The sequence below is a fragment of the Chlamydotis macqueenii genome, chromosome 15 (genome assembly GCF_036417535.1).
Source record: "Chlamydotis macqueenii isolate bChlMac1 chromosome 15, bChlMac1.mat, whole genome shotgun sequence".
Classification (NCBI taxonomy): domain Eukaryota; kingdom Metazoa; phylum Chordata; class Aves; order Otidiformes; family Otididae; genus Chlamydotis; species Chlamydotis macqueenii.
In genome coordinates this window covers 12,555,759-12,833,397 of record NC_141570.1, presented here as the reverse complement: position 1 = coordinate 12,833,397, position 277,639 = coordinate 12,555,759, and the positions used below count along the sequence as shown (strand labels likewise).

General features: G+C 56.5%; 2 protein-coding genes across 17 annotated transcripts; one reads left to right on the top strand and one right to left on the bottom strand.

Moving 5' to 3' along the window:
* Nucleotides 1-10,428: 10,428 nt before the first annotated feature.
* On the bottom strand, nucleotides 10,429-21,334 carry TEDC2 (tubulin epsilon and delta complex 2). 3 transcript variants are annotated; one of them, XM_086759478.1, is made up of 11 exons: nucleotides 21,264-21,330; nucleotides 21,091-21,189; nucleotides 20,778-20,833; nucleotides 19,610-20,291; nucleotides 18,095-18,148; nucleotides 16,084-16,168; nucleotides 15,601-15,709; nucleotides 15,252-15,353; nucleotides 14,620-14,834; nucleotides 12,237-12,387; nucleotides 10,429-10,620 (listed from the first exon to the last, which is right to left on the bottom strand). In XM_086759478.1, exons 1-10 carry the CDS (start codon nucleotides 21,287-21,289, stop codon nucleotides 12,241-12,243), a joined length of 1,575 nt encoding a protein of 524 aa, XP_086615604.1. In that variant the 5' UTR covers nucleotides 21,290-21,330; the 3' UTR covers nucleotides 10,429-10,620; nucleotides 12,237-12,240. The 3 variants fall into 3 exon arrangements, with proteins under 3 accessions (XP_086615604.1, XP_086615603.1, XP_086615605.1); XM_086759477.1 differs by lacking the exon at nucleotides 10,429-10,620 and having other exon boundaries at nucleotides 12,162-12,387; nucleotides 21,264-21,328; XM_086759479.1 differs by lacking the exons at nucleotides 10,429-10,620; nucleotides 16,084-16,168 and having other exon boundaries at nucleotides 12,162-12,387; nucleotides 15,601-15,683; nucleotides 21,264-21,334.
* A 13,180-nt stretch (nucleotides 21,335-34,514) lies between these two features.
* On the top strand, nucleotides 34,515-267,710 carry LOC104474960 (ankyrin repeat and fibronectin type-III domain-containing protein 1). 14 transcript variants are annotated; one of them, XM_086759441.1, is made up of 25 exons: nucleotides 35,004-35,141; nucleotides 40,359-40,481; nucleotides 68,306-68,434; nucleotides 106,729-106,922; nucleotides 112,017-112,234; nucleotides 196,336-196,376; nucleotides 229,415-229,543; nucleotides 252,194-252,395; nucleotides 252,699-252,906; nucleotides 253,214-253,408; nucleotides 253,678-253,791; nucleotides 254,390-254,487; nucleotides 255,835-255,925; nucleotides 257,562-257,669; nucleotides 257,923-258,022; nucleotides 258,647-258,779; nucleotides 259,859-259,978; nucleotides 260,360-260,575; nucleotides 260,945-261,111; nucleotides 261,260-261,410; nucleotides 262,229-262,397; nucleotides 262,642-262,808; nucleotides 263,338-263,548; nucleotides 263,863-264,527; nucleotides 266,520-267,710. In XM_086759441.1, exons 3-25 carry the CDS (start codon nucleotides 68,418-68,420, stop codon nucleotides 266,805-266,807), a joined length of 4,002 nt encoding a protein of 1,333 aa, XP_086615567.1. In that variant the 5' UTR covers nucleotides 35,004-35,141; nucleotides 40,359-40,481; nucleotides 68,306-68,417; the 3' UTR covers nucleotides 266,808-267,710. The 14 variants fall into 14 exon arrangements, with proteins under 14 accessions (XP_086615575.1, XP_086615567.1, XP_086615569.1 ...); XM_086759449.1 differs by lacking the exons at nucleotides 35,004-35,141; nucleotides 68,306-68,434 and adding an exon at nucleotides 34,515-34,546; XM_086759443.1 differs by lacking the exon at nucleotides 68,306-68,434.
* Nucleotides 267,711-277,639: the final 9,929 nt, after the last annotated feature.

The following is a 277,639-nucleotide window of genomic DNA, read 5'->3' as shown; positions in this document are numbered from 1 at the left end:
TCGGGTGCGACAAAGCCGGAGCTGTCACCCCTCTACCGCGGGGCGGCAGGCGGAGGGGGGTGTGTACGCAGGGAGCTCCGGGCGGAGCTGAGCCTCTGCCCCCAGCCCGGGTCATAGGGCTCCCTGCTCTAAGGAGATGGGCTCCTGCCGCTGCCGCTCCCGCTGCTTCTCCCGCTTGGCCCGCCAGCACATGTAGGCGGCCACCAGCAGGCCCACCCCGAAGATCAAGGTGGCCACCGAGACCACCTTGGCGATGTCCATTTGCGGGCCATTGATGGTGAAGGTGATGCACGTCGCTGCGACACCGATGACCACGGAGACGATGCCGAAGGGGAAGATGCAGCGGTACCAGGATTTCTCAGTCCCACCCGTGGCCAGGGCCAGCTTGTTGAGCGTAGCGGTGGAGTCGGTGGCTGTGGCCAGGGGCAGCCCTGCTTTTCCTCCCTGCAGGCAAGTGAGTGAGTTGGACTTGCAGCCCATCATCTCGGCGAGAAAACCCAGGAACGACCGGCGCAAAGCCCAGGCGAGTCGGATGTGGGTCGCTGTCCCGCCACGTGCTGCCGCCGTGCCGGCAATGGAGGGAAGAGGCCAGATCCTACATGGTCGGCTTTGTCCAACGGCTCGGGGTGCCTCAGCACAGCCCGGGATCGCGGCTGCTCTCACTCCCAGCTTTGGCTCCCAGCTCTTTTGCTGCCAGAGGCAGCAAGGATTGGATGGAGCACTGGCGGCGGCGGCGGTGATCTCATGCTGGTGGGAGGACCAGCTCAGCCTCGCTGCCTGTTAACTGTTTCGCACTCCGAGCAGGAGCTGCCTGCAGCCCAGCTGGGATCGCTCCTGGGATGCGTTTTTGCAGTTTGCAGCTCTTTTGGCCAGCCTGCTCCCCAGCCAGGCAGCGGTAGGGCGGGGGAGCCGGCCCGCCTGCCTACAGCCCCCGGCTCCCCCGGGCCATGCGGCTGCAAATATCACTTCAGGCAGCCCCACGGGCGGCAAAACCCCAAAGGAAGGGGCAACGGGACTTCCAGTCATTCCGCAGAGCCCTTTCACCTCCTCCTCGCGCAGTGCCAGCGCCATCGCCTCCTTCCAAGTTGCCGTTTCTCCCCGTGTCACCCTCTGCCACCTTTGTCCCCTGGCACTGGCTTGGGAGACCCTTGCTGGGAGCCCATGAACCAGGGATGCTGGTGGGACTGGAGAAGGGTCAAGGCTGGGCCCAGCGAGGTGGAGGGACGCTGCCGGGGGTGGCACCGGGGGTGGCACTGGGGGAAGGCAGGGTGACCAGCCAGGGAACCTGGAAGGAAAGGACTGGGGGTCTCGGCGGGGACGAGGAGGAAGGGATAGAGATACAAAGAGCTTGCAGAGGGTTCAGCGCAAATGCCTCCTGTCCAGCTCTGACCACCAGCAGAAACTTATTTTTGTGGGCAAAATCTTTTTGTCCCACCTTTCCACAAGTGGATCAGAGAGTCACTATGACCGGAGCCAGCACCGGCAGTTCCCCTCTCCACTCGCTTCTCCTGCCCTGCTTTTGGTTAACTGGTTTTCCTGAAGGAGGGAGGAAAGGAACGAGCTATCGCAGCAAACGTAAGAGACCTGGAGCCTTTCCCAGGTCACAGCTTCCCCCCAGCTGGAGGGGCCCAGCTGCATTTCTGCATCAACTGAGAAGCAGCCAAAAAATAAGGGAGAAAATCCCCGCTGCAGCAGAGCCGTGCAGCGAGAGGGCGGCTCTGCAGGAAGGCGAGAAGACGGCGAGGCAGAGGAGCTGATGGGACTGACTGGGGAAAGGGAAGGGTTGGGCTTTAGTCCAGACACAGGGCATGTCATCCTCCCTTTTTTGTGGGCGCTGCTCTTGCCTGCGCCATCCCCAGGGGAATTATCCCACACTGGGGAAGCGGGGAATAAAGCTGGTTGGAGTCAGCCTTTGCCCCTCTCCAGGCGTGGTCTGGAAAGCTGCGCGAGACCTGTCCACACGAAAAGGGAGGTGGCGGGTCTGCAAGAGCCCTGGGCTGTCTCCTTGCCTCTGGTTCCTTAAATGACATCCCTAAGTAACAAAAGTGGAGGCTGATCAGGTATCAGATGAATTCCCAAATTTCAGGGAGGCTTTGTGCTCCCGCAGCACTGCCACAGAGGCTCTGGCTGTGCGAACAAAGAGCACTGGGAAAACAACTACGGAGCAGTCAGAGGGGCAGCACATGGAGCTCTGCAAAAGGAGAAGTTCTGTAATTTATTCTCCTGATTGCTCATTACAGGGGAAGAGGAGCAGCACAACCCCAGCAGCCCATGACCTTTGAGAAGCGAGGGCCCAACCCTGCCTGCTTAAGGCTGATACTTCCCCTCACCAGCTCCATCTTCAGTTTCAGGAAGCTTTGTCAAACTTGAAACTGTTCAGGCTTAAGTCTCCTGCGCTGAGTACGTACCCTAAGCTGAACCCTCGAAGGAAATTTCACCTAAAATAATTCAGCTGCTGCTGAAAGCAGGGGCTGGAAAAAAAAACTGTGCCAGTGCTGGTGCTGTGATGACACCCCTGAACACAGCGCCAGCCCCCTGAGGATGCTGCTGCCAGCTCAGCCTGCCCTGGCTGGTCCCATCTTCCCGTGGCCTCCCCACGGCCCCAGCCTCCACTCAGCGGGCTGGGAAGGACTCGACTTCCGCGGAAGCACGACGGCGTTAGCGAACTGCCAGCTGTACACGTTTCTGAAGTGGTGCTGAAGAGCAGTGACTGGCCTTGAAAACACTGGAGGTGGCAAAAACAAGCTCCAGTGGCTGGAAAACCGTAACGTTTTAATACACCAAGTCCTGATCTGTGATGAATTTGAGTATTTGACTCAGCAACACCGATATGATCCTGCTGTAACAGCCCTGTGTGTCTCCTGCGTTGGTACAAACCGCTGCACTCGCTACGGTGTTAGCAGCTACTTAAAATTACACAGGAGTAAAACATACATGTACAGATACACATGCATGTCCACACGCACATATCAAACACCAGGACGTAGCTCCCCCGACAGCGTTTCCAAAGCAGCAGCGGGCAGCACTTCTTGCGCGTCCGACCAAGGACCCTCTAAAACTCAGAGATGGTTTAGAATAAATTTGTTCTTTAAGGAGGAAAGAGCAGAGCTGCACACCACCAAGCCAGGCTGACTCCGCCTCGGGTCTGAAAGGAACAGCAAAAAGCCTTCACAGGACCAGCACAGCCCCGCACAGGGCTCAGGCTGGGACAGGGGCACCCCAGGAAACTTCTCCCACTCACGCGTAGGGAACAGCGGAATGAACTTGCCCTTCTCCATTCCAAAAGGCCAAATTTGGGCAAATCACTGATTTTGCAGTGGATTTCTATAAAACCCACAAGCATGCTCAGGGAGAAAGGAAGAGGCTTCAGGTTGGGCTGCATGGTGTCAGCCCATTTTTTTTGAGCACTGAATTTCCCCTCCTTGGTGGGGCTGACGGGCTCCTCTGCCTGGGCCCTCAGCTCCTTCCCTCCGCACTCCTCCTTCTGCGACGAACGTAAGGGTGTAATTTTCATGGCAGAAATAGAGACTCGCCTGCATCCTCCTCCCTCTTCCCACAGGAGAGAAAAGCGCAGCTGGGACTGGATGAGTCACATCGCAGGAGCGGAGACGGACGACACCCCGCTACGGACACCACGACTGCGCTGACCCGTCCGGGAGACGGGAGCTCCGGAGCGGGGATGCTGCCCTCGGACTGGGGAGAGGCTCCGGAGCCTGTCTCTCCGGATCACAGCAAAGAGCTGTGGGAAGGAAAGGAAAACAACCTGGAGACAGAAACTTCGGTTGAAGAGGAACAGAAAAAGAACAGAGAGGGTTAACGGCTTTGGTGAGCTGCTGTTCTGGGCACGAAATTCAGGTTCCCAGGAGGGAAAACAGAGTTGAAGTGAGAAAGCACGAGGAACCCAGGATCCCTCTAAAACAGACTAATTGTTCTGGGTTTGAAGTGTAGCCCAGAATCAAATACGATGCTGACCACCACTGGGAAAGCCCAGGAGGCGATTGATGTCCCCTGGCACTCAGTGCCCAGCGCATGGGCAGGGGGAAGGAGTTTTATAGTGGGGGCCGTAATTACACGGGTAACCAGAGACACTAACACCAACTTCTCGAAGCGGATGTTAGAAAGCCAAGATAATTTGAAGACCACATGGAAAGGCTAAAATAAAGAACGCAGGGCCAGGATGCAGACACCCACACCCCGCTTGCTCTGCTTACGGCTTCACCCCGCGCAGCCCATCACCCCTGCACGCGCCAGCTGCTCAGCACGCGTCCCGCCGCACGCAGGATGTGCGCCTACGTCCTGGAGATCATACCACTGCGTAGAAGAAAGGGTTTGTAGATGAAGGAATTATACCTTACTTTTTGCAGAAACTAGAAGGAAATGGGCCTGGAAACAAGAACAGGAAACATCGTATCTTAGGGCAAACAACGCCTTTGGGCAAAGGTAATCAAATTTAATCTCTGTTCTACAACTCACATACACCCCTGCACTGGGCACAGAAATAATACTCCCACGTGCCCACTCTGTTCCTCATTTTTGGGACATACAGCTCGATGTCCTGGGGTCCAACTTGCAGAAATACGGCAGCCCTGATGTCCGTGAGAAGCGTGCTCTCAACAAGCGACCCTCGCTCTTTTAAAAACTGAATACCAACAGACCACAGGCATTGACCTACCACTCAGAGGAGCTGTAAAAAATGAAACCCACGTTAGTTTCTAAGCACTAAGACACCCCCACAAGGCTTTTTTGCCCTGTGGCTCTGTGAGGAAATTAATAATCCGGCCTTTATTTGGCTGGTATGGTACAGTTCACGCAAGAGCCACACACCAGACTAAGACTAGGACAAGAAATACTGAGTAACTATTTATCGCACAACTATCCCCCAGGATAAACAAAGTTTGACTGCCATAAGGAACCGCGGTGAAATGAGAGCAGGTGAATATGGCATCAACAACCATTGCCCATTGCCACAGATGCTCCACATCGCAGCTGCAACCCGGGACTGCAGCTTTTTCTGAGCTCTCAACCGCAACTTCAACAGGTTTAACGCAGCCATTAAATACAGGCATTGGATATACTCCACGGACTGACACAAGCTGCCTAAAATACGGCAGGGCAGCTCTTAAGCGCTGCAAACTTAAGATGGAGGGAGGAATTAGATGGGAGAGGAAGTGGTGACATCTGGATTTACCGGAGGCAGTGGCGGTGCCGGGGGAACGCGTCCCTGTCCCAGCACTGGTGGTGCGAGGTGTGTGCTCCGAGATACCCCACGCCGCAGCGCCTGCAAAACCATTCAGCACTCGCCATCACACCGGCTGCATCCGGCCGCAGAAACAACCCCCAGCAAAGCCAGCACTTGGTTTTGAGTGGCTCCATTAATCTTAAGATAAAGAGCAGGGAAGAAACTCCTCCTGCAGCAGGAAAGCTTCATTAAGGAAGCACAGGTGGCCTCTCATGGACCATTTTAAGTTGCTGTGTTCCACAGAAAACTGGAAAATAGGCAGCAAAATAAATCAGGAGGCACAATCTTGGATTCCGGTGACCTAAGAAGTATTTTCCAGGTCTATGATTCAGCAAAAGTAAAATAAGTAAATAAAGTGGGGGAATAAAGCGGCAACAGCCATCAGGAAGTGAGGGTCTGAAAATAGCAGCCAAGTGTCACCTTGATCCACTCCAACAAAGACTTCTGCAACAGTCACAAGTTGCTATGTGACATGGCCCTGCTATTTTGGGTGGGTGTCATTACTCTGCGTGGTGGGCCCCACTGGAGCATCTCCCAGCGCTGACGGCTCAGCACAGGCAGGGAAAGCAGCACCAGCCTGCCAAAGGAACTTCCGAAAGAGAGATGGCTTTTGAAATTGGAGTCACGCGTCTCACAAGAAGGACGCTTTCCTGTGGATTCAAATATAGATAAGAGCAGATGGAAAAGAATTATTATATCATCTGCCCGGCGGTAGCTGCTGTGCAATACTGGTGAAGGCTGAGCACGTACAGCGCTCCCTTCCTGCCTTCCGCTGCTCCCCTCCCATCACCCATCAGCTGATCATCCCACACGAGACCACAGCAGATCTCAACACAAACAACATGGGGAACGAGGTACAATGCAGAAACAGGAAAAAAACCGCTAACTAGGAGAAAAGCTGATCCGCAGCAAACTTTGCTGGTGTCCTCTGCCCGCACCGAAGATGCTCCAGACGCGCGTGGCCAGCCCCGGGCAGGTGCTGCCAAGAGACCCGGGCCCGGCGCCAGCGGGGCTGGGTCTGACTCATAGGGCACCCACGCTCGTTCTAAGGCTATCAGATAAGAAATCCACCTAGGACATTAATTACAGTAAAATAGCTTCTTCTGATGTTAAAAAAAAAACGCAAACACCACAAAATAAGGCTATCTGCATGGTCACAAGCAAAACTCTGCATTACTCTCTGTAAACAGAGCCCACGGCACTCGCGCTGCTAGGAGGGAGGGAGACGCAGTCACAGACGAGTCAAATAATTAACGGTTTGTTCATTCAAACAGCTCCACTACATCTGGTGGGTTTGCTTTTGCAAGGACTACATGATCACTGCTGAGAGCTCTGTGACCCTGGAGCAGCGCAGTGACGGGCCCTGACAAACACCAGTTCATACCAGACAAAACCAGCTAGTTAAGACTGAGAAGAGTTGCAAGGGCTTTGCGAAACACCCCGTGTTTTCTAACGACACTAAAAGCGAGCCTTGCAGGTTCACAGAAACACCTAGTTAAGTTTAAATTTATATGCCCAAACTTGTTAAAACATAAAAAATACTATGCCAGATTCATCCCCGCGTCCAGTGATCCGAATTCTGTCCCGTTAGGCAGCCAGCACACAATCTCAATTAAAGCACTGCAGACTATTTATGGTTTCATTACGGTAAAGTTCTGGTTTTTTTTTTTTAAATTATCATTCTTGTGCTCTCTCCTTCTGTGTGTCCATGTGTCTGGTTGGTACCGCATACTCACGTATTTGGACCTGCAGTGAAGACTGCAGATGTCCATCACCTCGCATGACAGCACTGAGCTGCCCAACAATTTCAAAAGTAAGATTTACTGCCGCCACATCCTGCCAGAGAAACATGTTGTAGTGCACCCTGAAGCAAAGAAAAGAGTCAGATCCTCAGGTAATGCATTTTTCCAAATTCCAAACTTACAGGGAAGTGCCAGCTGCACCAAGGGATGTGGTGCAACAGTTTTAACAGGGGAAAAGCATGAGGAGGTGCTACAGAGGTGCAGTGCAACATCATTTACCACGAAACTCAATTTGCAGTGCATAAAGCAACCCCACTTTGAAGTCTTACCGACTTGAATGTATGCATTAAGTCTCCCTTGTTTTCTTCTTCTTAAACTGGAGATAAAAATGAGACTAATAAATCATTTCCCACTATAACATGCAAGGGCTGACAAAAGCCTAACCAGCAAGCGTGAGCACAGCTGGGAGTCTCTGTTCTCAGAATCCAGGAGGGAAGGTTTCAGACAGGCTTTTCTCCAGGGTCAGTCTCCTCCACTGACTCAGAGCTTGTTTCTATTTGTTTTTTCCTATCCAAACTCCAGATCCACTGATTATCTTTCTCGTTCTGTCTAAAAATAAGTCAAACATCTCCATTTGCGTGCCTAAATAGCCCACTGCTGTAATCTCTCGCCTTCTGAAATTACAGTTCAATACTTGCTTTTAAGTTTTTTTTTCCCCTCCCATTACCAGCTCTTTATAACGGGACATATGTGGCACACCGCTTCCTTCCCTGTTCTTTCTAGCTGGGCTCAGATTCATTAACAAGCAATAGATTTTTCTTGATTACAATGCTAAAGCCCTTCTTTCTTCTCAAATTAAAAACAAAATTATATATCTTTTCTTCTGGGTGGTGGTTTTGATGTTACCGAAGTAGTATTTGATTTGCATGGTGGATAATAGAAATTTTAATACCTATTTAATGAATTGTTTTCATGTTGGACTGAGTCATGATTGGGGTTTTTGTTTTGTGAGGTTGTTTTTAAATGCAAGTGAAGGAGGACGAGGAAGCTTCCAGTAAAACCAGATGTCAACTGTGCCAGTCCCAGTGTATAAGCTTAAAAAAAATAAAAAAAAAACCCAAACACCAACAAAAAACCCAAGAGGCCTTGCTCTAGAGAGCATAGATGTGGCAAAATCAAGGTAATGAGCAAGTGAAATAGTATCAGGCTCCATTTTACAGATGAAAAGTGAAGAGCCCCTGGTGTCAGATCCATCATCCGCTGCAGCGTCTCGGTGACCCCACCTGGCGATACGGCTCAGGACTGGAAATGCGCAGCAGTGAACTGGCTGCCTGCCTGCAAAAAAACGCGTGTTGGCCCCTTCTCCTGGCTTTCACAGGGCTAGTAAAGCATTTCAAACTCCTTGCTTACAGTATACTGAGAATTAGACACCCTGGGACAGTCTGGAGGCGCGCTACGCATCCTGCATTACGCATGTGCAGCATCCTCGGCGTGGTCTGCATTCGCGTGTAACATCACTTTCAGATTTATCGCAAGCAGACAAAATTTCTCAGCAAAGCTCCAGCTGGAAATCCCAAGCTCACGCTGAATTCTGTAACTCAGGGAGGGACTGATCTGAATTTAAACAAAAAAAACGAAGTATGGGTGTGGAGGACATATAGCTTCCCCCAGTACTTCTACTACAAATACAATTTGTCTCAGCATTTTACAGCACCATTGCTCTTTCCAGAAACCCTCGACTGGCACAACAGTGCACGCTCCCGTACAAGTTGCTGATTCAAGTGTTAATGCTTCAGCCTTGCCTGCGTATAGTGTTTTAATTAAATAACCTGCTCTCTGGAGCTCACAGAAAGCTCATTTGGAGAACAACACCAGCAGCAAATTTGTCAGCTCCAGGGAGAGCTGGGAGTTTTCTCCCCAGTTCAACACTTACTATCTTCAACTGTGCATGGACAAAATGCCCTTATCTCTCACAGAGTTCAGCTGGTTTTGCCTCTCCAAACCATACCCTGGCCCAGGTGGCTGGAGAGTCCTTCCTGCCCTTGCCCCAGGGGTGGGACCCTGCGGCTCCTGCACACACGCAGTCATTTCGGCAGGGCACAGGCAGTCACCCTCCATCACTGCTCACACACTGCTAGGTCCCCTGAGAAAGGCTGGAAGAGGTAGGACGTTCCTCCACACCACTCTTGGTGAGATTTGCCCTCTTTCTTACCAAGACTCAAATTATTTCTGGTTTAGATGGAGAATATCCCTAAAGCCACACCGTTTAGTCCCAAGGAAGAAGTTGTAGCAAGCACTTGGTGGCATATCTGAGAACATCTGCAGGATAAACTCCTTGAGGGTTTCAACATAATGAACATCCAGAACTAACCAAAGATGACCAGTGCGCATGAAATCCTGTTAGAGGGTCTACTGATTGCGCAGTGTGCACTAACAGCAGCACTGCCTACATCTTCCCAGTGGTCAATCGTATTTGCAAAAACAAAAACAGTAAGTGGAAAAGTTGTAGAGGGGAAGGAAAGAAGGAAGCCGGTGGAAAAGACAAAGCAGTGCAGTTGGAAGTGCTCAAAGTCAGATTCTGGAAAGAAAATTAAAAAAAACAAACCTGTCTCCTTCCAAGGATGCAGCTTCATATCCTTCAGCAGCAAAAAAATAAAAATCTTTTATCTCTACTGTTGGGGACAAAGAAGGAATAAGAGCTGTTAATCCTCCTTGACCCTCACCATGCTCTGTCTCAGCCCATGTCTGCACAACACTGCTATCATCTATCACTTTCCAAATATACCGCCCATTTCCTGTGTTTTTGTAACGTTATACCCTGGCATCACAAACACTACCTTTTGTCTTTCTTTCCTCCTCATCGCAATTTGATGTACAACACAACTTCTTTCTATAGCAATGGCACATTTCATAACAGAAAAAGATCCTCCCAACCACTGAGTTAAGTTGCTATTGAATCTTTCTCTCTGCTACAGCACAAGATTCATTTGAAAAAGTGAGTCATTCCAGTGATTTAAAGTCTTACACTTTTATGAAAATGACAAGATGTCTCTCGCATGGTGTAGGAAGAGAAATACAACCACGTTGCACCCAGAGGCACAGAACGGCCCAGCTACCTGCCAGTCAATTCGCCAGGAGCTGCGCTCCCCTTCTGCACCCCTCCTACAGCGTCAGCTTGCCACAAGCCCCGCGAACACCTTTTCGTGGGCTCGATCTCTTTTGCAGAGTCCTTTCCCACCTATGCAGAATTTGCTGTGGCAGCGAAGCCACTGCCAATTTCCATTGGCCTGCTCTGCGCAAAGAAGCAGATGCTCCGTGACTCATGCAGTGCTTGCAGACACAAGTTAGGGATAACAGCTCGATAATTAACAATACCAAATGTCATCTCCACGATACAAACAGGCAGATGTTAATGCCCACGGCAGATGACCACGTTAATTCAGGAGGCAGAGTTTGCTCCCATGAGCAGCTCTTTAATTGATACCTTGCAATCCTGCAGTGCTGCTGACCACAGCACGGTTTCCCCCGTAGACTGCGCAGGTGTAAACCACGCAGGACTCCTCTGCATGCTGCAGCAGAGAAGGCAACAAACTCCTGCTGTGCAGGCTCCGTGGGAAATCAAATACCATCTGTAAAGAACTAAATGCAATGCAATTAAAAAAATATTAATCATTGAGAGATGTTGATTTTCACCTATGGTTTGGATGATTGTCAGTCAATTTTATGTGTCAGAAAGGGTCAAAAATTCAGAAAAGACAGACAACTAACTCTGGCCTTGGAAACAAACAGAAGGAAAAAAATAATGACCACAGTCAGCACTGCTAACAGCTAATTTCCCCCAGGCAAACAGTCCTGGTCCAGCTAAGAGATACAGTGCGAGTCAAACGGTAATAAGCAGTAAAAACACTGCAGTGGTCTTCCCTAAAAGGACTCCAAAGTGCTCACCAGCAGAGGTATTCCACATGACACTAAAGCGCTGCTTTAACTGCCACATAAAAATGCCAGGGGATTTGGGAATTACAAGCAAAAACCTCAGATGCAGGAGGAACCGAAGCTGGAATTTTCCCATGGTGACAAGGTCAGAATTGGCACAGAATCTGCGTTTCCCACAGCCAGGCAGGACATGGCATCATTCCCTCTGGAAGGCTGCTCCTCCAGCAGCTACCGGTGCAGGTTAAGCAGCAACGCAAAGGGCCGAGTGCCATCTACTGGGCTGCTTTATCACAGAACCACAGAAGGGTTTGGGTGGGAAGGGAGCGTTAAAGCCCATCCAGTCCAACCCCCTGCCAGGAGCAAGGACATCTCCAACCAGATCAGGTTGCTCAGAGCCCCGGCCAACCTGGCCTGGAATGTTTCCAGGGATGGGGCATCCACCGCCTCTCTGGGCAACCTGGGACAGTGCCCCGCCACCCTCAGCGTAAAAAAAATGTATATTGGCTCCCTCCTGCCACAGCTGCATTCCCTGACATCTCTCAAGTGCGGATAGCCCAGCTCATCTTAGAATGCTGCCTCGCGCACAATCACCAACTAAGATGACATAGCAAAAACATTGCAGTTGTAAGCTAGGTGTAAGGCCTTACGGAAGAGCCTGGCAAGTCTTGAAGCAGCGTGAAGGGGCTCTGAACTGAGCAGCAATGCGACTGACAGGCTGGTGAGAAGGGACTGCTCCGGTGGCACAGCAGTCCAGGCACCAGCCCAGCTCAGAGCGGGTACCAGCAGACCACAGGAGTCCCACAAGAGGCTGTACTGCACGTGGCCTGGCCGCTGTGGATGAAGACACCGAAAATGCTGTCAGTCAGTGGATATCAGACAGTGACCACTATAATGCCAGTTATATCCAACTGGTGAGCAGAGTAATAGGAGCTCAGGTTCTCTGGATTTTCAGGCGCCGGAAGGCGGCGCCCCACCGTACTGTGGCTATCTGATCAGTGTAAGCCAGGTTTTATTGCCTGCTACACCGTCTGCATATATAACAGCCCAGTGTCACCACTGAGGCAGTCAAGGATCTACAGCTAGCCAGAGAGACAGATCTTGGAAGAAAAGCCCAAACTAGTGCCCACAAAGCCCCAAAGGGGCTTCACAAACCTCAGTTACTCAGTAAGAGTGATGTAAAAGAAAACAAAACAACAAAGCAACACACACCAAGCACACTTGAAATTTAGTTGGACAAGCAGGCAGAGTAAGGAAGTGAATAGAAAACATTTATTGCTTCAAACTGTCTCTGGTTATGTGAATGACAAGTAGGAGGTTCCCACCGGATCAGTCTGCCAGTTCATCCTTCACCAGCACAGGGAATCGCTTGCCTCCTTCACAGAGCTGCGTGTAAATCGCCCGATACAGCTGAGCTGCAGAGGCCTCCGGGTAGAGCCTTGACTCCAGGACAGGCAGCAGCTCTGCCATCATGACCTGTGCAGAAGCAAGAGAGACACATCACCAGAACTTGCACTTTTAGGATTCCATGGAGTGAAGTGGCTGCATAACAAGTGAAATTTAATCAGAGCAGTATGACTAATAACATGCTAACTGACAGACAGATGCTTTCTTTTGTCATGTTTAACAAAGGCAGATTGTTCCTCCTCTGCTCATGAAGTACACCAGCAGCCACCCAGCGTTCCTAGAGCAGCGAGACAAACGGTGCTTTTCCTCTGCTGCAGAGGTGGCCCAGAGCTGGGATGAGATCAGCATCGTGCGAGAAGCTGAAGCTGATGTTGATTCAGGAGCTCCACAACCACACAGTGAAGCGCTTACTCACCCAATGGCGAGCTCAACCCTTCACTTACGACTGTTCCGGTCACCTCCCAGTTGGGTCACATTAATCCAAGACAGATAGGCAAGTGGCCAACTCCATCCACCCCAAACAGAACAGAGCTGCACACCTCCCCAGCAGCACAGCTACAGGGGATGCTAAAGCTGTCCAGCATTCCCCAGTCTGGCCTCCGGTTCATCAAGCCTCGCTCGTGATCTCTGTAGCACTCTCTCAGACAACCCATTGGCCTGCTGCAGCATAATGAACACCACCAGACTCTGGGATTGTGACTGTGACTGACATCTCCAGCACAGGTGAGCTTCCAATCAAAGGACAAAAGTCACCCTTTAGTACCCCACTCTTGAATTAATGCTCAGAAATTTTGCCTGGTTGCTCTTTTTTTTTTTTTTCAGCTGCCACCAGCCAATGAGGCCTGAGCAGTGTGCACATTAAAACCCACAAAGCCTACTGTACACGCTGCCTTCCCAGGAGAAGAGTGGGCATGTGTTAGTCACCTCCTGCAAAGCATTTGTCAGCAGTGGAAGCAAAGGAAACAGAACAGAGTACAGGGCATCGGCAGGGGGTTCCCTTTCCTGTTCTGTCTCCATAATTCTCTGCACAGGGACAGGGCAATAGGACACAGCCGCTAGTCTCTGGGAAGAGTTATGAGCTGCAGACATGAAAGCTACCTATGGGGAAAGATGGCACATGAAGAAGCACTGCACTTCTCCACTTCCTAGGAGAAAGTCCCATCTCTTTTCCATCTGCCTGGTCTGCTCCTGATGTATAAGAATAGAGGAAACAGGCCTTCGCCATCAAAGACAGGCTAAGGGCTACCAGGACTTTCTATGATTCTTTGTTTTCCTCCATGGAAAGGCAACGGACAGGCTTGGCCCAGAGATACGTACACCCTTTCTCAGGGTATTTATCTTGTACAAAGCCCATCCACTTCACCTGTCCCAAGAATTTCACCTGTCCTGCACACAGCTGCTTCAGATACTTAGAGTTCACCTAGTACAAAGCACCTACTTAGATACACGTGAGAGGAAATTGAGTCAGTCGATGAAACATCAGGCAGCAGGCTTTGGGCACTACTTCATTTTGGGCAGATAAAAATCAAAACCCCCATAAGCCATAATTCAGAATTATAGTGCTGAAGCCCCACTTGAAGACAGGCAGCCAGAGGGAGAAGCGCAGCCAGTTATTAATAATTCTTCCCTGGCTTACAAAAAATGGCATTTCCAAAGCCTCCATCATTCAGATCAACAACAAAGGTTAGGTCAAAGGAGCAGATGTGATTTCACAGATCTTCTCTGCCCATTGCTGATGTCGGTTGAGAAGAACAAATGATCCCTGTGCAGCAAGCACTCTGCTCAGGCTGGTGGAGAGGCTGACCTCCTGCAGTGTTCTTACAGGCAATCTCAAAACCGCAAAGTCAAGATCAGCAGCACAGTGGTTTGAGATTTAAAAGGAAAGGAACAGACAGCAGAGGAGCTCACTAGCAGGAAGTGACACAGGAGAGAATGACAGAGTGGGTGCCCTAATGGACTGTAAAGGGCTGCCAAAAGGGGTCTTCAGGCATTACCCACAATATCTTCCACTGTCAAACTCAAAGAGTAGCTAAAAAAAAAAAGTCTTACCAGGGGAGGGTCAGACATTTAAAGGCCTCTACTCCGGCCTTAACAAAAAAAAAAGTAAGTCCATTAATCTACAAAGTAAGCAAGGCACTGACAGGACTTGGACACAAGGCATAAACATAGAAACACCACTGGGAGAGCTTGCTGTGCTGCTGCTCCCCGTCAAGACCCTGTACGTCAGCTGTTGCCCCCCCAAGTGCCCTTTCCTTGCCCTGCCCCAAGAGCACTAACCCTATTACATGATTAAAGACTCACCTTCTGCAAGGCAACTTCTTGGTGCAGCATTGACACTTGCAGCTTCAAGGCAAACAGGTCCCTCAGCTCCTGGAGACTGGAGTAACAAAGGAGAGGTGCAGCCAGCACAGCAGCAGCACTGTCACACATCTGTCCCCTGCAAGGAACACAGGCTGGAGAGCAGCCTCCCACGTCCGCAGTGCAGTCTGGGCGCAGCTTCATCTGGGACTTCACAGCTTCCAGGGTGGAAGAATTGGCAAGAGGCAGAAATACACAAGTTAAATCTGTACTTGCAGAATCTGTGATCTACTTACTGTTCCCCGAAATGAATGGCTAATAACATCGTGTTAGTCAGGGTAAGCTCCTCACACATGGCACAATCAGGACATCCTTAGCTATGGCACGCATTTTCCCTCACCTCCTCACCAGCTCCCTCACCAGCCCTTCTGAATGGCAGCAGTTAAGTCCCAAGCTTCTCCTGAACACAGATGCATGGCAGATACCACTGCTTTGTTTGCCACCAGAGAATTTTACATGCTATGTGACCATAAAAGATAACCAGGAGAAAAATTATGTTGGTCCACAGTGTTCTGCGCGCAGGTGGCACAGCTGGTCACATTCACACCCGAGTACCAAACCCAGGACTGGCTCACCTGCTTGCAGAAGCTGCAGCTTCTGCAGGCACTGGGAAACTGTGGTTTGCAAACCCTCCAAGGTTAGGAGGCTTTCATACTCTCTTTGCAGAGTGGGATGGTCTAGAAAAGAAGCAGAAAAAAAACCAGCAGGCATGAGCATACTGAAATCTTTGCCCCTGAATACCAGCTTCTAGAGTGGCCTTGGGTTAACCAGCCCTCATTTTAGGCAGAGAAGGCTCCTGCCCCTCATGTCCAGTACAGGCCAAGAGCACAAGACACACGGAACTGGTGCCCACTGAAATCATTCTTATTTCACCTTCTGCCCCTTCTGCCCCCTCTGCCCCCTGTTTTTTTTTCCCCTCCTTACCTGCAGGCTCAGCTTCCACATACTGGCTCAGAAGGGAGGGGACATCCTGCAGGGTCTTTAATTCCTCCTCTATCTCTGCAGGACTGAAGGCTGGCATCGATGAACAGAACTCAAACAGCAGCAGCTTAAGGAAGGTTTCACAGCACCAGCTCTGCACGCGACCCCGAGCCCTGGGCCAGGCTAGCTGGAATCTGGGGCAGAGCGCGAGCAGCCCCTGAAGTGGCATCGCAGGGGGAAGGTGAGGACAGCACAGCTGTGTATGGCATGTTTGCCTTGTGGCCTTGTTTGTCTGTATCAAAAATTTTAAGACTGCTCAAAGCTCTACTACGGAAAAAAAACACTTCCTAGAGACCCAGCTTGAACTCCTGTTATTGGAGACATAACTCTCTCCAGATGGGAGCACGCTGCAGCGCGATGGCACCCAGGGCCTGCTGTACCGCACCACGTGCTCGTGGAAGGGGGCAGTGAGCTGAGAAAGGATACAGTCGTCTGGATCCTCTCTATGAAACGGTTCCTTGCAGCTGCTGCATCTGCACTTGTTTGGCAGAGACGACATCTCTCCCACGCTCTGGAAATTCAAAGGGGCAGGAGGTGGAGGAGCTATGCTCCGCAGTACCAGACAGCGCGCACGCTGAGCAGTGACGTACCAGTATGGCATATCAGCGCTGCAGATACAAGCACCTTCCTCACCTGTCTCTCTACAGGTTATTTACTAGCCATTCCCCCGCATTTTTGACAGCTGGTATTAGACCAACAAGGACACCCTGCAGAAAGCATTAGACACTGCAAAACACCTCCATTATTTCTCTCAACTTGTTTTGAGGGGAAGGATTTACAGCCATCAGAAGAGACAACACATTTCTCTAAGCAGCATGTGAACTTGTAGCACATGGCTAATTGTTGTACCACCCTACCTGCTTTTTATCCCACAGGAAACACAACAAATCTTCCCTTTTCTCGAGGGGTAAAGTCGTCAGCATTTCTGCACACTGACTCTGTTAGTAAGCCTGTACAGAAAGGAGTTACTGTGGAGGAGCAGACAGGACAAATTCTCACCCCAGTGTTCAGCACAGTGATTCCTTCACAGGCCAAACTTCAAGACTGTCCTTTCATCTGTTTTTTAGGACAAAGTGGTATGTTTGGCAAGAAGCATGCCAGCACTGCACCAGTATCCGGGACACAACACAGAGGTTTGAGGACAGTATCATGAGTAAGCTGGCCAGGACCCCATATCCGGTCAGTTTTTAAAAGAAAGCATTACACAAATAGCACTAGCAGAGAGGTGTGTTTCACTTAGAGTCCAGCATCACCACTGATGCACAGTCCTCGTAAGATCCTTTAAGTAAAGGATTGCTTTAAGGAGCCAGCGCATCTCAGCCAGTCTCCTAAAACCTGCCGCAGCAAGTGAGAGCCATCAGGAGGAAGCTTAAAATAGTTACACAGTGCACGATTATCTAACCTGAGTGTGCACGTGTCTTCTCTCTGTCCAAATGGATCTTTTAAATCATGATAGAAAATGCAGTTCTCAAAAACACATTATGCAAAGTTCCCAAGCAAGATGCATTCCCTCTACACGGGATCTTCAGAACAAAAGCTATTTTCAGTCTGTCACCGAGTTGAAAGTAACAGTGAGGAGTGTAAAATTATACCAGAGTGATTTGGATGCCAAAAGGCTCAATTTACAAGTGAAAATTAAGGGAACCAAGTCTTTACAACTTGCTGAAGGGCAGCTAACTAAATTGGTGTCTGACAAATGACAGCTCCCAAGAGGAGGAGGAATTCTTGAGGGCAACACAAGGAGGTACAAGCTAGATTTAAGCTACGGTTTAAACTTAATATCTGGACAAACCACATAATGAGAAATATATTGAATTATGGCAAGATCGCCCAAAGGAAATGGTGGGAGATCCCTTCCAGAGGGCTGAAGAATGGACTAGAGCACAGAGCTCGCCAGACACCCATCCGCCCGCATCATTGCTGCAGTAATACTGTAATTGACTCTGTTTAAGACAGAGAAATCGGCCTCAAACACAGCCGTGGTGCTTCCAGGCTAGAGAGGCGCCCCAGGAGAGCAGTTCAGGTCAGCAACCTGTTGGGAAAACTCTTTCATCACATAAGATACAGAGGCACCCACCCCACAGGGCTTCCTGCCTTCGACTGCTAGTACACAGTACCAGCAGGGACTTTGGCAGCACTGTTAATCCCATGATTAACGCACTCCAGCACCTTCACAACGTGCGGATTAACAGGGATTAGCACTCTGAAAACAGATGTACGCTAGTGGCTAGAATAACATGAAACACACACCCTCAGAAACAGCCTTGCAGAGACGTTGTATCGGACCACTCCTCCTGCTCTGAGCTCAGACCCCACACACTGTGGGATCAGCGCCTCCCCGTGACCCCCAAACCAGCCAGGTCTCCCCCATCTGACCCCCCCTCACAGCCCTAAAGCAGAGGGCAGCTGTGGACTGGACTGATCAGGCTGAGCTTACTTGGAGTTCCTGGAATGGGCTTTCCTGTAGGGAAGGGGTAGCTTCAGCTGGCATCTGCAAAAAAAGAGAAACATCAAACCTGACTGGCAGAGAGCAGTGGAGCCTTGTCTTCAAATTGAGAAAATTACATTTTGTCTAAATTTGAAATTAATTTAGCTGTAATGAAAGATGTCAGCAACCCGGGAGATCGAATCCACCACTGCCTTCAGCCTGTCCTCAAGGAAGGAGGAAAGGTCTGCTCATTCATTTCCACAAACGTCACTGAGCCGACTTGGGAGAGCTCCTGCATCCTACCGCCAGCCATCAGGGGTTCATCCAAGGTGAGACGCTGGGAGGAAAGCCCTGACAAGGCAGAGTACTGACAGGGAAACGTCTTCAGGGAAGCGGACCGCTACAGACAGGAGCACAAGCAAACCTCCCTATGTTGCCACACCTGCGCACAACAAGGGAACCTGCTTAGCACTGTTATCGCACTCAAAGAAAGGGGAAAGGGACGTTGCAGCTTCCACTGGGAACACGCGCCTCAGCCCCGAAGCAGAATAAACCCTAACTTGTTATTGCAAAAACATGCGGGCTGGCAGTTACTGCTAGTCACATGCAAACTACGAACACAAGACCAAGGCTGGGATTTTAAGTAAATAAACATTTGAATCCAGATCCCTGTTCCCCCAGCAACTGTCACTCAGTGTCCTGCGTCCGCTCCAACACCACAGAACAGCGATGATTTCCTCCCTACCCAAACACAAGAGTTGCTTGTGGCAGCTGCGAACTATTTCTCAAAGTTTTCCAGGGACAGGCACATATCAGATCGGAATGTCCGTGCTTCTTTAAAGCAAAGGACACACAGAAAAGAACACAGAAGTTACTGAAACAAGACAGACTGGTCGGAATGCAAAGCCAACCTTCTAATTATGATCTTGCCAGTTTTCTATAGAGAATTTCATAACACTCACTTCATAATCCTTCCTACAACAAACACTTCAAACAACTGCGTTCGAGTCAAGACTGGTTTGTGCAGTTGCCGGGGCAGTATCTGACAGGTTAAAGGGGACAGTATTTAACCCAGATGCCATCTTTCCAAACAGCACTGCATGTATGACAGAGAATGAGAGACAGAATTCACACATTACATATTATTATTGTATAAAAAGAAAAAAAAAGTTAAAAAAAAAAAAATCAATAAGCTATAATAGAAAGTGGACTCAGAGGAAAACTAAGGCTCAAGAAAGCTCTAGAGACAGCTTTCCAAAATAGTCACAGGGAGATACGAAACATCAAAAGTCTTAATTAAAGACTTTCAGAGTCCCAGCCATTCAAGAAGTGAGCCCTTTAAACAAAAACACTCCATCACAATAAAGGCTTTTAAACCATAAAGAATCCTTTCTCTTGAGGAGGATCTGAGGAGCGGTGAAACCCAGCGGGGCCCCGCAGAGCAGCTGGAGAGTTCGTGTTTGGCAGATGTGCTAGTCAGCGTCAAGCAGGACAAGACAGAGGTGCCCATCCCTCAGCACTTACCCCTTGTCCTGGAGGGTGACTGCCCGAGGTGAGGTGCTCCTTCCCAACACACCTTCAGTCGCAGGGTCCTCCTTTCTGCTGGACTCTCCCAGGGAACCACAACTTTTCTTCCCTGCATCACACAGCTGCCTGCCAGCAGCTACAGAGTTCTTTCCCCCAGCTGAATCCCCTGCGGAAAAGCTTTGCTGCTCATTCAGGGCAGATCTGGACAAGCCAGGTGTCTTTTGGGGTTCAGCTGCAGCACAGGTCTGTCTGTCACCAGCATCGACTGCTGTCCTGTGACTCCTTCCTTGTTTGCAAGCCACCCTTTTTGAGAGGCTCTTCCCAGCTGTCCTGGGACCTTGAGGAACACATCTGGCTGCGGCTTTCTTCTGTGGCTTTTTCACATCTGGGTCAGTCCTATATGGGGCTGTCAGCTTGTATGAAGAGAGCTTCTTCAAAGAGGCAGGCTTTTTGCTTACAGTTCTCACCTTTGTGGCCACAGGAACATCCTCAACAGATGCAAGCACTTGCTGCTCTTCAGTGCTCTCGGGAGCAGGTCCTTCATCTGCAGATTTCTCTCCTGCAGCTCCCTTGGCCTCTAATGGAGTTTTCAAGACGCTGTTCCTGACTTTCAGTGCCTTCTCTAAGGCCCTGTTCAGCAGTTCCAGTTCCTCCAGCTCCTTGGGTGAAGGTCTGTTCTCTGCAAGAGGAGAAGACATATCTGAAGTTCCAAACCTGGATGCTCCCCATTTGTCACTATACTGACTCTTCCAGGTGCCCCAGAAGGAAACCGAGCCCACCGAACGGTGTAGCGGATATTTTGGCCGCACTGCCACAGCGACTACACGGAGGATGCATGCAGGCTTGCCAAAGGCCATGAAGACTCAGGATGGATGGGAGTCACAGGAGGGGACAGTTCTCCTCAGTCAACCCCCCGTTCGCCAACCAGTGACAATCACCATGTCTCAGTCAGGCCTGCAGATGCTTCATCGCTGGCCTCAGTTACCTCGGCGTGACTCTAACCGAACTCCAAGAAGGGACGTGGGAGGAAAAAGGTAGGGGGGGGGCTTCAAGTCGATGCAGAGCACTGGAAGGACTCTTAACTCTGAAGCCAGCTCAACCCCGCTCCGGCCCAGGGCCTGCGTGACGCGGGGAGGCACGAGGCTGGAGGGAAGCACTCGCTCACCGTGTCCATTGCTGGAGCTGGCCTCTGGCTGCGGCTGCTCGTCTTCCTCTCTGTCCCTGGGAGGGAAGAAACACAGCGCCAAGGGCCGGTATCGCCGTGCACCGACCGGCTCGGCTTCCCCACGGCCCGCGGGGCCTCCGACGCGGCGGCGGGGACAGGAGCGCCCGCCCTGCCGCCACCAGAGACCCCGGACTGGCCCGCCGAGGCAGCCCGGGCCCCACCGCCTCCCTCCCGGCCCAGGTTCGGGGCAGGGCCGCCCGGGGGAGCCCGCGGGGCGGGGGTCGGGCCCGGCCCGGCGCGGGGCCTCACTCACCAGCGCCCCAGCAGAGCCCGGCTCCGCGCCGCCCGCTGCTCCAGCTCCCGCCGCCGCTCCGCGCCTTCGCCCAGCGCCGCCGCCAGCGCCGCCGCCACCCTGCAAGGCCCAGCGCCGTCAGCGGCCCGCCGGGGCCCGCCCGCCCCCCGCCCCCGGTGCGGCCCCCCTCTCACCGCCGGCCGCAGCCCGCAGGCAGCATGGGCCCGGTCCGGCCCGGCTGGGTCCTGGCCGCTACAGCGGATCACTCTGAGCGCCGCCGCAGCGAAACGCGCCAAACCCAAGCGCCGGCACTCGCGCTGTTTATCGCTCTGCCAGGACCTGCGGGGCGGGCGCTGCGGGGCAGGGCGGGAGCGGCCCCCCCACCGCGGGCTCTGCGGGCTCGGGGGCGGGCTCGGGCCGGGGTCCCGGCGGAGCCTTGTGTCCGGGGGGTCAGGGCGTAGGTGGCATTTTATTTCTCTCAGCCATCGCCGTGGCTGGCCGCGGGTGGATGCACCCGCGAGCACGCCCACCCGTGGCCGTGGGGGCTGGAGGCCCGCGGCTCAGGGCCCAGGGAGGCTGGGGGTGACGGCTGGGCCCTCGCAGGGCCTGTGCCGCGGCCTGCGGCCTGTCGTGCCCGCGGACCAGGGCTCTTGCGAGGATCCCCTGCCGGCGCAGCGAGAGCAGAAGTCCAGCACCCCAGCAGAGACTCTGCGCCTTGGGATGGTGTCAGCAAAGATGCAGATTTGTGGGGTTTTTTTTGATGGAGAGAGGAATCTGCCAGTGGAAGCTGCCTGGTTCATAGCACAGGCTCTGCTGACGGATGAATGCTGCCGGGATCCTCTCAGGAGTACAGCCGCTGCTGTGGAGCGATGCATGTGGGGTGCAGTTCTCCAAAAGTGCCCAGAGCTGGCACTCGGCGGTGCCTGTTCCAGGCAGCGAAGGAGCAGGAATCCAGTCCTTCCCCTTGTGCTGCAGAATGAAAAATAACAAAAAACTTAGAAAGTAGGGAAGAAGTGGTCCTTTGCCTATGAGGGCTGAATCTTCAGGTTGAGATGTTCATGATTTCTCTGTGGCCACGTAACCACAGACTCTTCTGAAGAGGAAAAGATGAGAATCCCACGTGACTCGTGGAGACAGGACTTTAAAACCCCTTATAAAACATTATGAATGCATCAATAAAATCATAGAATCGCTCACACAGCGCATTGTGGGCTTCCACAGTTGCCATCACAACATCGTTCCAGGTGTAATTAGTGCATTTGGCATATGCAAAGAATGGTTTTTCTTTCTACAGACTGTGCAACATAATCAGAAGGTCGGCTGGCCCGTTCCTGCCGCGTATCTTGCAAATAAGTGTGAGTTCACTGTCCAAACACTGTTAGCAATTCTGCTCCTGAGTGACAGAGTCCAGCCTGCTCTTCTGCGGCTAAGTGGGCTCAGCAGGGCTAGCAGGACTGTCAAACACTCGGAAAATACTTTGATCAGCAAAATCAACCGCTGTAATGCTGTGAGCAACCCCGGGGAGCGCAGCAGCAGGACAAGAAGGGCTCGCTGTCGGACAGCTGCTTCTCTGTCAACTGACTTCCACTGGATGTGCTTGCTGGACAAGCAGGAGCCTGACTCAGAATATCCACATTTGCTGTATTTTGTGCTTTGGAGCAAGCAGCAAATGGTCCCTCAGATGGTTTTGGCTGAATAGGTTGCTTCATCTCGACTCCAAGTGCAGGAAGCTTCTCCTGTTCTTTTGGGCAGAACTATTGCCGTAGTTTTCTCCTGGTAAGGTTTAAAAGTCCGTTTGAGCTGGGGCGCCTGGGAGGGGCGCGCCCGGTGCTGCACGGTGCCCCTCTCGCAGGGCGGTTTGCTGCTGGGGGGGTGGCCAGGGAGGTGCAGTTTTACTTCAGCTCAGCAGAGGGCCGAGTGCTGCCGTAGCTGCCAGCATCTCCCGCTGCTCGGGCGGGAGCACAGCCTGGGCGGGGGGAGTTCTCGCTCTCGTTGGGCGCCTGGCTGCTCTTGACATGGAAGCAGCTAAAAACAACCACAAAGGGTTGTTCACAGACTGCTGTGATCCTGGAGAGTCACCTGAGGGCTGGAGCCCGCTGGAGCAGCGCTAGCCTCTAACTCTTGCCTCAAGTCTCTGGGGATTAGAAGTGCTGAAAAAGGAAGGCTCCCAAAACCCAAGAAACCCTTTCTATTTGAGACAAAGCAGGCATGCGAGCCCTCCAGAACCTCTGGCTTTTGCAGGCTGTAAGGTTCCTATGAACGGCTAAGAACGCTTTAAAGCAGGACTGAATCTACGCCTCACTGGGGAGGACAGGTGGCTATTGGCATGTCACTAGTGCTGTGGCCTGTCCCTTGCCACTGAGTCCAGATCAAGGCTAGGAGGGTGCTGCTGCCACCACAAAATTAGGAGGGGCAGCACGCAGGGAGGTGGAGAGGGCAAGACTGTAACTGCCTCTTCCACCGGTTAAGATCTGGAGTGAAACCATGGTGCAAGAGTTGGGGTGAGGTGCTCATTAGCAAACGGAGAACAGAGATGAAAGCACTCCGCTGCTGATGCTTGGGGCCCAAAGCATGCTGCGTCTGACGTAACAACCTCGCTGCTGCACTGGAAGGCCCTTCTCCCACTCCCATCCACACCTCCGCTACGGCTCCTGCTGCCTCGCCTTCTGCTGGGTCTTGCAACAGGGCAGCTGCTGGGTAAATCCATCCCAGCCTTCCCTTGCGGATGGTTGCCTTCCAGTGGATCATCTCGCAAACCCAGCTGAGGAAAAATCCAAGGTATTTGTATCTGATTCTTTCCACTGACCGCAGCTCCTGCTAGAAGGGGTAAATGCAGCAGGGACATATTCTGTTCACGTAGCAATGAGCCCTGACCCAGTACAGACCTGGTCTACTGGCACGGTTGGCACAGGAGACATTTGTGCCAGGACTGAGGGACTGGGTTTTAGACCAACAGAGTCTGAACTATGGTTCAAATTCATGAAAATAGGGAAATGCTGGGTACTGTGACACGGCACACGTACTAAATAACGTTTACACTGGTGCAAACTGCTACTGGAAGATTTGAGGTGAAAATGCCTGTGCAGTGTCCAGGTGGCAGCTGCTGGTCGTCACAGCTCTGCCACCAGTTATTTCTGATACCTGCAGCGACGAGGCATTTTGCAGAGGTGAAATGTAGGGAAATTACACTGTCAGCACTCATTGCTTAGGTTGACAGGTGCCAGCTGATGTTCTGCAATCCGTATTTTGTCTTTACCGACAGCCCCGCTGTCAAATGCCCGCAGGCCAACAGAAATAGCTGTCCAAGCGCTTGGATCTCCTGCTGGGTGCCTAACGCTCTCTGAAAACCCAGCCCGAGTCCATCATGGCGGGACTCCCGAGGGTCAAATTCAAGTAGGCGTCGCACTTGGATGAACACCAAGGGAAAAAAAAAAAAAAAAGAAGCAGGAGATAAACTTCATCACTAATAAACCTACCAAACTTTCTTTATTGTATCACATGAGCTGTGCTCCTCCTGGGTGCTGTCCCACGGGAATTAGTGCTATCTGCTGTGCTGATACAGGAAAATCCTCCCAGTATATTCCAGGGAATGTTCTGTACAAACTCTTCGGGGTCTGGGAGGTATCTCAAAGACTCAGGAACAGATACACATTCTCCTCTGGTCCCAAACCACTGTTTGAGCCAAGGAGGGGGAAAACCTCCCAGTATTTCCAGTGTACGCCTGAGGATGTTGCTATGCTGCTGGAAAAATGCATAAATATCCAAAGATCCTTCTTCAGCTCTTGTTGTCATTTCTTTGGAGCAAAGACTCCAGGAAGTGAATCTGTGGGAAATACAGGTTATAAATAGATTCCCAGACCCCGTGTCTTGCTGCAGCCAAAACCTCTGCAGAATTCACATGGCTATCAGCAAGATGGAGTGGGAAGGGCATGTGGCGTGTCCTGGGGAGATAGGATGAGACGTTGCAGCTGGAAGTGAAGGATGTCGGTGTGTCAGCGTGCAGTGATCTTGCTGGGGCACGCAGTGGGTGCTGCGTCCAGCCAGCCGTCGGGCAGATTCTCAAGCTGCAGGCTACATGAGGCTGTAAAATCAGGACAAGCATCAGGTTTGTAACATGGGCTAGGTGAAAAATGCTGACAGCAGGGTCACTCTGTTAGGGGAGTACTCTGCTCTGCATCCTCATCCTCTTCCCGTCCTGAAGGGAACATTTTGTCAGGCCTCAGGAAAACTGAACAAGGAGGATGAAAGTCTTGTGTGTGTGAAACTGAAACAGTTGGGGCTATAGTATGTACCCACGTTGGAAAAACATGCAGCTGAGGTGGCAAGATCCAGAAAGAAAAGGGAATGTCTTTGCAGACTCCTGAGGCATGAGTGACCTTTCACCAGCTTGGAGTCTGGGATAGGGGAAAACCCACCATGGGGAATCCAGGGCTCCGGCAGCTGCATTCTCTTTGTGTTTCTCTCTTTGTGTTATCTTGGGCTCCAGATGCACTTGCACTGAATGCAGCCGTGAAGCGGGCTGCAGCTCCCGCGCTGGGACCGCACTCACGTGAGCTGGTGGGATGAGCCGTGCTCCAGAGGCTCTGTCTTCAGCGCTGGAGCACAGAGCAGGCAGCGGGCAGGGAGGGGAGGATCTGCTGTCCCGCGAGACTTCCCACCAACGGCAGAGGCCGAAGCTCTGGCCCACGGAGTGGGTGATCTCTGCCCAGTCTGTGCAATCTGGTACGGCTCTCAAGAGACCCTGTTTGTGGGTGGAAGGAAGTGAGGTACTGTGGTTTGGGGGGAAAGCAGTGTTTCAGCAAGGAGAGCTCTGGAGTGAGACTCAGGGACAAGGAAAGCTACAAATCTGGAGATTTGGCCAGGGCGTTTGGAAAACATCTGCAGCAATTCATCACACGGCCCCTGTGAACACCATGTGCAGGACCGTCCTGCCTCTGGCTGCTGTGTTACTCTGCTAGTGGCTTTTTTTTTGACAAGTGGCAGTAACAATAGAGTCTAACCTCCCATGTCCTGGTGGAAAATGGTGCATTTAACACATGCGGGTCCCCATAAAGCCAGGCCGGTAGTTTGTATGCCACATGGTGAGCAGTGGATTAATCCCCCGCCTGGGGCGTGGATGTGTTAAGGATCATCACATTAACACATCTTCAAAATCCTGAACCCAAGCTGAGCTCTTGGTTCACACCAAAGGAGAGCAACGTCCCTCGGAGCTGCCAGTGGAGGAAAGGGCCCTGTCCAGTTGTTCGCAGAGTTCCCGAATTGCTAAGGTATTTATGGGGCTGTTTTGCCCTCGAGGCTTCTCACTGCCTGATTTACAGTCTGGGAAAATGCAGCCAAATGGAAACCTGAGGGGTCCTTTCTTTCCCCCGCAGCCTTCTCACGGTATGGGCTCTTGTGGAAAGGAGGAGATGAGGTTTCTGTGGGATGAGGAGCACCCACCCGTGGACCAGGGCTTCTCCTTGCTGAGGGTGCGTGCATTGGGGCCCACGGTGGTGTTGCGCAGACTTCTGAAACGCCTGCAGTAATTCACCAGAGTTCTCACAGGTGCCATGCTCATCCACATCTCCCCAGACATTGTTGCCTCTGGGCTGCTTCACTTCTGCTGGCAGGAGAGAGACCCCCCCGCACCAGCACTGCCTCTTGCAAGGAGACTCGCTGCAGCTCTGCTCTGGGGGGGCATCAGCAGACCAGGCTCCCTCAAAGGGAGCCGCTTCTTCACCCAGTGCTTGGTTCTGTGCTGGAAAGCCTTAAACAGTCCTGCTAGTGCGTGCTGCCTTGAGATTTGCACGAGCACTTGATGCTCTGGTGTTCGCACGCTAGCAGTTGATTCCCTGGGAAGCGCAGGTCCCGGGGCGGGGAGTGAACGCTGGGCCTGTCACCACTGGAAGCTGCGGATGCCAAAGGTTGCATGGGTTAAAAGGAAAAAAAAAAAGAAGCTCTTAGCAAAACTCATGGGAAAAAAACACCAATAGGAATTAAATGCAAAGATCTGAGCTCTGGGAAAGGAGGTCTCTCATCCATAGTTTGCGGGGAAATAACAGTGTATGTTGTCTGGTTGCGTACTGCGTCCTGTGCTTCTGCCGTTCGCTGCAGGTAGAAACAGGGCACAGGGCTCGGTGTAACCCTACGGCTTGTGACCCTGAACTCGCTGTCCACCACGGAGCACGCAGCGAGCAGCCTCTGGCCCGTGGAGCTGTTCATGCGTCCACGAAGCTCAAGTGGGAACAAGAAGGCGAGGGGTGGTGGGTACACTGGCCGCGCTGGCGACCCCCAGCCTCTGACCCCAGCGAGCTCAGGCTCTGGCTGACGGTAAGATTGAGTCTGAGCCCCGTGGAGGAGGGAGAGGAGCAAGGGCCAAAGACAAATCTTTTCTGATTTCTCTCAGAGTTGCTGATAAATTGTAGAACAAATTTATTTTCTCCTCTGCTGTTCTAATACTCACAGATAAAGGCTAAAATGCTGCTGACTGTTTTCAAATACAGGACATACGTACCTCGGAGAGAGAGGCAAGGCTTCTCAGTCAAACACATTTATGTTTATTCCCAAATGTCTTCCTCCCAGCTGAAGAAAGGGACACCAAACCCTTAACTTTGACAGGGCTATCTTTTCCCACCTCAGCAGACTTTTGGCCAGGCAGCGTGGGTTATTTCGCTGTCCTTGTTTGGGAAGTGTCTGTGCAGTGGGATGGAGGAGAGCACAGCTGAGCTCAGCCTGGCCACCCCGCTGTCCCACTGCAGGCATCAAGCTGTGGTGCATGTGAGTAAAGAGCTTAGCATGGCCCCATGCCCCTCCTCTGCCCAGAGCCAGCAACTGGTCAAACTGGGTGCTGCCACAGCTCTTTGTGGCTGTTGCCCAGGCACCAGGCTGGCTGCTGAAGGAGGCAATGCCTGCTGTAACCATGCGTGCTCTGGCTGGGTGGTCCATGCTCCTGTAGCACAGAAGATTAAAACTGGTGAAAGTCCAAAGCTTTGGAAAACAAAGTGATGCCAGGTACAAAAGAGAAGAGATCTGGCAGTTGCTGTACAAAGAAATCTGTTCAGCGCTTACCGAAATGGAACATTCACTGGGGAAGAGCAGCCTCCAGACTCTCCTACAGCCACGTAAACAGGAGCCCACACAGCCAGAGTCCACTGGGTGTTCTGGCAGTGAAGAAAAGACAATAAGCCATGCCTTTATGAGTTGCTTTTCCTAATTGCTCTTTTATTATTTTCCCTCTTTAGTTAATAATTAAGAGTTGGAGGAGAAGGGAAATGCCAGTTCTGAGCCCGTGGGGTGGTGACTGACGCTGGAGGAGGGTGCAGTAGTATACTGAGATTTTAATAGAGCGTGTGACACGCAGCTCAAAGTCTTCTGCGCAAAACTGATTAAGACAGGCTGTATGTGAAAGCTAATGATGGAAAAGACTGCACCAGGTGAAGGAAGGTATCTAATTTTTACAAACATCACTGCCAGATTGAGATCTGATTAATCAGTTCAGACTAACATCAGGTTAACATCATCTTCGTCCTTGCTGCCGTTCTCAGACAAGCCCTTTCAGCTCCAGCCATCACATCATCTATTGCATCCGTAAGAGCATCTGACGAGCTCCATCCCGTTCCCCGTGAGCAGCAATCGTGCTCAGAATCAAGCTTGTTGATTTCCTTTATTCAGTTTCATCTTCCTCTTCTAAAATTCAGAAATTACTGCAAGTCCCCATGTGCTGGAAATCTCCTTTTCATTACTCCAGAAGTTGATTTAAGGCCTAGGACAAGAGGTTTTTGAGGCACTTTCAGCTAGAAAAACTTACAAGCTGTCCCTTTTTTATCTCCCTGAGTTCATTCAGATGAAACCAAGTAAGAATCTTTCATATCAAGCAATTTTGAAATGTTCCAGATGTGCAGACACATGCATATCATCTCTGGAAGGACTTCTGATTTCTACTCGTATCTCGCACTAGGTTTCTCGCTCACACGTCTGCTAGGAGCGCATCCTTGCATTCACTGGTGATATCTGCACGGGAATAAGCTTCCACTTCTCACCCTTGTCACCAAGATCGGCATTATCAGGCAGCTCCAGCTCTCAGTTTTATTCACAAAAGTTCCCATCTGCTGGTTTTGGACGTCAAAGGAATGGAAATTCCTTTCTTGTATCATCATTTTAATGCCTCATCTCTGGAAAAAATACTAGTGGGGGGCACCAGGAAGGGTCATTGTTTCTATACTGTGTCATCTGCCCAAAGCGGTAATTCTCCATCTCCTGAACACCCTCACACTCCTTTATTATCTCACGGAGTGCACGAGAGACGGAAACCCCAGTCATCAGGAGAGGTGGTTATTAGGCCTTAGCAGGGAGTCGTATCAGCCTGCAGATGAAAAAGTTGCTTCGGTTCTCCTTTGTACTTTGAAGCAAGTGCTGATTAAGAGCCGTTAGAGGCTCTTGCAATCAGCGGCTATAGCTTTTTCCAGGAAGCATTTTTAAGATGGGTCAGCCTGTCTTTCACAGCCAGGCAATGTGATTGTGTCTAACACTTGAGAAGACCACAGCAACTTTGAACAGTTCTTGTTTTGATTGTATTAAACCAGATACGTCTTTCCAGCAGGCATCACCAGATCTGTATCACCTGTGGCTGTGAAAACACAAGATGAATTCCCTGTAAATTTGGTATTTATCTTTATTAGGGGTGGGTCTAGCCTTGACCTGAAGGAGGAAGGGCCTGGCCCAGCTGCCGTGAGAGGAGCCCAGGCATCAGTGCAGGGCTTCTCATGGGGTGGCTGAGAAGATCTCCAAGCCCCTGCTGCCCCTCAGTAAATCAGCTTGTACTTTACTAGCTCCTAGCTCTGTTCTCAGTGTTGTCTTTTTATCTCTAGGTTGAGCTGACAAGGTAGTGCTGGGCTTACAACAAGGAGTCGGCGGCCACGGCGGCCACGGCCTCCATTCAAATTGAAAAGCCCCAGATAAGGGGCTAATTCTGACTGTGGTGATGTGGTTTGTCTGGGAAGGGGTTTTCCTGGCAATTAAATCACCTGGGAAAAGACTGCGCTCTCCTGCAAGCTGGGACAGACTGTGGAAGGATGGGATGAGAGGCATTAGAAGGTGGGAACCCTCTTTTTGTTTTCTGTATGTCAGGTGAAGTCTGCTTTAGCAGGTGCTGAAGGCAAGAGAGAACCAGCCCAAAGCCATGGCTCTTTTCGCGAAGCGGGAGGACAGATCCATGGAGTGCTGCGTTCGGGTGCCTGCTACGTTCTCCTGAAGCTGCCTCTCCCTGCTGTGAGAGGTGTCTGCGGTGTGTTCAGAAGCACTGCACAGCCTGTGGTTGGGATCTGTTTGCTCATATGGGGTCTGTTTGCTCGTTCTAGTCCTCACATGGCTAAATGAAGAGTTAATTTAGTCCGAAGAGTTAAGCAAGAGGGCTCAAGGCAAAGTGAGAGTCCAGAAAGGGGGGATTACGCATCTGGGTGTTGGGGGGGGTCATAAGTGTACCCAGGGGGCAGGAGCAAAGGACTGCCTGGACTTTTTGTATTCAAGACTTCCAGGGGATTCAGCAACTCTCATTCCTCCATTCCTCCTTCCTCTGCGGCAGGAATCCCCCAAATCATTATCAGCAGTTCCTCCTTTCTTGGAGCGGACTCTCCATCTTGCTGCTGTTGACACAAAACCCCTCCATGCCCACCGGCCGTGTGCCAGACCTCTCCGCGAGCGGGGCCAAGGCTGAGCCGTCTCTGCCAGCATGAGAACCTCAAATCCCCTCTGCAGTGGACGAGCTCCACAGGGGGACGGTCCCACAGCCCTGCGAGCCCGCCTGGGCAGACCCATGGCACCCACAGCCCTGCGAGCCCGCCTGGGCAGACCCATAGCCCTCCAAGCCAACGTGCCATGCTCGGTTGGGCAACGGGTTGCAGGCTGCTGGGAAATAAAGAAAAGCACTTCTCCTGCTTGGGAAGACTCAACTGTGTTGAGTTTATGCTGCATCTGTGTTGCAGATCATGAGACAGCTTAACTTGAGCTGTCAGACCTGGCATTTTTCATCAACCTGAACTTGATTAACTTATTGTTAATGATGCTCTCCAACCAGAACGCGCATTTCTTTGATCAGTGCTTTGCAGGGCAAGTACCATCCATTGCTGCATCCTGTGCCAGCTCATTAGGAGTTGCCTTCGTTACAAACTGCACTTGTCAGCTGTGTCTGAAGCCCTGGAGCTGGAAGCCTGCAGAGTAAAACAAGGAGTAAGACGAGGCTTTTGTTCAAACCATGGACAGCCAGTTTAGACGAAGGAGGCCTTGTAATGGAGGTGCAGTCACCGATGAGCAGAAGATGAAGCACAGCAGCTGCCCCAGAAGTGACCAAACCGGATGATGTGTTTGTCATCGTCTCATCTGTAACCGCAGGCAGGGATTGATGGTCCCTGTGTTTGAAGCACGATAAACAGGAGCGCATGCACACCAAGCTTCTCGGAGCTGTAGCGCCAGGGCAGGAATTGGCCTCGCGGGTGCAAAATGCCGGTGTTGAAGTTGGTGTTAGTCTTCTTCACATGCTGCCTGGTGACTTAAAGCGTCGCTGGTGCCTGCCCTGAAAAAGCCACACACTCTGGAAGACTGTTGTCCAGGGGGCTGCCTGCCCTCACAGAATCCTTGCTCTTCATAAGCTCATAGAGAACTGGAAAGTGAGAGACTTTCAGCATTAATTGCAGCTGATTTTTCTGGTACCCCACTGTTCCACGGCTGATTTACAACTGCCTGGAGAGAGGTTAAGAGTCCTTTTGTCCGACTGTGTGGAGAAGTGATCTGAAATAGGAATAGTGCGATAGGGGAGGATGCTCATGGCACCGTGACGTGCCTTCGCAGCAGCCTCTGCTCCTTGCTAAGGCAGAGTGGCCAATGCCAACATTTGATGCAAGAAAGTCATCACTGCCAGAAATCAATGAAGCCAAAAAGCCCACCGGCATTCTCTGGTTTCCCTCTGCTTGTCCTGAGACCTCTGCATCTCTTGGCTTTCAGGACATCCTGGTTTTGGACCCCCAGGCTGGGCAGCCGTGCCTGGAGCCGTTCCCGTCGTGGCCTCCTCCTCGCAGCAGCCCTACAGCTGCAGAAAAGCTGCGGCAGGCTGTGGCCGGAGTCGGTGCGGAAAGGAACGGCACCTGAGGTTTGCTCCCCTCCAAGTCAGCCGTAGCACGCCCCAAGAAGCTGTGAAATGCAAGCAGTGTTTCAGATCCCCTTCTCTTCGCACGCTGTGACTATTAACTGCGCAAACGCCAGTGGGTCAGGAGCTGCGCTCCGTGCTGCGTTTGCAGGCTCGGGCTCAGCCCCAGCCCTCCCGAGGAGCCGCTCTGCCCCACAGGTCCTCTCTTGGCGCTGGAGCTTTGCATCGAGGGCGCTCCCGATTGAGCAGGGAAAGCGCTTTTCCTTCCTTAGTCAGAGCATGCCTCGAGCGTTTTGGCTTGGGAGCCCAGCTCATACCACAGCTCCTCTGCCAGACGTGGGCCTATCATGAGTTTTTTTCTGTTTAATCATACAAAGAAAAATGTATTTGCCTTTCTCAGCAGACATTTTCACTGCAGTATCTCCCCCTTAGACTCAGAGTATATTTCCCCCCTACTGAATTGTATGGTTTGCTTTGTGCGCTCATGCTTTGCCGAATGTGAAGCGTGAGGATGGTGCTGGTTTGGAGATGGACTGATGAGGCCCTGCTGTTCCCAGCCCAAAGGTTAATGCTAACGCAGGGTTTCACGGGACGTTTATCTCTGAGTGCTTCTGGGCAGCTCGGCTGGTAAATCACAGGAGCCTTTAACCTCCAGATCACCAGGCAAAGCCTGATGTTAGGGGCACTGCTAATGAAAGGCGGTCGCTTAAACCTCTCGGGCTGGCAGCAGAGGCTGCTTACACAAATACACGTCGCTGTTTGTGCGTTCTTAGCATCTTTAAACTTGAATTAAATGTTCTGTGGTGCCGCAGCGTGGCAGGTGGATGTGCACAAAACACCGATGGGAAGGACATGGCAGACTGAGGCAGTTCCCTGCCTGAACGGAACGGAGCAGAGGTGTGTATAGCACGTTCCGGATGTAACACCGTCTGCTTTGTCGAGGAGGGCACTGTGTCGATACTCTCTTGTGGTCCCCCCCAACCCTGCAGTGCCTGCGTTGTGACAGCCCTGCCTGCAGCAGCTGATCCTCTGCAGGGACAGAGGGCAGTGACTGGACAGAGCCCATTTTTGGGCTGCCTGAAGAGCGGGGCCTGACCCTGCTTCCATTTGCATCTCTGAAGATTGATGCAGCGTGGCAGCGGCTGAGAGCAAGCTGCAGGGATGTGGTGGTGACGGGGGTCTGCCACCGAGACAGGTGAAAGCCGCTCCACGCGGGGCTGGCGTATGAGGGACGTGCAGCCCCTCAGCACCCAGAGGTGCACAAAAGTGCTCCCCCTGAACCCAACAGAGCTGTTTGCCCCTCGTCCTCCCCTGTGCCTCGGTGCATGCAGGTGCCCACCCACAGTGTGGCAGATTGTGGGTGGGCTGTGTCTGTGGGTGGCTGCAGGCAGCAGCCAAGGGTGCAGGGAGGCTGGGCGGCTGCAGTCGGCAGCGGGGAAGCATGATCAGCTGCGGGTGCATCACCTGTGAGAAGCAGGGCAAGCGGTGAGGAGAAGCGATCAGCGGGGCCTGAGGAACGCGGGGAAGGGCAGCAGTCCCCCAAAAAGGGTTTGCAGCGATGGCAAAGCACCGTAGCAGTTTAGTCCTCGGGCTTCTCTGAGGGCAGCGGGATTCCCCACGCCCGCAGAGCTGTGGGGCTGCAGCGCTGCTTTGGTGCATGCGAGACCTCGCCTCTGAGCTGGCGAAGCAGCGCGTGTCCTGCCTGCAGCCCGCAGTGTCCTGCGCCCGAGCTCTCCGCAGCGCGGGGGCTTTGCGTGATTTCAAGGGAACACCCAGCCTAGCACCGCGTTTCGCTTCTTCCAGCCGCCCCGCTCTAGCAGACTCTCCTGGCTTTGAGGTTATAAGCGTAACCACTTTGAACTTAAATAAATAAATAAATAAATAAAAACAGCCTCGGGAGGATTTTCGCGGGGCAGCCTGCCCGGTGCGTGGGCAGCCGGCGGCGCGGGTGGGTGCGGTTGTCCCGCGGCTGCACCTGCCCGGCGGGGAGGGAGCGCCCGGGGCTACCGGTGCTGCCAGCGCTTCCTGGGGCAGTTTCAAACTGGTTTGGTTAAACTGAGAACGTGAACTGCAACGGAGCAGCCGGTTCCCCACTCGGCTGAGCCACGCTAAACGCCGCTGCCGCGCCCCCCCACGCCCCGTGGGACCCCCGCGGCGGGCGAGCCAGGCGGCTCCGTGTCCCCCCCCCGGGCCCTCCCGGCGGCCGAGCATCCCGGGGCGGGGCGGGTGGCTGCCGGTGCCGCCCCTTCTCCCGCTTCCTCCTCCTCCTCCCCCGCCCCCCCCCCCGGCCCCGGCCGGAGCCCCGCCGCTCCCCGGCTGCATCCCCGGCGTGCGGGAGGGGCCCGAGGGACGGCGGAGCAAGTGAGCGGGCTGGGGACCCTTCTTCCCCCATCTCCTCCCCCCCCTTATCCCCTTTCTCCCCCATCTCCTGCCCCCTTTCTCCCCCCCATCTTCTTCCTTTCTCCCCTTTCTCCCCCATCTCCTCCCCCCGTATCCCCCCCCGCGAGTTCCCTCCGCCTCGCCCGCGGCTGGTGCAGCGCAGGGCTGTGCTGCGGGAGCCCGGGAGTTGCAAAACATCTCCTTGGCTATGCAGCACGCTCCCCCCCCGACCCCCCTTCCCTTTTCCCCTCACACTTGGAGTGGCTAATTGGGTAGGAACACGCTCGCTGCAGGGTGGGATTACTTCATGCTCTTGCAATGCTGTTTTGCTGTTCGCTTTCAGTGCTTTTGCGTGAAAAGAGCCTGCCGGGCGGTCAGGGGCGGGCGCAGGCCCTTGCTGTGTTGCCAGCGCCTTTTTTTTTTTTTTTCCTACCAGATCTTCACTTTTTCAGGGAGGTTTCGTTGTCTCTGTGCCTGCGTTGGCTGCAGAGGAGGTTTGCTCTTTGGAACGGGCTCAGCTGCTCCTGCAGTAATCCCGGCACATCGCTGTGTGCCCTGATGCGTCCTCATCTGGCAGGTGAATTCCGTCGTGAGGGCTTTTTTTCTTGGGCTCCAAGGAGATTTCTATAGAAGATGTGAGCTCCAGTGAGATGATGATGGGCTGTTTTCTTCCCAGCCTGCCCGCTGGTGGCCTGGCTCCCGCAGCCACGGCCCGTCACGGTGTGGAGCAGCTCTGAGCTCTGCCCAGTCCCCCCTCACAGGTTATTTTCCTTTTCTGTTGCTGAAAGTTGGATTTTCTCAGGTTTGTCCGAGAATGGGCGAACAAGGGAAGTTCTCGTATAGGCGGCGTTGAAGTTCAGCCAGCCAAACCAGCAGAAACGGCTCTCCTCAGAACACCGTACATCTGGATGTGCTTCTTGAACCCGAGTATGAAGTTACGTGTCTTTTTAAAGAAAAAAGACTGAGGTGGCGAGTCCTGGCTGTTGGTTCCTTTAGGCCGGGAGTCAGCAGGATGCTTAAACGTGGGGATGAGCAGCCCGGGGCTGGTCCTCGGCTGGGCTGGATGCGTGTTTGCCTTTCTGAAAAGGGTGCAAGCAAAGGACTGGTGTGTGTGTGTCCCACGCTCAGCTTTCCTGCGTGGTCCCCTTCCAAAGGGGATGCAGAGCGTGGTGCTGGGGAGCAGCTCACTTATCCTCGCTGTCTTTCCCCTGCAGGTACCTTTTCTTGACAATTACAGCAGTAAAATAGGGAGGGAGCTATTTGTCTTCCTTCTTTATTGTAAATATTTTATCTGTCAAACAGTAACCCTAGAAATAATTAAAACCAGGGAAAGCTGCTTTGTACATCTTAAGCCTGGGCTTCCCCTGATGGTATCATCCTCCGGGGTGCGGCCGTTCTGCTTGACTTCCCTGAATTAATTTCATTGTGGTGCTGAGAACTCCCATGTGGTCCCTGGAAGTCATCCTGCATTTTGAGGAGTTTTGTACTTGCTGGGTAGCTGCTTTTCCTCCCCAAAAGGCAGTGCTGTTATGTGGGAAATTTCCCATCCTGTCCCTGGGACCTGAAACTTGACCTTTGCAGCTTTCGCCCCCCCAAAGGTGATCTTGGTTGATACATGTATTTTTTTTTAAAGTTACTTGTCTCATCTACAGTTACGAAAACTTGTTATTTCTCATAATAGTTGCATGAATTAGTTTATGTCCTTCCTCCTCCCCTTCTGCTAAGCAAAAATCCACATCTGCTTTGATGCTGACAAGACTTGTCCAAGTGCTTCCCAGAGCCAGGGCACCTACGGTCCATTTGTGTTTGCACACTGGAGCCGTGTCAGGCCGGGCTGCTGGAGGTGTAGGGAAGGCAAATCCTTTTGGTGAGGATGCCGCGGAAGAGCCAGAGCCTCTGCAAGGAAGGGGGTGCTGTCTTGGTGTCTCTTCCTGGAGAAGAGCTTTTTTTGGGATGAGGCATCCCCTGCCCTCTGCGGTGCAAGGAGCCGTCAGAAGGGTCTCAGTGACATCTGCTGTGATGTTAGTGGGGAGCAGGTTGCACTTTTGGTGTTCGTCTGGGTGAGAACTTGAGTGCTGACGTGTACCCTGTGCTCCTACAAGATAATTAAATCAGTGGTCAGAAAGGGTGAGGTGTTCTCCTCAGAGTGGCAGTCATTACAGCAGTGGGTCTTAATTATCAGGTCTTTACCTCCAGTGACTTGCAACTTGAGAGCAAACACTCTTCTTGTTAGCTTTAGGGATTTAAATTTTTCAAGAGGGCAAATGATTGTCATTTGCTCCGAGCTCAGCGACAGTAATTCTCGTTTCTTGCCTTCCACGTCTCGGCTTCGCAGGGGTTGGGAACTGCAGGGGAGCCGTGCGGGGCGGGGGCTGGCAGCCCACGCTGCTCCGCTCCCCTCCGAGCGCTGGAAGTCCCTGTGTCTGCAGCCAGCAGCAGCGTGGCTGGGGAAGCCTGGGCAGCGCTTGGAGTACAACTGCAGGGGACGTCGCTTGTGGTGGGGAGCCGAGCCAAAGGGTAAGCGAGAGCCCCGTCTGCCCTGGCTCCCGGCCGCGGGAGCTGGCGAGGGCACGGGGATGCCCTTTGGTGCCCGGCTTCTCTCCAGCTGCCGTGGCGCTGGGGGCACGGCCGCAGCCGCTGTTTGCGGGGGGCCTGTCTGGCTCCCAGAAGCAGAAATGTGCGTTGGCTGCTTCACCAGCCCTGGGCTGAGCTCAGTGTGGCGGCGAGGGCTGGGGGGGCTGAGCTCAGCTCAGAGTGGAGTTTCTCCTTGCAGCCTGCATCCTCTCCAGGCTGTTCTTGCCCTTTCCTCCTGACTTGTTTCGAGTCTCTCCCTGCTTGTCGAGATGGTAAGTGACATCTTTGTGGTCAGCTGTGGCAGGCGAGGGATGCTGTGTGAAATGCCACAGCCTGTTTGCTGAGGGCTGCGGGCCCTTAAGCAGGCAGGGACAAGTCTCAGCCCCCGCGGCTCCTCACCCCGGGCAGCCCCGCGACCCTGCTGCTTTCCTGCACCCCCGTGCCTGTCTGCCCAGCAAATGCTGCTGGAGCCTCCTGCTATTTTATGCGGTTGTCTCAAAGCCCCACACAGGGATCTCTGTGTTCTTAGGTCAGAATGAGAGTGTGTGGGCCAAATCGTGCCCTCCCACTGAGAGCTAGGGCACGCTTGCTTTTTTTGGGGATGCCAAAAGGTACGAGGAAAGGCCGTGCAGCTGGAGGCTGCGCAGAGCTGGGGACAGCAGTGCCTTTCCAGTGGCGCTGAATTGTCCAGGCAGAGTTACAGGGTGGGCTGGGTGCTGCTGCTCAGGTGGAACCAGTTCCTTGGTCTCTCCTCGCCTTTGGCTGCTGGGCAGGGTGGGAGAGGGACCCCTGCGGCTGGGGCCATCCGACTGCCTTGCTGCTCCTCTTCCTCCCTGAAGGAAGGGCTGGCAGCGCGCCTGGGTGCTGCGATGCTGGTCAAGCAACGCTTTGCTCAGCCACATGTTGTCACCAAGGGCAGGGGATAGGATGCGGCTGGCTGGGATCACCCCGTGGGTGACCTTGCTCCGGGACGGTGCCTGTAGGAAGGCAGCGCAAGAGCACAGGCCCCCTCTCTGGGGAGCGAGGGTCCGCTCTGCCAGGCTGACCCGCAGGCACAGGGAGGGACTGTACCACCGATGATCTCATGCTTGGGTCCCCTTCGGAGCGACGGTGGCCGTTCAGTGGTACCGGATGTGTGCAGCCCGACCGGGCGATGCTGAGAGTCGCCCGCTGGCGCTCGCAGCCCTGGGCGAGCGGGTCTGGCCCAGCTTGCTGTAGGTGGAGCGTTTGCGCTTGAGAGCCCAGGCTTTCAGAGCTTTAGTAGGAAGTTATTTCTTGTGATAAATTGATGGCTTCATTTTTTTGACCTTTGAAAGCTTTCCACGTGTTAGCTACATGTAGGAAATGTAATTTTCCATGCTGAGAAATGATGAGTGCTAGCTCTGAAGCAGAATGACCGACGTGATCTTTTTTTGGCTGTCTGGCAGAGCTCATTCAGTGTGAAGCAAGGTCTGGGTCCCGGGCTGAGATCCTCTCCTTCAGAGCGTCGGTATCTGCGCGACAGCGGAGTTGGAAAGGGGAACCGGGTGGATTTAGTAGAATTGTTTTCTTTTGACGGCTGTGAAGCTCACGGAGAGACGTGAAGGCAGAAGGGCTTCCAGACTTACAGGAGGATTTCAGTGACTGAAAAGTGGCTTGAGGGCAAGAATGAAATGCTAAAATGGTGGCGACTGAGGACTGGTTGGTGAGGAGCCCCTTGGTCCCTGGGCCGCTCTGATGCCGTCCGTTCCCGCTGGCCGCTGGGGTCTGGTCCTGCCGGGCTGACCAGTGTGCTGGCAGACGCAGCATTGCACTGCGCGCATCGATGTCGCTGTCACCGAGCTGTCGTCTCTTCCCTTACTGTTCCCCTGGCTTCCAGGGGGCGTAGTGCCTGTGCTGGCCCTGTTCGGGGTGCTTTGGGGCTGGCCCTCTCCCAAGTGAGAGGCAGCGAGCTGCCTGTCCTAAGGCCTTGTCCCTGTTCCCCCTGCAGCTGCCGTGGGTCGCAGAGCACCCGGACAAACACCTGGTGCGTGCCTGTAAGTCACTGCCATGCCAGTACCCAGCCCGGATCTGGGCACAGGCAGTATAAAACCCCGTGCTTGCTCTGTTTTAATTTACAGGAGGTGTCCGGGGTTGACATCGCCCCGTACAGTGCTGCAGGCTCTGCCGTGGTAGAGGACGGCTCTGCCTCTCGGAGCTGCCTGCAAGGGGTAAGAGCCGGGCGGGTCGGCTGCCTGTCACGTACTCAGTGTTCGGTAGAGTGCTAGGAGCGTACGCATATGGACAGAGACCCTAGAAATCCAACTGAGGTATTTGTTCTTCTTTCACTTGCAAGCTTCCCTCCTTACCGTTTATTGGTGTGTCATTAAACTAGGAAGAGTACAGTTGCCCTCTGGCTGTGCTTGAGCTTCTTAGATTTGGCCTCCTCTTTTCCCTGCTATTTTGTTTCAAAACCATCCCTTTTTGACAGTGCAGAGGGGAAATGGGACCAATGTCTTCCTTAAATGCATGTTTGCCTCCTAAGCTGAATATACCAGTACTGTTGTTGACCTGTGCTTCAGATGTGGCTGGGAACTGCGCGGCGCGTGCACGCGACACGTCCCCGTAACTTCACAGCAGCTGCGGACGTTCGGGCTGCCCTACTGCGTGCAGCCCTGCAATGCCACGCGTGTTTGCTTGGAGTCGCTGGGCCCCAGACGTGCCTGTAGCCTGTGGGGACCAGAGTCATCTCCTTTTGTGCAGGCTCTTCCTCATCTGTGAGATGGAGAGAGCTGTTTTTTCCCAGATCCCCAAGAGCAGAGCTCTAAGACCTTGTTAATTAGTGATTAGCAAGTGCTGGGAGGCTTTTGGCTGCAGGGCAGAGGGAAGGGTGGGAAGGGGTTATGTGGCAGCAGAATCTTGAGCTCTTTTTGTCCCTGTTGTTGTAAGCAGGGAGGAAACCCTCAGCTTGGCCTTCAGGGGTGACCCATGCTGTGACTGTGCCACAGTGGTGGTCGGCTCGCCTCGGCAGTGCCGGGTGGGTTAAATGGAGCACTGGCTGCAGGTGGTGCTGCCTGAGGAGTGTTTTACCCTCCCTGTGCCGCGGCCTGCTTCCCAATCTGCCGGCTGCTGCCCGCTGGGATCCCAGCCCCTCTCCCTCCTGAGCAGCAGGAGCTGTGTTCCAGCCCTTGGGGTGTCACTCGGGGAGTCTTCCCTCTGCTTTGTCCCTGAAACCTGACAGACCCTACCTTCTCCTTCCCAGGCGCGAGCAGAGACGCTTTTGCTGGGGCAGCTCGTTCCCCGGGCTCTGGAGCTGGTACGTGCTGAGCGAACACGAGTGTACTCCTGTTTGGGACTCCCGGCGGCATCTGCGTGTTACGCTGAGGTGAGATTACCATGTTAAGTACACTAATGATTACCATGGTAGGTGCACTAATCCTCCCAAAGGGGAAGACGTAACCCGGGAAGGCGGCTCTTCGTGGAAGTAATCAGGAAGGATCCTTGCCGGCGTGATCCCTCGTGCAGGAGGTTGGGACTGGCTCGGGGGCAGCTGGTAGCTCTGTTTCATGGCTGATGTCTGTTGAGAGGGGAGGTGTGAGGGAGCTTTAGGGAGCTGCTGGTTGGCTCCACAGGGTTTTTCTGGGGGTTAATAACTACGATGTGAAATGTCACAGGATAGCGAAACCTCTAACTGCTACGAGGCTTCACAGTGAGTCTGGATGCCCAAAGCTCTTCATTCAAAAGGAGGAGATGAGCTGTGGGCTTGTGATTAGGGAGGAAACCTGCTGTGCAGGTCTGGCAGGGACCTGCCTTGGCTGGGGCATACCTGCTTGTTGTCCTGGTGCCTGCTTTGAAGAGGCAGGGGGAAGGCTGCCCCGCACCCCCGGCACCTCAGGCTATTGTTTCTGGCTGGGCCGGTGGCGTTTCTCCATGCTCACAGCATGGGATGCAGATTGCTTCCCAGGGAGCAGCGCTCTGGATACACGGACGCTGCCTTGGGTTTCCTCCCGTGCCGAATGGGTTTGTAGGAATGTACTGAGCTTCTTTGTCAAACAGCTTGAGACCTAATGAAAGACATCATTGCGTAAGAGAAAAATATTGTTAGCGAGTTACTCACATCGTTAACGAGGTCAGATCATTGCCTTGTAACAAAATTAGTTTGTTTTGCTTTAATCAGTTTTAGTAGCTAGAGTGCTCAGTAATTACTCATGTCCTTGTGAAAGAGATGGGACAGCGTGAGCATAGCCGCTGGCAGACTTCTCTGACTGAAATTAATTGTGCAGATTATTTTGGGAAGGCATCTTTCCAGATACACGGTGCCCCTGGAGTGATGATGGCAGAACCCAGCCTCAGCCAGGAACAGTGGTGGTCCGTAGCACGGCTCCGCTGTGAAGAGCTGTCCTTAGGGGTGTTCAGAGAAGCATTAGCAGTGGAAATGTCTTTGGATTCTGCTGCTGCTTTCTTCATTTTTGTGATCCCGTTTGAGATGCACCATGCTAGGTGTCTCTCCAAACTCTTCCTTTCTTCAATCTCTGTAAATTGTTAAGACCCCAGGGGCTGTCAAATACATCTGCTCTCCGAAACAGAAAACATCCTCTACTATCTTTTTTTTTTTTGTTTGTTTGTTGTTTTTTTTTCTGTTGTCAGTGGTGTATTCTCTGAGAAGGCAGCCTGTTGTGGCCAGGACAGACGAGCAGAGCTGAGTGCAGCTGGACAGGACAGAGTGCTGAGTGCCGCTGCCCTCCTTGCGCTGTGGTGGTGACTTGACCCAGGAGAAATGACTGTCAGCGGGCCGTGCTTTTCCTTAGGGATGCGATGCAGGTGGCTGCCTGGTGTGCTAGGCGGGAGAGGCTCATGCATGTGCCGTTGCACATCCAGTTGCTGCGTGGCAAGAGGAGAGCTGCGATGATGGGCAGCAGCAGGCGGCACCTTCTCGTGTGCCTTGCTCAGGGGAGCGAGGAGAGGGCTGCAGGAACGCAGGAGCTACGTGCTCTTGGTGTCTCTTGGTAGACCCGTACCTGTAAATTGAGTCAGTGTAGCGTCTAATCAGAAGTCAGGCTGAACTCCACCATCCCACACGTGCTGGAGATGAGTGGTGGTTGCTCAGTGTCTGCCTGGCAGCTCCCCTGCAGCGGGGCGGAGGGAGAGCAGAGCTGCGGCACCGCGGAGCCAGTGCGGGAATCAGCTCTTGCCGGCGCTGTGGCCTCCACTTCCTTGTGCTCTCCCGTGAAAGAACCTGGGTCGGGCTCTTAGAGTGCACGCAGCTCAGCAGCTTATGTTGAAGTTTTCCTTTTCTGTGAGATGTTTTCTGCAAAAGGCCAAGTCCATGCTGGAGCCACTTAATCCACTTGCTGACTTCAGCTAAAACATTACTAATTCTATACTTTCCAGTTCCTTCCTGGTGTTCCCTTCTGGCTCTGTTCAGATGTATTTTTTCCCCCTGAAGTTGAGCGATGGTGGGTAGTGTCTCTCTCTTGGAGGGGTGGCAGGTGTGTTGGAATGGAGGCAGTCTGCGGGCTGCTGGGTTTGCCTGTCTAACTGGCCATAAACGGTGAAGTTTCATTTGTCTAGAGTACACAGGGAACCTGCTGGGTCTACTGCCCCATCAGTGCTCCCCCACCACCTGCGTGGGGTGTTGGAGGTGACGGTCTGATGGACTCTGCCCTAAATAAGAACGACTGGGAGGAAATACTTGAGTATAAGTGTGTCAGGAGCTTTCACAACACAGACAAGCAGCAGAGGAGCAGGTCCATGCAGCAGTCAAATTTCCAAAGCTGGATTTACAAGCTCCTGGCAAACAGACTGGGTCTGTGATTACGGAGTTGTCATCTGTCGTAGCCCTCCTGCTCCTTCCCATACCCTTGGTCTGATTCTCCTCCTGTGGGGAGTCAATTCAAGAAACCGAACAGACAAAAAGCTGTGTGCTGGTGTTGTAACGTGGTGGTTTGGGTCCCTGGGCTCAGGAGCACTGGTGTGGGTGCAGGGAAGGGGCAGTGGCAGGACTTGATGTTTCTCCTTGATGAACTTTGTGAGATTCCTGTGGGCCCATTTCTGCAGCCTGTCAAGGTTCTTCTGACTGGCAGCACAACCCTTGACAGACTCAATGTCTTGATATTCCTCCTGGGTCACCTGCCCTTGCTCCCACCTTTTGTGTAGTTCCTTTTAACGTCTGAATTCAGTCAGGAGCTCCTTGCTCATCCATGCGGAGTTCCTGCCACCGCTGCTTGGTTTCCAGGAGATGAATCATTCTTGAGCTTGGAGGACGTCATACATGACAATCAACTGAGTATCCTGGACCACTGTTCTTCCCTCTTCCCATGGGATTCCTCCAAGCAGGTCTCTGAACAGGCCACTCTCTGCTCTCCTGGAGCCCAGGGCTGTGGTCTGCAGGCCAGTTGTCTTGTTCACCCCTCTTGGGATCCTGAACTCCACCATCTCATGGCCACTGCAGCCAAGGCTGCTCATGACCTTCCCATCCTTGACCAGTTCTTCCTCATGTGTAAGTACTAGGCCCAGCAGAATGTGTCCTCTCATTGGCCTCTTGCTATCCAGTGCCAGGAAGCTGTCACCAGTGCTCTCCAGAAACCACCCACCTTGCTTGAGCCCTGCTGTGATGTTCCTCCAGCAGATACTGAGTTTGCTCGTGTCCCCTGTGAGGACTGGGATCTGCAAACATGAGGCTTCTTCCAGTTCTCTGAGGATCTCATCCACATTGTCCTGATCAAGTGGTCTGTTCCAGACACTCACCGCAGCGTTGCCCGCGTTGATCTGTCCCTCAGCCCTGAGACTCAAGCTCTCGACGGGCTTGTTGGCTTGTCCAACTACTCTTTCTCCTCGGTGTCCCACAGAGCCCTTGTCCATCCATCGCAGCGCTTGGTCACCTTGGCTGCGTCACCGTGCCCTAGTGAGGCTGTAGACCCAGCCGGGCCCTGCACGGGGCTCACGCCGTGCTCCGGCTGTGCCGTGGGCCTCTCCTTTAATCGCTTTTGAATTTCCCACGTTTTAATTCCATTGAATGCCCTTAATTCCCGCCTCACGGAACAAGGAGAGCTTTGTGTGGAAAAGCTCTGTGAGAGATGTGTATTTTGGCAATTCTAAAAATACACCTCGCTGGCTGAGGCTTCTGCGGGGTAACCATGGCAACGCAGCTCCGGGAGCAGGGTTAAAAACAATTGTGCCAATTAAGGGGAAAATTGAGCCATTAAAAAAAAAACTAGATAAACCCCTAAAAATAAAAAAAAATCCAGCAACAAACAGCGTGCATGATGCTGTGGTCTGTGGGCTCTCTTGTGCTGGGTTGGTTGGAACTGTCCCCACTTCCGCTCTTCAGGAGCACGCCAAGCGCGTGTCGATAACCTCGCTGTTCCCGCGGCACAGCCGGTGCTCGTCGCGCTCGGCCCTGCCCGTTGGTGCGCGCGACGCAGCTGCCCCGGGCGTCCGGCTCCCGAACCCACGGCCGCAAAGCGAGAGTGAACAGCGGGCAGGTGGGGGATGCATCTTCTGGAGAGTGAAATGTGCTCGGAGAGCAGGCTGGCTGCGGCTCGGGCGGTGCTGGAGGATCAGGCTCTGTCTGAGGCACGGTTCTGGCCCGCGGTGCTGCCCCGTGCGAGGGGGCAGGTGTCTGTTAGAATTCACGCGCTGAGCCAAAGCCCCTCCAGATCAGCGGCGATGCCTTCACTGATGAGTTAGCTCTGGGCTGGGAACGCAGACGAGCTACCAGGAGAGCCTGAAGCCAAGGGCTGATTTTATTCAAAATGTGTTTGCTTTCCTTGTCCTTGCTGAGCCCTGGCCAGGGTCAGCGGGAGCTTCGGGAGCGTGCTGCCAGCCTGCTTGCTGGGGACGGCGCTGGAAAGCATCTCTCTGGCTAGAAACTTCTACTGGAGAAGGCTGGGCAATCTGGTCCCTCAGAAAGCTTGAAATAAAATTATTATTTCCAACGCCTTTTTGCTGTGCTTCACAGGAATATATAATGGAAGGATTCAAAATATCTCTTTCCAAAATATTCCGGAGGTTTTGCAGATGTTGCAGGTGTTTTCCCTCCCCGGCTGGCCGTGCTTTGCCACCCCAGCCTGCTAATACCGTCCCATGTTGGTCGGGTGCTGGGGACAAGGGGGCTCGGGTGCCAGCATGCCTCTGCCTCGTGCTCTGGGAAGTTTCTGATCCCGGAGCAGAGTGGTGGTGGTGCTGCCCGCCCCTGGGCTTCACTGTGGGCTGGTGATGGCTCCTGCCCTGCTTGTTCTCCTGAGGGCGGCTCTGCTCTGGACTTGATCAGTCCCACCAACCCTGAAGAGCCACTGGAAGCTTCTTACTGTGAGTGGGAGCACTGGAGAGGAGGGTCTCTGGGAGACGGAGTGGTTGCCTGCTGGTTTTGCTGGTCCCAAAGCGCATGGGCGTTGCGGTGGAGCCAGTGTCGGCAGAGGTGAGTTTGAGGTTAAAACTTCCCTGGGCTTGGAGCAGTGGATGCGAACCAGAGGTCTGCGGAGAGGAAGGAAGTGGGGGCCGTGCAGCTGTGCTCGGAGAATGCTGTGCCTGCTGGAAAGCAGCAGCGGGGTCTCCCGAGACAATTTAGGTGAAGGAAGCCGCGATGAAGTCACCGGTTTACTTGGCTTGGTGGTGGCAGGAGATGTTAGTGGTGCTGACGGGGATGGGACAAGGATTTCAGATTAAAGGTAGCATGAAGGGAAATGAGCACGTCTGTCTCATGTGCGCAGGACACCGTCCCAAGGCTGGCAGCCTCGTCCTCCACGCGAGGCGGTCAGTGTTGGACACAGCCGTGGCCAGAGAGGGATCTCGCTGTCTCTGAGAACTGGTCCTTCCCCTCCCCTGGGTGCGAGCGGAACCTCGGCTGTGCCCTGTGGACGCAGAGCTGGTGCTTTGGGCTGGGCACGATTTCAGGTGGGCCAGCTGGGCTGGCCCAAAGGGGAGAAGCAGGGTGGGAGTCCCCGTGGCTCCTGGGGATGCTGGCTTTGCTGGACCGGGGGCTCCAGGGGCTGGCGTTGGCCCAGGGGGGTGGAAGTGCGGCCCTCTGTGACCCTGCAGCAGAGCCTGCCACTTGCAGAGGAGCCCTGGACAGGATGGGGATTGAAGTGTTTAAACCGGCTTAGGCAAATTTACAAAAAAATCAGGGTGGAAGTCTTTGACTCGCTTTGAATTATGGTTTGCATTGATTTGGGTTAATTGCGCTGCAGGCCTCTCTGCAGTACGCCTTTGTTTGCATAGATTAAACCAAAAGCGTGCGTGAAACTGTTTTGGAAACTGGGCCAGGCTGGGCAGAGGCAGAGCTGAAGGCAGGACGTGGGGGGAGGCTCAGCCATGCCCAGTGGCAAAGCTGGCGGCGTGTCAGGGTGCCGGGAGCCTTCCCAGGCTCCAGCTCCGGGTCCTTGACTCCCGGCCCGGGCTGGTTTGGTGGGGGAGGACTCGGCGGGGCAGCTGGCGTGGTGGAGGTTGAACAGGGCCCGGGCGGCTGCTGCTGAAAGGCTGGATGGCTGGTGTGGAAGGCCGCAGGTGTAAATAGCCCAGGAGTCGCGCTGTGGCCAGACCTGGCCGCCCTCAGAGCCACGCGAGCTCCAGCAGATGCGGGTTTGGCTCGAAGCCTGGTCGGGTGGGAGGGGAGAGAGCAGTGGGGTTTCACCCAGCTCCGCAGGCCGCTTGGGAAGGGCTATCCCAAGGCTGGGCCTCTCCACGTTGCCTCCTCTCCAGCTGTCCCATCTTGCACGCGTGGTGCAGCTCCAGCGCGGTTCGGCACTGATTTTCCTGCGTTACTTCGCAGGCAAACCGGGGCACAACGTGCATCTGGTCCATGGGCTCTCTGCGACCCTTTCTCCGGTAGCTCTGCCGTTTGTTTGGTATCCGTGTGCGTCTCCGTTCCCCTTAGCAGAAATGAAATCATACGATTTTTTTTTTTCTTTCCCTTGCCACCGCTTCCTCGGCAGCCGTGGTCCCCTGAGAAACGCCTCTGCCCCTCCAGCTGAGGGGCTGCAGGGGGGTGGTGCGTGCGCAGGGAGAGGGGAAGAGGCAGCGTAAAGAGCTCCTCTTCCCTTCCCGCGAGCTTTCATGTCAAGAGGATTTCTTATGAAGTGTGCTGGCCCTCTTCCTGCAAAATTAAAATTAGCGCTAATTAAGTGGAGGTTAACCTCCGCTGTGCATGCCGCAAATGAATGGAATGTGCGATTACCTTATCTTGCAGCGGTAGAGGTTCTTGAGAATTACTTGGACAGAAAAGCAGCCCTGTATGTGGTTTGAATTTTTAATTTATGTTAATAGTTCAGGTTTGAATTAATTAATTTTAAACGGTAGACCTTTGATCTTTTCTTTTTTTTAACCACTCCTGCTTCTGCAGCTCAAGTGTATCTTTCCAGCCCTTCTCCCTTTGCAGTGAAATGAATTGGACAGAATACGGTAAAAACGTGCTACGTACTCCCTGCGCCGCAGCCGAGGTGCAGCTCGTCTGGGCGCTGCGGCGCGGGCGTGCGCTCCGGAGCTGCCGCCGGTGTCCCCTCCGAGGAGAGGGCTGCAGCAGGACCCAGAGGTTTAGGGGAAGGCAGTCTCTTATGTCATCTCGGCGTGGGTTTTGGGGGTAAAACCCAGCTTGTGGCTTTCTGCTTTCTTTTGGGAGTGGCAGTTTGAGTTTGCAGTGGTGTGTTTTGAACACAGCGTTGTCTTTTCTGCCCAGGCATCTACTGCTCTGTGACTCCCTGCTGCGCTGCTCAGGTGAGCACAGGCAGGTCAGGCTCCTGCTTGCTTTACTGAGCTGGAGAGCACTGAAACTCCTTGGGGAAAATTGGTGTGACCTTTGCGCGAAAGCTTGCACTTCCACAGCAGCTCCTGCTGCCTGTGTGCCAAATCAGGGAGTGAGGGTCTGGTTTAGGACCGATGTGGGGTGCAGCGTGCTCACTGTCCTCTGCCAGGGACAGTGTTGGACTAGCCATCTGAACCTTTTAAAGTTAAAGTAGCAGACATAATCTCAGAAGATGGAGGTCCAGAGGAGGCCACGCAGATGATGGGCGGGCTGGAGCAGCTCTGCTGTGAGGCCAGGCTGAGAGAGCTGGGGCTGTTCAGCCTGGAGAAGAGGAGGCTCCGGGGAGACCTGAGAGCGGCTCCCAGTGCCCAAAGTGGGCTGGTGGGAAAGGTGGGGAGAGACTCTTCAGCAGGGCCTGGTGTGACGGGACGAGGGGTCAGGGTTTTAAACTAAAAGAGGGGAGATTCAGACTGGACATAAGGAAGATATTTTTCCAGTGAGGGTGGTGGCACACTGGCCCAGGTTGCCCAGCGAGGCGGTGGATGCCCCATCCCTGGAAACATTCCAGGCCAGGTTGGCCGGGGCTCTGAGTAACCTGATCTGGTTGGAGATGTCCTTGCTCCTTGCGGGGGGGTTGGACTGGATGGGCTTTGAAGGTCCCTTCCCACCCAAACTGTTCTATGATTCTATGATTCTAAGATTCCCAGTCCCTGCCAGAGCATTGACCTTGTGAGGCTGGCTTCAGCTGAAGCCAGATCCTCTGAGAATGGCTGTTTTCTGTCCCCCAGCTTCCTTCTCCCGCATGCTCCCAAGCTGTGGGGACCCGCGGTTGTCTCTGGATCCAGATCCCATCTTGCCCTCCCGGGTCTGTGTCGATGGCCCTGCTTCCAGTGGCCTCCTGCTCTGGGTGCTGGGAAGCTTTGCTGGTGGAAGCTTCTTATCTCGCAGCTCAGGGGCTGGCTGGGACTTCACCATGGTTGCCGTCCAGCAGACCGGTGTTTCTGGAGGAGCAGGAGTGAGGTCTGGCTTTTCTGTCCCCTGCCCGAGCCCCTCTGTGAGCCTGCTTTGGTTTGCAGCTCCTCAGAGCTGCTCCTTGGGCGCAGACTGTGGCATCTCCAGCTCGGGGAGGATATCGCTTGTCCTGAAACTCAGCGTGTCAGAGGCCCTGGGCTCAAACTTTCGACTTTGAAGAAGGAGTCTCATGCTGTTTGCATTGGCTTGAGGTTGCTCTGTTTTCCACACGTATCTGGCGGCTGGGTTGCCCAGGCTGGTGGGTTTCTATCTGGGCAGAATGAGTTTACTGGGGGGAAGAGCAGGGCTTAAGGCTGAGCTTGTTATTTTCTCAAACCAAGCGAGTGGGATTTGGAGGAGGAAGCAAAAGGGTGGGCAGCAGTTCCTAGCGGTGGCCTCGCTCTTTATTTTTGTGGTGACTTAATTGGCAGTCGTGGCTGCTGCCCAAGTGGCAGGGGGGATCTTGCAGGAGCGGGGAAGAGGTGCTGAGCGGGGCTGCCATGGCAGCCTCCTCTTCAGCAGAGTGGATAGCGTGGATTGGGCACGCTATCCAACCCTGGTGTGATGCAGTTTTGGGGGCCCCAGCGTGTTCAGAAGGATGGAGAGGCAGTTTGCAGCTCTGTACAGGTGATGCTTTGGAGCGATGGCCATCTCCCGGTGTGGGCTCCCCCACGGGGCGGTGGCATGCGATTCCCAGCTGTGGCTCAGCTGGCGTTGGCCTCTCCTGCCGGTTTTGGGGCTGAAGCGGGCGGCTGTCGGAGCAGGGGGGCGAGGTGGCTGGGGCTGGAGAAGGGACGCTGCTGTGCTGAGCCTTCTCCAGCAAACTGGAGGGGCTTTCCTTCAGCCTTGCGGGGTGGGGGAAGCTGCCTGGCCTTTAGTGCCGGTTTGTTTCTGCATCACTTGCCCTTTTAACACATGACTGAAAACAGCCTGTAGGGGAGAGGGAGCAAAGCTGGAACTGAGCTACTGGGACCAGTCAGGAGCGTTTTCTGGAGGAAAAGCATGTAGAGGGAGGAGATTTTGCTGGTGGTGATGCAGTGTTGGTGTGGCAACACTGCCTCGCCGGTGTTTTGGCTGAAATCTTATGAAATCTTTATATCGTAAGTGTACAAGACCTGTTCAGGACCTGTCTTTCGGCACTGGGCAAATTCGGAGGCATATTGGATAAAACGCTACAAATATTTGTAGTTCCCTGAGAAGAGAGCTCTGTGAAACTAGAGGTTTCGCATTACGTGTGGTCCTTTCTGGCTCTGCTTCTCAGGTTCAGATCCTGAAGTGCTTGGCAGAGAGACAAGGCTGGCCGTTCACAGCCGGAGAGTTGAAGGGCTTTGTCACCTCTGCCAGTCCTGTGCCCCACGCTTGTGACCGTCTCGCTGTCTGCGTGATGCTGGTATCTGCCCGTGGTGCAGGCGGGTGCTGGCAGACGGCTGTGTGTGATGGGCTTTAAATCCCTTGTCCAGAGGACCGATCCTGCAGCCACGTGTGGAGTCTGGTAAAGTCCTGGCAGCCTGGCCAAGTGCTTTGGGACCTGATACAGGGAGTTCTGTCCTTCTGAAGCATCCCTTGGGGCAGGACAGCTGGTAGGAGTGTATACAGTAATGGTATGCAGGAGTGCTGAGCAGTGAAGCATGCTCTCAGCGTAAAGAGATGGTGTGACGAGGTGGAGGAGCATGCTTTTCTCAAGGGTGAGGATGGTGTAGGGTACTTGGAAGCCAAGTTTGCTTCTTGGTGATGGAGAGTATTAGAGAAAGCCCCGTGCCCAACAGCAGTCTGTTGGCTGGAAGGGACGGTGAGGTGCTGGTATGCGGTGGGTGCGAGGGTGCTGCTTCCACCTCCTTTGCAGCACCACAAGTTGAAACCCAAGGATGTTTGGTTTCAGCTGCTGTTCATTGACTGACGTGTCTACTGCTGTGAATTCAGTGGTCTTTCCATTCCACTCCTTTGAAATATGGAAGAAATTTTTCAGTGCATCTACACCAAGCAGATGGGGCGAGATGGGAAATTTCCAAGAGCTGAGGCAGGCTGTGAGGGCTGCTGCGGGATGGCGGTGTGGGGTGCAGTTGCATGCGGCACCGTTTGTAAACCCTAGACGTGTAAAGCAGGGAAGTGTACGGTTTAAGGACATTGTAAAATTTGCCTCCACCCATATTGCAAATGTGAAGTGTCCTTCATATGCAATGCAGGGAAGATTACAGCTTTAAAGGATCATAAATTCCTCTTTTTATTGGGACATTACAATTCCAGCACAACTAGAAATCCTCCTGCAGAAGTGACAATTGCAGCAGATCTGATCCTGGGAAAAGGGCTTAAGTGTGAGTAAGTTGGCTTGGCGTGATCGGAGGGATTACCTGGGGCCAGATCCAGTCACAGCGAGGCTGGAGGACGTCTTGCCATAGACTTTGGTGGGTTTGTGAGTCAAGTGGGAGTACGTGCCACTGTGTGTTCACAGACGACCTCGTTAAACCAGTGGTCCGTGTTCAGCTGGGTGTATCTGGGGGTATTCCCGCTTTCCCTTCCCTTCTCCTCTTTGAGCGCTCAAGGCCTGAGCTGTCATTTGTTCCTAGCTCACTGTAAGCGATGCAAGATGGATTTGCTGTAACCTCTGAGTCAGAGCCCAAGTGTAACGAGGTTTTCCAGCTAAGCCATGCTTACAGAAATGTTCCCAAGAAATCTTTTCTGGGAAAGCTTCAAAATTCAGTTGTAAACAGAGCTATCAGAAATATGTATTTATATTATTCCTCTGTTTTCCTTGAAACAATGATGTTTCCAAGTGACAAAGCTCTGTGGTCCTCCAAAGCTGGGGACCGAGGGTCAGCCCTGCAGGGTGGCCCTGGTGGGGTGGCTGTGGCCCTGCCGCAGGAGGCTTTGCTGAGCTTATGGGTCCAGCACCATCTGGGGGTGCCCTGGGCAGGGTTATGTCAGCATTTGCCAGTGGATTTGGGAAGAAAACAGGTCCTGTGCGTGCATCTCCAAGGATCCTGCTCATCCTGTTCGGTTAGCGTCGTCTCCTGCTGAGGCTCCTCTGCGCTGCTCCCGTGGCCTCTGGGCTCGTGCGGGGAAGGTGTGACTCTGTTCAGGAAAATTTCAAGTCAACATTCATGAAATTTCCTGAAATAAGGTTCAGTAGAAGTTTATACCTGTGCTTCCTCAGCGTGTTTTCAGACATGGCCCTCAGCAGGCACATGTTACGCCTAGGCCCCTGTAGCGGATACCTGTACGGTATTTATATCCTTGCCTTCGCACGCTGCTGCCTCTTCCTCGCTGGAGGGTGCTGATCATTGTGCCAAAATTGATACAAGACTGCCGTATCGAGGGCTGCTCTTTTCTGGGTTTAAAAAGCAAGATACCTGTTGAGTGGGACCCTCGTAAACTGCAGGGTCTCACGAGCTCTCAACAATCATGTTTGAAAAATGTCGATCCTTCTTTTTTTTTTCTTTTTATTTCTTTCTTTTTCCTTTGGATTTCTTCCAAGCTGAGCGCATTGGGGTTTTGCAAATGTCGAGAAGCAAAGACATAGCTTACACTGGGATCACAGGGTGTTTGAGCAAAGCCTTCTGGTGAAGCCGCTGCTGCAGCGATGCTCCAGGACAATCCGTGGCAGAAGCGTTGGTTTTCCTTTGCCACGCTGATGTCGTGTTCACGTGGGTAGCGGCTGTTTACCCGAAATGCGTTTGTGCCGTCGGTCACAGCAGCAGAAGCCCGAACTGGGAGCTTTGCACTGAAGGACGCTGCGCTCTTTGCACAGAAAAACTGAGAGCCTTCGAGCCTGATCCGGCCGGCAGCTGGCCACATGGGAGGTACACGTGTGTGCATCGCTCCCTCGACCTCTCTCGTGGAGACCTGGGCTTACAAAGCCAGGAAGGTGGTAAGTCAGATGAAGGTGCAGCTGTTGCTCACCACATCTCTCGATACTACGCCTCGAAGATGGCAGTGAAAGCGGGTAGGAAATTGAAAAAAGATGAAAGGAGGTGCCGCCTAGCTGAGCGGGCGGGGAACACCCCGAGCGTGGTGCTGCAGTAGGTTGTGGAGGCAGATGGCTCATTTGAAAGGCATTGGACAGATTCTTGGTCTCTAGATGGATCCAGAAAGGATTTCTCTGAGACGAATACCTTATCCTGTAGCTGTGGGTATTGGGAGAGCCCAAGGGGATGGACCGTGGGGTGCCCAGGCTCCTGGGCTGTCCCTGAGGAGCCACTTTGGAGGGGGTCAGGGCAGAACAGCAAAGCTGGGCATTTCGTGTGGTCTGCCTGGGGTGAAGTCTGAGACCCCAATGGTCAGAACAAACGTGTCCAGAGCAAGAACTCGCACAGTCTTCCTCAAACTCTACCCCACCGTAAGATGTACGTGCGGGCGCTGCCAGGCTAAACTTCCTGTACTCAGACTGGGTTTTGCCTCCTGGTTGTGGGCTGTAAATGGGATGTCTCTGCTGAGCAAACGAGCCCCTGCTGGGCTGCAGTAGGTTTCACTCGAGGTGTGCAATGGTGCTTTGAGAGCCCAGACCCTCCAGAGAACATGACTTCCCTTCCCAAAGGCAAGGAGGGCTGTGCGGGGGGCTGCTGGTGGTCCCCACCACATAAGTCCTTACCCCACGGCGGGACCAGGGTTGGTGGAGCATCTCAGTACAGCGGAGGGAGGAGGTCTGGAGAACAGGAGATCTTCTGGCCCAGGAGGAGCGATGCTGTTTACACTGGTTTTGTTGCAAGCCAATGATTCACTGCCAGCTTTAATGGTAGAGCAAAGCATATTTACTCAGCTTGTCTGGATGGATAACAACCGCTGGATAAGAAACTGTCAGATGGGAATCAGTTAGAGGCTTCAGCTCTTGGGTGAAAGATCTTATTTGACATCTGACGCCCTGTGAAACTGAATAAGGACAATGCTGCTATTTATGTTGTTCTCTTCTGGTCCCTTCCCTTCTTCCCCATCACCATCTTTTCTCTAATATTAGAGCTGTGACCCTCTGTGTTTGCTTCCAAAGCCAGCGCTGACACCGGCCCTTTCACGTAGTTCCTGTGAAGAGACCTTTGTGTTCGCAAGGGGGATGTGTGTGGGGGTGGGACAGCGGCGCTGGCACAGTGCTGCATCCCTCTTCCCCTCTTCCCTCGGGATGAGGCAGTGACTGCAGAAGGCTGACTTTCTGCGGGTAAGAGCCCAGCACAGGTACTGGTATGTGCCCTGCAAGCGGCTGTAGATGGGGTTTGCGTGGCAGCGGGGTCAAAGGGGGCTGGCTGCTGTTTCGGCTCTGAGTTGGCGGCTCTGGGTGGTGTTGTGGCCTTTTGCTCCTCTCCATTTGACTCCTTGCTATGTCGGGTGGTGATGCGACTTCACCCGCGTCTGCTGGGAGCCGTCTTGTCACAAGAGCAGATGAAGTCGCCTTCCCGGCCCCCGGCAGTGTGTGTAGCGTGGGGAGGTGGGAGAGGGCGCGGGAGAACAGAGCGGGGTGATGGGTTGTGAGCAAAGAGCCCCTGCTGTCCTGGAGATCCCGCAAGAGTCCTCTGTGTGGGGAGAGCCGTTGTGAGCCCGTGTCACCATGACATCTCCTTGCCTACGACTCAGCCAGCGCTGCCCAAGTTGCCGGTGAATGAGTCAGCGGGCAGTGACTCAGGAAGGTCACCGGACCGTGTTTACCTTCCAGGCAGAGAGATTCTGCCTGCGTTTATGATACAACTTGCTTAAAATCCTCGTTACGAAGCAATGACGCTTACACCCTTGCCTGAGACCTCGGGTTCAGGTACTGGCAGGCTGCAGCCGTGTTCCGTGGGTCCCAGGGACGGTAGCTCTTGGAAAGAAATGCATGTGTGAGCCCGCTCTCCATCCTGGAGAAATGTCCCATCTGAAACTACGAGCATCCACACAGAAACGGGATGCTGTGGAGGAAAGGTTTGTAGTGGGCTTGCCTCTTCTTTTTTTTTTTTTTTTTTTTTTTTCTTGACCCCCTTGGTACCACACTACCTGCATTAAAGAGCATTTCCCTTGAACACACCCAGTCCTGAACACAAATGCTCTTGTTATGAGTAAAGGAGTGAGGTAAAATAATTAATTTGCTGCTCTTACCTCAGGACCTAATTTTGAGGCTGGCTTGAACAGCACATGCACTTAATCTTATCTTGGCTTCTTTATCTCCTTTTCCTCCCTTTAATGATGACGCAGAAAAGATTTTCAACTTCTTTTGACAGCTGGCTTTCTAGGTATGCTTCAGTAGTAGTGTGAAACCCAGCAGGAACTTCTCAGATAGGTGAGTTGTTCTGTAACGCGTACGGAGCTGTGGTGGTGTGCCTTGTACATCCCTCAGAAATAGCTTTTAGATTTGAAGGTCTTTGGTCTGTGAGCTGAAACCTACTTTTCCAGCAGGGGTGTGCTGTTAGGTTTGGCAGAACTGGGGCGGTCAAAGCCAGCCCAGCCCTCTCCGTGTCTGCCTTGCTGGGTGCTTCCTCCATCCTTACCTGCGAGCCAGCGAGGTCTCTGCTCCTGGAGCTGTCTGCCCTCCAGCTGGCACATCGCCGGGCAGCGTGTCCTCCGGGCTGAGGTGCGGGTTGGCCTCGGTGCTCAGCACGAGCACTCGTGCAGCTTGGCTCTGCAGCACAGTGAAGTGGACGTGAAAGAAAGAGGAGCAGGTGAGCGTGCTTCGGAAAAGGTCCTGTGCTGGTAGAAACGAGTTTCTGGTGCAGACAAAGAGTGAGAGGAAGTACTGGGGCTCAGAACCAGCAAAGCTCTCCTGCTTTTCAGTGGTCCAGTGCCTCCACAGTACGGCTGGAGCTGGTGAACCTCAATGGAGAGGGCACCTGGGAGAGGCAGCGCGACCCTGCTTGGCTGGGTTCGCCCCACTTCCCCTGGGGACAGGAGACCTGCCCTGCCCTCAGCGTGTGGGGAGAGGGGCCAGGGGTGAGCTGGGTACGTTGGCCTGGGGGTCAGCAAGCACAAAAGTGCTCGTACTGTTCTTTACCTCCTTCCCTGAATATGCACAAGGCTGTCTTTGCACGGAAGTTTAGGTAGCTGGCCAGGTGATAGCTAAGCAGGACAGGTATCCTGGTAATTGCCCCTCCTGGGTGCTACCGCTCTGCCTGCCATAGCTGAAGGTGGGGCAGGAGGGGCGAGGGCTGGGTTTAGCCATTCTCTCTGTTTTCCAGGGAATGCCAAATGTGTCCTGGCAGGGAAGGCTGCGTGCGCGCTGCCTTTGGGGACGGTGGTTCGTTAGGCAGTTTGTTAGGCTCTGCTCCCCTTGGTCAGCAGAGAGCAGCTCGGAGGGGACATCTGCCACGGGGTGCGGATGTCTCGCGGGAGCGCTGGCTGTTCTCAGTCTCTTGGCTCGCCCTGGGGAGCTGGGTGAGGAGTGGGACGGGAAGGTGGCTAAGGTGGGACACGGCCTCGTTGCGTGGTGTGGTTGTGAGGCTTTCCCGCTCCAGACGTGTGCGTGCACCCCAAAGTGGAGCAGTGCCTGTCCGTGCCTGGGGGGTTTTGGAGGTTAGACCTTTCTTGGACCAGTGCTGGAGGCTGGTGGGATGCGAGGAGCCTTGGCAGCACCCCAGCACCCTGCCCTGCCCTGGCTGCTCCCCCTGCCTGCCCACGGCTGCTGGCAGCTGCTGGGAGCCGCGGCGGTGCCGGTAGCTTTGGCAAGGCTATGCTGTTGATTTTACCTCTAATGCCAACATCAGGAAGCACGCTGAAATAAATTAATACGACGACTGGAGGAAAGCCAAAGCCTTTCCGTGGCTCCTGCCGGAGTCGCTCCTGCCGGAGCGAGGTGTCCCTGTGTGCCTCCGTCGGCTCCGGGCTGCCAGTCGGACAGAGACGGGCACGGACAGGCATCCCCTGGGTTCCCAGAGGATGTGCCGTGAGTAAATCAATCCATACACTTGTAAAAATGTGATTGCAAGACTTAACAGCGCATTGCAGCTTATCCTGGTGCAACTGCGAGATAAGGGCGCTGTAAAAGTTTACAGCCGTAATAAACAGCTCCTCCCGTAGGGACAGTGTTGGTCTTTCACACCGCTGCTGGCCAGATTTTAACTGGGATGTTTAAAAATTGCGAGTTTTCTTTAGCAAAGGTTAGAGTCTGCTGTAAAGCTCCTGCTTAACGTCTCTGCTCCCGCCACCTCTTAGCCTGGCCTGGGCTGCCAGCGTGTCCCGTCCAGGCTGGCGGCGTTCCCAGCAGCGCAGGCACGGCCAGGGCACGTCCCAGCGTCGCTCCCCCGGTGCCACGGCTGCTGTTTGGTTTGGCCCCGGCTCCGTGCCCGGCATCGCTTCCCAGGCTCTGGGATTTCTGTAGCGAGCGCGCACTGCGCCGGGACCATGCGGGGTCGTACGCCACGGAGGAGCAAAGGCGAAAGCCGGCTGGGCACCTCTGCGCACGCCGGGCTTGTGGCTTCCCTGGCTTTCAGCCCTGGCTGGGGCCTGGGGCTCTCCCTGCTGCTGGGGAGGACACAGGATGCTCGTTAGTCAAACAGCCTGCTGTCTCTTGCCCACAGATGTAATTGGTGTGGCTTGGCTTTCTGGTTCACAGGTGAACTAATATGCAGCAAAGCTCTTCTCTCTCTGTTTATTTTTTTTTTGGTATGCGTAGAGCTGCTTCATGGATTTGCTTGCAGGTTTTTGTGCAGTGCGAAACAGAGCTGAACGTGTGCCTCTGAGAGCTACTGAAAGAGGCACTGGTTGGATGTTGAGTTGCTGGAGCACGTCCAGAGACGGGCAACAAAGCTGGTGAGGGGTCTGGAGCACAAGTCCTGTGAGGAGCGGCTGAGGGAACTGGGGTTGTTCAGTCTGGAGAAGAGGAGGCTGAGGGGAGACCTCATCGCTCTCTACAGCTGCCTGAGAGGAGGCTGGAGCGAGGTGAGGGTTGATCTCCCAAGTAACAAGTGATAGGATGAAACGGCCTCAAGTTGCAGCAGGGGAGGTTTAGGTTGGATATCAGGAAACATTTCTTTACTGGAAGAGTGGTCAGGCCCTGGAACAGGCTGCCCAGGGCAGCGGTGGAGTCACCATCCCTGCAGGCGTTCAGGGAACGTGTAGACGTGGCACTCGGGTACGTGGTTTAGTGGGCATGGGTGTTGGGTTGATGGTTGGACTTGATGATCTTGGAGGTCTCTTCCAACCTTAAGATTCTATGATTCTGTGATGTCTGAGGAAAATGAGACCCAGCTGTTAGGGAAGGAAAGTGCTGAAGGAGACTGAGGGCAGGCTGCCCGCTGCCCCCGCGTGCCAGAGCAGGATGTGTGAAGCAGGAGGGGTGGCGATGGAGGGGAGCCAGCGGCTCGCTCCCCGTGGAGCCCACAAAGTCACTGCCTGACACCTGCACGCATGTATGCAGCGTTGTTTAACCGTTATTTTTTTCACGCTCCAGTCTTCGTTAACTGCTGTCTTGCAGTTGTCGGCTCCTGCTGGGCCGTCGGGGGCTGAGCTGTGTTCGGAGAGGAAGGCCCCCCTTCCCCAGCCGTGCTGAGCCGCAGGAGCGCTGTGCAGGGCTGTGTTTGCCGACTGCATCCAGTCTCAGGTCACTGTCATTGCTCTGGGGGAAAAAAAACAAACCCAAGCAAACAGGTTGTGTGTAACCTGGTAGCCAGGAAGGGAAGGGTTTGGGAGTTAATGGCGCTTTATCAGCAGCTCTGCCGTCTGCGGTCGCAGGCTGGCTTATTGCAGGGGCTGTGTTGATTCACTTCTCCGGTTCTGGTTATTGCACTTCGTTACTCTCCGGGGTAATTGGGCCCTGGGGAGGATGTTTGCACTGACAAGCCCTTTTCCTTTCCTCCCCCCCCCCCCCCCCCCCCCCCTCCTTGGAGCTGCTGTCAAGGAGCTGGGGCTCATCACGCCTGTTACCTTTCAACGTGCTCGACCCCGTGCAAGGTGAGGGCAGAGGCCCATCCCGTGCGCTGGAGCACAGAGCTGAGGGGATCTCGGTTGCCGAAGGAGGCTGGCAGCCGTGGCCCCAGTCTCCTCCTGTCCCCCCGAGCTGCCCCTTGCCTTCGGGATGGATAATTACTGGCTCCCAGGAGCCCGGCTGCTCCTTCCACCTGCCCGTCCCGAGCAGCGAGGTGTCCTCAGCAGCCCGATGAAATGTCCCGCGGTGCTTTCCTCGGGAATGGGTTAGGAGCACTCAGATGGGGAAAACAAATGTCTCCCATTTTTTTTTTTTTTAATTTATTTTTAAATTTTAACAATGATTTTTGGAGCTGCCAGATTAAAGAAACTGTTAACGAAGGCGTAGGGGAAGAGCTAGTGAGGCTGATCCCTGAGGGTTTTGCTTAGGTAACAACTTCATAAAATCGGGGCGGACACCTGAAGCTTTGGGCTGCTAATGCTGGAATTATTCCTAGTGCAGGTAAAAAAAAAAAGAAATAAATAAAAGATATAGTGTGTGTGTCTCATGACCCTGCAGTTTTGTACGGCAGCTCCACGGTAAAGGAAGAGCCTGAACAAACACAGGCGGAGCGGTGAGATGCTTAGATTGTGGCAGCAGCCTGCGGAGGAAGTTTGTGCTGGCGTTTGATCAGCGGTGCTGGTTGTGTGGGGCCATTCGGGGCTCGGGTTTGGCCTCGTCAGCCGGCTAACGCTGCCTGCCGCTGGGCTTGTCAGGGAGCGAGTTCTGGAACCAAAAGAAGTGAGAGATAATATGTATCTCAATCTTACTTTTTAAATATGTATTTTATGTGTTTAAAAGGCCGCTGCCCTGGCTTTCCTCATGTTTTGGTGCTTTTTCAAGGGGAGCGACGAGGTTTCCAGTGCTTTGGGCAGTGGCGCTCTGAGCTGCAGCAAGTGGGGAGAGGATGTCAGCCCGGCCCAGGCGAGAACCCAGCACGGGTCATCCTCACCATCCTCACCATCAGCCTCCACGGGCTGGAGGGACCAGCGGGCAGAGCCCTCCGTGCCTGCCGGCCCCTGCGACACCAGCCGCTGCTTTGGTCTCAGGGGAAGCTCCCAGAGCTTTGGGAAGAGGTCCCACAACTTGTTCCTGCCGGAGAGATCTCTCTGACACAGCAGAAATGAAAGCAAAGAGCTCTTCTTCAGTGTTTATTTTTATTTTTAGAAGACAATAAGGGAGCGGATCGCGCTGCAGGCGGAAATGGTGGCTCTGGAGCTCAGGCTCCCCCTCTGCCCTCGTCAGGAAGCACATGCTGCACGTGCGCCCGGCTGGGATGTTTGTAGACAAAGAGTTTCTTGATGCTTTTTTTTCTCCCTCCTACAGTTCCCTTGCCCATAGGCAAAGAGGATTTGCTTGCTGACATGCTGGAGTCTCGCAGAGAGCAGGGCTCTGAGTGCGGGGGGAATACAGCTGCGCCGGGCCGCTGCTGCTAGCAGCCATTTGCCTTGGGTGGGGGAGAGCTTCCCGATTTTTCTGTTTTCTTGGATCAGGGAATTCAATCGTTGCCAACGTGGTGCCGGTGGCAATGAGAACGGGAGGCTGAGGTGGCTTGCGGGTCCCTCTGTCGGGCCATCCTTCCTTCACGTGACCAACCTGGACGGAGCTTGCACTTCCCGCTCGGCAGCAGCCTGGCTCTGTGGCCTGCAGATTCCCCGCTGCAGGATGAGTACGTAGCCCTGTTTCCTTTGTTGCTTTGCTTTGTGCCCCGTGGGGTGCTGGGGTGTCCCTGGTGAGGCGCGGGGCTGTGCCGCAGCGATGGGTATGCGTGCGTGGCTCATTTGTGCCTGCTGTGGCCAGAAATCGCTGCCTACCACTGAGAGGCCCCTTTTCTCCCTTCATCAGAAGAGATGCTGTGAGACACCAGACTGAAAACCAAGGTGCGTTCTTCTCCTGGCGAGTGGGGATGTGGTTGGACTCAGGTCTGTGCTTGTCGGGCAGATCGCCCAGCTGGCTCCGCCAGGCCCGCGTACTCCGTGGGTGAGCTGTGCTCCACCCCGGGACATACGGCTTGTTCGGGGCTGTGGGAGTTAGGGTGCTTGCTTTCCTTGGGGGAACTGCAACCTTTGGGGTTGCAGTTTTCTCCATGTCTGGGGTGTCTCTTCTGTCGTTGTGGCAAAGGAACCCGATTGCAAACAACCCCAGGCCAGGCCGCGGGCAGGCCTGCGGTGCCGGATGCCGTAATGCTGGGCAGATGCCCCTTGCAGCCAAGCGCAGGGGCCGTGTCCTGCCGCGGCACTGGAGGCAGGGCTGTTGCTAGGGAGCAGACAGAGAGAATTCTTGTTTGTGCACAGCGCAGCATGCAAAGGCTCTCTCACACGGTCCGTGACTGCCGTAGCGTGGCACAGTCCCCGCTCGTCCGTGCTCCGGCCTCCCTGCAGAGCTCCAGCGCCCGGAGCCAGCGGTCGCAGCAAAGGGCTGGCTGCCATTGTGAGGGGAGGTGGGCACGGCTGCAGACTGGGATGGAATGGAAGAGCTGCTGCTGTTTTGGGGAGGCTGTGGTACAGCCCAGCCTGCCTGCGTCTGCCCGGGGTGCATCCGCACAGCTGCCCATCCCCAGGCTGCTGGGTGTCTGGGATGGCCGCTCTGTCCCTGCGCTGCCTGGGGAGTGACCGTGTCTGGCTGTTAACCAGTTTCCTCCCATCCCCTCGAGTTGGCTGGGAAGGGAGTAGCTTGTTCCTGAGCATTTGCCAATCCTAAGAGTGAGTGTTGTGCATGGACTTTGTGGCAATCCCAGTTCCTACTGGGAGACTGGAGAAGAGCAGGGCTGTGTCCTCCCAAGGCGGCAGGGCTGGAGAGCGGCGGGTGGCCTTTGCCTGCTCAGACCCGGGCTATCAGCTCCCGTCTCTGGGCTCCCACAGATGATCTTGCCTCTGAGGGACGAGGGGTTAATTGCCCACCCGGGACTCTGGCTCGGGATGCCCTGTGCTGGGTCCGGACCGCTCCTGGGGAGCATAACCCAGAGCGGACCAGCAGCTTTCTCAAACCAAAGCGCCCTTTGGTCTTACTGTGGGGAGCAAAGCCCAGCCTACGGGGGAAAGCGCTTTAAAGGGTGCAGTACCTCGCTGCCTGGCTGGTGTCTGGCCTTTCTGCTGTGGCTGTTAAGGGAGACATTGTGTTGTACGGTCCCGTTAGTAGCTGTCTGTGTCCCTCCCCGTGGACAAGCGCATCTCTGCTCTTCTCTGAGCTGGGGAGACGTCATCCCTGGCAGCAGTCCTCGTCTGCCAGATCCCTGCCTTCAGCTGGCCTGTGGCTATGGTGAGCGTTTACAGCCTTGCTCTTAATCCACACGAGGTGTTCACCTGAACGTTTCTCCTTATTTTGCTTTCATCCTTGTCTTTCCCAGCTGCCTGCTCATGGAGAGGGTGAGGGGATTTGGCAGCTTGGGCAGCCCTTTCAGGGGCCACAGGGCTGTGCAGCACGTGGGACATCAGTGCTGACCCTGCCCAGGGATGCAGGGCTGCTCCCCTGGCTCCTCGTGTGAGGGATGGGGTTTCTTTCCCTTCTTAGATGGCATCCATGTGCTTGCTCCAGCCGAGCGAGAGCGGGCAGAGCTTGGCCGGCATGCCGCCGGGATGGAAAGCCCTGTCCTGCGCCAGCTCCTGCCAGCTGGTCGGGGCAGGCTGGCTGCAGGGGCTGGCAGGGCTGTTCCTTCCTCCTCCCGGCTGTGCCTTGGCATGCAAATGCCCCAGCAGTGAATGCGTAACTCTCACTTCCTTCTCATTAAGGTGCTGATTTTGTAGAAATTCAATAGTTAAGGGCACAACACTCTTTCAGTGACTATGAATTGAAAGCAAGAACGGACAAACAAAACTAACTTAAGCTCCCAGGAATTCCTGAATGGTCTGTATTTGTTTTTGCAGAAAGGGGATTTTCTCTCCTTCTCGTTGAAGGAACCTCCTGTTTATTTCCACACTCTTCTTGGCTGTGAACCATTTTATGCAAAAAAGTCAAAATCATTAGTGTAAAAATCGGCGGTTGCCAGGCCAATGATCCTCACTCTGCAAATATTGCACAAGATTTGGCTAAAAACGTAATGGCTTGGAGCTGGACGAGCTAAACTCTCTTTTGAGAAGAGTGTGAATGTTTCTGTCAGGGTCCTGTGTGGGCTGCTGGGCAGGTTTGCATCTCTCTCCGTTGGTGCTGGTGTCCTGGTGTATGAAATAAATCCGCTTCTGGGAAGCAGCTGCTGCAAGATCACAGCACCAAACCCATAACAAGGATCCTTTTGGTCCTGTGTGCATCTAGAGTGTTCTACCTGGGCTGACCGAATGACTCCGTGGGTCCTGCGGCAGCGCTGGGGAAGTGGGAACAGTAAACCAGGTTTGTTGGACTGGAGTTTCCCTGCTGTCTGGCTCCTTCCCGCAGTGGCAGCATGCTGGCAGCAACAGGGAGCCTTTTCCAAGGCCTGTCTGTGCTCACACACCCTCTCTGCGGAGGGGAAAAGCCAGCTGGCTCTCAGGAGTCAGAAGTGTGAGGGCTCATAGCTCCCTGGATGCAGCCTTCTCCAGCTTGTGGAGGAAGAGGAGGGTTGTCTCTTGACCCAGGGACTGTGACTGCTCACCAGGATCATAGAATCACAGAAGGGTTTGGGTGGGAAGGGAGCGTTAAAGCCCACCCAGTCCAACCCCCTGCCAGGAGCAGGGGCATCTCCAACCAGATCAGGTTGCTCAGAGCCCCGGCCAACCTGGCCTGGAATGTTTCCAGGGATGGGGCTTCCACCGCCTCTCTGGGCACTCTGGGCCAGTGCTCCACCACCCTCAGCATGAAAAATTTCTTCCTTATGTCCAGTCATTAGACAGGATTAGACAGGATGTGCCTGGATGAGTTCCTGAGAGCAAACCCACACAGCTGGAGGTGCTGAAATATGCTCTTAGCAAAGTGAGAAGCAGCATCCCACCACAAGCGCTTCTGCGTTTGGCCACAAAGGGCAAAAGAGCATTTTCCTTCTGTTCGGTGAGGATTTCAATTGCATTGTCCTGCTGGTGGAGGAGATATGTTGCTGCAGTAAAACCTGCCTTTGTGTGGACTGAGGAGAGGGACTGGGAACTTCTCCTTCCAGCCCCTAGGTGCTACAGTCCCCTATCCACAGCCACACATGGATTTTGACGTGTTCAGTACTCGCAGAAGCCTGATACGTGGATGTGGTGTCAGCTCCTCGCACCGCAGCTGTGAGTCCTATACGGCTGTACTCCCAGGTGTGCGACAGTAAGGAGGGATTTGCCCTCAGATGGGCTCTTCTCAGCATGCAGTTGTGATAAATGATTTTAGTCCCAAACAGGATTCCAATTACAGTTTCCAATTTATTGAACAGAGGCAAGCAAACAGCGCTGGGTGCGCCGGGAGTCTCCGCTCCCCCAAGACGCGCACCCCTTAGTTCACAGTTACAGTATTTATAACCTCTCCCGGTCCCCCACTGTGCCTGTCTCTTTTTTTTTTTGGGAGCTCACAATCTACACTCCGTTGGTTACTCACACCGTTCGTGACAGGTGCTGACTGGCTAAGAGCGTGTCTTCGGCCACTATACAGGTGTTAATTAGCTAAAAGTACCGAAGCGGCTGGTCCCATATTTGGGGTTGTTCACGTGCCTGTGGCCATGAGCTCCCAGCCCAGTGTTCCCCCCTTTTGCTCGCTCCACTGTTCAGTGTCCTTCGTATAACCCTGCAGCAGGTAAAACCTCTCATTATGTCAAACTGCCACAGCGGGAGTGAATCCCGCCAAACACATCTCAATAACTCAGATACATTTACAACAAAACTTATGCACAGTTTACAAAAAAATGGGCTTAGAACTATGTACATATCTTCCTGTTTCCCCTAAGCCTGTGGCTGTATAAGAACAAACAGGATAATCAAAGATTCCATGTACAGAGAGGGTCACATTTCACCATGCAACCCTAGTATTGCCTCACATGAACACGAATGAGGTCAACATATCTCACACAGTGACAGGACAGAGGTGATGGGCACAGACTGAAATGCAGGGAATTGCACTTAAACACCAAAAATGCTCTTTTACTGGACTGGTGTTCTGGTTTTGTTAGTGAGGGGGGGCCTAAGGTGGTAGCTTCTGTAGGAAACTGCTAGGAACACAAATACAGTATAATAGCTCACAACAGATCTCTACATCCAGTCTCTTCCAACTAGGAGGGCCTCCCTTCAGCACCCTCCTCACTTATATACTGAGCATGATGGCAGATGGGATGGAATAGCCCTTTGGCTAATTTGGGTAAATTAACCCCAGCTGTTAGCTAATTAGTTAACTATCCCAGCCATAGGGGCTACCAGCTTCAGTTCTCCACCCAGCTCAGGTAAATATTAACTCTATCCTGGCCAGAACCAGGACAACTGGGCTGCCCAGGGAGGTTGTGGAGGCTCCAGTTGTGGCGATGTCGACACCATCACTGAGTGATCTCCGGAGGGCCCTGCCGCCCTCAGCCGTATTGTGATCTTCATTCCAAAGCACGAGGTGAAGCTGGTTCCTCTGGCTGCCGTGTTTAAGGAACATCTCCAGCTGCATCGGTTTGTGAGGTTTGCTCCTCACTCATTGCCTGAGGTGGGGAGTGTCAGGGGCTGAAAGAGTTAATGTCTCATTGTTGTGGCTGTGGGCCCCGTGCAGTCTGCATGGGGGGGATGGGGGATGTGCAGCTCCCCAGGCCCCTGGTAAAGACTGGCCAAATACGGCCAGGGGTCACACAGCGGCCACCTGAGAGGGGATTCCAACCACTCCTCACATTAGCACCCACTTCGTGCCTGCACAGAGGACTCGGAACTCTCTGGAACCAGACACTTCAAGGGGCAGAGCCGGAGGGGGGGATTGGACGGTAACAGACCCTGCCTGAGGGAGCCGTGGGCGAGCCCCCCACCAGAAGACCATCACGGCCATCCGCCACCGTGGCCCTGCCACCAGAAGCCATGCGCTCGCTACCCCACTGGAGGATCCGCGCGCCTGCCCGTCATCGTCGTTGCTGGATCCAAGGGTGGTGAGAGCTCTTTCCCTCTTTTCCTCTCTTTTCTATTTTCCTTTTCCTTCTTAGAAATATCCTGATAAGAGCCCTGGCTACCAACCCCTTTATGCTTTCCGAGTTTCCAAAGTTAAGTCGTTCCTTTAAACGTTAAATAAAATCCTAAATCGATCGTTTGGTGTCGGTTCACCTTAATTTAGTCTGAGGGAATCACAAACCTGCTAACAGCTCGGAGCCGTAACAGGGAGGAGGTGGCGTGGGGCTGTGACGGCTCAGGAGCCCGCGTCCCGTGTGTCTGCTGGAGCTGGTGCGTAGGGCAGAGGCAGAGGTAACGTGGAGGGAAATTCCCTCTTTGTGGTGAGGTGATGGCTGGAGGAAGCACTGTCTGGAGGAGCCTGGGGAGGGAAGGGGCTGTCACAGGGTGCCCGGTTCCCTTCCCTGTGTCCTCTGCCTACAGCAAACCTCGCTCGCCGCTGTGCGAGCAGCACAGATAGAGGAGCAGAGCAGCTGGGAGGGAAGCGATGAACAATCTTCTCTCTGGCTCTGGTCAGGGTGCCCTCAGTGGCACTGGGAGTTATGTGCTTGCTCTCATCCCATTTGCTGGACTCTTTTTCCCTACAATTTCCCCTTTAGATTCTCTTCGCCATGTGCTCAACTTGAGTATGTAGAAAGTTTTCTTCCAGGCTTTCCTCTTTGTCAAAAACGTAGCTGCTTCCTCTGCATCTCTCGAGCCCGAAGGTGCCCCAGCTTTGGCTTTCCGGGCAAACTGAGGAGGAACGTCCCCTGGCTGCGAGGTGGTAGTTTGGAGAGTGAGGGCAGAGAACAGCTTTGTAATCAAATGCCCAACCCTGTCCTGCGTTCTGGGTGATACCCGTGCTGCTGTGGTGGGAGCAGGACCAGGAGCAGCACGTGTGGCATTTCCTTTTGCAGGTCATTTTAAGGTAAATCACAGCGTTGCTCTGCAGGCTGGACTTTCCAACACCTAATTTGTCAGAGTGATCCTTAACGCTGGGTAATGAGCTGGAAGATTTGTCCAGTGCTTAAGGGCAAACTCCATTAGCTGCGCCATAAATAAAATTTCCCTGGCATCTTTCTCTGTATCAGACACGGCGATTAGAGCCTTAACTACTTGGCTGAGGCTGCAATCTCTGATTTACAAGCAGAAAAATATTTCTAGCTGAAACTGAGGTTTCCAGGCTTCCACCTGACAATTGCCCTGGATTTTACAAGTTTTTCTGAGGGTAAATAATTTCTGGCCAGATGCTTTCTGCTGCTTTGGCAGCCGCAGCTGGAAGGGAAGTGAGGGAAAGCTGCGCCCTCGGTCTTGTGCATGGGTACAAATTGGGAGATGCTGTCCTGGCTGGGGGAGAGCAGGTTTCCCCATTAGCAGCTGTGACTGAGGATGCTTTTGCATCAGAGTCCAGCTCCATCGAAGCAAAATAAGGATTTGCAAATAATGGTTTTAGTTGTGGTTTTTCCCCCAACAAATTCGCCTTGCGTGTGAGCGCGGAGCGGGCAGCAGTTAGACAGCGGAGGCTGAGTCCGGGCGGATATTTGTGCGTGTCAGCAGTGCTGGGACGGCAGCCGCCTTTTTCTGTTGGTCACGGGTTAATCCGCAGCAGGCGGCTTCGTGAGAGGCGTGCTGGGGTTTGGGGGCTGAAAGCAAAGGTGCTGTGAGCTGCAGTAGGTGGAAATGGAGCCGTGCTGTGATACGGCAGAAAAAGCGCCGAGATGCCTCGTCTTAGCGGGGCAGTTTTTCCTGTTATCCCGAATGGAGGAAGGCTTCATGATAAAGCTGGAGGGGTGGGGGTGGTTTTGTTCCCCAGTACCAGTTCCCCCCTGGCAGAGGGTTTCTTTTCCCCAGCAGTTCATACTTCTACCTTTGCTTCTGAATGGGGCATCCCCTCACTCTCACCATAGCTGGTTGCAGGCTAACAAGGATATGTCTGTGTCACAACAAACGAACGCCGGCGTGCAGCGAGCCAATGCGTTGGGCGTTCTTGCCAAGCCATGCGTGTTTACCCAGGTCAGTGGGAAGCACTGGTATATTTTGGCCGCTAGTGCCAAGTAGAGGGGAGATACTCACACATCTACTTTTTACTGACAAATAATAAACTAATGTCATCCATTAGCTAACGTAATCCCTTATTCATTGAATCACAGAAGGGTTTGGGTGGGAAGGAGGCATTAAAGCCCACCCAGTCCAACCCCCTGCCAGGAGCAGGGACATCTCCACCCAGATCAGGTTCCTCAGAGCCAACCTGGCCTGGAATGTTTCCAGGGATGGGGCATCCACCACCTCTCTGGGCAACCTGATAATCTGGTAACTGATAACATCTAGGAAGAAGACAGCACATCCTGGTTTCATGTTGGAGGCACCGTGCAAGGGAGGAAAGGTTTGCAGCCTCACCATGAGCGTGTGCTTCCACCAGCTTGCCCAGGCTCATGGCTGCCGAGATCCCTTAAGCTGAGCTCATTCTCAGGCCTGAGGGCTGGACTGAGCCAAGGCTACTGGGGGGCTGTGCTGGAGCGGATCACTCAGTGGTTCTCGGCCCTGTTTGGGTGGGAAGTGCGTCTCCTCTGCAACGTGCTGGGCTCCGTCTGTCTTGCTAACAGCCAGGGTCTCCCTCTCTCTCTCCCTTCCAGCGGCGCGGGGCGGCTAGCCATGGTGGAGCGCGGAGGTTTGCATCGCGCTGCGGGATCTCTAGGCCGCCGGGAGCCCGGGAGGAGCTGCTGTGGAGCCTGAGGCGAGGGCGGGATGGACCTTGTCAAGGGGTGAGTCGGGGCTGTGCCGCGCTCCCTTCGCTCGCTAAGGGTTGGTGGGGGAAGGAGTGTGCTGGTGAAGCCCCGCCGCTGCCTGGCCCTCCGCTGTACGCAATGCCGTTGTTTCATTCTCATGCTGCAAAGCAAGGCCCTGCCTGCAGGGAGAGGCTGTGTCACCACGTGGATGAGCAGTAATGCCAGGACTGAGGGTTTGTGGCCTTTCCCACCTTTCACCGTTGTCACACAGCCCAACAAATGTCCGCTGGTACCGCAAGCCGGGCGCTGCGCTCACGTGTAGCGGTGGGAGCTGTGCGGAGCGCTGGGCAGGTGTTTGATGTTTTGATTGGAGTGATGCAAGGTGAGCTAGCTGTGACTAAGGAAGGCGTGAGTGGCAGGGTTTGTACCAGCACAGACTGGTACGTACGGTCAAACCTGACGGTTTCACTGCGGCGGCAGTTAAATACACGTATTTAATCTCAGTCCATTATGCTGGCTTTCCAGAGCGAGTGCTGCGTAAAGAAAAAAATTCTTCCTGGTTCCCTTTATATCTGGTCTTGTTTTTCCCATTAAGTTGCAGGGAGGATTTGCCTTTTCAGGGACGTTCCCCTGGGAAGCGTGTCCTGGGCTGGGCCATCCTGGCTGTGCAGAAGCTGTTAGTGACAACTGTAAAATGCTTCCCCCTTTTAAAATCCATGCTGAGGTCACCTGAGAGTGATCGCACGGTGTGGAGGTGAGCACAGCGCACGTGCTGGTCTGCGCCGAGGGCATGAGCGAGGACAGGCAGCCGCTGGCTCACTGCGGGCAGGAGGGCTGCTCTCGTCGCAGAGCTGGGGAAGGGAGGAAGTGGGAGAAAACCTGTTGTCCTTGGAGGCTTGCTCTTCTGCATCTGGAAATCATTGCTGGCGTGGATGTGAAATTCAAGCGCTGGGAAGGGACAGGATGGGCCAGGTCTGAGGGCAGCAGCGCAGACCCCCTTGGCTTGCCCCTGGGGAGGGACGCTCCAGAGCCTCCCGCTCTCTGCTCGTCTGGCGGCAAAAGGAAAACACGGGTGATGACTGGGTTTAAGCTGGGATGGGTCAAATCCCTCTTGGCTCAGTCTTCCTGTTGCTGTGAGTGTGCGTTTGGGGACAGTGCTGTGTGCTGGAGACCCTTGTGCAAGGGAGAATCTGCAGTGGGACCCCTGGCTCATCTCACATGTAGGGCGGGTGAGAGAAAGGGGACGCTGGAGACTTCTGCTGTCGTCTGCGTGTGGATTAGAAGCCTCCAAGTGAAAAGCAGCCAAAGCGCAGATTCCAGTTGTTGAGCTGTCTCATCTGTTCCCCAAAGCTAACTTTGCCTTTGCGGATACAAAGGCCAACTTGTCTCCCCCGCCTTGGCAGGGCTCGCCATCAGCTAACGTTGGCTTTGTCCGCCACAGGCCCATGGAGCTGCAGATGGGCTGGGGCGAGCGGCCTCTCAATGCTGGGATTGTCTGTGGCCGCCCCCACCTCGCCTGGGGGACAGGCAGGGTGTGCTTGCCATGGCCCCCCCACCTCGCTGCTGCTCAGTCTGCTCCGGATCGCCAGCACTCCCCCCAGCGCCGGCGCGGTGCGGAGCTGTTGTGTCGGGTCTGGTCCTGCTGCCCGTCTGTCCCTGATGGTCTCCTCGCTCCCACAGGGAGCTGTCTCCTGGGCATCCACCTTCGCAGAGAGGGGAGGTTGGTTCATCCAAAGTGCACATGGTCCTGGCTGGATGGAGATGCACGAACCTCAGCACTTTAGCCGTGTGGTTGAGGGAAAGGGGTCCTGGATATCCCCCCTCCAGCAAGGCTTTGGGACTCTTGCCCTGGGACGGAGGGATGCAGCCCCTTGGAGGAGTGTGTAGCCCACCAAGTAGAGGGACTGACCCTCTGCACCACCGCTCTCTAACTCCTTGCTCTCCTCTGGACTCCGTTTGCCCATGCCTGTCTTAAAGCGCAGAAGGAGAAGGTGCGAAAAACAACCAGTGAGCAGTGAAGAGAGGAGCTGGAGATGCTGGAGCTGGGACGGGAGCTTGGTGGTTGGATGCAGTAACCGTGTGCCATCTGTTCTCCGAGTGCAAGTACGGCCTGCGGGGGTCTAGCAGGCTAAACTGAAGGAAGAAATAGGGTGGTGCAGTGTCAGGGAGAGCTGCTGAGCAGGCCGGCTGTGGAGGACACGGCCTCGTTACTGGTGCGAGAACAGGTCTCGCAAAGCCACCAAGCTGGAGGTAGGTGCAGCGTGGGCTGTCGCCCTTGCCTGGTGCTTGCCACCCTCCCTCTTTGGGTCTGCGCGTGAACACCTCCTCAGGGCTGGACCAGCTGCCCCGCGGTTGCAGTAGTGGTGGTCAGGGTTTTAACCAGTGTGACCAAAGGGGAGAGCAGGTTTCTGCGGGGTCCCTCCACCCCAGGCTCTTGCAGGAGTCTGGTCCCTCTGTGTTTCCTTCCTGCGCGTCGCAGCTGCGAGGGGATGGCTGGGGGGTCCCGCAGCCAACGCTAGGCTCCTCTGCCCCCTCTTCCATGCCTCCACGCTGGAATTTCTGCCTCCCCCTGTGCTGTTGGACACGGCGATGGGCAGATGTGCTGAGGGGGGGCTTCACGGAGCACTGGGCTGGCTCTCTGGTGCTGTGAAATGTGGCGCTCCTGGGGCTTTTCCTGTGTGCCTCATCCCTGGGATCCGGCTTTGGAAAACGGGGAGAAAACCCTCTGCAGCAGGTGGAGGTTAAGAGATCAGAGACACTGGAACGGGAGGGGCATAACAAATACCGTTGTTGCACGGTGCTGCTGTGGAAGATGAACTGTGTGAGATGGAGAGAGATGCTTTGCACAGAAGTGCTCTTTGGCGATGTCACGAGGCAGCTGCAGTGTCAGCTCCTGTCAGGGTGACAAGGTGTGATTTCCAGCTGAGCTCTTGCTTCGGAGGTGCTGGCCCTGTCTGGGCAAGGCAGAGGAGGGTGCGAACGTTGTCCCCAATCCGGGTTCTTTACCCGGGGTGCAGTACGCCCGTCTCACACGCAGAGCAGAGGCATTTATTAATTTAATTTCCGCGCAGAGATGGGTGCTGGGGGTAAATCCACCCAGCTGGCACCCCGGTCACAGTCACATTCCGTATTTGTACAGCTCAGAATAACAGCTCTGCCTTTGGTCACACCTACCTAACGGCAATGGGTTCGTTCTTACGTTCGGTTATGGGTACAAGACTTAAATTTACCCCGGGTGCTGGGTGAGTGGGGGTCTCTGTCTGAGGAGGGCTGATTTGAGCGCTGGAGGGGTGGTTTTCCTGTTACAGTGAGAGCTCACTCTGAGGACACTGGTGAGTGGGATTTGGTTGACCGTTCGCATGGATGTTACGCACCTCCAAGGACGCACATCCCCTTGGTTCCATGAATGCTTCCGTGCTCGGGATGCCCCCTCACCTGTCTGGGCCTCTCCAGCAGCTCTGCTCTCCTCGAGCCTCTCCTGGAGCGCCTTTGTCCGGCGGATTTACGGCATCGTCCTGCTCCGTCAGGGCCCTGTCTGCCGCGTTGCTCTGTGTCGTTCTCGGCTCTCCCTTTCCGTGCCGACCCGTGCTGACCTGCTGCTCCTTTGCCGATCCTCCGGCTCTCGGCACCTCTGGGGCGAGGTGTTTCCTTTGTGCCAGTCGCTCGGTTTCTCTGCCAGGGGACATCGCTAGCAGGGCATGCGCTGTTCATACAGGGTAACTTGGTTTGCTCCAGCCAGATTCTGTTTCACAGAATATTCATTGTCCTTGCCTAATGGAAAATTTCATAAAAACTAATTCCTGCAAATTTCATAAAAATTTCACCCATGTGTGTCACTGATCCCTTGGAAATGAGCAGGAGACAGAGCCCTAAGGTTCTTTTTTTTTTTTTATTTCAAGCCCTCCTTGTAGTTCTGACCTAGAAATTCCTCATTCCATTTGCTGAGCTGGCTTAGTTAAAGACTTGACTAATTTCTGGGGGATTAATTATTCAGCGTGCATGAGGAGGGAGGGTGCTGTCTACTCCGCACTCCGCAGGCGGGGCCCTTCCCTGCGAGCCCTGCTGCCGCGCTCGCCCAGGGCCGGGCACGTCTCGCAGGTGGGTATCGGGGTGCACGTTGGGATGCATTTCTTTGTGTCGCTCTCATCCTTTGCTTGTTTTCCCTCCGTTTAAGCAGGAAATTAAATTCTGGCCTCGTGGTCTTCAGTGACACGTTTCCAGCTTGTGCTGCCATTCTGCCTCCCTGGAAGACCCTGTGATGTCCCCACGGCCCTGTGTCACCTGCGCCGCTGCTGAGCCTCCCTGCTCGGGGCGAGCACCTGTGCCTGGGCCAGGGCTTGCAGAGGGGCTTGGCCCCAGGGGTCTTGAGTCCCCCGGAGAAGGGCCGTCAGTGGTAGATCTGCAGAGATCTGGTGACAGTGCTGAGGCTTGGGGACCCTCGACCGCTGTCGCTGTGGGTGGGATGCTGCTGGCCCTCCCTGCAGCTGTCCCTGCGTCCTGGTCCAAGACTGCTTTGGGGGGAGCGTGCAGCAAACTGCAGTTTGGGGGAGTACTCGTGCCTTCAAAGCCGTGCTGCTGCGCTCGGGATAAATCCTCAGAGGTGCAGTGACAGCAACTGGTTTTCACGTCGCAAAGAGCCGAGGTGCCCTGGAAAGCGCACAGAGGAATGTGTTTCCTTCATTTCCACAGGCTCTGGATGTGCTGGGGAAAGCGGTTTCCCTGTTTAACAGCGCAGTAAGGGCAGGCTGGCAGCTTCCTTCCTTTACGTGCTGCTCAGCTTCCCCTGTGGTGTTCTGTGAGGAAACGCGGTTCAGAGGCTGTCAGCAGCGGCAGCTCTGGTGTCAGGCAGTGCAGTGGGTGCTTTTGGGCCCCGGCTGCACCCAGGTGTGGGAAGATGGGGTCCAGCCTCGCTGGCCCGGCTGCAGCTCTGCCATGGAGCGCCCGGAGTGAACCTCAGGAGAGTGCTTACGCAGTGATTTGGCTGCTGTATGTTCCTCTGCGTGAGGGGTGTTTGTTGGCAGAAGGCGGCGTTTGTCCTGGACACCTTCGTGCCTGGGCCAGCGACAGGGCCCTGTAAATCCCTGTTGTAGAAGGCAATACCCGAAACGCCTGTTTCTCCGACCCGCTGCGAGCTGGCAGGCTTGCTGGTGGTGACTGTAAAGCTTTTTGCTTGTGTTTTGGCAGAATCGTAGCAATAACCAGTAAATGAGTTCATTAATAACCTGCAAATCGCTGCTCACCAGCTGAGCCGCGGGATCTGTCTGTGCGCTCGCCCCCAGGCTGGAGGGAGCTGCCAAACAGCGGCAGTGTTCAAGCCGACGTGTTTAGCTAATAAACGCGGTGGGCAGAGCGGGAGCGGGCAGCTGCGGGCGCTGCCTTGCTGGGCTGTGGCGACCCGGCTGCTGAGGCTCACCCCCAGAACGGACCGTTTGCACAGGGTGCGCGGCGCGGGCGCCGTGGCTTTGAGGAGGGCGTTTCTTTGCTGGAGCCGGCGGCAGAACGCCGCCAAAGCTAAGGAGTGCTCTCCCACTGAGGTGCCGGCTGGAGAAACCAGGGCGTGTTGGTAAGAAACTGCTGTCACGCTGCTCCAGCGCGGTGCTGAGCCATCTGTGCGGCTCCCGCATGCAGCGCAAGAGTTGGTGTTTCAGACCAAATCATCTTCTCAGGCAGTCCACTGGCAGCTCTGTTTTCCAGCTTTTCCTGCCATCAGAGTTTGGCAGTCTGTGGGCACCCTTGCTTTGATCAACGCAACTGTGAATTTTAGCTTTTATGTCCTTCTCTAAGTCCACCTTCAGCTGGGACCTGCAGGAGCTTCTCCACAAACTCCTGAGCCGTAAGAGATTAAAGGGAGCGAGGAAGGGCTGGGAGAATATGTGAGGGGCTCAGCTTCACCCTGCAGTGGGAAGCCTCTGAAGAGGCTGGGGGAAAGTGAGTGAAGGATGGTCCACAAAGCAGGGCGCTGCTGGTGTGACACCTCTGTCGCAGGCCAGCACGCGGGACTGTCATGGAAACTTGTGATTCAATGCACGTCGTGTGTACCTTACACAGTGCTGCGCTGCTGGGCTGCGTTCATGGAACGGAGCCCGGCGCTGTGGCAGACCGCGGGGACTGGCGCCGCAGAGCAGCGCCGGGCTGCACGGGATGCTCCCAGAGCCAGGCGGAGGCTGTGAACGGCCTTTCCAGGGAGCAAAGCCCCGCGGCAGCGAGGGCGCCGGGAGGAGTTGCTTCGAGCAGCTTTCCTCGAGGTGTGCGCAGCGCGTGGGGAAGCCAGCCCCACCAAAGAGGTTCCCCGCAGCGGGGTGTTACCCCACGTGTGTCCGTGCTTCTGGTGGGAGGGTGGGGAGCTCTGCAGGGACGTGCTGGTCGCCCACCCTGCGTGTTTGTGAAGGCGCTTGGATCACCGTGGTGTGGAGCCAGGCGCAGCATGCGAACCAGTGGCTTCCCTCGGAAAGGAGCGGGAATTGGCAGCTGCGAGCCCGGAGAGCAGTGCGGCAGTGCCAGGCGTGCAGGTGGCTCCCTTCCTGGCTAACACTTTGGGTCACGCTCGAGGTCTGGGAACTCCCCACGTGCCTGTGGTCCACGCGGAATGAGTTCAGAGGTCTCAGCTTGGGTTCCCTGGGAGTATTATCTCCAGGCACACCTTGCTGCGTGGATGTGTTTACTACACAGAAGGGCTCTGTGGGTACTGGTCCAAGCTCTGCTGCACACGCTGTTTCTCTGCATCTGCTTCCTTGGGTCCAGTCTGATGTTCTGCTGATTGGGCTCTGTCGTGGCGAAGCTGCTGGACGCTCCACTGCAGCTTAGAATGAGGCACTTGCTATGCCCTGAATAATGCTGTACTAAACTGTAGCTATCCCCCGAAAGTGATAAGATGCTTCAGCATATGGTGTTCTGCTGCTGCAACAGCCTGTGCTCCTCCAGTCCCGCCGGCCCGGGGTGAGGGAGCCGGGTTAATTCCTGCCTGCGCACCAGGAGAAGCACAAGCTCGTGCCTAGTAGTTCAGATTCTGAAAGTGCCAAGGCGCTGCCGCCTGGGAAGGGACTGCCGTGTCCCTCGCTCTTTTCCAGAAAGCAAGTCCCTGTGAGGTGTCCAAGGTCTCCTGCTGCTCCTGGCCCGGGGCAGCCTCGGGAGCCCCTGGGTGCTGGCGGGAAGCAGTGATGAGTGCTGCCGAGCATTGTTTTACTTCTTCCCTTGGAAGCAGGATGGTCTGGCTCTCCGCAGGCACAGTGCGGCTGTGTCTGCACGTTTGCTTTGCTGCTAATAGAGCTGCTGCTTTACCCATTGGCTCCTCCACCCAGAAAGGGCTCACGAGAGCCACTGCAGCTTCCCTTTGCTCCACAGAGCCTTTCAGGTTGCGCGGATTGCTGCAATGATTGCTGGGTTTCATCAGACGAGAGGCGCATCTTTCCTAATAGCCTGTGTAATTTCTTCCAGAGGGACGCATCGCATTAAATCTTTAATCCAGCAAGCTGCTCCGGGAGCGCGCTCAGCCTCCGTGCGTTCGCTATTGATCTCTTACACAACCCCAACGCTACCCCGGAGGCTTCGCCCTTCGGAGCGGCGCAGTCGGAGCCTCTGGAGGGGAGCCAGGGTGGGAAGGGGCTGCGGTGCTCCCCTGCTTTCTCCCTGCCTGTCGCTGTGACGCCACAGCCGTGGTGTGCCAGGGAAGGCAGGTTGCTCTCCGTGCTGCACGTGCTCGGGTCACGGCAGCTGGGGTCTGTGCAGGGTGAAACAAACTGCGTAGGAATGGGAATGTGGCGTTGCAGGACTGCTACCCGCTGCCCTGTTCCAGCAGGCCACTTCTGCCTTTGATTTCTTTTCTTCCCAGCCTCAAAAATCCCTGCTTGCCCCATTTTCTCAAGAGTTTCAGGGTTGCTGGCTGGCGTTTTGGATAGCTTTTCTTACACAAGGCGTTTTGCAAATGAGCTGGAGCGTTGCTGAGCCTGGTGCAGAGCCCAGCCGCGCTGGGGCAGGGGGATGCGGCTGCGCTGGTCCCGCTCTTGCTGCCCCATCCTGCTTCTGCTGAATGGACTTTTATGTTGCTTTCTGCTGCGTGCCCTTGCTCGCTCTGACCTTTTCTTCCTTCATCTCTCCTGCTTTCTGTCCTCACAGCCCTCTCTGCAAGGCGGGAGTAATTTGGGAGGAGAGCTGCTCTCATTTGGCACGCTCGCCCACCAGCACGGCTGCTGACTGTGCTGGCGATCGCCTTTGATGTGCATTTACAGAGACAGCGACCTGGAAAAGAGTAAATCAAAGACTTGAGGGCAGTGCCTGAGGTGCACCTTAATACCGTGTAATCTCCCCTTCTGCTCCCCTGCAAACAGTGGGCAGGTAAGACAGACACATCTGCAAATCGGAGCGCAGCCACGGGACGCGGCTCACCTGAGACGAGGGGCTGAGGGTGGCTGGGACATCGTCAGGCCTGAGAGCCTGGGAGAAGGTACATTAGGCCTGGACTTGCAGAGCTTCTCTCCTGTAGCCGAGTTCTGCATGAGGCCTGTCTGTTGATGAGGAAGACGGTTTGCCTCTTTGTTTTATTTATTTTTTATTTATTTTCATGTTATCTACCTTTATTTGCATCTTGGTGCCTCAAAGAGCTCTTAGTTCTCAGCATCGCTGTGTGCTCGTGCGGCTGGGCTCTTGGGGTGTGAGGACCTAGTCCAAGGCCAGAAGAGCCCATCCCCAGGACTGCCCACTTCTCCAGGTGATCTGGAGAGCTTTGGGCCATGACCATGTCTCCCAGGCAGTGGTACCTGCTGCGGCAGATTGACCTCGCCGGTGATGCTTGGTACGGCCATGGTCGCTCCAGCGCTCTGGGCTGATGAAGTGACTGCAACGTGGAAGCTCCTCGAACTGCCGGAGCTGCCCTGTGTCGGTGAATCTTATTCCTGTGCCCTGTGGGGCTGTTTGTGCTGCTACAAGCGCGTCCGTCCATCAGGCTTTCACAGCTCTGGTGCTCTGATCACAGCTCACATCTCCGTGTGTCGTGGCCAGTGCTGGCCTGCCAGCGGACGCGTGCAGTGAGAACCTGGCCTATTTGATGCCCTCTGGTACTGCCCACTTCACTGCTTGTTTTAAAGTTTCCTGCTCCATGCACTAGATGCAGAATGACCTTTTAAAGTCTGTTTTCCTGGGTGTAAGTATGTTACCTGATTATTATTCTTTTCCTCTCCTTCCCAAAAGCGCATGTGGAGTGCCTGCTCCGCATCCCTGGGGGTGGCAGGAGAGACCCCAGGCCATTTGCGCCGCGCTGGGGATGACGTGGGTCGTGCTGGCTCAGTGAGGGGATCCTTCCCCAGTGCATCATCCCTCCTTCACCTGCTGGTGTGGGGACCGAGGGGACAGCCCTGCTCAGCGGCATTGCTGCCTGGTCACCCCGCAGGCTGTGTGCAGCACCCCCGAAATCAGCTCAGCCGGGCAGGGAGATCTGTCACAGCAGCAGCTGGTAGGACACCCTGCTACAAGCACCAAGCAAAAAACCATCCCTTGACGTCTCCAGTTCTGTCCCATGCTGTTTGTGGCCAAATCCCTTGGCAGCAAGGAGGCCCAGGGCATGGCTTGCCGCATGCCACTGCAGTGCCTGGTCCTGCCGTGGACCCCGTGGCAGAGGGGAACACGTGTTTCACTGCAGATGGAGGAAAAACTTGGCTTTGTTTGGAAAATGAATGGCTGGAAAGACACGGCTGAGTTGGAAACATCACCCAGCTTGGGCAGAGCCTGGGGCTATTGGAGTGAAAAAGTTCCAGGTTGTTTCTTGCAGGTTGAATGCTGCAGAGCAACACGGGGTGGCACGTGGCCACCACAGGTGCTGGTCAGCCACGCCGCGTGGCCCTGCTCTGACCGTGCTCTGCAGCAGCTGGTGCAAAGAAACCCCAGGGGTCTGAGGATCCTGAAACTGCTGCGCTGGGCATCCTGTGGGGATGCTGCCTGGACCCAAGCTGGGACTGGTGGGGATGGGCCACATGAGGCCGCACGGCGCTAGGGAAACCCATCAGCTTTAGCTCTGAACTGCGTCTAACCAGTTTGGTTTTGGTTTGGTTTTGGTTTTTTGGTGTTGGCGCAGGGCTGCCAACCCTGGTCAGACTCCGGGTGCTTTAGGGAGACTGAAGAGAATGATGAGGGCTCCTGGTTTCGGGGGAGTTGTGCCTTCTTTTTCCAGAATTTCTTTTGGGGGTTTGGGGAGTGAGAGCTTTTCCCAGAGGCTCCCAGAGGCACTGGAAGTGGGGGCTGAGGCCAGTTGAGGGTCTGACCGCGGGTGCGGCCGTGGTGCGACAAAAGGGTTGGTTCAGAGCGCGGAGAGCTGCTGCTGGTGAGCTGAGGACCACCGCAGAGGCATCCAGCACAGGGACAGCACAGAGTAAGATGCAATGTTCCTTTTTCCCTTCTTTTTCTTGTTTTCCCTCTTTTCCTGATGAGGTGTTGCAGCTGGGGAGCCCTCTCGTGTGCCCCCAAAGCAGGGGCAGGCTGTCACGCAGACGGGGCGGGGGGAGCCCCTGCGTGAGTGTGAGGGGAGCTGTCGGGGCCTCGTGTATCCGTGCAGCAGAGAAGCAGCCCGAGACCTTCTTGGGCCCCTCCTGGGGGGGCAAGCAGCACCTTGAGTTTTGCCTGCAGGCCTGCGGGAGAGGGCATACTGGATTTTAATCATTCGGGGGTTGCACAACGCCGAGCTGCACCGCTGCGCTCTGCCTGCCTCCAGCAGCCTAGCGATGACGATGTCCGAGGCAGTGCCCCGAGACTCGCGCCCGAAGGGACTGGTCTTTGCCCCAGATGGTTCTTCTGCAGTTCTGCCATGTCAGGTCAGTGGGCTTGGACCTGAGAAAGCAGCAGGGAGCCCGGGTTTGCTGTTGCGCTGCCGTGATGCTCCCTGTGACTCCCACCCACAAGCATCGGGTGGTGGGAGATCCTGCAGTGCAGCGCAGGGGGAAGCAGACGCGTCGGTTGGGTCTCCCCAGCGTTTGGGAGTCCGTGGTGCAGCTTGCGGACCTGCCGGAGGTGCCGGCGGAGGCTCCCTGGCTGCTGCCTGTCGCTGGATGGGAAAGTGAGCTGCTGGGCCCCACACGTAACGTGCTGCTGGGTCCTGCCCCACGCAGAAGCGTGGCTGAGGGACAGCCCCTGCTCGTCCAGAGGTGCGCGTCGTGGCTGAGGTGACGTTCACAGAAATGTGATAAGCAAACCTCTCTGCGGTGTATTTCGAGCTTTTTGCCCGCTTTGGGATGTTAAGGGCTCTGGGGGCTGCTTGACCCTTCAGCGTAAGACAGCCTGCGTGTGCGTACGTCGGTGCGCAGCGTTGGTACCAGCGGGAGATGAACCGAGCGGCCTGTTCTGTCGCATGCCTGTGTGATGCCGGTTTTTAGGTATTTGATGTAAAGATCCATTGACCTCAGTGCCTTGTGCTCCACTCCATCTCCTCTCCCGCAGTGGCTGGTAACTGGTGAAGAGGTTTCCTGGGCTGACTCAGCTCGCCCTGTTACTGGGCAGTGTGGGTGGACTGGGTTGTTGTTTGGTTCGTACCAGGCCAGCTCAGCTGACTCATCCCAGAGCCGCACAGCACGTTTCTGCTGGTTGGTGTTTTGCCTTTGCTGTTCCTGTTTCCAGGTGAGCAGCTGCCCAGAAAGTTCCTCAGGGTTTCCTTGTCCTCTGCCGGTAGCATGGCAGCGAGGCAGCGGCGGGAGCAGGGCATCGGCTGGGAGGAGCTGGTGTGGGCAGAGGTGCGGGATGCTGACGGGGTCTCCCGCCCCCTTCCCTCGTTTTTCCCCAGCAGCAGAAACCTTGGTTGCACCGTGCAAGGCTGCAGGGTCGGGCTTGGACCGTGTGCTCGCAGCGCGAGCTCGCAATGTGGGTGTGCGGAAGAGAGGTCTGGAGCAGCGAGGTTCCTCGGGGCTCGTGCGGACTGAGCCGCAGAGGAAGAAGTCCTCTCCTGGGAGCCCGACATGCGGCTGCTCCGCGAGGCCACGGCAACCCCACCAGCCTCCCTGCTGTGCCGGGGACTGCCGGCATCGCTGACGTCCCGGCGCTTGAGGAGCTGGTGCCTGTCCCCCGTCAGCCGTGTGATCAGAGGCCTCTCACCGCCAGCCGTGTGGAGAGGGGCTGAGCAGGGTGAGCAGAGACCCGCAGGCGTGTGGCAGCGGAGATCACCTCAGGCGAAGTCTCCGTGTGCAACTTCGCATTTTGGTGGCGCTGACCGTCTCTGTAATCGTCTTTGTTCTGCCCGATGGGGGCTTTAAATATTTTGGCTGATATTGTGAAGGGTGCGATGTGATCTGGTTTGTCTTTTCATTTTCCTGAAATAAGCCTTGCTTTTCCCTGGGGTGTTATTTGGGTTCTGTACTCTGGTTGGCAGTCCTCAAGGTTTTAATTTTCCAACTAGCATTTGGAAGTTTTAGAGGTTTTTTTTTTTTTTTACTTTGTTTTAATTAAATTGCTATAACCTGGGGGAAATCTTTCGGCTTAATTTAAACGGAAAGCCTTATGCTGAGTAAATCCAACATCCCGTCTATCTGACGGTTGTGTTGGTCGGAGTTTTGACATGGAAAGTTAAAATTTGACTCTAGGCTGGAAAGTTTGCAATCTCTGACTGCAGCAGGCACAGCCAGCTCTGTGTCGTAAGAGGATTACATTAATCTATTGTTTGGGAAAGAAGCTGGGATTTAATAGATGCTATTTTGATGCAGAAATGGGATAATTACTGGGTGAGTGGAGAGAAGAAAGAGGTTGGAAGCAGAAATGTCCTTCCCTGGCGCGTGAGAGTGTCTGTGGTCGGACCCTTGGGCCACGGGTGCTGAGGACTGTGCCCCGCTGGGACGAGGGTCTGGCCCCGCGTGGCCCCGTACTCCCCTGAGGGGTGCAGCGTGTATTTGGGGAGTGGGGAGGATGAGGGTTCTCGTGGGATCTGAGCACCGTCTCCTCCCGGGCAGTGCCGTACTGGGGCTGGGCTGGGTCTGTGCTGGTTCAGACGGGCCAGGCGGTTTGGGTCACGAAGCCCGGGGAGGGGAGCTGCTCGGGAGCGCGCTGCAGTGTCTGTGGGATCGGCGGGAGGACCCCACACCGGTCGGGGGTAGCTCCAGCTCACGGGTGAGCGATTTCCCAGAGGGGCCAGTGCTTGGCTGTAGTTCACCTCGCAGCAGGCTGTGCAGGGCGCTTGGAGGGAGCCGGTCGGGGGCTCATCCTGCTCTTTCTGGCACATCTGAAGGTGTCCTGCCTCGCCTGGCAGCTAAATGCAATTTTGCCCTAATTAACTGCCCCACAGCCACTGCCTGCTGCCTCCTTGCCCCGGTGAGCCCCTGGGAGCGGTCACCCTGCAGCCCGGCTTTGGCTCGGGCACCATCCATCACTCACAGGCGTTTTAGGAAGCAGCAAGCAAAGCGGCTGGGGGAAGGAAGCGGCAGAAGCATGGTGAGCAGCCACCGCAGCAGGTACAGGATCGGGAGGAGCAGGGAGAGCACAACACCAAGTGAGAACCACGCAGCCGGGATGTCTTCGCACCCTGGGCTGGCAGCTGGCACAACCTTCCCATCCCTTTCTGCGTCTCCTGGGCGCCCTGACCAGAGCACTGCAAATCCTTGGGAGGGAGATGTCCGTGAGCACCCTGGGGTGCCGTAGGGACTGCGTGCTGCTGAGGAAACCCTTGCAACAACACCCCGAGGTCTGACGGGGAGACAGGCTGCTTGTGGAGAGCCAGGCGCAGGAGGGGCTGCTCCTCGCCGGAGGTGGGACCGGCGGGAGCAGCTCGCTGTGAGCGCGGGCAGCCGTATCGATCCTAGTCCCGCGACTCTCCCAGCCTGGAGACTGCTCGCTCCGTATTGATCATTGCTTCTTCTAAAGACTGACGAAGTTTGCTGGGCTGTAATTGCAAGAATTATTCTTCTTTTCCATTTTCTGAAATTCTTCATCGTGTTACTGAGTTTTCCAATTTTTGCTTGGGGTTTTGCTGGGGCTGGTTTTTAGGTGAAAAAGAGGAACGGCTGAGTGCTGAGCGGTTGAGGCTGAGGACCTCAGGCTGGTTGAGGACGTGGGGATGGGATGTGCCCTTTTTGCCCCACTTGGGAAGACTCTGCGGGTTTTGCCTGGAAGGGCTGAGTGGGTTTTGGGTGGATCTCCAGCAGCAGTGCAGGGCGGAGCCACGCCGATCAGGTGTGGGCATGGCGTGGCAGTGGCAGCACCGCTCGCCTGTGAGACAGCCCTGCCAGCTCCAAACGTCCGCAAATTACGCTGCTTTTGTTTCTCCTCTTGCTGTGTTTCCTCCCATCGTATCACTGCTGATGCTTTGTACTTCCTTCAGTCCTTTTGAACCCAACAAACTCTTTGCTAGAAGGGACCAACCGATTTTCTCTCTTTTTTTCCCCTCTTAGCAAGCCTGCAAAAGCCGCTATGACTCCTTCAGCTGGCGCTGCTGCTGTCTGCTTTTTCCTGCCCTTATCTTTCCCCTGCAAGCCTGAGCCAGGTTTTTGTGCTGCCGTCAAGGCGCGAGCACCGGGGGTGTCCCTGCTTTGGGAGGTAATTGTCCCTGCGTGCGCTGTCATTTAACCGCCCGGTGTTGCATGTGGGGAGAAGCTTTTGAAGTGGGATGAAATAACTTGGCAGCTCCCGTGGGGTTAAAAAGGGAATTGGATTTCACAAGTGTGCACATCCCATGCTGCTCTGACAAGTGACAGAGTCGCTGCAGGTGACCGCATCAGCACGGGCGTCTCTGCGGCGCGGGCTGCGGCTGCCTCCCCACTGCCGAACTGACGGGCTCTTGGTGGTGATCGCACCTCTGCATCCTCAGAGCTTCTCTGTGAAGGCAAACGGTGAGCGAAACTCTAGTGAACACTCACCCTTCACCCTGTGGGGCGAGGAGTTGGGTGCTGCGGTCCCCGCTTTTCCAGAGGGAGGGATTTTGCCGGGCTGGAAGCCCGTTGCCGACACCCAGGGCTGTGTTTAGAGGTCGGATGCTACAGTGCATCCCAGCTCTTTGATGTGGCTGATGCCTGCCCTTCTCTGCGTTGGCCCAAATGACAGAAAGGTGTCTTTGAAGCCTCTCCCTGTGTAACTCAGTGCTGCTGCCAAGAATGAGGATGTTTTAACGGTAACTCGGGCTGCACATCTGGATTTGCTGCTGGAATGAGAGTAATTGCGCCAAATGAGTTCTAATGCAGCGATCCGCCAGGCAAATTAGTAAATTGATGCGGCTGGTTTACGCTGGGTATCAGCACGGAAATCTGTATGTAACGCAGTACAGCTGACAATTAACACAGAGTGCCTAGTTAGACGGAAATTATGGTGCCTCTCGTATGCTCTGCTTTTCATTACAGCTGCACTAACGGGGGGCGCTTCCGTAGGGCCTCACAGCCCGCCAGCGAGCGTTCGTCCCCGGGCCGCGCCGTTTGGAGGAGCTGGCCTGCAGAAGTCGCAGGGCTGCGGGCAACGGCGAGGACCTGCGGTTTGCTGTGCCGCCGTGGCCTCACGTTTGCAGGCGTGTTGGCTTGACTTAGGCCACAGGGATGGTGCAAAAGCCAAAAAAAAAAAAAAAAAAAAAATCTTGTATTTGTCCTCTGAGTAGTTTTCTGACCCAGAACTGGTTTTAGCAGAGAGGTGTGTGTGTCTCATTTCGTGCCCTTCTGTCCCCGAGGCTCACTGGTGTTGCTGCGGACGAGCGCTGTGACCGGCTGCGAGGATGCTCAGGAGGCCGAGCTCAGGGGGAGCTGAGGGGCTGGCGGCGTGCCCCGGCGGGGGTCCCTGCAAGCAGGGGAGAGGTGGGCTCGCTGGCTCTCCTGCGGGGAGGCAGACCTCCAGCCTGGCCCGCTGCACCCCGTTGTCCAGCTGTGACGGGTTTAGGGCTTCACCAGCACCCAAGAAGCCAAGTGCCAGCGCTGCACAGGCAGCGTGCGGGGCGAGGGAGGGAGCGCGGTGCCACGCGTTTGGGCGCTGGCCGCCTGAGCTGTCACAGCGTGCTTTGCTCAAAGGCTGCCTGCGCCGAGGGACCACCAAAATGCTTGTAGCCATGCTTGGCCAGCTTCCTGGGGGGTGACTCCAGGCTGAAGCTTGGTTTTTGGTAAGCCTAGCAGCTCTGTTGCTGCATCTTGACCCGACGGCTGGGGTTTTATTTTTTTTTTTTTCATGTTTTTATTTTGCATGATGCACTGTGTTACACTGATAACTGTCTTCTGCTCCAGCCACAAATAGGATGCAGAATTATTTTAACCTTATAAAGACCTGAATGACTGGGGACCTTGGAGCTCTGGTGTAACTTTGTAATGTTCTAACAGAGGGATGTGTGTGCTTTTTGGCCTTTTGGGGACATTTGAAAGTTGCTAGTGGTCTCTTGTGTATCTGTTTCTTAGATCACGTTCTACTTGAATGTAACGTTTCTTTGTGTGCGTGTGGTGATAATTGGTTTTGTTCATCTTCTGAAATAATGCATTCCCCTTTTATTTTTATAACTGTCCCGCAGCGTGTGATGGCACCCTGGAACGCTGCGTTAGCTGGGTGTGAGAAATGGAGGCTCAGTCTCTGGGTATACTTAAAAACAGGGTGGAAGAATTTTGTTTCGTAAGCCCCAAGTGTTACCAGAGCTTACCTTGCTCTCTTAAAAATGGTGATCATCACAATTCTTCATTGCTGGCTTCATTCATTCACCTGAGGCTTGATAGGGAGCTGATGCCTGACATCAGTGGCCAAGTTTCAGCAGTTTAGAAAATTCCTGCCCAAAAAACCTGTGAAGACCCCATGGTGCTTTCAGCTGAGTTCCCAGGTGACTCGGAGCAGCTGGTTCCCCCAGGTGGCACTCAAAGGCGGCTGATGAGGAATCCTCTCCAACCTGACCTGAACACACAGCTCTTCCCTGGTGATCAGGAAGCTTCCCCTCTCTGGTTTTGGGGTCTCAGTGATCTTTTTCCCTCTGGGGGAGAGAGGCTCTTCCCAGTGTGTCTTACCTGCTTCCCCCAGACTCTGGGAGGTCTGGTGCTTGTGAGCACCATCTGTGCCATCCTGGGGAGAGCGATGAGCCGCTAACAGCAAAGCTGAAGGACAGCAGTGATGGGCGCTGCATGGGCTGATGGGCTCTCAGGGATGCAGCTCCCCGGAGATCGGTGTGTTTAACTGGTGTTGAGTGGCCTTGGCATGGAGGAGTGAAACTGAAGCCCTGGAGAAACAGGGCTGGAGTCCTCCGGCACCGCAGGAGCAGAGGGAGAAGCTGTCAGCTCTGAAAAATGCCCTTTTCCTGCTTCCCTGCTTCCCAAGCCATGCTTGAGATGTGTAATCGGAATAAAAGCTGCCTGGGAAAGCCACGAAGATGCAACAAGATACGGTTTGCTCACCCAGAGCTCGGGAGCATGGTGACTGGGGCTGCGAGGAGTCTCCTGTGTCACCGTCCAGTGTGGCCAGCTTGTGTCACCGCGCTGGCTGGGCAGGGGCCCTGGCAGAGATGCTCTCCAGTCCACTGCTCCTGGGCAGCCCTAGGGCTTGTGATGTGGGGTTGCTGTGAGGTGGCTGTTACGGCTTCTGCCTGAAAAAGCGTTGCTGTTGTTTGCAAGCTGGGACTGGTGCCGGTCCCGTGTCTGCGATGGCTTCGCTGTGGAGTTTTGAAATGGGAAATGCTGGTTTCTGCGGCCCAACGCACCTATGTGCCGGAATGTGTGAGGCAGACCCAGACAGCCACGTGGCTGTCTTTATGACTTGGGTTTTTTTTTATTTTTCCTCCAAAATGTCTGCAGACAGAGGTGTGAGATGCCTGTACACATGTCTTGTGATGGCTGCGCGGGGGTGGCGGTGTGTATGGCAGGGCTCGACGTTACCCCGACACAGAAAGAGGTCCCAGCGCTGTATGGATGTTGGTTTCTGCTTTTGCAGTCTCCTCCGCAGCTCCTCGTAAAAATCAGTTTGTGTCTCCTGCAAATTAAACTGCTGTTTCACTCATAAAGCGTTTCATTCTGCTGTTAAGTGGCAGTGGGAAGCTGACTTTCGCATCACTGAGTGCCTGGCTGCCAACCCCAGCGCGGCAGATTGTTAATGTGAAATTAGGGAGGTTTCAGCAGCATCTCAGCAGATTGCCCTGCTGCTTAACAAAAGGCACGGAGCTCCTCTGGGAGACGCTGGTGTGACAGCTGACCACGTCGTTCCCTGAGCAGGGAAGGGTGCGAGGGCTGATCCTTGGCCTCGGAGGAAGGGACGCAGCCTTTCCCTTGGCCCAGGTCACCAGAGGAGAACGGGAGACAAAGCACAGAGGAGAGATGTGGGAGCTGGTGCTGCTTCTGCCCCAGCGCTGGTTGGGCTGTCAGCCAGGCGGGTCCCTGGTGAGCCTCTGGTCCAGGGGACTGGGATGCACTGGGGCAGCAATCCCCTCCGGAGTACCACTTTTTGATCATGGATGGAGGTGTTTATGGAGTTGTCTGAGCTTTCAGGCGTTGGTACCTTGAGTCCCACTGCCCCCAACTACTCAGACAGGAGGCTGCACGAAGGCAGCAGCTCCTCCTGGTTGTCTTCCCAGTGCTGATGCTGCTGTTCTCACTCAGTAAGCTTCGCAGCCGTGCAGGAGGCCTGGCTGTCCTGCAAAAAGCTGTGACTCCTGCCTTCCCTCAGGAAATGCTGAAATGTGGGGTGTCCCTGGCCGTAGGGGTGTCCCCCACGAAGCTGGGCTGCTGGGGAGGACTGGTTTGCCCCTTGGAGCGTGTCCATCAGTCTGTCTGCCTGCCTAATCCTCCTGCTGCTTTTTCTACAGTCTTCCAAATTGCCCTTTTGTCCCCGAACAATTCCGCTTTACAAATGCCAAAGGAGGATCCCCGGGGCGGCATTGCTGCTCGATGCCCTCCCATCAGGTGGCGGGGAGGAAGAGGAGAGAGGGATTCCGGTTAACCTCCCTCATCCTCTCCTGTTGTCTCTGCACAGCTCGGGAGCAGACAACATGGTCTCTGCCGGTCCCGCTGCTGCCCTCCTCCCGAGGTGTCCGTGTGCCTTAACCTCTGCAAGGGCCGCCGTTCCGCCCTGCCCCATGGCAGGGAATCAGGCGTTGTCCCCCTCCCGCTCGGCCGCTTTTCCGCCGCCTCTGCAGAGCGCCCATCGCTCCCCTCCGGCTCCTCTGACCTCCTTTGGCGGGTTGCGTTTCACGGCGAGCGGTAACGGGGAGCCGAGGGGCGATAAGCGGGGTGGCAGAGTTACCGGCTGGCGCTGCGCCCGACGCAGCCAGCCAGCGGATGCTCGCACAGCCCTCTCTGCGCTAACGCGTTGGTTTTTAGGAAGCGACCCGGACCCCTCCCCGGCAGCGGTGGAGCCCAGCGGAGCGAGAAGGTGGGAGGCAAGGGGGTGGCTGTGCGGAGCAGCAGGTACGCAGCTTTGTTTTCCCCAGCTGCGAGAGGGGACCGAGCCCAAGCTCCCCCCTCCCGATGTGCGAGCGAGCGGGAGGCGGAAGGCGCTGGGGGAGCGCGTACCCGCCCGGCGGAGGGGCTGGCGGGGTCCCCCGTGGCCGTGGGTCCCCCGCCGGCGCATCACCAGCCCCTCGCTTTGTGCGCAGGATTTCGCTGTTTTCCTGGGATGAGTGTCAGCACCCGGAGCGGGGAGGCAGGGAGCAGAGATGCTTCAAACAAATTAAAACCGCCCCCCCTCCAAGAACCCCAGGCGGGGACGGTGACGGTTGGTGACGGTCGCTCTGAGGGCGATGGGGGCGGGTGGCCGCCCGGGTGGCCGTGGGCTGCGGGGCGTACCCGGCTGCTCCACACATTTAATTCGGAGCGGGAAGCTGAACCAGAGCTGGAGGAAAAGGAAGAAAATAAGGGAGGAGGGAAGCGGGGCTCGGCGAGGCGCACAGCGGCTTTTCGGCGGCGGATGGTCGTCCCTGGTTGTGAGCAGGCTGCTTGCGGCTGCTGGCTCTAAGCGGGGAAATAGCGATGGATGCTTTTTTGTTTATTTTTGAACATGGCATCCACACCGGAGGGACCGAGAGGACGTGCAGGTAGCTTGCTGCTCTGCCAGTTGCTGCTGGTTTTCACTGCTGTCTCCTCGAGGGTCTCTCGGCACGGCTGAGTCGCCGTCAGACCCCCCTTCCCCTGGACGTGCTTCACTGGCTTAATCTGCCTTTGCTCCGTGGGGCTGGAGCACGATTATTTTTTTGAAGCCCTTGTTTTTCCTCCTCCCAGTTGGCGTCAGGCACTGAGGACGCAGAGACGAGTGCTCCCGACCAGGGGAGGCTTGGCAGTCGGGTTTCCTTTCGGGCTGGCCGCACCCCTGTAACCTCTGCGTGCTGGGGAAGGGCTCCGCTGGCGCTCGGGGAGCGGAGCCCGCCGGGTGACCGCTAACCGCATCAGGCTCGCGCGCTTGCAACGTCTGTCCCTCTCCTTACGCTCAGGTGTTTGGTGACAGCTGGAAAATCGCGTTAGGTAGGTGCTGCTGGAGACTAAGGGATGCCTTCTGCGTTGGAAAACAGGGCGGGAGGAACGCTGGTGAACTCTGAATAGCTGCGAGAGCAAGCGAGGATCCTCTCCACCGATTGCGCTGGTCTCCGTGTGCTGTAAGAACGGACTCTTTGGAAATTCATCTGAACAGCGGATTTCTCGGGGTTTCTCATCTCCTTCTGATCCAGACAGCATCCCCTCGCCCGGCTGAGGGCTACCACAGCCACCCTGGGCCAGCTCGCTCACCTGCCAAGGGGCCGCTTGCCGCGGGGGCTTGCAGACCTGTGCCGTCGCTGCTGAGGGATCCTTTCCAGCGGGCGTTATTTTTATTTTTTTCCCCTCTTAATTCAGCCCTGCAGCATCGCAATAAGTGTGCAGATGCCAGCTGCTCTCGTGCAGCCCAGCGCCTACGGCTGGCTCAGGGAGACAGGGCTTCCTACCCTCCAAACCTGAGGGATCGATGTGGAGCGCGCTGTGGACTGTCCAACGAGTAATTCCTGGCAAAACTTCTCCTCTCTTGCGCTGTCTCCGACCTCCAGTGCTCCCTTCTCAGTCCAGCGGGCCGACGGAACGCGCGGGGCAGCGGGGACAGCCAGGGTGTAGCATGCGTGAGCGTGCGGTGGGACCGGTGCCCAGGGACGCAGGCGGGCGCGCAGTCGGACGCTGCGGGGGCCATGGCTTCGTTTGGGAAGCTGACGGAGTACTTCAGCCTGAGGAAATCGAGGACGGAGCTGCGCTCCAGGTGGCGGGGCCGGCGGAGCGGGAGCTGTTGCTGTAGCGTCACCGAGTGCAGGTATGGGGTGGCAGTGGCCTGTCTGTCCTGGTGCCTCTGTGTGTGCCTGGGGGGCTGTGGGGTAGGAGATGCAGTCCTTGGTGCTTTGCTTTGCCTTGACCTCTCCTGGGGCTGGGAGCAAGCCAAGGGCTCTGGGAGCATCACCTCCGTCCTTTCTGGGGCTCCTGAGCAGCCCATTGCTGTGGGACATCTCCAGCAGGCTCCGTGTCCCGGCTTCCGCCCTCCTGCCCAGGGCACACCGCAGATGTCAGCGGTACGTCTCGGACATCTGCTAGGTGACAGGGGGCACGTGTGCCTGCTTGCCTCCGTCCTCTGCTTGCTGTGTTGTGCCGCTGCGCTGTCTCTCTGTTCTGGTAGTGAGGTTGTCGTACTGCAGCTGTCCTTCCCTCCCTCTGCCCCTCGTGCTGCCGCCTGCAAAGTCCCCGACGGCACAGGCAGCCAGCAGTGGCTTCACGGGTGGAGCTGAAAGCCCGTGTGTGCTTGGTGCTGATGGAGCCTCCTGGTACCCAGCGGCCGGGCAGGGAGGAGCTGTGTCTGTCGTGCGTGGGGACAGGGTGCAATGGCGAGGGGGCTCCTCTGGGCAGATGGGCAACGGGGTTCATCCTCAGCTCGTTTGGGGTGCGGATTGATAAGGGGAATGCGCTGGGGATGGGGAGGGGTGGCGTTGGGCTGACTGGGAATCCCCTGGAAGCGTGCCGCCGTTTGGGTGCTCAGGGTCACGGCGGGAGGCGGCAAGGCCAGCCCCAGCTGTAGGGTGCACACATCCTTGCTGTGCAGTGTAAACACAGTTCATAGAGTGACAGAAGGGTTTGAGTGGGAAGGGAGCGCCAGTCCAACCCCCCTGCAAGGAGCAGGGACATCTCCAACCAGATCAGGTTGCTCAGAGCCCCGGCCAACCTGGCCTGGAGCGTTTCCAGGGATGGGGCACCCACCACCTCTCTGGGCAGATGCCCCATCCCTGGAAATGTTCCAGTTACTGCAGTTCAGTTATTGCAATTAAGAAAACTGGTCTGTGCCTGAGTGACTTCTCTCTCTCCTTGGATGTTAGGAGCAGCTCGTAGGACGTGGTGGCACTTGGTGCTGCTCTGGGCTTTTCCCCTCTCTGAGGGCTCGTGGCAGGGCAGAGGGTTACCAGCCTGGGCCGCGTGTGTCCCCACACCCTCCTGCTGACCTGCACACGGAGCCTCCCTGCTTCTGGAGGGGCGCAGGTCCATGTGGGAGCACGTGGAAGGGAAAAAGTGGCACCGAGATATCCACTCAGCTCCTTCCCTGGTTCTTGGGCATCTCTTACTCTGTGGGGTCACTGAAGTATCTGCAGGCTAAAAAGAAGTTGGAGGTCTGTTGCTGGGGCCCCCTCCCACTGCTCCCAGCATTGCTGCTGAGATGGTGAGATGTGACGTGCTGTTGTTGTCTCCTCTCTGTGCTCAGTGGCTACAGGAGATGGTTGCCTCTTCCCTGGTCGCTTAAAGCACGGCACGGTTTCTCCAGAAACGCAGAAACATAATGTGGCTGAGCCTGGGACTTTGCTCTGCTCTTTCTGGGCATTGCGGACAGAAGCCCTGGTGTCTGTGCTCAGGTTTTTGCTGTGCCAGCGCGGAGCTGGGCGTGAGGAAGGCCGGCTCTCCGGGCGCTGCTGAACGTGGCACGTCCCTGGGGCTTGCTGGCGTGCAGGCGAGCGCCGCGTGGGGAGCGTGCAGGTGCCACGTCTCAGGCACGAGGGAGATGAGGAGATGTCCCTGGGGCTCCACAGCCTTTCGATCCCCTGTGCACAGGGTGCTGCGGTCCTGGACCTTGTGTTTTGGGGCGAGTTGATGGTTTCCCATGTAATGAGAGATGTCACAGTACCTTCCTGGCTCTGGGGCATCAGTCACAGAAGTGGCGTTGCTGGCGTGTAGCTCACGTACCAAGTTTCCTGGGGGGATGCTGGCTATGGACATGTTTGAGCGCTTCCCTCGCGCAGGAGTGGGGCTCACTGTGTGTCAGCCCCGGCCGTCGGCTGCCGCACGCTGAAGCTCTGCTCCGTGTGGGGCTGGTGGAGGTGGTTCCCCTGAGCAGAGGTTTCTCCACGCGCCTGGAAGGCACCAGCCTGGCCAAGCTCAAGGTGCTGAGAGCCGCGCTCTCCCTGCCCCTTAACGTGTTTTTCCCCCTGCACCGGGCGGCTCCTCCCAGCGCATTGCCGGTGTTCCCAGTGCCCCTGACCACAGCACAGAGCTCCCGGGCACCTGCAGATGCTGAGCCTGTTCCCTTGATTGCACGTGGCTGATTATGGAAGTAAAAATAAGTGTTGATTGAAGCATGGGATGCTGCTGAAATCAGTGTCGCTTTTCATCCCAGCTACTTGAGGGATTGCCTGGTCTCCCCGCACCGCGATGCCTGTACACCGGGAAGCCCCAGCTGAGACCACTGACCCGAGCTGAACTGGCTGCTGGCACCCAGAAAGCTGAACACTTCGTGGCTGGGATCTGAAAGCAAGCGAAAAGCAGCTGCTGCCCTGTCTGACCCTGTCCTTTCTCTACACAGTGCTTTTTCTAGCTCTGCTGACCAGCTTTCTGGTTTTATTTCATTTCTTCATGCTCATGTGAGCAAACAAAGCGAGGAAATAAGGTGCTGAGACCCCACGTGTCCGTGTGCGTGGAGGTACTGGAGGTCCTGCATCCCCAGCTCAGCAGTGTGGTGTCTGACAGACCCTGGCTGCAGCCCTGGCCTTCGCACGGCTCAGGGCGACTGGGCTCCCGCTGCGCTCGCCAGAGCCCTGTTGTCCCCTGGGACGGCAGCGAACACGCGTGGGCAGGTCCTCAGTGAGGAGGATGCTCTGACTGGAATTATTAAATTCTAAAAATAGCGGTCCCATGCGTTCTCACAGCACCTAATGGGTATTAGAAGGTGTGTTCTGGTTTTAAGTAAAGTGCCTGCATTTTCAAACGACTCCCCCAGATAAAGCAGCGCGTACGAGGGGGGTTCAGTGTGTCTGCTGGGTTTGGAACTTGTGGGCTCAAATTGTGTGGAGAAGAGAAGCCCAGCAGTGGCATCATCTCTCCTCACCTTCAGGTGCTGTTGTTTGCCGAGTGGTGTTCGCAGGAGCTCTTCGGCCTCCGACGCGCCCCGTGCCCTCCTGCTCAGCCGTGCCCTGTGGCACAGGGCTGCGTCGTGGCTGCCCCACGTTATTAAACCGGTGGGACAGGCAGATCTCCGGGGGTGGAGGTGCTCCATCTGTGACAAGCTGGGGGTCGGCGTCCCCAACCTGCGGCTGCTGCTGGTGGTAGTGATCGAGCGTAAACGTCCCGGCCGGAGCCCATCAGGAGAAGTGTGGAAGTGATTGATTTGCAGTAACTTTTTTCTGATCTAGCAGAAGCGTTGATGGGTGAACCAAAGGCTCAGCCTGACTGGCGCAGAGCCGCACTGCTTTGCGCGGGACGAAGGCCTGGATCACTGCGGGGGTTGGTTTCCCTGCAGCGCTGGGTGCGGGTGCCCGTCCGTGAGCAGCGTGCCGGAGGGGCCGGAGGTGCTCGCTGAGGGTTGGGGGTTTTGTTCTGTGTTTTATCTCACGGTGCCAGCCTCGAGGTGCTCACCCCCAGCGCTCCGCGTGTTGGCAGGAGAGACAGAGAGGATCTGCTTCCGGCACAGAGGAGTGGTGAAGGGAAAGGGCAGGTTGTAGGGAATAACTTCTCTCTTTAGTGAGCTATTTTTAAACTGAAGGGTCTGGACAACTAATTTTGGGTTCCTGCAGCTTTTGAAAGAGGATCAGAAAATAGAGGAAGGCTGTTGTCTTGTAACTGGGCTGAGCAAACGGCCCGGCTCTGCTGTGACCATGCCGGGGAAGGGTCCAGGGCGAGGTGGACTTTTCAGAAGCAGGCTGGCACCTTTCCTGGCTGCTGCTTTCAGCCAAGGCTGCTCAGCGGCGACCTGGCCTGGCAGGGTCCGGGGCTGAGATCCCGGGCGCTTGCAGCGATACTGGGAGGATGGGAATCCTGTTCTGGGAGGATGGGGATCTGGTGAGAGGTTCGGACGTTCCTCGCTGTGTGGTTTGATGGCTCCGAGGTGGGTGAGCAGGGAGGGGTAGTGGGCAATGTTTTCCTGGCAGGGTTGTGCTTGGTTGTTTTTGGGTGCTTAAAAATATCTCGTCAGCTCTGGCAGCACGTCTGTGTTCATGCACGTGGTCGTGATGGGGAAGAGGAGGAACTGGCAAGTTTTGGGGCTGGAAAACCGCACTGAAGGAACAAATCCTGCGTTAGCTGCACGCAGCGTGAGGCAGATAAAAATGGCAGCAGGCCTTCCACCTCCAGAGCCTTGCAAGAGTTCCCATTGCTGGAGCGTGACTGCCTCGGGCACCGTCCTGAGGTGATCGCAGCGGCACCGAGTTACAGACATCACGTCTGACACGGTGCTGGGGACTGGGCTCGCTGGAGTCCCAGCCCAGGGGTTTTTAGTTGATGCTGGCTGTTTTAAAGACCTCTAGGAGCTGCGAGGTGGAAGGACGGAGCGAGAAGGCGGTTGGGGTGCGCAGAAAGGCGACGCAGTGCCTGCAGCTCCGGGGAGCCTCCGCTTGTCTGCCGGCCTCGCTGGGTGCTCGGGGCTGTCTTGTGCACCCACCCGCAGCATTTCGTCTCACAAAGGTGCACGGACCATTTTTCCCACGTACTGCATCCAGCAGTTTGAGCCGGTGAGCGGTTTTTAACATGTGGTAAAACTTGCTCCCAAAGGGGCAGCTCTGAGGGGCTCTGTGGAGCTCTCAAATGTGTGAAAAAACATTTGTAAAAAAATAAAATTTTTTTTACGCTGAGGGTGTAAACACTGGCCCAGGTTGCCCAGCGAGGCGGTGGATGCCCCATCCCTGGAAACATTCCAGGCCAGGTTGGCCGGGGCTGTGAGCAACCTGATCAGGTTGGTGATGTCCCTGCTCCTGGCAGGGGGTTGGACTGGGTGGGCTTTAATGATTCCTTCCGACCCAATTCTGTGATTCTATGGCTGATAGCTTGACTGACTTTTCCTGCTTTATTTTTGACATGTTTTGAGCAAAACCTTTCTGCTTCCAAATGGCGCGTCAATATGGCAAGATAGCGGCATTTTAAAAGAGAAAACAAGTAAGAAGTGGAAGTGTTTTGGGTCAAGTGAGAAGTTTCCACCTGAAATTCGTCAGTAAGGAGATTGCAGTACTTGTGTTTCAAACTTCCCAGCACTGACAGCTTCCTTGCCTGCTGGGAGTCCAGCAGGAAAATGCATATAGGTGCGTGGATTTGCAGTTTTGTTGCAACAGATCATTGTAACCTATTAAAAAAAATTAGTGTCCGTTGCTACCGCGTGGAAGTGCTCTGTGCTGGTGCCCAACCAGGCTGAGCTGGAAATAGAGTCCTAAATCCAGTGTTAGTGACTCAGACCGCGGCGTGCGATGCAGAAGTGCTGAGTGCCCGTTAATCCTGTTAACTGGAACAGGCAGCAGATGCTCGGCATCTTCCCAGTTTAACTGGTACTGTTTGCATGGCCGCGCAGGGAGAGAGGGCGTTAGGAACCGGAGCTGGAAAGTTCACCCTCTCTCAGCTGGAGAGATGCTTGGCCAGGGAGCTCGGCGGTCGCAGGGCGCTCTCGAGTCCCGCAGCTGGATGGCTGGTGGCCGTCCTCGAGTGCAGCTCGTGTGCTTTTGGGTGAAGCCGCTTTGAAATCCCGAGCGCTGCTGCTGCTCTTTCCCTCCCGCTCCGGCACGGCGTTGCGCGGTTGTGGCTGTTGGGGCGACCGGTGCCGTGCGGCTCTCGCCCGTCGCAGCTATGCTGGTGGCACGCGGGGAGGTGAAGGACCGGGTCTGCCTCCCCTCTCCTCTGCGTCAGCTCTTCCCGGGCTGCGCCGGTGCTGCGTCCCCGGTGTCACACAAAGATGACGGCTGTCAGACGTAAGCGGGTCTGTTCTGTGAGCAGAGTGCCGGTGCCGCGGGAGGAAATGACATTTAGCTGGTGTTGCTGGATGAGCTGCCTGGGCTTTGCGTGGTAAACCCAAAGAGGCTTTTCAGCATCGCTCTCCCCCGTGGTTTGCGTCCCGGCAGCTGTGGTCTGTCAGGAGGGGGCTTGGGGAGCAGCACGGAGAAGAACCCTCTCTTCCCGTTGAAGCTGTGTTCGCAAGGGGCCTCTGCACCAGAACCCAGCTCATGCTGGTTCTCCACGGAGGTTTCCGTGCGACGCCTGGGCGTGTTTCCAGTTACGGCGCCCAGTTAAGATGCTCTTGCACCTACAGCCAAGTGGCGTGGTTTGCGCCCGGTGCTTCCTTTGAGTCTGGCTCCTGGCCTCCTCTAAATGCCCATCTCTGGGATGGAGAGGGGGTTGGCAGCTGGCTGTTTTCTGCACGAGGCAAAGCCTGGGTTAGGCGGAAGAGAGTCATCCTTTATTTTGGAATGGCAGGTGGATGGGGTGGTGGGAGGAAGGGGAAGTTATACTGGTATTAAGGGGAATTACATGTGTAGCATGACTACAGAAAACGACTCCTTCAGCAGCAAGGCTTGGCTGGTGAGTCACGGTTGCTAGAAAGACTGTTTGGTTCCCAACTCACCGCTGTTTTGGCACTGAGTCACAGCGGGTGGGCGTGCAGGTAGGAAACAAGCACCGGCAATACGCACCGGGACCCGCGCGCGGAGAGGGGGAAGGAAGTGATTTCAGACGGCAGACAGGAATTTTAACGGCTGCTAATAAAAGCGGTGGCTGGCGAGGGAAGGTCTCTGAGCAGAGGTTGTCCCTGTTTGCCCTGCGCGGGGCAGCCCCCGGGTTTTTTTTTTCCAACTTCTGTGTTTTCTCCTCTAGGAATAGCTGGCAATTATACAAATTTATGCAAACTATTTTTATTTTGCATTTTTTCATGGGAAGGAATGCAGGCGGATCCAAGCAGCTCCTTCTGGTTAGCCAGCCTTGGCAGCTGCTTGGGGGGGGCACAGAGCAGAGCCCCAGCCCTTGCCCCCGCCTGAGGCAGCCCCCCGGGTGCAGGCACCGCTGCCCGGAGCACCCACGTGCTTCCACGGGTGCCGGCTGCTCGGGAGCCACCGGGACTGGTGTCTGCGCCCACCGGCTGCTCAGGGCCCTGCGCAGAATTCAGGTGACCACCTCTGCTACGGCTTTTTTTTTGGCTGCAAATCCATGCTTCTGGAAAAATGGGAAAGCTGCAGCGCATTTTTCTGTTGCTTTAAAGAACAAATGGGTAAAATGTAGGTAATGGAAGGCCTCTGTGCTGGTGCATGTTATGGAAATCTCCAGAGATGACCTTCCAAAGGCGTTAAAACGACATCACGTTTGTACTTGCAAGGAGCACAGGCCGGTTTTATCCCGGGCAGGTTTGCAGCTGAGGAGATGCCCTGCCTGTTGCTGGCTGGGCTGGACCTGCTTAGGGTTTCGCCCTCCCGCCATCTCCGGTGCGGCCGGCTGCAGCCTGCTCCTGCACGAACCGCCCAGCAGCCGGTAGAACATTATCGGTGAACACACGCAGAAAAGATCTCCTGTGACCCAAGCGTAAAAGCAATTTGTGCTAACGGTGCTGTTAACCCCTTGTGGGGCGGCTCGACTGGGGACAGGTGGCCGTGCAGGGAGGACAGGAGAGCGCAGAGGTCGCTGCGGAGAGGAGAGGCGCTGGAGGAGTGGGTTTCAGCCGGCCGGCGTTGGTTCACGGCCCCGGTGCCTGCATTTCGGAGCTCTGAAGTGAGCAGCAATGCTGGCTTTTAATCTCCATCTTTTCCAGAGAGAGGTGGGAAGAGCGGGAGCTCATTCAAGCTGAGGATTTTGGGGGCTGCGTTCTCTCCTGAGGGGCAGCAGCAGGGATGTGCTTCCCGTGGCAGAGCCCATCCCTGCCTTCCCCTGCGGCTGCTGAGCTGAAATTGCTCAGAGGGCTGAAGCTGCGCCCGACCTCTTCCTCAGAGACGGGATGAGTTTGGGCTTCGCTTCCCTTGCACCCCGTGGGACGGACCTGCGCCCAGCGCTGCAGGACGGTTTCTCGCTGGCCGTGCTGGTGACTGTGTCCGGCTGGGGCCGAGGCCTCAGCCTGCCTCAGAGGAAACCCAAACCTGAGCCCGACTGCTCCTGCCCGGCCTCCGCGCCCCGCGGCTGGGCCGCTCTCCTGAGCCTGGGGCTGATCAACGCCCTGCTGCGCAGACCGGGGGTGGGCTTCCTCCCCGCTGGTTTTGGGCTGTTTGCTCCTTGCTCTTTCTCAAAGACAGATAGAATGCATGAACCCCCCCAGCCCGAGACAGCAGAGGCCAACGCGAGGAGTCCTGCCCTTGCCAAAGCTCTGCTCCTGGCTCCTCACGGCATCCGTTACTCCTTCACCGAAAGCCTTTTTTTTTTTTTTTTTTAGGGATGCTCCTGCGACACCTTGGGAGCTTAAAAATCTGCCTTGTTGGGCAGGCTTGTCTGTCCAGCCGTGGTGGTGACCTGCCTCTTGTGCTACCAGTGTTCAGGTGCTTCAGAGGAAAATGAAAACCCCCAAAACATATGAAATAATTATTTTTACTGGGGTTAGCAGTTGGAGATAGGCCAGCTTTGCTATTGTTAGCCTCAAGTGCTGGAAAACTTGGTCATGCTGGAAGAAATTATGGGATTTAAACAAACCGAGCGGTCCTGACAGATGTCTCCAGTGTCTTTACGCTTTCTGTGCCGGAGCACGTAGCGTTCATGCCTGAAGCGTCTCCCCGGTGTTTGTCAGGAGCAGCAGCGTCCTTTCCAAGATGATCTCAGCTGCTCTTTGTCTCCTCCGTTGTGTGACTCGGATTTTGAAGCAACGGGGGAGGCCAGCCCCGTGTCATGGGACTGGGAACGGGATCCGGAGTTTGGCCGTGCGGCTGGTGGACATCCCTGGCAGGGGGCTGGGCTGTGCTGGGGGCAGCGGTGAAGGGGGCGTCGGCTCCGGCCCTGCCTCGGTGATTTAGGGCTGGTGCAGGGTGCTGAGCGCAGGGCGCTGGGCATCACCCTGGAGCCCCTTCCTTCCTCCCTGAAGGGTGTTTGCGAATGTGAAGGCGGCAGTTACGTATTGATCTTGCAAGCTAGCCAACCTTTGAAAATTTGAGCCAGGATGCTTGTGTGTTTCTTGCGCTTCATTAGCTTTTGTCTCTGAACTTTTTCAAGGGCAAACAGGAGAAGAAAAAAAGAAAAGCGGGAGCTGGGGCACAAGGTTTGTGGTTCAGCATCTTGCGAAGCCGGGAGCTGGGAGGTTTTTGCTGTGCCCCAGCCTTTGGCAGGTCGCGTAGCCCCTTCTCAGCTCTGCTTTCCCCACCTTTGACCATCAGCATGTGGTTAACGATGGCGTGACACTGAAGGGTTTGATATTTAAGACGAGGAGCTGCATTGCTCTTCTCCGGGACAGTTTGTCCTCTTAACATGCCCGTTGCGCAGCGGCTGTGTCCCACACACAGGCTGTGTCCCTCACGCTTCGCTGTCCCTCGCCTACCTCGGCCGCGTTTCTGAGTCATTTCTGTGTCTCCGTCACCCTGCCTGTGAGCTGAGTTTTGGTGTGCAAGACCTTTAGGTGAGCTTCCTCTTCGTCTGAAATACTCTGTTAGTAAGTGAGGAGGGCAGCCTCAGCCCTCTTTCTCGGCCCGTGAGGTTTTTGTGTTCCTCACGGAGCATCCTGGGTGCCTTTGGCCCTCTTGGCTTCGCAGGCGTCTGGATGGCAGAACTGGGCTACAGGCGTGGGGACCCTGGGGCGTTTGCGACGCTGGTCCCTGAGGATGCAGGTCACCTCTCCAGCTGCCGGAGGGAGGATGCTCGCCGCTCTGCCGTTGTGCCGGGATTCACGTGTTCACCTTCATCTGCCCTCTTTCCCCATTTATCAGAGAGAACTCCGCAAGCAGGATAAATGTTCACACTCCATAAGTGTTTCTGGCCCTGGGGACTTTCTGTCTTTGGGCTTTGTTGAGGAAACATGACTCCAGCAGGTCCGGGCATCTCTGCCAGAGCCCTCCCGAGCGCCCAGAGCCAGCTTCGCTCTCCTCACGGTGTGCAGCTCAGCGTAGCTGGTGGACAAGAGGGTGCCAAGGGTTGTCCTCACCTGCGGGACCTGGAGGGGGACGGTCTTGCGGCATCGCAGGGATGGAGCGTGTCTGGGTCTGGCTGGGGCAAGGTGGGCAGCGGTGAGGCCCCCACGGGCTGGGGGTTTGATTCGCTGCCTGCAGCTGAGCTGGCAAAAAAGGTTCTTTTAATGAAGAATCCAGCATACTTTGATTAAACGAACAGCACTGGCTGACCCAAAGTATTTCCTTTTCTTTTTCAAAACTGTGTATGTGAAACGTTGGCATTTTTTAATCCTGTTTCCCTGAAGCGGTGTGTGAGGCTGGCCGGCCGGGGATGGCTTTGCTTGTTGACCGGCTCGGGCTGCCGGGATGGTGCTGGTGGTGCCGGAGGTGTGTGCCAGCAGAGCGGCCGTTGGTCTTTAGCGCCTAAATGCCCGGTGGGCGAGAGGCTGCTGGTGGTGTCGGCGGTCGCCGGGTACGGCACCGGCTGTGGCACACCGGAGCACTCGGAGCTGGGCAGGCAGCTGCTGCCACGAAAAAGACTTGGCCTTTTTCTGGGAAATTCGGTAATTGGCCCCTAGCCCGGCAGGGTGGGTGCTGGGAGCAGGGCTGGGGCCCGGGGTGCGGCGGGGCTCCAAGGAGCGATGGGTGCTGAATGCGTCTCCTCCAAGCAGCTCTTCTGAAACGTTTTGCTGAGGCCCTCCCTGCGTTTCCTGGCTCGCGGGGTGCGCGCCCTTGTCTCCTGCGCTCCCCCCAGCCCGCCTCTCCCGTCCCGTTGCAGGGCGGTTTGGCAGGGACGGGAGCAGTCGCTTCCCTGGTGCCGGGCGGTTTTTGGTTCGGTGCCTGGGCGATGGCCCCTGCTGCTGGGGAGATGCAGGAGGAGCAGCTTTTGCAGACCAGCTGGTGGGAATCATGGCATTTCCCGGCTCACAGCTGAGCTCGGGAAGGTGTTTTTGTAGCTTCACACGGCTGTGGGTTTGTTTTTTTTTCTTTTTCTGAACTTGCAAGCTGAATGCTGGTTTGGGGTGTGTTTTCCTTTGGAGCCGTTTCACAGCCGAACAGAAGATGCTCTGCGTTCAGCTGTCAGCCCCTGTTACCTTCTGACAGCATGAGGACGGTTTTGTGGAGGCTCGGCTGGAACTGGGGAGGGGGAGACGTTGCGCGGCTGAACTTCTGCACGGGGGTACCAGCTGCGCTCCGCGCAGGCAGCACGAGGGGTTGCTGCTCCTCTTTAACGGTTAAAAGGGAACAGAGCATGGCTGCAGGGTCCCCAGTGCAGGACCAGGACTGTCTGAACTTCTCCTGCTCCAGGGATGTTCTTGGGAACGGGGGAGGACACGGCAGCGGCACCTTGCGATGGGCTGTGCAGGGTGGGAGGTGACCGCACAGGGCTCGGCTGTCCGTGCGGCCGCGCCCAGGCTTCTCTGTGAAAATGGTGGCCTCCCTCGGCGGGGTCGGCCGCTCCCCTCTCCCGGTGAAAACGTGGCTCTGTGCCGGGAGGTCCTGCTACAAGGACGCGGTGGGCTGTCACCGCTCGCTCCCGGGACGTGAGAACTGGTGTGGGTCTGCGGCTCCTGTGCTGGCTGCTGAACCGTTAGCTCAGGTACGTATACCGGGCAGTGAGGAAAGAAGATTTTCTGTCTGAGTGTTTCTTGAACGTGAAGGGAAGGTTTCTCAGTGGTTTCCTCTGGCTTTGCAGTTCACAGGGTCACTGGAAACGTACTGGTGACTGCTAGCAGTTGGTAAGGTTTTCAGAGCAAGTGATGGTGATTCCAACACACGTGGATGCCCTGTGAGGTTTATGCTCTTCCTAAATCCTTGGGCTCTGCTTTTCGAGGCCAGCCTGTATTTTACCCGGTGGTATCGCTCCTCTAGGCTTCCCCACTGCTGTGCCATCCCCTTTGCCCTCCGTGGGGCCCTGCCGCGGCGCTGGGCTTTGGACCATGCACATTTGCATCCCAGAAGCTGCTGCTGCTCTCACCTTGTGCTTCTGTCCAGAAAAGGCTCCTAAGGCACTTGCAGCCCCCTCCTGCTGCTTCCTTGCCCCTGCAGAACCAGCTGCAGGCGGATGTTGTGTTGTATGCTCCTGGGCTGTTGGAGGCATGGCTGGGCCTCACCTCGGGCTCCAGGAGCGGGGCTGGCCAGGGCCCGCAGGGGTGGGGTGGCCGGTGGGATGGCCGCGGTCCCGCTCTGCTCCGGGCTGCTTCCCGCGGGAGCAGGCTCTGCCCTGGGCCCGGTCAGAGAGCGGGGTGAGGCTCCAGGGGATGGCAGGAAAAGATGAATCCTGCACTGCGGAGCTGAGCACTGCCAGGAAACCTCCTCCTGCCATGGCTTCTCAAATTTTTTATTTTTTTTAATCCTTATTTGCCTTCTGGGGCTGCGAGCACTTTGGAATGGGTGTTGTCCCCCTGTGCCTGTCACCTTACACCTAGCTGGGTCTCTGCAAGCTATTTCAGGGAATGGATGGTGGATTGCTCATTTGTTTTTTTCAGTTTTGCAGACATTCCTTGTGGTAAGAGGCCGTGCAGTTCGGGCTGCAGTTCGGGCACACGCTGCCCGCGCCCTCGTCACCGAGCAGAGGCGCGTCTGTCCTTGCCCCAGCACAGAGAGGGCTGCAGGGGGTAATTGCACCTCCTGTTTTGTAGCATCCCTCATTTTCCTGAATCCAGCTGCAACCTTTACGGGGTTTTTAAGATCAGGTTGCTAAGTTACACCTCTTGGAGAGCAGGCTGAGCAGCGTGTTACAGACAGGAGCGGCCGGCGGCTGGGAAGGTCTGGGAGTGGTGTCCCTTTGCAACAACCGGGCTCTCCTGGCCCCTTGCTCTGCCACCCTCCCTCAGTCCCGGGCTGATCTCAGTACCTCGTTTGGCTTTCTTCCCCAAGCCTTCAGCTTTACAAGCTTCCTTTGAAACGCTGTGTGGTCCTGCAGGAGGAGAAGCCGCTGTTTAGCTTCTCCATGAGTTTTTTTTGAATCCTTATTTGCCTTTGGGGGCTGTGAACTCTTCAGGACATGTTTTGTCCCCCTCAGAGCTTGGAAATGGCCTCGTGTGTTGGGGTGTATGGCTGTGACCAAGCCACAGCTCTGGAGCCCCCAACATCAGAAGGACGTGGAGCTGTTGGAGAGGGTCCAGAGGAGGCCACGCAGATGATGGGAGGGCTGGAACAGCTCTGCTGTGAGGCCAGGCTGAGAGAGCTGGGGCTGTTCAGCCTGCAGAAGAGGAGGCTCCGGGGAGACCTGAGAGCGGCTCCCAGTGCCTAAAGGGGGCTGGTGGGAAAGGTGGGGAGAGACTCTTCAGCAGGGCCTGGTGTGACAGGACGAGGGGTCTTGGGGGTCAGGGGTCACCTGATCTGGTTGGGGATATCCCTGCTCCTTGAAGGGGGGTTGGACTAGATGACCTTTGAAGGTCCCTTCCAACCCAAACCATTCTGTGATTCTATGGTTTTAAAACAGAGGGAGGCAGATTCAGACTGGACGTAAGGAAGACATTTTTCACACTGAGGGTGGTGGAGCACTGTCCCAGGTTGCCCAGAGAGGCGGTGGATGCTCCATCCCTGGAAACATTCCAGGCCAGGTTGGCCGGGGCTCTGAGCAACCTGATCTGGTTGGAGATGTCCCTGCTCCTGGCAGGGGGTTGGACTGAGTGGGCTTTTACGCTCCCTTCCCACCCAAACCCTTCTGTGATTCTATGATTGGGTGAGTAGTGGGATTAGGGTTAGTTTTCCCTCCTTGTTGCTGTCTCTGCTGTGTTGCTGGATTTCTGCTGTGGCTGGTGTAGTGACTCCATCCTTCCCCTGGGTTAGGTGGAGACTCTGTCCTCTCTCTTTCAAAATGAGACTAAACTGAGCCTTCAGGCTGGGCTGGGAAGAGACCTCTGGAGAGCAAGTTCTCCCATACGGCAGTAAGTGGGTAGGACGGGCTGGGGGGTGTGCAGGTGCTTGCCGGAGGGATGCAGGATCTGGCTTTCCCCAGTTCAACCTGAATGAACCTTTCCTCTGTCCTTCCCTTCCCTCTATCTCCGCTCCGCCCTTCCCCTCTCTTTCCCTGGGGTGATGGAGGAGCCATCTGCTAAAGACATCACCATGGGGAAGGCACCGGGCACGGCATGTCCTTTGGGTACAGCCACCTTGTTTTGTCGCAGCGGCTATTTCTGGTAGCCTATTGCTAAAGCCTGGGGAAGCAGCGCCCCGGCCCTGGGTGTCACGGGCTGCGGCGTGGGTGGGGAATGCCGGAACAGTCTGCTGGGCTCGCACCCAGTGCGTGCCCCAGGGCTGGTGGCAGGGGACCTGGCCCTGGTGACTGATTTCACATGTCCCCATCGGGCTGCCGACTGGAAGCGATGGAGCTGTCACCGTGCTCCTGCCTGAGCTCTCGTGCGCAGCTGGAAGGGTTTTTCCACTGTTGTCAAGACTTGATTATGTACTCTCCTTTCCACCAAAACTCTGATCAGCGGCTGAATCTAGGCTGGAGCAGCGTTGATTACGGCTCCTAATTGAGCTTTACCCTCCGTCAGGGACCCTCACTGCTGGGACGTGGCACCTCGGTAACGCCTGGCTGCGGAGCCCGCTTGGGAAGCGTACGGAGTGGCGACTGGGCTTCCCGGTGGCTGGCGGCTGCTGCTGAGGCCTCCGGAGTTACGTGGGATGGCAGATCCAGAGAGCTGGGGTTTGCTTGGGAGTTTGGGTTTGAATTTCAGGTTTCCAGTCGCTTTGCTCTTTTCTGCTATAAATCATTGTCTGCAGCTACACAACTTAAAAATTGCTCCTCTAAGGGTGGGAATTCTTCTGTTCCGGCTCCCCGTGTGATTTGTGTGAGCGGCACTGCGGGCACAGAGGGATGGGAGCGCTTAAGACGCTAATGCCGTTCTGCAGGTGACGGAGCTGTGCGCAGGTGCGTTTGAAGCACTGAGATTTACACACGGGGAAAAAGGGAAGGGTTTGAACTCCACCAGAGCCTGGGACTCCTTTACGCAGCACAGCGATGTGGTGTTGCATCCCTGTTGTCCTGTGCCGGTGGAGCGTGTTGCAGTGAGCGGCACATACGTTTTACCGAAATAGAAACGACTCGGGATGCTAATTTGGGCTTTGTACCTCCTGGCATGGCTTGTTTGCACGTGGCTGCAAGAGGAGCGTGGGGCTCAGAGTGGGCGGGCTGGCGCTGTGCTCCGGCGGGGCCGTCCCTGCGCTGGGCGACAGCTCTGCGCGACGGAGCAGCGTCGCCTGGGAACCCGGGGGGTATGCAATTAGTGCAGAAACGAACAAATTTCTGAATCTAAATGTCGAAGCGCGGTCCCCGTCCCTGCTCTGACGGGCATGTCTTTGAGGGTTGGGGTAAGAGGCCCCAACGGTGAGCCCCTGGCTCCTGTCCTCTCCCCGAGCGCTGCCCGGCTGTTGCCGTGCGCCGGGTGCGTTACCATCACACAGGAGATCGCTGCGCGGTGCCACCGCTCTGCCCCAGCCCCTGGGCCGCTGCTGGCCTCTGCGTTACATCAGACGCCAACACCAGTCGGGAGCTGCTGTCGTGTTTGTAACGGGAGTGAAAAACCGATCATCATAAACATAGCGGTGACCGCAGCCGCCGAGGGTCAGCAGCTTTCGCATGGTAGACTCTCCCTGCCTGACCCTGAGGTCCAGCGCGGTGGAAATAGGATAAAACGTAGTGCTGTTGTGTGCGGGGAGGCAGAGCGCTCGCCTTGCCATCCGCACCGGGAGCTCAGCTCTGCGTGATGCTCTGGGACGGGTGGAGAATCGTAGAATCAGGGAATAGTTTGGGTGGGAAGGGAGCGTTAAAGCCCACCCAGTCCAACCCCCTGCCAGGAGCAGGGACATCTCCAACCAGATCAGGTTCCTCAGAGCCCCGGCCAACCTGGCCTGGAATGTTTCCAGGGATGGGGCATCCACCGCCTCTCTGGGCACCCTGGGACAGTGCTCCACCACCCTCAGCGTGAAAATGCTGGGTCTGAGCTGGAGGGAGAGCAAGCAAGAGGGGGAAAGCTCATTTTGTGAGAGGAGGCTGACAGAACCTGCCTTAATCAGCCTAGGAGAATGCAGGCCAAAAGGGGCTGTGGCTGCGGCGTAATGGAAATTAATCACGAGAGCAAACATCAGAGAGGGAGAATAATTATTTAAGCTGAAGGTCTCGTTGGCACATGAACACGTGAGCATAAACCAGCTAAGAACTGGAATTTGGATGGAAATTTGAAGGTTTTGTACTATTCAGTATGAGGCTGGGGAACAACCTTGTGCGAGCAGGGGCCGTTTGCTGAGCCCCGTCGGAGGGTGCCGAGGAGCTCGGTCACCCTGAAGTGGGGCTTTGTGACAACGGGGACGGGGCTGCACCTCGGGGCGATCCCAGCCTGCAGCCCTGGGCACAGGGCAATCCTTCCACATCTCCTCGCACCGTGGCCATGCTGTCTCCATTCCTTTTCATCGCATTTCTGGGATCTTTGCAGCATGTCCTGGGCCGGTGTCATCCCCGAGGGTGGCACCTGAGGACCATCCCTTGAGGGACACTGAGGTGAAACAGGAGAAAGGGAACCTCCTCGGCAAACTCTGGGCTTTTGGAGGAGGAGGAGGCTGGTGGTCAGGCTGCTAGTGTGTTGGTCTGCATCTTGGTCACCCCTGCAGCTTTGGAGCCCCATCATCAGACTTGAGTTGAGTTTTGACCCCACAGAGACCTTGAACTTGTGTTTCTGTGCGTTGCGTGGCAGCTTCGTGACCTCTGTCGTGCCTGCTGCGCGAGTATGTCTTGGCACAGTCTGGACCTTCCCTGTGGCACGTGTCCCCCTGAGGGGCCTGGTTTCCCCCATGAGAAGCATTCTGCTGTCTCAGGCGATGCTCGCTGCTATGTGGGGCTTTTAACTCTCTTAGGGGGAATTTGTGTCACTTCAGTCCTGAACCTTCTGCGTCGTTTATTTGCTGAATTCTGATTGTCTGTGCATTCTGAGGTGGAGCGGGTGCTAGAACGCTCCGTGTGCTGTTTGTGCTGATTGTGGCGTGCAGCTCAAGACGCAAATCCTAATTAAAACACGCTGCCGGAGGGAGAAGGTTTACTGAGCTCGCAGCAGCTTTGCAAACGAAGGTGCGGTTTGGTGTTGGGAGGGACCGCGTGTTCCCAGTGCGGTGGCAGCGCTGTGTGATACAGCAGGCTCCTGCTTTGAAGAAGCCATCCCACCGACTCAACGGGCTGTGCCCTGTGTTTTCTCCCCTCAAGGTCTCTGGACAGAAAGCTGCAGCGGCCGCTCCTGGGGAAGTCCCGGACGCTGCCCAGCATCCCGCAGTCCCCAGTCCTGAGCAGGATTCCACTCCTCGACTCTGCGGCGTACAGGGAAGAGATGCCGGAGCAGAAGCCCTACAAGAAGGCCTCGGCCTCCGACCGCCAGAAAGGCTGCACGGTCCCTTCTACTGGTGAGTGCCGCTGTGCTGGGACCACCTTCCGCCTCTTCTGCCAGGGGGCTGCAAAATCCTAGCAAACCTTTCCTGCTTCTCCAGGGGCAGAAATAACTAAATAAATCCAATCCCAGTCTTTGTGGGGTTTATCCTGCTCCAAAGCCAGCCCTTCTTGATGAGGTTTGGGTGGTTGTTTGGTTGGTTGGTTGTTTTTTTACCACTCTCTGAGCCTTTCTTTGAGCCTAAAACCTCCCCATCTTTCCTGTTATGCTGAGGAAAAAGCAGAGTCTTCTCATGAAAGCCACCCAACGTGGGGAGGTGATGGTCAGAGCCTTCTGCCTCTGGGTGAGCTCCATCTCCTGCCCACCTGTGCTGGGGTCAGCTGCTGCCTCTGTGGCTCTCTGGTCTCCGCACAGACCACGGTGCCTCTTTTCTGGGGTGTGAAGTGGCTTCAGCGCTCTCCTGGCTGGTTCCCGTTGGGAGCAGCGGCAGAGAACGGCACCGCTGTGCTCTTCCCGTTGTCCGGGCCTGGGGTGGGGATTTGCTGGAGCGAACGCTCCCCAGCCTGCCGGTGTGCGTCGGCCTTCGGGTCAGTGGAGGGTTTTTATCGTGTTGTTCTACTCTGGTGCTGATCCCGATGAAATACCAATATGGTCGGAGCAGCTGCTCTGAGGAAGTTTATCGGCAAACTCATTGATGGCCAAAGTGTTTCAGTGTGTTTGGTGCCAGCAGAAAATCACTCTGGGGCCATAAAAATGATGGGGAAGGGATTATGAGCCCTGGAAAGGCCTGCAAGCCAGGGCTGACAATCCAGCGCCAAATAACGTACTGATGAAACAGCTCCCTGCGAACAGCGCCCTTGGATTTTTTTTATTTTTATGTCTTTTAAACCTCGACTGCTCGCAGTCAGATTGCTGTGAGCTGCTGAGTGGAGCAGCTGCCCAAACCCTGGATTAATTTTGATGCTCTGCAGGCTGCGTTTCGTATCCTGGTGCTGCTAATTCTCCCAAAAGGCGTGCGCGGAGGGGATCTTGGCACGTCGCTGAGCCCGTCCTGCGCTCGCCGCAGCAGTGCTCCTGGCTGTGCGGCCATGCCCCAGCAGCTGCTCTCCGCTGCGTGGGGACCCCCTGGTTGTCCTTTCAGCCCGTCAGATTGTTAGAGCGGGAGCGGGTCGCGGTGTGGGAGGAAGACCTGTGGGGAAGCTTGTGTGTGTGTCTCCTGGGGACACGAGGGCTGGGACGCTGGGGGGTAGGTAGGTAATGGCAGGCGACTCTGTTCCTTGGAATCGAAGACGGCTTGTGATGTTCTGCGAGCCCTGGGGATCTCCTGGGTCGTGGTTTGCGAGGACAGACCTGAGTAGATGGTGGAGGTCTGCTCCTGGCAGAGGGCAAACCCAAGTGCTTTGCAGGACTTGTGCTTGAGAGAGCACCCCCGTGAAGGGCGCGGCATCCATTCCCCACCCGCCGGGTCCCTGTGCTGGTGCTTCCAGGGAGCCGTGCTGGAGCTGCAGGGAGTGGGTGGGAGGCTGGTGTAAGACCGCGGGATGAGGTCCCAGGGAGAGTCAGACCCCCGGCAAACCTCCTCACAAACGCCGCCTCTCGTGTGAGCGCAGACGTGCCTGCGTGCCACGGAGCGAACCCCGCGCGCCGCCCTCCCTGCACGGGTGTGGGGACTGCGCACGGCCGGGGTTCAGAGCGTTGCTCTCCTCGTGGCTGGGAGGTGCCCAGGGTGCCAGGAGGAGGAGGAGGAGTATCAGCACCCCTGGAGACTGGAAGGCTCCCTCCACAGCCAGAGCCCTGGATCAATGAATGAGGAGTTGTTTTCTGTGCAGGTCCTCCCAGGTTGCTTTCGTGGCTCCATGATACTCAGTTAGGAACTGCTAATTAGCTGCTCATTAAGGCTATCAGCATGCTGTCATGGAGGGAAAAAGAAAAGGATGCGTTTCTCAACGTTGCCTGGCTATCGTATCAGTCTCTGGCAGCCTGGATCGTGAGTTTGGCAGCATTTGCCTGTGACACACAGCTCTGGATTCGCCCCAGCCCTGGGACACGCAGCGGTGGCCTCGGTCGGGGCGAGAGGCCTGGCCCCGCCTGCGGGGATGCGGCAGCTCTCAGGCTGCAGGGGCTGCGCTGCCGGCAGGGTGCGAGGCCGGGGCGGCAGGACGAGGGCTGAGCAGCACGTGGCGCAGGATGAGTGTCGATCTTGCGTCTCTGTTGAACTTAAAACCTTTTGTGTTGCTCACAGCGGCTGAGGGATCAGCTCGTCTGTGGTGAGAGAGGAAGAACCGGAGAGGCAGCGGGTCTCTGTCCGTGCTGCCCCGCGGTCCTGTGGTGCGTGTCCTCCCCAGCGTTTCAGATTCAGAAAGAAGTGAGGCTTTGCAGCAATTGTTATTGCCAAGCCCAAGAAGATGCTTTATCTTCTAGAAGTGCTGATGTTGCCGGGCGTAGCTCTGGGTGGCAGAGAGGTGAGTGGCGTCAAGGCAGAAGAGGATGAGGATGGTTGGCCTCCAGCCTGTGGGCTTGCTCCTGTCCCTGGCATTTCCTCTCCAGGGACTTCTTGGTCGTCCCCTTCTGCCTGTTCCAGCGGGGAACTGATTGATCACTGATTTACTTTGGTAGAAATCGGGAACAAGCTCCTTCAGCACGTAGAAAAGCTTTTTGGGGTAGGCAGGGTCCTGGCTCCCTGCGTGGTGGCTCCGCATGAGTCAGATCTGGTCAGTGAGGTCAAATGTGACCAGATGTGACCTGTGGGGCTTTGAACCACAGCTCCTTCATCCCCGGGAGAGGTGTCCCGTGTGGAGGAGTGGGTGCAGTGGGTGGCTGTCCTTTCCCTTCCACCCCGGCAGCTGGGCTTTGCGCAGCACGCAGCCTCGGCCCTCCCTCTCGTGGGGCGGCAGAGCAGGGGTGGCTGCGTCTGGGCACGCCGTGGGGCCGGGAAGGGACGGCCTTGGGGACAGAGGGTGGTGCAGGCCGTGGCCGAGCCATGGCAGGTGGGGACGGGGGCACCTGGGCTGGTTCCTCCTTCCGTGGGCGATTTTCCTGCATGTTGGGTGGGTCTCCTCCTGGGCTCGGCGCCGGGCTCGTGGCGCTTCCCGCTGCGTCCCCGCAGCGATGCTGTCTCGTGGCGGCAGTCTGGATCCGGGCTCTGATTGACGTGTTTGTGCCTTAAATAATCACAGCTTTCAAACAGCGGTTCCTGCGTTGTGTGAGCTGACATTTGGAGAGGAGCAGCAGCAGCTTATTAAATGGAAAGCAGGGGAGGAAAAAAACCCAGATGCGATGCCAGGTAGTGCTGTGCTCCAGGCTGCCTCTTTGTTTGCGTTGTGAAGCTCCCTGCCTTTCTCTGCTTCCCTCCTGTCCTCTCGGTTCTGCTGGTTTCAGGTCGGTGCTGTCAGATCCGCTGGCGGGGCTTGGCACGCGGTGAGCTGCCTGCACCTCGGGGCGCTCGGGGCAGAGACCCTTTTGTGGAGAGGCGGAAGATGGAGCGGCTCTGAGGCTGCGGTGTCCAGCCTGTCTCCCATCACGTTCCGTGTAAAACCCGCAGCATTGCTGGGTAAACTGGCCTGCACTCACTTTGTGGCTGACTTTTACTTTGAGGCCGTTTTTATTTTAAGCTCTGGAAGCGTTTTGCTCCTCCTAGCCCTGGCCTAGCGCAGTCGTGGACCAAAGCGTGGTGGAGCACTGGCCCAGGTTGCCCAGAGAGGCGGTGGATGCCCCATCCCTGGAAACATTCCAGGCCAGGTTGGCCGGGGCTCTGAGCAACCTGATCTGGTTGGAGATGTCCCTGCTCCTGGCAGGGGGTTGGACTGGGTGGGCTTTTACGCTCCCTTCCCACCCTGTGGTTCTGTGATTCGTGCCCGGAGCTGCTGGGTGTTTCAGCAAGCAGAGAAGAGAGATCTTGCCTTGGGAAGAGGCTGCAGGAGGGGGAGAGTTGCTGAGATACCTTTTGGGCTGCAGTGGCTAACAATTGATCATTTTTACAGGAATTGAGCCAGATGGTTTATTGTTTATTTGTTATGGCTTTTGAGAAGTGATTTTGGCTCGGGGGTGGGAGGCAGGGCAAACTCCAGAGATGAAGACGAGATCAGGGAAAAAAAGCGTGTGGTGTCCAAGCTGCTCGGGGAAGAGCAGAGCGCTGATATTATGGAGACGTTTCCTGTTGTGTTTTGTTATTTTCCCTTTTGTTGCGATGAAATCTGGTCAGCCCCATCCTGGCAGCGGCAGCTCTGCGTGGCGCTGGCTGTCCTCTGCCGCCGCTTTCTCAGCCTCAGTGAGCTTTTGTCCCCGGACGCTCGGGCCCCGCGGTGCTGCGTGGTGCTGGGCTGTGTGAGCTCGCAGAAACCCGAGGTCTGCTTTCTGTCCTCGGTTTGGCTGCTGATTTGTTCTGGGCCATGCTGTGAAGAGTTTTTGGAGGAGGAGATGGCAGTAAACCCTTTTGCAGTTTGCAGCATTTGCGGTGCCTCGGTTTTCCCCTTCACAAAGCGAGGTTTGGTGTCGTTACCAAGCGCAGCGCGCGTGAACACCTGTAGAAGAGCTCTGCCTTGGTACAGATGCGTAGCACTAACACCAGCAGCACGTGGTGCTGATTGCAAGGTTTTTATTCCTTTAAAAAAAACCCAGACCGTTTTCTTTTAATGTGGAATGTCTTCTTGGACTTGGGGTGAGGAAGGATGAGTGAAATTTTTTTGTTTCTCTCTAAATGACCCTTTTAAACGGGATAACCCTAGTAGAGTTCAATAGCAGGAAGCTTTGAGGTTCTAGGGTTTTGGTCTGCTGGAGATTCTGAGTAACAGTCTTTGTGCTGCAGTAGTGCTGGAGGCCCTGGCTCTGGCCAAGCCTTCGTTGTGCTCAACCGCATTGGACCAGTTCCTGCCAGGAGGGTGCTGGGGGCTGTGGGTACGTGAGGCTGGGCAGGGTGGGAGCAGGACTGTTGCCTGGGACAGGCGGGGACAGGGGGTACGCAGGCAGGGACGTCCCCTCCAGGGAGCGAGTTCTGCAGCATCCGTACCCCACAGCGTGCTGGCGGGTGTGGGGTGGGCAGAGGGGGTCCGGAGGGGTAGGACACGGCCGAGGCTGTGGCTCTGATGGCGTGGTGTGTCCTCCTGCTCCCCAGGGGAGGCCTGGCGGCTGGAGGACGACTGCACGGACCCCCCCAGGGACCCCCAGCTCAGCACGGCGGTGGAGGATGCCCCGTTCAGCTACTTCCGCACCCGCTCCTTCTACATGCGGAAGAGCCTGTCGGTTGACAACCACCTGGGCTCCCTCAGCTACACTGTCCACCCGGCAGAGACGAAGGCTGAGCGCGTCAAGACCAAGCTGCGGCGGCAATTCGTGAGTATCGGGGCGCCTGACCCCCCTGCATTCACACGCATGCGGCTTCCCAAAACCAGCGATATGTCGGAGAGCTGTTTTTACGTGCGGCGTTGCCGAAACAACAGAAAAAGAGGCCACACCAGCCTGGGGGAGCAGATGGTGAGCAGCGCGAGTTTGCCCACATCGTGGCAGAGCCCTCGCCTCGCCTGCGCCTGGCGGGGTTTCTGGCTCCCCGCTCCCCACCACGCTGCTGCGGGCTCGGAGGCGGCTGTGGCTCAGCCGGGCGATGCGTGGGGTGAGGGCCTTCTCTCTGGGTGCTGCTGTCCAAAGCGTGAAAGAAGGCTGAAAGTAAGAAATGAGTTTTCCTCTCCTCTACCTCACCTGCGCAAGCAAGCGGGTGTTTCTGAGGGTTTGCAGATGGGCACAGCGCGGGGCTGGGCTGAGCGCTGAGCCCCTGGGGCAGGGGTCCGGCCCATCGGAGCATCCTGGTAGCGGACAGCAGGGACGCGCTGGGGCTGTGCCACAGCTGCAGGAGCCTCTGATCAATGTTTAATGGGCTTTGCCTCTTCTCTTTCCCAGAGACACTTGATGCGGGGGTTTGAACAGCCTTCCTCCTGCCTTGTTACCGGCCTCAGGGTTGTAATGAGGGCTCGGGTGTCCTCCTGCTGAAAAGCACTGGGTGTTGGTTGGAAATGGGTGAGAGCGTCAGTACAATGGGGGCAGAGAGGGGGAGCGGGCGGCTCTGCAACCCACAGTGCCACTGAGAGCTGCCGGCCGAGGCTGCAGCGCTCGCCCTGCCGTAGGCGTTGGACAGACGCACCTTTTGAGACCCCCAACAGCTTCCCTCTAGCCCGGAGGAGGGGCTGATCCCCCTACCCGGTTGCAGACTGGTGTCCCCTGGGCTGCGGCAGCCGTGAAGTGGCTCTGTGGGAGCTGCTGCCTCGGACTCGGGAAGCGGGTGAAAGCCTCGGGGATGGAGATGAGGAGAAGCAGGATGGAGCCTCCGATGAGTGGCTCAGAGAGGTTGGAGGTGTTTAAGATGAGGCGGTGCTGCTGCGGGGTAAGGCACGGAAATCTGCTTTGTTTGTCTTTCAGCCTGGATCCACAGCCCCAGGCTGTGCCCAGGAGAGCAGGAGGTCGCTGAGATGTTGGGGACCGTTCCCCTTTCAGAGGGGTCTTTCAGTATCTCCGTGGGACCTGTCACCCACAGCCTCCTGTCTGCAGCGGTGATGGGCACAGAAGGCGTGGGAGGGCTCAACCAGCATCCTGGTACCTGCGGAGAGGTGGGCCCTGCCCTTCCCCGTGGGGCAACCCCCTGCCCTGGGGCCAGCCGCTACCTGCTCAGCGCCACGCCAGCAGCTCTCTGTGGCTGATTCACCTTGGCCTTCATGAGGCTTTGGGGACCTTTACCTTTCCTCAATGCACCCAGGGAGCTGATTGTTGTCCATCAAGGAACAGAGCAGGATTTTTGTATGGTGGGCTTTTTTTTCGTGCTATGTGATTTCTGGTTTGTTTCAACAGCTCAAAGGTGTTGCTGTGGGCTTGGCTGCGGGCTGGGACCTTGTGAGACCCACTGAGAGAAGCAGACTCGTCCCACCTGGAAAGGGCCTCAGCAGGGCCCTTCAGTGGAGGCTCGGGGCAAAGAGTGCGCAGGAAGCTGAGCCAGCAGCTCGTTAGCTGAGGGTTGGGCCGGTACCAGGCAAGTATTCCCCACACAGCTGGGGGGAGAGAGCGCCTGGTTTTTCAGTTCAAAGATGAGGTGCTGCTAACCTGGGGAAGTTATTTCCAAGAAGAGGTAGCTAGAGCTGTTCTCCTGAGGTTTGGTGATGACTCTCCATCTCTGTGCCGGAGGCGCTGCAGTTTCCCCGGGTTCGCGTTGTGCCCTGGCCCGCTGCGCCATGCCGGCGCTGCCCAGCCCTGGCTCCGAGCGCGGCTGGTGGGGAAACCGGTGCCAGGTGAGAGCCGCTCTCCCCGTGCGCGGCAGAGCGTCTACAGGAGAGAGTGTGATTTGCCTTTTCCACAGTGGCTCACCTGGGACCTCTTAGGAAAGCGCGTATTTAAAGCTTGATTCATTTTTCCGGGCTGTTGTGCTTACCCAGCTCGTAACGTTATGTTTCTGGCTTTGCTCTGCGCTGACAGCCTGAGCGATGCCGCTGCTGGGCTTTCTGTTTTGGGAATTGGTGAGCGAGGGGGCAGCCAGGACCCTCGCCTGGCGGTAAGGAGGTGGGGCAGAGCTGTTGCCCACGTGCGTCCTGTGCCGTGCGGCTGTCTCGCATGCGTTTGATGAGGCTCTGTGCCTAACGAAGGCTTCCTGCTGGTCATGGGCATCTAGGCTTCTCCAGGGAAGAATTTATTGCAGCTCATCTGAAAACATTTGAAGCTTGTGTCCCTGGGGTACGGCATGCTGGAGCGCTGCCGGTGTTGCTGAGGCATCTTTCCGCCTCCCTCCTGGTGCGGGGGCACCACCTGCAGATCCTGCCCCGGCCCGTTTCCCAGGAGCAGCCACCCTTCCCGTGCCCACCCGAGGCGAGCACGCCTGCCTTCCTCCGAACGCACGGTGGAGGGTGGATGTCCCCCGGCCGCGTAGCTGGTGGCATGTGTCTGCGGTCCCGCTGCTGGTGTGTGATGGATCTGCACGTACAGATTACTTGAATTTGCATAATTTGAATTTTAAATGAATTCCAATTTTTCTGATTGTCAGAACGAGTTTTCTTTCTAATAAGCCTTTCCTTTTAACTCCTCTAAGGCTTGTAATGTGGGCGACGTTTCCGCCCGTGAGAGAGAGGAGGATCTGATTGCTTTTGACATCTGTCTCTCACAGGGATCCTCTGCCTTGCCCCAGCGGGTCCAGCGTACCCGTGCTGTGACAGAGGCAGCGGCCGTGGCCAGGGCTGGGACCGTGCTCGGAGACCCTGCGCGTGTTGCTTTGGGTCACTCGGTGATGGGCAGGGGAACGGTTTGGGGTTTGTGCCCAGCTGGAGCCGCGCTGCCTCGCAGCCGGCCGGTGGGGAGTGGGGCTGGGACCTTCTGCCGTGTCCCTTGCCTGGCAAGAGGAGCGGAGTGACCCAGCCCGTTGCTGCGTGACAGGCTGTGGTGAAACTTCTTGTCTTCGCAGGAGCCCTGATGGTTAAAGGTGGAATTAACCCTGTTAAGCTCAGTATTAACCTCACAGCGCGTGAAAGGAGGTCACCTGGGCTGAGTCACCGTGATGACTGCTAGGACAGTCAGTGCAGATTACAGCAGCGCTCTGACTCAACTTGTACTTTGGTTTTTCTTTTTCCGTTTTTTTTCCCCTGTTGGGATTTTGAAGTTCTCTGTATCTAGGCCAGCCGTTCTGACGTTGCCCACCGACATTTTGACATTACGAGGGAACCTGTTGAGCTGATGGCGTGATCCTGCCGCTCCCCAGAGAGGAAGAGCTGGCAGCGCCCCGCGTCCTGGCGTGCTGGCCGAGGCTTCGTTAGCTTGATTTGCAGCAGGTCTCTATCCTGCACCTCTGGAGTGAAATGCTGCTCTTTGCGTGCCGCGGAACAGCTAGCGTTGGTGTTACCACGCTGCAGCAGCCGGTGCGGCTCTGGTGTCACTGGTGCTGCCCCAGCTGGCCTGGCGCTTCTGCCTGCTCTGGTTCCTGCGTGTTTGGAGTGGGTGAGAGCCCAGGTTGTGCTCTTGCCTGGCTGTGTTCTCATGCACTGATTTATTTTATTTTAATATTGTTATTATTTTTCTGTGGTCTTTTTTGCAGACAGTCATTCTGTTGTGAAAAGTCTGTGCCCCCCAGGAAAGACATAGAGCCCTGTTTGTCTTTGAGCTCTATGGATGAGTTGAGCAGAGGTAATCCTCGCCTTACAAAACCCGGAATGAAGGAGGAAAGGCTGACAGGAACGGTACAGCCTGGGAGAGGGAGGCAGTGAGGACAGACACTTGCGTTGTGGCAGAAACCCGGTCAGGTCTGGTGCTCAGTGGAGTTACGGACGGTGCTGGGGCTGTAGGAGGGGGCAGGTACAGTGACATGTACCCATCCGGGTTCTCCTGTTCCTGTGGATTCTGGGTATCCGTCCAGAAATTTCTCGTGTTCCTGATGGATGCTGCGGTGATGTTAGGGAGCTGGAGCGCAGAGGTCTGTGCAGACGCCACCTTGCCCCAGAGCAGCACCACTCCGTGGGATCTGAGTGTCCCGGTCTGGGCTGTTGGTGCCAGACAGAGCCCTGAGCAGAACGGTTTCTGCTTGGTGGGACCCATCCCTGCGTTCTCATGACGGTTTGATCTTGTTCCTTGGTGTGCAGGGACTCGCCGAGTCTGTCGGGTGCAGTCTGTCGTCTCCCGCGTGCAGCCGGTGCCGGAGGCGCTGGTGTGATGCCTGTAGTGACAGCAAAGCCAGGCTCAGCCCCGCTGCAATCCCGCTGATGCCAGTGAAATCGGACTGGTGTAACTCTCTCCCGCTTGCTTGATTTTATTTGGTTGTTTTCCAGCGCTGGTGCAGAACAGCTCGCTCTCACACCTGATTTCAGAAAACGTTAGCACACAGCCAGTCAATGCTTGTTTGTGCCCTGTAGTTCAGTGTAACAGGGAAAAAAAAAGGGATAAAATTAAAGGCTGGAGCCGTGCAGGAGGCAGTCAACTGCGTTTCAGGAAGAGGTGGAGTAGCACGGCGAGCGTTGTACGGGATCTGCGCACACGCCGCCCTCAGTTCTGTGAGGCATGGTTGCAGGGTCTGTCTGACCCTGGAGGAAAAGGCAAAGGTGGGTGAGGGACGCAGGCTGTGCATCGTCTCATCGTGCCCAGCCCCACCTTGGCGTGTTGCTCACTTGCTGACTGTTCTCCATTTATGGGTAGTTAAAAAAAAAAAAGAATCTGATAAATAATGTGACGCCTGAGCCAATGGCAGCCGTTCACTGGGGAGCAGGCAGCAGAGCCGTCCCTGGCAGCCGGCGCCGTGCGGAAGAGGCCGCCTGTGAACCACGCCGCTCTGCAAAACGGTGCGGGAGTGAACTGACACAGTAATGCCGAAACCCAAACGTGCCCAGCTCGTTTCTTTGGCGAGCGTGGCTTTAATTGCAGTGGCAGCTTCTGGTGTCCCAGCGAGTGCTTTGCAGTGCCTGTGGGAAAAGCAGCGATGGCTTGGGAAGAGGAGCGTGCGCTGCGGGTCGGCTCTTGGCATTCCCACGCAAGGGGAAATGTCTCCTGTGGGGAGGAGTTAGAGGCGGCAGCTGTGTGAGTGCCAGCCGGGCTGGTAGAGACGGGGTGCCCGGTGGCGTACGTGGACGGTGCGATACGTCCCGTTCTTCTGCAGCCAAACCGGGAGCAGGCACCTGTGGTCAACAGCGTGTGAACCAAGCGAACATCAGACTCATGTTGCCAATATTCCAAAATCACGCTCAGCTGCTGCTTTGTGCTGACCCTCCTACCCTTCCCGTCCTTTATGCACTCAGTGGGGAACTTGTCTGCGAGAACGGGAAAAAGAAATTTAAATCCAGGTATCGCACGCAGCCAGATGGCCAGCAACACTGACAGCATGCCGGGACAACGCGGAGCTGCGGGACTTGCAGAGGGCATTCCTGGAGCTCTGGGAGGTTGTGTAGCTCCTGCCCCTGCCCCGACTTTGCGTGGTTTTCCCTGTTTCCCTCTGGGAACTGTAAGGTTGTGGCTGCAGCGACGGTGGGCCTGTGTGTGTTGAATCCCCCAGCTGCCTCTGCAGCGGGGCTGGGCAGAGCTGCGCAGGCTGGCAGGGTGGGGACGGCGCTGGCGACTCAACACCCGACGTGCCGGGACAGTTTATGGCCTCGCAGGAGAGCGAGGGGATGCGCCAGCGCCGTGAGCCAGGGTGGTATTTCGCAGCCAGCTGCAAACAGGCGAGAGGCAGCATCTCTTTTTCTTTTCAGAAAACACTGGCACAGCCAGGAGTTCACCTCCCTTGCAGAGGTTCGGTGAGCGGGGCGCAGCCTGGGAGCTGCTGGTGTCACGTTTCGGCTAACGGGCGTCTTTCTGGTTGTCTTGGTGGTGCCCGCCCTGGTCCTCTGGGATGGCTGAAGAAGCCTATGCCCACAGTCACGGTGTGTTTGGGGCCGAAGCCAGTGCGTTAGCGTGGCAGGGCTACGACTTCAACAACGCTGGCAACAGAGAAGATGCTGGGTGAGAGCATGCAGTGCTTCGTCAGCGGAGGTTTAATGACTTTGCGAAGGCGCAGCTGATGACACCTCTACTTGCTGACCTCCATCCTCTGTGGTATTCGGTCGTGCTGCTGCGTGACACTCGGCGGCTTCCCGAAAGCTTGTGAACACTCTTCCCTCTTCTGCTCTGCAAACCGTTGGTCCCTGGCCTGGCGGCAGCCGCCCTCCGCCCACGGTTAACAAGCTGCGTGTACCCATGAGGTGGGCACCAGTGAGGGGAAATTACTCAGCGATTTGTCTCTTAAACCTGTTCATTGGTATTTATTTGATGTTTAATATGGGGCAAAGCCCATTGCATTTGACAGTCCCCCGTGGGACGCCTCCCTGCTTGCTGTGAGCGATTGCAGACCCGCGGGCGGGCAGCCCTCCAGGGCTGTGAGTGTGGGGGCTCTGACAGCGCCCGGAAATAAATAGGCAGTAGCCGTGCGCCCCTCTGCTTGACTCTGCGGGGCTGCCAAGGGACAGGCTTTGGTTTTGGTTTGAATGCCGCTGTTTCGCAGGCTGGATGCTAGTGCGGGCTCGGTATCGTTTTCCCAGGGGTTTTATAAACGAGGCTGCAGACTGGTGTTGGTTCCAACTTGGGCCTGGCTAAATAGCGCATGCAGACGTAGGAAATAGCCCCTGGGTTCAAAATGTGATAACCACAGGTAAAACCCACCGCCTTTCCCTGCAGACCCGCGGTGTCTGCTCCCTCTGCTGCCTCCGCGCTGGGCAGGGGCAGCCCGGGCCGTGCTGGTGGGGGGACAATCAGTGAGCTGGCGGAGGGAAGAGCAGTGGCTTTCCAACCTCCCACGCCTTAACGTTTGGCTGCTGGCTGAGGAGCATCAAGTGCTCAGAAAGCAAAACTTCCACTTTTACTCCAGGCTAAAAACGTGCACTGTGTCCTTTGTGTGAAAGAAGAGAACTACAGCAGTGTGAAATAAGTGAGATGCTGTGAGCCAGAGTACTCCTCCTCTGTGGCAGAACCGGTGCCTGGCACCGTGACACCCGGGTGAGTGCTCCGGCGGGTGCTGCAGCCCGGGCCGGGGTCTCAGCGACACAGGGTGGGCTGGGGAGGCTTGGGCTGCAGCCAGCGACGGTCCAGCTGCCTGGAAAAGCAAACGCGTTTGGATGGCTTGGTCTCGCTGAGCACATGATGGCTTCTACTGGCAGGGCCCAGATGTTCCTGGTCGGGTGAGGAGCTGCCTCACCATGGCACAGCTTCTCTGCCTGCCTTTGGCTGGTTGTCCCCTCCCAACAGTGGATGTGACGGTGACAGCGGCCCCACGTCTGCTGCCCAGGTCCCTCCTGGCCTCTGCCTCCAGAGAGGTTCCAGCTGCCGGGGTTGTTCCGGTCAGTCCCAGAGCGCACAGTCTGGTGTTTTTTGTCATCCTCATTTATTTTCCTTCTCACTTCTGGGTTTGCCAGCAGGAATGGCTTTGTGATGCAGATCCCTGGATGCCAGGTGCAGTAGATCACATCCTCTGCTGCCCGTAGGGCCTCTCGCTCTACCTGTGGCCTGGTTTTGTGTTTCCCTTGGCAGACCTGCTCCTCTGCTCTTTCTCTTGAGCCCTCTTGCTGTTGCTGTCCCAGATATCAGACAGCAAATCCGATTGCTGCGGTCTGTCCTCCTGACAGCTCGGAGCTCACCGTCTGCAGGTCTTCGGGTCTTCTCAATCTGAGGAAGGCAGGTGCCCCTGGTTCCTGAGTGAATGGTGCAGCTCTCTGCAAATGCAGTCCTCAACATGCCTTTCATTAGCTCTTGGAGAGTGCCAGTGAGGAAGGCACTTTGACAGCCTGAGGTTCAAACGCTTCTGAGTATTTCTGTGCGAGGCAATTCACGCAGGGAGCTGCTTGTGCCTGGACAAGCCCCTTTGGACATCGCTGTGGCTTCATATGGACTGGGGAGTGGATTCAGCTGCAGAACTGGGAGCAGTTTGGCGTCGGGGCTGTGTGTGGGTGGCACTTGGCGTGTGCTGGATGCTCACCGGGTGCAGCCTGCCCGGGGATCACGGGGTAAATCACCGGTGGGTCGGGAAGCGTGTTTTCTGTTGGAAGCGTGCGGCTCCAAGAGATGCTCCGCGGTGTCGGGGCACGGGTGCAGTAGCAGTTGTGTGCTGCAAGAGGTCTCTGCAGCACTGCGCTTCGGCACTCTGATACCCACCGCAGAGCAGCTCCTCAGGCTGCTCAGACCTTTCTGCCCCAACTGTGGAAGATTGTCTTCGTTCTGCCTCTCCCTGCCCTCCCTGGAGAGGCCCGAGATCTCCTCAGCCTCCAAATCCTCGCAGTCTCCCCACTCCTCCTTGCACCTGGGAGCTCAGGGACAACTGCCAGAGCTCCCCAAAGCACCGGGGGGTCGCTGTGTCCCAGCACAACGGTCACATCTGACCATTTGTGCTATCGAGCGTGGTGACCCTGGTGCCGCCCAGAGCGCGCTCGTCCTGCTGCAGGCACTCAGGGTCCCAGCACCCTGAGAGTTTGCCGACTGCTTGCCTTTGGACCTCAGCTGAGGGGGAAGTGACCTTCGGGGACATTGTTACAGACCAGAAACCACATCTGAGCAGAGCTTTCTTGCACAAAGGCTGCCTTACCTGTCCCTCCTGCACCTGCAGCTTCCGCGGGAGCGTGGCGGCAGCAGAGCCGACCTTCAGCCCTGGCCCTTCCCGTGAGCAGCTTCTCCGTGATGCAGCAGCACTGTCACTCTGCTTCACGGGACACTGGCACATACTGGGGAGAGGTGATGTGTCTGACTTGTGTTGCCACATGTCTCCTTTCCCTCTCCGTGCATGTGTGTCGGTGCCCGCCCCGGCACATGGGAACACGCTGGGCACAGTGAGGTCTCTGTGGGCGCAGACTGAAGCTGGTTCAGCTCCTTGGGCAGAGATGAGAGTGGAAGGCAGAAGGTCTGGTGAGGATGTGTCTCCAGCCTGCCGCAGAGGGGCTGGGACTGGGGAGAGCTCTCTGCCATCACCAGAGTCCTTGGCAGGGTCTCCGTGGGCTCTCGCTCAGCCGGAGGCTTGCGGTGACGTCTAGAACCTCCCAAGGAGCGCGCAAAGCGGAGGTTCGGAGAAGGAGCTGGCAGCGATCTCAAAGGGGAAGTTGGAGGCTGAAGATTAAGCGGAGCGTTTCCGGTGGGAGCAAGACGATGTCTGGGGTCGGGTGTCACCTCACTTTGACGGCAACAACAGCCTTGCTGCTGTTGGGAAGGATGGAAAAAGAAAGGATCCTGAAACCTAAGAGCTGTTTTGCTATTTACTTTGGTTCTGTTTTTACTCCAAGAATAGAAACAAAGACGATGGATTTGAATCACCAGGAGCAACTTGAGGAGGGAGGAGGAAGCAGCGGGGCCTCATTAGCGGCAGGAATGTGCTGGCAAGAGGAGGGCCCAGTGACAGGGGAGGCGGATTGACCTGGGGGTTCCTATTAGCATTTTGTTCATCTCGCTTCTCCCCTCGTCTGTTTTATTTTTTAATGACTAGTTAGCGAGCTTCGGAAAGCTGAGCCTTATCTCTAGCGAGGGAGCGTTTGCAGAGGTGGAAATAGCCCAGGCTTCACTGGAGAGGAAGGTGCCATTGGAGGCTGCCCCACTTGCATAGCTGGGTCTTGATCTCCTGGAAAGAAAAGATTTCTCTCTTTCTGTGCTGTTTAGAGATCTTCGCCTGTCATGTGTAGAACGCTGGTTTTTCCTCCCTGCTGCTGCTGCCGCTGCATCTCCAGCCAGAGCTTGATCACACCAGGGGGCTGATGGGTGGTGATGGGGTGGCTGTGTGGCCCACAGCTGTGAGGCCTTCAGCCTTGCTGGTCCACACCCTGGGGGAGGAGGGCTGGCTTGCGGAGGTGGGGGACGGATGGTTTGGATAGCCATCCATCCACCTGCAGCCAGGATGGTTTGCAGCTCTTGATGCCTCGTTCCATGGCAAGGGCTGCGCTTACCGCCAGCCTGCTGAATCTGTCCTTGCTGAAGCCTCCAAGCAGCCCAGGAGAAGGTTGAACTGAGACCCAGGACCAACTGGCAGTGGAGTAGAAAGGCAGAGTTACACTTTTGTGGGGGATCTTCCCTCTGTTGTCTTCGGCTGTTGTGGAGGTAGCTTTTCAAGGTAGAGAGAAACGCTTTTCTGAGATGTTCAGCTACCAGCATGACAGTGTTCAACTTCTGGATCTTCCTGACAGTGGAAGTGTCCTGCCTCGTGAAAAGTTTCAGCACTTCTGGACACTCTGAGGAGAGCAGTGTGAGAGCTGCTGTCCTGGAAAGGCCCTAGGTGCACTCCGTTTCCCTGGGGAGTGGTGGAGTCTTGACGCTCTTGCCTGAGCCCCTGTTATCTCCTGGGGAGGAGAGGGAGGAAGGTGATTCCTGGAGGACACAAGGTGTGGAGCTTCGCGTAGGGATCTCCTAGGGACAGTGATGGGGCCATGATGGACCTGGGTTCAACGCCTCCTGAGTTCAACTACGGCAATGACTGCATTGCGTGGTGAGGAGACAACGCACACACGGTCTGTGGTACGCGGGACTGGGGCTGGAGGTGCTCAGTCTGATTTTAGTTCGTGCTGCTGCCTCTCTGGCGGGGTTCTTTCCCTTTCAGTAACTGGCCTCTGCATTTTTATGAGTGAGTTCACCTTTCAGGCTTGAAAGTCAACAGCGAATCCAGCCCATAGCTCAGCAACGATCGTTTACTGTTGAGCATCTGCGGCACTGACTCTGGAGCGATAGGTTGTGCAGTGGCTGCTCAGGTGGTGGGACAGGGCATGGGCTGCCCAAAAAGTAGGGAAAACAGAGTCCTGGTGCCCGATCCCCTTGAGAGGGGATTCATTTTGACTTGAAGACCTTTGAGGTGAGAAGGCACCAACTGCTCTGTACTCGGATGAAGCCTCATGATGCTCCAGGAGGAACACAAAAACCTACAGCTTCCCTGGGAGGCTTTCTGCTGTTGACCCCACTCTTGTGCGTAGGGAGGATTTTGGGGCAGGAAGCAGGAGGAGCGCTACAGGCTTCTAGCAGGACTTCAGGCAAACCCAGCCGTTCCCCCTCTGGGTGCTGTTCTGCGAGGGGCCTTGGGTTCTGCGGTGCTGTCGTCAAGTGCCTCAGGGTGACAGTACTGGTTGTCTGATACGGTGCTCCTGACCTTTCTGCGTCCAGCCCATGAGGAGGCACCTTCTCAGGTAGGTGCAAGCCTTTCCACAGTGCTTCAGGCTTCTTCCTGAGAGATGGTGTTGCCACCAAAGGGCCGTTTGACGTGATTGTGCCTTGCCTGGTAAATCAGCAATCTCCTTTGTCATCTGAGATCCAAGTGGGGAAATGGCAAGTCTTCTGCTGGTGAGTGAATGAAGGAACTGGAGCGTCTTTAGATGTTGTCTGCCTCAAGCCCACCTCACGCCTGTTCGATGGGACGTAACCGAGCTGACGCTGGCTGCGGCTGAGCGCTACGCCGGTGGGTGCTTTGTTAGTTGGATGTGTTTTCCTGGGGCTTGTACACTGATTTAACACCTGCGGAGTAAAACGAGCTGGTTTTAGTTCCTGACACGTACAGCAGATCAAAGTGTTTTTCCTTCCGACGCGTGGCTGTAGGCATCCGTAGATGACACAACTGAGCTTAACGGCAGCGCTGCCTGACCTCCATCTGCGGAGATGCGCGTGCGTGGGAGGGTCCCGTGTTTGGGTACCCTTTGATTGCTGCTGTGTGGTGGCTGGGAATGCTAGACTCTGGCCATGTTTGGGCTAGATTTTCATGGGAATCCTTCGAAACTGTAAAGTGGTGAAACAGATACGCCTCAGCGCGTATGCCTGTGGGGTTCTGACCGCACCCCTTCATTTTCGGTGGTTGCTTTCAGCTTTACAAGGGCAAACCTGCTCTTTTCAGGCCTGCAGCACTCAAGACACCGATAGGCACGGCTTTGTCCGGTGCAGGGCTCCGTCCCACGCCCCGGGAGCCCTCCGCTCCTGCAGCGCGCTCCCCTCGTGACAGCTCTGCCAGCAAGTGGTGCCCGTCGGGGTAGGCAGCGTTCGGCGTGCGCGGAGCCCCTCCAGTGCTCTTCCTTCCCGCTGGTGCGGCTGCCGTTGGATTTGGCTCCTGCTCCTTGTTTTCCATGTGCGTGCACCCTCACAGGGCTCTGTGAGGAGGACTGAAGTGCAGCGGCCTCTCTTGGAAGAGGGAAGCCGCAAGAGCAAGCGGGAGCTCCAAGCGTGCTGCAAACCCTTTAGTGGAGAAATTAATGACCAGGCTAAGAAAAGGCAAAGACTTCATCCTGGGAAGGAAATAAATGAGTAAGTTACTGTCACAGAGTGGTGGAACCCGGGAGCTTCCTGGGGCGGGAGGAACCCCAGGAGAGAGGAGGGAGTGGGATCATCCCTCAGGAGAGCTGGCCCGTGGAGCTGTAAGCTGGGAAGTGGCTCCTTCCTGCCCAGCTGGTGCAGGGATGAAGGAACCCCCTCCCTTGTCCGTCCTCCTGGCCACCCCACCAGCCCGGGTGGTGACGGAGAGCCTGGCAGAGGGTGCAGGGGGCTGAGGCTCTGGTTTGTTAAAAACAGGGGCGGTCGGGGTCCTTGGCTGCTGAGAGCAGTGTGGGGCTGCAGGAGGCTGTGGGGATAGTGTGGCTCAAAGCCTGGTCTAAATATTTTTAATTACCCTGCATTTGGAGACCTTTTATAAACAAACCAACACCAAGCCACCTTTTTTTTTCTGTTGCCAAGGCCTATGTAGAAAATATTTAGATCAGTAAAGGCAAATAACCTTGGTCCAGGGACGTGAGGGGTTTTATTTTGCCGGTTCTTTTGCCTAGGCTAGATCTTTCTTTATTCTTGGTTTTGTTTGGCGGTTCCCATCATCCATAAACTCGGACCGTGTTAAGGCACGGACGTGTCTCCTTTTTTCAGGAGCATCCAACGCCCCCACGGGCATCGCTCCCCCTTCCGAAAAAGTTATTGTTCCTAGAAAGCAGAGCAGCGCCGCTGGAATGTTAATTGGGGGAAGTGAATAACCACCGCTACCCTCCACCTAACCTTCCCCAGCCCCCTCTTGACGAGTAAATTGAATTGATTTAGGCATTGAGGGTCCCGTCTCTCCCTCCCCTGGGCAGACTGAAGTGTCCATTGTGCAGCTCCACATTGGGATTTGCTACCATTTGTTCCAGGAATTTTTTTTAGAAGAAAGGCAGTTTTGAGGGGGGGAGTGCCCTTTCTCTCTTGCTGCGCGGAGAGGAGATGAGTTGTGGTGCGCAGGGGACGGGGTTTGTCACCGTTGCCATTCCTAGAGCGGCTCGGGCATTGTGCGTGGCGGGGGGCGCATCGCTCCGTGTCGAGCTGCCGAGGAGCCGGGGAAGGCGAAGCCCAGCCCGCGCCTGTGGCAGAGACTGAAATCCGCTGCGCGTCTCGCTGTCCCGGGGCCTCACCTCCCCGTCCCACCTCCCGCCCAGCACCGGCAGTGCGGTGGGGCCGTGTCCCGGCCCGTGCTGGTGGGAAGAGGTTTTGCTGGCGAGGGAGAAGCTTTGGGGCCGTCCGCGAAAACCCACTAACGCCACTGCGGCTGGCACGGGGGGACTGCGGTTTCGCATCTGTGTTTCTCGGTTGTGAGTCCTTTGTGGAGCGCTGCTCTGACAGCCTGTCCCAGCCCCAGGCCGTGGTTTTACGGCCGAGGTTACGGTTCCCACAGATGTGCACAGCTGGCCGGGGTGCCCCGGTTGTGCGGCTGGGCTGGGGCGGGGGGCAGCCCCCTCGCCGGAGCTCGGACAGCCCCGTGGTGTAAAGGCTGTGGGTTTGAAGGGCTCGGGTTTGCCTGCAGGCTTGGGGGTGGGTTTGTCCACGCAAGCATTGCTGGTTTTTGTCTTCCTGGTCCCTGGGCTTTGGATTTACCAGTTGCACCGCCGGGTGGTATTGCTGGTGGCTGTGGGGATGCGGGTGTCCTGGGGTCTCCAGCTGTCCCAGGTGTCACAGCCAGCGGGGCTCGGGCTCCTGACCCTTTGCCGTGTCAGACCGCTGGCGATGCCAACGCTTTCCTCGGTTCAAAACCAGAAGTTTAAGTACAGGTGAGATCGGCAGGTAGAGCATCTCCAGCGCTGTTCATTTTGATGTTGCATTGGTCGTAGGAGGTCTTCACATTGTCAATTCCCATCTCACTGCAGGCTGCTATTGCTGCCTGGCTGCTTGTTGGCTCCAGGTGAGGACTCTCTGGGGAGGGGTTCATGGCCAAGAGGGACATCCTGGCGTTTCCCTAAGGTGCTTTTGCCAAGAGGACCAGGGCTGACGCACTTAGAAAATTCTGGAGGCTTCAGAGCTGGTGCTGGTGGTAGCAGAGGGGAGAGGTTTTGCCCATCTGCTTCCTTGCAGAGTTGGGAGCTGGACTTTTTTTCTCACGTACGCTGATTTTTATTGTCAGTGTTCTGCATTTACTGGTGTTTGGTCTCTGGGGATTGACCTGGGGGCCTGACCTGATGTTTAGAGGGACTCTTGGGGTGGAGATGGGGGCGAGGCGATGGGTCAGTGGTGGGCTGGACCCGGGATGTGAGTGGTGAACACCAAGTAAGTCTCTCTGTTGGGTCTTGCTGATCTCAAAGCTCAGATATCCCCTGTGGTCCCACCTCCTCATGGGGTGTTCTGTGAGAGTCTGCAGAGAGGAAGGAGGGTGATGCTCAGCTGAACACCCTGAAACACCTCTCCTGCTCCGTGTGCAAGCCTATTTGGGGCCGGGAAGGCTGTGGGGAGCTGGCAGGACCACCTCGCCGGTGTGCTGACTCCTTCCCTGGTGCCAGGAGCTCTCGCATCAGCTGCGACTTGGAGCAGGGTGTGCGCCTGACACTGCTCTGACGGTCCCACCAGCGATGGCAGTTGGTGGTGAGCTTCCCTCCACCACTGAGGTCCCTGTGCAAGAGGAGGTGAGAAATCCTGGGCCGTGCTGAAGCACAAAGCCCCAGCCTGGCGAGGGCAGGGTTTTGCACGGGGGAACATCTTGGTGAGAAGGTGACAAATTCTTGCACATCATTTTCTGCAGCCTCTGCAGGGTCTCCCTGCTCGTCCCCATGTCTTTCTTTCCAGGTCTGCTCTGTCAGGACGGCTGGGGAGACCTCGCTCCTCTGCAGGGGAAGGTTTATTTTCATTACTCCACAACCCAGGCATCTTCTTCCAAGCAGAGTAAAATCCCCTGTGGAAGGGGAGAGAGGTGGATCTTTTCTCAGTGTGGGACAGCTGGAGCACCAGCACCGTCCCTTACGGAGCAGGATGTAGGCGTTGGGGTCAGGGGACTGTGCTGCAGAGAGCAGAAAGGGCAGGGAAGTGGAATGCGGTTCTCCCTCTGCGTGAAGATGGTTTTGGCTTCAAAGCCTGATGATGGGGAGCAGTTTCTTACAGGGCTGGGACTGAGTGCGGGAGCCGTGGCTTATGCAGAACTGGTCTCCCGAGTTGCCAGGGACTGTCTGTCTCTGCACGCCACCCTGACTGCCCATCCGCAGCGCGGGGTGCAGCCTGGCACCCCAGAGGAGGGGCTGCCCCCACCCCAGGGGTGACTCTAGCAGACTCCAAAGTCACTTTTTCCCCGTCCAGTTTGATTTTTTTTTTTCCCTGAACCTTGCAGGTCAGAAGCACATCAGCTCCATCCCCCATCACTTCTAGACAATGGTAACACAGATCACATGGCGTTGAATAAATCTGGAGAGGGGTTAAAGTGAAAGAAGCTGACTCTGCGTTGGGTTGAGAACTGTGGGCTTGGTCCTTGGCTGTTGCTGGTGGCCAGCTGTCTGCTGTGATGCTCTGCAGGATCTCAGGCCCTTGGAAAGCAAATTCCTCGAGCGTTGTCTGCTGAGTTTGGCAAGCAGGCCTGGATGGTGAGGAGCAGTGCAGCAGCTCCCGGCCACAGGAGGAGGGAGGTGGCTTGCACCAGGTGATGCTCATCCCTGCCTCGGTTTCTGCCCCTTTCGCAGGAGAAATGAAATAATCTGTTCTGCAAAGCAGCCCTTTGGGTAGCTGCTGCTTCCTCTCCCACCTCTCCCTTCCGGGGACACGCAGTGCTTTGCACTGGTGGGTGGTGATTGCTGCCTGCCCCACCTTCTGGTGCACACCAGCTTTATGGCACCTTAACGCGCGTGCTGTGAGAGGGCAGGAAACGCCTGGGAGGCAGCAGAAGATGGGTGCTGGGCACCTGGGAAAGAGGGGCAGCTCTGCAGGACCCCTGTGCTTGGGCCGGTGTTTGACGTTAAGTGTGACGGCACTGGTGTCCATGTGGGAGCTGCGCTCCTTTGCTTTGGTGTGTGTGGTGCTCATGGAGGGGACTCCTCTGTGAACCTCGGGGTACCAACGTGACTCCCGAGCTCCCCTGGCCACGGCTCTGATAGAAGTGAGCAATTCATAGAATCATAGAATCACAGAATCACAGAGGGTTTGGGTGGAAAGGGAGCGTTAAAGCCCACCCAGTCCAACCCCCCTGCCAGGAGCAGGGACACCTCCAACCAGATCAGGTTGCTCAGAGCCCCGGCCAACCTGGCCTGGAATGTTTCCAGGGATGGGGCATCCACCGCCTCGCTGGGCAACCTGGGACAGTGCTCCACCGCCCTCAGCATAAAAAATATCTTCCTGATGTCCAGTCTGAATCTGCCTCCCTCTGTTTTAAAACCCTGACCCCTCGTCCTGTCACAGCAGGCCCTGCTGAAGAGTCTCTCCCCACCTTTCCCACCAGCCCCCTTTGGGCACTGGGAGCCGCTCTCAGGTCTCCCCGGAGCCTCCTCTTCTCCAGGCTGAACGGCCCCAGCTCTCTCAGCCTGGCCTCACAGCAGAGCTGCTCCAGCCCTCCCATCATCTGCGTGGCCTCCTCTGGACCCTCTCCAACAGCTCCACGTCCTTCTGATGTTGGGGGCTCCAGAGCTGGACGCAGCGCTGCAGGGGGGTCTCCCCAGGGCAGAGTAGAGGGGCATTCCCCATCGCTTGGTGTGTTTGTTTGGCATAGATTAAACCGCGCGGTTTGCCTTCCCTGCCTCCAGCGCAAGTTATCTGCTGCTTCAGCTGCTCTCTGTACCCCGGCCTCTCGCTTCCGCCGGCCCTTGCCTCTGCTCTCCCTCTCTTCTCCCCTTTGCCGTCCTCTGCGAGCTGCTGCCTCCCGTGCGGCGATGGGGAGGCTTCACCGGAGGAGGGAGAGGTGCGGGCTGGCGTTCCCACGTCCAGGCATAAAGGGGAGAGGCACCGCTGGGCTGCCGGCTGTGTGGTGGCAGGAGGAGGTGGCAGGCCTCGGCTTTACCCGTCCCCTCCGTCCTTCCAGCGCGAAGGAGGGACGGCGGCAGCCAAACCAGCCCGGATCCTGGGTCTCCCTGTGCTGCGTTTGGAGACTTTTTGTTGTTCATTTGTTGCTGATTTGTATATTCATGATCAAACCCGCAGCTGTCCGGTGCCTGGAGGATTTGGAGTGAATTAGAATGACAAGAGACATGGGCCTTACAAATAAAGTAATCATTTCTCCCTTCACTTAGCATCCATCCCCTTTCAGAGGATCTCTGTGTGACGCAGATCTGCTGCGCTTTCATGCCGGGCTGCAAGGAGGTGTCTGGGTCTTGCGGTCCCCTTTCTTTCTGTGGCAGACGTGGGTGTGATGACGTGGGAGGAAGGGGCAGTGTGTTAAACGCTCTGATAGTTTTCAGCCGTGTCAAAGTCTGCCGTTTAAATTGGGACTTTCATGCTAGAGAAGAATTGAAAGGGGAAGATGGGCGTGCAAATTGATGCCGTGGGCCTCCATTCCTCCGCAGCGTCCCTGTCGCAGCGCTTGTTGATCAGCCTCCCTCCCCCTGGTCCCTTCCCCTCCCGCTGAGCTTAATCCTCTGCTGATGACATCCCTGCGTTGCCATGGCAATCGCCATCAGGCAGGTTGGGCGCTTCACCTCCGCCTGGCGTGGGGAGCTGAGCTGGAGCTGCTGGTGGCGAGCGTGGCTGGGGAAGTGGCACCACTCCTGCCGGGTCGGCGGTCGGCACCGTGGCGGCTGGAGGCCCGCGCGTGCCTGGCAGCAGCAGGGGTCTGGGGCACGGGTGGCACCAGCATCTCCCTGCGTAGCGTGTTGTAGTTGTGGCTTTGACTTGTTGTTTGCACGGCCTAAGTTTGTCGGTCATAAGAAGTCACGGCCTGCGCTGCAGACGGGAGTGAGGGCGGTCAGTGACCCTCAAGGTCTCTTCCTGGTCACTGGGCTCTGGTTTCCACAACCAAGTGGTCCTTCCAGCTTGGGTTCATGGCCAAGGTACCCTACGTCCACGCTGCCGTTGCCTTGGTGTGCAGTTCTTTTGGTAAATGATCCCACAACTCGTGGTGAAGCTTCCTGAAGCGACTGCGGCTTTTACTGCTCTCCTTCCTGGAGTTCAAGAGACTGGTATGAGATGTTTGTCCATCAGACTCCCCAGAGATGCCTGGGACTTCTCCCTTGGTGCTGTGCTGGGTCCTGGTCCCTTCCTGAGGGCGGTGATGGGCATGGCTGCCTGGCTCTCCTGGCGTGGCAGGAAGAGCTTTGGTGGGAGTGGTGGCAGCGGGCAGGTGTAACTCAAGATGGACCATGGACCGAGGTGGTGCAGGAACCGTGTCCAAAGGCTGTGGGACCTGCCTGGCTACAAGGAGTGGGGGCAGTCTGGGGATGCAGAGGAGTGGGGTTCAGATGGGCTCAGGCTTGAGGTAAGAGAGGCAAGGAGCAAAGCCATAAGTGTTTAAACTGGGCGTTCCCTCGAGCTGAGGCTTACGTGAGAGATGGCTGTCCCCTGCTCTGGAATACGGGCATGGTCTGATTGGGGATCAGGCTGTGACGGGGAGCGTGGGGAGCAGCAGCTGCATGCGCTCAGGAAGGATGGAGGGGTGTCTCTGCAGAGGAGGAGGAGCTGTCTGTACCAGCTGTGAACATTAATCCTCACGGCGTGGCCAAGGGCAGCCCGCTGGTTGCCTGCAGTGATCTTGGATGTTTCTCAGAAGCTCCACCGAGGAGCTTTGAGCCTTCACATGACTCCATTGTGAGAGGAAGGCTTGATGGGCAGTGTCCTGCTCTTTAGGGATGGCAGTGTCCTGGGAACTCTTCAGGGTGACGTGTAACCTTCCTGTCCTGTACAGTGGTGGCAGGGAGCTCTTGGGTGCGTCTTGCAGGAGGTTGATGGTCAAAACCAGGTTTCTGGGTGAGGGCAGCTCTTCTGTAAAGGACACACAAGGGGCACTGCTGTGGCACTGGCAAGTGACAGATGCGTGGTGCAGCCGTGTCCTTGGGGGCTCAGGGCTGGATGGAAGGAGGTCCAGTGAACCATGGTCTTGCTAGAGGAGCTCCTTGGTGGCATGTAGGGCACTAAAGCTGCTCCTGCAGCGCTAGGGAGGCACCAAAGGCAGGGGAGATGAATGGGTTAAAATTAAAAATGCTGCATGTGAGAGTCCTCACTGGAGTGTGAGAGAAGTGCTTACTCCTCAGACACTTCCGTGTGTTGTTCAAAGGTGTCTGAAGGTGGCTGCTCAGCTCTGGGTGAGAGCTGAGGGTGCCGCACCACCAACCAGCTGGGCGTCAGGTGAGGTTTCACATTAGTGCGATATTTGGGTACACCGACTGAAGGCGTCAACCTGTGCTGGTAAGTCTTAAATGTTTTCTGAGACTTGGCGTGTCTCAAAAAACTCTCTGCTTGTCCAGGCTTCGCTCGAGCAAACCGTAGCAGCAGGCTATTGGGTGGGATGACGCCAAAAGGTGGGGCTGGCCCCTGCTTTGCCTGTCAGCCTTCCGGGGCGGTCTCTACTCGCACCCGCTTTGAGTGGGGTGGGAAGCTCCTGTGGTTCAGTTCCTGTAGGACCCCCCCATTCGCCCGATCTGCTTAGAGAGCACAAAGGGACTGGGCGGTGTGGAAAAGCCGGCAGTTGTGCGGTGGGCAGGGCAGCCTGGGCAGAGGGCTGGTTTCTGTTCTTGTGATTGAGAAGCCAAGCAGATGGTTGTGCATTCATCCACCTGATGTAAATGAAGCTGTAAAACATCAGCATTTCCCATAAAAACCTGTTGACAAAGTGGCTGCTGAGCTCCCAGAAGCAAAAACAGGCTTTGAGTTAAACGCAGGGCATGCGTTTTGGCAAAGCGGGCTGAGCGAGCCTCCAAGCTGTGTCTTTTTTCCCTTTAAACAGCGCGTTTGGAAGATATGAAAGTAGGAGAAACGTTATTTGATAGGAGATCTGCTTCTGGCGGGGGAACACATGGAGCGCGCGTGGCTGTTTGCCGTGCCGGGGTGTTGCGTGCGTGTCGGAGAGGCGCGCGGCGGGGAGGGCTGCGCGTTTCTGCGGGCCGGGCAGCGGCGCGGCTCTTCGTTCCCGGTTTCGAGCAGCGCGTGCCGTGTCATTGGAGGCTGGCTCAGCGAGCGGTAGAGCAGAGCGAAGTTTGCTTAATTGCCAATCCAGCTGAGATAAAATAGTTTTACAGAGATTTATGGGGATAATAAACTATTTGGGGAAATTTATGACGTGCCCGCTGTGATCAGTGAACCTTCAAAGGCTTCGTTGGGCAAGGCTGTTCCCTGCCACGGCCAGGTCCTGGGTGGTGTGGGAACGGTTGGACTTGTGCTGTCGGCTGGAAACATTCTGATTTAAGCCGTGTATTTGCCAGCTGGAGCCTCTTCCCAGAGGCTCTCTGTAAGTGACCCCGGCACAAACTGCACCCTGTGCACGGGGAGAGGGCCGGCCGGTGGTCGGTTGCCTGCTGGTTTTCATCCAGACCAGAGAGAGAGAAGCTGAGGGAGATCAGCTGCAGGAACCCACCTTGTGCTGTACAAGCACACACGCTGAGGTGTCTTCTGGTGTTGGTGAGCTTAAAATTGGGATAAACTGAATTTGTGTGCCCAAGCCGTTGACTTCAGGGCTCCTGATTGTCCAGGTGTGCACACGTCATCCTGCCAGCAACTGAATAATGCCACAGATAACGTCCTGCCTGTCCTGGGAAAACGGGAAGGAGTGGAAACGTGGAGGTTGTTGGAGGGAAGGTGAGCGTCATTATGGGGAGAGCCCTGAAGTGAGCATCTCCTGTGTCCGGGGAGCGCAGACGTCAGGAATGAGTCTGGATTCTCCATGTAGCGACCTGGACCTGTGGTGCACAATTTGTGAGAGGTCTGAGAGGAGAGATGGAAAACCACTGACCTGAACAGACACGAGATGGCTGCTGTGCCCGCCTGCGGGAGAAATCCCAAGTCCCCTGTTACTTTTCGGAGTGTACCACCTATATTTTAAGGCTTTGTGTAGACTTTGTCTGCTAAATGGTCTCAGAAAGGCAGAGGTAAAAGCAGGCTGCTCTGGCGCTTCAGGCAGGCTGTGGGTAGCAGGAGCTGCGTTACAGTTAACGTAAGTGACCGCAGAAAATAAACACCTCACGTTCATAAACAGCATCTCTGCTTCACCGACTCCAAAGCGTGTTTTTCTTTGTGGGTAGCTTCTTCCAAAGGCTTAGAAATGCAAAAGAATCCTTTTTGGTGTGATAGCCGTATGATGTGTCTGGTTATGATCGGAAAGCCCAGGATGCTCGTGAGGGGAAGGATGGAGCTGCCTGGGCTTTCTGCAGGGGGCTCGTATCCCAGCGAGCATTAAGCGTAATTAATTGCACCGATTCCTGCCCACAGCTGGCGAATTTTACGGGGAACTGCCTTCCTGTCCACCTCTTGCTGTCGGGCTGTGTGGAACAGAAAAGTGCTGGGAAGCGGGGAGGCCGGCGGGGAGCGGTGCCGTTTCCCCTGCCGCTGAGCCCAGCGTTTGAGTTCCCCAAAGGCCGGGCGGGGCGTAGGTCGTGGAGATGGGTGTAATTTCCAGTTGTGTTCCCAGTCCCAGTCCCCAGGTCTGTGCTCCCCAGGTGTCTGCGCCATTGCAGCTGACTTTTTCTCATGCACCTACTTAGTGCCTCAGGAAACTTTTTTTTTTTTCCTCTCATGGACTTTTCAAGCAACCAAAAGGAAAGCTGGAGCTGCAGGCCCTGACGTCCCCAGATTGGGGCGGTAATTTTACATCTGCAAAATTCCTGGCACCTGCTGCAGAAAGTGTGGCTGCTTTTGCTTTTCAAGGTAAGAGATCTTCCGTTTTCTTCTCTACCAAGCAAGCACAAAATCAGTTTATGTGAGAAATCTTCCCCTGTGGCTTTGTGAGCTTGGTCTCAATCGGTGATCTGAAGACTGCCTGGAGGCGGAAGGGCGCTCATTTGGCAGCGCAGGGCGCTGTGACGGAGCCGTGGCAGGCAGGGCTGGTCGGGATGCTCTGCGCCTGGGGTCAGTCCAGCGTGCAGCTGGGATTTGGGCATCGCCCAGCAGAGATGTGGGAGCTGAAGGAGCTGGCACTGGGGCCAGCAGGCCTGATTCTGGCTTTGAGCCTTGGTTTTTTTTTTTTTTATCTGTCCTCTGCCTGTAAGAGGATTTTCTCTCTTTTACAAGAAACGATGATTGTATGAAATGTGGTGGTCTCTGCAGACGGTTCAGTGTGTGCCTCGGGAGGAAACGCCATGGTGGTTTGCTTTTCTCATGTTGTCACGTCTTCCTTCAATTATGGGATAAATATTAATACCACAGCCACCCACTAACCCAGCGCTGCCTGCCACGTCTTATCATCCCGTCCCGGGGCCGTTGGAACAACTTTACAATGCCTTGAAGCTTAAAACAAACACATGCGAGAATCAGTCCCTCTGGGTGTGTTAGAGCTGACCAGCAAATGTGCAGTTCATTACCCAAAATATGCTGGGAGACCCAGAAGAGGGAGCGAGCCAAGGGGAAGCAGACCTGCAGAAAGCTTTGGTACTGGAGAAAATAGGAAAAGTGCTTTTTTTCCCAGCCCTCCCCTTTCTCTTCTTGATGTCTCCTGCTAAGAATTCCTGGTTAAAGGCTTGCATTTCTGAGGGGAACGCGGGCACCAAGCTGGAAGACGCGTTGTGCAGCCCAGGCACCGAACCGGCAGGGCAGGAGCGGACCGGCAGACAGTTTAAAAAAGGAATGTGTTATGTTTTTATTCATTTTTTTTCTGAAAGGCCTTGGTGCTTGGATCTGAGTGCATTGAGTGGATAGCTGCTGGGTGTCGCTCCCCAACGTGGTTCAGAGCCCTGCTGAGGTCCTGCGGCGGGAGCGGGGGCTTTTGCTGGGCTGGCATCCTGGGGGAACGTGAACAGGGTGTTCCTCCTCTGGTTGGGGTGGCTGGGACAGGGATGATGGGGCTGTGGACCCCACATGGCTGAGGACCACAGGGCTTGGCACAGCCTGGCTCATGCACCACCAGGAATCCACCACTGGCATGTCCATAGACGTGTGATTGGCAGGTGCGGCTTGAAGGTCAGCCCCATCCGTGCAGATGTGTCTCGATGAGGACCGGTAACACCCAGCCCTCTGCTGTGATGCTCGGTATAAACGACAGACGTCAGGGGTCCCCTGTCATCCCTTCTTGGTGGGCTTGGCAGGAGAAGCGTTCGCCTTTTCCAGTGGGATTTTGAAGGCCTCGTTAGTGTGCAGCGTTGATGATATCTTCTGGTCCTTGGAAGGGTTTTGTCACCCGAGGCCAGACCGTGCAGCACAAGGATCCTGTGTTGTCCCTGATGTGAAGGGGAGGCTGGGGCAGAGCTGATTTCCGTGGCCTTCAAAAAGCCACGCAGCAAAGAAGTGTGTAGAATTATCGTCTTCTTTTTGAGAAATGTTTTGCTGTTGGATGACTGGCTCCTTGTTAATGCAGAGCAATAATTTTTATTCAGCCATGTCCACGTATCCCACTGCTTCCCCTCCAAGAAAAACACAGCAAGCTGCCTCACCAGTTCCACCAGACTGGTCCCACAGAGCACAACCCGGCTGGTGGCTCCTCGCAGGGAGTGTTATTGCATGTGAGAAGATGAGTCACCATTGGTTGCTTGGTCAACAGCAACTGTGTGCATTTTCTCTGTCTGTTTTTGGACAGTTTGAGAGAGGCGTGCCAAGTCTACCCCATGTTTTCATTTAAAAAAGAGGTGGGGAACCCATACTTGATCAAATTAAAGATAATCCCACCACACCAGGTAATATTAAAGAGTGGTAGCAGCTCTAGCATCAGTTCTTCACGAACCACGCGATGGACATCTCTGCCCTCTCTCCGGTGCCCTGGGCTCTCTGCGTCCGCACCAGGTACTTCATGCTTTGCGTTTAGGATGCCCTCTGCCAGCGTTACCGTCCGGGCTGAAAAGGAACAGCGTAAGCCGGGTGTTAGTCTCAAAGAGAAACGTTTCTGCTCCATTAGCAGCTGTGATGTACCGCAGGCTGGGGAAGCGGCACTCCGCTCCTTCGCCGGGGTTTGCAGCGATGCCGGCAGCCTGAAGTGAAGTCGGTGATTGCTTTTTCATCTTTTTGGGTTTTTTTTGCCAAAGGACAAACTCTCTGACGGGACAGTGGCGAGGGAGCTGCTGAGCTGGGCAAGCAGGTCCCTGCAGGCGGGACACGCTCTGTGTTACAGGGAAAGGTGTGGGTTTTGGTCACGATGAGGGTAAAACGCAGAGGAGAGCGACGGTGGGGGGAGCACCTTGCGAGGGCTTCGTGAGGGGCAGAGCAAAAGCCCCCGCCGCGGGCGTGCGCCCACGATGGAGGAGCGTGAAGCAGCAAGTCAAATGTCCCAGTCCCTTCCCGTCCTTGTGTCCCACTGCCCCGCTCTGCGATCAGCGCTCCTCATGGTGCCTGTCCGGATTAATTGTACACGGCTTCCTCGGGACCGGGGGGAGTGAGGGCTCATCCCTGCTGCCCCGGTGAGCTGGAAGGGCCGTCGTGCCTCGCTGCTGCGTTGCTGGCAGAGCGGTTCCCCCCGCAGGGCACAGTGTGAGCTGGGGGGCTCACTCGGCACCTAAGCCCCTTTCCACCACGGAGCCAGGCTGCTGGGCTGCCCGGATGGTTCCTCTGATGGCGGTGGCAGACTTCACCTCTCTGTGTTGATATCTTTTAAAATGTACGAGGCAATGTGCCTGGAACTGGGGAAATGCAGAGGTCTGGCCAATGGGAGTCGGGTGGGCTCCTGTTTAAGACAGAAATGATTTACAGCTGCAGTTTGTCCTCGTTCTTCCTCTCTTGCAACCTGACTGACGCTGTGACACCGTAGCCAGGCCACACACGGGTCCTGCGTGCGTGGGGTTCCCCTTGCAGCCTCCCAGCTCTGCCAGCCCCCCGCTGGGGCATGGCCATTGTGTGTCCCAGGTTGCCCAGCGAGGCGGTGGATGCCCCATCCCTGGAAACATTCCAGGCCAGGTTGGCTGGGGCTGTGAGCAACCTGATCTGGTTGGAGATGTCCCTGCTCCTGGCAGAGGGTTGGACTGGGTGGGCTTTAACAGTCCCTGCCAACCCAAACTATTCCATGACTCTATTCTTCCCACCTTTTATCTTAATTTTCCGGCAGTCTCCTCCAGCGCCGTTGGGACACTGCCAGGCTCGGCTGGGTGCGGTGCTGGGAGGGTACTCAGGATGTGCTCAGCGTTTGAGCAAACCCCCAGCTGAAATGTTGCGGCTTTGGGAGTGCTTGCTCTGCTCCCCTCTCTCAGCTGCCAGTGCCTGGCCCAGGAGAGGCTGGCCATCCCACCTCAGGAGCCCTGGAAAACCAGCAAATGTCGTCTCCGAACCGCTGATGGAACAGCCCCGTTCTCACCCTTTCTCGGTCTGGGGAGGTGGAACTGCAGCATCCTCGTGTGGCCTTTGTAGCCGATGACGAATTAGCGATGCCAGCGTGAAAGCAGGTGTTTTGCTTTCACCTCCCATGAGATGGGGATCCTGGTGCCTTTCCACTGTTGGGATCTCCAGGAAATTTAGGGATGCAACCCAAGACCAAATGTTTTGCCACGCTGTTGGCTTCAGATTGAGTGAGGTGAAGAAGGGAGTGGGTTTCAGAGACGGAGCGGACAGTGAGAAGAACCACGAGAAGGGGAGCTGCAGTAGTAAACGTTTGAGGGAGAATAAAGTCTTTGAGGAGAGCTGTGGACATGAGCTGACAGAAGCAGAGGTCAAGAAAAACCTTTCCCCAGGGACAGATTATCCTGTAAGTGCCACTTCAGGGCTGCCTGGACCCTGTGTGTGAAACAGTGCCTTTCACCATGGTGCGGAGATGCTGAACCATCCCATGCCGACCTGTCCTGGCGATTTTGGATTTCTCCTTTTCTGGGGAGGCATTTGCGTTGATGATCCGGTAGGATAAACTGTATCTGTGCCGTTGCATCCCCTGTCCCAGGATGGACGTTGGCATGTGCCCCTTTCTGTTGTGAAGCTGGTGGCTGCCAGGACCCCGCTGTTGGGGGTTGCTAAAGGGCAGGCGTGCGGTCTCGCTTTATTGCCTTATAAGAAGACATTTCCCCTCCCTGCGTCGTCTCCCTGTGGTGCTTAGCAGCCAGCTATGTGAGAAACACAAAGGGCTCTCCTCCATTTTAATGTGATGCCCCAAACTCGCCGTGCACCCCAAGGTCACCGCTGTGCCTGGTCAGCCCCAGCTGTTATCCCATGTCTTTGCCCTCAGGGCAAGGCCAAGGTACCTCCACAGTGATAGCAACCGGGATGTTTTTGGCTGTCCCCTTTGCTCTGGGGGTGAAGGAGATGCTGAGCAGTGCCGAGGCAAAGCGGCCCATCCGTGTTATGAGAGTAAGCCCAGGCCTTTGGCGTTCTCTACAGAGGATGGGTCTTTGGCGAGAGAAACCAGGTAGTTAAAGCTGTGAGCGTCTCGTGATGTGCTTTTGGCACGTGGCGTGAGCGGGATGGGCCAGGATCTACACCAGCATCTGGTGCCTGGTGGCATGGGCTTGCGGGAGGCAGCTTGTTGAGCTGAAGACTTGGTGGGTCTTGTTTTGACGTCCAGCGTGGGGGCTGCGAGGGGTCCGACCCGAGCACCGACAGCCGTGTGTGAAAATGCACCGGTGTGTTTTCAGTGGTGTGAGTGGGATGTATTTAATTTGCTCTATTTTAATTTGTAAGGTTTGGGTGGGCACGCTGCTCATCTGTGCTGAGACTGCCTGGCACCAGTGGGTTTTAGCTGCGATGGCTGGGAGCTGGGCCGCTGTTACTGGGGACGTAGAAACCTGAGTATCACCACCAGTGACAGAAATTTTCATTTGCAGCGGGCTGCGGAGGGTTCCTGATTCAGCACTGGCTGTGCTTAGAGCGAAGGAGTCTAATCCAGGTCACAGAATTCTTGACAAACTGCTTCCAAACGCCTGCCTGCAGGATGCGATAAGGCGGTGGTCTGCACATGTTAGCAGGTTTATTCAAAATGAATTAATTCCACTCATAATATACGTTTCAGTATACATCTCAGCCCAAACCCCCCGGAGTTCCTGATTTACCCGTATGTACACCAGTGCCGTATCAACGATGGCCGAGCTGCTGGTTTTGGGAGGCCCCACCTGTGCCTAGCGGTGGCCCAGTCTGGCCTGGCCGGGCCCAGGGCCACAGCAGGGCCCGTGCCTGTGTCAGCAGGAGGTGCTGTGCTCTTCCTTTTGCTTTCAGAATTCTAGGATTTCAAGTGCAGAGGTGTTCAGAAGCAGAATTTGTGGTTATTTTTTTCCTGTCTGTGGAGTCGTTGTGCCCAAACGCATTGGATGGAAGTGGGAGGAGAACGGAGACTGGGTGACTTCCCTGAATGAACCCTTAGGTGGGGGGCAGAGCCTGGGGTGGCGGGTGCCCTGCGCCCTCCGCGGTAGTAGAGTAGAGGAGCGGTGGGACTGAGGGGAGGAGAACAAGTCCACCAGCCTGGGAGGCTCAGCGGGTGTCCCAGCTGGTGCCACAGGCTCAGATCTGGGACCAGGCACCGTGTCGATGCCGTTGGAGGTTTTTTTGAATGACTTGCGCTGCAGTGATGGGCAGAGATTTCAGTAGCCCCAGCTTGCCAGTGGAAGCCCTTGCCGTGACTTTGGACATGTCATCCCTGTTTCTTCCCTTGCCACCTTCACCCCAGTCGTGCTGGGATCAACCTGCACCGCGTGGGCAGAGCCTCCTCGGGCGTGTTCTCGTCGGCTGGCTTTTCTACGGCCTGTTACCCTTTTCCTGCGTACACCAGTAGGAGGGGAAGGGTTTAACCCACTCTGCAACAAATGGTCTTCCTTTCTTCTTGTTCTCTCTTTTTGTATCTGTCAGCCCTCCGACAAAGGAGCTTGCTGGTTCCAGGGCGCTGGGCTGATCCGTACGCTGAGAGGATGATGCCTGTGCTGGAAGAACAATGCTGTTTTCTTTCCTGCAGCCTTGCAGCAGCTGCTCTGATTAGTTCAAGTCACCACAAGTTGGTAGGGATCCACTGGACTAACGTTGGGCTTGTAATCTGGCTACTCGTGTCAGCATCCCCCAGATATTGCTGGTTTTACTGGAAAAGTGTTTTAGGAGGAGCACAGAATGGCCCTGTGCTGGTGCACTGACCTCGTCTTTCCCAAAGGGATGAGACAGGTGTCATGGCAAAGGGTTGGACTTACTGAGGGCAAAAGGCCCTCTCCTGCCTGACCCAGTGGTCTCGGAAGCACCGCCGTGGGGCTCGTGTGCCTCCGAAGCTTGCAGCAGGGCTGGTGGCATCCTGTCTCCGGCCAGCGCGAGCAGGTGAAGGAGGTGCAGTGGAGGTGATTTTTGGAAGCCGGATCCTCCTTTGAGGTGGTGTACCAGCACAGACCTTGGTGGATTCGGTACAAGGTGCTTGGAGAAGCCCAGCCCCTGGGCTTGGGGAGGGCTGTGGAAGGCCAGGAGACGTGCTAGCAGTACCAGAATAGCTGTGTGCACCCAAACCCAATTCCAAAGCCGATACCAAGGGGCTCTTTGAAGGAGAGGGCTGGACACGGGATCAGGCTCAGGATACCCATCCCATGGACTGTGCGTGGCTGTAGCCCTGGTCTACACCGTACCCTTTTGCGGCTGCTGCCTGCGGTGTCCCCAGTCTCACCAAATTTTACTTATTTCCTATGAGGAACAAAGTGCTCTGCTTTAGAGCCTTCCTAAATCTCCTGCTGGGATTAGGAGCCTGCGTTTCCTCTTATGACAGCAGAAGGGGTGGGATTTTCCTGGACGGAACCACGAGGCATCTGTCCCTGCGCAAGGCGCTGTCCCGGCGAGCTCTCCCTGGGTTCCCCTTCCCAAACTCCACTGCTTCTCCTGTTCTCGTGCTTCTGCTTCCCCGCCAGCTCCTGCCATCCGCTCCTCCTTGCTCTGGGTGGAGAAAGCAAACCTGTAAGTGCAACCCCAACAAGGAACGGCGGAGGTCCTGCGGTCTGGCCTGTTGTTTGGGTTTTTCCCCCATGGAATACACTGCGCTGCGGCTAGCGGGTGCCCTGTTGCAGTTGCACAAGCCGGGGCGGGGTAGAGAAGGGATTTGTGTAAGGGATGCCTGTGGCAAAGACCAGCCTGGAGTCTCTGTCCCCGGGCGGCGCTGCCCAGATGTTGTCATCCCTCGCAGGGGGCCGTGAGCTCGCTATCTCGCCCGAGACCGCCCGTACGGAGAGACCAGGCTCAGAGCCTCCAGGTGCTGCGGGTCCCAGTTTGACTCACCAGTCTGTGCTCCTGGGGGTGGCTCCCCCTGTGAATGTTTAGTGGTTTTAATTAATCATCCTCCCGGAGCGACCGTGGCTGTAGCTGCTTGTGTTCGCAAGGCGAGCGTGTGAGCGGGGTAGCTGTGTCTCTGGGGGTGTGTTACCCTACATAAATATCTTTCTATAAATAAATAAACAGATAAAGGGATTGCTGCTACGGGACGTCCCTGCCACTGAGCTCTCGCTGTGTCTGCAAACCCTCTCGTTCCCGAAGGAAATCCACTTTGGCTTCGAGAAGCAGAGCTGGACTTGAAGAGACGACGGTATGGGGTTGCTTCAGACAGGTGGAATGAAGATACCCATGACGTTCTGGAGCTGGTTCTCTGTTTTCCCTTGCGTGGTGCAGGTGTTTCTGCCACTGCAAAATGGAAACGATGCCCAAAGGCAGAGCTGGGCACTGGTGCAGGGCAGTCTCTTCCCAGCCCTGAGCCCAGAGAGCCGTGATGTCCTGGGGCAGAATCTGGGGGCAGGAGCAGAGAGGGGCTGGGGGCGAGCAGGAGGAGCACCCCACGTCTGGGACCGCCAGTATGGGCTCCCATCACTTCTCTGGTGCCAGTTGTCGTTGTGTCTCTGGTGCTGGGAGTTTGCAGCTCCGAACTGCCCCATCCCCTCCCAGGCTGGCTGGGGCTCTGCTCTGCGAGAGGCTGGCGCAGCAGCCTGCCTCCTCTTCACTTTGCAGGGGTGCAGCTGGGCCCTCTCGCCCCCGAAGCTCCTCACGGAGCCGTTTGCAGCCCCGTCCGCGGCTCGTGCGCCTGTCTGTACGCTGGGGAGCACTCTTGCCTCTCCCTGCACATCCCACGGCAGATGCTCGGCGCGCCTGTTCTGCGCGGCGTGCTCAGGAGGCGTGGGGAGACCTTCCCATCAGCGGCGCGGCTTTTGTCCCGCCGCTCACCGATGCAGACGCAGTTTTGTGGACACGCCACGGTTTCAGTCTGTGACTGTGATTTATCGGCAGCTCTGTGGGCCAGAGTTGCCCCCTCAAATGCTGTTACCTGGCTGAGGGGCTTTGTTTGAGGGCAGGGAGAAGAGCTGGTGCTACGGCAGCGTGCGAGCTGTGCGGCTGGGTGCCTGCAGGGCCGTTTGAAGGTGTCTTGCCCAGAGCCAACTGTTTCATTTCAAGACTTTGCATGCTCAACATGAACGAGTGAAGCATTTCTTTGACTCCCCTGCTTTTTGTGGGTGAAGCTTTCAGCAACAAAATTGCTCCTTTTTCTGTCTCCTTTCTCGAGAGAGAGGAAGGAAGGGAGGTCGGGATGATCACCAGCATGCTCCAGTGGTTGTGGAGCAAAAGCAGCTCCTTGGCAGAGCTCATGGACCGGTTTTTGCTGGAGCTGCAGAGTTCCCCGCAAGCCTGGCAGCGCGGGCGCCTTGACGCAGCAATGCTCTCACTGTTTTAATGCCTGCCCCTCGTGCGCTGCCCCTGGGCCCTGTTTCAGAGGTGGCCGTCTTCACCCCAAGGCGAGCCTGGCCGCGGGGTGAGTTTTGGCTGCTGTGGCCCACCCCTGCCCCGGCTGCAGGAGCCGTGCATCTCCCCAGGCTGCTCCAGCAGAGAGGATGCTCCAGGTTTCTTTGTCTTCAGTGGGTGTACGTTTCTGCCTGAAGAAAGGTGCAGTGAAGGCAGAAATGCTGAATTAAAATATCCTAATGGGTCTGACTTTGCCTAGGCTCAGCGGAGGAGTGCTCCTGGAGCCGGGCACAGGTCTGGGCCGGGGGATGGTGACCGCAGGCACTGCCACCTCCGCAGTGGGGTGGGCCTGTGGCAGCTGGCTGTGCCCCGGCTGCACCGAGGGGGAGATGAAAGGGCTCTGACCAGCTGGTCGGTGGGCTGGGGTGGGAACAGCGGTCTCGAGCCTGGCATCTAGCAGCTGCCAGCTGAGGCTGTGGCTGTCTACCGACCAAAAACTGTTTCCTTGGAGCTGTGGGAGAGAAGCGGGGAGGGTCTTTTTAATGTGTTTCTAGGCACACGCAGGGGATGCAGACTTGCACGCTCTTCAGACAGCAGGAGAAGGGGCTGGGATGTTTTTCCCTCTGCCCTTCGTGGCAGCAAGGGCCAGTGTCTGCGCCCCGCTGCGAGTGCTGGCGGTGTGGGGGAGCCGGGCGGTTCACGCTGCCCGGAGTCGGATTTGGGGGGTCTGGGCACCTGGCGCTCTCTATTCCTGGAGTTTTCCAAGTGCCATTCCACTTTTGATGGCTATTTGGGCACCTTTTGAAGAAGGTCAGCGACCAGAGTGTGCGTGCCCGTGTCTTTGACACACAGCACATGGTCTCTGGTGCAGCAGCACGGCTGAGCCTGCGCGTAGCAGCAAGTGCAAAAGTGCAAAAGTGCAAAAGTGGTTCGCTTGTGGCCAAGGGGATGAGAAACCTCCCTGGTATCAGCACGGCCCGCTTGGGTGCTCGCAGGGGGGCAACCACGGGCTGGGAGGGAGAGGTCTTGCTGGGAGAGGTCCCGCTGGGAGAGGTCTCGTGTCTCCTGTGCTTCCCGAGGCCTGGCAAGCCCTTTCTCTCACCGCAGCATTCACCAATTGCCCCGTTTGACACTCGCTGTTATTCAGCCCCCGCGTTTTGCGGACGTCTGCCCACAGAGGTCCGTGGTGGGACCGGAGGCTGAGGGCAGACGGCAGTCCCTGGGTCTCGGTGAAAGGCTGAGCATGAACGCACGGGGGACAAAGCGTGCTTGATGCCCTGGAGAGCTCCAACTGCGATATTTGGAGCTGTCATACACTGATCAAAACCAGATTATCTGTGTTCATCTTAAAGGGACCTTCTCACTCCTGGGGACATTATTGCGAGGCTGTGAGTGCCACGTCCTCGTCCGATCCAGAAGGAAGCAGCTCAGAGCCAAGAGGAGTACGGGATGGGAACAAACAGCCGTGGGGAAAAGCGCTGGTGGTCCTGTTCCGTGCCGCGGCTCAGAGGTGTTCCCGGCGGCCCGAGGGAGCGGCGCAGTGTTGAATGTCGTTTTAATGCAGACAGCATCCCCCTAAATGAAGCAGAACGCAATATGAGATGAATCAAAACTCGGCTAATGGTGGAAAATGTACATGGCTTTTAAAAACTAATGTTACTGTGAGGCTCCGTCCGTGCGTCACGGGAGACCGTGAACGGTTGGCCCTTTGCTCAGCCGAAGAAGAGGAGGAGAAAAACTCTGGGCTGCCGAAACGTCCCCTGTTGAACTTAGGGTAGGGCAGGGAGTGAGAGGGAGAAGTTTGCCTAAGGAGCACCCAACCCGCGCTGCCCTCCCGTCGGCAGCGATGGAGGAAAGGGACCAATCTTCTATTGCCGTCGTTGCGTGGGGTAAAGGGAAAGTCAGGCTGTACCCCCGTCCGATGGGTTTAAACACTGGTTTTAAAAGGGGGATAAAAAATAATGAGGACATGGATAGATGGGTTCTTTTTATCTCCACAGCTGAAGAGATAAATGTGACATTAATTATGTGACATAGCTTTGAAAATCATTATATATCTCTGGCTTTTTTTAAAAGGGGGTTTCAGATTTCTGTCTGGGACTAATAAAGAAGGACAATTTTTAAAAAACTTTAAAGATGATCTGTAGGGAGAGACTTTGCTGTCTTAATTTTCTCTTCTGTAGATCAAGCTTGTTCAGCTCCCCCGTCTCTTGTGTGGAGCGAGCGCGTGTGTTTGAAGGAGATGCTGAGAGGGGAAAACCAGGGCGCCTTGTGAAGTTTAATAGGAGAATGTGGGCTTTGGGGTGGGGGGGGTGAGGTGGGGCCACGGGAGGGGAACGCATTGAACCATTGAACTCTGCACCCCTCTGTCCCGAGGAGAGAGGAAATTGGAACGGTTAGCATCACTGAGTAAGCAGTTTGTGTGTTTTTCTGGAGATCGGCAGGCATCTGCCTCCTGGCTGTGGTGGAGCGGGCAGAGCATCGGGAGGGGTGAGGCTGAGGACAGAGTTCGAAGCGGTGCGTTAGTCCCATCCCCATCCCCGCTGTGGGGCTTCGCGCACTGGGCTGGCCGCAGGAGTTCGCTGGGATAGAGGGGAGAGGCTGCAAAGCGTGAGATCGATCTCCATCTGCGCTCAAACCCTTGTGCCAGAGCCAAACTGGGGCCAGGGCTGTGCCGGGGGAGCAGGGGGCGGTGGAGTCTTGGGCACCCTCTGGAATAAAACCTTGATCCACAGACAAAGAAACGGGTGCTAAATAAATGTTTAAATAAAATGGGACTCCTTAAATGGGGATTGCTGCAGATCCCTTGCAGGATGCCAGGGCGAGATCTCTTCCGTCACTGGTTGCTGGTGTCAGGTGAGGGTGGAGTCCTGCAGGTAGGAGAGGAGCAACGCCTGTGTGTGGGCTCCTGTTCGCAGAAACCCAGCGGTTCTCCTGCTTCTTGGATCCTCGGGACGCTAACCCAGCCAGGCTGCGTGCAGCAGGGTTTTCAAAGCAGTAATAAGGGCTTTTTGTACCATGATGTGGTTGGAGAGCCATGACCATGAGGCTTCGAGCTCTGTAAGTGCTGCCAGGAAGCCCAGGCAGCCGGGTGCTTTCCTGGCCTTCTCCTCCCCGGCGTCTGGCAGCTGCCTCGGGTCTCCTGGCAGCGGCCAGAGGCATGGGGCTGCCTGCAGCAGAGACGGGCTCCGGAGCTGTAAACATGCCCCACTTGAAAGCAGAAAACCGTGCAATTTGCCAACGCCTCAGTCATAACCTCGGCTTGCAGCGCGGCAGACGGTAGCGTTGCTACGTGAGATTTCACTAGAACAAAACTGAATGGCGGGAGGAAAGCCGTGGTGGCTGTGGCTTTCCTAGTTAATCTGGGCTTTAGGTGCATCTGTTTACCCCGTGCGTTTCTCCAGAGCGGTTGTATTGGAGGTTGCAACAGGGGCTGGTTAGTGGGAGGAAATAGCTGGTCCACCTAGCTCCAGTGGGAACTGGTGCCTGTGGCTGGGAGAGCTCAGCCCTGCAGTCGCTGCTGGGGACGCGTGCTGCTGGGGACGCGTGCTGCTGGGGACGTGCGCTGCTGGGGACGTGCACTGCTGGGGACGCGCGCTGCTGGGGATGCGCGCTGCTGGGGATGCGCGCTGCTGAGGATGCGTGCTGCTGGGGACGCGTGCTGCTGGGGATGCGTGCTGCTGGGGACGTGCACTGCTGGGAACGCGCGCTGCTGGGGACGTGCACTGCTGGGGATGCGCGCTGCTGAGGATGCGGGCTCCTGGGGATGCGCGCTGCTGGGAATGCGTGCTGCTGGGGACGTGCGCTGCTGGGGACGCACGCTGCTGAGGATGCGTGCTGCTGGGGACGCGTGCTGCTGGGGACGCGCGCTGCTGGGGACGCGTGCTGCTGGGGATGCGCGCTGCTGGGGACGCGCGCTGCTGGGGACGCACGCTGCTGGGGATGCGCGCTGCTGAGGATGCGTGCTGCTGGGGACGTGCGCTGCTGGGGATGCGCGCTGCTGAGGATGCGTGCTGCTGGGGACGCGCGCTGCTGGGGATGCGCGCTGCTGAGGATGCGTGCTGCTGGGGACGCGCGCTGCTGGGGATGCGCGCTGCTGAGGATGCGGGCTCCTGGGGATTCGTGCTGCTGGGAATGCGTGCTGCTGGGGACGTGCGCTGCTGGGGACGCGTGCTGCTGGGGACGCGTGCTGCTGGGGACGTGCGCTGCTGGGGTCGGCGTGCTTGGCGTGCTGGAGGCCAGGATCTCCAAGCTGTGTATCTGCATGGCTCAAGCTGGCTTGGCATGGTGTGGCGAGGAGGAGGATGGCATGGCAGTGATGGCGACCACAGGGAAAAGCAGCAGGGAAGCATCCTCGTGAGAAAGGGAGGAGGAGGGAGGTTCCCGCTGGTGTCAGTGCCCTCCCCCTCCCTCTGGCACAAAATAAATTTTGGAAAGACATCCCAGAGAATTGCGCTGCTGAGTTTGGGTGGGTTGGGTGTCTGGAGTACTTGGTGGCTTTGGGATTTTTATAGCCTTCATCTGCAGGCTGGCTGATGAAAGGCTGATCACTCCCGCGTGGGGCTCACGAGGGGCCTGCATCTTGCTACCAGAGACAGGCCACAGGGAAAAGCCGGGTGGCTCAGGCCCCTTCTGCGGGGTCAGGGATTTTTCTCCTGCCTCGTGCGTGGAGGCCGGGAGTCTGATGCAGCCCTTGCCCGTCAGAGCCTGTCACACCTTGGCACCTTCCCAGGGTGAGATGATGCCGTGGGAGGGTGGCTGGGCCGGCGGGAGGACTGGCCGGGGGCTGAGTGGGATGAGGTCACCCTCTGCAGTGGCTCCTGCTGGGTGGTGGCTACGGTTGGCTGCGGTGGCCCTGCGTAACCTCCACCGCAGGTCCTGCTAATATTTGCTTTATGACATATCTTCGATAATGCTTCGTGTGCGCCTGGTGAGGCACCGTAACTCAGCAGCGCCGTTCCAGCCGGCATAATTTTAGACCAACAATAACAAAAATAAATCACTCCACACTTTCTGTTGAGTATATATTTAGACATTACTGTACATGAACCACCACGAGAAAACGATGTGTTTATGGGGGACCAGCCTTGCACCTCCCAGCACGTGCCCGCGCCGGTCTCCCTGCGCCCTGTGATGCGCGGTCACGCCGCGATGCAGACCCCAGGGTCAGCCCTCAGGGTGCCTGTCAGCATCTCAGTAAATCCTGGAGATCCCTGTGCCCTCACCCAGCGTGGGCTTGAACTTTCCCTCGAACACGGGGGCTCCATCGAAATCAGCAGAGCCCACCCAGAAGGTTTTGGCGAGGGGAAGGGGGAGGCACGGAGATGCCCCCGCGCGGGGCTCCCCTTCCCCCCGGCACAGCCGAACACAGGGTCTCATTTACGCTCGGGAGCGGCATCCCTTCTGCTGCTGCCCCGGCCTCCTCCCAGCTGTTATTTTAAACACGCCAACCTTGGCGACCACCTTCCAACTCCAAAGTTTTCTGAGAAAATAAAAGCGTGTGAGCCTGCAGGGTTGTTCTTCCCTGCTGCTCTTGGGGAGGCTGCGGGCTGCCCTTCGCTGCTGCTTCCAGCCTGTTTTCCATGGCAGCTCCTGACAGTGCCTGCTGATGAGCTTCCAAACCTCAAGTGTGGCCCTTGTCAGCTGCCCGTGCTGCAGCATCCGGGGGGACCTCCTGCTGCAAAGGGAGATGGAATCACAGAATGGTTTGGGTGGGAAGGGAGTGTTAAAGCCCACCCAGTCCAATCCCCTGCCAGGAGCAGGGACATCTCCAACCAGATCAGGTTGCTCAGAGCCCCGGCCAACCTGGCCTGGAATGTTTCCAGGGATGGGGCATCCACCACCTCTCCGGGCAACCTGCGACAGTGCTCCACCACCCTCAGTGTAAAAAATATCTTCTTTATGTCCAGTTTGAATCTGCCTCCCTCTGTTTTAAACCCATGACCCCTCGTCCTGTCACACCAGGCCCTGCTGAAGAGTCTCTCCCCACCTTTCCCACCAGCCCCCTTTGGGCACTGGGAGCCGCTCTCAGGTCTCCCCGGAGCCTCCTCTTCTCCAGGCTGAACAGCCCCAGCTCTCTCAGCCTGGCCTCACAGCAGAGCTGCTCCAGCCCTCCCATCATCTGCGTGGCCTCCTCTGGACCCTCTCCAACAGCTCCACGTCCTTCTGATGTTGGGGGCTCCAGAGCTGGACGCAGCGCTGCAGGGGGGTCTCCCCAGAGCAGAGCAGAGGGGCAGAATCCCCTCCCTCGCCCTGCTGCCCACGCTGCTGGGGATGCAGCCCAGGGTGCCGTTGGTTTCTGGGCTGTGAGCGCACGTTGCCGGCTCACGTTGAGCTTCTCGCCCACCAGCACCCCCACGTCCTTCTCCTCAGGGCTGCTCTCCATCCCTTCTCCCCCAGCCTGGATTTGTGCTGGGATTGCCCCAGGCAGATGCCGTCTGGTTTGCAGCACTGCAGGGCAGGTAGGCAGGTGGTGTGTAAATGAGCATGGGAGCAGATCGCTCACCGCTCTTCTACTGACCTGGCTGTTCTCAATGTGGCCAACTGGCATTTTTTTAAAAGATCTGGTTGTCTATTTTTTTTTTCCAGTGGAGTTGGGCATGTGTGGAAGGTGAAGGGACTCCTTGAAGTGTGGAAACCCAGGTGCCCCAAATCTGTTGGTTTGGGATACGTGGATGGTTGAGTCATGGCCGTCCTTGTGGGCAGCAGCTCCCTGGGGAAAGGCTCTCGACTCTCCCAGGGGAGAGCACCTGTCTGCGGTGGTGCTTGGGGCTGCGGGGGTTGGACCTTTCCAAATGGCTTATTTTTTTATTATTGTTACTAAGACCCAGTGCGTTGCTCCTCTGCGTGTCAGGATACAGGCAAAGCTGTTCTGTAGTCTCTCTCCCATGCGTGGGTCTGGTCCCAGTGCCAACCCAGCAGATTTGCCCTGCTCCATGAGATTCCCCAGGCTCCTGGCCCTCGCTGCGGCCCAGCGGTTCCCACCGAGGCTTGGGAGCAAGTTGAAAGTGCTGCTTGGGGCTGGCAGCAGCCTCCCCAGCATCTGCTACAGCGGGAAAGCTGTGAAACCACAGAGCTTTGCAGGGATCACCTTCAAAATGCTTCCAGACGCCTCTGGTGTTGTGGGAGAGAAGGTTCTCACACTGGGTCGTGGCAAGGTCTTCCAATCCAGAGAATCATAGAATAGAATCACAGGATGGTTTGGGTGGAAAGGGAGCGTTACAGGCTGTCCAGTCCAACCCCCTGCCAGGAGCAGGGACATCTCCAACCAGATCAGGTTGCTCAGAGCCCCGGCAAACCTGGCCTGGAATGTTTCCAGGGATGGGGCATCCACCGCCTCGCTGGGCAACCTGAGAATGATGATCCAAAGAATGATGTTGCAGGTTTGCTGTGGTGCGTTCCCCCTGCCTGGAGCTGTGCCGGACTCTGGGCCGGGTCCTACCATGGCAGTTTGGCTGGCTGCAGAGCAGGGTGTTCTCCATGCTGGAAGTGATCCCATCTCCGCGAGGTGCAAGAGAGTACCAGGCTTCTCACAGAAGCACATGAGGACGTAAAGGCCACGTGGAACAGGGTTGACCCAAGATACCTGTTGTCCTTGTTGAGCTCTGCTTCCATCCTCTCCTTAGGAGAGGAATTTATTAACGATGTGCCCGGAAAATTAGTACAGCGTTCCTCCCTATTAATATGAATGTGACAATGACAAGTGGGAAGGTTCGGTTTCCTCGGGAGGAGAGATCTCACAAGCATCCTCAGCGAGCCTTTCAGATGGTACGAGAGCTGATCAAGGAGCAGGGAAGAAATAAGTTGCTGTAATTCTGCCTCTGTAAGGGAAAATAATGAATTTCAGCTTCTGACGTGACAACATAAACCCAAACCTCCAGAGAAGCCCTTGTGCTGCCGCCCCTCCACGTGCACCGTAGCAGGAGGCTGCGTTTTAATGTGCGCACAGGTTGTGGACCGAGTGCGGAGGGTGTAGACACGTGTGTACTGGGGCACGCATACATGCACGCACTTGCTTTTTACCCAGTAACATGGATTTTTATTTTTTTGCCAGACTTCTCAATAACTAAGAGAGAGCCAGAGGAATTTCTTGTTTTTCAGTTCTAGGTTTAAATAATGTACGTTCATAATTTTCAACATTTCTTTATTCCTGAGATTGGGTCTTTGGGTCTTTAAGCAAAATGAAACCAAAGGATCAGGCTTTCCCTCCTATTCAGTTGCATCTGTTGGTTCTTAGGAATCTAAAGCATAGACAACTTTTGAATTTCTGCTGTTGGATGACAAGGAAGTGGAAGAAGATGTGTTTGGAAGTGAAAAAAAAAAGAATGTGCGTTATGCCTTAAAACATACTCCACTGCCATAGATATAGCCAAGAGATAGGGTGGTGGTGAAGAGAAGCAGCTCATCTGCGGGGAAGGTCAGCGGGTGAGTTGTCTTTTAGCCAGGCAGCGACTGTCACATTCACCTGCGTTTCTTGGTCTGGGACTTTCACCAAAGACCTGGAAAGCTGTGAGGTTTGGTTTCCAAAGCCACAGAAGAAAGGTTTCCTCCTCCGGCTGCCTCCGTTGGTGCAGGATGCAACAAGCCGTGGTCGGTGGTGTGCCCAGCGTTGAGCCCAGCACATTCAGCTCTGGTGTCATTCTGCTTTCCACAGCCCGTGCAGCAAGACGTGCAGAGGGTTTGCTGAGTTTGCTGGGTGTTTTGAGGACCAAGAGGCTCTTAGCTGGGCAGTGGTGGTGTTTCAAACCTTCTTTGTGCGTTCAGAGATTGCTGGGGGCAGCAGGCGGAGAAGAAGTGGAGTCTCGCCTGGGTGTTGGATTGATCAGCCCAAGGATGGGCTTACCTGTTCATCCCAGCGATGCGCAGTCTGGGTCTCTGCTGGTACCTGCTGTGGTGGTGCCGGGACGCCGTAGCCCTTCTGCAGTGGGCTGCTGGCTGGAGTGGAGCGCTGCTCCTGCCTGCTCTCTGTGCACTCCCGTCTGCAGGGCTCACATCTGTATTTATGTTCTTGGCAGCCGCTCAGCCCTGTAGTTGTTCCGACGTTTTCATGCTGGGCTTTGTGGCCTTTTGCTGCTCTCCTGGAGGAGGCTCCTGTTATCTTTTCTCTACGCAGCACAAATGCGTGCGGCCTCCTTCCTCCCAACCACGAGCCAGCGGGGCATCGCTAGACAATTTTCCCTGATAGAAGATGCCTCCCTCTCAACCTCGGTGGCTTTTCGTACCCTTATTTCATTCTCAGGTGCCTGTCTCTGCAAACAGGCTCTGTTTTATCCGGCATGGGGCAGTCGTCCTTGAGATGGCTCTGTCCTGGTGGGCTGTGAGGTCTGCCCTGGATGCAGCTGCTCGGAGCATCTTTTCTGCATCCCTGGGGTTTTTGGTGTTGGTTTTGGAGTTCTCAAGGCATTGGGGCACCCTGGCTGTTAACCAGAGTTAACTGCGTTGATGGACTTGATAGTCTTGGAGGTCTTCTCCAACCTTAGTGACTATGTTTGCTTAGCATTTAGCCTAGTGAGACCCAGAGTGTAATTCAGAGCACGTCACCTGGACATCCCCACCGCGCTGAGCCCGGCTGTCAGTTCACCCCTCCCTGCTCCCTGGTAATGACTCTGTGCCTGTGCACTCGTTAGTCGCGCAGATGATTGATACTGCTTTTGATACTGCTTTTGTTGTTGTTGTTGCAGTAGTTCTTGTTCTTAATTACAGGGGAAACCTGTAATCAAAGCAAAAAGTGTCAGATGCTTTGTTGCTGCTGTTCTTGTCTATGAGAAGCAGCAATGACAGCAAGGCAGCTTCTGTTTCTGCTGCCCTGAACTTTTCACTGACCAGCAAAGGGAAGCCCCTTCTCCTCCAGGCTCCCGTTGGATCTGGGTCACCAGGACCAGCTGGAGACCAGACCCACACCTTTCCCAGGGTGCTCCCACGCGCTGCATTGGCCTGCACATCACCTAGATGAGAAGAAACCAGCATTTCATTGTTGAAAGGAGCTGCAGAACATGCAGATGTCTGAGTGGAGATGATACACATCCTGCTGCCACGTCCTGCAGCACTTGGGAAATTGGGGGTGAGAGTGATTGATGAGTTTAATTCAGTCTGGTGTTCCCATCCAGATCTCAGCTGCTGGATTTTTCTGTGCTAACCACAGTGTGAGCTGGTACCCAAAAATGTCTTGCTGTGAAGACGGAGAACCAAATTTCTCCAGACAATCCATGTCCCACATATGAAAGCAGCGTGTGCTTTGCTGCGCCTGTCTCGCCCCGGGTGAGCAGCCTGCCTTCCCTGCCTTTGGTGGTGCCTCTGAGACGAGGAGCGAACCAGAATGAGAAGGATTACTTGCTTATTTTTGCACAAACAAAACTTGACTCCTGGGTAGCTGCAAGATGATAAGCAAAATATAATGAGCAAATTCCTAGATAATGATCTAGAGAGCACCTCCCTGCCTTAGGTGTTACTTTTAAAACTGATGAAAATGATGAGCAGAACAAGGCTGTTGAGGATGCTCTCCTTCGTCCTTGGGCAGGCTGAGACTTGCTGGCTGTCACTGGCCAGGGAAGGTTTGACGGCAGGCCTTCGCACCTCCATCAGCAGGCTGCCTCCCTGCTGGGGATGGGGTAGCGTGGGGGGCTGCGCGGGGCTGGATCAGAGGCCGCCCTGCGAGGTCTCCTTGCTGCAGGATGTTCGGCTCCGAGCAGGTAGCGATGTCTGCTGGGAGACAGCCTGGTGCTTTCTCCTGCTCGGTGGATGCCCGCGGAGGCTTTCTCTGCAACACGGCTTCCCATCAACAACGTGCCCGTAGGTTTTCAGAATGACCTCATGCACTGGTCTTAAGTAAGATAGGGTTTTGCATTTCTTTTTCATCTTCACGGAGTGTCTGCCCAGATTCTTCTCCAAGGTTTTCAGACGAGAAGAGCTGCGTTATCCAAAATAGGATCACCTCCCTGTCTCCAAACCGCGGAAAGTCTGGTGGTTGCAGCCCGTTCCACCTCAGGCAGCAGCTGCTGGGAGCCCCAGAATGAAGGGGGACAGGATGAGGACTGGTAATAGAGATGGAGCTCTCCTCCTGGAATAAGTGCTTTGAAACCTGGGTGACCAGGGAACCAGTAATTTCCACTGGTTAGCGCTGGGTCCTTGTGGAAGCAGGCGATGGTTTTACTCCTCTGTACAGGACGCCTGCGGCTGGCGGGGCTGGGGCTCTCTCAGCAGCAGCCGTTGAGGAGTAGGTAACCAGGATGTCCCTGTGGCACTGAAACTGGGGTTACGCAGTGTCCTGCCCCCGTTGCGTGGCAGCCTGCTGCGGCAGCCGCTGCCTGGAGGATGTTCGCTGGCCAGTGCCCCGTGCCGTGCTGCGAGGGGCTGGCCGGAGCGCAGAGCCCAGGGCTGGCCCAGCTGCTGCCGCCGCGGAGGTGGCGTGGGATGCCCCGGAGCGATGGGTCAGGGCCAGCCGGCTGCTCTGGAAGGAAAGGCAGGGAAACGCGCTGCTCCGCACTGAGCATCCGCCCCTCCTGCCCCACATGTCCCTCCCCACTGCTGTGCAGGCACAGAGCCGTCTGAGGGCTGGCCCTCAGTGCTCGAGGCTGGGACGGAGCGACGCTGCAGTGTCCGGACGGGAGCCTGGGGGATTGCAGGCTTGTTTTGCATTTCCCAGATACTTTTCAGCGGAAGTTCCCAAAGCACTTTTCAAATAACAGGCAATTTGTCCTCTCACTGCCCCTTTCAGGCTTGCAAATGCGATTTTCCTTTTCCATGGAAGCAACCCTGCTTGCAGACAAGCTGCTCGGCTCTGTGGACACGCGTGGTGTGGCTGAGGCTGGAAGAGGATTTGTTTAAGAGTGTCAGTCCCGAGTTCTCTTTTTCTGCTGTTTCCACTGGATTCAGTCGTGTGGCTCTCCACAAGCAATAGTGAAGGGAAAATGACTGGAAATAGATGCTCCATGGAAGCACGCTGGGTGATGGGTCCCAGCCAAGCTTCAGATCTGCTCCTGGTGTCAGGGTTTATGAATTGCTGTTATTTTGAGAGGTTGCTTTGTACACTTAATAGGTGTGTGATTGATCCTGGTGCCCAGGAGATCGGCTGTTTTCGTCAGGTCATTTTTTATTTATAACCTAAAGCAGCTGGAAGGTTCCTCCTGGAGGGAGCGGAGGTCCCTGGAGTCGTGTTGGGCCGATGGCAGGGATGGGTCCTTCTGCCGTCTCCGTACGGCTGCAAGTTGGCTTTGGGGTAAGTCCTGAGAGCCACGGCACAGGGGTGCGGCGGAGGAGAGCCCGGTGCCGCTGCGGGGACCTCTCAGCAGGAGCGGCTCTGAAGAAGGACCTTCCGCTCCTCCCAGCTCCTCTTGCAAGGAGAGGCTGTGCCTGGAGAGACAACTCTTGGGATGGAGCCTGCTGTCCCCGCTGCCTCTCGCCCAGCCCCTTCCCCACCCATCCATCTGTTTACAAACAGCTTTTGGGGGCCTTTTTAATCGGGAAAGCCTCAGGCCATTGCGATCCAATGAACCAGCCCGGTACAAAACACGACCAAGCTCCCCGTCCCCCTCGCCCAGGTTCAATCAGCTATTCCTTTAATGAGGAACTGCCTCGTGCCTCGGTCAGCTAATTAAAGAGGCCATGCCAGTAAGCCGTGGCACCAGGTTGACGGTGGGGAGCTTTTCTGAGCAGGATGTGAAGGGGAGAGGGATCACGCTGGCAGCAGCTGCTTGGCTGGGGGCCCTGCCAGTTCAGCTCACTCCCACTGAGCTACTGGAAATGGAATATCAGGTTTTAAAACCCAGTTATAAATACTAGCGCGGGAGCTGATGCAACCCTGGCAGACGAAAGCGAGGTGTTTGGAAACGGGAGGGGGCTGGTGGGGAGGCAGAGCCGCCCCGCTGCCCCGCGGGCCCTCCGCGGCTGCCGAGGGGCTCCCTGCCGCCCCTGCACCGACACCACGTGTAAGGGACGGCTTTGGGCTTCGGCGAGTGAATTAGCCCGTGTAATTAGCAGCCTAGATTCACTCTTGGTTCTCTCCCCCTCTAACAAGTGTGGGCCTTTCCCCTGTCAGCACATGTTTAGATATCCACGCGCTAACACCCGTGTGAGCCGTCGGCGGAGCAGCCGGATGCCGGCTCGGCATGGGCGATGCTCCTTGCTGGATGTTGTTGGATGCCGCTTGTTCAGTCCCCAATGTGATTGCCAGGATCAGCTCCTCTGCGAGACCCCAGACCAGCTCTGGAAACACCAAACCTCTCCCAGCGAGGCACAGAACCTGCTCCTCTCCCTTCTCCTCTGCTCCCAGCCGCCTCAGCAGCCACCAGTGTTGGGCTGGAGGACGTGGGGCGTGCACGCAGCTCTGGGTGAAGTCAGACACCAAAAGTCGCTGAATCATAGAATCATGGAATCACAGAAGGGTTTGGGTGGGAAGGGACCTTTAAAGCCCACCCAGCCCAACCGCCCTGCCAGGAGCAGGGACATCTCCAACCAGATCAGGTTGCTCAGAGCCCCGGCCAACCTGGCCTGGAATGTTTCCAGGGATGGGGCATCCACCGCCTCTCTGGGCAACCTGGGGCAGTGTGCCACCACCCTCAGTGTGAAAATTTTTTTCCTAATATCTAATCTAATCTGAAATGACTGGTTTTCTGGTAGCACGCTGCCTGTGCTGGGCAGCAGTTTCAGAGGCACTTGGAGCATCTCGGTTCCCTCCCCTGAGAGCCGATCCTTGCCAAGGTGGGGCAGAGAGGGGCTGAATGGGGAGGAGGGAGAGGGCTTTGGGGCATCAAGCTGCCCCCTGGCACCACCCATGGGTGTTTTCTGGCTGAGGTCTAGTGTGAGAGTCTTGTCTGTGGTCATCACATCACTGCTTCAGGGGTGGAGGTGCCCAGACTAAACCGCCTCTGCTCCTGGAGCCTGTGGCTGATCCAAAAATCTCGTTACTTTTATTAAAAATAAGGTCACGGTCTGACTGGAACAAGCGAGAGTCTCAGGATTGAGGTAGGGTGAGGCCCTCACACTGGGGCATCCCTCAGTTCAAGGAAATAGCTGTAATTTGTTAGGAATAGATCTTTATTCGGAGTTTAGCAAAGAGATTTGCGCCTGCCAAAGAGTATTTCAGGCTGGCGTAGAACAAATGCAGAAAACACTCCTGAGAATAATCAGCTCTGTAGGTTTCAAAAGAATTTGATGAGCAGCCCAATAGTTTGGTACCTGCCAAGCCCCTTGCAGGACTTTCCCATGAGGTGCGTAACAGCGGGCAGAGAAGCGCCGGGAAGCGGCGTGTTCGGAAAGGTAGGAACAGGAGTGCTCCAGCGCGGGGGCTGCTGCCTCTTGGCTCTGTGCTGGCACCCGGCGTGTGCCGCACCTTGCCATCTCTCCCATTTTCCTCTCCAGCGTACAGCTTTGTTCCTTTGCAGCAGGTGCTCCCTGAAACGAGAATGCGGCGCCAGCTCACGAGATTGCACAAAATAAGATGCGAGCTCTGCGGTGGCTCCTGCAGCCCAAGCGCCGCTCCTCGTGCTCGGCGCGCGTTCGTCCCACAAAGCGTCCTGCAGCTCCACCCCTGAGTGCCTGCCCTGGGACGCTCTGGCCAGCTTTGGCTGCGCCTGCCGGGGGCAGAGCTGCTGTTTCTGCAGCCCCCGGGGAGCTCAAAGGGCCGAGGAGGAGATGCTGGTGCCAGCCCCGAACCCGCGTCCCCTTTGGGGACACCAGAGCTGCTGTTGGCAGTGCTGGGGACAGCGTCCCTGCGCGCCCCGCGTCCCCCCGCCCCGTCCGCAGGTGCTACCTGTTCTCGGCAGCTTGCTGGCCGAAACAGATGGGTGCCACAGGTGAGGGGTGCACAGTCCCTCTGGTGTTTTAAGTCCAGCATCACTTAAATCTCCTCTGAGCGCAGGTAGGAGCTGCCTGCGTGTGTGGCTAGCTGTGCCTGCAGCCGGAGGGATCACGCAGGAGCTGGGATGCAGCAGCAGAATCCTCCTCGTGCATCCATGTGCACACAGTCCTTTAGGTGTCGCGCTGGAGTGGTAAAACCCCCTGCGAGCCCTCGGCCTCCTCCTCCTCCTCCTCACCTCCCGCCTGGCCCTCTGGAGACTTCGGTGACTCTGTCTCCTGGCGCCTGGCTTGGGCGAGTCACGAGGAGCTGAGAGTGCCGCACCGCCTGGCACGCCGCCGGGCCGCCACTGCCGCTGGCACGGCTCTGCTCCGCGGGCTGGAATGGCCTTGGGGATCTGGTGAGCTCACGGGGTCTCCTGGGGTGCTGCCGCTGTGCCGCTCCCCACGCCCCGTGGGGGGTCACGCCGATCCCCGCTCCCCCAGGAAGGGTATAAATCACTTTCCCTTCGTTAGCCGGCTGGGTGTCCGGTTACCCCGGGCTCCGAAGCATCCTCCGTGCGGGGACGCACGCCGTCTCACATGCCGACAGCTCGCTCAGGGCTCTTGGCTGGCTTTGGGGAAAATCTAAGTTTACTGGCCGTGATGCCAGTAGTGTTTTTGGGGCAGAGGACTGGGAACCCCCAGGGCAGAAAAAAGCATCTCCTGTTGTTCAGTGTCCCGTGCACTGGTGAGCAAGCAGAGATATAGCTCTGGGGTAGGATGGGGGCTTGGACGGAGTCAAAACTAGGAGCTACCCCTCTGCCTCTGCTCCTAACCGCCTCCCCTGCATGGGCTGTGTCTGCTTCTGGCTCTGTCTCACCCTTGGGTTTTTGTCCCACTGTTGCTTTGCCTCTCAGCTTTCCATTTTCTTGTCCTCATTTTTCATTTTCTTGTTCCTTTTGCAGTTGCAGCCCTGGTCCTTTCTCCTCCCACTGCCAGCTCTCTGTCCACCCTTGGGTCCTGAGCCAGCCCCTGGGGTCCACTGTTCTCTCTGGGAGACCCCCAGCCCGGTCCCACTGCTCCCTCTGGGAGACCACCAGCCCGGTCCCACTTCTCCCTCCAGGCGACCCCCAGCCCAGCGTGGCACCGCTCGGAGCAGAGCTGTCCAGGTGTAAAGTGAACTGGTTCTGCTGACACATTACATTGCATGTCCAGTCCTTTTTCACGGCGAGTCCAGCAGGAGCAGGACGTGTTACGGACCCAGGCTTGCATGCCCAGCCTGCACCTTTGTCACAGCTGAGCTATTTTTGGGCTGGCTCATTTTGTTCCTGCCCTGGTATTTGCAGGGTGAGCGACATCAGAGGCTCCGGAGCTGAGCCGCTGGAGGGGAGGGATTCGGCGGTGGAGCACTTGTGGAAAGATTGGATTATTCAGTTCAAAGGTAGAAGATCCCTCTTCTCTGGAGGCAGTTCAAAAAGCCCAGAATTGCTTCCAAAACTCAAAGATTATCTGACCTTGGGCGTGAACGCTCTGTCCCCGTGCAAGGCAAGCGGAACCAGGCTCTGTGCTCTGTGAGGAGCTCGCCCCAGCAGGACTCGGCTGAGCGCTCGGGACTCGCTGAGGTGCTGGTTGGCAAGCTGGCTCTGGTCCTCCTGGCCTGATGGTGGCCCTGCAGCTCCCTGGTTGGCAGCAGTCCCGGTGCCAGGTGCCATGTCTCTGCCTCAGGTCAACCTGTGCAGCCCATGCGTTCCATCGTTTGGCTGAGGAGCGTGAGAGACGCGTGTGCAGGTGGCCGAGGGCGAGGGGAGGCAAAAGCTGCCTCATCCCCCAGGGCAGTGAATTCAAGATGCCCCTGGACATCATCCGAGCGTGCAATGACTGGAGCAGGATAACATGGCAGGTCTAGCCCCATCGCACTGAGCCAAGCACCTTGGGCATGGCCTTCCTGTTTCGCTCTGGTGAACGCAGTCGATGCGCTTGCAACCTGCCTCTCTTCTGCCACCTTCCCTCTTCCCGATGGTTGGGTGAGCCCTCTCAGCGCCGGCAGCCCTGCGGCCTCGCTATCTGCAGCTTGATTTCTGGCGTTGCAGGTCTCTCTCCGGTTGCGGGGGCTTTGTTTCCCCGCGGTTCACACCAGAAGATGGACATGGGACAGCTGCCGGCTGCGGGAGGCACCCCTGGGTGTGGAAGGGGCAGGCACGTCCTGTTTGACTCGCCCTTGTTATCGTAGCAGGTCCCTAGCAAAGCCACCATCTGCAGGAGATGTCAGTGCTTGATAGGTAACAAAAGTGTCATCTGCGAGCCAGGCTGGCCACACGGACCGCCTGGACGTCCGCCCCGTGGGGCACGGCTGATCCCCCCGCCATAGGGCGTATCTCCCTCCTGCTCTGTGGGATTTTTACTGTCCATTTTATCCGCTAGCAGAGTCTGGGGCTGATCCCCTTGGGAAAGGGAGGAACAGAATAAGCAAAGAACATTTGCGGCTCCTCCATGGGTCATTGGCTGCCTGGGAGTAGGAAGCTGGGGTGCTGGGGAGCAGGATGGTTCCCAGGGAGAGGGAATTCCTGTGGATTTCAGCCTCTTCCCACGAGGCAGGCTATGGAGAGAGGGCAGGAGAGAAGTGTGTGGATGATGTGCACGTGTGGGGAGTGGTACAGCACCTGATGCTGCCGACTGTGCTTCCAGGGCTGGAGCATGGTCCCGGCCGGTCCCTCTGGGCGCACAAAGCACCATCAGCCACAGGGACGTGGGTGAAACAAAGACGTTCCCGTTCCCTTTCCCAGCTGGCTGGAGGAACAGAAGAAGCAGGTTCGGTGCTAGACATGTGGGAGCACGGATGCCTCCCCCCTCGCTTCCTTTCCTCCCAACTTTATAGCGTTTTGTGGGGTCAAGCAGGTTCCCCAGGACCTCTCCGCAGTCCTGCAAAGGGAGAGGCCACCGGCTCTTCTGCCCGTTGGGAGAGGGAGGCTGAGCGCGGCTCGCTGGGCTTTTGTGACCCGTGTGCGCTCCCAGGGAGCAGCGCGTGATCCGTGGGAAATGTGGGATGGTGGCGGGAGGGGAAGGGGAAAGGAGCGGGAGGAGAGGGTGTCCCCTCCGGCCTGCCGAGTCTGCGGCGAATTCCTGCTGGCTGGGCTCATGGGAGGGTATTATCCCCGGGATGAGCTCATGCGCGAGGCGCGCCGGCTATTCGTGCGATTCCGGGTGCTGGGGGCACCGGTGGTGGATTCCCCAGAGTTATGCACAGTTGCCATTTCCACGCATTCCTGGGTTAACGGCCGATCGGGTTTCGCTGCTCAACCCCACTGAGCTCTGGGCAATGGCTCCCGACGCTGGTGAAGTGGAGCGAAATCCCTCGGCTGTCTGGCTTCTGCTTTCCCAAACCTTTCCTTCCCCCTTCCTCTTCTTTGATCTCCAGACCCTCCCTCCTCTCCCTCTCTCCCACGGAGTTGAACACATTGCAGGTTCTCCTTTCCCATTTCTAGTTGAGCTTCAGTTTGCGGTGCCGGTAGAAGCTTGGTTGAAATTGTTGCTGTGATGCTACGCTCGGAGGAGAGCTCCTGTGTCCTCGCTGACGCATGGACCAGGCTGGTGACGAGCCACCGCACCCATCACCACTCCTGCTCTGCTCCAGGCCTGCTTGCCGTGAGGCAGAGAAGCCGGGGCTGGAGCAGTGCAATTCCCTGCTGCGCCTTCGTCTCTGTTTTCTCCATCCATGGGAGGACATCAGGGAAGTGGACAGCTAAGGAAGGAGATACGGCTGTGATCTCTCTGTTTACGACCTACAATAGGTCAGTGTTGGGCCCAGCCCTGGTAGGCTGTCTGTGACTGAGTGGAGGATCAGGTCACCTCAGTCACTGCCCTCTCCGAGGCACTGGGGCATCTGCGCGTGGCTTCTGTGCCACCCGTGGCAGAGGCCACTCTTCAGAGCTTGGCTGGCTCCGCTCTCAGCTCTTTTCCTGCCGAGGAAGGGGCAGAGGAACCAGCAGGGCCATAACGTGCAGAAAATGAGCTCCTCTGGGGCTGGCGGGTGCCCGTGTGCCGGGGAGGCTCTTGGCCAGCGCCAGGTTGGGCTGTGTCCCAGCCCGTGTGTTGTCTTACCAACTGGGGTGGCGGCCACCCTCCCTGCACCCAGCAGGCCAGCTCCACGGGAGCGCTTGGAGGGCGCTTGGGTGCATCCTCAAAGGGGTGAAGCCGATGCACATAGGTCAGTGCTCATCTAATTTATCAGCAAAGTGGCTGGAGTCTGTTCGATTGCTTTCCAAGGTCATCCTGGTTTGGAGAGGCAGCATCTGCGTGGAAGCTCTTGGCTATGCTGGCATCTGCCCTGTCGCTTCAGGGGGTGAATTCACTGTCAGCTCCTAGTGCCGACCATGCTCCGGAGCCGTGGCTTGCCCTGCTGGCTTGGAAGTGACCTTCACAGCCAGTGCCAGGGAGAAAGACCACGGAGGTGGTGGTGGGGAGATACCACTGCTCAGATTTCCCCGATTCCAAGTCAGGGAGTGAGGCGAGTGAGGAGAAGGCCGAGCACCCAAAATGAGTTTCCATGCTGGGTCTCTGAGACCTGCAGGGAAGAACCAGCTCATCCCTCGGGGCCACACAGCCTCACGTGGGGGAACTGCTTGGAGAGAAAACCATGGGCAGGTTTGAGTAGCGTGGAGTTTGTGTGAATTTTCTGCTCTGCGGAATATTGACAGTGCTGGGAGAGCCTCAGGGGGAGCAGTGGGCAAGTACTCTGCGAGCGGCAGTGCTGGTGCTGGCTCTCACGCGTCCAGCCCTGAGGACCGTGAGCGCATCCTGTCATAGAATCATGGAATCTCAAGGTTGGAAGAGACCTCCAAGATCGTCAAGTCCATCCTTCCCTCCTGCTCGTCTCTGCAGGGATAGGAACCGCATCCCAGTACAACAGGGAAGAGTTGCTGGTCCGAGTATGCTTTGGATGCTCTAAGAACAAGCCTTTTCTAAGAAAAATAAAGCATCCAAATAATGTTTCTGTGCTGCTGGTTTGTTAGGACGTGAACAAGAGGCATTTATAACAGCAGCCTTGGAAAAAAATTGCTGAAACTGTGTATATCGAGTGGGGCAGAGGACTAAACTCACAGAGACAGATTTTATTGTTTTTTTGTCTTCTGTGCCTTAAAAAGGAAAAGATGGAGTGATGTGAGTGGATGGAAAACGTGGTAATGGCACGTCAGAAAAATCTCCTGATGAAACTGGGAGAACACACCTGTAACCGTGGCAAACGGGCGCTCTGCCTTCTGCCTGCGTGCCGGCGGCTGAACCCTGATGGGCGCTCGCGTGCTGTCCTGCTCGGCTGGTGGGGGTCGGCTGACATGCGATTTTATGTGTACTGCCTGTGCGTTACAGCTGTGTGAACCTTGTTACATGAACCTGTTTAATTTCCTGCCAGTCATTTTTTTTTTTTCCCTTGTACAACCTTAGGATGCTGCATGTGCGTTTGTGGAGAAGAAGAGGGGAAAGCGGCCGGTTGGGCAGGAGATGCTTGGCAAAGGGAGTGACGGGGTGAGCTGGGCTCGGACACCCGTCCAGGGCGACGGAGGGAAGGAAGATGGAAAGAAAACACAGCTTAGGATCAAACAGATGAGCGTGCGCCAGGCAAACTTCTCCTTGTTTAGCAGGAGAGAGGTGAAGGGTGCTGACATGTTAAGTGGTGGCAATTAGGCCTGGGAGTTAACACCTTATTATGCGGGGCTGGGGGCACTTGGCACCTCCGCGCCTCCGCGTCCCAGGCTGGGCCAAGCCCACGGCACAGAAAGGCTTGTTCCCGGGTTTGGGGCTGTGCTGCTCGATTTCTGACGTGGATAAACCTCTCCTGACTGCGGGGCAGGGCAGCACACCCCGCTGAGGGCGAGGCGCACGTCCTTCGGCAGGCGAAGGAGGCAAAGGCTGCAGCCCGGCGCCTGCTGCGGCGGCACGCGGCGTTTTCCCCGACACCTCCCTCCCTCTGGCCGGCTTTGCCATGGTGCGACGGCAGCTCCCAGGGCAGGCACTGCTTTAGCTCCGGTTTTCCGTCGGGGTTGCCAGCACCTTCTCAGCCTCTGACAGAGGGCTCGATCCTGTGCCCACTGAAATCTGGGGCAAAGCTCCTGGGACGCGGGGACACCGGGCAGTGTGAGCTTTCCCTACCCTGCGTGACTCTAGCAGGAGAACGCGTGTGCCAGGCACGCGCCTTTGCTCCTCTGCCCTCAGATGGGATTATGTTGATGTAAAAGCATCAGGCGTCAGAAAATATATATGATGTGGGGCTCTCTTTCTCTTCTTGTGGCATGTTTTCAATTATTTGCCATCAAAGGGTTAGAAAATAGCTTAAAATTAATTTTTTTTTTCAAAAAGGTTAGATGATTGTGGCTTAGGAGGGGTGCTGGAGCGTGTGCTGGAGGGAAACACCAAATATCGTAAGGCCCATGGCACAACAGCGCGTGCTGGTCAGGCTGCCCGGAGTCTCTCTGCTCTTTATTTTGTGCATTATTAATTTGTGCCATGTTAAACGTGTGGTGAGCTGAATGCATGAACAGTGGAACTGCTTTGGGGTGTCTGTCCCCCCACCCCACTGCAGCTGTACGGGGGAGAGGGGACACTGGCCCGTGAACACAACTGCTCTGTTGCACTGTTTGTTGCGATTACCAGGAGGCAGATCCCCGAGAGCCTTTCCCAAGACTCAGCCTCTCTTCAAGTATTCACCCATTGGCTTTTAGCGGCCTCGTTTGGCCTGATTCAGCCCATTTGGGTTTGAGCTGAGCTCTTTTCGACTCCGGCCTGTGCCTGGTGGGTCCCTTTGCAATGCCATGGGCCTGGCCTCTGTCCTGGCTTCCCCCAGCCCGGCCGTGCCATGGAGGGGACGTGGAGGAGCAAGGGCAGCGTATCCGTAATCCTCCCTGCGGGGAGGACGTGTGTGGTCCTTCCCTGGTAACGCAGATGGCGGTCAGTGGGGCGCAGGGGCTGCCAGAGCACCCTGCCTCCAGCTGGGCATGGCGCAGGAGAAGCTCGCCTGCTGGGACACCCCAGGCCATGGCAAGGAGATGGGATTTTCCTACGCTGTTGATGGCTGGCGTTTCCAGATGCAGCCGGGGAATGACGATTTGGCTCCTGAGGATGCTTCCAGCCCCCCAGGTCCCTTTGGGCGTGGCCTGGGGTTGGGGCGAGGTGAGGCCCTGCTTGGACAATGCGTGCTGGGCTGCTCCAGCCGCTGGTGGCATCTCCACTTCATCCTCTGCCCTTTTCCCACACATCCTCCTCTGCTTCCCTTGGAAAGGGGGTGGATTTGCCAGCCTCCGTGTGAGCCTGTGACCTCACTGCTGTCACTGTGGCAGAGCAATGTGATGTCACAGCGCTGCAGATTCAGAGGAGGAGCCTCCCGGCAGGCGTGAACACGTGGGGGGAAACCATTTAACTGAATCAGAATGGAGCAACGTCAAAAACTGAGCCAGTGTTAAAGATAAACTGCTGCAAATGTAATGGTTTTCAGTGTTTGCTTTCATGTGACAGCTGCCTTGAAAAGCTGGCGGCTCTCCAGGCGGCGAGGGCCGCGGGTTCGCGGAGCGGCTGGTCCTCCGGCAGCGCGGCGTGCCCTTCGGAGGGAGAGGCTCCGCAGTGCGGAGGAGATGCATTTTTGTGGTTCTTGTGGTTCCCTGTGTTTTTTGGGGGAAGGGAAGAGGCGGCTGGAGCACAGATCCACGGCTCGAGCGCGCTCCAGGGCAGGCGATTGGCTCCGGGGGGGGTTGCGCGGCCCACACCGGTGCGGTGCCCGCCTGCCATGGGGAAGATGGGTGGCCGTACCCCCTCTCGCTGTGCTGCCGTGGCTGCCAGCTGAAATGAGGGCACGTGCTCCCTAACGCCATGGCGTTGGGCTCCCATGCTCGCTTTCGGCTGGCTGCCCCGCCGGCAGAGAGGCAGGAGGGATGGCCCCTTCCCCTCTGCGCCTGGCCAAGGTGCGGACCCCCGGGGCCGGGGTAGGCCGAGACATTGGGGTTGTGCTGCAGCCTGAGGTTTTCACGTCTGCTGCTTTGGCACGGGGCTGCGTGAAGGCATCTTTTACCCTGACAGCAAACCCATGGTGACAGCTACCGCAAGGGGTGAGATTAAAACCAGATGCACCCCTCTTTCTCAAATGCGAGCTGAGCCAGGAACAGCCCTCTGGGGACCGATCGTCTGGGAAGGGCTTGGACGTGCTCCTTCGCCCGCGCTCGGCCTCCGAGCGCGAAGGCACGGCTAAGCCCTGGTGAGGCGATATGCTGCTCGCCACTGGGCAGGAGCGGGCAGCCGCGGGGCCCTCGTGCGACAGGCAGCGTCGCCTGGAGCTCGTGCGGCCCCGGCTAACTGGAAAAGACATCTTTAATTAGAAAAAGACAGTGTGTAGTATGTGTGGCGCCTGCTTCTAAAGGGCTTTGCGTGTTGTCTTCGTTATGGGTGTGAGAATGCAGCTCACTCTCTTTTTCTTTTAGAACAAATTAAGGACACATTTCACCCATCAGGAGATGAAATAAAATACGAGCGAGGAGCGAGCGTGCCTGGCACGCTCCCTCTCCGAGTCCAGCCTCCTCCATCCTCCACCCCGGCTGTGTCGGACCGCGCCGTGGGCAGGTGCTGCCGTGCTCCTGCCTGCTCTGCCCGCAGGCGGGTTACCATCCCCTGCCCACCGTTGCGAGGGCTGTGCCGCCTTCCCGGCTCGCCTGGGCCGCTCCTGCGCCGGGGCTGCGCCAACTAGCCATGGCAGGTGGGGGGACGCACCGCAGTTTGGGGCTTCCGTAGCGGTTGGCCTGGGTGGAGATGTCCACGGCTGGAGCGGCCGGTGGAGCGTGAAGGCCTTGAGGGAACTTTGGTGGGAGGCAAACGCTTTGCCGTGGACTGCAAACTCTAACACGGTGGGATTCCCCTACTCGGAGCTGGCTCCGGGAAGGAGACCCCCTCATGGGTGCCTGCTTTTGTATATTTTTTTTTTTTTAATTTTTAAAATTTTCTTTTCCTACTGCTAGGTTTGAACTCCCCGGAGAAGCACCATGTTAGGGCGCTGAGCAGAGGGCGAGGTGTAGGTGAGAGGCAGGGATGGGGAATAAATCTCTGATGTTGGCGCTCTGTAGCGAGCGGTTGCGACTCGGCGCAGTCGCTGCCATCCTTGGCTCGGTGAGAGCCGCAGCACTTGGAGCTGGGAGAGCCGTGTTTGGTGGCAGCGCCGGGCTGGCGAGGAGCGCTGCAGCCAGGAGAGCTGGTGGGGTGGGCGCTGCTGATGGTCCGGCTGCGGGAACCTTGGCTGAGGGTGCAGGTCTGGCAGAGCATCCCTGGGGCACCCTTCATGGGGCTCCAGCCCCCAGCGCCGCCATCCCAGTCCTCCTTTCCATCAGAAATGTTGAAGCCTGAGAAAACCCCCTGTCGCAGCCATCCCTCCGCCTCAGTAATCCTTTCTGCGAGCTGGATTTAGGGATTCACTGTGGCATTAAATGCAAATCACAAACGAATTGGTTTTGCACCAAATTGCCGGGGGGGGGGGAAGGCGAGTCTGGGAAAGAAGTTTCAGCGCGGTAACGTAACCGTAGCTTGGAGGGGCCCACGTCTCTGCGGTGTGTGTCTCTCTCTGCGTGCCTTTATTTTCCTCTTAATACTCGTGGACCGCTGGCTTGTAACGTGACGACTTTCCAACGTCAGTAACATATTGAATAACCGTGTAAGAAACTGGGGGGAGCGTTAACTCTTTCCCCAGTCTGCAGCTTGCGGCACTGAGCCTTTGGGGGAGAGCTGTGCTCCTGTGCCCAGGCCTGGAGATGCTTGCTGTTGAAATTTGGCACATCTCTGATTTTTTTTTCCCCTAGGAGCAGCGTTTAGCACTTCCAGAAGGGATGTTCCCCACCTGGGAAGTGCCGCTGCCTCTCATCTGTACCCAGCCCAGCTGGGACCACTCCCCATGTCAAACTGGTGCGTGCTCCCGCCCTGGCTCTGTCGACATCCCCTGCTCCCCAGGACGGCGGTTCCCTCTTTGCAGTTCCTCGGTGCTGAATGTAATTTTGCTCCCTGTGGTGGAGACTTCCCCGCTGTGGAGTCAGCTCTCTGGGAGTGCTGGGGAATGGCTGCTCCCAGAAAGCAGCAGTGGTTTTGTGAGTTTGTAAGCGCTGATGCCGAGGAAAGGGCCGTTGTAAGTATCAAATCTGTGCTCCTTTGATTGGGGCAGAGAATTTCAGCTTTAACGTTTGCAGCAGGCACCCAGGCTGGCGGCGGCTCTGCGCGAGGCCAGGCAGTGCCAACGTTTCCCCTGAGGTGGCGAAAGTCAAATTTCATAACGCTGCTCACCGTGCCTGAATCCCGTAGAGACCTGCCCTGTGGGACCATCGCGCGGAGGCCCCGGGCTCACCCTCCTCCTCCTCCTGCCGCCCCCGGAGCCCCTCAGCACGGTGGGACTGACATGCACGCTGATCGCCCTGCTCGGCGCTTGCTCCCCGTAGGCGAGCTCCGCTCAGCACCGTGCCCTTTGCCCTGCCCAAGCTGGTGCTTCAAAACAGTGGTTTGTGAAACGAGCTTACAGGTTTTGAGCTCTGCTTTACCAAGCTGCACATCTTCACAAGCCAGCTTTTATGTGTTTGAGGTGCGCAAAGTGCGGCCCCCGCGCTGGGGCTGCTTTTGAGGAGGGGGAGCGGGAGCTGCTTGGTGGACGCCAGGCAGCCAGCCCTGTCTGTCCTTGGCGAGTGGGGATCCTGGCTGCTCCCTGCTGCCTCCCCCAGCTCGGGGACAGGGCTCAGCCTGTCCCTCTGACCCAGCGTTTTGGAGAGTGAGCCCGCGTCCCAGTTCCTCCTGCCCAGCTACGTTTCAGTGTGTCCTGCAGCAGAGCGGGATGGCCTGAGGTGGTGGAGTCGGGCGTTTGGTGAGAAGAGGAGCTATGCCCCTCTCCTGATGCTCCATCCGATGGCTGCCTGCTCCGCTGTGGGATGGTGTCGGTGGCGGGAGCCTTCATATAAAACCGTGAGTATGCTGGAAGGTGGTAGATGGTGACGCTCTGTAGCCTCAGGGTGCGATTTCCTCCTCTTTTCCTGGGCCCTGTTGGCTGCGCTCGTGAACCCCGTGCTGGGGATGGCTTCCAGCTCATTCTTCGTGTTCCTTGGAAAGCCCCGCAGCTACCGATGTGCCTGCCAGGTAACATGAATGTGACTGGTGCATCGTCTCTCCTCTCGCTTGCGGTTCTCGGGGAATCACAGAATCGTAGAATCTTAAGGTTGGAAGAGACCTCCAAGATCATCAAGTCCAACCGTCAGCCCAAAGCCCTGTAAAGACGGAGGCCCTGGCTCCCTGATGATGGAAATCTTTGCTCAAAGCAGCACTGATTTACGTGAGCCGGGAGCAGACAGCCTGTTCCTATCTGCTCACCCCATGCCCTGGCCCCCCGGTGTTGCCGCACGGACCCTGCTCGCCTGGGTGCTGCTGCAGGGAAGGGGCTGCAGGGGACGCAGCCGGGAACGGTATTGGGAACGGGCTGAGTTTAGCTGGTTTCCAGCCAGCGTGAGTTCAGCTAAGTACTGTGGGGGACCCCCTTCTCCCGTTTGGCCTCAAGGACGGGAGGGAATTAAAAAAAAAAAAGAGGAAAATGTTGGTTTTGTTTTGGCTGGGGAGCTGGAGCCACAAGGAATGTCGGGTAAACCACAGCTCGGGTTACCCCCTTTCAGCGCGCGGCGGGACGCTGCGGCTGGGCGGCAGAAGGAGCGTCTCTCTCCTCGCCCCTCCGACACGAAGCATGAAGTACAGCCCAGCCCCGGCACGCCAGAGCGCTGCAGGAAGAGGGGTTTCTGCCGAGAAGCGGCAGCCAGCAGGCAGTACAGGGGCCGCACGCTCCAGGTGACAAACGGGGCAAAGGGCTCTTTGGGAGCAGAAACCAGTACAGGTGGCACTGGGAGACCAGTGCTGTCCCCTATCTGCTGTGACCTGCTCCCTAAAATGACCAGGGCTTCATTTTGAGTCTTAATTTTGAGGGATTTGCTTGTAGGTGAAACCTCCCAAGGAAACCAGAGCTACAGGAGGAGCGTTCTAGCAGGAGGGAGATGTTCTCCTCCGATGGACACAAGTGGGATCTGAACCTCCTGAAGAATGACCCTGGAGTCAGCGGTTCCTGGAGTGAGCTGATGGGTGTACTTTTGGACACCTGTGCCGAGCACCCTGACTGTTGCCAGACCCTGTACTAGTCGGGGCCCTTGGAGATAGCGCAGTGGACACTGATACCATGGGGGATGACGGCTTTACCGTCCTCCGTGAAGCAGGAGGCCTCAGTAGACCAAGTGCTCAGAGACCAGCTCCATGCAGGATCGGTGAAAGCTGGAGCAGAGCCTCAGATATCCCACTGAGTCTCTTCTGTTGAAGAACTGGTATTTTGACATAGGACACAGCAAGAAACCTTTTTCTAGAATGTGTATGAAATGCAAAGATGATGGGGAACCAGGGCAGGGGGAGCAGCAGTCTTCCGTGGTTAGGAGCCCTTGTGTATTCGTGGTGTGGAGGCTCCAGCGGAGGGGCTGTTTCAGTGGGGCACAAAGGTGGAGGAGGATTTTGTACTGAATGCTATGGACTTTTTCCACCGTAGAGTAACAGAATCATAGAATGGTTTGGGTGGGAAGGGAGCGTTAAAGCCCATCCAGTCCAACCCCCTGCAAGGAGCAGGGACATCTCCAACCGGATCAGGTTGCTCAGAGCCCCGGCCAACCTGGCCTGGAATGTTTCCAGGGATGGGGCATCCACCGCCTCTGTCCCACCACCCTCAGTGTAAAACATTTCTTCCTGATGTCCAGTCTGAGTCTGCTTCCTTCTATTTTAAACCCTGACCCCTCGTCCTGTCACACCAGGCCCTGCTGAAGAGTCTCTCCCCACCTTTCCCACCAGCCCCCTTTAGGCACTGGGAGCCGCTCTCAGGTCTCCCCGGAGCCTCCTCTTCTCCAGGCTGAACAGCCCCAGCTCTCTCAGCCTGGCCTCACAGCAGAGCTGCTCCAGCCCTCCCATCATCTGCGTGGCCTCCTCTGGACCCTCTCCAACAGCTCCACGTCCTTCTGATGTTGGGGGTTCCAGAGCTGGATGCAGCGCTGCAGGGGGGTCTCCCCAGAGCGGAGCAGAGGGGCAGAATCCCCTCCCTCGCCCTGCTGCCCACGCTGCTGGGGATGCAGCCCCGGATGCCGTTGGTTTTCTCTCATCTGCTGCTTCCCTGTTGCAGGCGAGCAGGCAGCGGAAAGCAGGAGCACGGGCAGGGTCCAAGGAAGGTCTCCAGAGCTGTGAGATATGGCACCTGCCCTGGGAATGCATGTGCCCCCCTGCCCCTTGGATGCCTCTGAGAACTTTTGGAGAATGACAGCAGGGATCTGGAAGCCCCTTTTCAGCAACGGAGAAGCAAATTGTGGGGTTTTTTTTGGTCTCCAAAACTACTGACTTCAGAAGGGACAGCATGGGAGGAAGGAAGGAAGACCTGAAACCGGAGTAGGAAGTTCCTGAAATGCGAGAGCAGGCTTCATCCCGACGTGCTGAGCCTCTCCTCTCCAAACGCTTTTGGCTGAGCACCGAGTGGTGTTAAATCTTAGCTGCAAACTCTTTTGAAGTCCAGATCCTCCCTCCTGGTAATAAATCCAGCCATGGGAGTTCCTGAGCTCCTGAATTTACCATATCCTCTCGTATTTGGTTTTCTTGGGTCTTCTCACTCTTCATCACTGCGGGGACCCCATAGGTCTGTGGGTGATGGGCACGTCCACCTGCGAGGCCAGCTTAGGGTGCCAAGCAGGGTAAAAGCACAGAAGCTGTGAGCTCCTGGGCGGAGGAGAGGACCTGGGGTGTGGGTCCTGCAGGTTTTGTAGGCTCCTTAGGTGCTGTGGGTCAGCACATCCCCACGGTGGGATGGGGGACGCAGCCTCCCGCAGCGCCAACCGTCACAGCACCAGACACAGGGCGGCAGCTGGAGGCGGCCGGGGAGACAGCGAGGCGCAGGGCTTAGTGCCGGGAGCTGGGGCTTGCTGCGGCCAGCTCAGCCTCTGCTGAGCGCTGCGCCTGGGGGCCACGCAACGCGCTTTGGGATTTTCCCTACAGAGAGAAGGGAGACCTGGACAAAGCCATTCAGCGCAGCAGTTTTCTGGGCGGAGAGGGCGGCGATGAGATTTGCAGCGCTGGGGCTCTGCTGGGATGCGGCGTGGCAGGACGTCCCTGCCCGTGTGCCAGCCTCGCCGTATGCCGGCGCTGTCGGAGAGGTGGTGCGGGCTGGCTGGCGGCTCTGGGGCTGGCTGGTGCCTCGCAGCGTTTCTTGCTGATTCAGGGGCCGGCAGGTGGGGATGACTGGACGGGACTGGGAGGTTTGATAAAGATAGCATGGTTTCCAGCCTGGCGGATTAGACTGGGGCTGAACACGCTCCGTGTGAGCGCTCCCAAGCATGCGCCTTTCCCAGTATTTCCCATGGCCAGAGCTACTGTTGAGTGACTGTGGAATTAAAGTATCGTTTGCAATTTTCTACATTCCAGAGCAGTGTCAGGTTTTGGTGGAGGGCAGGCTTCTTGTGTGCCTGTGTGCTTTGCTTGGCCTGCAAGCCCCCGAATATCTCAGAGGCCACGCGCATCGCTGTCGTCCTTGCAAACTCCCCACTGAACTGACGGGGAAGTGTGGGAATGCTAAACAGGGGCAGGAGGGAGCCCAGGCTCCTGGCTGGTTGGCTGGACAACTACTTGCCCCTAGTCTAACACTTCTTCCAAAACACAAATTTCACCCCAGCAACGTGTATTCATTTTCCCAGGATTTGGAACGATGGGAAGGTTGGAATCCAAAAAAAACCAACTGCCCGCGGTTTTAGACATCTCGTGCTCCCCCAGCGTCAGGCGGGTGGTTGTCTCCAGAAAGGCAAGCTGGAGCTTAGTTTGCAGCTAAGGTTACAAAACGTAACCGAAAGCCCAGCCTAAACCCCAGTTAACTCCAGCAAAGAGAAAGAAGGAAGTTGTTGTTTTGCAGCCGCCAATCCATCTGCCACCCGTTGTGGGGCCGGGGCCGGCTGCGAGAAGCCAGTGGTGCTGTGGCTTTGGGTGCCTGCCTCCGTCTGCATGCAGGGTTAAACAAATACCAGCGCTGGATTTGTGCAGCAGCGGAGGATCTCAAAGCAGTTTGCAGGCTGTAATGAATTAAGCCTGGCTTTGTTACTGTGGTTGGGTTGGGGTGGCGTTCGCAGCCTGTTTTTCTTTTGCAGCGGAGGAAACTGAGGCATGGAAACACGAGGGGTGGGATTTGTCTGTACAAACAGAGACACGGTGGTGCAGATGTATGTGTTTGGGCTGGAGGTCTGGACTCTGTTAGGGGATGGAGAGAAATGGGCATCACCAGAGTGTCGTTAGCTCCTGTGAACCGTGGTGTAGAACAGGAGCGGAATGGTGGGTTTGGAGATACACCCGTCTTGCTGTGACTGGAGCAGATGCCTCTGGTGCAGACATGGAAAGGAAGACGTCAGTCCTGAGCCTGGTGATATTTCTCAAGTGACATAAAATCTCCAGCAGAGTTGGAAGAGGAATTTGCCTCTGTCGAGAGCCCAGTGTGTTTTAGTTGTCTTCCTCCAAAGAGAGCTTGGCTGGCCTCACCTCAGTTCTGGGCCAAGGAGCGTACTTGCTGTTGTGGAAGTAAGCTTGCCGTGGAGGCTGCCTCAGCCCGTCTCCGTTCCCTTATCCCACATGTCCCTGGCCCGCCTGGGCCCTTCTCCCATGTTCAGCTGTGCAGTGCAGTGTTCTCCTAGCAAGACTTGAACTCAACAGGACATGGCCTGGAGCCCCAGCTGAAGGTGGGCACGGGACCGTATGTCTGTTGGTGGAAAAGGTGCTCCTGAGGTTCTCTTTCACAGGAACCATGGGGTTGTGAGGATGCAAAGAGGAGAGATCTAAAGCAGGTAAAGCCTTGTGCTTGTGCTGGAGCAGCTCCCGACGCCTCCCATACCCTGTGGGAGTAATTTGTAGATACCAAAATATGGTATTTAGTTGTAGGACGCTTTTATCCTCATGAAGAGTCAATCAAAAGTGAGATTAATTTGCTTTAAGATGAGCAAAGGTTTCTGTCTGAACGAGGGGAAAGAGAAGAGTCCAGCAGTGTCCAGGAGAGGTGAATGTGTGGGGTGCAGGTGGCTATCTCTCCTCCACTGGACTAGGGAGACATCTCTAGAGACCTCCTGATTCTGCACATCCACTGACTTCTCCCGAATGAGACAGGACATATCAGGTGTAGAGCTCCTTCCGTGGCATTGTAGGGCAGCAGTCAATATTCCAGCAAGGTCTCCAAGGCTGATTTGGAGATGGAGACATCCTTCATCACCATATTCCTCAGACAGACACCTCTGCTGTTTACTTAATCAGCCGCATGGCTTTGAAGCCACTCAGATGGTATCTCCTGTGGACTGCTTACCATTGTGGTGTGGCTAGTCCATGGGAAGGAGGTTGTGAAGAGGGAGAAGGCAGTTGTATATTTGTATATATACATACACAAACACGGCAGCGCTTGGAGGAGGAAGTAAAAGCCAACTGCACTTTCCTCCTAGTGTTCAGAGCTGGGAGATGAGAGAGGTTCTTTGGTGATGTGGTTTTTCCACTCGCTTCCTCCCAAGAGATCCTTCTCATTCATGTCCTCTCCTTGGAGCATCTGTGGAGGCAGCCTCTGCCTAGCCTGCCTGCAAGGCAGAGAGGCAGCCTGCTTAAGGTGCTCGGACTCCCAAGGTCTCCTTTGCTTTCAGAAACAATAATGTAGAGGTTTTCCTCCAGAGATGCCTGCTCAGTGTGGTTATTTAGAGCCCCCCGTCATGCATAGCGTGGTGCCGTGTCAGACCCCAGGAATGTTTTCTTATCCCTTTGGAATGTCATTCATGGCAGGATGATGATTCAGGCTTAGGACACAACTTTGGGGGAGAGCTTTGGTTATCTCCAACCCCACCCAGCCGTGGTGAGCAGCTCTGCTGTGACACTTCCTCAGTGCATGACATTAGAGCACCGCAGAACTGAGGTCTGGCACACCGAGGCTCCTCCGCGTGAAGCGGGTGAGCTCATAACGTGGTTGCCCCTGGGTTTGCCCGGTGCTGGGCACATGGTCCAGATTCTTGACTCATTTCCCAGGACCAAAGAGTGCGGCCCACCATCTATCCCCAATTTCACCAGCGTGCCTGAGGTTAGGAGGGGAGCAATAGAAGGGAAGGACCCTCTGGATTTCCTCTCCTGATATTTTTCTCTGCATTCATATTCATTCTTGCTGTTTCTATTTTGAAATTGTTTTCTTGTGCAATCTGTGTGGGTATGTGCTGCTATATTTAAGACTTTGCTAGTATTAGATTCTGCTTTCAAGGGCTTTAAAAACAAAAACAATAAAAATCAAATCCTCTTGCAGGAGGTCACTGAGGTGCAATGGCTTTTTCCCAATTGCTGACATGCTTTGGACCTCTCCGTGCTCCCTCCTCAAGCTTATTTCCCCCTTGCCAAGAGGCCCTTTTCCCCCATCAGCTGTCCCCGTGCCCAGGAATGAAGATGACACATGGTACGCGGTGCTCCATGTGCACAGGGCTGGGCGACCCAGTGACTGCCATCTTGCCTGTCATGGAGAGAACAAAGAGTGCCAGAAGAGTCCCTCCTTTATGTGCTGCTCTTGCAGGACATGTGCTTGCAGACTCCTTGATTTTGGGAGCTCATCGGTCCCTTAGCCTTAAAATGACTCTTGGTTTTTAACATCAAGGTTTTGGACCATCATAGAATCACAGGATGGTTTGGGTGGGAAGGGAGTGTTAAAGCCCACCCAGTCCAACCCCCTGGCAGGAGCAGGGACATCTCCAACCAGATCAGGTTGCTCAGAGCCCCGGCCAACCTGGCCTGGAATGTTTCCAGGGATGGGGCATCCACTGCCTCTCTGGGCAATCTGGGCCAGTGCTCCACCACCCGCAGTGTAAAATTCTTCCTTATGTCCAGTCTGAGTCTACCTCCCTCTGTTTTAAACCCATGACCCCTTGTCCTGTCACACCAGGCCCTGCTGAAGAGTCTCTCCCCACCTTTCCCACCAGCCCCCTTTGGGCACTGGGAGCCGCTCTCAGGTCTCCCCGGAGCCTCCTCTTCTGCAGGCTGAACAGCCCCAGCTCTCTCAGCCTGGCCTCGCAGCAGAGCTGCTCCAGCCCTCCCATCATCTGCGTGGCCTCCTCTGGACCCTCTCCACCAGCTCCACGTCCTTCTGATGTTGGGGGCTCCAGAGCTGGACGCAGCGCTGCAGGGGGGTCTCCCCAGAGCAGAGCAGAGGGGCAGAATCCCCTCCCTCGCCCTGCTGCCCACGCTGCTGGGGATGCAGCCCAGGGTGCCGTTGGTTTCTGGGCTGTGAGCACACGTTGCTGGCTCATTATGGCAAATCTGTCTCCGGCTTCTTCCAGACACCACTGGTTTCTGCCGGAGGAGCTGGTAGGTGTGATGAACAACCAAACTGCACCAGCTGACCAGCCCAAGCAGACGGGAAGCTGTTCGCCATCCCAACTGGAATTGTCCCATCAGGAGTCCCTCAGCTCAGCACTCCAGTGCGTCTGCGTCGAAGTTGGGGAGAGCCAACCAGGAGGGGTCCTGCCGATGTCCTGGCCTGCAGGAGTGCACCCTTGGTGCCCAGTTCTTTGAGGGCAGGTGGACAGTGGTCCCAGCTCCCTGGCATGGCCATGCTAGTTGCTGGGCACTGTCTGCGGTTGTTGTGGGAGTGGCTGTGATGGATTCTGAATTTTCCAAAGTCGGGTTACGTAGGAACTGAGGCTCCCACTGCTCTGTTTTATTTTCATTAGCCAGACTATTTAACCAGCAGAATTGTTTGCAGAAGCAAAGCACTTTGGTCCCCAAACCATTGAGCTTCCGATTTCCCTGCGCTCTCAGTAGGACAGCGATCATGTGCTAAATCCCAATTAATCATTAAGAAGATATTTGAGGTTTAGCAGCTGTGTTATAAGATACAGTTTTTACTGGTTTCGACCTCAGTTAAATATGTTTTTAATAGTGGATGGTATTTAATTAAACATAAAATAACAGAGGCTTATTAAATCTAGACAGACCTTCCTTGGCGATGGATATTGAATGTTAAGTCAATACCGGTTGGTCATTGGGAGCATATTCAGTGTGGTTTCACAGCTATGTAACGGGCAGGTATCTTATTACCCATCTACCCAGTTTCAATGAATACACTCTTAATAATCAATTGCCATTCATTTAATATGTAATAATAAGTGTCCTATTAGAGCTGAATTAGATCCTTGTCAGAGAAAACAGAGGCAACCTGGCGCTCGCTGGTTTTTGAACGTTTCTTGTTTAATTTTGAGTTGATGGTTCATTGAGATTAGGTTTTTCTAGGGTTGTTGAAGATTGGATGGCGCTGGGTTGGATGATGGACAAGCAGGCTTCACATGGTGTTGGTGTCGGGCCACAGTCAGCCGGGAGCGGGACGCAGGGTGACGAAGCGGGGCCACCAGCGGCGTGCAGGGCTGAGCGGAGGAATCCAGCCAGGATACGGAGGCTGGGGGAGCTGCGCTGGAGTCTCGGCACGGTGGGGTTGATGGTTGCGGGGTGACGCTGTGAGTCACGGCGTGTCTTTTGAACGCTGCTTGGTCTTTCTCTCAGGCAGATGTACATTACGCAGGACTGCAAAGGAGGAGGCGAAGCAGTGCCGTGGGGAAATGCGCTCTCCATAGGCGGTGTTAGCCTGCAGAAGGTACTGCCAGGCAGTGTCTTCAAAGCTAATTCATTAGCTGGTGTCAAGGAGGATGAGACTTGCTTGTGGATGATAGGATCAGAAAGAGTCTCTTAGGGCACAGCAGATGTTCCTCACTCATGTCCATGTTTAAGGAGCTGACTCTGTTTCCCAAGCTGTTTCTCATCCCTCTGCTCCGTGAGGTCAGGCTCTTGTCCCCTGTTTCTCCCAAGTTTTTCTAGCCTTGTCTTGTGGAACAGCTACGTACTTCCCAGGTTGCAAAGCGAGCAGATTGTCGGTGAACCAGGGCCCTAAGAGGACCCGAGACGCTCCGTCCCAGCCTTAAAAAGCAGGTTGTTGCAGCAGGTTGAGTGCAGGAGTCTTTTGTTTTATTTTGAGGTGAAGTATGATTTATTTCACAAGGCCCAGCATGCAGCTCCTGTTCACACTGGTGAGGCGTTGCCGCATGGCTGGAGCTGTTTTGAGATGGGAAACAGGGGCTGGCAGGGCTTTCTCCTGACCAGGGAGAGACGGAGCAACCCGGCGGCTGGAGAGGAGCTGGAGGGTTGGACCCTTGAGAAGGAGGATGGCCCCCTGCCCTGAGACAGAGCTTGCTCTGGGAGTTGCTGTTTTCCTCATCAGCCTTCAAAATCCCATTCTGTACGTTTGGAGGAAGCGATTGAGCAGGGCTGTGAACTGGGGGGCAGCGGGGAAGGCAAGGGCTTGTGTGCGCGCAGCGTGCGTGGCCCGATCAGGGCAGGGGGCACAGCCAGACAGCGTCATCCAGTTAATGCCGTGCGTTTAAAATGCTAAATACAGAGATGGTGGCTTTTAAACAGAAAGAAGGCTGATGTTGGAGAGCACGTGGCCCATGCTGCCCAGGATGGAGCTCTGAGGGTTTGATTTCTGGTGGGGGTTGCGTCTGCGGAGGGGAAAGCTGGAGCAGAGAGCGTTTCTTTTCCGGGACTCTGTGGGTAGCCCTATTAGCTTTCTTACAGAGGCACTTCTTTTTTAATTTCTGTGTGCTGCTGCATTTCATAGGCCATAACTTTTAATTTTTCCCCTTGTTAACCTGTGCAACGGTACTGAGTCAGCGCTGGAACAAAACAGGAGCTGGGCAGAAGCCGTGATTCACCGTGCCTGGTGGATGCGATGAGCCTGTCTTCTCTGCTCGCTCATTAATTTCTTCTAGCGTGTGAGTCAGGCTCTCCTCGCCCCCGGGCAGGAGCGTGGCCGCGGTGAGTTTTAAATGGGGAGCCGGGAAGGGGGCCGCGGGGAGGCTGACGGATATCGGTACCACCAGCTTCTGCCGGTGGCTGCCCTGCTCCCTGGGTGCCGCCGGCCCTGACTCACCCCGTGCCTGCGGAGCGGGCGTTGCCGTGCCGGTACCGTGCATCTCCTGCTGGATCCTGTGCAGCGGCGGTCGTGGCGATCCCCTCTCTCGCCGCCTTGGGGGTCTCGCTGCTTTCCTAAGAATCCTCCTGGGCTTGGGGGTGCAGTGCGCAGGCTGGGCTCATGGCCAGAGCAGCTGGGCGCAGAGCGTGTGCTCTCCTGCCGCTCCCTCATGAGTTTGGAGGCAAATAGAGAGGATTCAGCCGGCGTGCCCCATACATCTCTCCTGGCATGTGGCACGAGGCTGGGAGCCCCTTCCCCACCCCTGGACCTGTCCCCCAGCCTGCAGGCACGTCCTGACACCCATCTTCTTGGCCAGCACTTGTTCCTATGTTAGCTGCATGCTTCATGGCTTGGCAGGAGCTGTCGGAGTAGTAGGACAGGGCTGAGACCAAGCAGGTTCATCACATGTGCGGCAGTGAGGCAAAACAGAGCAGGCAAAAATAAAAAAAAAATTCACCGGCAGCCTTCTGTCCCAGCAGGATCCAGGCCTGGATCACCACAGGGTACCTGACCCCCGGGATCAGCCCCAGGACAGCCCCAATTACAGCTTTGCCAATTAATGGCAGCGACAGGCCCATGGAAGCAGCTGGGCTCCAGGTCTGCAGCGGGTAAAGCCACGAGAACAAAGGTGGGGAGCACTTGCCTTGCTGCCTGAGCCTTGGCTTTGACCAGGCAGGCAGTGACAAAGCTGCCCAGCTGCCTGCGGCCCGCGGCAGGTTGCGCATTGAGTCACTAGAGACTTCTCTGGGGCTGGGGGGACAGGAAAAGCCAAAGCTTCCCCAGACTGGCAGGTGTAAGAGTGGTAAGAGGAGTGGTGGGAGAGCAGCTTGTGAGGTCCTGGTTAGCTCAGGTGGAGCTGCCCAGGCCGCATTTGGTCTGATCTTGGAGGATGTACATTGAAAATAACCCTGTGCCACCTGCATTGTACCAGGAGACGCCGCTCTATCCCGGCGGGGCCATCAGAAGGATGAGGCCATTGTGGGTGCCGCGGGGATGGCTGTGGCAGGAGGGTTGAGGTTGAGCTGCTCCCAGTCTCAGCTGGACCGCACTGGTGCGAGCGGGCGCCTCGTCGCACGTTCCCTGGGCCAGCCTCACCAAGGGGGTCCCTGGGCCATGGGTTTGAACCGCTGAGGAGCACTGTGCTGCTGATCCTGGGGGTTTGGCACGGGGGTTGCCGTAGCCCAGCCCGCACCAAGCTGCTGGGGTGGGCTGGGGGCACGCTGGGCAGCTTCGCATCATGGGCCCCGGGCGAGGGGCACGGCAGCCTGACCACACAGGGGTTCGCCCCGTCTGCCTCTCGTTTTGTTCTCCACCCTCCACACGGAGCCCTGAGCCTACCCGGCCGCCCTGGCAGGCCTCCCCGCGCGTCCGCCGCCCCCGGCCAACTCGGCCGTAAAACCCTCTAATGCGAACAGGCTGGGGCAGCGCCGCGCCGCTGCCATCGGGACAGCGCGCCGTGTGTGGTTTCCATTTATTGCGGATTTATTTCCTCTGGGTCGCCGACTCTGTTGTTGCTCACTCCTTGGCTCTGCTTCTCGGGAGCATCCAGCTTTTACCTTCTTGCAGAGAGGGGCTTTGGGGGACTGTAACTTCATTGTACGTGTCAATTAGGAAAACACCCTCAGGAATTTCCTTTCTGATGCTGCCTGGCTCTCCAATAACCCCTGTCTCCGCGTCTGCCGGCTCCCCAGAGCCCGTCCCACCAGTGCAAACCGAAAGGGAGCCGGGAGCAGGCTCGGCTCCGCAGCCCCATCCAGCTTCTGTTCCAGCTCCCTCTGAGTGTGGAGCCCCGTCTTGTTCCCACTTCTCCCGCGCTCCTCGCTCCTTCTCGGCTGCTGGGGTTTGGAGTTGTTTTGGAAACCGCTGCAGCTCTGGCGTGACGTCACGGCGATTTTGTAGTATCTCTGTCTCCATCCTAGTTAGGCGCTTCCTGCTCTCTGGCTCGCGCGCTGGCTCGCCTGGCGTGTCTACGCTCTTTCTTCTCCTCCACAATTCCCCAGGGATTTATTTTCAACTTCTTTTTTTTTTTTTTTTTCTCTTCCTTGCTGCATGTCTTACACAGCAGCTTTTTCTTCCCTGTTTCTTTTTTCTTGAATTTCCTCTTCTCCCTCTCCTCTCCAAAAATGGCCCTTTTGCCCCAAAACTGGCCTGGGAAGAGCATACGCACGGTTTAGTGATGACTCTCTAGTGAGTGTTTACCGAGCATGAACAAAATATGATTTATTTCTTTAATTTCTTCCCTCGCAATGGCTTGCATGCTGCCTGATTGCAGGCAGACATCCCCGGGGCCTGCTGAAGGCACGGCTCGCCTTCCTCCCGCTGCCCGCGCATCCCGCGCCCCGGGCAAAGCAGCAAGGGCCTTGAAATTGCATTTTTAAACAAAACATACAAACGTGTATATATATGTAGATGTGTGTGTATATATATGTTTTGCCGTACCTGCCTGTAACGAGGTGGGTAAACGCGGTGTGAGTGCCGGGAGTGTGGTCATGCCGGCATTGCGAGGCAGACTGTCAGTTTTCCATCCTTGGCTGGGCCAGGTCTCTGAATCCCATGTTTATTTCGAAGCGACTCTCCCATCAGCGGATGGTGCATGGCGGACGCCTGTGGTCAGCGATATTTGGGTGCTTTTCACCTGCCACAAGCTCGCGCTGGACCGGGGTCTCCGATGTTGTCCCCGAGGTGCCTGCAGTCCATCCCTAAAATAAACGGGCAGAGCAGCGATGAGTGACCTGGGATGGGCAGGACTGGGATGACCAGCCACCCCGCCCAGGGGGTGGTTTGTGGGGGCTTTTATGGGACCGACTGAGGGACCTGGGAAGCGTGGGACTCTGCTTAGGGCACAAATCCTTCCTCAGGCCAGGGGCTGCCATCTTCAAAGTGGAGGGTGGTTGTGATGAGTTTGAGAGCGGTGGCATTTCGTGAGAGCTGTGGTGCCGTTGTCCCCACCAGCATCAATTGTGTCCCCCACACCCCGGGCTGTACCCCTCTGGGATACAGCTGTACCCCGAGCTGGGACCATGCCCTGCACTGCCCATCCCAGTGCCCCAGCACCCACACCTTCCCACTGCCGGACAGCATGAGTGTGCCTGGAAATACTGTCCTGGCGGCTGGAAGAACCCACTGGTAGCCATTTGGCATTTGTAGTGTTAAAGGATCGCAGGGCTCGCACAAAGCCTGGGCTGTTTCCAGCCATTATTGTGCTTTTGGGGCACCTGCCCCAGCCCCACTGGGACGGAGCTGGCAGGACTGGGAACTGGGGCCACTGGGGTGACACAGGGTCCCAGGAGAACACCCGTACCCTTGTTTTTGAGGGACAGGGTGAGGTCATTTTGCTGCCAGCAGCGCAGCGATGCTCTCCACCTGATTATTTTGGATCGCCGTGCTGCCGGTGCGCGTGGGAGGCTCCTCTCCAGGCGGGAGGAAGCAGGGAGAGATAAACCTGCCTCTGGACAGAGACATTTCCATGGAGGTTGCCTCGAGGTTTGTCACCGCCACTTATCCCGGGACAGCCACAGAGGCCTGTAATTGCAGGGAGAGGCGGCGGGCGGCTCGATGGGAATCTTGGGACAGGCTGCTGCCCTCCCGGCCTGGCTGCCCTAGGAGGGAGGAGAGGAGGAGGAGGAAGAGGAGAAGGAAGAAGAGGAGAAGGAAGAAGCAGAGGCTCCTGTGCAGCTCTGAGGGTTACAGAGATGGTGAGCAATTTCATACCAGAACTAGGAGGGTACCAAAGAAGATTGGCTGGGAAAAGGATAAAATGAATCCAAAGCAGCTATTTTTTTTTTCATATGATTCATGAAGACTCTGTGGGTCTGGCTGTAATGAAGGGCAGGAGGGTAAACAGACTCAGTGAGCAGCTCGGGGGGCTACTGGCCCACATGGTGGGCCAGTGCCCAGACCCCTGTGTGTGGGAGGATGTGCCGGAGCTGGGACTGCTCCGACGGGTGCGATGGCAGCTGGCCCCGAGCCCTCATGGCTCCCCACTCCTCGCAGCTGCTGCTAGGTGGGCTCTTGGTTTGGTCCAGCACGTAACTGGTTTTGGAGGCTTCCCTGTGCCCACTGATGCAGAGGTGGGCAGGAGCCAGCGGGATGGGGTGAGCGTGAGGACACGGGCAGGAGCCGCAGGGTGGGGACCAGGGAGTAGATGCGACGAGGAAGGGCCGTGGGCGGCAGGAGGAGTGGTGAGCCCTGCCCAGCCCTACGAGCCCCAGCAGCTCCGAGATGTGTGTTGTGCACACAGCATGTGTCACCTGCCACCCGAGCGGCCGCTGGCTTTCAGCATGGTCCTTCCAGTATGCGCCGCCTGCCACGGGAGGATGCCCTGCATGAACGTAAGAGTTGCTTTCTCGCGTGCTTGTCGCCGTGTGCGTGGGTGCCGGGCTCGGCTGCCCTCCCGCACGCAGCCTGGCTGGGGTGAAGCTGGCGGGTGTTCTCGCCATCACCTTTCTCCCTCGTCTCCTCACGTCTCCAAGGGGCCGCGAGGACCGTCACCACGCTGTCAGGTGACAGCACACAGCCATGAAGGGGCTGGGGCCTCTCTGGGCGCGTACGGTATCCTGCTGCCCCAGAGGGATTTCTTAGGCTTGTGTGATTCTGCCTTAAAACTGGTCCGCAGGCCCCGAGTGAGGGAGGAGAGGGGACCGGGTGGGTCAGAACGGGCCAGGCAACAGCGAGATGTACCGAGTCTCGTGCTGGGTGGCGGAGGGGAGTCTGATTTCTCACTCTGAGGCGTGGCACCTCGGCGCAGCTTATTTTGAAGCTTTGCAGAAGAGGGATGCTGGAGCTGAGTGGCTCTGCAGAGCCCTGGGTTTGACCTACTGCAAGAAAGCATGATACTTTTATCAAATAAGGTGCAGGTATTGCATCATCTGTGCTCTTCTCAAGGCTTTACCGAGGCTGGGTTATGTCTCAGGCAGATGTTTTTCCCTTAGTTTCCTGGAGCTGGTGTTCGAGATGAAGTTGGGTGCCATCTCTGTGGCAGCGCGTTAGGTTAGCGCTCTGCTGTGCAGCATTTTTCCAAGCGGACGGGGGAAATCTCCTCCCCCCACAGGCAGCAGACGTGTGGCAGTGGCGTGGGGCACCCAGGGAACCCCGTGGTGCCAGAGCGGGGCCGGAGGGCTGTGGCTTACGGGGGGCTGGGGATGCCTGCCCCACATTCACTGTGCACGGCTGGCACCCTCTGGGGATTTCGCGACACCTTGCGTGGTGTCGTACACAGGTCCTGCCTGGCTCCGAGTCTGCTCCTTGAAAATACCATTTTCTGGAAGGCCCAAAAAGGAGAAAATAAATAAAAAGGCTGTCACCATGACAGCTGCTGGTGGTATCACCCACCCTCCGCGTGGGCAAGGTGTTGGGTCGCTGCCCCAGCACCCGGGCGCGCTGGTCCCCACACCCCGGGCACGGAGCTGCTGCCCTGGCCCCGCTGCGCCTGGGGACTGTGCGAAAGCCGCAGGTGTTTGAGCAGTGTAGCAAATGGCAAAGACATTTGGAAGAGTTTCCAAGCACTGAAGGGTTCCCCGTCTCGGTCTCACAGCTCTGGGTGAAACTCCCGTGTGCCGTTACGGTGCATCCAGAAGGGGAGGAGGGCGGATGCTCCCTCATGCATGCACTCGTGTCCTCTACACTGACAGCAGTAATGCCAATAAAACAAATCTTTGTTTTCTGTGTTTCTTATCTGCTGCAATAACAGCATGTGGAGCTCGTACAGCCCTCCGCCTCCCCACGGCACCGCGTGAACACGATGTGCGTCTTCTTGTGACCAGTAAATAGCGTTTGGGGAGTGAACGGAAAACCAGAAAGGTTAGTTTGGTATTCTCTGTGATGTATGAAAGAGCTGTCAGCCCCGTCCCGAAATCCTGACTCCTCGAGTGTTCCTGGGACAGGGCGAAGGAATGCGTACTGCAGTACTTTTTCACTTGGAACAACCCTTTGGCTCTTCTGGGTCTGAAAAGATGAACTTTGGTGGAGTAGCAGAGTGCCGTCTCTTAGTCACCGTCTAGCTGGGCTGGACACCCTGAGCTGACCCCGTGAATCTGCGTGCGACCCACGGCTCGGACAGGTCTCTCTGGTACGCCTTGCCGTCTCAGTGGAGCAGCGGAGGTAATTTCTTTAAGAGCGATTATTATTATTTTTTAAAATTATTTTTATTAGACTGGTAGAACTGGAGAACATACGCAATTTCTTCTTCAGGCTTCCACTCCAGACCGATGGCCTGTACCCCAAAACCTGGCTGGTTTAAAAACCGTGGGTTGATCTGATAAAAGCTCTTGTCCCCGTCTCCTCGCCTTGTGCCATTTGTGGAGGGGTCCACCGGACTGGCTCGAGCGAGATGGGCTGGAAAGCCAATCAGAAGCAAAGTCAATTTAAAAAACCCCATCGAAGAGCTGTTTTTCTAGTGCTGGCCAAGAAACGTGACACTGAACAAATAGTAGAAAATAAAACAAAAAATAAAATTCACATTGGATCTCAAAATGACCCTTTAATTTGCAGAATCGACAATGTCTGCGTGCAGAAATCTTCATTTCAGATCCGGTCTTTGAATGCGAATGTCACTTTAAATAGCTGCTCCTGCGCGCACGTGCTGGTGCCTTTCGCCGTGTTGTTAACGGATTGCTTGTTCTGTGCGTACATTCTTCTCTCATTTTGCATCCCCATACATTAAATCGATAGTTTGGGGGATTACTGCTCGTTCCAAGACTGTATGGGTGGAGTCCCCTTTCTATGGCCATGCTGGTATGCAGTGAATTTGAATTGGCGCAGCAGAAAACTCGAAAATTTGGAACAGATAACTGTCTCCTATCTTTATATGGGAACATCGGAGTTCCTAGCTTTATTCTGGGGTTCTTGCCATTCCAAATATAATTTATTCTTTTATATAACTGTTTTCATATGATACACTCGGAAGAGTGGATAATGGTTTGGGGAGGAATATAATAATTTTTTTTTCCCCTCCAAGGCTGTCTTCCCAATTAATGAGATTGAGAACACGTTCCAAAAAAAATCTATTTTTCCCCTCTGGGCTTTTTCTAATGTACTTAATTTATTCTGTAGTATGCCTTGCGCTTCCTTTCTGCCTCACTATTGAGCAGCGGTCGGCGGGCTGGAGCCCGTGGAAATACTTGGCGTACTGACGCGGTCTCGGCCAGCGCGGGCGGCGAGGGCCAGCCTGGCCGTCCCGCTCCCTGTCCGCCCGGGCAGGTGGGCTCGGGGACGGGACAAGGGCCCCACCGCCGCGGGCGCTGACCTGACCCCTGCTGTGGGCTGGGCTTTACGGGGGAAGCCGCTTGCTTTTGGGGGATGGAGGGGTGTCCCGGCCCCTTTCTCGTTTTCGCTGTTCTGTCTGGAGGAGAAGCAGTGGCCTGGAGGGAGCCGCTGCCTCCTGCCCTGCGCCGCGGGCTGCCAAGGAAAGGTTGTTCCTAGAGACGCCTGTGCACTCAAGGGCTTTCCCTACCTAAGGCCTCACCTGTAACGGACATCAGGAATGATTTTGTACGTTTTTCTCACGTTTCTTACAAATGCACCCAAGTAAGCAGCCCCAGGCTTTCTGACCCACTCTGCCCCCCGCGGCCGTTGGCCTTGCCTTCTGAAGGTGCTTTTTTTTTGATCTCAGGATGCAAATTCAGCCTAAAACCCCTGACTGTGCTGAGCGGTTCCAGCGTGGGCTTCGGTGCCCTGGAGTTGTGCTCTCACCAGCTCTCAGGACACCTGGGCTCTCCCAGGCCACTCTGTGCCCTCCCTTCCTTCCCCCCGCACTGCTGAACCCATTTTTGTGCCCCAGGGCAGTGCCTGGTGAGAGGGCAGAGCTGCCAGCCACTGCAAGGGTGCAGGTGAGGAGGGTGAGGATGAAGAGCAGGGCTGGGGTTCTTGAAGCCCACAGAGGGACAAGGACTGCATGGCGGCGAGGATCGGAGGACCATGGATGTCAGCTTCCACTCCCGAAAGCCTGTAGCATATTCATTTCGGAGAGCCTTACAGCCCCAAATGGCTTGGCTGATACGCTTCAAACCCTGTTTTTAAAGAACTGCTTTTGGTTTGAGACTAAATGTGAATTTTTAGGCCTAGAGGAGTCATTTTGAGTTGGTGACGATGGGAAAGGGGCGCTCAGTGTGGACCCTTAAGTGTTACCCTGGCGCTAAAGTCATGCCTGCTCTCTTTAAGCCATGGTTTTGCTCCGGAAAGCCTCGGTATAAATGTCACCTTCTCGCTCAGGGTTTTCGCTCCCCCTGAGTCGCACGCGCTCCCATCCCCGACCAAAGCCGAAGAGCCTTCCATGACCCCAGCCTACCCCAAGCCGCCAGCTCCTGGGGATGAGCAGCATGGTGGGCTCACTGATGGCTGCTGAGGAGGAGGAGGATGAGGAGGCCAGCTGTGAGGAGCATCATTGTTTTGCAGTGGACATGTTGTTCTGCAAGCGGCTCCGTTCTTCCTCCGAAGTCTCAGTTAAGTTAAAAGGATCTCATGGTCGCGTTCACATCGTGCTGTGCTTGAAGGGCACGGAGCTGGCAGCCGGCAGCCGGCTTCCCAGGAGTGAGATTTGTATTTACGTCGGTTGACTCAGATGTCATATAACCTCGGGGAGCCACTTTCTGGGCCAAAAGAATGAGAGGCCTGCTCTCCGATGGCGTTTCAAACTCTCCCACGCGAGGGCTGGGTGTCACTGGGTTCCCCGCTGACAGCCCAGTTCCCGTTCCTGCAGGTCTGGCCTTCGTGGGGTTGTCAATAGCTCGTCAGTGGGCAGGTGACCCTGCCCCAGCCGGATACTCTCCCTTTCCACCTGCATTCCCAAAGGAGTGACTGACGGCAGAGGGCCCTTTCCGCCGTGCTGCGCTGCGGTGGCCCTGCTCCTGCTCGCCGGGGGAAAGGCGTTGCTGCCTGCCCTGGGCGGGGGTCTGTGGTGCCCAGGCTCAGCAGCGAACCACGGGCAGTCGGGGTGGGGGACCCCGCTGTGGGGACCCTCAGGCTGTGGTCCACTCACGTCTGCTGGTTTCCCCCTACCAAGGGGACGAGGCTGCTGGAGGAGAGGGGGCATGTGCCCATGCATCTCGATTTTTTCAGGCTGAGAGGAGGGGTAGCCCCCAGACCCAGTACCGGGAGGGTAGGTGAAGGCAGAGGGGGAAAACAAGGGAGATGCAGAGGTCTGTCCAAGGAGAGGTGGACCGGCTGGTGGGACAGCGACCAGACTTCGGATGGGACTGGCCATACTCCCTGCTCCCTGCCAAGGCACTTGGGGGGGGTCAGAGCCCTCGGACACTGCTTGGATTTCCCTGCTGGAGACCCTCATCCTTGTGCTGCCCACCCGTCCCCGTGGATGCCACAAGGGAACGGTCTTCCCCAGTCCGAGCCGCAGCCCGGATGCCCTGCGTGCCAGCAGGCTGCGGCTGTTGGAGCGTTCCCCACGCTGTAATCAGCCGGGTTGGTGGGCAGACCTGCTGTCAGGCTGCGGGGCGGGCAGCGCAGCGCCCGAAGTACGTGCTGGAGGACAGGGTGTAATTAACTGCAGGCCCTCGGAGCCGGGAGCTGGCTGCTCCGCTTCCAGCCTTTTAGCTTGCCTTTTTTTTTTTTCTTTCAGTGGTGAAATCTGTAACTTCACCTTGTAAACCAGTATAAACATGTATGAGCTGGTATGCCCAAAGATTTAAAAAAAAAAAAAAAGAAATGTTTGAAAATACCAGGCAGTGCATGAATGCAAGGTCAGGATCAGGCAGCTGACGGCCCCCACAAATGAGGGAAAATAAAAAAGAAAACCCCAGGTTTGAGCAGCAACTCAAACTCCACCGCGCTGCACCCCGAGCACGGGGCTTGGCGCTATAAATAGCAGCGTATTTGGCGATGCGTCCGGGCCCTGATGCTGCGAACGCTTGAGCCCCGGCGCAGCTCTTTCTGGATATGCTTAGAGTTGCAGTAATGGCTAGCAGGCCGTAATCAAGAAAAGGAAAGAAAAATGAAGTAGAAAATAGCACTGGACGGTGTTGGTACCGACCGTCAGTGCGCGTACAGCCTGGCTGTCTGCTGCTCCTCCCTTGCCACTCCCGCGCCCTTACCGGGCTAACGAAGGATTTGATTAATGCAGCCACGGAGGGAAGGTGCCCACGCCCTTGTGTGCCTGTCACCCTGGGTGGTGGTGTTGAGCTGGTGGAGTGTACAGCTCCGGGGGGTTTGCCGGCATTCAGACAAGTCCTTCCATCCAGGGCAGCGCCGGTGAGCAGCGAGCACAAGGCTCGGCCTGTGCCAGCCCCCAGCACGGCTCGGGGACGTCCGTCTAGAGAGACTTGTCAATACAGAGCCTGTGCTGCACGCCTGGCTACATCCGCGTAAATTAATTTTTACAAGTGGCGGGGGAATGGAAGATGAGTGCATGTGGACTTATTTCTTGGGGGCTGTTGGCAGATGCTCGCGAGCAGCCTCCCAGGCAGGCTCAGGGCAGGTCCTGTCCTCCTTACCCCGGCTGCTGGGGAACCCAACGTCGCTTGTGAGAATCCGTGAAGCAGCCAACCCAGTTGTGTGCATTGCCGAGTAGAAGGAGACTGAAGGAGGAGCCGGGTCGCCAGGCACTGCCAGGGGTTGCGGCACTGGGAGCCTCCTTGGTCCGACACATGCGCTCAGATTTCCGCTCCTCTGTGCGATGCACCTGCAAGGGTGCGCTCCGAGGAGGAGGAGGAGGAAGCAGAATTTAATGATGTTGGTGAGTTTGGCGCTGCTCTGGCTCAGCCTGGCTCTCGTGAATACAGCCTATCAGGCTGGGTGAAGATGAAGTCAGTTTTCCAAAGAACCAGGTCTACGTTTGCATTTCAGCCCCTCGGAGAACATCAAGGTCTCCCCTCCTGGGTCCCGGACATGGGGGTGGATGAGCAACCAGAGAAGAGCATTCACCCTCTGGTAGGATGAGCCAGTGGTGTATGGGTGTCAACCTGCTCGCAGGAGGCCCTCCTGGCATGGTGAGATGGTGGGTTCGGGCTGGCGTCTGAGCACGGCTGTGGTGTCAGGATGCGCCCGTCGGTGAAACGCAGGACCTCTTCCTGGGTGGGTCAGTGGTGCCTCAGGTGGGGAGAGCTGCTTGGAGGCCACCATGAGCTCCTCCAGCTCCCTTGCATTGGACCCAAAGCCCAGCTTGGATGTGTGTCAATGCCCCGTGTGCGTGCATGGGGTCGGCGCTGTTAGCAGGCGAGTGTGATAGTTGGTTCAGGCTCCTGCTCCAGAGCGGACTGGGATGAGCTAGGCACTGAAGAATGAACATGTTGGAGCCATTGGCGTCCTCCCCTGGCTGGGTCAGGTCTGTGGGGAATCGCCCGCCCCCTCCTTGCAGCCTTTGTAGTTGAGGCAGGAGGAGGCAGGATCAGGACGGCGAGAGGCCGGGGCTGGCGGCTCAGGCGTGCCCCACGATCCACTGGTGCTTCAGCTTTGCGGGAATGCCATCCTTCAAGAGACCAGGGCCCTTTTCTGATTCCCGGTGGCACGTATCCTCCTCCTTCCCTCCCTCCAGCCAGCCCCTTCCATCTCTCATCTGGGCAGGCAGTGCTGCTGCCCCGGCCCAGCCCTTCCCCTGCCACCAGGTTTTGTTCTGTTTTGTGACCTACCCTTTCTGAATCAGCCCCGTTCTCCGTTCCGTAATCCCCCCGTGCTCTGGCACGCGGGCGGAGGCCCGCTCTCCAGCAAGGCTTTCCTTGGGAGGTGCAAAGCTGCGCCCGGCCACCCGCCCGGAGCTCCCTCCTGGGCCTGAGCGGGTTTGCGGCACTGCCCCATGGAAGGCAGGAGGTGTCACTGGGGTTTTCGGCTGAGCAATCCGGTTCATCCAGCCTGAAATTCAGGTTTTGGGATTTGAAGGTTCACCTGGCCTCAAATTCATGGTTTGGGGAGACTCAGGGCTGAATTATCCTGCAGCGCTAGCAGTGCCGGGGCAGGGCTGTTTGAGGGGTACCATCGCGATGGTGGGGAGCCTGTGGGTGTCTGCAGGGGAGGGGGCAGCAGTCCCACAGCCCTTTGCTTTCTTGGCCCAGCCCGTGCCAGTGGCTGGAGGAACACGGGGTGCGCGGTGCACCGAGCCCTGGGATGCTCTGGGTGGGCCGGCCCTTGCTCGGAGGGGTGCTGCTGGCTGGGACGGGTGGGTGACATCTCCTTCCTCCTCCTTCCAAACAGCCCTCTGGCATACCAGGCTCTGAATTTTATTCCCACTCTGACAGTCAGGCATCAACTCCCGATTACTCATAAATGCAGCACGTTGCAGAGACACCGAGCCTGACGAACGGCTGCGCCTGAAAGCACCGACCGCCGGCATCCAGGGGTGAGAAGCCGGGATGGGGGGGCCCAGGCTGTGCAGCCTTGGTCCCCCTGCCTTGTCCAGCCCTGGGGACCCAGCGCCTGCAGCCCGCGCCCAAATGCCACGGGGCTCTGCCCGGCCCCGCGCGGGGACCGGCTCAGGGACGCTGCGGCTGGTGGGGCGGGCACGGAAGTCCCGGCAGCTGACCAGGCGTGGATGGCAGGTTTGCAGTGTAGACTGCGACCAACATTGGCCCGTGAGTTTGTTTTGCAGAATCCTCTTCTAGGGTGGAAAAATAACTCATCCCTCATTTTTTTTTCTCTTTTGTTTGTGTGGGCATCGATTATGCTGGGAGTTACTGAGCCAGATTTTATTGAAGTGACTTAGAAAGCTGCCACCTGCAAGCAGCCGCTTGTCTCTGGGGATTCTTTTGGTGTAGCTTCTAAATAACTGCGTGAGGCTCCTTCAGCCTCGCTAATAACTTCGTTCTCCAAGAGACCCTGCCCAGAAAAAGATGAGCTGAGATTACGCTTGGCAACATTTAGGAGAGGAAAAAGTACAACAGGATTGATGTCTGCCGGTGTGAATAAATAAATAACACAGTACCTCTGCCTCAGCCCCTTGTGAGTGCCCTGTTTCCAGCCCCGTGTCTGTTATCTCCCCAGTTTGGCTGCATTTTGGAATTCAGAGTGATCCCTTACATTGGTCTCATTGTTTGTCTGCAGCGCGTTGTGCTAACTGTTATCAGGGACCGACGCGGCTTTGGAAACGAGCTGTCCTAGGGAAGCTTGTATGCGTTGTGTAACTCGGACTTGTTAAATATCTGATTTAAATAACTTGCAAAATAGTTTACCTAACGCCTGGAATGTGGAATTAAGAGAGCGGTTTCAGGCACTGGTGTTGGCCTGGATTCTCACAGGTTTGCAAAGACTTTGTGAAAATCATTGGTTGTGGGTTAAATAAAGAGAGAAGCCCACGAATTCCTTGGATGTTCTGTACAAAATCTGGTGTGTAGGAGAGGCGTGTCCTGCAGCGCCGGAGGAAGCTGGGTCGCTGCCTGCACATCCCTGTGATGGCTGCCCTGGCGCGGAGGGTTGGGGTGGCAGTGCTGGGAATGCCTCTGGAAAGATGAGAAGTCTTCCCGCTGGTCCACTGGTTTTGGTGCCACTGGGCAAGCCCTAGCAATGGCCCATATGCAGCTGGGTGTTACTCTACTGGTTTGGGAGGCTGCTTTTTTACACCCCTGCAAAGGTGCTTTTGAGAACCTTGGCATGGGTCCTCGTGGCTAATAAATCCACTCTGTCTTCCCAGTTCATCTTGTTTTAGTGTAAAAGCACCAGGAGAGCTGGTGTCCCATGGCCTTCCCTTTCCCTCGTAGCAGTTCCAAGGTATTCTTGTGACGCTGCGCTGTCAACGTTGACGTTGCACTTCTCTGCAAGAGCAGAAGGGCTCTGAGCATGGCACGGAGAGGCCGTTTGGTCCGAGCAAGGGCAGCGCAGGAGGTATTCTTGCGTGGGGAGGGGGAAAGGATAGTGGTGGTCATGACCTTGAGACAACACTTTCTTAATCACCTTGGCAGGCAATCCTCGCTTCTTGGCAGGCTGCGTCCTGGCCCCTGGGAGCTCTGGGCTTGGCGTCAGCGTCCCCGTCTGCTGCTGCCTCTGCTTGGGTCGTTGTTTCCTCTGTAGAGGAATGAGATTAAAGATGGTGCTCGGCCGGATCCCAAAGGGCAGGCGCTGGGAAGGCACATGCCCAGCGGGGAGCAAGGCTCTGGGGGCACTGCCAGGCTCTGAGGACATTGTCTGGGACAGCGTCCTGGTGTCCCATCCTTCTCTCCAGGCCCTACCAGCGGCAGGAGCATGAAGGCTGGAGGGAGGGAGAGCGTAGCCTGGCAGCTTTTTGGTAGCTGCCTTGCCCAGCCCCACATGCCGGGGCGGCAGGGGCTGCTGCTGCCCCTCCAGATGCCCCCGCACTGCTGGTCCCCACGGTCGCTCGCCTCTGTGTCTCACGGGGAAAGGGTGGGATGAGCGCAAGTCTCGCTTGAAGTATTTGTTTTAAAAATACACGCCAATAGAAGTGACTCTCTCCATTATTTCATTAAGGGATTTAAAATGTGCTTCCCAAACCCTGAGTCATCAATGAAGTGAAGAAGCGAGCAGCAGCACAGCGGGTCCCGCTGGAGGGTGACTCACGCCACGGGGGGGCTGGGACTCTCCGAACCCGGGGATGCTCCGCTCCCTCCCTCCCTGCAGGGATGGCCAGGGTCTTCCCAGCATCCTGAGCCACAGCAGGAGATCTCTGGGTGCCTCTGGGGCTCCCAGATTTATTTGGGGAGCTGAGCCTGACACTGCAGTCTCAGGAGACCCCAGCTATGCCTTGATGTGCAGGAACAACCAGCAGAAGCTGGAAGCCCGTAGATCAGCCAACAAGAGTGCGCGCATGCAGGCTGGCATTTGACTTTTTATTGTATACCTATACAGATCCCATCTCGGCTCAGGAGGAACTGAACTTTCCTCTGAGAAGGCAGGGGAAGATGCCAGGCCACGTTTTGCTCATTTTTGTTAGCTCTCTGCCTCTTTCAGCCCCCAGGCACAGGCAGGAGAAGAAAAGCTGGTCCCAGCTCCTTGTAAGGCCAGAACTGTCCCCTCTGTGCTGGTCTCAATGGTTTGTCTAGTCAGCTTTTTCAGAGCCCTTAGAAGTGCTCTGGTCCCTCCCACCGGAGTTGGTTCGAGCTCTGTTCAGGCTCATTGTCAGGACATTTTGCCTATGATCCAGGCTATGTTTTCCCTTTACCTTGCTCTGCTTTCTTATATCCCATCCTTCCCTTGACCACTTTTCCATAATCGTCCCCTCCTGCGGATGCCGGGTGGGACTGTGGTACCCACTGCGGTGGGACAGAGGTGGTGGCTGGTGGCACCATCGCAGTCCATGCTGCTGCCCCGGGGCAGAGGCTGCTGCCCCTTCGCACCCACACTGCTGCCCCTTCGGCTGCTGCCCCTTCGTGCACCACACAGCAGGCAGCACCCTGCGTTTGGCAGCTAGCGCCCTAGGTTTTAGGTGTCAAGTTTAAAGAAGTGAGGAAATGTCTGTGCTGGCGGGAGTGGGGGTGTTCCCAGACGTGCTGTGGGCTTAGAGTACAGGTCTCGTCGCTCAGAGCGTTCACTCCGTGCGGTTACTGCTGTGCTCTTTTCTCTGCTGCTTCAGGAATGGACAGAATGGTTGAAGAGGTCTGGGGATCTCCTGGAGATCACCCAGTTCAACCCCCTGCTCAAGGCAGGGTCACCTACACCTGCTTGTCCTGGCTGCGCAGGACCATGTCCAGTTGGGTTTGGAATGTCTCCAAGGCTGGGGATCCCCCGTCTCGGCAAGGGTTGCTCGGAGCCCATCAAGCTTTTGCAGCCGGCCCGGCGCTCGGCGCGTGAGCAGATGAGACCTTCCCACCCTGCAGGGCTGCTCCCTGTGCGCTCCGAGGTCTACCCCAGCCGGAGCTCAGGTGGGTCCCCTGGCCCCACAGCACGTGAGACGTGCAAGAGGGTGGCACTCATCCGGCTTCCCTGTGCCCGTGTCTGACTAATACCTCTGTGCTGTGGAAAGGGTCAGCCCATCTCGCTGGCCTGGCCAGAGCTCCCTTTTGGGGGGATAGTTTGGTGACCGTGGACACCTGCCTGCTTAAAAGCCTTCCTCTCCCTGCGTGCTTTTCAGTCTTAGGGTGAGAGCACTGGTGGCTTTGGCCGGAGAGTGCTGGGAGAGCTCCTGCGCCCCTGATTAGCATTCGGCCCGCTGCTCCCACTGCTTTGGCGTTCGTGCTCGCCATTGCCTGGCAACCACGGAGCAAAACTACAACAGCAGCCCCAGAGCCCGAGCGTGCTTCCCGCAAGCGTGCATGCAAGCTGGCACACGCCTGCTCCCCGCGCAGGGACGGAGACGACGGGGCAAGTGGCAGGGCCACCTCGCGCTGCTGCCCGCCGTCCCCCATCTCGACAGGGCACAAAGGTGAGGACTGTTCCCGAGAGGAGGAGGAGGGGGCTCTGGCAGGACGACAGCTTTGCTGACACCCAGGTTTCGTGGGTCTGTCTGTCTGCACTGGCACCGCAAGCGTTGTGCTGCATCTGGCGCAGCCTGCCACTCTGCATCCCTTGGGTGGCGGGGGCTCTCCAGCAATGAGCGCCACGAACTGGGCCTTCAGAACTGGGCAGGGGGCCAGCCGCCACCGCGGGTGCCTCCAGGACAGGGTGTGCTGGGGGAGAGACTTGGGCGTGTGTGGGTGTGCACGGCTCCGTCGGACAGCAGGGCAAGGCACGGCGGCGCACGCGTGCTCACGCAAGGGGGTCTGCGGGATGCGCGTCGCCCCCAGGCTCCCCGCGGGGAGGCTCAGCCAGGCTGGGGTCTCCAGGGGACCCTGGCGCTCCAGCAGCCTGCATTGTGATGCTCTCAGACTTCTGCTAGACCGTGCTGTCGGTGGAGTTGGCGGTGCATGGGAACCTGAGTGTGCATCGGGCTGACTGTGCTTCACAGGCTTGCTGGGGGTCTGGTGTCATTCTTCTCAACGGAAGAATTTTGTGGTCCTGCCTCCAGGGAGTGGCTGTGGGCCCCTGGCTCGGTCCCCTGCCCTGCCGGAGGGTCTCTGCAGGTGGTGGTGGTTCAGTCCCTCTGCCTATCCTGCAGTTTGTCCTCCTTCCAGCTGGGCAGGCTCAAGAGGACATGAGTCCCCTCCTGACACAAGATGCCACGCTTCTGCAAGTGATGGGAAAGACAGACATGCCTGAATGCATTGTGTTCCAACCTAACGCGTCCCCCCACCTCTGCTTTGACTCTTTATTTGTACATCCTTGGCTGCTGTGGGCTCTGCCTGCGGCGTGTTTGGTGGCTGGAGGTCCTGCCTGCTTGCCTTGTCCAGCCAGCCCAAGCATACCCACCGGGAAGTGAAAAGTGTGGACGCATGCCTTTTGCTGCTCGCCACACATCTTCATCAACGACACTTGCTTGGCAAAGGGTTAAGGAAATACATCTGTCTTTTGTGTCTTGCAGAGCCTGGGGTCAGCGGACAAGAAGGACTTCTACCAGCCAAAGTAAGTGCCAGTAGCCGTGGTGAGTGATTGCATGGAAATTCCCGGCTGGTCCGTATCGCTGAGCAGCTCTGGGGCTTGCTAAGATTAGACATCTCGGCGTACAAGAATAGCTGCTGCAATTACACAAGTGAGGATAACAGTGGAAGGGCTGTCAGTCATTTTGGCTGCAGGGCATATGCAAATCATTCCATCAGGTCAGAAGGAATCATGACAGCTTGACTGAGCCTGAGGGAGAGAGTGGGGACTTGGTGGCCGGGAGGGGGGATGCAGGGGTGACCTTTCCCACCTCTGGCTCCCTCTGCTCCAGCTTTGCACAGCTGAGCTGCTTTGGGTTTAATTCTGTGTCTCAAGGGGCTGATCTTGAAGCACGTCTTCTTTGACGTTGATGCCTGTTGTCTTCCATCCATGGTGGTCTGTAAGGCATGGTGAGCCGCAGGGGTGCGAGGAAAGGGAGGGGCTCTCTGGAGCCACCATGTTCATGAAGACGAACAAAAGACCTGCAAACCACCCCACTGTCAGAAGTGTTACTTAGCGAAGGTTACTTAGCGCGTGCCCTTGTCCGTGGCTCTGAGCTGGCTGCGAGCGAGAGCGGAGCTCCGAGATGTGCGTGAAAGGCAAGCAGAGCTCGCGTTCACCGGCTGGTTATGTTGTTGCACCCGGCGTTTGCAGAGCCTTGCTGCAGCCTGGTGCCTTTGAGGTAGGGAGGCTGTCTCTTTGCTGGAGGGACGCGTCTGATAGCGTCATTATTTGGATAATGGCAAACTGGTAAAAGCCGTGCTGAGAGCTTCGGCTCTGACCCTGACCACTGAGCAGCTGCACATTGCGCTGCAGAGCACGTTGCCTGTGGGACCTTGTGTTGCTCCTCTCTGTCTGGGGAAGTGAACATCTTTGTGTTACAGCTTTTTTCCTTCTGAAAAAAATGCCGTAGGTGGTTTTGAAATTGTGGAATGGCGTTCCAGCATGCAGGGTTGTCAGAGGACCATGGCTTTGGAAGACTCAGAAGGAACTGGGTTGAGGAAGTTTCTCTGTCATGGGGAGTGCAAGTGTCAGGTGCGCGCATGTTCTTCAGTTATCTGCTGGTTCCTCTTCCTTTATGCCACCAAAAGTTTTTACAACTCAGCGCTAGTCTCCTAGGTCCGTGCTGAAAAGTCTGGTGAGCTCCTCTGTCCGCTCACCCTGAGGCAGGGCTGCTCATCGGCTTTCCAAGACTGTTGGCAGCTGAAGACTTCTGAAAATAGGGCCAGAGCCATTTCCCAGGCTGTTTAATCCCGCACGGCTTTCTGGGAGATCAGAGGGATATCCCAGGAGATACAGAGTCATCGTGAGTGCAACAACAAAATGAACATGCGTTGGCAAACAGCTTATAACCGTGCTTTGTGGCCCCTGCCAACCCCCGTCCAAGATTTCCGTGCTCGTTGTGTAGCGCGGCTGAGTGCTCATGTAGAGTGTGTGTTTTGAGAAGCGGGCTCCAAAAAGATTGAAGGGTCTCTAGTGTCCCTGTTCCAGCTGAAGCTTTTGTGAGGCTTTAAGTAAGAGATTTGGAGGACACGCGGTAAGAGCTCTTACTCTTCAGTTTTCCTTTCCTGGTTTACAGTGCTGCTTTTATAGCTCATCTTATCAAAGAAACGAGGGTGTTTCTCTGCCTTAAGAGGGGGAACATGGGCTTCCCATCTCACTGCAGTCACAGAGCTGCTGAGTCAGAGTGGTGGGTGCTGGTGTAGGAGGTCTGTAGATAAAGAGTGTCTTACTGGTGCTCTGTGGTCCCCCTGTGCCCTGAGGCTGTGCGACCTCCATGGTTTGGCCAAGCGGCTTGTGATATCAGCCGTGACTTGACTGATCATCATATTATGACTTTGGTTCATGCACATCCTATTTGCATTCCTCAGTGGCTGCTTTGGAGTTGCAACCAGTAGAGTTTGTGGCTGTGACGTTGTGTGGTACCACTGCCTCCGTCTGATTTGGCTTTTTGATCCGCTGGCTGCTGCAGGCACCGTTGCTGTTGCAGGCAGATCTGCTCTCGCTGCTGCAGCTCGTCTGCAAGGCTGGGCCAGGCATTTTCAGGTGCCTTCAGCCTCTGGCAGGACTGGACCTGGGCTTCCTCGGCACAGAAAGATCCCCAGCAGCTGCCAGAGGTCTGGTGGACCTGCCAAGGGCTCGGGAGAGTTCAGCAAGGCTGGGTGTCTAGAGAGGAGCCTGGCAGCGGATGGCTGGCCCTCCAGTCTCCGTATGCCAGAGCAAACTTCACTGTGCCTCTGCTTTTCCTTTTCTGCACTTCAGAGGCAACGGTTCACCTTCTGACCAAACCTCCTGCGCTGCGGGAGCGGGGTCAGAGCATCCCTGCTCTTGGGTCTGTGGTTTTAGGCTCCAACAGCAGATGTAGGTTATAGAAAAAGAAAAAAGAAAGACACATGCCCTGAGGAGAAGGACTTGGGGGTGCTGGTGGGCGAGAAGCTCAACGTGAGCCGGCAATGTGCACTCACAGCCCAGAAACCAACGGCACCCTGGGCTGCATCCCCAGCAGCGTGGGCAGCAGGGCGAGGGAGGGGATTCTGCCCCTCTGCTCTGCTCTGGGGAGACCCCCCTGCAGCGCTGCGTCCAGCTCTGGAGCCCCCAACATCAGAAGGACGGGGAGCTGTTGGAGAGGGTCCAGAGGAGGCCACGCAGATGATGGGAGGGCTGGAGCAGCTCTGCTGTGAGGCCAGGCTGAGAGAGCTGGGGCTGTTCAGCCTGGAGAAGAGGAGGCTCCGGGGAGACCTGAGAGCGGCTCCCAGTGCCCAAAGCGGGCTGGTGGGAAAGGTGGGGAGACACTCCTCAGCAGGGCCTGCTGTGACAGGACGAGGGGTCAGGGTTTAAAATAGAGAGAGGTAGATTCAGACTGGATATTTTTTACACTGCGGGTGGTGGAGCACTGTCCCAGGTTGCCCAGAGAGGCGGTGGATGCCCCATCCCTGGAAACGTTCCAGGCCAGGTTGGCCGGGGCTCTGAGCAACCTGATCTGGTTGGAGATGTCCCTGCTCCTGCCAGGGGGGTTGGACTGGGTTGGCTTTAACGCTCCCTTCCCTCCCTTCCCAAACCCTCTGTGATTCTATGATTCTGTGTTCCTGCAAGAGCTGGCCTATGTGAAGAGTTGTGACTCCTGGCTTTTACTGTCTCTGGGAGGTAATGATGTTCTCTCCTGCTTGGGTCAAGAAGGCTGAAGTGTTAATCTTAAAAAAAGTTGCATCACTGGAGAACTGAATGGGCTAGAGACCGCCTTAGGAAGAACAGGCACACAAAGAGCTCCTGCAGCTGAAATACCTGAGAGAGGTGCCTGGCGTATTGGCAATGGCCACGAGTCCAGCAGTGACCCAACATCTGCACGGGTTTCCTCACCTGAACCAGCTGCTCCAGCCATCCTGCGCGAGCAGGTACCGATGCCTGCCTGTGTTTCCAAAGGAGGTTGTTCAGATGTCAGAATGATATGTCCCATCCCAATAATTCTCATCTGATGCATTTTGGGTACGTATCTCCCCCATCCCAACCCTACCTGCAGCCCTGCTCTGTCTGGGGTGTGGCCAGCGTTCGTGTGGGCCAGGGACAAAACACTTCATGGGCTGAGCCCAGCCCCTGAGCTGTTTGCTCCTTTGTCACCCCGATTTTGGAAGCTGCTAATACAACAGAATATCCAGGCTTCCAGAAGCCCTTCCAGATTTCTGACAGAGAGCCCTTGACTCCTTTGTCAAGGCAGTTTCCTAAGCAAGGAGCTGCTGGCTGGAGACCCAGGGACACCACGCTCAGAGACAGGAACAGCCTCTCCTGGGACAGGCGCTTGTGCCTGATAATGCTCCTGGCAGGGCTGGGTGGAAGTGTCTTGACAGGAGCCGAGACAGGCCGGTGTGTTTGCTAATTCCCCCTGTCGTATCTTTGCTCCTCGGTGTCAGGCACCAACTGAAATTCAGTTTCTTTGAGCTCAGAAAGAAATTTTGGTAGCAATAACAATCATAACCCCCCTAGCTGATGTAGCCTGAAATACCTGGGTCTAATTAAAGTGTCACTGATTTGCTGCAGGAGCTGCTGCGCGCGCTCCCTGTGCTGTCTCCTCCACTGAGCGCAATGCTCGTCTGTCAGGAGAGTCGTCACTCAGGAGCCATTCGTATTTGCCAGGCACTCTGAGGTGTCAGGAGAGATGCTGCCGTAGCGGCACAGAGCGCTTTCCATTGATCTGCTCCTTCGGCCCCTTGGGACGCTGTGGCCGTGCTGAAGACACCTGGTGTCTCCGAGCTCCAGGAGCATCCTACAGCCCTTTTTCCCAGGCATCTTCTGGGTCTGTCTCCATTTCACATTAAAGTTGTCCGCCCGCCTTCTGTGCTTAAACCTCAGACATGTAAACACACAAGGAACCTTTGAAACCACCTTACGTAAAGCAGCAGCTCGTGTTTGTTTTGCCTTGCAGTCTTCATAGCACCAAGATGTCCCTGCAGCTAATTCGTTGTCACCCTGCTCTTAAAAGCAGAACATTTCATCGCTGAGACTAAAACCTTTCTGTGCCAGCACGTAGCTGAAAGTGAGTGTTTCGTTGCTGAATCATTATCTTGTAGAACGGTGGCGTTTTTTAAGGATCTAGAAATCAGTATTTACATCTTGGAAGCTTTAAGGGCCATCATGATAAGCTAGATGTGTTTCTAAGCTGGGTGTTCATTTCATCGCCTCCTTAACTCAGACATTATTGTTGTAGTAACGATGGTGATAACACACATATATGCTACATTAGATTTTTTATTTTTGTGGTGGCTGAGAGTCGCTCAGCTGGGATGCTCTTCAAGTAGCACCTGCAAAGTGCCACGCAGTGGGAGCAGGACGCATGGGGAAAAGAGGGAATGGGAGACGGTGCAGCTGATGCGAGGGGAGTGGTGGGGTAGGAGAAGCAATACTGAGCCCGCCACTCTGTCCTGAAGCCATGGGGTACTCAACGCTGCAAGAAACTGCCCCCAAACCACCTTCAGAGGGTTGGAGAATGCTTCTCGAACAGCTCTGATTGTAGGATGATGTGCCATCACCAGCATCTCAGTGGGATGGGGGGTGGAAGAGAAGTGCTGGGTTCTGTGGGTGGGTGCCTCTCAGATGGGTGCATGTTGGTAGCTGAAAAGGAGCGGAGGCCTCCAGAGGGACCATGAGGATGGGCTCCTAGCTTCCAACCTCAAATCCTGGGTAAACCAGCTTTCTGAAGAGTTGGGGAGTTAACTCCTTCACACGCAACGTAATTAAGTAAAGAAGATTGCAATGCTGGTCAGGGTATCCTAGCAGTGGGGTCTGGGCCATTGAAACTTTATAGCGAGCTTAAAAAATATCTCCCCTGGGGTTTGGCCAGTGGATTCAGAGCCTGACCTCCAGGCAGATGGAGGGGCTTTGGGTCTCTTTGAGCACTGGGAAGGAAGAAGAATCTTGGAGAGAAGCTTTGGAGAAATGTCAAGGTTCAACAAATGCCAGTCGGGGGATGGAGAACTGGGATGTTCTTGAAGCCCTAAGAACATTTGCTGTGCTGCTGGGAGCGCCAGCTCCGGCTTCTCTCAGCTCTGTGGCTGGGGAGGGGACCGGACCCAGCCTTGATGGGGAGCGGCACTGGCAGAGGTCGGCTGGAAGCTCAGTGATCCAGGAGGTGGTAGCCCTGCTGATGCACCCTGTGACACCTGGGCAGGCTGCCTGGGCTGATGTCGCTCTTTCCTTTTGGAGCTGGGAAAGCTGGTGCTGGTCCGAGCTGCAAGGAGCAAGCAGGGCCCCGTGCTGGGGGTCCAGCTGTCTGGCTGCTGCCCCCCTCGCCAGGCAGCCTGGGAGAGCAGCACCCGCTTACGTGCCTGGTAGGTCCTTGCACCCCCTTGCAGCGTGCTCGCTCTCCATCTGGGAATGGCCCTCCTAGACCTGGTGGTAGAACAAAGTTTTGGTTCTCGTTATTTCTGTGCAGCTTTTAATGTGTTAAGTGAGGTTGTGATGTCGGCTCTTACTGTGCTGGTTGTCATAGAAACTTGAAGGGCTTTTTTCTCCTGTCCCCCCAGCCCCTTTCTTTAAACCAAAGCAGGGTTGGGGTTTTTTCCCCCCTGTAATTTCAGTTCCAGTCCTATTAAAAACCTGCCCGGCCCTGGTTCCCCATCTCCAGCACTGCCACACAAGGGCTCGGTGTCTTTATGTTGCGCTGCCTTTTGTCCCGACCCAAGGGTGTGTGTTCCTGTGAACCGGGCACTTTCCCGGCAGCACTGGGCGGGCTTCTCTCCCCATGGAGCCCCCACTGGGGTTGGGGCTGGTCCCCAGCCTGTGTCGCTCCGTAGTGGCTGTGGGTGGGAGATGATCCCCTCACTCGCCATGGGGTACCTCTCCTTGCTGCTTCTTCCAAAACCAGGGAGCAGAGTGGACATGGCTGCTTGGCACCCGGTTTTTGGAGGTCCCCGGTCCTTTGGTGGAGACGCTGACATGGCATCTGCCTGCCCCGCTGCTCTGAACCCGGGGCTGCCTTCCCCTCTCGCAGGATTGGAGGCCAAGGCTGCCAGCTCAGAGCCGAGACCGGCGCAGAAGCCACCTATGCACCAGCTGCAGCCCTTCTGCGTTTGCTACGCTCCGCATTAATCATGAAAAGGGAATCGAGCGTAGGAAGATGGGCATTTTTTAACGAAATAACCCAGGCTGCGTTCTCCCCTGAGCAAAAGAGCAAAGTGTTTCCTGCAGTGAGTCAACACAGAGATGCTTTTGGCATGGGAGGCGACGCTCCCACCCACAGCCGCTGTCGGTCCCACAGCCAGGTACCAAGGGGGAGAGTTGGGTCGAGGTGTTCCTCATGCTGCTTGGGCAGCACTCGCCGCTCATGTTTCTCCAAGAGCTATGAGAGGTCCTTTCCCACATGCTCTGTTCCTGGCACAAGCCTTGATGGGGACTCTTCACAGCTGGCTGGACTTCTAGCCACACAGCTAGCCTGAACCTCACCTTTAGGGAGCTCGCACCCATCTCTGCTGCTCGGTGAGGGTGGTGGAGCACTGGCCCAGGTTGCCCAGAGAGGCGGTGGATGCCCCATCCCTGGAAACATTCCAGGCCAGGTTGGCCGGGGCTCTGAGCAACCTGATCTGGTTGGAGATGTCCCTGCTTCTGGCAGGGGGGTTGGGCTGGGTGGGCTTTAACGCTTCCTTCCCACCCAAACCATCCTGTGATTCTATGATTCTATGCCTCCCCAGCTACTTGTTGCTCCAAGGCCAGTGCCGTCTCCTGGCTCACCCACGTTCACCGGGGTGCATGGCAGGGGTTGGCCTCGGAGCTCCAGTTATCGGCTGGGATTAGCTTGTGTGTGATTTAGGTACGAAAGGGTTTATGAGATCGTGCCATTCAGCCTCCCGTGTGCTGTAGGGATATAAATGCTGCCCATGCGCCCCTCAGCGAGCTGCAGAGGTTGTGGTTGACCTCTGAGAGGTTTCTAATCCTCTGAGCATCTCCAAGAGGTGTCTAATCCTGACATGAAACTCATTTGAACTTGTGCTCCAGCTCCCCGTCCTTGGCTCTGCGTGTCTTGCTGGATAGGAGTGGCTGGCAGCGCTCTGGCTTGGAGGGGGATGTGGCAGGATTTTTGTCGATAAGCTCACTATAGCTGAAATATTTAGCAGCAGGATATTTTCTCCAGCCCTCAGATCAATGTTGTGACTCATCCCTCCAGCCTCTCTGCTTTTTTAGTGTCCCCTTCTAAACGTGGGCGTCGTAATTGCGGGAGGGTTTCTGTGTCGCTCTCGGCGGCGCAGTGTGTGTCACTCTCCTCTCCCCCAAGAACTACCTCAGCTCCTTTCATCCCAGCATCACATTAGAGCCTTGTGCTGGGCTGGTCACCCGTGGTGACCCTGAAGCCTTGCTGGAGGCTCTCTCTTATCTGGGATACAGTCCCTGTTCATAAATTTGGCCCAAAATCCCTCCCCATCGGTGTGTCGTTCTGCGCTGGGCTGCGTTAGCACACACAGGGTTTGAATGGGCTCGGCACTACCAGGCAGCCCACATTTCACTCACTCCTCGTCAATATTTACCATTCCATCAATCTTCCTGTCATCTGCTAATTTTTTTTGAGTAAGGATTTTGTATTTTCTTCTCGATCATCGATGAAAATATCGACTAGCGTGCTCCCTGTGGAGCCTCGCTAACGATTCCCCATTGACGACTTCTGTTTAAAACCTGTCAGCCAGCTCTTCATCTATTTAAGGAGCGTTATTGATGCTGTATAGTACCATCTTCTGAAATCAGAGTGTCAGGAAGCACTTAGCGCTCTGCCTGCACAGCCGGAACACGCAGGGTGCCTCTCCCAGCTCAGCCTGCGTTCCCCACAGAGTGACATCGGGCTCGTTTGGCGAGTTCGCTTTTCTGCAAAGCCATGCTGACTGACTTTAATTATAGCTTACATCCTTTAATTATTTCTTAATTTAATTCCAGATGAGCCCTGGTTTTGGGGTGTTGTGTCAGGCTGACTATTTGATGGGTAACTAGGTCGTCGTCACTGCTGGGTGTGAATATTGCTGTGAAGGAGCCATTTGCCTTCTGGACGTGGCAGCCCAAATTTGCTCCAAACAAGGAGCAGAACCTGGAAAACGGCACAGCTTTGTGTGCACGTTGTCTGTGCTGGCTGTTCAGTGCTGTTTGGCCACCTTAGATGGAGGTGAGGATGGGTTTAGGAAAGCTTCATCTCTCCTAGGAAGTACGTCATTCTCCTCTTCCCCTCAAACATAGAATAAGTATTTATTAATCATAGAATCACAGAAGGGTTTGGGTGGGAAAGGAGCATTAAAGCCCACCCAGTCCAACCCCCTGCCAGGAGCAGGGACATCTCCAACCAGATCCGGTTGCTCAGAGCCCCGGCCAACCTGGCCTGGAATGTTTCCAGGGATGGGGCATCCACCGCCTCGCTGGGCAACCTGGGCCAGTGTGCCACCACCGTCAGTGTGAAAAATGTCTTCCTTATGCCCAGTCTGAATCTGCCTCCCTCTATTTTAAACCCATGACCCCTCGTCCTGTCACACCAGGCCCTGCTGAAGAGTCTCTCCCCAATATTGACTACATTTGCTTTTGCTGCATCACTCTGAGCAGTCCTACAGCCTCTGTTTAAAATTGGTCCTCTTGCTGCTTACAAATGGACCTGTCACCAGAATGAGTTTGGCTCTCACTAATAGATTTTGCACGTTGAGCCATACATTTTCCTCCGCTTTCCCCTTCTTTAGTTTCCCTTAGCAGTTTCCTACACAGTGAGTTGCCCATTCTCCTGACTATGAAATTGGGACTTTATTCAGCAAACCCCCCTTAAAGAACTCTTATTTTTCACTCTACTTTTTCAAAGTCTTTCTTGATGGTCAGTTTGATCCCGTCTCCCGGGATGTGAAAATAGCCATTTTGCTGTACTGATCGTGTGCAGTGCTGCCTGCCCCATCTCCTCGTTGGTCTGTGGGGATTGCTGCCGGCCTGGGCTGCCCCTCCGGCAGCCAGCAGCCGCTCGACATTTGTCGCCTGCCGTGCATTAACTTCTGCACTGAAAAGTTACCAGCTATGGTGTTTAGAAATGGGTGTGGGATTTTACTGCTGGCTCCGTGAGTCTTGTAGCGTGTGTCTCCCAAACCCAAGTCCTCGCGTTGTTTCTTTCTGTCCATTGAGGACGTATATGTAAGGTTGAGCTCCTGCAGCCGTGTGCTGGCTCAGGTACGATGCTCTGTGCCTCCTCCCAGTCCTTGGTGAGAAGGGAAATCTGTATTTCTTCAAGCACTGACTGCTAAAAGATCTGCAATTCTAAAGAAAAAATATAATGGCGTGTATTGTAAGTTCACAGTGCCCTCCTCTTCCCTCCCTGCAACCCCTCCTACGCAGAGACTTCTGATCACGTAAATCATTGCAGCAGGTTCCAGTAGTGTCGAGTGCGTTCAATTTTTTTGCTTGCGAGTGAAAATTTCCCGTTCCTCGTGCTCCTTTCTCAACCTCACTACCTCGCATCATCTCAAGAGCTTGCTGCTTCGCCCATCAGCACAGCACGAGGAAGATCTCTGATCCTCTTTCCTGGAACAGCTGCAGATTATCCTGGCATTTTGTTCAAATGCGCAGTCCTGGTATTTTCTCTCCATGCTTTCACCTGCGGTGCCAGATAGCCAGCTGGGCCACAGAGCCGTCAGCAGTTGCATCCACCTGTGCACTCTTCAGAAGCTTGTCCTCACCCAAGAGCACCCTCACCATGGCCAGCCTGGCTGGTGTCTGAGCGCTTTGGTGTGTGGCCGCACCGGGCGTTGCCTTGTGCTCACCTGCCAGAGATGCTGTTCTGTAGAAGAGCGTTTTGTTGGCAGGCAGCATATCCTGGGAAAGACTGGCCATTTGTCATGTCCTTCCAAAGCAATCCACACTCTTCTCAGCTTCACAGGATCATAGAATCACAGAAGGGTTTGGGTGGGAAGGGAGCGTTAAAGCCCATCCAGTCCAACCCTCCTGCCAGGAGCAGGGACATCTCCAACCAGATCAGGTTGCTCAGAGCCCCGGCCAACCTGGCCTGGAATGTTTCCAGGGATGGGGCATCCACCGCCTCGCTGGGCAACCTGGGACAGTGTGGCACCACCCTTGTTGTCTCCAGCTCCTGTCTTTCTCTGGCAGGGCCCGCATGCGAAGCACAGAAGTGAAAATGGCTGGTGGTGGTGGAAATGACAGTATGAACCTTGAGAGCAATCGGCCGGGTCTCTGGTGTTTCTCCTCTGGCTCTTTGCTCTGGGAGGGATAATCGGGCTGGATACACTGATTTACTTGGGCTGTACCATGCGGGCTGTGGGGAGACGTGTGGATAGCGCTGATTTGCTCAGGGAACAGTGTCTGACGACACTGAAGGGGGAAAATACGTTGTCTTTACCCACCCCGACAAAGTGGTGTGCGCAGAGGTGAGATCCAAGGCTTTGAGCGTTCCCGCAGGTTTCTGGCGTTAGTGATGCTAGGATTTAGAGTAGTGCGGTGGAGGAAGAAATGTTTTATGCTGAGGGTGGTGGAGCATGGCCCAGGTTGCCCAGAGAGGTGGTGGATGCCAGAACGTGCAGCTGAAGGTAACCTGTAATAATTACCGAAGAAACACTGGATAATATTATTCATGCCTAATTAAAGACAGCCGAGTCAAGCTGTGGACAGCATGGCCAGGTTGACTTTGGGGAGACTCTGGGACATTTTACTGAGGGGTTGTGGGAGATCTGCTAAACCTCCAGCCACAAGAAAACAGCTTCTTGTGCCACAGTAAAGGGAAATCTTTGAGGAAACGGGCTGGAGAAGGAGGGAAAAGGAACCTTAGGGCTGCAAAATCTCATTTTTACATTTAAAAATACAAAAGACAAGCCTCCCAAAAAGGTTGAATGCCTCAAGAAAACCTCTGGAGCTGACAGAGCTCAAGCAGGGGCTGTTACAGGTTTTTCTTTGCAGTATGAGGTAGGAAGGAAAAGGCACGCAGGGAAAGAAAGCTCAGCTGCATTCATTCTCCCCCTCGGATGTCAGAGATGCTTTGTTTTCCAGAGGTGCTTATTATTCATACAGCTATCTCATTAGACAGCTGAAACACAGCTCCAGCCCGGGGCTCCTCATGGCCCGGGCCCTACCGCGGTGCCATGCAGCATCTCAGCTTTCCTCCCCGCTGGAGCTGGCGGGGTGGTACATGGCGCCTGCCTTCGGGCACCAGTGCCGGTGGTGGTTTGGTCATCTTTTCCCCACTGCGTTCCTCTTTTGTCCCTCTTTTAATCAAAGGTTTTGCCCTGGATCCTCACCACGGTCTAGCAGATGTGTGGGCTTCGCATTGCTTGTCCTGAGGGTCCTTCAGCTCTCGGCAGCAATCTTCACAGAGAAGGTGCAGTACAAGAGCTGCTGTCTCCAGATGTTTCCCTTGGTCCCAGATTTTTCCAGTAAGCCCCTCTGCCCGCACTCAGCATGTTGACCACCTGCGTTGGGGCCAGGTTGCCAAGCCCAGTTGTGCCGGATCCCTGTTCTGCCATGTGGCTGCTCGGCTTTGCCATTTCCAGAGCGACTGACCGGCTCTGAGAATGAGGAGGACTCTGCTCCTGGGCTTTTATCAGGTCTCCTTGCCTCCCCCGAGCTGGCAAGTGTTGCTAGAAGCTCTGGTTTGAACCAGAAACCAGTCTCAGAAACTGGTTTCTGACCATCTCAGACTGGTTTCTAACTGCTGCTGCAAGTCACTGGCTTCACGGGCGATGAAGCTGCTCTCTGAGGGCAGGGGAGGAGGCAGCGTGGCTGCCGTTGAAAACCTTGATCCCACTTCATTGGGAGAGTCCCACAGAGTCCCACCTTTGGGATTTTGTCGGCTGGCCGGAGCCACTGACCAGGAGCGCACCAGGAGGGACGCCATGCGTCCCGATGCGCTTCTCTGCAGTCGGCAGCGAGTCCGGCGGGATGGATCCCACCTCCTGCCGCTGGTCCTGGGGGATCTCCCAGCCGCAAAGCCCTGCTCACCCAGGCAGCAGGCACGCAGCGAGTGTGAAACCCTAACGATGTGTACACAAAGGCCATGCTGAAATCCCCATCCCGGTCCAGACATCAGAGGTGTCATTTTTGATTTCCCAAACACAGAGAGAGCTCTTTCAGGCCCGGCCGGCTCAGACACTGCCGCTTTAATGTCCCAGCACCCAGCGGGTTTCCACTCCCCACACACGCATCAATCAGGCCTCGGTGAGGCTCTGAAAGAGCCAGTTTGTTAAACAAACACACTTAGTATAAAAAGTTTATTCCAGTTAATTGGGACTTCATTGCAATGGAAACAAATTACCCAGCTGTCATCTGCCAAGGCAAACAGCAGCAGGGGAGAGGGGGTCCCGGCCAGGCAGGAGACAAACAACCATCTCAGGAAACCTTATTTATGGCCTTTTTATGTATTTGGGTATTTACTTGGACATTCCTGAGCTGGAGAGCTGGGTTATGGCCGAGCCGCACGCCCTGGCACTTGCACAGCATAGGCCGTCGCAGGTTACCTGCCCGCGGGGCTCCCGGGCCAGGAGCTGGTGCTGGCCCTGTGGCCCGGGGCTGGTGGCCGTGTCCCTGGGCACGTGTCCCTTCTGGCTGCTCTGGGGCGATTGCTTCTGAGACAGAGGGGAGGTGCTGGATGTGCAAGCGACGAGCAGGTCAGGGCAGGCTGCTTGTCCCCGCTCGCTGGTGGAGGTGAGGGATGCGGGGGTCCCCGGATGGAAGGGAGGCACTCGGGTGAGCTAGGGACTGGCAGTCACCAGGAGCTTTGCCTGAGCCAGAGACTCCCACGCTTCCTGGGTTCCCTGCCCTCGCTGCTGCCTTATTCTCCCCTCCCAGCCCTGGCAATGAACTTTTAGGCAGGAGAGGCATCAGCGCTGCCTGATGAGGCTCCCACTCCTTTCCAACTTGTTTTATTTAAACAAACACCCCATCAACACCCTTTTTTCCTCCTGGAGCTCTTATTGAAAAAGGAGGAGAAAGCAGGAGCTGGGGTGGGGATAGGGAAACCGAGAGGTATGTGGGGAGCGGCGCTCGGCGGGAGCTGGAGGCTGTGCGCTTCCCGTGGGAGCACTCGGCGAGCCAGGCGGGACGGTGCTGGCTCCCGTGGCCAGCGCGGAAGTGACAGATAAACCTGCGGGATTAGCAGCGTGTGCCATTGCAGGGGAGCAGCATCCCCTTCCTGGAGCATTAGTCACCCGAGCCTGACGCCTGGCCGGGGGAAGGCAAGTGCAAGTCATCAAATTACCTCCCCGCTCCGGCTCTGTCCCCTGCTCCCAGGCGGCCTGTCCTTGCTCCGTGCCCGTGGCCGCTGCCGTGGCCAGGGTGGGGACAGGCGGAGGATGTTGACCTCTGGAATGGATGGGTGCAAGCAGCACATCTCCGCGTAGCCGTGGAGGTGGTCCCCCCTGTTGTAGCCGGCAGCGTGGTGGGGTGGGGTGGCGTGAGGACCATCCTGGTCACCCTTGGGGGTGTGTTGTCCCCCGCAGACCTTGGGGACGTGGAGGACAAGAGCAGGCTTATGCCCTTGCACTGGGACCTTCTAGCGGGCTTGGGTTACTTTTATGTGCCCAGTGGATAAACCCAGGGCTCTTCCACCCTTCTCATCTGCCACAAGCGCATCCAGGCCAGATTTTTCTGGTCCTGAGAAGTCCTGAAATTCACATTTGAATTTCCTGTTGCCATCTGAGGCCTTGAATACACTTTCCAAGAATGTTTCTGTTGCCTTCTAGCTGTGAGATCACCATGGCCTGCGCTCTGAGGTTTCTGTCTGTGATGGCACGCGTTCAGGGGGGTGGAAAGCCTGGATCGGGGCGCACATCCTTGGGGGGGCCTGGAAGGGGACAAATAGCAGAGCTGAGCACTGATAGCTACGGAGATGAGTCCTGAGACCGAACTGACCTCATCAGAGCGATGTGGGAAAGATGGTGACCAGCACTGGAAAGGACAGATTTGGCTTTGTTTCTGGAGCTTGGAAGGCAGCAGAGGAGGAATTTGGGGGGTTTGACGCAAGCATCTTGGTTTCTCGGAGCTGGCTGGCCCATCTTGAGAGGTAAGTGGAAAACACAAAGATAAAAAGCAGCAAGGAACCTCAGCGTCATGTTTTGCTGCCCGAGAGCCAGGCTTTGTTGAACCACCACTGGTTCAGGGGCGGTGATGACCCCTAGGTCCCACAGCAACTTGTGCGGGAGCCTCGGAGGGCAGAGCCGGAGCGCGGTGTGCCGGGCATCTCCCTCCTCCGGCTGGCAACCCTCCATTACTGGGGACTTTACCTTTCTGTTCCAAGACTGACTTGTTGTCAGCGTTTATTTTTAGCTCCTCCAGTGCCTTGCAGATTCCTCGAGGGATTCTTTCTTTCCCTCTCCCTCCTACAGGTTTGTTTGTAATGTGGCCGCGTTGATTTGAGCCACGCACAGGAGCTTTCAGCGCTGACGGGGGCTGCACTGCGGTGCTTGCGGAGCAAATCACCTTTGTGGGTTTGTCTAAGGTTGATGGGGCTGCGGGGTCTGGGCGCCCTGGGAGGGAGCATCGCTGCCCTGACAGCCGCGGATGCGGGTGCCTCACGGTCGTCACTCAGAATCGCTGCCGAGGGGTTGTTGTCCCCCTTGCTCTTCTCAGCACTGCCCTCGCTGTGATTTCTCTCATTTTGCTACCCCTGGTAAAAAATCCAGACCAGCATCACCATACTGGCTGCGTGGAAACAAAACCCAGGGTCCCCCTGCAGCTCTGCAGCCTGGTTGGATGGAAATTTTTAAACGTGTTTTTATTTTTTTTAAAGCCCTACATAAAGTAATTCAAAACAAGTTGCGAGTATACTTTGGACTCCGACTGCGCTGTCGTTGTTGCTTCACTTCGCCCGCTGGCTGTCCCAGACAAGGGCTCACTTTGAGCGTACCCTTCTGCCGAGCGGGGGGGATGTTTTCATTCCTAATTTAGAGCATCCGTCCCGTCGGGGTCCAGCCCCCGTCTCCCGCTGAGCCCAGCGCAGCGCTGGGAGCCCGGGGCTTACCTGTCACCACCCGCTCCAGGGCTGTGCTAACGTGTTCGTTAGAAAATGTGACTCTCTTTGGACTTGGCCTCCTTCTTCTCACCCTGGGTTGGTGCTCAGTGGGGGATGTGTGAAGGTACAGTTTGTGCTCTGTTTTTTCCAGGATTTCTGTTATTTTGTAGAGGAGGGTAAGTCTGCTTATTTTTAAACACCTAAAATGTAGGTTGACATTGAGTATAGGTTTGCTGTTTGTCCTGGGGAGAGGCAGCACTGGGAGGTCCTGTTCAGCCACAGCTTTGGTGGTGGTAGCTCCATCCCCATGGCCCTGAGCCAGGAAAGTGCGTTTTTCTGAAGCACTGGTCTCCATGGGCCGCTCTCGCCCTGGGAGATGAGCACATGCTTAAGTGTTTTGTTGGACCTGGTCCTGTAAAAGCAAAGGCCTTCAGCAGCTGAGGGAACCAAAGCCAATGATTCCAGCAAACCCGAAAGCTGCTGGCAAGGCCATGAGAGTTAGATCTCCTTGCAGAGGCAAGGCCTGAGCATCGTGGTGTGGCAGCTCCTCTTCCTCTCTGTGGATTAACCAGTGGCAAGGAGGAGTAAGGAGAGCAGGCACCACAGCCACACGTCCCCAAGGAGTGGGAGGTGGGACATGCTGAGGGAGAAGACAGGGACCGGTGCCTGTGGCTCTTGGTGGCTCGTGTTTTGCGAAGCCATTGATCAGCCATTGTCTAACGGTGCTTTCTATCGTGATCGAGCTATGGCTGGTGGAAATCGTGCCCAGGGGGCACGTGCAAAGGGGCTTGGGGTACCGCTGCGATGAGCCTAATGTCAGACTGCTTTAATCGAGCGACCTGGTGCTGACGGCGAGAGGTTCTGAACGTGGTCCCAGGCAACGCGAGGTGCTGGGGCCACTGTAGACTTTCCCCTCTCTTCTCTGGGCTGTTTTTCTTTGGGGTCTGACTGCAGCTTTTCTAGGGTTGGAGTTGTCATTGAGGCTTTTCTGATCTTTATTTTTATAATGTTCATTAGCACAGTTCCTATCAAAGAACAGCATGTTCCCTCCCTGTCCTCGTTTTCTCCCCGGTTAATAACCCTTTGCTGCTTTGGCTCATTTGGAAAAAGAGACAGTAGCATCGGGAACGGCTCCTGCTATAATAGACAGACGTCAGCGTTTTCAGTCTGATCTGAAAAGCGGCGTTAATTCAAAGAGAGGACTCGGTGGAATGGCTGCGGAAGGCCCAGCCCTCGTTACATGTCTGAGGAGCGCTGAGCCAACCTGTGTCAAACGTGGCAGCGTGCGTGCGTTCCTCTGAGCTGCTGAGAGCTGCTCTGGACCCAGATGGCTGCTTTTCCTTTCAGAAACAGGCTCCAACAGCAGCCGCATGCTCCTCCTCTCCCTCCCTGCGGCTCTGCTTTGGAGATACCCATTGCTGAGGCTCGCGGTGCAGTGAAACCCTTGTAACAGGGTTGAGTGGTGCAGGAGAAGACCTAAGGTGCGAGAGGTTGTCCAGAAAAGGCTGAGCTGTTGCATGCGGCGTGGATGTTGGAGGCAGGTGCTGGGGAGCTGTGGTTGGCTGGGGTTGGATGGGAGGTGGTTAATGGTTTCTGAGCATCTACTCTGCTCCTGAAGCCCCCACCATCTTCCTCAGCTGAGTTTTGTTGGTGCTGAGGAGCAAACTGAGGACACCAGACTGAGGTTCGAAGTGAGCAGGGACAGCCATGGGCTGAGTCACCTAGGAGCAGGGAAAAGGCTGTGTCCATTGCATGGTTTCAGGAAATCTGGGATTTTGTTCCAGCGGAGATCAGGGTCGCTGTGTGAGTTTGACAGTGAAGAAAAAAGAAGCAAGAGGCACCAGCGTGATGCCCTAAATCTTGGAGACAAAGTCTCCCCTCTTACCTGTTGTGGCCTTGTCCCTTTCGGGGTACCTTTTCCACTGTCAGTGAAAAGCACAGCTGACCCAGGAACATCTCCAGCCGCTGCAAAAAAGAGACGTCTTTCTGCAGAGCCTCCAGCAGCTCAACTCTCAGCTGCAGCACCCAGTGGACCTGCCGGCTGGTTCCATCAAAAGGCAGTTTGCTCTGAGAAGCTGGACAGCCTGGGTGGAGTTGCAGCGAGGTGTGAAGGGTGCCGTGACCTGGGGACCTGCCTCCTGTGGTGTCCCCGCCACGCCGGCAGCGTTTGCCATGCATCGAGACGTGTTTCCGGCATCAACCTGTGATGTGTTCTGTGCTGGAGGATAGAGAACATGAGACACCTGGAAAGCATCCATGCTGCTACTGCCAGAGTGAATAAGTCATTTTTCTTGATTCCTCAGGGCTACAGGTTTTCTCTGAGGACAAACCCTCCCGTGGTTTATCTTTCTTTGCTGGCTGTTTGCTTTCTAAGTGCCTGAAACCACTTTTGAAGACTTTGGGCTCCCGGCAGCCAGCACTGCAGAGCGCACCACGCTGGGGTTTTGAGTCAGCTGGTGCAAAGCCTTCCATCATGGATTTGTCATCACGCTTCTGCATCATGCATGGGCAGATGTTGTCCAGTGGTGGAGAGGGCCTTGCACAACCACGGAGCAGTCGCACGGTCTGACATGTGAAGCCCAAGCCCACAATGAAAGGCAGATAGTGAGAAGGTCACCCATCATGACTCACGTCTCTAGCGCTGGCTTTGCCTGGTGATTGTGGTCTTTGCTGCAGGGTTCCTTGGTTGGAAGTGAAAGTGGCTCATCCCCTGCATCACTCCAGGCTCAGTTGAGAGTCGAGAGGCCACCCTCTCACATCTCTGTCCCCCTACTGCTGCGGGTTATGCATGAAGGGCATTTTAGGTGTGGGAGCTGTGCTGATGGGCAGTGCCTCATCTGGAGAACATCAGATGTCACTGGTTCTACTGCTGGGAGGTGACTCGCTTGCATGAAGAGGCTCTTGTGTTGGAATAAAGCACTTTTCACTGGCCTGACTGGCACAGCCGTCCTTCGTGGGCTCTGAGGAAATGGATCTGATGGTGATTTAACGATGCTGGGCATGGTGAGGTGCAGACAGCTGGCTTCTGAGGAGCTCTGCTCCCCGTGGGTGTTTGAATAGCAAAGGTCAGTCACTGCAGCCCTTGGGATAAGGTGATAATAAGAGTTAATGGGGAAACAGAGGCACGAAGACTTCAGCTTATAGGTGAGGCCATACAGCCCAGACTGGTGTCCTGTGATTTTCATAGTGCCAGATGAAAGCCATCGTGGTGGGTCCTCTAGCAGCCTGGCCTGGAGGAGGACCCCATCCTCACGTTTAGTCCCTCACTGTGGTCCCGCACCCAGCCACTCCTTGGCCTCATGCTGGCTGGAGACGTGTCCCCCAGAGGGACCACATCTCTAACAGACCGCAGCAGGGTTCCCAGCCCTGGAAACGGCTTTGGCCCATCCCACTTGACTCCTCCTGTAGCACATCCCTCCTCCCAGGCATCCGCACTTGGCTTTTGGGTTGCTTTGCGTCAAAGCAGAGGCCGTTTGCTCTTCCCCGAGGGCGGTGGGTGCCTCTCGCTCTCCCTCGCCTCATTGCTGGAGTCCCTCATGCCCCAGGCGCCGAGGAGCTCTCCTCTCGCTTGGCTGCAGAAACGGGCTCAGCATCCCAGAAATTCAGGCTTTCATGTGGGAGCCAATAGTCACACAACCTCCATCCAGAAACCATCATTATCGGCCGCTTGCTTTTTCTTGGTTTCTTTGAACTACAGCTCCCAGGATGCCTGAAGATATGCAGACATCCCGAAGACAGTGGTTTCCCATAAACTTTTGGGGTTTCATGCTTTGCAGGCAGGAATGTTTTTATTGCATCGCAAATCCCTTCAAGTCCCTCAAACCTCCGTGGCGCTTCCCTGCCGTGGGGCAGACGCGGTGGCTGGAGGCGGCCACGGGGGAGGCACGCCAAGGGCTTTTCTCTCCTGCATTTTTCCCCTTCTTGCAAGAGAGAGCTTTGTAAATCCCTGTCATGCCTTTTTGAGGGGACTTTTGGACTGGGAGGAAGTTTGGACGAGCTGCAGTTTGCCTGTAGGGATGTGTTTCCCGTTCGCCTTGTCCCCGTTGTGTCAAGGGCGTCCCAGCGTCCTGCGTCCCCAGGCTCGTTGCTGGGCAAAGCGGGGGAGATGCTAACGGGCACGTGCCTCAGGCAGGGCGGCAAGGGGTTCTCACTGAACTGGGAAGAACTGGGGACTCAGGGAAGAGAAGAATATTCAGATCCATGCACTAGTGCAAGAGAGCCTGGCAGGCTGGGTTTTAAATCCTGACATGCTCCCAAGAGCTGAGGGAAAAGCAGAGAGGCAAGTTTTCCTTTGGCATGGAGAGATGCGGTGGTAACTGCGACCTGGCGGGTCCCCGCCTCACAGCCCCCCGCGCAGAGCCGCCCCGGGCCAAGTGAAAGGTTGTGGGACGGCGCGTGCTGTGCGCGAGTCCCACGGCTGCCCCCATGGCACATCTTCCTTCTGCCCATCCTGGGAGCGGGAGGGTGCTGGGAGCAGAGCAGGGTCCGTGGCGTGGCCCGGCTGCCCCTCGGAACCGCTTACCTTCTGTGGGAGCGGAGGCGCAGAGGGCAGAACAGGGCTGTGTGTGACTCGGTGGTGGCTTACGGCGTTGCTCTTCTGGCCCTAAAAATACTGTAATGAGTTTTTCCCGTTTGGTGCTGGTGAACACCAGTGGCATAGTCAGACTCATTCCTCGTTTTTCCCTTTGATTGGTTCCAAAAAAAGCCCAGGATCCTCCGTGGCTTGGGTTTTAATATATACTTCTTCTATAGGTGCTACTTCACCAGTCTGAGGAGCTTTGTGGACAAAACACGGAGGTGCTGGCTGCTCTTTGGGGGCCACTACCACCACCAACCTCCCAGTTCGTGCAGGCGGCCGCACAGGCGTGGGTCAGGCTGCACGTGTCCCCGTGGGACATGTCCTGGCCTCGTTCTGCGCCGTACCAGCAGCGAGGCCAGCGGCAGGCTGCTGCAGGTCCTTTTCTGGGCTGGTGTCCCAGTTCCTCTGAGATCTGGGCTCATTCCCTCTCCCATCCTTCCCTGCCTGTGCACACCCGCACGCACAAGCACACCTGTGTGTACAAGCGTGCACGTGCGGCTCCGGGCACCTGCCTGCCCGCCCGACAGCGAGCGATGGTGGCGGGCGTGTGGTCCGCTGGAGAGGCGGGTGCCAGCCCAGAAAGGAAAACCGTCGTGGCTCTGCGGCCGGCTCGCGTTAACCACATCACTCCGCTCCTGCACTTGGAAAAGCCTGGCCGCCGGCAGCCCAGAATAACAAGCTTTTCCATTCCTGCGCGCAGCGTGGGCCGCGGGGCAATGTAAAACAAGGGCCGGCTCCAGCACGAGCGCGCGCTCAGACTAAACAACGGCGCGCCCCCCCCGGGGCGGCTCGTCCCCTGCAAAGGGGGATCAGGCCGAGGTCCCCGCTGCCAGGGCAGATAGGGACGGCACGGCGGGATGCCGGTGGCATGGTGGTGCCTCGCTGTGTGTGGGCTCAGCCGGAGCGGCCGCCGGAGCAGATGGAAGAAGGTGAAGGTCCCAGGGACCTCCTCACCCATCCATACTAATTGCACGCGAGGAAAGTTTTGTTGGATTTTATCCTATTCTCTTTATATTTTTTGCCATTATTTTCCTGGTATCTTTTCAATTAGGATAAAAGCTTCAATTGCTAGGGGGGAAATTCTGAAAACTGGCTACCAGGGCTGTGCCCAGAGCTCTCCTCTCCCCTGGCAAGACAGGAACAAGTCTGCACGTTCCTCTGCCTTGGCAGACGTACCATCCAGCGCTCGTGCAGCCTGGTTGGAGGAGCCCAAGCTCTCTGTCCTGCTACTCAGGAAGGAACAATGTCTTCACTAAAAAGGATACTAAAAGGAAATGATAGAATTCTTAAAAATAAGCAAAGAGATGAGGATTTTGCTTAAGGAAAGGAAATTTTGCCCATTTTATTTTGTAGGTTTTGTTTAATTGCTGTCTGTAGATGGTTGGACTTTCATTTTAAAAATAGATTAGGCTAATTTTGAAGGTGAAGCATGTTGGTACATGCCGTTCATGAAATGGTGCTCATCAATAATACAGTTTATGGTAGGGAGTTAGAAAAAGATCCGTGCTTACATAGAATCACAGAATCATAGAATGGTTTGGGTGGGAAGGGAGCGTTAAAGCCCACCCAGTCCAACCCCCCTGCCAGGAGCAGGGACATCTCCAACCACATCAGGTTGCTCACAGCCCCGGCCAACCTGGCCTGGAATGTTTCCAGGGATGGGTCATCCACCACCTCTCTGGGAAGAAGTGCTCACCAAGCCAATTTCCATCATTTACCAGCAGTCCTGGCTAACAGGGGAGGTCCCAGTTGACTGGAGGGTTGCCAATGTGACCCCATCTACATGAAGGGCTGGAGGGAGGATCTGGGGAACTACAGGTCTCTCAGTCTGACCTCGGTGCTGGGGAAGGTTGTGGAGCAGATCCTCTTGAGTGCTATCACATGGCACGTACTGGACAGCCAGGTGATCATGCCCAGTCAGCATGGGTTTATGAAAGGCAGGTCCTGCTTGACTAACCTGATCTCTTTCTATGACAAGGTACCTGCTTAGTGGATGAGGGAAAGGCCGTGGATGTTGTCTACCTGGACTTTAGTAAAGCCTTTGACACTGTTTCCCACAGCATTCTCCTGGAGAAACTGACTGCTCATGGCTTGGACTGGTGTACGCTTTGCTGGGTAGAAAACTGACTGGGTGGCTGAGCCCAAAGGCAGGTGGTGAATGGAGTTCAGTCCAGTTGGCGGCTGGTCACAAGGGGTGTTCTTCACAACTGGAACACCACTGGAGCCAGTCTGTGTGATATCTTTGTCAGTGATCTGGCCAAGGGAATCGAGTGCTCCCTCAGTGAGTTTGCAGGTGACACCAAACTGGGTGGGAGTGTTGAGCTGCTGGAGGCTGGGAAGGCTCTGCAGAGGAGTCTCGACAGGCTGGACCAATGGGCCAAGGTGAACTGTATGAGGTTCAACAAGGCCAAGTGCCGGGTCCTGCACTTGCATCACAACCCCATGCAATGCTACAGGCTGGGGGAAGAGTGGCTGAAAAGCTGGCCAATGGAAAGGGACCTGGAGGTGTTGGTAGACAGCTGGCTGAACATGAGCCAGCAGTGTGCCCAGCTGGCCAAGAAAGCCAACAGCATCCTGGCTTGTGTCAGGAACACCGTGGCCAGCAGGACCAGGCCAGTGATCGTGCCCCTGGACTCAGCACTGGTGAGGCCGCACCTTGAATGCTGTGTGCAGTTTTGGGCCCCTCAGTACAAGAAGGACCCTGAGGTGCTGGAGCGTGTCCAGAGAAGAGCAACAAAGCTGGTGAGGGGTCTGGAGCACAAGTCCCGGGAGGAGCGGCTGAGGGAACTGGGGCTGTTCAGTCTGGAGAAGAGGAGGCTGAGGGGAGACCTCATCGCTCTCTGCAGCTGCCTGAGAGGAGGCTGGAGCGAGGTGGGGGTTGATCTCCCAAGTAACAAGTGATAGGATGAGAGGAAATGGCCTCAAGTTGTGCCAGGGGAGGTTTAGGTTGGATATCAGGAAAAATTTATTCACCAAAAGGGTTGTCAAGCACTGGAACAGGCTGCCCAGGGCAGTGGCTGAGTCACCATCCCCGGAGGTGTTAAAAAAAAATGTGTAAATGTGGCACTTAGTTTAGCGGTGGACTTGGCAGTGTTAGGTTAATGGCTGGACTTGATGATCTTAAAGGTCTTTTCCAACCCAAATGATTCCATGATTCTCTCTGGGCAACCTGTTCAGTCATAAAAAACTTTCTTCCTCTGAATCTCCCCTCTTTAGTTTAAAACCATGACCCCTTGTCCTGTCACAACAGGCCCGACTAAAAAGTCTGTCCCCACCTTTCTATCCTTGTACCCATGTGGGGATGGGTTCCCAACAGGATTGTGCAAGCCCGTGGGTGAGGACGATGTCCAGGGAGGGAGATGATACCGGTGAGGTCCCGTCGCCGCCAGTGGCACGGACATGCCGGGGGCTGCAGGGTGCAGCGTGACTCACCAGGCTGTGGGCGCGCGTGCCCAGCATCTCTGTTCCTGCGTGGACAGCTGTTGGGCAGAAGGGGGACAGTTGTTATTGTCAAAATGCAAATGAATAAAATCATTGTTTTGGCAGAGAATTTTTAGGGGAAGGACATGCAAATTTACCTTCCATTCGGAGTGTACATTGGTATTAAAATACAATGTTTGAAAGCCAAAACTAAGGAACATTTTAATTTGGGACTCATCAGATGGTTCCTTCTGCTTGGATTAGCATCAAATTCATTGCAGCAAATGCTGTGAGTTTGACAGAACTCTGGTTTTCAAAGAAAACAAGAAAGAAGTTCTAAAAATGCCATTTCCAGGGATTATTGCTGCTTCCATTTGCCTCCACCGTCGTGAAGTGCCTGACCCGGTACTGGATACTGGACAGGCCAACAGGAACAGGCTTTGGGAAATGCAAGTAGGACGTGTGATTTGGTTTCTTCCTGGAGGCTGCTTTAATCTGGCCTCTAAATAGCTCAGAAAAGTCATCCCGGGGTTCTGCGTGGAGGTGGAGGACCTGGTGGGACCTCAGAGATGTGTTGAGTTTCTTCCCTTGGCCTTCTTTATAAACACCCTCCAAATAAAACCTGCTCTTCCACGGCGCTCGGAAACAGCTGCGCTGCCTATTTAGATGCGCCCCTGAGGTATCTCCGTCCTTCTCCCCCTGCTTCCCTCCTCCCTTCATCCTTGGCTCTACCTACCCGCCTTGTGTTGCGGGTCAGAAATAGAGACTCGCCACCGACTTGCTAATTGTAATGCAGCCTGATAATGCCAACTATAATTAGCTGTACGTATCAAAGCCGTTTTGCTGGCGGAAGTTTTTTGTGACCCTGTTATCATACTTTAAATAGAGGATCCCGTCTGCTCTGCCTGGCTCCTTGCCGCAGAGCCAGGTCCTGCAGAGTCCAGCTTGGTCCTTCCCAGTGTTAGTCTTGGTGCTCGTGAAGAGCCAGGCCTGGCAGAGCAGCGTGCCAGCGACATGAGGCTGCCCTGGGTTCTGGTTATCAGGGTTTTGCTGCTCTGACCCCTCTCTCCTTTATGACTTTAGGGTACACATCAACCAAGAGGTGACACGTGCTGTGGCTCGGGTTCTCAGGATTAGCTTGTCTAGAGCTGTTGTGTCCCAGGGCTGTCAGACATGTCTTCTTGTTACTTCTTGTCGAGACCTCTACCTTTTTTCTTTACCATCTCATGCAACTCCTGCCACTCTTTCCCCATCTGCAGCATCCCCACCGTCCCTCTCTCTGGCCTTGGGAAGCCTCAGCATGCTGACCAGCTGTCCTCCCCTTGCAGCAACCCCCTCGTTGGGTCGAAATAGGCATTGCCAGCTTCGCTCGGTCCCACTTTAGCTTGTGAAAACTCATCCTTGGCAGGTGGGTGACCAGCGCAGTCACAGAGCTCATGCTCTTGGCGGTGGAAAAGCCTTTGGCTGCTCCTCTGCAGCATCTCCCCACCTCGCCCCATCACGCAGCTCCCAAGCCCAGTGTGCCAGCACATGGAAAAGTTTGGTTGGGTGGATACGCTCCAGTTCATCACTTGCTCAAACTGCGGCTGCCTGCAGCTGCTCTGTCGCGCTGTGTAATCCATCCTGAGCTCGTCTGGGAGGTAAACGAGTGCCTGTTCCATGATGTGCTGCTCAACGCCACCGTGCTCAGGGGGGGAGAGGTTTCCTGATGTAATAGCCCGCAGGCAGACCCGGGGCTGTAACGGCGTCAGATCTCACAAACTTATCACGGCTGAGTCAGCCTGAGACGTGGGACACTGAAGTCTGTAAGGAAACCCAGGGACTTGGAGAAACTTTTGATGAGTTCCTCTCCCTGCTCAGAGCCAATGCCCTGCCTTTGGGTGAGGAACCAAACCTCCTGAGATGCTCTTTGCTGCCCTGCCACGGGGAGGGCAAGCCCAGCCAAGTTCCTGTGCTGCTGCCTTAGGGAAGGCACCTCACTGCTGTTTGGGTTGAAGGGTTGTGTTCTGGCAGGAGATCACCCAAGGTGGCAACGTGCGCTCACAGCCCAGAAACCAACGGCATCCTGGGCTGCATCCCCAGCAGCGTGGGCAGCAGGGCGAGGGAGGGGATTCTGCCCCTCTGCTCCGCTCTGGGGAGACCCCCCTGCAGCGCTGCGTCCAGCTCTGGAACCCCCAGCATCAGAAGGACATGGAGCTGTTGGAGAGGGTCCAGAGGAGGCCACGCAGATGATGGGAGGGCTGGAGCAGCTCTGCTGTGAGGCCAGGCTGAGAGAGCTGGGGCTGTTCAGCCTGGAGAAGAGGAGGCTCCAGGGAGACCTGAGAGCGGCTCCCAGTGCCTAAAGGGGGCTGGTGGGAAAGGTGGGGAGAGACTCTTCAGCAGGGCCTGGTGTGACAGGATGAGGGGTCATGGTTTTAAAATAGAAGGAAGCAGATTCAGACTGGACTTAAGGAAGAAATTTTTCACACTGCGGGTGGTGGAGCACTGTCCCAGGTTGCCCAGAGAGGCGGTGGATGCCCCATCCCTGGAAACATTCCAGGCCAGGTTGGCTGGGGCTCTGAGCAACCTGATCTGGTTGGAGATGTCCCTGCTCCTGGCAGGGGGCTTGGACTGGATGGCCTTGAAACGTCCCTTCCAACCCAAACCGTTTTGTGATCCTGTGGTGGTCCAAAACCTTGATGTTAAAAACCAAGAGACGTTTTCAGGCTAAGGGACCAATGAGCTCCCAAAATCAAGCAGTCTGCAAGTCCCTTCCCACCCAAACCTTCTGTGATTCGGTGATTTGAGGGCAGGCTTCAGTTGGGGGTTCCCCAGCGCTTGCCACCCACCACTCACCTGGAGCCGTGGTGTGCAGCATCCGTTTGAGCCTGGGAAGTCCCTGTGGCCAGTGTCCTGTGTCTGTCACCCAGTGACCTAAAACAGTGGAGGAAGAGCTCAGTCTGTGGCTTGTGCGCCCCAACCCTGGACATTGCTCATGTATTTAGAAGAGTGAGGAGGAGGAACCTGAGGAGAGTGGAGCGTGTGGCTGTCTGCAGCTCACCAAATTCCTTGCATTGTCACCCACGAGCCCACAGAGATCAGAGACCAGTGGCCAAAACCACTTTCCTGACTGGTGAAGAGAGGGATAGGACAGCCTGGAGGCATGGGGGGGCTCTTGGGGCTTCCTCCTCAGAAGGTGGCCTGGGGACCCCAGAAGTTTTGGTGGGAGTCAGGACAGTTTTCGGCATCACTGCCTCTACTTTCTCCCGTTCTCAGTAGGAACAGAGAGCCATGCAGGGCTGTGCGGGGTGGCAGGGGCTCGTGGCACCCTCTGAGGATGCCAGTGGGTTATGGTGGCACAGTGTTCCATCAGGAGCACCACAGAAAGCCCAAAGGCAGTGGAGGTGAGCCTGATGCCTTCTGCTTCGTGGTCGTTCCGCAGCCAAGCCTGGTCCCCCTCGTCTGAGCCCAGTGCCTCTCAACTGAGCCTGGTCCCTGTGTCCGAACCTGGTCCTCCCATCCGAGCCCCATCCCTCTTGGCCTGGTCCAGTCTCCCCACCTGAGCCTGGTCCCCTCAGCTGAGCCCGATCCCCCCGGCTGAACCCGCGCAGACTCGTGGTTATGTAAAGCCCCGGCGAGCACGACCGGGAGATTCTTCAGTGTCGGAATCTGAGTCACATGGGGCTGTTTTATTTCCCCCTCTGCTAATCTCGTTTCTATAGAAACAAGATTGGGAGGAAAAAAAAAAAAAAGAAAAGGAAAAAAAGAGCCAAGCACAGAGCGAGCAAGAAACCTGAGGTGATGGGCAAGGGAAGCGGAGGTGGTGGATGAGGAGGTTGGGAGGCGCGGGTGGGAGCCGGGGATCCCGGCCAGGATGGGAGCAGCGTGCCTGCGGTTGTGTGTGTCGAGGGGACGGGGACTCTCCCAAAGAGCCGCTCTTGGATGAGCTGCTCCTCCGGCGGCGGGCGGTCGGAAGAGCCTGGAGGGAAGGGAGCAGAGGCTGTGCAGGTGAGTGAGCATCGCTGGCGTGGCTCCCGGGCATCCTTCCCCGGTAAGGGCACGGCGTGGCACAGTGCAGCACGCCGCGGCGCACCGGGGTCCCGTCCCCGCCTGCCGCTCTGGGGACACGCTTGCGGCTGGAGCCGCAGGTGGTGGATGCCGTGCCCGAAGTGTGATGCTGCAGCCGGCTGGGAAGCAGGGTTTGCCGGAGCGGCGTTTGCAGTCGACGCTTGCCCGGAGGCTGGCTGCATGTGCGCGGCCGTGCACGGTCCCTTTCCGAAGCCGCTCTCTCCTGAAAGGCTTCTGCCTGCTCGGGAGGCACCTTTCTGGCTTTGATTGTTTTTCCTCTCTTTTATTCTGACTGCACCTGCAACTGCCGGGAGCACGGAGCGCTGCGCTTGCTCCCAGCCCTGCTCATCCTCCGGCAGCATCCAGCTCCCTGGCAGCCGGATTTCCCCTCCGCAGCCTCGAGGCCAGGCTGCGGCCGGGGTGCCCACGGGGATAAGCCCGACTCAAAAGCCAGTTTTGCAATGACTGCTCCCAAAGGGAGGACCAGATGAAAACGTTGCTTGTTTGCGTGGTGCCAAGTGCCTGGGCTGCCCGCAGCCACCGCACAGCTTGTCCCGGGACTTCTGCTCGCCGGTGCTGATTCAAGAGGCCGGCCACTGCCTGCCGGGAGCTGGGTTCTTTCCGAACCGCGCACGAGCACGTGATGGCTCCTGAGTCTCAGGCTAAGGAGTGCAACAAGTGAGAGTTATTCCTGCCTGCGCTAAGATGTCTCTGTCCCTGTGGCTCGCGCCTGTGCAGTGGCAAGGGCTTTGGCGGGGCACATCGGTGGAGCAGGAGTGCTGCCGGCACTGCCGGTCCCGCGCCGGTGCCCACGCCAGCGCTGCCTAGTGACCTCAGTCATCCCGCACCATGGCACGGTGTGGCTATGTGCACGCAGAATGCCGTCGGCTCTGCAGCTCCGGCCACAACAGGTGAGATCTACCCGGGCTTCTGCGGGCACTCACTCGCTCTGATGGCTGCCAGGGGCCGAAACGTGCTGCTTTTTGCCGAGTCAGCCGGCAATGTCCCTCCGAGGGCCGCAGCAGGGGAGTGGGAGGACCACAGAGCCGAGGGGACACGGATTTTGCTTGTCATCGCTTCTCAGCTGTGGCGTGGGGGATGCGGGGTGAGGCATTGCGAACCCCTGGCCGGATTTGCACCCGTGCGTGGCTGGTGAAGCCGGAGGGATGAATCGAGCCCCTGTGCGTTTCTGTACTAAGTCAGCGCTGGGAAATGTCATTGCTCACCCGCCTGCCCAGCCAGCGAGGGGGTGGAGGGCGGTGCTTCAGACCCTCATCCTCACCCGAGAGGGCAGCTGAGCAGGTTTCGTGCCGAGGCGCTGCGTCCTGCGAGGGCTCAGCGAGGCGGCTGGGCGGTAGGCAGGACGGGGCTGGGCTGCCCGCCCGCTGCGTGTCTGCTCTGCCTGTGCTCCCGCTGCCTCGGCGAGCCGGGGGCTTCGGCAGTCACCCGTGCTGGGGTCAGGCCCCCAGAAAACGGGCCTGGTGAAGGGATGGGCATCGGGCTGGCGTTACGTGACATGCTGGGGAGGTGTGGGAGCTGTGCCCTGTGCTGAGCCGGGGTTTTTCCCCCTTGGCCAGGCTGGGCTGTGCCAGCAGCAAGGGTCTGAGCACTCGTCTGGGTTGAACACCTCGGGGGGCCATCAGCCCACACCAGGTTGGGAACAGCACTGTCCCCTTCCCCCAGCAGCGGTGCCTGGCTCTGGCTGCCCCTGCCCGCTCCCATGCCTGCGGTGAGAGCTTGGCGCTGCGGCTGATGCCAGGGGGGTGTTTGCCATGCTGGGTCCTGCCGCCCCCACGTGCGTGCGAAGCGATGGTTTTATCGGGGAGATGTCACGTGCGGGCTTCGCATCCCCGCTGGCAGCGGCGTTCCTGCCTCCTTGGCGCTGCCAGCTCTGCTCTGCCAGGAGGTTTGGAGGGAAGGGCTGAGGATGGGTACCGCTGCAAGAGTCTCCAGGGCCAATAATTATTTCTGGGGAAAAGATGCTGTGTTCTGACTTAAACGTTGACATGGGACTCAGAACATGTGGAATCTGGCTGACAGATGGCAAGACACAGAGGTGTGATTTATGATACAGCACAGTAGCTGAACAACCTTCTCTGGTTGTTAGGAGACGATTCTTCCCCGCGCTGCGGTTGATGTTTCAATTGATGGTTTTCCCCACGTGTCCCCTCGACACGGGGACCGCCGGGGAGCCTCGGCAGGTGCCAGCGCAGCAGGCTGTGTCCGCCACGCCCTGGCAACACTGATGCTGAGCTGCTGCAGGGATGCTGCTCCTTATGGTGGGGTGGGCAGGTCACCCTGAATCCTGCCCGGGCTGGACCCTGAGTGCTCCCATGCAGCGGGCAGGGCTGGCTTGTGCCTGCCCCGTGGCTGGGATGGAGCTGGCTCAAGGCAGCAGTGGCTGAGGCTGCCAGTTCCGCAGAACGGCACTTGTGGTGCTGGGTGTGCTGGTAGTGATGGGAGAAGGCACAAAAATCTTGCCCATCAGTGAAGCGCACAAGAAGACAGACGCCAACAGCCATAGGGAACGTGTCCTCCTTGCACAGCCTCTCTGTGCCTCAGTTTCACTGCCTCTGCCTTAAGATCCCTAACGTTGGTCTTTCTCAAGGGAGAGGGCCATCTATTTGTGTTTGGAAAACACCTGGGAAGTAAAAGCGTGGTGCCGGCAGCATCCCCCGCCCCGTGTTAGAGCCTCACTGCCGCTGCCACCCGCAACACCCGGCGCCACTGCCGGAGCATCCTGATCCCGGGAGCATCCCAACCCTGGGCGCATCCCCACCCCAGGGGACCAGAGCAGTCCCGGCACCAGGAGCTCAGGGAAGCTGACCCACAAGCCCCTCGGTGGGCCAAGGGGAGCGGGGCAGGGCAGGCTGCTGGCGCCAGGCTGCGTTTGCCTGCGTGCCGCCACGCAGAGCAGGTATGATTCATTCCCTCTTCTGCAGTACAGTTTATGTAAAGCAGCGCTGTATAAATAGCCAGATAATCCCGTAATGTGCTCCCGGCTTTCTAATTAGCGATGCTTCTGCTGGAGCTTCTGGGTCTGGGTCACTGCTGAGTGCTGGACGAGTTGCCGGCAGCTCCCGAGGGACAAGTACCGGCCCATCAGAGCGGTCGCAGCTGTCTCCGTTAGCCTGGCTGCGAGCAGCTGGAGGTGGCGGGTGAACCAGCGGGGTGACGGGTAGGCTGGAAGGCTGGTCTGGGAGGTGAAAGCAGCACCCAGCATCTCAAGATTCTTGGTCACCTTCCAGCTCACGTGCGGCCTTGCTTGTCCGCCCTGGGTCGGGCAGATCTAGGCAGCACCTTCCCTTGTGATGCTGTGCTGTGGGGGGAGTTGGGGCGAGGCCATGTGTCCCCGAGCACCCAGGGGACTTCTCCAGCCCCACCGGTACACCCCGCCCCAGGAACCAATGCTCCTTCATTCCAAGCCCTGTGGGCACATCTCCGTTTTCCATCTGCCAGCTCTTCTTGGCGGATGCCGTTGGCTCGATCCAGTGGCGCTGCGCTAGCTGCCTGGGTGTGTAGTGGTCCCGGTGGTGTTGATCACAAGAGGAACGTGCCAGCACAACTTGTTTGTTGTGGGGAGGGAGGCGGCTGCCTTCTTACATCCATGCAGGTAGCCTGGGATTTCCCAGTCCCTATCCCTGCTGTGGACCAGTTTGGGAGGCGTGGCTGTAATAGCGCAGGGAGCGTGATAGGGATGGGGCGAGCACAGCAAACAGGACGATGTTCTCCAGACGGTCACCAGATCTGATAAGATTGACATCCCCAGCGTCCTGGCAGCTGGAGACGAAGCCCGCAGCCCTGCGTGGTGGCAGGAGCCTCTCCCAGGGAGGTGGGAAGCTGGGCAGTGTTGGGACTGCCACCACAGGAACTGTCGGACGTTGCTGAGGAGGTGCCAGCAGCACCCATTTCCACTACCCAGCCACATCCCTCGGTCAGCCCCCAGTCCTGCTCGCCCCACTGCACCAGGGGCTGCCATAGAGCATCAGCGGCCGATGCCCACACATTCCTAAACTGGGATCTTGTTCCTTACAGCTGAGCTTTGACGCCAGATCAAAGGAGAGGCAAGGCAGCAGGGATGGTGTTAGCGCCGGGCTCTGCTCAACGGGCTTTCACAAGGCGCCTGGATCGCTCCTCTCCGAACGCCTCTTCCGCTGGCCGTGAGCCGGGGAAAGCTGGGGTTTGGGTTTCTTGTTGGGTTTCTTTTAAGGCAAACCTCATCCTTTACATCAAAGTAGTATTTCTTCTCAAGAATGTAAAGAATGACCTTGGAAGGTCTGAGCGGCTCTTTCCCGGCGGTGATCGGGGAGATGAGAGCCTTCTCCAGAAAGCTGTCTCCACCCCGTCCCCAGCAACAGCAATTCATAAGCTGAAAAATAAATCAATAACCAGAGTTAATGAATTGAAGATGTCTGTGTTTAAAATGTATCAGGGAAAAAACTGTTAGCTGGTCGTGGTTGGCTTAATTACTGTGAGGAAAGGCGGGAGCTCTCGTTTCTGAGAAATACCTTCTTTTTTTTCTTTTTTTGGAGGTATTTTGTTTGCTTGAAGCCAGTCAGGACTGGAGAGGAGAGGAGAACTGGCTTTAGCAATGTGTGTAGGTGCAAAGTCTCCCCCGAGGTCTGTCCCTCATCTCCAGACCCTCCGTCAAATGGCTCCTGTCTCCTTCCCTGCCCAGCTGCTGCTCCCTTGCTCCCAGCTCCGCTCCCAGTGAATTGGCAGCGGACGGGTTGTGGCAAGCTGGGATGGCACGACAGGCACCGGGATCTCTGCACACTGCGAACTGGGAGACGGTGCGGTTGTGCCTGGGGACAGCGGTTCTCTTCTGGAGAGAGACAGGATGGAGGGGAGCGTGGGGCATGGCCCCGGCGCCTGGGGATGCCGTCCTCCCTGCTCCCAGGAACAGGGAGCGACACTGGAGCATCCCACCCAGCTGTTGTCAGTATAGTCGGGTCCTGCGGCTGAACACGTTTGCTCACAGGCATTTCTGTTTCCTCCTCCGAAGCGTCTCGGACGTGGGTGGTTTCCGTGTCAGCCTCCTCGGGAAAGCCGCCTCGGTGTTTGAGAGCCCCGGCCAGGAGTCCTCAGGGGCTGCTCCGACAGAGCAGGCGGCCGTGGCAGAGCTCTGCTTTAGTTCCCTCTGCCGCTGCTTCCCTGGCTGCCCACCCCCTCTCGGGCAGGTGCTGGAAGAAGCAGAAGCACTGTGTTTCTGACCGTCACCAGTTGGCGTTCGGGCAGGAGCATACGACCTAGGGAGGTGATTTTGCCGCAGCAGGGAGTGGGGCCCAGCGCTAACTCAGCCCGCCGGGCTCGCAGCTTCGGTTTTGCTAACAGCATGTCCTGGACCTGCGCTGGCCCTTGCTTACTGAAGCGATGCTAAACCTGCTGCTGCTCCGCTTCCTCGCCCTGAGGCCAGTCCCAGTGCCGCTCACCCTCCGTCCAGCTCCGGGCATCGCCTGGCCTCGTGCCCTGGACCTGCTGGGAGCCAGGGCCCTTCAGTGACATTAATGCCTTTCCTTTCCCCTTCCCCAGGTCGGAGAGCAGCCTCTCTAGGTTTGCCCACCGCTTGTCGGTTAAGCAGAAGCAGGAGAAGAGAAGGAAAGCTGAGTATGGCTCGGCCGAGCTGTCTGCCTTCCGGCCCAGGTCTCTGAGCATTGAATGGTAAGAGCTGCAAGGCAGGGCTGGGGGAAGGCCTTTCCAGTCCCCCTGCTGTCCCCTGTCCCCACTGCTGCCACTCTGTCCCTGTCCAAGTGACATCCCATGGGACAACACCCCTTCAAACCCCTCCATCTGCTGCAGGAAACCCCACCAGGGTATTGAGCCCAATCACGGCCCCTTGCCCCAGCGCGGGGAGCAGTGGGGAGCCCCGCATGGCTCATCGCTTGCGAGGCTGATGGAGACCCCGCGCACTGAGCCATGGGCATCTTTCGGGGCTCCTGTGGGACACAGACGGGTGTGTCTGCTGGGCTAGGGCATGTGAGCACACGACCTCCAGCAGCCCCCGCCACGCTCTGCTCCTCTCCTCTCCCCTTCCCTTCCCACCCTGCGCTCCTCGTAGGAGCTGCTGGAGGATGCATCCCACACCTCCGTGGGATAAACCAGAGCCCAGAGCCACAACGGGCCGGCCGCAGCCGCCATGGGGACACCGGGAGCTGCAGGGGCTCCCTGCTGACACCCTGCCCGGGGTGCGTGGTGTGAGGGGCCGGGGCAGCCCCTTTGCCCACCCTGGAGGGATGCAGCGCTGCCTGCTTCCCTGATGCTGCGGCTGCTGCGGCGCCCGCGAGTTCCGCTCGCGTCAAGCGCAGGTCTCAAACAGCAGCCCCAGCTTGAGCAGGGAGTGATTTATCCTGGGATTCTGAGCTGTGATGCAACAGCCTTGGAAGCAGATCACAGTCACCCTCCCAGCGTTCGAGGTGACCCACTACGGATATTTAAAAGAACTGGAAATTGCATTGCTTTCTGCTTCCTTAGATGGATGAAGGAAGGTAAAACTTAAAAAAAAAAAAAAAAGAAAAAAGGAAAAAAAAAAAAAAGCTTAGAAATTGCAAGAATGTTGAGTTTGGTTTTCGTTTTCCCTGCTTTTTTTGGAGCTGTTTCTGGCATTTATTGTGTGTTCAAACACTTCAGTGTGAGGTTGTGGAGCCCTCCCCAAAGGCTTCCTCTATCTGTGAGGTTAGGCAGGAATCAAAGCTGACTAGGTGTTAATGAGGCCAGACAAAGAATTTAAGCTATTTGGTGGCAGATTGCTTTCTTCTCCAGTTGCGCAACTCTCTTCCCTTTGCTGAAGCGATGTCATCAGGAATGCTGTGCTGCGGTTACTATGGCTCTTCCAAACAGGCAAATTTGGGAATTTGTTATCTACCAAACAGGAAAAGGAGCAGAGGATTCATTAAAAGCAATCAGAGTTTTGCTTTATTCATTAGAAAGACGCAAGAGAACTCACTGAATCTCTCTTCTCCCTGGAAATGCCTCATTGAAGTGCCCGGATCTCATTTTGGCCCTGCTGTGTCGAGGTGTATTTGCGGTACATTTTCCCTGGCTCCGTAGCGTTTTCCTGGGGAAACCATCTGTCTCGTCTCCGTTTGCAGAGCACCTTGCACAGCGGCGACGCCACAGCAGTGGCCGATGAGGTTGGTTTATGGGGTTTCGTAAGCCAGCCTGGAAATGAGTTCTTGGGGAGGAGGCATCGCCTTTGCCTTTGGGCCCCTCAGCCAAATCGGGCATCCGACCCGGCAGCTGGGCCTGGGCAGGTCAGGGTGCTGGCCCTCGCTGGCACGAAGCGGCAGAGGGGTGACCCGGGGGGGGGACACGGTGACAAGGAGCTGGGTGGGCAGCAGCGGGGCGAGGACCCTGCCAACCACCTGCCCCCCAGCCATTGCAGGCTGTCTCGCGTGCCGGCAGTGCGTGTGCTGGTCCACACGTGCACACCAGCACTCAGAGGCTTTTCCCGTGCAAGCACCATCCTCCTCCACAGCCACGTCCCACCAAGGGGGCACCTGGCCTTTCCCTTGGTGTGAAACACCACTTCTCTCCTTCTCCCTGACATCTTCAGGGACACGTGGTTGTTGTAGCAGGGTCAGCATCCTTGGTTAGTGGCTCCAAACCGTCGTTCTCTGCACGCAGGAGGGGTCTTTGGAGTCACAGACACCGCTGCCCCTGCTCGCCCCGTGCCCCGCGTGGGAGGTCCTGGGCTGCAGGCGAGGCTGCTGGGTGCTGTGGCCAAGCATGGCTCATGCCCTTGCAGATGTATAGATGTCTCATTCAGCTTCCAGAGCAAGTATCTGCAAGCATCAGATCTGTTTGCATTTATAAGCTCACCGCTGCGTCGTTTTTCCTGCCTCTGTGCCCACGCTGTGTGTGATGGGGGTCAGCTCACCCCACGTGAGCAGGACAGGGTGGAAAAGCGATGGACTGTGTTTTCCCAAGTCAGTGGCTTCTGAGAATCCTGCCCATCCTAATCCCAGGACTTGAAAGCAAGGAAGGGCTCGTGGACCTGCTGTTGCCTGTTGCCAAGGCGGAGGTAGAGATTATAAGCACAAAATAGTCAGTGGCCATTGCTTTGAAAAGCTGGGTGGTAGGCTGCTGGAGGGATTGGTGTTTTCTGCCTGAAATTCCTAGCATGCACCATCAGTCCAGCCCCTCCTGTCGCTGCTGTAACGGAAAGCATCCTTACCTCTCATCCCCACACAGGGCAGGCTGTGCCGGTTTTCCAGCGTTGTTCAGGTGCTCAGGTAGGGCTGGATGGAGCCAAGGCAGGACAAAAGGAGCTGTACAGCATCACAGTGTCTGCCCGACACCGTGTCCCCCGCGCTCAGCACTGCCGGGTAGGATGGGGACAGTAGATCCCTTCATCTCTCCTCGGCCCTTCTCCCTGTCCCTGGGGACCCCTCGAAGCCGTGCGGGGCAGGGTCCTTGGTCCTGGGGCAGCTCTCTGGGCCAGGAGTTGCAGTGATTTTCCGCCACGATAAATAAGGCGCTGAACGTCCCGCACTGTCTACCCGATGGCGCAGGGATGCTCCCAATGCAGGTCTTGCAGTCCGTGCGTCCGTTGGAGCACGCTCACCAGGTGGGATGCACTCGTGGGTCATGTTTCTGCCCGGGCACAAGGCGAGCTTTATTCTCACGACACGTATTTGTGTGCTGCACCGGGCAAGCAGAGTGCGGTCCTGCTCCCAAGTGTGACCGTCAGTGAGTGAAGCCTCGTTAGTTCCACTTATTAAAAAAAAATTGCTGGGGGGAAGGGAGAGAAGGCAGGGAAAAAGTGAAGCATTGAGAAAACACTTCTTTCATTCATATGTTGTTTACTGAAATAAATACTTCATTATTAGGCTTTATTTAGGCTATTTTTTTAAAAAAAATCCAGGGCCACAAAGTCCCCAGTGTTAGGGCCCATGAATGTGCCGTGTCACCTCAGCCTGTTGCTCCTGTCGGTCTCGCTGCCGGGAGGTGCCTGCAGAGAAGCACCGCGGGCAGCAGGGCACCGTGAGGCTTTTCCAAGCTTGGGGGAGAAAGCTGGGGGCTGCTCCCGCCTGGTTTTATTTCGCTTTGCTGATTCCTTTCTCCTCCTCTTTGTGGGATGGTGCGTGCTGCGGGGCACTGAGGCAGCCTGAGCTCCAAATGAGGCAAAAACTGGCAATTGAGGCAAGGACAAATTTGGAGTCTAATTTAGTAAAGCTCTGCTTTCTGCTGGTCTGTGATACTAATCTAACTCCAAAGCCTAAATAGCGCGAAGGCGTGTTAGACAAGACCACTCTGAAGCTCGCCACCTTCTGCTGTTGGCGTGACAAAGTCAAAAGCCGGCGGCTCCCCCTGTCCCTACGGCAACCCCAAAACACCAGCAATCCCTTTTCTCCCCGCTTAGGGTGAACCAAGCCAAAGAGAGCCTCCTCTCCTCTCGTGCGTGTCACCTGAGCAACGATCCACCTTTACCTTTCCTCTTAAACGAGGCTGAATCCAGTAAAAAGGCTGCAGTCCGCTGGGGACTGCTGCGTGCGCGGAGCCTGGGACCCTCTGTCCCGCTCTCGCACCCTTCCAGCTTGGGCACTCATTGGGAGTTCTGGCCCGGGCAGCTTTGTCCTCCTGGCATCTGTTTCTCTCTTCCTTTTCCTTTCCTCTCAGTCTGTTTTTCCTTCTTCCATTTATTCCTCTGCTTGCCTTCCCCCTCATGCTCCTTTTCCTATACTCACTTGATTTTCCTCTCTGTTTTCTCCTCGATTGTTTACTTCTACTTGCTGGCTTTTCTGTTTGGGCTCCTCGAGTTTTTCCTGTTGGACAGCCTCGCCTTGATCCGTGGCCGGGATAGCCTATTCCCATGGCGGCTCAGGAAAAATGCAGCGCATTCCTCGCATCCCCCGTCCTCTTATCTCGGTTCTGCTCGCTGGCTGCCCACCACGAGCTGTGAAAGCGACGCTGGCAGGAGGATGGCGTCTGGTGGTTGGAGGCAGCCAGCCTCCCAAGGCTCGGGTTCAATCCTGCCTGCGCCTTGTTTTGCTGCCTGGCCCCGGCACGTTGCTGGATCTCAGCTCCTCGCTTCCCCTCCGCCAAAGCGGGGGGTGCGCAGAGAGCTGCCCGCCCAGCAGCTCCGAGCACAGACCGTGCCCACCTGGATGGGAAGGTGCGGAGTGGATTTCCCGCCATGTCCCAGCGCCGGGGCTGGGTGTAACGGCTGGCGGGCGTCCCGCTGCCATGGGACCGCAGTGCCACGGAGGCAGGAGCTGCAGCCACCATCATGGGGACCGCGCTGCTGCACTCTGCCCCGTGTTTCAGGTTTGGTTATAAAGCAAAAGGTTTTTAATGGAAGCGTTTTCATGAAACTTATTTGCAATTTTATAGTGCAATAATTTTTTCCCTTTGGGTTTAAGTGGTCTTGCATGGTGTGGAAATTCTCTCTAAATTGCCGTGCTGGGCCGCGAAATCCCTGCCTCGGAGGTGCCTGGCATCGCTCAGCCCCTTCCATAGCTGCGGTCCGCTGACGGGGGCAGGCGGCGCGGACAACCTGTCCCCATCGGCAGGCTCCTTGTCTTCTGGTGCCCAAGTCCCACGGTCCCGTGGGGCTGCAGAGCCGTGGGATGTACCGAGCTGCCGGCTGATCTGGCTGACTGTTCCCGAGCCAGCGCACTGCAGGGCTGCTACTGCAAAGCCCGACGAGAGCCTGGTGCTCTTTCCATCGCAGGAGTCTACGGTTGTGTAGGACCTTCCCCAGGACTCCTTGCTGGACAGTCATCTCTTTGCCGGGGAGCGCCAGCACAAACTGAATTGTCAGCAGCTTTTCGGGAGGCAGGGAGGAGCAGCGCCAGAAAGGCAGAGGGCTCGGAGCTCCTTCTGGTTGCGCAACCCCACTTGAGCCGTCTTACTCCTAACTTGATCCACACGCCCAAGAGGAGGCTTGGAGCCCTGTCTTCTCCCAGCCGAGGAAACTTTTAGCCTGAGTGAAGGAAAATAAGAGGGAAAACCACCCCGGGCCTTTCAGTGGAAAGGCAGGAGTGCCAGAGCCTGGGAGGTGTATGAGCGTCTGGGAGCAGAGAGATGCTGTGGGCAGGCTGCGATGCGGGCACCGCGTCTGTACCGGCCGTGGTGTGGGGCAGCCAGCCGTGCCGAGAGCTTTGCCTCCCCCATCCCGCCGGTCCCGGCCATCCATCGAGGGTGAAAGGCAGCCGCCGCTGGCTCGATTATGCCGAGCGCAGGTCCTGGACGGGCCGGCGCGGTGTTGAAACGAAACGCGAGGCGCTTTGTCTCGACTGGGAGCGCTTTAATCCCTCGCTCGGGAACAATGGCCAAGCTATGGGGTCATTTGTTCTGGTATTTCAGCAGCTCCTCATGATTTATGGGATGTTTTGTTCTGCTGCTTGTCTTAGCTTCCCCCTCTCCACCCTCCCCGTCTCCATCCCTTCTCCATTTCAGCTCCTCCTCCCCCCTCTCCCAATTCCCCTAAGAGCTGTGGAGCCTCTCTGCCTTATGAAGTCATGGTGTCTGTGACTTATTGAATTAGCCGTACGGGACCTGGACTTCCACACCGCGCTGTGGTCTGCTGGGGCGTCCCGGCCGCCCGGCGAGCCAGCCCGCAGCGGGGCCTCTTGCCCAAGCGTTCTGGGCAGCCTGGGCTTCCCCGCTGCGGCGTGGCAGATTGACATTGCCGTCAGCGGGCCGCTAGAAAGTCAGCTCACGGGCCGTAAATGCAGTCGAGAGGAGCTGCAGCCCCAGCGAACAAGGATGGGTCTGTCTGGGGCAGGATGGGGGGCTTGGCTGCCTGCTTCCAGTGCTGCCACCCCCCTGTCCCAGGACACCTCTCCATGGGCAAGGTGGATGCTGGTTAAGGAGCTCCAGAGCTTTCGGGGGGAGGTGGTTCAAAAGCGTGGCTTTGGGAGGAGCGAGCCCTCAAAATGTCTCCCTTAAAGTTGGGTTTGCCTTTAGGAAAGCATTTGAAAGGAATGATTTATTTGCGGAAAATCACCTTTTATCCTCGTTACCTGTGAGTCATCTGCAAACAGTTAAGAGGCTCAAGGGCAATGCTGTTCTCGGTGACACCGATGCGCCTGCTGCGGCTGGTCCCTAGCCCGGAGAGGACGTTGCAGCGATGGAGGAGTCGTGGTCTGTGCAGCTCTGGTTCCGGTGCCCCAGGCTGCTGGCAGGGAGCTGGGAGCATCCCGCCCGTGGGACATGGGTGGGAAGGAGGGCAGCGCTGGGGGAGTCCGGAGCCATCCAAATCTGGAGGGTCTGTGTGAGGCTTGTGCCTCCCCTCCTGATTCGACGAGTCTCCATCAGCCCAGGTTTCCTCCTCATCTGGGGAGAGGCAGCTCAGCCTCTCAGTTCCGATGAGGCTGGAGAAGTTGGGAGCAGACTAAGGGCCGGATGCTCTCGCGGTGCAGCATTGTGACCTCCTGCTGCAGGCGCCGGCTCCGGCAGGTCCAGCAGGCTCGTCCGCATTTGTTTCTCCTGTCACTTCAGTGGGAAAAATTGAGCTCTCTGGGAAAGTGATGAAAGGGGAATGTTTGGAGAAGATGGATTTCCAGGTTCTCCCTGTCTAGGACCAGAGCCCTGAGCCTCGCTGAGAGCATAGGAAGCAAATATCATTTGTTTAAAAGGCAAATTTAAAATATTGTGTCGATGTGTTGTTCTGGCCACTTCCCTCTGCTGGTAGCTGATATCTCCAAGTCCCAGTAAGATTATTTTTCCGTGCAGCACATCCATTCTCCTCAGCACACTTTGATTTCTCTCAAGTAGCCCATTTGCCTGATTTGTTGGGTTTGATAATCATAATCTCTCCACCATTTCCCATGGCCTGGATCAGGACAGATGCCTTGGTCTCTGCTGAGGAGTGTGGAAGATGCTCTTCATCCTGCAGGATCTCCACCGGTTCGTCTCCATGGATGTGTCCAGGTGCCTTGATTTGTACAGCAGGCAACCCGAGCCCCATGGTTGTGCTGGGAGGAAAGAGCAGAGATGCCACTGTCCTTGGTGTGAAAGGGAAACCTCATGGATGTCTGAATCTTAGTGTGAGTCAAGCCCTTCCTGATGACCCCATGGATCCTCCACACCAGCTGGTATTCCCAGAGTGTCAGTGTGCTGGATTTGGAGGGTCTTAGTTCTCCCAGTCCTCTTAGCCAGTGCACAAAAAAAAAATAATCTTAATATATTTCTTTTAGTGGGAATATCAATAACAGTCCTGGTTTCCTACTAACGGTCGGTCCTTGAGCCCCAGCAAGACAGAGAGTCTGCCCCAGCCCCCGGGCTGCCTGCCCGCACTTCCTCCAGCCCTGGGGACGGCTTTGCCCTGGGAGCAGATGGCATCGCTGATCTTGCTGCTGGTGCTGCCAGGGACACTGGGGTCAGGCGGCGCAGGAGCATCGGTGTTTGCAGATCGTCCTGGGAGCTTACGTTTTCAAGACGTTTGAGTACTTTTAATCTCCTCTTGTCCCTTGAGCAGCGGTAGTCCCTGTTGCGCGGGTTTTCTCGTCTCTTAGATAGTTTCCTGCTGGCTGAGACACTTCTGCCTGCCAGGGCTTCAGGAACCTCCTGTTTGTCTTCCTGGAGAGTGGCTCTCGGTGCCAGGTCAATATTGGACCTACTGGCTTGGATGCTGGCAGAATGGGCAGCACTCAGCGGGGACGCCAAGATAGAGGTAGGAGTTAGCCCAGGACACTTGGGACACTGAGGAGCAGCTCCTGGGGTGTTTTGGGATCCCTCTCCACTTTTGGTTGACTCTGTTCCTGCTGCCTGCGCACTCACTCTTCCACATTGCTCTACTTCACACCCATCCCTTCACACCCACCCCACCTTTCTCCTGCCAGCTTGTTGTTTGTCAGAGGTGGTTTGTGAACCCAGGTGAACTCCACGTCTGCTGAGCCTCGTGTGTAGCAGAGGTCAGGGAGAAGCAGTTATCTTCCCCTCTGCTCCTCACTTCCAGATTTCCTCCCCTACTCGTCCGTCTACCCCAGTGCAGATTCAGACTTGATACAAGGAATTTTTTTTTTTCCAACGAAGGTGGTGGCACACTGTCCCAGGTTGCCCAGAGAGGTGGTGGATGCCCCATCCCTGGAAACATTCCAGGCCAGGTTGGCCGGGGCTCTGAGCAACCTGATCTGGTTGGAGATGTCCCTGCTCCTGGCAGGGGGTTGGACTGGGTGGGCTTTAACGCTCCCTTCCACCCAAACCAGTCTGTGATTCTATTCTGTGTGGAGGAGCTTTATGCTTTGCTTTGTCCATAGTGGAATTGGACACCTGGCAGCAGCTGCCGGTGTCGTCAGGAGAAACTGCACGTGGTCTTCACTCTGCCCATGGTGCAGAGGTTCACCTGAGCCCCCTCCAGGTCAGTTCAGACAGAGTGGTTTCCATCCAAGAAGTGTCCCAAACAGGACCCGTAAGGACTCACCAGTTAGTAGCTGGGAGGCAGATATCCCTTACCTGAAGTCAAGGCAGGCTGCAATCTGCTGTGAAAAGCTGTTGTTTCTGAGCTTTGAAAAATGAACATATGGCATTATGTGGTAGCACTTGCTGAGCTGTGCAGAGCTCCAAGAAACATCTCCTCTTGGGGCTACTCTGACCTGCTGCCCCAAGAGGAGCCATCATGGCCTTCGGTGGGATGCTGTGGCTTGTTGGGTTGATGTTCTCCGTGCAAGCCCTGCAGGTTTCCAAGTGCAGAGTTGCTGCAGCCTTTGAAATGGCGGGGATTGTGGATGGATTTGGCAGCGTGGTTACCTGGCTCTTCCCGCAGTTTTGTTTCTCCTCTCCACCCCCAAGCTCCACATTTAAGTGTTAAGGTGGCCTGGGGAGAAAGGACTCAGATGAGGAGAGGAGTTCCCAACCCACACTGACTCATCAAGGTTTCTGAGCTTCACCCATCACAGAGAAGAGTGCCCTGGGCAGAGATGAAATGTGAGCCTGGGGCATAGCATTCACTTCACTTCAGAAGTGAAGTTGAGTGAAGGCATGGGTTTGCTGGTGAGCAAGCAGGTCATCTGTCGTAGTTCAGCCCTGATCAGGACCAGACTACGCAGTCTCTCTCTCACTCCCCCCACCTTCCGAGAGAACAGGGAGAGAAAATATAAGGGAAAATGGCTCGAGGTTTGAGATAAGGACAGGGAGAAATCCTTAAAGTTACCGTCACGGGCAAAACAGACTCGACTTGGGAAAAACTATTCATTTATTACTACAAACAGCAGGATAATGAGACAGAGAACAAGATAACCTCCCCCCACCCCTCCCTCTTCCCAAACTTAACATTATCTCTACTACCTTCCCCCCCCAAGCGGCACAGGGGGGAAGAGGGAATGGGGGTCGCGGTCAGTTCATCATACGTTGGTTCACGTCGCTGCTTCATGGTCGAGGGAAGAACTCCTCGCATTCCTCCCCTGCTCCAGCGTGGGGTCCCTCCCACGGGCCACAGTCCTTCGTGGAACTGCTCCGGCGTGGGGCATCTCTTCCACGGGTGCAGTCCCTCCAGAACAGCTGTCCCAGCGGGCCCTCCACGGGCCACAGCTGCCTTCAGGCATCCACCTCCCCCGGTATGGGGTCCTTCACGGGCTCCAAGTGGATCTCTGCTCCTCCGTGGACCTCCATGGGCTGCAGGGGGACAACCTGCTCCACCATGGTCGTCACCACAGGCTGCAGGGGAATCTTGGCCAGGAGCCGCATTACTCCTCCCCCTCCTTCTGAACTGACCTTGGCGTCTGCAGCCGTTCCTCACAACAGGCTGGTAGATGTCTCTCAGGATCCTTTTTACATCTTATTCACTTCTCCTCTCCTCTCCACTTCTTGCAGCCGGGCCGGACCAATTCGGGCCCAGTCAGCCGCTTGGCGAGAGGCCAGAGGGTGAGGCCTGCAAGGCCCATGAGGCCTGCGCCTCCCCCTCTGCGCCTCTGCCCCCACTCAGCTTCTTCACATCTTCTCTTCTCTCTTTTTTTTCTGTTTCCCCCTTCTTAAATACGTTATCGCAGAGGCGTTATCACGGGACATTCTGCTACCAATCGGCTCGGCCTTGGCCAGCAGCGGGTCCGCCCTAGGCCCGGCCGAGTCCACTGAACAAAGGGGAGCGACTTCTAGCAGTTTCCTACAGAAGCTGCCACCTTAGGCCCCCCTCACTAACAAAACCACGACATCATCTCAGGTCTAACACATGCCAAGGCACTGCCAGGGCACCTTGTCACCCCTCTGCACTCAGTGTCTTGCTGACTGTCTGAGCAGCTGTCTGAGGGAACCTCAGCTGAGTGTGTTTTGAGCATCTTGAGCGAGGAGGTGGATAAGCTGGTGGAGCCTGCTCTCTGTGCAAGTGGAAGGCGGATGCTGCCAAGAGGTCTCATCCTCCCAGCACTCTCCTGGCCCTGCTCTGCCCTAGTCACGAGCTCTGGAAGACTCGTGGTAAGCAGAAAAGCAATTTTGCTCATGGAGCAAGCTCCGCTCGGGTGAACTTCACATGAACTCGTGAAGTTCCTTTGGCCGTTTTCTTTCCTGACGATGCAGGCAGGTCAGGAACAGGATGCTGTATGGCATGGGGACCAAAGGCTGCCTTCCTCGTGCCCCAGTATGCTCGCCTCGTCCTCCTGTTGTGCCGTGGAGGACATACCTGCTGCCTGCACAGCTGCTCTTCACCCAAGGTAGAAATGCCGGCAGCTGGATAGAGCTTCCCCTGGGCTACACCGGAACCACGCTGTCTTCACTGCTGCTCTCCCTGGTCTTAGGGCAGATGGTAGGCACCCCACTGCAGCACCAGGGCTTTAGTGACCTGCTCAAGGTCAGCCAGGTGGTGTGTGCTCCCACATTTTACCCAGAGATCACACTCGCTAGCCTGCACATGTGTGTTCATACCATGTAATTTGGTCCATCACTGGAAAAATTTGGAGTAACAGAGGAAGAGCTGAGGGCTTGTTAGCACAGCAAATAGGAAGGTATGATGGCAACCTGAGCCAGCCCATGTCATAGAATCACAGAATCTTTAAGGTTGGAAGAGACCTCCAAGATCATCAAGACCAATCGTCAACCCAGCACCACCACGTCCACTAAACCATGTCCCAAAGTGCCACATCTACACGTTCTTTGAACCCCTCCAGGGATGGTGACTCCACCACTTCCTTGGGCAGCCTGTTCCAGTGCCTGACCACTCTTTCAGTAAAGAAATTCTCCCTAATATCCAATCTAAATCCCATGTGTCAACACGAGGGATGAAGTGTGGCATCCCAGGCCAGTGTATGCTGGGACACAGTGAGTGCCTAGAGGGGCTTTCCAGGTCCATGGGCACTGTGCCCCCAAGGAAGCTGTCTTGCAGCACATGACCAGCAGAAGCAGAGTGGGATGAGCAGGGTGTCTCAGCAGTGTTAGGATGTCTCCATCCGCCCTCTTGCTGCCCAGGGGATGAGGAGGAGGAAGGAGACACCAGAGCCCACTGCATGTTGAGGCCACCAGCTCTGCAAGGTATTTCCCAGCCTCTTGGTGATGGAGGAGCCCAAGCCGAGTAGGTCTGACTCAAAGCTCCTGCTTGGTGTAACCATGTAAACAGGAATCTTCCAGGCGCTTTGAGAGCTCTCTGAGGTGCTGGGGTCTCCTCTCACCCCGTGCTGCCACCTCCCATCTCCAGGGCCACCAGCGGCCATTGGCCCCACCACGCCTGCTCTTCTGAGCTACACTGAAGTCATCCTCGCATGCTGCGATGCCCTCCGAGGAGGGTACCTCTCGCCCGATGCGTTGATTGCAGATGGAGCCAGCAGACGCCGTTGTTGAGGCTGTGTAACACTTTCCAGGGGAAGTTTGTTTGCTTATACCTTTGCCAGGCTTTAACTGTTTGGGCTGAATTTTTCCATGCTCCCTCTGCCTCAGGCTGAACTTTCTCTTTTTTTTTTCTTCAAGTTTCAGTAGAAGGTTGGGGAAAAATGGTAGCTCTGCCAATTTTTTTTTCTCTCCCGTTTCTTCTGGTGCCTCCATGCTTTGGAAAAAAGACTTGAAATCTGGCAGGGCTGGTGCATTCCTGGTAGAAATCAACACAGATTTGGTCAAATTGTTAGCTTCATGGTTGTGCACGCTTGGAAGAGCTCTTCACAAGCTGGCTGCTGAAGTTCCCATCTTCTGTAAAGCCACTCTGGCCACCGTGTCCACTGCTCTCCAGCTGCACCCAGCACATTTTTTCTACTCGCTGTCCTGGGCACTCTGATAATTCCTCTGTAGGCTCCGTTATCCTCAGCTTGAGCTTCTCCACCTTATGGTATCTCAAAGCTTTCTGCAGCTGGAGAGAGAATAAAGTGACAGATGAGGTGGGAAAGCTCTGGTTGGATGGAGGCCGCAGGCAAAGCTTGGCTGGACAAAGGCCTGGCTGGTGATGGCATCTCCCCAGCTAGTGCTGGACAAGAGCACTTGAGCCCTTGCAGGGTGTTTCCAGCAAAATGGCCAAAAAAAGTCAGCTTCTTCTCTTGGACCCTGACTGCGCTGGAGACGCATGGAGGGAAGGTCGGCTCTGGTGTACTGGAGTGCTTCTGTAGTCGGGTGGCAGTGAACGAGCTCCTCTGGCGTTGCACTGGGTGGTGCTGGCATGGCACGACTGCATGGTGGGGTTGGTCGCTCCTGTCAGAGGAGAGGGCCCCCGTGGGTGCTAGGCAGGGAGCTGGTCATGGAGCAAATCCCGGCGTGAAGCTGTGCCGAGCAGGAAGCCAGCCTGGGACACGCCACCAGCCAAGGAGATCCCCAACAGTGGGGGCGGCTGCTCTTGGTAACCGTGCCAGGGACACCCCGTGGGCAGCGGCCAGCGTGCCCAGCACTGCCGGCTGGGTCCTGCTGGTTGCCTTCCAGCGGGAAAGGGCTTTTCTGACTCCAGTAACGTTTCCCAGCTGGGCAGCAGCTCTGGAGCCGGGTGTGTGCATTTGTCTGTTCTTCCATTGTGTCTTTGCCGTCGTCTCCTCCTCCCCGCCGAGATCAATGTCTGTGGCCTGCCTTTTATAACCCCTTTGGGTGCAGCTCTGGAAGTCTTCAGCCAGCGGTGCTGGTTTCCATCCTGCAGCTTCGGTGCGCTTGGTCCCCTCGAGCTGGTTGGCTTGAGCGGGACGATGGACTGGAGGTGGGTTTCCACCAGAAGGGACGTCTCAGCGAAGGGCTTGGGGAGGTCTCCTGGAGGGCTGGGAAGCGCAGATGGGATGCAGTTGGCTGGGGATGGAGACCAGCCACAGGTATGGGGGAGAGAGCACAGATGATCTCCATAAGTCCTTCTTGGGCCAATGTTCTACAGTTTCACGGTTTTGGAGCAGAGGTGGGTTCCGATGAAAGACGGCTCTCGCTGGTGTATTCTTCCTGGTGGCACCAGGTGGCGCAGGAGGGTAAAGGATTTGCTCCTCATCCCCGCAGGTCTGGGTTCAAATGGATTGCCCCTCACTGCTGTGATGAGTCTGTAGGCCTCAGCCCCCAAGCATGTGGCTGTGCCCCAGTGCTGGGGCCAGCTGCAACCCCAGGACCAGGCAGTGGGAATGCGGCTCCTGGGAGCCCTGTTTCCAGTGGGGCGAGGAGCTGAGCCAACGTCCGAACCGTAGTGGGGACCTGGGGGCCTGAGGGCTGCGGAGCCCCACCATCTCAGGAGCAACGCAGGAGGGAGAGCCCAACGGGTCTCAGCCAGGTGAGGAGGAGGCAGTGTGGGGTGTTGCCCTGGTGCAAGGCCATGCCGAAATGCAGAGCGTTCCTCCCGCATAGCCTTGAGCCATGGTGGGGGAAGAGAAGTCAGTGCTTCCTCCTGGCTCCTGGGGAGTCCCGGGCGTTTCGCTGGGGTGCAGTACTTGGCAGCAGCCCTCAGGAGCTGGGGCAACGCCATCCCAGCCCCCGGGGCCCCTTCTCCCATCGGGATGGTGCTCAGACACGGCTGCTGGCCCCACGCAGGCTGGCGTTGCCGCAGCAGCTTCCCCAGCAGCCTGCCCCGCACCCTCCCAAGAAGTGGGAGTCAGGGCCCGAGCGAGGGACTGGGACCCAGCTTGGATGAGTGTGGTCTTACATCCTTTCCACTCTTCCCAGCATGGCAGCCAGGCCCCGGCCGCACGGCTGAGCATCCCCACTGAGCATCCGCCCTCTGCTCCAGTTGGGTCCAAACTGGGAGCCTATAGAGGATATTTTATTTATATTTTCCCCTCCTTGTACCTTCAGTGATCTTTGAGATCAGGCGTCGTATGACTCAGCTCCTGCATTTGATACCCTGAGAAGGGTTTGCACACACGCCTCTGCGGCACAGAGCAGCGCTCGTTCCTGGCAGGCCGAGCCGGGATAGGGTTTCTTCCTGAAAGAGGGGCAGTGAGTCCCCACTGCTCATCCCGTTTTAATATGCGGAAGTCTGATTTAGCCAGGATGGTGCCAGCAGGTCGGGGGTGCCTTCCAGAGTGCTCTTGACCCGCTCCAGCATCCGGGCTTGCGAGATCCCAGAGGGACGGAGGAAGCCCCCTTGCAATGCCGAGCAGGTGCTGGGCCGGTCCCTCTGCGCTTTGGGAACCTCTCTGCCCTCCCGGCCCTACCTGCAAAGGTCCGGCTGGTTGCGGGTGCCAGGAGCATCAGGCACATTTTTGGGTGCTGAACTGCGAGTTCTGGCAGTCGGCGCGGGGCACGGTCAGCAGAAGTTGACACCGATGTAGCTCCTGCGAAGGGCAGTTTGGGCGCTGACCTTTAGGTCCTGTCCGCTTCTGCTCCCCGGGCCCTGCGTGCAGCTCGGGTCTGGAGGCTCAACACGAGCACGCAGCCGGCCCCCGGGGCCGAGCGGCCTAGATAGCGGTGCTGAGCTCGCTTTCCGGGGTGCAGAGTGGGCACGAGGTCACAGACTCTGCAGCGCACAGGGGTTTGCAGGGGGCAGAAGTTTGTAGAGGGCAGCAGCTTGTAAGGGACAAGGGTTTGCAGGGCACAGGGGTTTGCAGAGTGCAGGGGTTTGCAGGACGCAGGGGTTTGCAGGGCGCAGGGGTTTGCAGGGCGCAGGGGTTTGCAGGACACAGGGGTTTGCGGGATGCAGGGGTTTGCAGGGCGCAGGGGTTTGCAGGATGCAGGGGTTTGCAGGGCGCAGGGGTTTGCAGGATGCAGGGGTTTGGGGGACACAGGGGTCAGCAGGACGTGGGAGTTTGCAGGGTCCCGGGCTTTGCAGGGGTTTGCATGGCGGCTGTGCGCCTCAACGGAGCCGGACCCCAGGGCTGCCTGCTTGGCCCTCAACACCTCATCTGGCTCCTGCAGAAGGAAGGAAGGGTTTTCGGGTGTCGCAGGGCTGTGGTCACACCCTGTGCTGCCTGCCGTGGGTACCCGGCGCCGGGGCGGCCACGCAGGGCTTCCCCATGAGCTCTGGCCATGGCTCGGGGCAGCCCGTCCTGCTCAGCCCTGGCTCCATCAGGTTCCAGTTAAAACCAAATGCGTTCTCCAGCCGAAGCTGCGCTGCTGTTCAAGCCCTTCCAAAAATGAAACAAATACCCACGGACTGCAATTCGAATTGCAGCTCAATTAGGGCCCGTTCCCAACGCGATCATAAAACCTCCAGTACGAAAACAAACAACCCAACCAAACCACATCCAAGCCTGACAGCATCCTCTGGAATGCCTTTAAAATAACAAGGAGGGCCGAGGAAGATGAAAGCGGCGCGGCCAGTGGGATGAGGGCTCCTCGGCCCCGAGGGGCAGCCCGGAGGTGGGAGGTGGGCTGAGCAGGTGTGGGGCAGGGCACGGTGCTTCGGGATGGGGACCGGTGTGGCAGTGATGGGCGTGATGGAGATAAGGTGGGATGGGGACCAGCGTGGAAGCGATGGGTACGATGGAGACGGGGCAGCCTGGGGTCCATGGAGTGAAGGGTTAGGCTGGGATTTCGTGGGGTGAGGAAGAGGAGGCTGCGTAGGTGTTTTGGAGCACGGTGTTTCTCCCACGGCGGGTGTTTGAGAAGAGCGGCGAGGGAGCGCGGGGCCGGAGCAGGACCGCGGCGGCTGGAATGCGTGTCCCGCGTAACCCTGGCTTGCGCCGAGTCCAGCCAGTCTGGTGCCGCGGTTCGGGTTTCACGGCCGACGTTAAACCCGGCCATATTTAGCGTGCACTTCACTGGCCTGTCAGGGAGGGGAAGCCGCAGCACAACTAATAAAAAAAGCCAAACAAAAACAATGTAATTAAAGAGACTCAGCACTGTGTGTTCCCATAGCAAGAACATTTACCCAAGCCTTCCCTGCTCAGATACTTAATGTCAGGCAGCAATTAGAGGCTGGCACTGTGGGGAGCGGGGAGGGGGGTTTGCCCTGGCTGGAGGGTGGGAGCCCAGGGTCGAGCACAGCTCCCGACGGCAGATCCCCCATCCCCAGTGCCCGTGCTGGGGGCTTTTGGTGCTGGGAGGTGCCCCAGGGACAAGCGGTGCTGGTGACAGGGGGATGCTGCATCCCTGAACCCCTCCTGGCAGGGACACCTTTGATCTCCCGTGCACGTACCTGCTTAGCTCCATCCCCACGGAAATTTGGCCACAGAAAAGCAGATTTTCTACGTGCGAGCCTCTGGGCAGGGCAGGCCAGGAGGTCTGTTGGGGTAAATCCTCCTGAAAACGGTGAAGCCAGCAGAGCTGGGCTGGGATGCAGAGCGAGGGCCTGATGCAGACATCGCTTCTCCCCTCCAGCGTCTGCTTCCTGACCCGGGTGTACGGGACAGAGCCCACGCGAGCCTCTGGGATTTGGTGTTTCCCCTCCCTCCAGGGCTGAGTGCCCAGAGCCGGGCTGTGCCCGTTCAGAGCAGCTCAAGGCCGGTGCTCATGGGCTGGTGGTACCGTCAGCATCGCTTGCCTTGCCTAGACAGCCAGCCATCGCGTGCTGTCCCCCAACGCCGTCACCGAGGGGAAGCGTGGCGGCGTTCTGGGAATGCCGCCTGTGAGGCGGGTGGGTGAAGCCCAGGAGGGATGTGCGTGCGTGGGCACGGCCGGGACAGTGCCGTGCGCGTGACAGCGGTCCTGACTGTGGTGGCAGACCGTCACAGGGGAGCAAACAACTGAAAGTCTGATTTTGGTCATGTTTTAATGGAGGTTGAGCCACAGGATCCTCTGAGCTCATTAAAAAAAAGTTATTGGGATGTTTAATTAAAAAAAAAAAAGCGCAGCATTATCATGTTGCAGTAGAATTTGCTCGAGCATCGCTGCTCCCCTCCTCCCCAAACATACTGCTGGGCCTGCAGAAGCGAGGTGTTTTATGGGAGGCCTCCGCAGACTGTCAGCAAGTGATCTACTTGGCTGGCTCCGAACCCGTCTTGGAGCGCTGAAGTCGCTGTCTCTCCCAAATTCAGAGCCCGTGATTTAGGAGGGAGGTGTGGTGGGGACAAACTGTGCGGGCAGGCTCTTCCCTGCTGTGCTGCACCGGGGGACATCGCCGTGCCTCTCGAGGACACCGCCGACTCACCAACCCGCCCCGGGATGTGGGATGTCACGCGTCCAGCCCGTGTGCTTCCCTGCTGTCACGGCCCCTCCGGCAGCCGAGTGAGGGTTGGTCCCAGGGGGGGGCCTCACCACGCGCTGCGGCTGCTGCACTCCCAGTGTGAGCATTCTGCAAGGGATGCAAAACCTCCTGATTTGGGGAACAGCCATGGTGTTGACCCCCTATTGCTCCCCTGGCAAATCCTCCACTTCTGCCCCCGCAGAGGTCCAGGGCGCAGGACACTGACGGGATGTTGCAGATCTCCCCCAGGATCTGCTCTTCTCCTCCAGCTTATCCAGTACCGAGCTGCTGGGTGGCAGCTTTCAAGCCCAGTGCTGTGCCGTGATGCGATGGGGTCCACTCTCTACTTCCTTGGGCCGTGAGCTCCTCAAGAAGCACCCATGTGCACCGCGGCGTGCCCAGTATGGAGACGGTGGAGACAACGTGCCGCCATACCAGTGTTGCCAAACCAGTGCCTGATGCTCGGGAGACTGCACCGATCCGGGTGCCGCGCGGCATCTCCTGGCCTCGCAGCCACGCCAAGCTGCTCCAAGTGCTGGGCTAATGGCGTTGGGCTTCTGGAGCTCAAACAAAAATGTCCTGGCAGGAGCAGGAGCTATATAAGTTGATTGTTATTGCTAAACAAAAGAGGCACGCTCGTTTCGGCTCCATTCAAAACAAAACCCAGCAGGTTTGCCAAGTGGGGAAAAAAGAGAAAATCTGTAGGAAACAAACAAACAGAGCCCTGGGTCTGGTTTGGTGCCTTTCCCTGGACCCAGGTTTCAATAAGCAAGTGCATTTTCCAGGCATGCGGATGTTTCTGTGGGGCAGGAGTGGTTTGCTCCGTCTTTGCATGGTCAGGTCACCCAGTGTTTAAACACCTCCAAGGTCTGTGCGCGTCAGGACGGTAACTGCTGTGTGTGCAGGCTCCTCCCATGGCCCCGCCGCCTCGCAGGGATGTGCAGCGTTTTGGCCCAGCCTGGAGCGTGCCTTTCGGTGGGTTGTGGAATCCCACTCTTTTGGAAGGGCTCCCGTACTCGTGCTCCGTTTTGGATCCGATCTCTGAGAAATTGCTTATACTCAGGCAGAAAGGGTGGAAAATGCGAGTGCATCGGCAGCTCCTCTTCGTGCTGGACGCTGCACTTCTGGGTCATGTCCCCGTGAGCCCAGAGGACCTCCTTTGTGTGTTAGGAGCTCGAGCGGTGTCTGCTGTGGGTTTCCCAGTGTTTGTGGCCATACGTGTGATTTCCCGCGTGTGCCAAGGGCGAGGTGGCCCTGGTCGGGGTCGGACTGAGCGTGCTCTGGCGAGGAACAACCCCTTGCACTCAGATTTCTTTGGGAAGAGCCTGAATGTTGATCTTGCCAGCTCAGCCCTTGATGCAAGCTCCCAGTTTGGGGTGACGTTGGCTGGATTGGGTTGACTCTCCATCATAACTGGTTTTTAGGCGTCTCCTGTCCCTTGCCTGTTCTTTCGTTGGATAACTCCATGGGCTGAATTGGACCGCGGTCCGGGAAAGCATCCCTGGCAGTTTGAGCTAATGTACAACTGATGTCCACAATGCCATGAGGCTACAACAAGGACGCAGTCCTTCTCCGCCACCATGCCCCAAGCCTTCTCATCCTTTCAGAGCATGAACACCTTGCATCCTCCACCCTTCGGGATTGCTTTTTCCTGTGCACAGAGCCCCGCGATTTCTCTCTCTGCTGCGGCAGGGAGGATGAAGCCCCCCTGGGATTTGCACATCTGGTGCAGCAGACACCCAGCTGTGGGTCCTCCAGGAAGGACAGCCGGGTCCCACTGGGCTTGGGGCAAGCAGGGCTCCTTCCAGCCAGCCCCGGGTCTGGACTTGGCTGGCAGGACAGAGCAGCCCTGTCTGACGTGGACTGGTTCTCTGCTGGAGGCTCGGAGAGGCTACGCCCTTAAACAAAATGCACTTAAAATCGTGTAATTACAACAATTAATAGCAGTATTTACTGGGCCAAGATCTGCAGTGCTGGAAACATTAAAACTCAGAATGTGCAGAAACCACAATGTTATAAACTGCCCAGTGGGTTTGCTTGTGTGTGTTGCAGAAGGAAGGACGAAATGAAGTTGTCTTATGCACATCCATCCTCATGTGCTTTAAAAAAAAAAGAAATCCTCATTGCATTCGTTTCCTGAGATGAGGCTGGCCAGCCCTACCACGTCCCGTAGCAGAACCTCAGCCTTTTCCATGGGGATTTCTGGTGTGTGGGTTTGTGGCATTGCGGACCCGCTCCTTGGTGGTTGCAAACACATCCCACGGCCAGAACACTGAACTGCTGGGGCAGGCAGAGCACCCCACCCCTGCTGCCGTGTTTGCCCTAGGTAGGTAACTAATTAGCGACAAGAGCTGGTGCTAGTTGGGAGAAATTGGGTTGGGCTGCACCCAGACTGTGGAGGCCAAGGAGGTGGGATCTCCTCCCACCAAAGCTTTGCCATGGGGTCTGGTGTTGGCTGGTTGTACCCTGAGGGCACGACGTCGGTGGGTGTTGTGTTCAGCTACCAGTTGCTCCACCGCAGAGTTTAGCTCTGGATAAATCGAGTCCCAGTGACACATGGCCACAGGGCAGGAAGCTCTTTTATCTTTGGGGCAGCCGGTTTAATATAGATCGATGCTCACTCCTGAGCTCCGAATAATTTCCGTCTCTTTACCTCTCATTGAAAGGAAATCAGATGAGGGAAAATAGTGAGAAATTTCTCTGCGTCACCTCTGTTTCTACCATCTCGGAGACAGCGTCCTCCAGATTGTGCAGTCTGTCTGTACTGGGTCGCTTGCCATGTATTTTAATTGGCAGAAAAATGTGCTTTTGCTCCAAAGCACCACTCCCTTTTCAAACCTTGATTCTGCAGGCATGGATGGAGCATGGATCTCTTGCAACAGGGTCTGCTCCAGCTTCCAGAGAGGTACTTTGGGGTCTTCCTTCCTTTCCTGATGTGGGGGAGCTTTGTGGCCTCCTTGTATGAAGGGGGCCCATGGCAGAATTGGGCATCTTGTCAATCAGTCTGCTACAAGCCCTGTCTTCACCTCTGAGCAGCAGCTGGAGTGGAGAGAGGAGACTTGGGCAGCAGGGAGCTCTTAAACACAAGAGAAAGGGCAAGGTTTTGCTGGGGAGTCTCTCAAGTCGGTTATTTCTCTTTCCTGAGTATGTCAGGTAGCACTCTGCTTCTTGGGCCTGGTCCATGGGTCAGGACCCGCCAGCGTGCCCTGCTTGCACAGGCATGGGTGGCTTTTCTTTCTTAGTTTCTCTCTGTCCCTGACAGCAGAGCTGCATGATGCTTTTCCGCTCCGTCGACACCTGGGATCTTGTAGTCACCATCTATAGCAGCTTGTACGTGCCATCTGCAGAGCCCTTGGCATGAGGAGCCTTCAGTAGCGGCTGTGGTGGAGCTGCTCCGTGTCCGTGATGAAACACAAAGTGCTCAGGCTCTGTGTCCAGAGCCGGGTAGGTCGCAGTGAGCCCAGGGCTGGTTCTCCAGCCCTTCCCTGCATTGTGCAGGTCTCTTCCCCTCATGGTGATGCCCTCCTGGTGGAGATCTGCTCCCCTTGCTCCCTACCAGAACCAGCAGGTCTCACCAACCTCTGCATGGTTGCTGAGGGTTGTCCTGCCACCTGAAGCTCACGCGGTTGGAGTTTGCTGGCTGTCCTGTGGCACTTCAGAACGTGGTTTGGTAGGCTTGGTGGTGTTAGAGTGATGGTTGGACTTGATGATCTTGGTGGTCTTTTCCAACCTTAAAGATTCTATGGTTCTGTTCTGTGATCCTGAAGCCCTCTGTTCAGATAACGCACATCCTTGGAGGAATCCAGGGCAGCAACTGGACACCTCAGCTTGGGCCGCACTCCAGACCTCTAAATCCGTAGGCCGAAGCCAGAGAGATGAGTGAATGGCAGGACCCGGCCTCCTCATCATTTTCTGCTTTTAAATATCACACTGATAAAAGGTGCACTCATTAAAGGCCTCTGCAGCCCACTGTGCCTAATCTGAAATCAGGATGATGACGAGCATGTAGCAGGGGTGTTCTTGATACCCTGCATCCTGATGATGGCTTTATAAACATCATCATCGCAGGCACAGCCTCGCGGTAGCGTTTTGGCATGGCCTGCTAGACAACTGTCGTGCTTCTTATCACTCTGCCCCCTTGCTTGGTATTTCACCAATAAAGTGACACAGGGAAGACCTTCCACACAGGAGTATGGGGTCAAAACTGAGAGAAACTGCGTTAGGCGTAGTCGTCCGAAATGCTCTGCAGACCTGGTGCTCCTCATCTGGGAACTGTGCCACGGGCTATGGCAAGAAGAGGATCAGATGTTTGACGCCGGTGAAAGCCCTCAGCGCTGTCAGGGATGACTCATGGGGAGAAACCCCACGCAGCAGCGAGGCCATGCTCGCCCTGAAACTGGGGACTTGGCCCAGTGGAGATGGGTTTTGGTGGGGACACAAGGGTCATGTCTGCGGGGAGAGGGGCAGCTCCTCCTCTGCAAAGCCAAGAAAAGATGCCAGCTTTCCTAGTGACTTGTAGGTATTTATCATGGCTGTTTAGAGTAGAAATACTACTTTGCTTTACTTTTTATTTAGAAATAAGGTGCAGATCTGGGAGGCTGTTGGTCCCTGCAGCCCCCACTGCTGAGGGGGTCTGAACAGCCCTGGATGGGACAGCTCATCTCTGGAGAAGCTGGGTCGTGGAGGCTGGGAGTAAGGAGAGGTTTCCCCAGTGTGATGGATGGGGACTGGCTGCAGAGCTGAGCAGCCAGCAGCAGCGATAGGGAGGAGAAACGGGCTGGTCTTGGCTGATGGCAGAGGGATGAGGGCATCGCTGGCACCAGCATCCGCCTTGCAGCTGCTCGCACTGCTCCGTGTCTTTTGGGTCGTGCCCTGGTCTTCTGCCTTTCTGACACGTCCTCACATGCCTCATTTCCCCACATCTCCTTGCACTTTCCCAGGTCATCCTCCCCAAAAATGACGCAGCAGATGCGGGACCTGCAGCTGGCGCAGGCCAGGAAGCCGCCAGGCCCTTCCTCGCCGAACGCAGCCAAGAGGCTCTACCGAAACCTGTCGGGGAAATTCCGTGTCAACTACACCTCCTTCGATGAGGGCAGCCTGGCAGGACGGGGCGAGAAGGAGAAGCTCCGAAAGTCCTACCTGGTCAGTGTCCGCTGGCTCCATCCAGCGCTGCTGTGGCCAGGAAAATGGGGATGGGGGGTCCATGCATGGGTGATACTGTTGCCTGGGTGGAAGCTGCCCTGGAGCCCGTTCAGCTGGAGCTGGTCCAGATGTTTGCTTAGCATCATCCGACTGTGTCTGCAAAGAGATGATGCTCCTGAGCCCCTGGGACCAGGGCAGCTCCCCAGTTTGGGTTTGTGAGGTGCTGGTGAAGGGCTGGGGTGTTGGGTGGAGTGGAGGAGGGAGCCCCATGCTCAGCTGATCTGTGGTTCTCCCTCTGTCCAGTTCCAGAGCAACGCCGCCCTCTTTGAGGCCGTGGAGCTGCAGGACCTAGACAGGGTGCAGGAGCTGCTGAAGCAGTACAGCCCTGAGGAGCTGGACCTCAACACCCCCAACAGCGAGGGGCTGCTGCCCCTGGACATCGCCATCATGACCAACAACGCTCCCATCGCCAAGGCCCTGCTGCAGGCGGGAGCAAAGGAGAGCCCGCACTGTGAGTTGGTGCAGGGGAGCCATGCTGTGCCCATCACCTGGGGCTCCAGCCTGGTGAAATGGGGCACCCCAGGCAGTGAGGTCCAGGTGGGGAGGTGGTCACTGGGCTCTGGGAAGCTGGTGCTGTAGCAGGGGCTCAAGTGGAGCCATTCGCTTGAGTGGAGCCTGGGAGCAGGACACGGAGGGGAGGATGGAGTCTCGGGGTGGGGACATGATGCCAGTAGAGCCTGGGCTTGCCCTAACCACCTTCTCTTCCCTCCTCCTGGCTGCCCTTCTGGGACCCGTGGCCATGCCCACCCACCCCACAGTCGTGAGCCTGGAGAGCCGCTCACTGCATCTCTCCACGCTGGTGCGGGAAGCGGAGCAGCGTGTCAACGAGCTAACGGCGCAGGTGGTGAACGAGGCGCCCAACGCCGACTGCTCCGAGAAGGAGAAGCAGCTCAGGGCTTGGGAGTGGCGATACCGGCTTTACAAGCGCATGAAGGCAGGGTTTGAGCACGCCCGTGAGTGCCTGCAGGAGGGCTTGGGGGGTCTGGGGGGCTGCTCCCATGCTCGGGGGAAGGAACAGGGCTGTGCTTGGTCCAGGCGTGGGACCGCACCAGCACCCGTCAGAGCGTCCCTGCACTCTGTAGCCAGGGGTCGCTGTATGGGTGCACGGGGGGTGAGTGCTTCGGGAACGTGTCCCTGGGCACGGTGGGAGGCCCAGGAGGGACACTGCGGGGTTCAGAGTGACCGTCCTCGCTGTAGTGGTCCCTGCGCTCTCTGTCCCCAGGAGTGCCGGATGCCCCCGCCAACGTCCACCTCTCCGTGGCCAGCAGCTCCTCGGTGCTGGTGACCTTCTGGGAGCCCCTGAGTGTCAACTCAGCTGTCGTCACCAAGTACAAAGGTGAGGCCCGGGGTCCCCACAGCAGCACAGGGGGCACGCAGCCGTGGCCAGTGCCTTGAGCGTGCCAGTGGGGCGTGCTGGGGCGCTCACCCCGTGCATGTCACTGCCAAGCCCCTGTCAGCCGCCTTTGTGCTTGATTGCGAGAGGAGCCAGGGCTGCACGCTGCTGGGTGGCCTGGCCACCACCCAGATGCTCTGAGCTTGACCAAACCACCATTCTGCACCAGGGCAGAACTCAGGGTGCCGCATATTTGGTGCCCCTTCATCCTGCGCACCTTTGTCATCCTGCCGCTCCTGCACCCCTCACCCACTTAAACCAGATATTTTTGGCTTCTGTGAGAAATTCCTTCATCCCCAACTCCTGACCCATCGTTTGAGGGTGCTGACCCCATCTGACATGGCTTGGGGAGGAGGACAACAGCTCCCCACGCCTTCCTCTGCACTGCCACTCCCCCTTTCCCCTGCCTTCACTCCACTGCCTCCGGCTCCTGTGCTGCCTGTGGTCCCCATACCGCTGCTGGCCCCAGCACTGCAGCCAGCCCCGGTAGCCTGTCCCCATCACGGGGCCGCACGGCACCTTGAGGTCTCTCTCCTTTCAGTGGAGTGGAGCTGCTCCCCAACCTTCTCGCCGCCGCTGGGCGAGGCCGTGGTCGACAAGCTGAAGAACCTGCACTTCACCATCCATGGGCTGGTGTCGGTGAGCTCTCGGGGAGCCTCACGGGGGTCCAGGCTGCGGGAGCAGAGCCCACGGCTGGGAAAAGCTGCTGGCCACAGTGCAGCCCCGGGAGTCATTCCCAGGGAGGGGATAGGGCATCGTTGGGAGCAGGAGGAGTGGGATGGTGGCACGGTGATGTTCAGCACAGCTGGGGGGCAGAGCTAGGAGCGTGGGGCTGGAGAGGCGTCTGCCTGTCCCTGCATGGCCGCCGCTGCCCTGGCAATGGGGAAACCCCCCACACAGGGTGCCTGGGGATGCTGGAGTGAAAGGCAGAATGGGTCCATTCACTGAGCACTTGATTTATCCTCTGTCCCCCACCCGGCTCCCGTCTCCATCCCTGCGCCTCCTGGGCAATAAATCAGCGGCTCGTTCCTCTGCCACCTGCACAGATCGACCCCTCCGACAGCCTCCTCGCTCAGTGGAGAGGCGGGGACCAGCCGCGTCTCCATCACTGGGAGCTCCGCGAGGTCACAGGCTGGTTGGGACCGGGGCTCCCTGCTGTTTTATCTCCCTGAGAACCACAGGGGCCATGCTGCCTGTCAGCTGTCCCCTCCCTGGATGGGGACCAGGGAGGGATGGAGCTTGCGACAGGAACGCTGGAGATGCTGGGATAGACGGGATCATCCTTACCAGGGAGGTGCAGCGCTGAAGTTCTAGGACAGGCAGGCCAGGACCACCACCTCGAGGAGCAGGGAAAGGCCCCGGTGCGGTTAGAGGGGCTCAGCCATGGCCGCGGTGCTGGAGCCCAGGAGCCGTGGTTGGGGCAGGAGAGCCGCTCTGACGTGCAGCAGGACAGAGGAGCGGAGCCCAGAGCCATGCTGCTGCAGGGAGCTGGCCTGAACCCATCAATCAAGCTTTCAGAGCTGCTTCACGGGCTCCTGTCCGCCTTCATGAGTGCCTGGAGGCCTTGCAACATCTGGCAGCTTGACTGAGCTTTAATCAGAGGCTTTTAATCACGGTCGCTGTGCCACCAGCCCCTGACAGCGCTGGGCCAGCTCCCTGTCCCCATGGGCTGTCTCAGCGGGAAGGCAGCACCCGGCCCTCCAGGCTGTGGAAGCCCTGTGTCTGCAACCAGAGCATCTCCGGCAAGGGACATTCGCAATGTCCTGTCCTTCCTCTGCCTTACCCCAAAACCACCCAGCCGGGCCGTGGGGATTGTCTAGTGTCTGATAACAACAGCTTTGTACCACTGGGGAGGTCAAAGACAGGGACCTGGGCTGTGGGCTCCTAGTTGATTCTCCTGGTAGTGTACTGGTGTACTGAGCTGGGGGGATCCTCCTTCCCTCACATGCCATGCTGGTGCGCTGAGTGTGGCTTCCCCCCTTGCAGGGCACGGCTTACTATGTCCAGGTGTCGGCCTACAACATGAAGGGCTGGGGTCCCCCACAAGCCTCCGTGCCTCCTTTCGCTATCCCTTCCAGTAAGTAACACTGGGAACCCCCACGGGAGCCAGCACCGGCTGTGGGGTGATGGAGGGAGGTGGCCGCTCCCTGTGCCGTTCAGGGTCCCTCTCTCTGCTGGGATGGGATCTAGTGGAGCTGGCAGCAGTGGGAGCATTTTGGGGCTCAGGCCAGGCAGGGAGGATGTGCTCAGGGGTCTGGGATGCTACTCCAGCCAATGGGAGCTTTGCCAAATAGGAATTTTTCAACCTGAAATTATCCTCGCTGCCTGGTAAGGGTCGAGCCGTTTTAGGCCACTTGGATCAGCCCATCCTAAGGAGGGTGTGAGAAGAGAGGAAATTTCGCTTTCTGAGTTAAAAGGAAAAGTGCAGCCATCCCCTCTGTAGGAAGGAAAAACACCTCTGAATTTTTTAGCACGGATTTGTAGTTTAGCACAGGGCAGCTTTTGGGAGGGATCCGTCCTTCCCGCCTCCATGATATGGTGGGATGTCCCAGCTCAGCCTTTGGAGGTGCCCCCTGGGGCTTGGAGCCATCTCGGTCCTGCGTGGCAGTGGGTCACTGCGTGACGGTCGCACGGGATCAGCTCCATCGGATATGTAAGGAGTGGCCCCACGTGCATCGCGGGAGGCTGAGCCCGTCCCAGTGAGCAGGCAGCGGGGCAGTGGGCACACGGGCCCTGCCACCATGCTGGCAGGCAGCGAGGGAGCAGACTGCCTACGGCGCACGCTGCCTGCGCACAGCAGACGCACTGCGCACGGCTCGGGGTGCAGGTCTGGCAGCACGTGAGCGGCGGTGGGCAGAGGTGTGCAGGCACCCCGTGCTGCTCCAGCTGCGGATCCACAAGCACAGGGGTCACATTCCCCGTGACCAAGCCAGGCGGCATCGCTGCACGGCATGGCTGAAGTGAATCAGACATGAGTGGGTTTTATTTATTTTTATCACCATTAATATTTCTCCCTTCAGTAAAGATCCCTCTCTGGCCCAAGCAGAATACAGTCAGGCACCTCCCCGGGTGTTTTTAAAGCTCCTAAAAATAGTGGCGAGCCCCAGCCAAAGTTAACAGAGCTGAACTTTCCATGGAAAACAGCAGCAGGCAGGACGCGGGGGGTGTGTGAAGCAATTAACGTAAAGCTAACGTCGCAGCGCCGGCGGGTCCCCGGCCCCGCTGCTGGGCCTGATGCCGTCTCGCAGCGGCTGGAGCTGGCGGGAGCTTATTTGTGTGTTTGTGAGGTGAGCCCGGCTCCCGGCGCTTGCCTGGAGAGAGCTGCAGCTCAGGGGAAGTCTGGAGGAAGACACTGGAAAGAATTTTATTTTTTAAGGCTGGTGAAGTGCGACGGCGACAGATGGGATCTTGTTCTTTCCCTCCGCCATGTTCCTGCCATGCTGCGGGGTGGCCCGGGGCCATAGGGTGCTGTGCAGAGCCAGAGTGATCTTGGGAAGAGGGGCGCAAAGCAGGGGGTCTCCAAAAGCCCAGCTCACCCAGAGGTGCCCAGCACTCGGGACTGCTGCCGTGCCGTGCTGTGCCTGGGGACACATGGGTGGGGTGCCAGGAGGTGACCTGCCATGGGGACGGGGGGACGGGGGGCCCCTCAGGCAGAGGGGTGGGTGCTGGGGGCGAGGTGCCAGGTGCTCGCGTGATGCTCATCTTGCCTGCAGACTGGCGGGAGTACGACGGCCGGGCTCCGCGGCGGAGGGGACAAGCCGAAGCTCTGGACCATCTGCTGGGCCAGGTGAAGACCGTCCACCAGCACTGCGTTTGCCATGGTGAGTGCATGGCGTGGTGCGGCGAGGAGGCTGAGGTGGGGGATCCAACCGGGCCCCCCAGGGTTGTGACACGGGCTGGGGTGCTGGGGTGGCATCAGGAGCTGGCCTGTCCCATGGATGAGCGTAGTAGGGAGACAGCTCCGGCAGTGGCGCCCGTGGCAGAGCCTTCCCACCTGGCTGGCATGCCGTGCCATGGGCTACGGGTGCCGCCCTTCGTTTCCTACTGCAGCATCCTCTGCTCTCTGCTCCCCAGAGCCCTGCAAGAACCAGCCCCAGAGCAGGAAGCACTCTGTCTCCAAGAGCCTCAAGCACCTCTTCCACCCCGGCAGCAAGTTTCTCAAGACGCTGAAACGGTGAGAGGCTGGTGTGTGGGGGTGGGGGGAGAGCCAGTCTCCCGGCAGGGACTTAGGGCTGCCCGTCCTGGGCACGGCCAGGAGCTGCATGCACAAGGCAGGGAGTTGGGGGTGCTCAGAGGTGGGTCCTTGCCTGGTGCGAGCTCATGGTGTCGGTGAAGATGTGTCCCATTGCCCAGAAATCAAACATTTCTCCCTGGTGTTTCCATTTGGACTGGCCAAGCTGTGCCTGTGCCCAGATCCCTGCACCACAGAATCACCGAAGTGTCTGGGTGGGAAGGGAGCGTTAAAGCCCACCCAGTCCAACCCCCTGCCAGGAGCAGGGACATCTCCAACCAGATCAGGTTGCTCAGAGCCCCGGCCAACCTGGCCTTGAGCATTTCCAGGGATGGGACAACTCTGAGCATCACCCAACACCCCACCCTCCTCTAGACCCCACCACCCTCTGGCCAGGCTCACCTCGCTGGCAGCACTGGGTTCCTGTTCCTGCTCCTGTACTGGTCGTGTGCATCTTCTGTGAGGGGCTGTTGGAGAGGAGCTGAGACCTGGGGCAGGGCACCTCCTCTGCCGTAGGGAAATGAAGCTGGCAGCTTGACCCTGAAGTCTGTCTTCCCTCCCATGTAGGGGCCTCTATCTGACCGCCATCTTCTACAAGGACGACAACATCTTGGTGACCCATGAAGACCAGATCCCCGTGGTGGAGATTGATGACACCTACTCCTGCCTGCTCATGCAGGATTTTCTTTGGTTCACCAAGGTGAGCGGCGCAGGGACCTCGTGCTGCTGTGTCTCCTGACACACCTCTGCCTGCCCCACCACCACCCTGGATGCTGCTGAGATAGTGGCCACCATGATTTGCAGACCACCTTCATGGCAGCACCTTCCTCATGCTGCCCACTCAGACAGCCGTGCCCATTGTGTGTGCGGGGCTGCGGGGCTCTCACCGGGGTGGGCTGGGTCTAATTTGGGGTGGGAGGAGCACCAGGAACACCCCATGTGCACAAAGTGAGCATGAGCTACTCCAGCTCCTCGCACCAGACAGCAGCGTGATGCCAAGGGTTGGTCACACCGGGAGTGCCGGGGTGAGCCGAGCTGGGCATCGTGCACCGCTGCTGCCTTTGGCTGGCAGCGTCACGCCCTCCACCCGGGCACTGGGGCTTGGCAGCACAGCCTGGCCCCTCGGTAGAGTTTGGCATGGACCAAGAAACCATCAGGGACCAGCGTTTCCACCCAAAGGTGGGCGATGGACCGGCGCCGCGCTGGACTGTCTGCGTGCTACGATGGGTGGGCGATGAGCCGGCGCCGCGCTGGGCAGGCTGCGTGCCACGATGGGTGGGTGCTGCCTCTCCCCAGGCGATGCCAGTGGCTTCTCAGCTGTTTAACCGCTTCACTGCAGCGTTCTGTCCTGGCAGCCCTGCCTCCGTTGTACGCAGCAGGCCGCGCAGGGTGCAGCTGCCTTGTGCTCTGCCATCAGTGGGCTTGGTGAAAGGGACGGTGGGCAGCTCAGGGCCAAAATCTTTTGCTGTATGGTCCTTTTCTCCTGAGGGAGGCTGTCTTCTCCCTCCTTCTCTTGGCCATCTTCTACTCAGACTTAAGAAGGTCTTAGTCCTAGATTAAGACCGATATCTGGATGGGCACGGCATGGTGCAGGCTCTGGAGGCACCTTGGGGTGCCTGCAGCATAGGAAATCGCACCCCTACTGAGAGGCGATACGTGCCCACGTGCATTCCTAACCCAGCTCGACCAGAAAGGCGAGTGGATTTCCCCAAACCGCCTTTGTGTGGACCAGATGCGGGCGGCGGTGGCCGCTGGTGACGGCCCTTTGGTGTGCTGCAGGTGTCATGCATGTGGGACGAGATCCTGTGGCTGCGGCAGTGTGTCACCGTCTCCCAGTCGTCCTGCTCCTGCATCCTGCAGACGCGCTTCAAGATGCTGCTGGCCATCTCGCAAATGCAGGTGAGGGTGGGGCTGGGGGAGGAGCGAGGGCTTTTTGGGGGGCACTGTGGGTTGGGCATCCTTGGGAGCAGCACATGGGTGTGCTGCAGCCAGGAAAACTCCAGGCACTGCCCGCTGCTCAGTCAGAGGCAGGATGGGTGCCCCTGCCCCGTCCTCCCTGGCAGGACCCAGTTGTGGGGCGATGGCGTGTTCGGCTCCATGGCAATCTCGTGCAGAGGGCCTCAGGTCTGTTAGGGGAATGCTTTGCTGGGCAGACTGGTTTCCAGCTGGCAGAGGGGAGACTCCCAGTCATGTCCCAGCTGCCCAGACCCACAGAGCAGTGTGCCTGGAGGGTGTTCCCTGACCCACTGCTTTCTCCTGCCCTCCCATTCCCTTGTGCAGGGGCTGCTGGGCATCCAGGACCTGGGCCAGGTCTTCTTTGAGCCTGTCAAAGACAAACAGGGCAACATCCTCATCGTCACCCTCAAGGAGGTGAAGACCAACCAGACCTTTGAGAGCGTCCGCTGGGTTCCCATCTGCAAGCTGCAGACCAGCCGCAAATCCGTGTCCTCCCCGGACGAGCCCACGGCTCTGGATACGCTGCTGATCTCCATCCAGGTGCTGCTCTGGTGCTGTCGTGGCCAGAGATGCTCTCAGGGTGTGGGACTGCAGTGGGCTCCACTGTGAGACCGCCAGTGCTCCCTGCTCCCCATGGGGCTGGGAAGGCCACAACAGAGCCGGGACCACTGAGGGTCCGGTCCTGGCTGCAGGCAGAGGGGAGCAGAGCCTAGCCAGGCTGCAAAAGCTCTGTTGCTTCGAGAGGAGGCGTGGGGCTGGTACCTGATTCATCCCAGCAGCACCAGACTGTGCCTGCTCTGCCTCTTTCCTTCTGCCGGCTGGGCTGGCTGTGCCGTGGCACCCAGCGTGAGGGCAGGAGAGAGCCCCGCTGCGAGGGCTTGCTCCATCCAGCAGCGCATTTCTCCGCAGGACAAGCTGGCATACCACCAGCGCAGCAGCCATGCCCTCTCCTCGGGCCTCTACCTGGGCTACTTGAAGCTCTGCAGCGCCGTGGATCAGATCCGAGTGCTGGTGCCGGAGCGGCTCCCCAACATCCTGTGCCACGTCAAGATTCGCTCCAACCCCAACATCTCTAGGTGGGGCTTGCAGGGAAGCTCACCCAGGGCAGCCAGGCTCCTCTGTCCTGAGAGCACCCATCACCTCCTGCTTCTGCTCTCAGGACGTGGTGTTCGGGTCCACCCCGAGCTGCTCCCTCCTGCATGTGTCTGTCTCTTCCTTCCCCAGGGAGGAGTGGGAATGGCTGCAGAAGATGGCCAGTGTGGAGGAGCCAGTTCCTGCGGAGCCAGAGGCTGAGACCTCCCGGAACTACTTGTTTCAGGAGCTCCAAGTGGCCATCAAGGAGCTGATGGCCCTGGTCAACATCCCATTGCAAGAGGTACGGGCAGGTATCAAGGTCTGGGGAGGACAGAGCCGTGCAGCGCCGTGCTGGTCAGTGCAGCAGGCAGGGTACCCCAGCCCCTGGTCCCCCTTTGGGGGCCTGAAGCATCGATTGGATTTTAGTCCTGTGCAAATGGAAGGCAAGTGGTGGGCAACCAGCACCTGCAGCATCTGCTTGCCCAAGGACAGTGTCCACAGGAGCTGTTTGTGTTACCCTCACCCGAACCTCCGAAGCAAGAATGGTGAATCTGGGTTTGCGTTATTGCCTGCTCTGTGGTTTGGTCTGGGGCTCAGCCCTTGCAGCATGGGACCAGCCCCAGCTCTGCCCCTCCAAAGCAGGACGGTAACTGGCCAATGGTGGGATGGAGCTGCAGCCCCCTGGTTCAGACTGCGTAGGGAGAAATCCCTCCTCCACCGTTCCGAGTATTCGCCGGGAAGGTGCCCACCAGCCCCAGTGCCAGGTGTGTGCTTCTGGCTGCGCAGCTGTGAGGACACAGGGCTGAGACCATCACTGGGGGCACTTCTCTGAGACCCTGTCATCATGACTTTGACCGGGAGTTGGGGACTTTTAGGAGGAGTAAGAAAGGGAGGTGCACAGATTGTACCACAAGCAAGGAGTCTCTGGCTGGTGCTGAAACGGCAGTGTCCCTTGGCTGCCAGTGGTGTGTGAGGTTTCCTCTGCTGGAATGAGGAGGATCCATCAGGAGTAGACGTGCTCCAGGCCACTTCCACCACACCCAGCAGCGTTTGGGCCTCAGACAGGTGGATATTGTACTGGCGACGTTTGCAGGCATTACCTGCAGTGTCTTCTTGCAGGCCAAAGATTTCCGTCTGTACAGCCAAGAGGTGCTGGACTTTGGGGGCCAGGTCTCCTTCCTGCTGCTGCTGCCTCCATCAGATGATGTCTGCACTGCTCCGGGCCAGAACAACCCTTACACCCCTCGCTCCGGTTTCCTCACGCTGCCGCTGCAGATCTTCGAGCTGGGTGAGGAGGGGGCGTGCCAAAACCCATCCTTGCCAGTCCCCTTGCCCTCTGAGAGCCCCCGAGAGCTGGGGTGGGCAGTGAGGTGGGCTGGGACTTGCTTACCGCCCCCGGGAGAGGAGGGATGGAGCGGGGTGCTGAGCGTGAGCTAGAGGAGAGTGTTGCCTCCTCCGTGCATCGGGTGAATGCGGAGGAGCCAATAGGGCATCCACAGCAAGGGACCTGATATTTTTCATTCCCTTCCCAGTCCACTTCTTCACGTATGACCGGGAGTTCATCACCCAGTACTGCCAGGTGTCTGCCCTCCTGGAGCTGGAGTCACTCCTCTCTCAGCAGAGCCTGCGGGAGGCCTTCTCCGACGCCGAGCTCTCCACCGCAAAGCAGAGGCACCAGCAGGTTCAGGACTACATCCAGGTACGTGGAGCAGGAACGCACTGGGGGGGAGCCGGGCTGGATGGTGCCTGTGGGACATGGCCAGGACAGTCATGCCTTGGATGAGCTGCGGGAGCATCCACACCAGTCACTGGTTTTGATGGCTGTGGCCTGGTGGGATTTTCCTGACGCGGCAGACAGGCAGCAGCAGGCGGGGCTGTGTTTAGCAACTTCTTACTGCAGTCATATTAAAAATCCTGGTCAGAGAGCCAGAGGCTCCTGCTCTGCAGGTCCCCACCTTGCTAGGAAAGGGCCTGGAAGTGCATTTTGGGATGGACGTGAGCCAGAGCACCCCACACTCCCCACTTGCCCAGCACCCCTGCCTGCAGCAGGCAGGTCCTGCTGAATCAGCAGTCACTGGTGGTGGAAGCAGCATCTTCTCACCCAAGGGCAATTTCTTGGGATTCCCCAGGTCTTTCACCTCCTGGGAAAGGTGTGTGGGGAGAACTTGTGTTTTTTTGTTGCTCCTGTGTGTTTTTTGAAAGAGACCCTTACTTTCCCTTTTTGGCAGCAAATGGAGGAGATCTGGCGTGAGATGCGCTGGATTATGGATGCCCTGCAGCACGCCCGGTACAAGCAGCCCTCCTGCGGGGTGTCCCTCAGCAGCTTCCTCGGCGAGGCTGGTGGTCCAGCAAAGGAGAAAACCCAATCCACCTCCTCCCACTTCGACTACCTTCCCTCCCCGGCGCCCTCACCGGAGACCAACCGTAAGCTCAACTCAGGTAAGGACCCGGCTTTGTAAAGCTCCGGAGGCTGCCCGTGCCGGAGGGGAGTGGGAGGGCTGCTCCGTCTGCACTGTGGTGGTGTGAGCGGTCCGGCATTGGGAGTATGGCCAGTCTCGTTTGGGGTAGGACCAGTATGGCTGTCTCGTTTGGGGTAGGACCTGCTCTGCCTGTGCCTTGGTGAGCACAGCACGGGTGCATGGCAAGGGGGTAAAGGCTGGGGGACTCCCTTGGACTCCATCGGGTGTGAACCCTCAGCTGGGGCTGCTGGCAGCAACGCTGAGCCCCTCTTGGCTTCTCTTATCCGCTTGCAGACTCGCACGGGCTGTCAGACGAGGAGGGCTCCTCAGAGGTGTTCCTGGCCACCGACAGCGACTACGACTCCAGCAGGGCACAGAGCCCGAAGGAGCTCGACCTGGTGTACTCCTCCTCGGGGCCCGACTGCTGCAGCAGAAAAGCGGCCCGCACCCTCCGGGACAGCGCCCCGGATGTCCTGCAGACCCACGAGCTCAAGACCCCGCCGCCACCACCACCGCTGGAGGAGCCCCGGCCGCCCCCCGAGCTCTACGACAGCGACTTTGTCCTGCCCAGCCGACAGATCGAGCTGCTGCGCATCACGGAGAAGCGGCAGGCCTACTGCGTTCGAACCAGCAGCCTGGACTTCCCCAAACCACGTTGCCAGGCGGCCAGAAAGTCCTGCCCTGGCTCTGTCGACAGCTCCCCGACGGAGAGCAGGACCACGGGCCACTGCGGCCAGCTCAGGCTGGGGACTGGCTCCATGCCCAGCCCTGAGCGCGGCCGGGGCGGGCAGGGCTCGGAATCCGTCTTCCGAACGCGCTCGGATGAGTGGACTCAGAGCTTCCAGGAGCAGCCAGAGCAACCCGGGTGCTTGACTGACCGAGGGAAGAAGCCGGACTCTGTCACCTTGCGGGTTTGCCCTCAGTACGAAACCGGACTCTCCAAAGAGACCAGTGTCAAGGTACCAGAGCCTGCGAAGGGCAGCGCTGTGGCTCTGCCGTGTCCAGACAGAAGGGGCTAGCAGGAATGGGGGAGGGAGGCAGGGAGGGCTCGCATACCCCTCGCCTGGCACTGCCCTCTCCATCCTCCACCGTCCAGGGGTGAGGTCCCCTGGAGATGCGCAGCGCTCCCGCCCTGTGTCCCCTAGTCCCTGCAGTAGCGCTGAGGCTCCTGGCAGTGTGGGATGGTGTGCCCGGCTCTGTGGGAGCGACAGCGGCTGCTGCGGCGGGGAAGAGTGCCACGGGTCAGGTGTTTTTGGGTGAAGCTGTGGTTCAGCTCTCAGGCCGTGGTTCAGCAGTGGATTAGTGTCACCCAGGGCAAGCAGGCAGCGAGCAAAGGTCATATTGATGGACTTCCCTCACTGCATCCTGGTGTTCAGGCACATCAGCCCCTGGCTGGAAGGCAGACATCACACCCATGTCCCCTGTCCCCAATCCTCCCACAGCCTCTCCCTCCCCGAGTCTCTACTCCGCTCCCCCTGGCCCTGCGTCCTATTGGGGCAGGGAGAGCAGGAGCCGCTCGTCTCCAGCCCGTGGAGGGGAGCAGGCAAAGCCGCCTCCTTGCTGCAGGCGTTGGGGGTCTGCCGCAGCCACCGTGCGACCTGGTTCCCCCCGTGAGGGCTTTGCTGCTGAGAGCAGCTCTGACCACCCTCACCAGCTCTGGGTGGGATCCCCCATGGAGGAGATCACCCAGGGCACGTCCCCCTCCGGCTCTGCCACCTCCTCTGCTCCCAGCCACGAAGCTCCTTCCCCCGTTGAAATTTCTCTTCCAGCATTCCTGGAATTTCTCTCCCAGCATTCGGTGCCCAGAGCCGAGGCTGGCGGAGTGGCCCGAGCGCAGCCTGCCCATAAAATGGCAGAGGAAGGGCAGAGCTGAGGGGTTTTATTGACGGGGAGTTTTGATAGCCAGTTTCTCTGGGGACGGTAGAAGCAGAGGGGAATCTGACTTGCAGTATTTATTTTCCATTTGAGAAATCACAAGAGATTTCTATGCAACTGAAGTGCAGCCCTCGGGTTCCTGGCGGGCTGCCCACGTGGCTTTTGAAGTCGCAAAGCTCTGGGCACGCCTGCTTGAAAGCGTTTTATGATGTTCTTCTCGAAGAAAGGCGAGTTCAAAGGAACGGCTCCTCGGCTGGCGTAAATCAGCTGAGCCCTGCGATGATTGTTGGGAGCTGGCAGGGTTCACGTGGGCCGAGGGCTCGGACCACCCTGCCGGGGCATCGCTCGCAGCGCTCCGCAAGCCCTTACGGATGTGCCAAAGGAAACCGTCGCCTTGCCTGGGTGAGGATGGATGTCCCGCTGCAGGGTCTTTGAAGTCAAGTAGCGGGCTCCCGGCAGCTGTTAGCAGCCAGAGCCCGGATGAGCTCGTTTTCTCAGCCGTATTTGGGATTCAGAGGGCAATCCCCAGGGAGTGGAGAGGGAGAGGGAGGGTAGCTGTCGGTGGGAGAACCCCAAGCTTGTGAACGGGATGAAGTTTAGTGCCACTTGCCAAAGAGGCTTCCGCTTAGCACCACGGGCTTGGCAGCACCGTTGTGGTTCAGCTGGTCCGACGGTCCGGATCCTGCCGGCGAGAGGGACTTTACGCAGGTGCCTCTGGTGCCAGGAGCAGGGCTGGGGCTGAGCCCTCTCCAGCCACAGGTAATGGGACAGCAGGGCAGCCAGAGTGGAGCCTGTGAGCTGTAGGTGACACATGCAAGAGTTGAGGACTCAGAGTGCAGTGGAGACAAGAAATTGGTGCGTGAGTTGAGCCCTGGCACACCAGGCATCCCTGGAAGCAGTGTGCCCGTGGCTCCGTGCTGAGCTGCTGCCACTTGTTCACCAGGCACTTTTGGGGTGGCTGGTCCTCCACCGTAATGATCACTGCTGTAGGACACTCTGTGTGCTGCCCCTGGCCCCTGGTTCCTCCTCGTTCCTCCCATTTACTCCTCATCTCTCCCACCTTTCTCTCTCCGCAGCTGCACATCACCAGCCAGACATCTGCTGGGGAGGTGGTGAAGCTGGTGGTGCTCGAGATGAACGACGTCTCCCGTGGTGTGCTGGGCGGCTCAGCCACCTTCTGCTACGACGAGGAGCAGCTGGAGCACTTTGGACTGGTGTTCGCCTCCGAAGAGAGCGAGCGGTGGCTTCCCGATGACTTCTTGCCTCTGTCCCTCCAAACTACCCGGCCTGAGGGGCGGTTCTACGTCCGGATCAAGGAGACGTCCCCTCTGGTGCTCCAGTACGGGCCAGCCACCACCGTATGAGAGGAGGAGAGCCGGCTGGGCGGCGTGCGGACCTCAGCTTCCAGAGAGCAGACAGCTCGTCTCTGATGCTTCCTTCTTCCACAGACACCCTCTCATCAGGCGTCCGCGGGGTGGAATAGGATCATACTGGGCTGTGTGTTATTTGTTTGTGTTTTTTTGTTGTTTTTTTTTTTAACCAAAGAGACGTCGAGACTCAGTTTTTCTGACTGCAGAAGAGAAGGGTGGAGCGCGGAGACCTCAGAGCTCGGGAGGAATCTCTGCAGGAATGGAATTTTTGAAAGTAAACATTTTTAAGGGGAAAGCGGGGGGAGAGAGAGGAAAAATATTACAAGAGGCAGCAGCAATACCTTTTTTTTTCTTTCTTCTTTTTCTGAAAAAAAAGATTGTTTGGGATTCACTGAAGGCAGAGCCACAGAGGGCTGCTGGGGAGGGTTGTGGTGTCAATGAGGAGAGGGCACGAGTCACAGGGATGGCCCCAAGAGGAGCTTGCTCCTGCCTGCCCTTCTCTCACTGTACCTGGAGAAACAATTCTTGCACATAGTTCTTGGAAGAAAATGATATTAATATTTTTTCCTGAAAAAAAATAAATAGTTCTGCCAGAGACACAGGAGCTGTGTCAGAGGTGAAGACCCTTTGACTTGGTTTCAAGGCGAAGGGAAGCCACGCAGACAGCCCCACGCGCACACCACTGTGTTCACACCACCACCATCGGGCATCTCCATCAGCACCCCGCACACCACCCTGGGGTTTCCTCACCTCCTCGGTTGCCGTTTTGTTCTGGTGATTGTGCTTGGCCTCTCTTGTATGTCCTATAGCATGACATTTTGTTAGCCACTAGGTCTCTTGTTAACTAAGTTATTTTTCTGATCTCCTGTGGTCCCTAGTAAAGATGACTGCTGCTGACTGCGTATCACTCTCTTCCTTCTTGCGGCTTGATGCGTAGAGTTCCTTCATCCCCTCAATCAGCCCTGGTTTCGAGGGCTGGGCTTGTCTTTCCCAGGAACGTCTAATGGGATGCTCTCCACCCAGGAGAGATTTACGTTAACACACGAGTCGCATGTGTGGGAACGAAGTGCGAGTTAGAAATGCTTTTCTGGGCTTCATAGCTCTGTGAGGCAGTAAAATAAGCTTTGGCATGCAAAGGCAGGCACCTCCACGTGGTGCTGGGAACCCGATGGTTGTAGGGTCCGAGCATCTGCAGTTAAGTGCATTAATCCAGCCCAGCAACCTCCGCCGAGGGAAGGGCACCGGGAGACGAGCGTGAAGGCAGCGGGTGCTCACAGCTGGACTGCAGCTGGCACAGACATGTCCAAGCGAGTGGCAGCAAGCAAGGTGTGAGGCTGGCCGTCCGTCGCAAGGTGAGGCTCATGTTGCTGGTGCTGCTTTGGCAGCCACCTCGCTCCTCTTCCCCCTGCGTGGAGGGTTTTGGGCTGGGCAGCAGAGCCCCGGCACCCAGCAACAGGCAGGGGCTCTGCGGGCAACCATGGGGGGTCTGCCTGCCGGCTACCGCTGCTCCTCAGAGGTTCCTGGTTCCTCGCCTGGCTGCGGAGAGCCGGTGGCACGCTGTGTGGGGCAGGCAGGAATATATCCCAGCACGAGCCCTTCGCCGCCCCGCCTCAAAGCCACTCTGGAGGGGAGGATCGTGTGCCAGCCCCTCAGCTGGTGCAAATCAACAGCACCGCATTGACGTCAGAGCAGACACCACCATGGGACAGGGAGGCGAGCGGCAAAGGAACATTTAAAAAGGCACTTCTCCCATCTCCTTTCCCCTCCGCTCATCTGCTGCCCCAGGTTGAAGCCAATCCCGCTTTCCCAGGTCAAGGAAGGAGCAGGCTGGTGAGCGCGCAGGTTCCCGTGCAGTTTGTCCATGTGGGACATCCACAGGCATCGGCATTCCGAAGAGGTGGGAGCTGCAGAGTTGCCCTTCCCTAGCAAGAGCCTGTACACGTGTGTCACCTACAGATGTTCAGAGCCTGGGGAAGAGGAGAGGGATGGCACAAATGGTGGAAAACTATTAAGTCACTTTCTGGAAGTCACGGAGTGAATTCGGTGTTAGAGCAGGCCTACGTACAGAAAGCTGCATCTGTGTTCCTGACGCTCCTGAGCACATGTTCATGCAACTGGTGCTGCCCTTTTATTTGACTCCAGAGGGGAGAACGGCCTCCCCTTTTCTTAAGCAATTGTTCTCCCTTCCTAGAAGCTGTGCTCCATCAAGAGAGATGGAGCTGCGACCCAAAGCCAGGCGCTGACTCTTTGTCCCAGCTGGACATGGTGCAAACCAGACCCTGCTGGGATCTGGTTGCCTGTGTGTCTCAGCGCAGAGCCCCTGCCCGTGGGAGGATCTCGCTGGCCATGCAGTGCTTTTCTGCAGGAGCTTCTCTGGCTACGTAGCAGCATGTGTCACTTGGCTGCAGGGAACCCAAGCAGTATGCGGTTTCATGGGAGCTCCTGGAAGAAGAGGAGGGAAAGAGCAGGGGCCTGGGTGCAGTCGGAGCAGGAAGGGTGGGAGTTGCAGAGTAGTTGTGTAGGAAACCCCTCTACAAGGGGCACTGGGACATATGATGTCCTGATTGACTCCTCCCCCAAGCACATCTTCAACCCCATGAGGTGGTTTTTATGGACACCTCTGCCCTGGTAAATCATAGACTCAGAGAATGTTAAAGGTTGGAAAAGACCTCCAAGATCATCAAGTCCAACCATCAACCTAACGCCACCATCTCCACTAAACCATGTCCTGAAGTGCCACATCTACACATTTTTTTAACTTCTCCTGGGACAATGACTTCACCCCTTCCTTGGGCAGCTTGTTCCAGTGCCTGATCACTCTTTCAGTAAATAAGTTTTTCCTAATATTCAACCTAAACCTCCCCTGACGCAACCTGAGGCCATTTCCTCTCATCCCATCACTTGTTACTTGAGAGCAGAGATCAATCCCCACCTCGCTCCAGCCTCCTCTCAGGCAGCTGTAGAGAGCGATGAGGTCTCCCCTCAGACCCCTCACCAGCTTTGTTGCCCGTCTCTGGACGCGCTCCAGCACCTCAACATCCTTCTTGTACTGAGGGGCCCAAAACTGCACACAGCGTTGGAGGTGCAGCCTCACCTGTGCTGAGAAACGGGCATGCTCACTGCCCTGGTCCTGCTGGCCACACTGTTCCTGACACAGGCCAGGATGCTGTTGGCCTAATCTCGGTGCTAAGGGCTGCGGGGAGACAACGTGACTGCTTGAACCAGCCTGCAGCCATGAGCTGTTTACATGAAAGTTGGTTTTTAATATTTGAAGGCTATGTCACACGTGCTTTTAAGCAGGATGGTGTTACAGTTAAGCCTGGGGCTTAGTGGCTCACGGCCCTAAGGCGCATTGAGGCTCTGGGTTGGGTCTCTCAGGCTTTGCTCTGTCACTTCATCACCCCGCTGTGCCTCAGCTGCTCCCTGTTCCCTTCTTTGTCCAACCCAAAGCCATGCACTTGGTGGCAAGTGGCCCAAGCAAGGCTGGTACGGGGCTGACAACCTCCCACCAGCCTCTGGATTGCTCTCTGGTCAGTGTCACCAAGCACTGACATCACCATCCTTGCCGTACCCATGTCCCCAGTACTGCCAGCCACAGACACTGCAAACATCCAAACCCAACGCACACACTGTCCCTGCCTGGGTGCCATACACCTACCTGACGTCATCTACCCCGACTTGTGCAAAGCATTTGACACTGTCCCGCACAACACCCTTCTCTCTAAAGTGGAGAGGCGTGGGTTTGATGGACAGACCACTCGGTGGGTAAGGAATTGGCTGGATGGCCGCACGCAGAGAGTTGCGGTCAACGGCTCGATGTCCATGTGGAGACTGGTCATGAGTGGCGTCCCTCAGGGGTCCGTGTTGGGCCCGGCCCTGTTCAACATCTCTGTCGGCGACATGGACAGTGGGATGCAGTGCACCCTCAGCAAGTTCGCTGACGACACCAAGCTTTGTGGTGCCGTCGACACGCTGGAGGGGAGGGATCCATCCAGAGGGACCTGGACAGGCTGGAGAGGTGGGCCTGTGCCAACCTCATGGAGTTCAGCCAGGCCAAGGGCAAGGTCCTGCACCTGGGTGGGGGCAATCCCAGGCACAAATCCAGGCTGGGGGAGAAGGGATGGAGACCAGCCCTGAGGAGAAGGTCTTGGAAGTGATGGTGGGTGAGAAGCTCAATGTGAGCCGGCAACGTGCGCTCACAGCCCAGAAACCAACGGCACCCTGGGCTGCACCCCCAGCAGCGTGGGCAGCAGGGCGAGGGAGGGGATTCTGCCCCTCTGCTCCGCTCTGGGGAGACCCCCCTGCAGCGCTGCGTCCAGCTCTGGAGCCCCCAACATCAGAAGGACATGGAGCTGTTGGAGAGGGTCCAGAGGAGGCCACGCAGATGCTCAGAGGGCTGGAGCAGCTCTGCTGTGAGGCCAGGCTGAGAGAGCTGGGGCTGTTCAGCCTGGAGAAGAGGCTCCGGGGAGACCTGAGAGCGGCTCCCAGTGCCTAAAGGGGGCTGGTGGGAAAGGTGGGGAGAGACTCTTCAGCAGGGCCTGGTGTGACAGGACCAGGGGTGATGGGTTTAAACTGAAAGAGGGGAGATTCAGTCTGGACATCAGAAATAAATTTGTTTATGCTGAGGGTGGTGGTGCCACACTGGCCCAGGTTGCCCGGAGAGGCGGTGGATGCCCCATCCCTGGAAACATTCCAGGCCAGGTTGGCCGGGGCTCTGAGCAACCTGATCTGGTTGGAGATGTCCCTGCTCCTGGCAGGGGGCTTGGACTGGGTGGGCTTTAATGCTCCCTTCCCACCCAAACCATTCTCTGATTCTACCCTGGTCAACCCCACATCCTGGCAGATGGGGCATCCTTAAAAATCTCTGGGTTAGGGGAGATGTGAGCAATGCTGCTCTGGAAGGTGGGGCAGAAGCAAAGGTCTGGGAAAAATCAAGAGCAGCCGGTTGCCCACAAACCTCGCCATGCCAACACTGTTCATCTCCTGCTGAAAATAAGTCAACAGCAAACCAAATGGCACTGGGGTTTCCTTTCCAGCTGGCAGCATGCAGAGTCCAAGGGCAGCAGTGGGTATCACACGGGGATGCGTTTCCCACCTTGCCTGGGAGCCAGGGGCCAGTCTCTTCCCCTGGGACGTGTGGCCTCCTCTTCCAGGTATCAAAAGATGATACTGCAGAACAATTTGTACTTTGTGAGGGCTTTTTCATCTCTTTGTGAACATCACTTCTGTCACTAATCAGTGTATTAGTTTTTGCTGTCAGACAATCAACTTGTCCGGTCTGGCAACCAGGTCTTCTCCTCCCACTTGGAGGTAGACGTGGGTCCAGAAGCTCAGCAGGAGAAAACTGGTGTACTTTCATGAAGGTTTAACGGGAATGTATTAATTTACATCACCAGAAGAGCTGTCCCTGCATGGTATTGTGCTCACATTGTATGGATTCATGGAAATAAACCTGAATTGTGACACCCTGAATTTCCTCCCCCAAATCAGGAGCTTGCTGGCATCAGTTCTCAAGCATCTATATTTCTTCTCTCCCGTCCAAAGGGAGTTGCTCAGTTTATCAGACATGAATCCAGCTTCACCTTTCCCAAGGTTTGCGTCTCTGTTGTTTTTTTTTTTTTTCATTTTTTGCCACTCTCCCCCTTTTCTTTTTTACCCTGGGATACTTCTCTCTCGTTTTCCTGCTTTGCAATTTCTTTCCTCAGTTCTGGTTACAGGGGCAGAAAGCTGAAGAGTTACCCTTCCTATAAAGCAGCTGCAGTGTCCATGGAGGAGAGATGCTCTGAGTGTGATCTGTTGAGGTCAGTGAAAGCCTTTCTTCCCTCAAACAGGAGGCGAGAAAGCAGGCAAGAGCCATGCCAGCCATCGAAAACACAGCGGCAGTCCCAGGGCTATTCCGGCACATGCAATTACTGAGTTAATTATTGCTCTGTCGTCTGTAGGAACTCTGTGCAATCCCTGTGCAGTCACACGGACTGTTTACCCACAGCTTATAAATAGCGTGGCCGTGTAATTGAAACGTGGTGTGATCAGATTCACGCCGGGTGAACCCAGGGGTTGCAGGGTGCCCACACTTTCCGTCCCCAGCACAGATGCCCACTGAGGATGAGCAAAACAGTCGGCCCGAGGCTCACTGTCAAGCGGCTTTGCTCAGATGGCCCAGGTTCCTCTGAGAAACCACACACTGGTGTACTCTGTACGCTGTGGGCAAAGCCACTTCCCATGTGGAACCAGGCCGGACAATGCAGATTTTAGACCGAGACTGCAGTTTCCCAACCACAAAGACACTTGGGTTTGAGGAGATTGGAGTTCTGGTAACATTAGCACCATCGGAAAGCTCCGGCTGATTTCGGTGTGTCTAGGATTTTTTTGGCTTGAGGTCCTCCAAACCCACCTATAGACCAGGCAGAAAACAACTCTTTCCACCCCATGAAAATTCCCAGGACACAGGAATGTCTTCTGTTCCCAAAGTGACCTGAAAAATCAAACATCATGAAGACAGGAACTGAAAATACAAAGGTAAAAATTCATCAGGAAGCAATAGTGCTTTATTTTATTTTATTTTCCACTTAAAAAAAAAAAAACAAACCCTAACTTTTTTTTTTAACCAAATTAATTTTCACTTGAAAAACCAAAACACAGGAACAGGCTAATGTGAACATCTACAAGTTTGTCCTAACTCAAGAATTTTGGAAGATACCGTTTGTTGAAACCAACAGTCTTACTATGAACATTTATATTACAGTTAAAATGGCATTTTTGGTGGGAAGTAAAAAGAAAAACCCAGCAGATTATGTGTTTAAACAACATTTTTGTATGGTTATTCCCTCAAGCTCCAGCTTAATCCAGTAGACTGTAAACCACGTACTTAAAGCTGAGCAGGCACTTTGCTGACTCAGCTTCAGAGAATCTCTGGAGACGTCAACACGTTTGTCCTGAAGTCCCTGGATTTGATCTGTAAATTGAGAGCAGCAAGAGTGTGATTTTGCCTTTCTTTGAGGGTTTTTGAGCTGCTGGACCGCCTTCCCAGACTTGCCGAGCCACTGCTGGAAACGGGGTGGTGGGCAGTGGGAGCGACAGCCACCGGCTAAGAGCAGAGCAGCGCCACGCACATCCCGCACTCCTTGCTGGGCAGTAAGTGCTACGTGCTTCCACCAAGGTCCTGAAATCCATCCCACCCAGCTCCTGACCACGCTGCTTGGAGAAGGGGGTAGAGAGGGGCCAAGCGTCCCAGAAAGGGTCAGCAACAGCACGGCTTCGATGAGGGCGACACTTTTGTGCATCCTGGATCTTCACTCTGCCCACAGTTTACTTTGTAATGACACCAGGAAGCTGAAACCAGGTGCTGAAGTCTACTAAATTTATCTCAAAGGATGCGGGAAATGACCGACTAATTATAGATCGGCATATCTTTGAAGAAAACTTCCCTTGGATGGCATTTGGTAGAGCAGCCACAAATACCATGTGTGTTTGGGCACAGAAGCAAGGGAGGGAAAATATGTCCTGCTGTTGCATCCCATTTTTGCATCCCACAGTCAGCGTCGGTGAAACGTGAGCATGGATCACACCGCCAGGCTGGTGGGCATGTCCCGTCCGAGCCTGGTCCTGCCACCCTGCCCATCGCGAGCACCGAGGAAGAAACTGCGGTGAGGTGATGGCAAACCAGGAAGGAGGGTGGGAAGAGAGAGGCAGACGGTCTGCCTGCGCAACGGGACCTGGTGCTCCAGCAGCCCTCTGAGGGCTTCAGCTTTGCACTGGGCTGATGAACAAATATTTGTACAAAGCCCAGGATGAGGAATTGGCCAACTCAGAGCCAGCTGATGGCATGTGCCACGGCAAGCACAGACGGAGCCACGCTAGCAGAAGGCTGTGGTCCCTTGCTGCTCTGGCCTGATCACACAAGGATGTGCACGGTGGTGCAGGTGGGCAGCTTGTACGCTGCCAGGGGTCGGGGTTCCTGAATGCCCACCAATTATGTGAAATGGAGGTAGAAGATATGTTGGAGAGTCTCTAGGAAGCACACATCTGGATAATTTTGTGGTGATGTTTCCTTCCAGACGACTTTCCCAGCCCTCCTGCTTTGCTAAGTTAACTCAAGGACACATCTCAATGAAGTCAACTGGAGAGTTGCCCTGGGCACTGGTGGGACCGGAGGTTTGGCCTGGGAGCAGGGGGTGGTGATTCGCTGCGGCAGGGAGTGCCTCTCCCAGCAGGCACACGTGCAGCAGGTCCCTTGCCCCTCGCCATGGCCTGGGTCTTGTTTCCTGCTCCGGGTTAGGATGGGGAGCTCAGGGAGGACACTCGCTCCCTCCGTTGGCAGTTAGTTATCTCCCATTTCCACGTGTGGCTGGTACAGGACAAATCAAGCCCTTTTTTCATTTGTCACCAACTGCGGGTGACTTCATGAAGCCGAGCTGTGTCACGCCGTCATGCTCTGGCTGGAAGCAGCTTTGATCTGGGTGTTTAATGAAGACATTAATCGATAGCACGTGGGGAGGAATTTGACTGCTCTGAGCTGTCTCCCAGCCCCTCAGATCCCAGAGCCATCATCCCCTTCAAAACAGAACAGAAGAAGAGTTATTACAAAACAAATCATGTTTGTATAGGCGCTTTTTAAGAAAAAAAAAAAAAAAAAAAAGAAGTCTTCTCCAGCTCTGTTAAGCTCATATTACTGGCAGGGTTGAGCTAGAGAGACCGTGTGCACCGTTGAACGCCTTCAGCGAATTAAACCAGCATCAACGAGAGCAGAAACAAGGCGCTGCTGTCCAGATCCTGTCCAGACTGAAGCAAGACGAGACGCGACATGGGGCTGTCGTGGGTCCCGCTCTGCTTGGCAAGGCGCCCGCGGCGCGGTTCCGCTCCTGGAAACACCCGTCCCCAGCAGAAGGGAGACTTCTGCCCGCTGGGCGCCCACGCCTTCCAGCCGAGGATCCCTCAGCCTTTGGGGAGCTGGAGGTTTTTCAGCACTCAGCTCCACACATTCTGGGCAGACTGTTGTCCTCCTCTGCCCAGACATGCGCTAACTGCAGGCAGCGCCAGGCCCTGCGTTGGTGGAGCTCTCGTCCTTCCGGACAAGCATGTTTCTCCTAGCTGATGGTGCGCATCCAGCTCTAGTCACTGCTGGCGAGGTCCTCTTCCCAACAGGGCTGTGGGTGACCTACTGGCAACCAACCATGACCTTATTGCTCTTCTCCATGACTTTATGTAGAAGATGCTTCCATTCCTCGCTGGGTCTGAGTTACCCGCACCCCAGAGAGCCACCCAGTGCACTGCCGGGAGACTGGGGAGGATGCGATATTTTGAGACCTCTCCCCCTCTGTCAGATTGGATTGGAATTGGCTGGTGGACTGAGAAGTTATTAGGAACAGACACCCCCAGACAATGTGATTGCACAAGCTTCATTTCCTTAGAAATCCAGGCCAACAGAGCAGGAGTCTGTCAGTAAACATGTTGATTCCAGGGTCTTTTCTGCGCTGCTCGCAGGAAGGAGCGCACAGCGCTGGCCCCTGGCCCACCCCGCCAAACGCTGCCTTTCGCTCAGGGACATCTGGACGCAGCTCATCCGTCAGAGGATCGGCGATGTTTGAGCTGAGGGTTGCGTTGCCCGCGGCTCTTGGCGATTGCCAACAGCCCAAAGCTCTCCCAAGGCAGGCAGGGCGGATGACGTGGGGTGAGCTGCTGATCATTCCCATGGTGCATGGTGTGTGGGGTGGGCACTGGTGGACGTGGGGTCAGTCCTGCCTGCGTTAGACCCCACCACTGCCCAGGGCTGCGAGCAGGACATTGTGGTGCTCGTGACCAGAGCCATCCATCCTCCACACTCAGAAAGGTGCAGGAGGATGAGATCTCGCCATGGTATATGGTCCCTGCAGCCCAGCCTCTCTGGGTTCCAGCTTGCCTTCCAACTGGGACTCAGAGTCGGGCATCTTGGGGCATTTCCTCCCTTTCCTTCACCTGGACACTTACCCCTGTGCTTCCCAGCCCCTGGAGTTACAGCCTCCCCGCAGCCCGGCAGGAGGAAGATCTCTTGCAACACTGGAATGCTCTGCAGTCATTACCTCCCTCCCTGGAAATTTTTGGGGTCAGAGGACTTAAGTCTCAGTAATTGTCCAACAACGTCAATGGAGCTCTGTTGATTTACACCAGCTGAGGATCAAACCCCTCCCTTTCCTCTCCCATATTTAAGATATTTTCCAGACTCCAGACGTATACGGAGGAGGGAGTTGATGGCTCCTGGGTTGTTGAAGAGGTTCCAGCTTTGGTCCTGGCCTAGAGTAACAAGAATATGGTGGCTACCCTGGCTCTGCCTCTACGTGGAAAAGCCGCGCTCCCGCGGTTTGCTGGCTGTCGTGCTGGCAGACTGACTGGGACAGGCACTAGTGAGCCCACATGCATGCTGAAGGTGTCTGCAGTCTGAGATGCGGCTCCGTCACCGTTTCTCTCACGGCCAGCACAAGCACGCTCCCACGTACGCCATCGCTGTTCCGTAGCACGCTATGGAACCCGTCACCTTGGTCCTTCATTTCTCCAGCCACAACAAAACCCACCTAACTGAAACCTTGCATGATCCACCCCAGGGCTCACCACCTCCCTCCTTGGGCTTCTGCCAAGTGAGACATCACTGCCACGGGGCCATCGGAGTAGGAGCAGCACTGCTGAGCTTGGGATGCCGAGAGCTGGGGGACCAGAAAACCCAGCCAGACAGACCACAGACCTGTCTATCTGCGAGAAAGAGACACCGGCCAGCCTTGAAGTAGCGCTGGTTTCGATGGGTAGCAGTGAAAGTTTGTTCGGAGCCCAGTGTTTTGGTTTGGGCAGCTGGGCCA

What these genes read in the sequence shown, in the direction of transcription:
- TEDC2 (XM_086759478.1), bottom strand. Translation starts at nt 21,289, where the DNA reads ATGCTGCCTGCGGGCTGCGGCCGGCG. An exon ending in GCCCATTCCAGGAACTCCAA is followed by an intron (nt 16,169 to 18,094) that starts GTAAGCTCAGCC and finishes TTGAATTTCCAG; the next exon opens with AGCGTGGGAGAGATGTCGTC. An exon ending in TAGAGAGGATCCAGACGACT is followed by an intron (nt 15,710 to 16,083) that starts GTATCCTTTCTC and finishes CTGCTGTTTGAG; the next exon opens with TTCTGTTCATCGATGCCAGC.
- LOC104474960 (XM_086759448.1), top strand. Translation starts at nt 89,433, where the DNA reads ATGGCTTCGTTTGGGAAGCTGACGGAGTACTTCAGCCTGAGGAAATCG. An exon ending in AGCAAAGGAGAGCCCGCACT is followed by an intron (nt 252,907 to 253,213) that starts GTGAGTTGGTGC and finishes CCCACCCCACAG; the next exon opens with TCGTGAGCCTGGAGAGCCGC. An exon ending in TTTCTCAAGACGCTGAAACG is followed by an intron (nt 258,023 to 258,646) that starts GTGAGAGGCTGG and finishes CCTCCCATGTAG; the next exon opens with GGGCCTCTATCTGACCGCCA.